Below are 288,358 nucleotides of genomic sequence, written 5' to 3' on the forward strand. Positions count from 1 at the left end.
GAAGTGAAATTAGGTTTATTTCACTGGGTCATTATAGCAGAGATGAGATGCACATATAATATAATTAGAGAGAGGGAGGGTCGTTAACAGGATATTGCCTTCAGTGTCTGCTGAGGTGTTGCATAAGAACCTTCTGAGGAGAAGAACCATATAGACACTTGAGTGTCTGTGTAGCAGCTTTGATCACTATCGCCTTGAGTAGCAGCAGACGGCAATGCTTGTTAATCATGCACTAAACACACGGCTTGCAGCAAGAGACTTATCGAGTCCTCTTGAAGATATTAGAGGGATGCATTTCAACAGCAGAGCTGAGATTTTGCTTACTGTTGAATTTCAAGCAATACTGTTCTGGGGACTAGCAAGCGGATTGCATTAAGAATTGGCCAGTACAATGACATGCCACTGCTTTTAACCCCCAGACTGGGGAGAGTAAGAGAGGGAGAGGAAAGTGCTCCAGTTCATCTCTGTAACAAACCTCGGCCATCTGTCACTAATGGTGTTAGAGAACCATAGAGAGGCGACTTGTAAAAATGCACAAACGTTAAGTAAAGAAGGTTGAGCAATATGGGCTGCGATTTGAGAGGAGGCAGTGTCAAAAGTGAAAAGCTCAGAGAAAATGGAGGCCCATAATGGAAACATAATGGGCTTAGTGTCACAGTTGTGCAGACATGCCTGGGGAGCATGCCGTCACCGACTACTACTCCAACCCGATCAGGATTTAGGAAATTACTGGAAAATGGGCGAAACATCCTTTTGAAATATACCGACAGCATAATTCCTGGTTGTGTAGGGAATGCATAACAATGCTTTCTCTCTCAGTGATACTGCAACAGAGCAGACTGTCTGGGCTGGACCATCTCTGTTCTGTATGCTGGGGCCATGGTGACAGACAGCAGTCAGCCGCAGCAGGACTCTTTTTGGTGACTGTTATTTAATGCCTCGTGTTCAGAGAGAGGGATTACAGCATGTCCCCATTGTTTGTTCAAATGTGCATTAGCTTCTTTATCAAGCTGTAGTTAAGAGCTGAGATTCCAGATTTAGTATTCTCATCAGGTGGGAGGGAGGGGGTGCCAAAGAGACTGCTCTGATCAGAAGAGCTTACGAAAAACTAAAGCAGATTTGGAGGCAGCCCATGTGTTGGCTATTTGGAGAACATCCAAATATATCTTAAGTGACATAATAGAGGGTGTGGGTATGTGGGGTGGGCCAAGGGAGACAGGATGTGCTCAGTGGACAAAGAGTTCCCTCAAATGAAGAGGCCTGGCCAGGCAATTTGATCGGTGTGCTGCTATGGTTACGTTAGTTATCATGGAATAACTTATAGCTAGATTTCTCCATGCTCCATCTGAATATAAAATTGCATATTCTAAGTTTATTTTTGGACAAATATAGGTTGAATTTGTATTTTCTTGTCCAGATCTATATATGCAAGGATGATACCAACTAAAATGCTAAATAAGCAGTCAGACTAGATAGGTAATAATAGGTAAACTTCTTTGGAAGTTATATCTCTTTTTATTATTTTTTTACCAATATACATATGCTATCCAAATGTCTTTCAAAAAAAATAATAATAATAATCAGGAAACACAACACAAAATCCGAAGTGCAAACATGACTGTCGTGTCATCAAAGGAGGTGGTCTGAAAAAGTCAGAGAGAAACTCATTTCTTTAATAGCGATGATGATGGATGCATTCCTTGGAATGGGACATGAGAGATGATGAAGTGGTGGGTTGCACTTTCAGAGTGTGATGACCATTACTGAGAGAGCTGGATGCTAGGTCTAGGATGGGATGGGCACCGGCTGGAGGGGAGGGGATGGCGAAGCTGGGCCTAGCCCTTGGGGGCGGTGTACTGGCGCAGCAGTGAGGAGATGGAGCTGGATTCAGTGACCTCCTCAGGCAGAGAGCCCTCCTGGTCCTTCATGGAAGGGTCTGCCCCAGCCTGTAGAAGCAGTTCCACTACGTCAGCAAACTCACACGCAGACGCTGCAGGACAGAGCGGGAGGGGGGGGGGGGGGCAGAAGAACAGAACAGGGAGCGAGAACAGAAGGAGAGAGTATGGGGGGAAGGGGGGGGCACAGCACAGCAGGGTGAGAGAGAACGAGAGAGAGGAAAGCGATATCATTGTGATGCACTTCAGAGGTAAAAGGATCCAGGATTGACTACATAGGTAACATGCCATGAAAGCAGCCATTTCCATATATCATTCTGGGTGGTATGACAAGACAGGACATAGTAAATCTCATTGTTCTGACAGCAACTTTAATACACACTTATCTGTATATCTTACAGTACCCAAATTACTAATAGAAAAGGATAGGATCACCTTTAAATATCTCCAAGGTCACCTGAGGAGACATGATGCACACAACTATGTCTAAACACAGCCTCTAAGCATTGGTGTTTATATTCCCTTTTTAAACTGAGTGCAGGAGTCAATGAAAAGCTCATATGGAGGCCCATTGACATTTCCCTGAACCTGTGGTTGGCTGAAACACTCAATTTGTGCCCGATTGGCAATTTGTGTCCCACTAAAAGGACTCACAGGCTAGGCTACGATATGAGGATAGGGCAAGCATTTTCTTAACTCAGTTAGCGAGTCACAGCGCTGATGCACCTAGATTCCTCTGTGCTCAGAGTGCTTTTCTCCGCCAGTGTCAATCGCTCTCTCCTCTTAAAAAGAGAGCCCTCCTGCTCTTGTGTGATGGGCTGATGTCAGCAGGAACGGCTGATTGACAGCAGGCCCTTTTATCCTCCAGCCCAGAGGTGGCTAAAGTGTCACCCGTTCTCAGCAGGGAGAAAAAAAAACATCCGTGGTTATGTCAGGTTCAATCATTTTTTATTCTTGTAAATTGTACATATATTTTTTTGTGCTGCGTGTGGGGCCTTGGTCTGTAAAAACCCTCATCCCCCAGGAGTCGTTGAGAAGGAGAACAATTTATAGTGTGCAGTAAACCCTCCATTAATCATTTGCCAGCCACTGTGGCCCTGTGCAAAGAGAGGTGGAAATGAATTTTCATTCTCTGCTATTTGTCTCCAAGAGTTCATCGCTTATGTTTATTAGTCATTTTTTAAGCCCCATCCTCCTGTCCCTGCCTGGGTCCCCAGTGGCGTGTGGTCTACTGTACGCCAGCCACGTGCCCAGTCCCCACCCTGTAGTCACCCAGCCCAGCCACGTGCCCAGTCCCCACCCTGTAGTCACCCATTCCAGCCACGTGCCCAGGCCCACCCTGTAGTCACCCAGCCCAGCCACGTGCCCAGTCCCCACCCTGTTGTCACCCAGCACAGCCACGTGCCCAGTCCCCACCCTGTAGTCACCCAGCACAGCCACGTGCCCAGTCCCCACCCTGTAGTCACCCAGCACAGCCACGTGCCCAGACCCCACCCTGTAGTCACCAAGCCCAGCCACGTGCCCAGTCCCCACCCTGTAGTCACCCAGCCCAGCCACGTGCCCAGTCCCCACCCTGTAGTCACCAAGCCCAGCCACATGCCCAGTCCCCACCCTGTAGTCACCCAGCCCAGCCACGTGCCCAGTCCCCACCCTGTAGTCACCCAGCCCAGCCACGTGCCCAGTCCCCACCCTGTAGTCATCCAGCCCAGCCAGGGGCCAGATGGTGTCCCCCACACACACACCAAGGGCTCAGAGGACATGGGGGCCGCCCATGGGAGGGGGTATTGCGAGTCTGAGGAGCACTGTTGATTTCCTTGGGGAGACCTGGTGATTATTACACACTGCCACTCCATACGCACAGACACACACACATAGACCATAGATTAGACACAAGCACATGAGCATACACACACACACACACAGATGGAAAGAGGGAGGGATGAAAGAGACGCTGATGGATGAAAGGCACCTTAGATAGAAAAAGCAGTAAAAGAGGGAGAAGAGAGGGGGATGAGAAAGAGCGAGGGAGAGTGAGACAGATGCAGGGCCAAGAGAGCAGATGGTGCACGCTTTCCCATCCATCATCATACAATTGTTCACACTCATAAACAGAGATGCAATTTACAGTACATGTACAGACATACAACCATTCATACACAAACATAGCCTATATACACATATTCACCCAGAAATCTAGATGACATTCTCTGATATCTGGAAGCTTTTGGTTTATGACAACTCCTTACCATAGTGTAACGCTGTCTGGCCCTCGTCATCCTGCGAGAAGAGAGTGAGAAATGTTAAGAAACCTGAGGAGAGCTAAAGACAAACAAGTCGAACTTGCAGACCCATAACACAGTAATAGAGACAATAACCATCGCTCTGTTTGTCAAAGAACAATGAAAGAACCTTAGCCTTGACAGTTGTAAAGTTCTTACTTGTGGCTTGCAAACTTTGCAGTTGAGAAAACTACGGTATTATTGACTAAATCAAAAACCCAATGATTTCACCATAAAGGGGATTATGTGAAAAGATTAAATATTGATCTCAACCTGAGCGAACAATTAAACCTTTCAACTTGGGAGAGACTCTATAGCGACCTGAGCCAGTGGAACCAATGGCATTAGCCCAGTAGCTACCCCTGAGCCCTGGCTGAGCCGTCCCTGCCACAGGTTAACACACTGTGGCCAATGGGCCAGGAAGAGAAGGCAGACCTCCGTGCTCAACAGGCTCTGAGGTAGGGTGACACGGCCAGGGTCGAGGGACAAAGCCTGGGCGTCTCTCGTTATTGTCTTGGGGTGAGAACGTGCTAAATGCATTACCCACGGAGGCCGTACCGTCACACAATGGTCTTGCTACAAAGGAGCAATCTGCCCTGAGCACGGCCACCGTTTGGGACTAATTGAAGTGGTATCTGTACTCTGTGTCCTGGAGCGGGGGTGTAAATCCTGTGGACTCTATGTGTAGGAGGCATGAGGCCGGGAGTGAGACAGGGAGGGGGGGTCGGTGTAACACTGACACAGTGTATGACACGCATCATCAAGGGGGATTCATCTCTTAATTACCACTCCAGCGTGCCTTTTCACCCCATAATGATGACAAACTGCAATACTGTTGTCACCAGCAAGCCGCAGGATCAGATGGGAACAATTAGAATACCTGCAGTCACTGAGCTAACTGGCTGTTTCTTTAGTAAGGTCTAAGGCTGTCAAAACCTGACTATCAGCATCCAGCTCAGCCGCAGGAACAGCCTTTCTGCTACTTACAAGATAGAACGATCATACAAGGCAGCATGAAATATACAGTCAGGTACAGAGTTATTGGCACCCTTGATAAAGACAATTCCCTATTTCTTCTCAAATAAGTTGAAATTTAAAAAAAACTTTCGGTCTTCACACCTTGTTATTGGTTTTTCAACATTCTAGAAGCAATATTATTTCTGTAAACTTAAGTTTACAATTTTATTTTGAAAATAAAGACAAATGACATCGGCACCCCGGAGGTAGTACTTGGTTGCAAAGCCTTTGGACAAAATAACTGCAGAGTAACGCCTCTTGTAGCCATCAATGAGCTTGCTGCACCTTTCTAATGCCAATTTGTTCCACTTCTCAGCAGCAACCTGCTCTAATTCTTCAATGTTTAAGGGGGGCCTTCCACCAACAGCTGTTTTCAGATCTCACTATAGGTTTTGGATGTAATTTAGATCTGAACTCTTCGCTGACCACTCCAGAACAGTCCAGCATCTCTTCTTGAATCATTCCAGGGTGCTTTTTATGTGCGTTTGGGGTCGGTGTCTTGCTGGAAGACCCACAACCTTCAATGGAGACCAAACAAAATTTCACTTAGGGCTCCCAAAAGGCTAGGGCTGGCTCTAACTGCATGTGTGAGTATGGATATGGGTAAACAGATGAGTTCAGATTTTTGTGTTGCCCCCACCCCCATCAAATTTGCCCATCCCTGGTCTAGTGGGTCTATTGCATGTGTTAACTTCATGCAGGAGAGATGCAGGCATGATGATACCCACTGACAGACAGGCAGGCAGAGAGAGAAAGGCAACAAACAGGTAAGACAGTGAGAAGTGCCTCTCCAAGCTCATAGAGTTCATATTATCTCTGATGAAATTCTAGCATCTTAAGTCTAGAGGGTGAATTGTATGTGTTTACTTCATGCAGGAGAGAGGCTGTCATGATTATAGTTCATTTTAGAGTGGTGATTGATTCATTTCTGTTGGACCTTTCAAGCCTACCTTAAAAAAAAGTTTTAAACAGATTTTAACTGTGTATGTTGCTGTTTATTATTACAGTATATTATACGTTGAAAATATGACGTTAAGTTTTAAACTATACAGTATGTAGAGCTGCAGTAGTAATAACCTGACATAGGGGAAGTGAGTAAAATGCTAGGAAATTAATCATACAGTAGTAGAGAAAGAGTACAAAATGTTTTTTCAATTAAATATATCCACATTAAGTCACACTGGTATTCAGTACAGTATGAATGGTCATGGCCCTGATTGGACTGTATCAGTGTAAGTGCCCTTTAAAAAATATGTATATATATATTTCACCTTTATTTAACCAGTTAGGCCAGTTGAGAACAAGTTCTCATTTACAACTGCCACCTGGCCAAGATAATGCAAAGCAGTGTGACACACACAACAACACAGAGTTACACATGGGATAAACAGAAATACAGTCAATAACACAATTGAAATATTGTGTACAAATTGTAACAGTTTTGACTTGAGGTTATTGTTTGTAGGGGTGCCAGGTTGGTGGTGCCTACCAGAGAAAATATTGATTTCTCCTCTTGGTTTGGGAGGGAATGAGTCCCGTCTAGTCCTTCAAGTCTACACTAGAGGTCGACCGATTAATCGGAATGGCCGAATAATTAGGGCTGATTTCAAGTTTTCATAACAATCGGAAATCTGTAATTTTGGACGCTGATTTTGCAGATTTTCCCCCCATTTTCCCCCACCTTTATTGAATCTTTATTTAACTAGGTAAGTCAGTTAAGAACACATTCTTATTTTCAATGACAACCTAGGAACGGTGAACTGCCTTGTTCAGGGGCAGAACAACAGATTTTTACCTCGTCAGCTCAGGGATTCAATCTTGCAACCGTACGGTTAACTAATCCAACACTCCAACCACCTGCCTCACGAGGAGCCCGCCTATTACGCGAATGCAGTAAGAAGCCAAGGTAAGTTGCTAGCTAGCATTAAACTTAATCAATCATAATCACTAGTTATAACTACACATGGTTGATGATATTACTAGTTTATCTAGCGTGTCCTGCGTTGCATATAATCGATGCAGTGCGCAGTCGCGAAAAAGGACTGTCGTTTCTCCAACGTGTACCTAACCATAAACATCAGCGCCTTTCTTAAAATCAATACACAGAAGTATATATTTTTAAACCTGCATATTTAGCTAAAAGAAATCCAGGTCAGCAGGCAATATTAACCAGGTGAAATTGTGTCACTTCTCTTGCTTTCATTGCACGCAGAGTCAGGGTATATACAACAGTTTGGGCCACCTGGCTCATTGCAAACTAATTTGCCAGAATTTTACGGAATTATGACATAACATTGAAGGTTGTGCGATGTAACAAGAATATTTAGACAGATAGATGCCACCCGTTAGATAAAATACGGAACGGTTCCGTATTTCACTGAAAGAATAAACACCTTGTTTTCGAGATGATAGTTTCTGGATTCGACCATATTAATGACCTAAGGCTCGTATTTCTGTGTGTTATTATGTTATAACTAAGTCTATGATTTGATAGAGCAGTCTGACTGAGCGATGGTAGGCACCAGCAGGCTCATAAGCATTCATTCAAACAGCAGTTTTGCCATCAGCTCTGCTGTTTATGACTTCAAGCCTATCAACTTCCGAGATTAGGCTGGTGTAACGATGTGATGTGAAATGGCTAGCTAGTTAGCGGGTGTGCGCTAATAGCGTTTCAAACGTCACTCGCTCTGAGACTTGGAGTCGTTATTCCCCTTGCTCTGCATGGTTAACGCTGCTTCGAGGGTGGCTGTTGTCGTTGTGTTCCTGGTTCGAGCCCAGGTAGGAGTGAGGAGAGGTACGGAAGCTATGCTGTTACACTGGCAATACTAAAGTGCCTATAAGAACATCCAATAGTCAATAGTCTTGCAACACTAACTCAAAAAAGTTCTGGGACACTGTAAAGTCCATGGAGAATAAGAACACCTCCTCCCAGCTGTCCACTGCACTGAAGATAGGAAACACTGTCACCACTGATAAATCCACCATAATTGAGAATTTCAATAAGCATTTTTCTACAGCTGGCCATGCTTTCCACCTGGCTACTCCTACCCCTGTCAACAGCACTGCACCCCCAACAGCAACTCGCCCAAGCCTTCCCCATTTCTCCTTCTCCCAAATCCATTCAGCTAATGTTCTGAAAGAGCTGCAAAATCTGGACCCCTACAAATCAGCCGGGCTAGACAATCTGGACCCTTTCTTTCTAAAATTATCTGCCGAAATTGTTGCCACCCCTATTACTAGCCTGTTCAACCTCTCTTTCGTGTCGTCTGAGATTCCCAAAGATTGGAAAGCAGCTGCGGTCATCCCCCTCTTCAAAGGGGGGGACACTCTTGACCAAAACTGCTACAGACCTATATCTATCCTACCATGCCTTTCTAAGGTCTTCGAAAGCCAAGTCAACAAACAGATTACCGACCATTTCAAATCTCACCATACCTTCTCTGCTATGCAATCTGGTTTCAGAGCTGGTCATGGGTGCACCTCAGCCACGCTCAAGGTCCTAAACGATATCTTAACCGCCATCGATAAGAAACATTACTGTGCAGCCTTATTCATTGATCTGGCCAAGGCTTTCGACTCTGTCAATCACCACATCCTCATCGGCAGACTCAACAGCCTTGGTTTCTCAAATGATTGCCTCGCCTGGTTCACCAACTACTTCTCTGATAGAGTTCAGTGTGTCAAATCGGAGGGTCTGTTGTCCGGACCTCTGGCAGTCTCTATGGGGGTGCCACAGGGTTCAATTCTTGGACCGACTCTCTTCTCTGTATACATCAATGAGGTCGCTCTTGCTGCTGGTGAGTCTCTGATCCACCTCTACGCAGACGACACCATTCTGTATACTTCCGGCCCTTCTTTGGACACTGTGTTAACAACCCTCCAGGCAAGCTTCAATGCCATACAACTCTCCTTCCGTGGCCTCCAATTGCTCTGAAATACAAGTAAAACTAAATGCATGCTCTTCAACCGATCGCTACCTGCACCTACCCGCCTGTCCAACATCACTACTCTGGACGGCTCTGACTTAGAATACGTGGACAACTACAAATACTTAGGTGTCTGGTTAGACTGTAAACTCTCCTTCCAGACCCATATCAAACATCTCCAATCCAAAGTTAAATCTAGAATTGGCTTCCTATTTCGCAACAAAGCATCCTTCACTCATGCTGCCAAACATACCCTTGTAAAACTGACCATCCTACCAATCCTCGACTTTGGCGATGTCATTTACAAAATAGCCTCCAATACCCTACTCAACAAATTGGATGCAGTCTATCACAGTGCAATCCGTTTTGTCACCAAAGCCCCATATACTACCCACCATTGCGACCTGTACGCTCTCGTTGGCTGGCCCTCGCTTCATACTCATCGCCAAACCCACTGGCTCCATGTCATCTACAAGACCCTGCTAGGTAAAGTCCCCCCTTATCTCAGCTCGCTGGTCACCATAGCATCTCCCACCTGTAGCACACGCTCCAGCAGGTATATCTCTCTAGTCACCCCCAAAACCAATTCTTTCTTTGGCCGCCTCTCTTTCCAGTTCTCTGCTGCCAATGACTGGAACGAACTACAAAAATCTCTGAAACTGGAAACACTTATCTCCCTCACTAGCTTTAAGCACCAACTGTCAGAGCAGCTCACAGATTACTGCACCTGTACATAGCCCACCTATAATTTAGCCCAAACAACTACCTCTTTCCCAACTGTATTTAATTAATTTATTTATTTTGCTCCTTTGCACCCCATTATTTTTATTTCTACTTTGCACATTCTTCCATTGCAAAACTACCATTCCAGTGTTTTACTTGCTATATTGTATTTACCTTGCCACCATGGCCTTTTTTGCCTTTACCTCCCTTCTCACCTCATTTGCTCACATTGTATATAGACTTGTTTATACTGTATTGACTGTATGTTTGTTTTACTCCATGTGTAACTCTGTGTCGTTGTATCTGTCGAACTGCTTTGCTTTATCTTGGCCAGGTCGCAATTGTAAATGAGAACTTGTTCTCAACTTGCCTACCTGGTTAAATAAAGGTAAATAAATAAATAAATAAATAAATAAAGGTATATGAAATACAAATGGTATAGAGAGAAATAGTCCTATAATAATACAACCTAAAACGTCTTACCTGGGAATATTGAAGACTAATGTTAAAAGGAACATGTTCTCATGTTCTGAGCAAGGAACTTAAACGTTAGCTTTCTTACATGGCACATATTGCACTTTTACTTTCTTCTCCAACACTTTGTTTTTGCATTATTTAAACCAAATTGAACAGGTTTCATTATTTATTTGAGGCTAAATAGATTTTATAGATTTTTGATGTATTATATTAAGTTAAAATAAGTGTTAATTCAGTATTGTTGTAATTGTCATTATTACAAATACATTTTAAAAATCGGCTGATTAATCGGTATCTGCTCTTTTTTGTCCTCCAATCATCGGTATCGGCGTTGAAAAATCATAATCGGTCGACCTCTAGTCTACACCAAAACAAAGGACTCATGTAAAAGTCAGGATGGACATACACTTTTCATAAACCCTTAAAACATTGGAAATAACTTCAAAACAACTGTATTATTTTGCGTGGGTGGTATTACCAACATAAATTAATCACACACACATATAACAAATAATGATCTCTGGTTACTACAGAAAAGACCTGTACCTTGGGCCTAAAAGAGTCCAGCCTGGTAAAGGAGTTCAGGGAACTCAAGTGACCTTAGTCACGCAATGTTTGTCCGTTCATACAAGTGTAGCGTAAAACCAGTCTCTTTTCATACAATCAAAATATCAACTCTTTTACCACACAACCATAAAGAGTATCAAATCTCAATAAGTCTTCAACTACAACTGATCACATAAATCATCAAGGTCTATCATCACACCAAAACAAATGAAATACCGTATACAAAAAGGTTGTAGTCAGTCGGTCAGTCAGACAATCCAATCCGCCAACAGATCTCCAGTGGAGAAAGGCCACGAAGAACAACGGAGATGTGTAGTCCACAATGCAAAGAGTGAATCCGATCCTGGGCAAACTCTATTAGGCTACAAAGCACACTTTTAAATACAACAAAACAAACCGAATAGAGCAGCTTCGAAACTGAGGGTTGAACACATCCTCATTTGCGTCTCCATCACAACCCCACTTTTGTGCAGCTGATGCTGGCTATTTAATTGGAAAATAAAGGGGAAGCGCCCTATTGGAAGGAGATGCACAGACGATTCAGACAAATTCAGGGCCGTCACAAAATGGAGTAAAGAGGTAAGGCAATAAATAGGCCACAGTAACGAAGTAATTACAATTTATCAAATTAACACAAGTGATAGATGTGCAGATGATGATGTCCAAGTAGAAATACTGGTGTGCAAAAGAGCAAAAAAAGTAAATAAAAACAATATGGGGATGAGGTAGGTAGTTGGATGGGATATTAATAGATGGGCTGTGTACAGCTGCAGCGATCGGTACGCTGCTCAGATAGCTTCAGCTATTTTTTATCAACTTCAGCTATTTTTGCAATTCGTTCAAGACATTGGCAGCAGAGAATTGGAAGGAAATGTGGCCAAATGAGGTGTTTGCTTTGGGTATGACCAGTGAGATATACCTGCTGGAGCGTGTGCTACGGGTGGGTGCTGCTATAGTGACTAGTAAGCTGAGATAAGGCAGAGCTTTACCTAGCAAAGACTTATAGATAACCTAGAGCCAGTGGGTTTGGCGAAGAATATGTAGCGAGGACCAGCCAACGAGAGCATACAGGTTGCAGTGGTGGGTAGTATATGGGCTTTGGTGACAAAACGGATGGCACTGTGATAGACTGCATCCAGTTTGATGGGTAGAGTTTTGGAGGCTATTTTGTAAATGACATCGCCGAAGTCGAGGATTGGTAGGATAGTCAGTTTTACGAGGGTATGTTTGGCAGCGTTATTGAAGGAGACTTTGTTGTGAAATAGGAAGCCGATTCTAGATTTAATTTTGGATTGAAGATGCTTAATGTGAGTCTGGAAGGAGAGTTTACAGTCTAGCTAGACACCTAGGTATTTGTATTTGTCCACATATTCTAAGTCAGAACCGTCCAGAGTAGTGATGCTAGTCGGGCGGGCAGGTGCAGGCAGAGATCGGTTGAAGAGCATGCATTTTGTTTTACTTGCATTTAAGAGCAGTTGGAGGCCACGGAAGGAGTGTTGTATGGCATTGAAGCTTGTTTGTAGGTTTGTTAACACAGTGTCCAAAGAAGGGTCAGATGTAAACAGTAGTTGGTGAACCAGGCGAGGCAGTCATTTGAGAAACCAAGACTGTTGAGTCTGCCGATAAGAATACAGTGATTTACAGAGTCGAAAGCCTTGGCCAGGTCGATGACGACGGCTGCACAGTACTGTCTTTTATCGATGACGGTTATGATATCGTTTGGTACCTTGAGCGTGGCTGAGTTGCACGTGATCAGCTCGGAAACCGGATTGCACAGCGGAGACGGTACGGTGGGATTTGAAATGGTCGGTGATCTGTTTGTTAACTTGGCTTTCGAAGACTTTAGAATGGCAGGGCAGGATGGATGTAGGTCTGTAACAGTTTGGGTCTAGAGTGTTACCCGCTTTGAAGAGTGGGATGACCGCGGCAGCTTTCCAATCTTTAGGAATCTCGGACGATACGAAAGAGAGGTTGAACAGATTAGTAATAGGTGTTGCAACAACGGTGGCAGATAATTTTAGAAAGAGAGGGTCCAGATTGTCTAGCCCAGCTGATTTGTAGGGGTCCAGATTTTGCAGCTCTTTCAGAACATCAGCAATCTGGATTTGGGTGAAGGAGAAGCTGGGGAGGCTTTGGCAAGTAGCTGTGGGGGGTGCGAAGCTGTTGGCCGGGGTTGGGGTATCCAGGAGGAAAGCCGTAGAGAAATGCTTATTGAAATTCTCGATTATCGTGGATTTATCGGTGGTGACAGTGTTTCCTAACCTCAGTGCATTGGACAGCTGGGAGGAAGTGCTCTTATTCTCCATGGACTTTACAGTGCCCCAAAACCTTTTGGAGTTAGAGCTACAGGATGCAAATATGTTTGAAAAAGCTAGCCTTTACTTTCCTAACTGACTGTATGTATTGGTTCCTGACTTTCCTGAAAAATTGCATATCGCAGGGACTATTCGATGCTGGTGCAGTACGCCACAGGATGTTTTTGTGCTGGTCGAGGGCAGTCAGGTCTGGAGTGAACCAAGGGCTATATCTATTCTTAGTTCTACATATTTTGAATGGGGCATGCTTAGTTAAGATGGTGAGAAAATTACTTTTAAAGAACAACCAGGCATCCTCTACTGACGGGATGAGGTCAATATCCTTCCAGGATACCCGGGCCTGGTCGATTAGAAAGGCCTGCTCGCAGAAGTGTTTTAGGGAGTGCTTGCAGGCGATGAGGGGAGGTCGTTTGATCGTGGGCCCATAACGGATGCAGGCAATGAGGCAGTGATCGCTGAGATCCTGATTGAAAACAGCAGAGGTGTATTTTGAGGGCAAGTTGGTCAGGATAATATCTATGAGGGTGCCCATGTTTACAGATTTAGGGTTGTACCTGGTTTGTTCCCTGATAATTTGTGTGAGATTGAGGCCATCTAGCTTAGATTGTAGGACGGCCGGTGTGTTAACCATATCCTAGTTTAGGTCACCTAACAGAACGAACTCTGAAGATAGATGGGGGGGGGGGGCAATCAATTAATATATGGTGTCCAGGGCACAGCCCCTCTGCAAGGACCCCCTGTAAATGTGCCTATTTGTAAGTTAATATGTGTCTGTATAGCTCTCAAAAGTCACTAGAAATTAGCATTTAAAACATGTTTTTCAAAAAAAGATTGGCCAAAGAGCTGAATAGCACTGCCTGGAGTTCAGAATAGCAGACAAAGGATATCAATGATTTGGAAAGATTGATCTGGTCTACTCCCAATAATGTTTACATACTGTTTTTACCCACTTTATAAGATACTGTACTCTAGTAAAGGCTCATCCTATATAACTACTGGTCAGGGTTGTGGCGTAACGGATTATATGTAATGGATTACAAAAAAACAAACTGTAATCCGTTACAAGCAAAAATATTGTACAGATTACAGATACTTTTAAAAAACTAGATGATTACTTCGAGGACTCCTTTTAAATTCAGAAAATATGTTCGCACAAAAAAAAAACTTTGACACTGTTTTCTCAACGACATTCAAACCAGAACTGAAAAAAGGCGCAACTTAAAATTTGTTCAACGTGAGCGAGTCAGACTATAATTCAGAGACCACTATGATGACACACCAAATGTGTTTGATGGATCGTGGGAAAAGAGCAGGAATAGGCTTTTGTAGGCTACAGTCCAAGCTATGTCTTTCAATAGTGTGACCACTGTCGGTATCCAAAGATTATCCAACTTGTAAAGGTTTTCTTGGTGAGAAGGAGAGTCGGACCAAAATGCAGAGTGTAGATTGCGATCCATGTTTATTCAACAAATGAAACACGAATCTAAATACAAACACTACAAAACAATAAACGTAACGAAAACCGAAACAGCCTATACTAGTGAAAACTAACGCATAGACAGGAATAACGACACATAGGACACTAAGGACACTAAGGACAATCACCCACGACAAACTCAAAGAATATGGCTGCCTAAATATGGTTCCCAATCAGATCTGGAAGAGTCTGGTTGAATGGCAGATCTGGAAGAGTCTGGTTGACTGGCAGATCTGGAAGAGTCTGGTTGACTGGCAGATCTGGAAGAGTCTGGTTGACTGGCAGATCTGGAAGAGTCTGGTTGACTGGCAGATCTGGAAGAGTCTGGTTGACTGGCAGATCTGGAAGAGTCTGGTTGACTGGCAGATCTGGAAGTGTCTGGTTGACTGGCAGATCTGGAAGTGTCTGGTTGACTGGCAGATCTGGAAGAGTCTGGCTGACTGGCAGATCTGGAAGAGTCTGGCTGACTGGCTGCTCTGGCTGCTCTATGCTGACTGGCTGCTCCATGCTGACTGGCAGCTCTGGCTGCTCCATGCTGACTGGCTGCTCTGGCTGCTCCATGCTGACTGGCTGCTCTGGCTGCTCCATGCTGACTGGCTGCTCTGGCTGCTCCATGCTGACTGGCGGCTCTGGCTGCTCCATGCTGACTGGCGGCTCTGGCTGCTCCATGCTGACTGGCGGCCCTGGCTGCTCCATGCTGACTGGCGGCCCTGGCTGCTCCATGCTGACTGGCGGCCCTGGCTGCTCCATGCTGACTGGCGGCCCTGGCTGCTCCATGCTGACTGGCGGCCCTGGCTGCTCCATACTGACTGGCGGCCCTGGCTGCTCCATGCTGACTGGCGGCCCTGGCTGCTCCATGCTGACTGGCGGCCCTGGCTGCTCCATGCTGACTGGCGGCCCTGGCTGCTCCATGCTGACTGGCGGCCCTGGCGGCTCCATGCTGACTGGCGGCTCTGGCGGCTCCTTGCAGACTGGCAGCTCTGGCGGCTCCTTGCAGACTGGCAGCTTTGGCGGCATCCTGCAGACTGGCAGCTCTGGCGGCTCCTTGCAGACTGGCAGCTCTATGCAGACTGGCAGCTCTATGCAGACTGGCAGCTCCATGCAGACTGGCAGCTCCATGCAGACTGGCAGCTCCATGCAGACTGGCAGCTCCTTGCAGACTGGCAGCTCCTTGCAGACTGGCAGCTCCTTGCAGACTGGCAGTTCTGAACAGGCGGGAGACTCCGGCAGCGCTGTAGAGGCGGAAAGTTCTGGCAGCGCTAAACAGGCGGGAGACAAATCCCCGACACGTTCCGTCGGGCGAATTCCATGCAAAAAGCACCAACACAGCAACTCCCTCATTTCTCTCTCCTCCAACTTCCCCATTAACTCCTTCACAGTCTCTGTTTCGCTCACCTCCAACACCGGCTCTGGTTCTGGTCTCCTCCTTGGCTCCTCACGATAAACAGGGAGAGTTGGCACAGGTCTGACTCCTGACTCACTGCCACACTCTCCCTGAGCCCCCCTAAGACATTTTTGGGGCTGACTCTCAGGCTTCCTTCCGAGTCGCCGTGCTGCCTCCTCATACCGGCGCCTCTCCGCTTTCGCCGCCTCCAGTTCTTCTTTGGGGCGGCGATATTCTCCAGGCTGAGCCCAGGGTCCTTCTCCGTTTAGGATTTCCTCCCATGTCCAGAAATCCTTATAGCGCATCTCCTCTTTGGGCTGCTCCTGCCTGTTGACACGCTGCTTGGTCCGTTTGTGGTGGGTGATTCTGTAACGGTTTTCTTGGTGAGAAGGAGAGTCGGACCAAAATGCAGCGTGTAGATTGCGATCCATGTTTATTCAACAAACGAAACACGAATCTAAATACAAACACTACAAAACAATAAACGTAACGAAAACCGAAACAGCCTATACTAGTGAAAACTAACGCATAGACAGGAATAACGACACATAGGACACTAAGGACATCAGGACACTAAGGACAATCACCCACGACAAACTCAAAGAATATGGCTGCCTAAATATGGTTCCCAATCAGAGACAACGATAAACACCTGCCTCTGATTGAGAACCACTTCAGACAGCCATAGACTTAGCTAGAACACCCCACTAGCTACAATCCCCATACATACACACCACATACAAAAACCCATGCCACACCCTGGCCTGACCCAATACATGAAGAAAAACACAAAATACTTAGACCAGGGCGTGACACAACTTCAATAAATACTTGGAGGTAAGGATGACAGCAGTGGTGTAGTCTACGACGATATGAATATCACCCATTATTGATATCTACATAGCGCATTGATGTGAATCACACCGCTGCTATCTCATTAAGCTATTTGCGCCTAAGGATTGTGGTTGTTCTGGATGGCTGTTCAAATATAAATGTGTATTTGAACCCAATAATGGTTGAATTCAAGAAGTTTAAGCAGCATATCAATCATTGTTTATGAAACCAGTGGACAGCCAGTGAAAAATGCGCTCTAGCAACAGCTGCACAGTGAGGATCACAGCCTATGGAATAAAAGTGAGGCTTTTATTGCTCAATCTAAATCATGCCGATAAAAATAAATAAATCCATAGGCCTGATGGACACATGCTCAAACTCACACACTTTTGATAGAATAAAAAATGGGCAATCTGTATTTGCTACACCCATTTTTGGATGTGCAAGTTTGAGCATGCATCCATTAGGCCTATGGATTTTTTTTATCAGCAAAAAAAGAAACGTCCCCTTTTCAGGACCCTGTCTTTCAAAGATAATTCATAAAAATCCAAATAACTTCACAGATCTTCATTGTAAAAGGTTTAAACACCGTTTCCAATGCTTGTTCAATGAACCATAAACAATTAACGAACATGCACCTGTGGAACGGTCATTAAGACACTAACAGTTTACAGACGGTAGGCAATTAAGGTCACAGTTACGAAAACGTAGGACACTAAAGAGGCCTTTCTACTGACTCTGAAAAACACCAAAAGAAAGATGCCCAGGGTCCCTGCTCATCTGCGTGAACGTGCCTTAGGTATACTGCAAGGAGGCATGAGTACTGCAGATGTGGCCAGGGCAATAAATTGCAATGTCCGTACTATGAAACGCCTAAGACAGCGCTACAGGGAGACAGGACGGACAGCTGATCATCCTCGCAGTGGCAGACCACGTGTAACAACACCTGCACAGGATCGGTACATCCAAACATCACACCTGCGGGACAGGTACAGGATGGCAACAACAACTGCCCGAGTTACACCAGGAACGGACAATCCCTCCATCAGTGCTCAGACTGTCCGGAATAGGCTGAGATAGGCTGGACTGAGGGCTTGTAGGCCTCACCAGACATCACCGGCAACAACGTCGCATATGGGCACAAACCCACCGTCGCTGGACCAGGCAGGACTGGCAAAAAGTGCTCTTCACTGACGAGTCGCGGTTTTGTCTCACTGGGGGTGATGCTCGGATTCGCGTTTATAATCAAAGGAATGAGCGTTACACCGAGGCCTGTACTCTGAAGCGGGATTGATTTGGAGGTGGAGGGTCCATCATGGTCTGGGGCGGTGTGTTATAGCATCATCAGACTGAGCTTGTTGTCATTGCAGGCAATCTCAACGCTGTGTGTTACAGGGAATACATACTCCTCCCTCATGTGGTACCCTTCCTGCAGGAACATCCTGACATGACCCTCCAGCATGACAATGCCACCAGCCATACTGCTCGTTCTGTTCGTGATTTCCTGCAAGACAGGAATGTCAATGTTCTGCCATGGCCAGCTAAGAGCCCTGATCCCAATTATATTGAGCACGTCTGGGACCTGCTGGATCGGAGGGTGAGGGCTAGGGCCATTCCCCCCAAGAAATGTCCGGGAACTTGCTGGTGCCTTGGTGGAAGAGTGGGGTAACATCTCACAGCAAGAACTGGCAAATCTGGTGCAGTCCATGAGGAGGAGATGCACTGCAGTACTCAATGCAGCTGGTGGCCACACCAGATACTGACTGTTATTTTTGATTTTGACCCCCCCTTTGCTCAGGAACACATTATTCAATTTCTGTTCGTCACATGTCTGTGGAACATGTTCAGTTTATGTCTCAGTTGTTGAATCTTATGTTCATACAAATATGTCACATGTTAAGTTTGCTGAAAATAAACCATGTTGACAGTGAGAGGACGTTTCTTTTTTTGCAGAGTTTATATCTCTCAATGAGCTCAATCAGTCCTCCATGACAACATGACAACAATCATAAACAACACAGTAGGGCTGGCTAATAAATCCTTAGTTTTGGGATTATGCTCAGGTAAAACAATTTGGCTAATCTTCACTTCCATATTTCCAAGTCCTATTCTTGAAGATCAAGAATTCTGTTTTTTAATGTAAAGATATAATTTACATAACCAACCCATAAAGTAAAATGTAACATCCATGTATGGCCAGCTATGTAAACTTTAACCTTGATTTATTCTGCAATAGATGTTGTTCAATTCGTAACATACATTTTTGTCTTCTTCTAATGCCCCTCGAGGGGAAAGTAATCTAAAAGTAATTTAATGTAATCAGATTGCGTTACTGAGTTTGGGTAAGCCAAAAGTTACGTGACAATTTTGGACAGGTAACTAGTAACGGATTACAGTTAGAAACAGTTAGAAAATAACCTATCCAACCCTGCTACTGGTGTATACAACATTTCTATTCACATATTGTTCATACTGTCTATATACACCATTCACATACAATACCAGTCAAAAGTTTGGACACACCTACCTATTCAAGGGTTTTTCATTATTGTAACAATTTTTTACATTGTAGAATAATATTAGCGAAGACATCAAAACTGTAAAATAACACACAAGGAATCATGTAACCAAAAAAGTCTAATATCCATTGTTCGTGTTTCTTGACCCTATCAAGTCGCTTCTTATTATTGGTGTCTTTTAGTAGTTGTTTCTTTGCAGCAATTGGACCATGAAGGTCTGATTCACGCAGTCTCCCCTGAACAGTTGATGTTGAGATGTGTCTGTTACTTGAACTGTGTGAAGCACACACTCTAATGAACTTACAGTGCCTTGCGAAAGTATTCGGCCCCCTTGAACTTTGCGACCTTTTGCCACATTTCAGGCTTCAAACATAAAGATATAAAACTGTATTTTTTTTGTGAAGAATCAACAAGTGGGACACAATCATGAAGTGGAACGACATTTATTGGATATTTCAAACTTTTTTAACAAATCAAAAACTGAAAAATTGGGCGTGCAAAATGATTCAGCCCCCTTAAGTTAATACTTTGCAGCGCCAACTTTTGCTGCGATTACAGATGTAAGTCGCTTGGGGTATGTCTCTATCAGTTTTGCACATCGAGAGACTGAAATTTTTTCCCATTCCTCCTTGCAAAACAGCTCGAGCTCAGTGAGGTTGGATGGAGAGCATTTGTGAACAGCAGTTTTCAGTTATTTCCACAGATTCTCGATTGGATTCAGGTCACAACTGATTGGCTCAAACGCACAAAGAAATAAATTAAGACAATCAAATAATCTAACAATTCCACAACAACTACCTAATACACACAAATCTAAGTAAAGGAATGGAAATAGAATATATAAATATATGGATGAGCAATGACCGAGCAACATTGGCAAGACACAATAGATGGTTTAAAATACAGCATATCATATGAGATCAGTAATGCAAGATATATAAACATTATTAAAGTGACTAGTGTTCCATTTATTAAAGTGGCAATGATTTCAAGTCTGTATGTAAGCAGTAGCCTCTCTATGTTAGTTATGGCTATTTAACAGTCTGATGGCCTTGAGATAGAAGCTATTTTTCAGGCCTCTCGGTCAGATGCACCTGCACTGACCTCGCCTTCTGGATGGTTGCGGGGTGAACAGGCAGTGGCTCAGGTGGTTGTTGTCCTTGATGATTTTTATGGCCTTCCTGTGACATCAGGTGCTGTAGGTGTCCTGGAAGGCAGGTAGTTTGCCCCCGGTAATTCTTTGTGCAGACCGCACTACCCTCTGGAGAGCCCTGCGGTTGTGGGTGGTGCAGTTGCCGTACCAGGCGGTGATACAGCCCGACAGGATGCTCTCAATTGTGCATCTGTAAAAGTTTGTGAGGGTTTTATGTGACAAGCCAAATTTCATCAGCCTCCCGAGGTTGAAGAGGCACTGTTGCGCCTTCTTCCCCACATTGTCTGTGAGGGTGGCCCATTTCAGTTTGTCCGTGATGTGTACGCTGAGGACCTTAAAACTTTCCACCTTCTCCACTGCTGTCCCGTCGATGTTGATTGGAGGGTGCTCCCTCTGCTGTTTCCTGAAGTCCACGATCATATCCTTTGTTTTGTTGACATTGAGTGAGTTTGTTCTCCTGACACCACACTCCGAGTGCCCTCACCTCCTCTCTATAGGCTGTCTCGTCGTTGTTGGTAATCAAGCCAACTACTGTTGTGTCGTCTGCAAACTTGATGATTGAGTTGGAGGCATGCATGGCCACGCAGTCATGGGTGAACAGGGAGTACAGGAGAGAGCTGAGCACGCAACCTTGTGGGGCCGCAGTGTTGAGGATCAGCGAAGTGGAGATGTTGATTCTTACCTTCACCACCTGGGGACAGCCCATCAGGAAGTGCAGGACCCAATTGCACAGGTTGGGGTCAAGACCCAGGGCCTCAAGATTAATGATGAGCTTGTAGGGTACTACGGTGTTGAATTCTGAGCTGTAGTCAATGAACAGCATTCTTACATAGGTATTCCTCTTGTCCAGGTGGGATAGGGCAGTGTGCGTGTTAACACGTTTAAATGTCTTGCTCACGTTGGCCACGAAGAAGGAGAACCCACAGTACTTGGTAGCGGGCCGCATCGGTGGCACTGTAATCTCCTCAAAGCGGGCAAATAATAAAGGAAAATATATTAAAAATTTATATTTTATATATACACAGTACCATTAAAACGTTTGGACACACCTACTGTACTCATTCAAGGGTTTTTCTTTATTTTTACTACTTTCTACATTGTATAATAATAATGAAGACATCAAAACTATGGCATAACACATAAGGAATCATCTAGTAACCAAAAAGGTGTTAAACAAATCAAAATATATTTTATATTTGAGATTCTTCAAAGTAGCCACCCTGTGCCTTGATGACAACTTTACAGTTGACACTAGGCATTTGGGCAGGTAGCATTCCCCTGGCATTCACCAAACCCAGATTCGTCCGTCGGACTGCCAGATGGGAAAGCGTGATTCATCACTCCAGAGAACGCGTTTCTGCTGCTCCCGAGTCCAAAGGTGGCGAGCTTTACACCACTCCAGCCGACGCCTGGCATTGCGCATGGTGATCTTAGGCTTGTGTGCGGCTGCTCGGCCATGGAAACCCATTTAATGAAGCTCCCGACGAACAGTTCTTGTGCTGACGTTGCTTCCAGAGGCAGTTTGGAACTCGGTAGTGAGTGTTGCAACCGAGGACAGACGATTTTTACAGATTACTGTTACAGTGCTATTTGGGTTGTCAATTGGATTTGTTCTGACATTTCAAGATATTTTTTATTTTATTTAATGTTCTGATTATTTGTGTACTTGTTTACATTTACTGCATTTTTAGGAGCTGTAACATACTGTAAGCATTTTGCTGCACCCACGATAACATGTGGTAAACTGTGTATGCAGCCAATAAACTTTGATTTGTGTGTTCTCCAATCTCATAAAACATTTTAGGAAAATAGTATTGTTTGAGTATTGAAAACAGGGCTGCCAATAATGTTGACCCCCATCTTTGAGATTTTGTTTTATTACTTTCCTATTTTTTTGTTGCATACAGTAATTGTATCATTTATTTTATACAGTATTTTTTTCTCATCTTTATCAAGGGTGCCAATCATTCTGGACCTGACTATATGTTTACAAATGTATGGGTTTAAGTACAGGTTCAATTGCGTCCAACATTTAAGTTGGTTCATTCAATATTGACCCTCATGTGAAACGCAACAAACAAAGTGTTTCACTTTCAATATCAGTAAATCCTCTATTTCTTAGCCCTTGGCCCTAGCCATTAACCACTGAGCACAACCATTAGTAGAACCAACCCAGTGTCAGACAGAGACTGTTAAACCGTCCCAGAGCATGAGGGGAGATTTCCTACACTGCCTGGTAAAGGCTCTCTCTAACGAGCCCAGAGATCCTATTGTTTGCCCTGAGTAGCACCACTTCAGGGGCCTGCTGATTCCATTAGAGTTCAATTCCCCCAAGATGGATAGAATACTGATGCAAATGCACTCAACCATAAATGGTAGAGAGGGATACAGTATTTTCTTATGGCCTGTCCCTATGACAACGTTGAGTATTCAGTACAATGTGAGTGTTAGGCTTACTCAGCTAAAGCTGCAATAAATCATGAATGGGTATTAATCCCACTTGATGTGCAAAGTGAGTATTAATATCAAATTCACATAATAAGTACAAATGCCTTTACAACTAATTGGTTGAACAGACAGATGCATATCTGGACAATAAATGCATGTCAGTGCGCAGACGCACTCACACACACTCATGCACTATGGTTGGTCTATTGCCCTATACAATAGAGAAGTGGCAGATGTTTAGTGTAGAGGCAGTGAGTGGGACCTTGACGCACACAAATACATACAGGAATAATTAAACTGTAAGGGGTTTAGGTCTTAATCTGCTCCCACTAATCTGGTGTTAGTCCCGGATGGGCTGGGACAGCACGGTATGTGCAGGGACACTCCCAGGGTATGACAGGAACACACACACACACACACACACACGAGTTGGCTCATGCACAACACATACAAACACACCACAATTAACACAGATTAACAGCGTATAAAATAATACAGAATAATACCATATAAAAACGAAGCTTAACAGCATATAAAAGTATACAACATAATGAAGTAACCACTGCAAAACTAAGTTTGAATAGAAATTATATTAACTTAGACTAAAAACATGCCTGTACATTTCAGTCAAATTATGAAACCAAAAGCCCCAGGTTACCTTTGAAGGCAAATACTGTATGTAGCCTAGGCCCCATATCATGTGGCAGTGGTATCCAGAGGTAGAGCACTTTGCTGCAGGTTGGTGCACTGTGGCTGAATAAATGTATGTTAGGGCAGGTGGGGGCTCTGGTCTTTACTGGGCTCTTTAATGGGCTGCAGTGGGGAGGCTGGCTGGACCTGTGTGTCTGGGAGCTGGTACTAGAGGGGGGGGTCACTGGCCCATCCTCCTCTCCTCTCACCGTTTACTAATGCTCCAAGAGGGGCTTGATTGTAATCAGGGGAAATTGGATTGTCTTGCTTTGGGAAAAAGGAGGAGACTTCCTAGTTGGAGGTAGCTGTTTCCCATGTAGCCTTCCATCCCATTACAGAAGCACATCAGAGCTCATTATATATATTTTTTAAATGTCACCAAAAGATACCTAGATGAATGTCAGCATACAGCTCAATAAAGCAGGGTCCATACAACAGATAGAAGCGGGGGGTAATATAATACATACTAAAGGGCAATTTGATTTGGAGGTTCACCATAAAAATTGATTGGTCTATTTGTGTGATGGCAGTACTACCTTTTGCTTATACAAATCTACCATTCCTTTTGGTGATTGAGAGAGGAATGCAATATTATTGGAATAGGGCTGCACAAGTGAATCAAACAACTACAGTCTACATTTTATTGTCTGGCTGCCTTTTTAGTGTGTGTGTGTATGCTTGTGACTGAGTGCATCAATATGTCCATCTCTGTTAATCTATTTGTTTGTAGCAGCCAAAACCCTGGAGGATGCTCCAATCAGACTACCCTTGGAGGGGAGTGCTGGAATTTCCCTTTCCAGTAGCATGGGGGGGAAGAGTCCACAGACAGAGAGAGAAATAAGACGGATAGACGTGAAGACCCTGAAAGAGATGATAAAACACAGAGAAACATGGAAATAGAGATAAGAAACATGGAGAAAATGAGAGAGAGACACGAATAGGGGTTGAAAGGGTTACAGAACAAGGTCTTTCCAGTCCATCACAGCAAAGTAGGTTTGTGTCTACATGAGCCAGACACAGATTCTGTAGAGAAAAATCCCTCTCAAATCCACTGCCATCTGTAGAACCTGCTGCAGCATATGAGGCAGCAGGCAGGGCTTGTTCTCTCTATGGCCAGCCACTAAAAGCTTTCTTGTTTTCATACCACAGCAATCCGGCAACGGCATATGGTAGGTGTGCTGAAAGCCATTGTGGGATTTTTATCCTTTAACACCATTCTCTATTGCAGCTAAATCTCCTTCTAACCCCCCCCCCCCTTCCACTCTCCACCCCCTCTCTCCCTCAACTGTCCCTGACAGGCACATTAAACAAGTGGGAAAAATGGACATGCAATTATGATTTATGATCAATGCATACAGCTGCAGCTGACTTTTATAATGACAATGGCGCTGGAGAAGGGAGAGAGAGGGGAGAAAGGCTCAGGTGTCTCCAGGGCCTGCAGTGGGACTTGTGAAGGGAGAATCGATTGAACCCTCAGCCATTCATATGCAGATAGCATTATGATGAGCAGGTGCCATTAATCAGAGTCCCATAAAGACAGAGGAGAACGGGCTGATCCCGTCTCTCACGACCTGCTGCAAGACACTGGGTTCTCTATGGTACTGTCTGTTTTCTTTATGGTACTGTATTCCATGGAAGCAGATCACAGGGCACATACAACGCACTGATGGGCTGAACCGACAATGACACTCCACTGTACATGTCTGTTTGCCGTTCAACACAGGAGTGCAGGTCGGGACTGTCATTGCTCTTTCTATGTTACGGAGAGCATGAATTGTATATGTATTTTTTTAACCAAATATCCATGATTTTCTTGTAAAGAGACAGCAGCTTTGATTTTTATGATTGTGTGTATTTGTGTGTGTGTGTGTGTACGCAGTGGTGGAAAAAGTACCCAATTGTCATACTTGAGTAAAAGTAAAGATACCTTAATAGAAAATGACTCAAGTAAAAGTGAAAGTCACCCAGTAAAAAGTACTTGAGTAAAAGTCTAAAAGTATTTGGTTTTAAATATACTTAAGTATCAAAAGTAAATATAATTGATTAAATATCCTTAAGTATCAAATGTAAAAGTACAAGTATCAATTATTTCAAAGTCCTTATATTAAGCAAACTAGACAGCATCATTGTCTATGTTTTTATTTGTTTTATTTTGGATAGCCACGGTCACACTCCAACACTAACAAATTAAGCAGTTGTGTTTAGTGAGTCCGCCAGATCAGAGGCAGTAGGGATGGCCAGGGATGTTCTCGCGACAAGTGCATGAATTGGACCATTTTCCTGTCCTGCTAAGCATTCAAAATGTAACGAGTACTTTTGGGTGTCAGGGAAAATATATGGAGTAAAAAGTACATTATTTTATTTAGGAATGTAGTGAAGTAAAAGTAGTAATTTAAAGTATGTTTACTTAAGTACTTTACACCACTGTGTGAGCGTGTACAGTTGAAGTCGGAAGTTTACATACACTTAGGTTGGAGTCATTAAAACACATTTTATCAACCACTCCACAAATTTCTTGTTCACAAACTATAGTTTTAGCAAGTCGGTTAGGACATCTACTTTGTGCATGACACAAGTAATTTCTCCAACAATTGTTTACAGACAGATTATTTCACTTATAACATACTGTGTCACAATTCCAGTGGGTCAAAAGTTTACATACACTAAGTTGACTGTGCCTTTAAACAGCTTGGAAAATTCCAGAAAATTATGTCATGGCTTTAAAAGCTTCTGATAGGCTAATTTACATAATTTGAGTCAATTGGAGGTGTACCTGTGGATGTATTTCAAGGCCTACCTTCAAACTCAGTGCCTCTTTGCTTGACGTCATGGGAAAATCAAAAGAAATCAGTCAAAACCTCAGATAAAAAAATGTAGACCTCCGCAAGTCTGGTTCATCCTTGGGAGAAATTTCCAAACACCTGAAGGTACCACGTTCATCTGTACAAACAATAGTACGCAAGTATAAACACCATGGGACCACGCAGCCGTCATACCGCTCAGGAAGGAGACGCGTTCTATCTCATAGAGATGAACATACTTTGGTGAGAAAAGTGCAAATCAATCACAAAACAACAGCAACACCTTGTGAAGATGCTGGAGGAAACAGGTACAAAAGTATCTATGTCCACAGTAAAACGAGTCCTATATCGACATAACCTGAAAGACCGCTCAGCAAGAAAGAAGCCACTGTTCCAAAACCGCCATAAAAAAGCCAGACTACAGTTTGCAACTGTACATGGGGACAAAGAGCGTACTTTTTGGAGAAATGTCCTCTGGTCTGATGAAACAAAAATAGAACTGTTTGGCCATAATGACCATCGTTATGTTTGGAGGAAAAAGGGGGAGGCTTGCAAGCTGAAGAACATCATCCCAACCATGAAGCACAAGGGTGTCAGAATCATGTTGTTGGGGTGCAGGGACTGGTGCACTTCACAAAATAGATGGCATCATGAGGAAGTAACATTATGTGCATATATTGAAGCAACATCTCAAGACATCAGTCAGGAAGTTAAATCTTGGTCGCAAATGGGTCTTCCAAATGGACAATGACCCCAAGCATACTTCCAAAGTTGTGGCAAAATGGCTTTAGGACAAAAAAGTCAAGGTATTGGAGTGGCCATCACAAAGCCCTGACCTCAATCCTATAGAACATTTGTGGGCAGAACTGAAAAACCGTGTGTGAGCAAGGAGGCCTACAAACCTGACTCAGTTACACCAGCTCTGTCAGGAGGAATGGGCCAAAATTCACCCAACTTATTGTGGGAAGCTTGTGGAAGGCTACACGAAACGTTTGACCCAAGTTAAACAATTTAAAGACAAATACTACCAAATACTAATTGAGTGTATGTATCCTTCTGACCCACTAGGAATGTGATGAAATAAATAAAAGCTGAAATAAATAATTCTCTCTACTATTATTCTGTGTGTGTACAGTGTCTTCAAAAGTATTCACAACCCTTGTCTTTTTCAAAATGTTGCTGTGTTACACAGCCTGAACTTAAAATATAAATGGAGATTTGATCTTGAGTCAATAAGTATTGAACCCCTTTGTTATGGCAAGCCTAAATAAGTTCAGGAGTAAAAATGTGCTTAACAAGTCACATAATACGTGGCATGGACTCTGTGTACAATAATAGTGTCAACATGATTTTTTCATAATTACCTCATCGCTGTACCCCACACATACAATAATCTGTAAGGTCCCTCAGTAGAGCAGAGAATTTCAAACACAGACCAGGGAGGTTTTCCATAGCTCGCAAAAGAAGGGCACCTATTGGTAGATGGGTCAAAATAAAAAAGCAGACATTGAATAACCCTTTGAGCATGGTGTAGTTATTAATTACACATTGGATGGTGTATCAATACACCCATACTACAAAGAGACTTCCTTCTTAACTCGGTTGCCGGAGAGGAAAGCCAATGGTGACTAAAACAGTTAGAGGTTAAGGGCTGTGATAGGAGAACTAAGGATGGATCAACATTGTAGATACACCACAATACTAACCTAAATGACAGAGTGAAAAGAAGGAAGCCTGTACATAATAAATCATGCATCCTGTTTACAATAAGGCACTAAAGTAAAACTTCAAAAAATGTGGCAAATACAAAGCGTTATGTTTGGGGCAAATTCAACACAGCACATCACTGAGTACCACTCTTCATATTTTTAAGCATGGTGATGGCTATGCTTGTCATCATCAAGGACTAGGACAAAAATAAACTAAATAAAGCTAAGCACATGCAAAATCCTTCAGACTGCATTCCAAGACACACTGGGACACAAATGTACCTTTCAGCAGGACAAAAAACCTAAAACACAAGTAAACACTGGAATTGCTTACCAAGACGACATTGAATATTCCTGAGTGGCCTAGCTACACTTTTGAGTTAAATCTACTTGAAAATCTATGGCAAGACTTTAAAATGGCTTTCAAGGAAGGATCGACAACCAACTTACTTATTTTTTGTACATTTACCCCTTTTTTCTCCCCAATTGTACATTTACCCCTTTTTTCTCCCCAATTGATAGCTACAGTCTTGTCCCATCGAAACACGACCGTGCCAAGCCGTACTGCTTCTTGATACACTGCTTGCTTAACCTGTGACACAGCCTGGGATCGAATCCAGGTGGTCTTCGAGACTTACCCAGATAGACTCACAGCTGTAATCACTGCAAAAGGTGATTCTGACATGTATTGACTCAGGGGTGTGAATACTTATGTAAATGAGATATTTCTGCATTTCATTTTCAATAAATGTGCTAAAATTTCTAAAGACATGTTTTCCTTTTGGGGTATTGTGTGTAGATGGGTGAGAAGAAATATCTATTTAATACATTTTGAAATCAAGTTGTAACAATAAGATGTGGAATAAGTCAAGGGGTATGAATAATTTCTGAAGGCATTGTATGTGTGTGTGGATCTACCTCTGTGTGTGTGTGTGTCTGAGGGAGCTGGGAATCCAGTGTTAAAAGGATCAGGAGACAGGGGCACCCCTAATTGAATCTGGGCCACCTCCCTGTGCAGTGAGTGTTAACCTTGCCATTCAGCGTGTGCACGCTACTATGCTGGTGCAAATTAGAGCTTCCCCAAAGTGTCCTTGAGGTGCCTGCCGCCCCTCGCAAATGGCCAAGACCACTCCACGTAGTTAAACTGAGACGTTTGTATCTGTGGCCTTGAGGTCTGATGCTCTTCTCAGCTCCCTAATCAACTGAAAGTTTGGGAATGGATCCTTCCAACAATGTCTGCTAGGAACTATTTATTGGGTATCTATGTGTGTTTTGATAGTCAGATTGAGGTTGATTAAAACCATAGACTGGGGTTCATTTCTCTCTGTCCCCCCCTCCCTCCTTCTGTCCCCTCCTCTCCCACGGCTCTTGCTTGCTCCCCGAGGGACACCTTAGAATCCATTAAGCATTCTAGCATGGGGGAGAGTGGCAGAGAATTAACATTGGTGAGCTCCTAGTCGAGTGGATCATCAGTGATGTTTAAAAATAAATATATCAAATAAATACATAAAAGAGTGTAATATGAGAATCTATGGCCAGGCAAGCAGGCATTTGGGAGAGATCTATAAAGCAGCAGTGTGTGCTAACTGGACTCGAAAAGGAAAACAGTCACTTTGCTTTCTCTCTCTCCATCAGTATGCAGCTGAGGACAGCTTTAATAATGCTCAGAGCAATTTATGTGGATGGTTAAAAAATATTTAATAAAATTGTTGAGTTTACAAATTGTGAGAAGCCAATAAGATGGGTAGCTACAACGCAACAAAGAGGGACTTCATTTTTTACCTGCAGCAGGAATATGAGTCAAGTAGCTATTTCTTTACACAGTGCTTCATACATTAAATCCATATCTGTGCATCATCCTATTGGGACTTTAAAATGGTTGTGTGGCCGTTTTACTTTCATTTAAACAGATGCCATATAACCCCTGCTAGCAGGTATAAATGTCAAATATTATGTATGAGTGGTGTAAGTTCACTCTATACGTCTGTGTGTGGCTGAGCAGAGTGGTTCTTTACAACGGTTGCTAATGCATATAAGACATAATATTGTAATACCCTACACAAAAGTAAACGGTTGCTTATTACAACTCCTATGATTCACCTCTGTTGGCACCATATGTAAAGAGCTGTCAAACTGAGTTTCTGAAGACCTCTCCGCTTTTATTTTTAAAAAGCACACACAAAAAACGTGCTTCCACAAAACAGGGCAATTACCTTTAGCCAAGGTAAAGAAACCATATTAAACACTGGGACAATTAATTTGTTTGTCAATGGCCCTATTAAAAGATCGGAAACCCGGCTGGCTTTCTTAAACATCTGTACATGGGTGTATGACCTGCACACAGTAGCTGTGCCATGCAGATGAGACTTATTCCTGCACATGCGAGAACACTGCCATTCTCATGCAGCAGGCAACGACCCTCCCCTCCCCCTTTTCCCCTCTCTTATCCTCCCCCACACACACCGTTATGACAAACTCTGTTAGATATTTGTTATGACTCTGATGACTGCGCCATTTGTTATGGGAGGCCGTGCTGGGAAGGGGGAGGGATACAAACCTGTAATAATGCTCCAGCCATAGAATTTCAATCAGCCGCTTTTGCCCGTGTGTGTTTACTAGTTTAATAACCAAGGCAGTTGACACTGAGGTGGAGGACAGAGATGAGAATGTTCACTGGGCTGTATTGCTCTGATAAAACAGACCCTGGCTTTGGATAGACCAGGAACATGGCTTCAATACCTGACCTAATGTCCGTGGTCTACAGCAGGGTTCCCCAACTGGCGCCCCGTGGGCCTGAATTTACCCACGGGTGATTTTATTTGCCCCCCCCCATGTTTTCTGAGCATTGACGGACATAAAAATAAAAGGAAATCAGCTCCAATTTTGGAAATCTGTTCCCAAATATTCCCACACATACAGTGGGGCAAAAAAGTATTTAGTCAGCCACCAATTTTGCAAGTTCTCCCACTTAAAAAGATGAGAGGGGCCTGTAATTTTCATCATAGGTACACTTCAACTATGACAGACAAAATGAGAAAAAATATCCAGAAAATCACATTGTAGGATTTTTAATGAATTTATTTGCAAATTATGGTGGCAAATAAGTATTTGGTCAATAACAAAAGTTTCTCAATACTTTGTTATATACCCTTTGTTGGCAATGACAGAGGTCAAACGTTTTCTGTAAGTCTTCACAAGGTTTTCACACACTGTTGCTGGTATTTTGGCCCATTCCTCCATGCAGATGTCCTCTAGAGCAGTGATGTTTTGGGGCTGTTGCTGGGCAACACGGACTTTCAACTCCCTCCAAAGATTTTCTATGGGGTTGAGATCTGGAGACTGACTAGGCCACTCCAGGACCTTGAAATGCTTCTTACGAAGCCACTCCTTCGTTGCCCGGGCGGTGTGTTTGGGATCATTGTCATGTTGAAAGACCCAGCCACGTTTCATCTTCAATGCCCTTGCTGATGGAAGGAGGTTTTCACTCAAAATCTCACGATACATTCATTCTTTCCTTTACACAGATCAGTCGTCCTGGTCCCTTTGCAGAAAAACAGCCCCAAAGCATGATGTTTCCATGCTTCACAGTAGCATGTGCCTTTGTCTATACAGACATTTTCCCGCCAAAAATCTACCACATTCTAAAGTTAATACTGGAACAATATTTCTAACATAGAATGTGGGGAATGGTCAGAGGCGACCCAAAGACCACTAATGTCGGTTTGGGTGTTATTTTGTGACGTCATTAAAAATGCTATAAAGGATATACTGTAACTTGGAAATTATATCAACTATATGTACGAAGTTTCCATCCTTTACTTTGTGTATGAAATAATAATAAAAACGATGAAAGTGTTTTTGTTAAGAGAGGGATGTGATCTTAGAAACTATAAGAGGAAATTGTTTTTATAACTTTGTACAAGTAAGTAGTCACCGCCCCCTTGAGTGAGGTCAGAGTGTCAGCCTCACGAACTGCCCCTTTTGAAGAACTGTATAAAATGATGGGTTAAGAATTACCATATCAGACCAGAGAGGAGTTGAGCTGCAGCTCACGTCCAAAGTGGTTTGAACTCTGAAATCTCAACACAAGGTAGAGACAATAACGTCACCTCCCGGACAATCACTGATAAGGCTCATTAGCTGTCCTAAGTAAAGTATCTACAAAAGCGAATTTAAGTCGGACCATTCTACTACTCTTCTCAAATCACAGTAGTGCATTACTCTTATCACGCCACTGAGAATCATTGACACGGCTGGCTAGCCTATCTTCAAAAAAATCATCTTCCAGAGCGAGTGGAAGCAGAGTGAGCTCTGTAGTTCTGTTCAGGACTACACCACGGGTTGCCAGATGCCAGGTGATGGCAGAGGAGAGCAACAGTAAAAGAGATGGGTGGGGACCCCTTTTGGACAATTGTAGTCTTACAAGTGTGCCGCGGAATGGCCCAACACCGTTTCCAAGAAGGCCTAATTCCGACAGAGACACACGGCGAACCAAGGCATTTACACGTAAATACATTCATGATTTCTTACTCCAAATGGGAGGCGGTTTGTGTGCAAAGTATATGATTACTGTGAGAGTAATTTATAAAATGTACCAACGTTAATTGTCTCTCTCTCTCTCTCCATCTCCTTTGTAACAAGCCGCCATATTGTGTCAGTCCGCTAAGGACCTGTTTCTAATGTATTAAGTGTGTATGTTTATCCTGTGTTATCATTTAGTTGGCTAGTAAAGAAATAATGAAACCAATTTGTGTAGTACTGAATCATAAGTAAGACTGGGGTTTTGCAGATGCAGGAGGTTACGACTGTTCAGAATGATGATATGATACGAGGTTATGATTCATACGTTGACTGTTCTATGAATGTGATAGGTAAAGATTTTTAGATTTTAATTCGGGAGATAGTAACTGTTTAAACAACCACTCTCGTGGTGCCCCAAATACTAATGAGTTAATTGTTACATGATTAATTTAAAATCAGGTAACAATTAAACATAGTTAGTTGATTAGATAAATAACAGTCATCCGATTAATGAAAGTAAAGTCACAAAAAAAATAATACACACAATAAAGCCATATAGACAAAGCTATTTCTCAAGTGTGATTCTGACACACAACAGCTATAGCAAAACATGCATCACGGTCCAGATATTGTCTGAGAATGTTTTGCTTGTCTTCACACAACCCAACAAACTGCCAAGGTCCCTATCTAGCCATATAAACAATCCACTACATTGACACTAAATATGTATTCAGGCCAGGGGGCACTTAAGCACTTAGCAAAGATTTCATTTCTCCTCACATCAATATCAAATCAATGTGTTTATAGTCTAAGAGGTCGTACAGAAAAAGAACACTTACGGCATCACAAATCAAACACACACACAGCCCTTGTTGCTGACGTGCACGCTGACCTGCCAATCAGCACTCAATACCAAGTGTGGTAGAAGAGTAGTCTGATGTGAATGTCTATACGTCAGAGTAAGAACTACCTAAACTACTTCCCTAGTCAATCTGCAGTTGCAGCCAACAGTGAAGTACAGAAACCCTCTAGGAGATAGGACACCAACATAGAGTCCCCATCCTTTCCTCCGTCCCCTCTTGTCCCTCTGCCCTGTGATGCCGCTGTCTGTCCCACATAATGCGTGGCCATGAACTAGTTGTAGCCCAGCCAGATATTTATTACTATTGATCTACCTGGTCCCAGCCAGAGACTTTTGTTCTCTCGGCTCTCGGCTTTGACCTCAATTAAGTTATGAATTTCTATCTGATAGACTGCGAGCGCTTTAGACCGGCGTGGCCAAGGCCTGGAGTGGATTAATTAGAATTAGTGGTGCTGGGAATCACCCTCTGTGTCTCATGGATCATGTTGTTTTAATACAAAGTAAAGAGCCACACACACAGTCCCCAGCTCAGCCAGCCATGCACACACAGGGACAGCCACTGTCACAAACCACATGCAAAGGACAGGACTAGATTCAGGATGGAGATGATTTAATCCAGCCCCACACACAAACTGAATTTACAACCTGCCAATATAAATTGCAGATTCTTTCACTTCACCTCACTGTAGTCTTCCTCCTGCCTTGCCCCTCCGCCTCTCTTCCTCCCTCTACTTTTTTGCCTCTTTCTCTTCAAACTGTTTCTATTTGTGATTGTTTCCTGTTGCCTTACATGCACCTTACCCTCACACCCTTTTTATGAGATTAAATCTGCCCAATTCCAAACCTCCCACATTGTTTACATGTTTCCGATCTGTAATCAGCCTAGCTTAAGTCTTAAATTGTGTTTTTGTTGCTACCTGCATATCCCACTACAGCCCATTCCCCAGCAGGCCAGCCCACAGCCAGATTGCTGCTTGTTTGTTTGACACAAAATCCCAAAAGGGGAGGCCAGGATGTCTGAGCCTTGACCAATGAAAAGGACTCTCAAGGCCTTATTTACTTTAGTGAGAGTGGCTGTGCACATAGCAATCAGAGTTTTTCCTGGATCAAAAAGTGGCTTAGGTGGTGGGCGTGGCAGGGGGGTTTTGCAGGGGCGTGGCAATGAGCATGGTCGGCCCGTCAGCATGTACAATTATTTAGGAACATTTTAGAGGCCCCCATCTTGGCAGTGTAGAGACATGATTGCATTTAAAAGCTCATTTCCTGCAATTCTACACATTTTGCAATGCAGCTCAGAGAAAACTTTGCAGATTTAAAGCAAATTTCCTGTGGTTATATATATATTCTGCCATGGAGATGATAGAACCCTTTACGTTTCCTGGAATTATATGCATTTGCCATGGCTAATGCTGTGTTCTTTTGGTCCAACAAAATAACAAAATGAATACTGCTAAAATCATTGGTTTTGGGAATTTTCAATCATCACCGACTGTCTAGATTTTATTTTGGTGATTGTTAGTTCTCAAAGATAAAAAATAAAGATGCAAGGGCCTCCCAAGTGTTGCAGTGGTCTAAGGCACTGAATTGCAGTGCTAGAGGTGTCACTACAGATCCGGGTTCGATCCCAGGCTGTATCACAACCGATCGGGAGTCCCATAGGGAACGCACAATTGGCCCAGCGTCGTCCGGGTTAGGGGAGTGTTTGGCTGGGGGCGCTTTCCTTGGCTCATCACGCTCTAGCGACTCCTTGTGGCGGGCCGGGCGCCTGCAGGCTGATCCCGGTCGTCAGGTGAATGGTGTTCTCTGACACATTGGTGCAGCAGGCATCCAGGTTAAATGGGTGGGTTTTAAGAAGCGTGGTTTTGCGGGTCATGTTTCAGAAGACGCATGACTCGACCTTCCACTCCCGAGCCCGTTGGGGAGTTACAGAGATGAGACAAAATCAATATTGGGGAGTAAAAGGGGGGGGGTGGGAATAAATAAAATGTATATATACACACAGTGCATTCGGAAAGTATTCAGACCCCTTGCCTTTTCCACATTTTGTTACAGCCTTATTCTTAAATGGATTAAATAATTCCCCCCCTCATCAATCTACAAACAATACTCCATAATGACAAAGCAAAAATAGGTTTTTATACATAAAACAAAACAGGAATATCACATTTACATAAGTATTCAGACCCTTTACTCAGTACTTTGTTGAAGCACCTTTGGCAGTGACTACAGACTTCTTGGGTATGACGCTACAAGCTTGACACACCTGTATTTGGGGAGTTTCTCCCATTCCTCTCTGCATATCCTCTCAAGCTCTGTCATGTTGGATTGTCAGCGTCGCTGCAAAGCTATTTTCAGGTCTCTCTAGAGATGTTCGATTAGGTTCAAGTCCGGGCTCTGGTTGGGCTACTCAAGAACATTGAGACTTGTCCCGAAGCCACTCCTGCGTCGTCTTGGCTATGTGTTTAGGGTCGTTGTCCTGTTGGAAGGTGAACCTTCACCCCAGTCTGAGGTCCTGAGCACTCTGGAACAGGTTTTCAACAAGGATCTCTCTGTACTTTGCTCCGTTCATCTTTCCCTTGATTCTGTTTCTCATGGTCTGAAAGTCTTTTAGGTGCCCTTTGGCAAACTCCAAGCGGTTTGTCATGTACCTTTTACTGAAGAGTGGCTTCCGTCTGGCCATTCTACCGTAAAGGCCTGATTGGTGGAGTATTGCAGAGATGGTTGTCCTTCTGGAAGGCTCTTCCATCTCCACAGAGGAACTCTGGAGGTCTGTCATAGTAACCATCGGGTTCTTGTTCACCTCCCTGAGTCTGAGTGGTTCAAAATTTCTTCCATTTAAGAATGATGGAGGCCACTGTGTTCTTGGGGACCTTCAATGCTGCAGAAATGTTTTGGTACCCTTTCCCAGATCTGCACTTCGACAGAATCCTGTCTCTGATCTCTGTAGACAATTCCTTCGACCACATGGCTTGGTTTTTGCTCTGACATGCACAGTCAACTGTGGGGCCTCATATAGACAGGTGTGTGCCTTTCCAAATCACGTCCAATCAATTGAATTTACCACAGGTAGACTCCAAGTTGTAGAAACATCTCAAGGACGATCAATGGAAACAGGATGCACCTGTTCTCAATTTCAAACTCTCAAAGCAAAGGGCCTGAATAGTTATGTAAATTAGATATTTCAACAACAAAAAAATGTAATACATTTGCAAGCATGTCTAAAAAACAGTTTTTACTTCATCATTATGTAACAAAATGTGGAAAAAGTCAAGGGGTCCGAAATCTTTCCGAATGCACTGTAGGTCCATTATCTTTTCTACATACTTTACGGATTTTGATGGGGATTTTTTTATTATGTTACTTAGATTGACGCCCGGATGCATCAAGACTCTTAAGGACTTTTTTCAACTTTTAAATTCCTGTAAACTGAATGATCATGTTTATCTCTCCTCACAAATAATGGAATTTTGAGGATATTTTGATGTGCCTTTATTACAATGCAGTACACTAAATGTCAGCCCACATAAAATAACTGAGTTATGCTTCTGACTTCACAAACACGGTACCCTACTTCTGCCACCCGGCCCAGTTTCTGGGGTTCATTTGTTAAAGTGCAGTAGAGAAGCAGTGGTGGTTAAGGGCCAGTGTGAGGCATTCTGCTGGTGACAGGTGGTATACAGTTGATCTGGGTATTCATGTACAGAGCTACCTATTGTAGTCCCTTCTGATCCCAGATTAGAATCAAACAGCCCATAATGCAGGTTACCAGGTTTGGACATCCACTGAAACATCAGCTGATTAATTTTCAACGATTTTCACTGAACGCATTTTTTTGGTTTGTTATTTAATCAACAAATTAAACATAAATCACTTTTATCTTTTTTTAACGGCAGTTGGCAGAGGTCAGTTCAGATTACTGAGAAATCCAAAACCCCAAAAACCCAACACCAAACATCCTCTACTGCCTATCATACACAGACAAAAGGAATGTGAGAACGTAAAACGGTGGAGACCTTTCACATTCACAGGACCATTTACAATTTAAAATCTTTGATAGTCTGCCAATGATTTATAATATGTATAATGATATACATATTATAATTCACTGCACATATATATACACACACACACAACTACTCATTCAAGTAAAAAAAAAAACGATTTTCTACATTATAGAAGAGTGAAGACATCAAAACTATAAAATAACACATATGGATTCATGTAGAGACCAAAAAAAGTGTTAATCAAAATATATTTTATATTTGAGATTCCTCAAAGTAGCCTCCCTTTGCCTTGACAGCTTTGCACACTCTTGGCATTCTCTCAATCAGATTCACCTGGAATGCTTTTCCAACAGTCTTGAAGGAGTTTCCACATATGCTGGACACTTGTTGGCTGCTTTTCCTTCACTCTGCCATCAAACTAATCCCAAACTATCTCAATTGGGTTGAGGTCAGGTGATTGTGGAGGCCCTTACACAGCCTGGAGGTGTGTTGGGTCATTGTCCTGTTGAAAAACAAATGATAGTCCCTCTAAGCGCAAACCAGATGGGATGGCGTATCGCTGCAGAATTCTGTGGTAGCCATGCTGGTTAAGTGTGCCTTGAATTCTAAATAAATCACAGACAGTGTCACCAGCAAAGCACTCCCACACCATTACACCTCCTCCACGTTCACCTACCCTAAGTTTCACAAAGACACGCCAGTTGGAAGCAAAAATCTCAAATTTGGACACATCAGACCAAAGGACAGATTTCCACGGTCTAATATCCATTGCTTGTGTTTCTTGGCCCAAGCAAGTCTCTTCTTATTGGTGTCCTTAGTAGTGGTTTCTTTGCAACAATTCAACCATGAAGGCCTGATATCACGTCTCCTCTGAACTGTTGATGTTGAGATGTGTCTGTAACTTGAACTCTGTGAAGCATTTATTTGGGCTGCAATTTCTGAGGCTGGTAACTCTAATGAACTTATCCTCTGCAGCAGAGGTAACTCTGGGCCTTCCTTTCCTGTGGCGGTCCTAATGAGAGCCAGTTTCATCATAACGCTTGAATTTTTTGCGACTGCACTTCAAGGAACATTCAAAGTTCTTGAAATGTTCCGTATTGACTGACCTTCATGTCTTAAAGTAATGATGGACTGTCGTTTCTCTTTGCTTATTTGAGCTGTTCTTGCCATAATATGGACTTGGTCTTTTAACAAAAATGTCAAAAATAAATAAAACGGAAAAGTGGTGAGTGCATATGTATTCACCATATATTCATTCACCTTTCAGAACAGGTGTATATATGAACATTCATTTCCAAGATGGCATAGCAGTTCAGACGTCTTTTGTCCTCGTCTTGTCGTGTCCCGTATATATATATATTTACAACTTTTTTCACATACCTTTTTATATATATTTTTAAATTTTCCATAAACTCATCTTCAAAACACTCTCCTGCAACCCGCCTCACCAATTCATATTTATTAAAAAAATATTATTTACCTCAAATCTGTAATCCTCCAAGAAGCTAGCCAGAAACTAGCCAGAAGCTAGCCAGGAGCTAGCCAGAAGCTAGCCAGAAGCTAGCCAAAAGCTAATCCAGAAGCTAATCAGAAGCTAGTTAGCTTCTTTACTGGCTAATCGTTAGTATTCAGCTAACCACGGTTTGTGGTCATCAGCTATCCTTTAGCTCGAAAATCTATCGCCAGTTTTGTACGGCGAAGAGCGGCTCGAAACGGAACATACCGGACCAATTTTTCTCTCCATGTACCTGGATTTCAACCGCTAACTCTGGACATTCATACCTGGATCTCACAGCTAGCTAGCTGCTCTCCGTGTGACTATCGGCTTTCGTCGATTCCGGAGCAATCATCAATTATTCCAGAGCTAGCCAGCTGAAGAGTTCCATCAATCACTCCTGGGCTACAATCACCTATCCGGACCCGTTTTAATGCCTACGCGGAGCCCCACCGGGCCTTCACAACTGGACTGCCGACGTTATCTACCCGAAGGAGTTATCCGGCTGGCTCCTCTGTCGCAACGTTACCTGAACGCCCATCTGCGGCCCGCTAACCGTTAGCTGTCCTATCGGCTGCTATCTGAATAGACAATCGGACAATTTATTTATTTATTTTTATTATTTATTTTCTTCTTCTTGGGCCTCTATAACTATATCTATTGTTTTTTGTTGTTGTTGTGTGATTTGGATTAATCCCCTCTACCACACGGAACCCCACTAATCTACTGACGGAACGCAAGAGGTGGCTAATAACAGACCTCCATCCTATGCTAGCTTGCTACCGATGGCCTGGTTAGCTGTCTAAATCGCCGTGACCCCCAACCAACCTCTCTACTCACTGGACCCTTTTGATCACTCAACTAAGCATGCCTCTCCTTAATGTCAATATGCCTTGTCCATTGCTGTTCTGGTTAATGTTTATTGGCTTATTTCACTGTAGAGCCTCTAGTCCTTCTCACTATACCTTATCCAACCTATTAGTTCCACCACCCACACATGCAATGACATCTCCTGGTTTCAATTATGTTTCTAGAGACAATATCTCTCTCTTCATCACTCAATACCTAGGTTTACCTCCACTGTATTCACATCCTACCATACCTTTGTCTGTACATTATACCTTGATGCTATTTTATCGCCCCCAGAAACCTCCTTTTACTCTCTGTTCCAGATGTTCTAGACGACCAATTCTTATTGCTTTTAGCCGTACCCTTATTCTACTCCTCCTCTGTTCCTCTGGCGATGTAGAGGTGAATCCAGGCCCTGCAGTGCCTAGCTCCACTCCTATTCCCCAGGCGCTCTCTTTTGACGACTTCTGTAACCGTAATAACCTTGGTTTCATGCATGTTAACATTAGAAGCCTCCTCCCTAAGTTTGTTCTATTCACTGCTTTAGCACACTCTGCCAACCCAGATGTTCTAGCTGTGTCTGAATCCTGGCTTAGGAAGACCACCAAAAATTCTGAAATTTTAATCCCAAACTACAACATTTTCAGACAAGATAGAACTGCCAAAGGGGGCGGTGTTGCAATCTACTGCAAAGATAGCCTGCAGAGTTCTGTCCTACTATCCAGGTCTGTACCCAAACAATTTGAACTTCTACTTTGAAAAATCCACCTCTCTAAAAACAAGTCTCTCACCGTTGCCGCCTGCTATAGACCACCCTCTGCCCCCAGCTGTGCTCTGGACACCATATGTGAACTGATTTCCCCCCATCTATCTTCAGAGCTCGTGCTGCTAGGCGACCTAAACTGGAACATGCTTAACACCCCAGTCATCCTACAATCTAAACTTGATGCCCTCAATCTCACACAAATTATCAATGAACCTACCAGGTACCTCCCCAAAGCCTTAAACACGAGCACCCTCATAGATATCATCCTAACCAACTTGTCCTCTAAATACACCTCTGCTGTCTTCAACCAAGATCTCAGCGATCACTGCCTCATTGCCTGCATCCGTAATGGGTCAGCGGTCAAACGACCTCCACTCATCACTGTCAAACGCTCCCTGAAACACTTCAGCGAGCAGGCCTTTCTAATCGACCTGGCCGGGGTATCCTGGAAGGATATTGATCTCATCCCGTCAGTAGAGGATGCCTGGATATTTTTTTTAAATGCCTTCCTAACCATCTTAAATAAACATGCCCCATTTAAGAAATTTAGAACAAGGAACAGATATAGCCCTTGGTTCTCCCCAGACTGACTGTCCTTAACCAACACAAAAACATCCTATGGCGTTCTGCATTAGCATCGAACAGCCCCCGTGATATGCAGCTGTTCAGGGAAGCTAGAAACCATTATACACAGGCAGTTAGAAAAGCCAAGGCTAGCTTTTTCAAGCAGAAATTTGCTTCCAGCAACACTAACTCAAAAAAGTTCTGGGACACTGTAAAGTCCATGGAGAATAAGAACACCTCCTCCCAGCTGCCCACTGCACTGAAGATAGGAAACACTGTCACCACTGATAAATCCACCATAATTGAGAATTTCAATAAGCATTTTTCTACGGCTGGCCATGCTTTCCACCTGGCTACTCCTACCCTGGTCAACAGCACTGCACCCCCCACAGCAACTCGCCCAAGCCTTCCCCATTTCTCCTTCTCCCAAATCCGTTCAGCTGATGTTCTGAAAGAGCTGCAAAATCTGGACCCCTACAAATCAGCCGGGCTAGACAATCTGGACCCTTTCTTTCTAAAATTATCTGCCGAAATTGTTGCCACCCCTATTACTAGCCTGTTCAACCTCTCTTTCGTGTCGTCTGAGATTCCCAAAGATTGGAAAGCAGCTGCGGTCATCCCCCTCTTCAAAGGGGGGGACACTCTTGACCCAAACTGCTACAGACCTATATCTATCCTACCATGCCTTTCTAAGGTCTTCGAAAGCCAAGTCAACAAACAGATTACCGACCATTTCGAATCTCACCATACCTTCTCTGCTATGCAATCTGGTTTCAGAGCTGGTCATGGGTGCACCTCAGCCACGCTCAAGGTCCTAAACGATATCTTAACCGCCATCAATAAGAAACATTACTGTGCAGCCTTATTCATTGATCTGGCCAAGGCTTTCGACTCTGTCAATCACCACATCCTCATCGGCAGACTCGACAGCCTTGGTTTCTCAAATGATTGCATCGCCCTGTTCACCAACTACTTCTCTGATAGAGTTCAGTGTGTCAAATCGGAGGGTCTGCTGTCCGGACCTCTGGCAGTCTCTATGGGGGTGCCACAGAGTTAAATTCTTGGACCGACTCTTTTCTCTGTATACATCAATGAGGTCGCTCTTGCTGCTGGTGAGTCTCTGATCCACCTCTACGCAGACGACACCATTCTGTATACTTCTGGCCCTTCTTTGGACACTGTGTTAACAACCCTCCAGGCAAGCTTCAATGCCATACAACTCTCCTTCCATGGCCTCCAATTGCTCTTAAATACAAGTAAAACTAAATGCATGCTCTTCAACCGATCGCTACCTGCACCTGCCCGCCTGTCCAACATCACTACTCTGGACAGCTCTGACTTAGAATACGTGGCCAACTATAAATACTTAGGTGTCTGGTTAGACTGTAAACTCTCCTTCCAGACCCATATCAAACATCTCCAATCCAAAGTTAAATCTAGAATTGGCTTCCTATTTCGCAACAAAGCATCCTTCACTCATGCTGCCAAACATACCCTTGCAAAACTGACCATCCTACCAATCCTCGACTTTGGCGATGTCATTTACAAAATAGCCTCCAATACCCTGCTCAACAAATTGGATGCAGTCTATCACAGTGCAATCCGTTTTGTCACCAAAGCCCCATATACTACCCACCATTGCGACCTGTACGCTCTCGTTGGCTGGCCCTCGCTTCATACTCGTCGCCAAACCCACTGGCTCCATGTCATCTACAAGACCCTGCTAGGTAAAGTCCCCCCTTATCTCAGCTCGCTGGTCACCATAGCATCTCCCACCTGTAGCACACGCTCCAGCAGGTATATCTCTTTAGTCACCCCCAAAACCAATTATTTCTTTGGCCGCCTCTCTTTCCAGTTCTCTGCTGCCAATGACTGGAACGAACTACAAAAATCTCTGAAACTGGAAACACTTATCTCCCTCACTAGCTTTAAGCACCAACTGTCAGAGCAGCTCACAGATTACTGCACCTGTACATAGCCCACCTATAATTTAGCCCAAACAACTACCTCTTTTCCTACTGTATTTAATTAATTAATTTATTTTGCTCCTTTGCACCCCATTATTTTTATTTCTACTTTGCACATTCTTCCATTGCAAATCTACCATTCCAGTGTTTTACTTGCTATATTGTATTTACTTTGCCACCATGGCCTTTTTTTGCCTTTACCTCCCTTATCTCACCTCATTTGCTCACATCGTATATAGACTTGTTTATACTGTATTATTGACTGTATGTTTGTTTTACTCCATGTGTAACTGTGTCGATGTATGTGTCGAACTGCTTTGCTTTATCTTGGTCAGGTCGCAATTGTAAATGAGAACTTGTTCTCAACTTGCCTACCTGGTTAAATAAAGGTGAACCGCCCACCAAAACTCACAGACCAGGCAAGGAGGGTATTAATCAGAGAGGCAACAAAGAGAGACCAAAGATAACCATGAAGGAGCTGCAAATCTCCACAGCAGAGATTGGAGAATCTGTCCATAGGACCACTTTAAGCCGTACACTCCACAGAGCTGGGTTTTACTGAAGAGTGGCCAGAAGAAAGCCATTTCTTAAAGAAAAAAATATGCAAACAGTGGTGGTAGCATCATGCTGTGGAGATGTTTTTCATCAGCAGGGCCTGGGAAACTGGTCAGAAATGAAGGAATGATGGTGCTAAATACAGGGAAATGTCAGTCTTCCAGAGATTTGAGACTGACGGAGGTTCACCTTCCAGCAGGACAATGACCCTAAGCATACTGCTAAAGTAACAATCAAGTGGTTTAAGGGGAACATTTAAATGTCTTGGAATGGCCTAGTCAAAGCCCAGACCTCTATCCAATTGAGAATCTGTGGTATGACTTAAAGATTGCTGTACACCAGCGGAACCCATCCAACTCGAAGGAGCTGGAGCAGTTTTGCCTTGAAGAATGGGCAAAAAACCCAGTGGCTAGATGTGCCAAGTTTATAGAGACATACCCCAAGAGGCTTGCAGCTGTAATTCTTTCAAAAGGTGGCTCTAACAAAGTATTGATTTGTGCACTTCACAAAATAGATGGCTTCATGAGGAGGGAATATTATGTGGAAAAATCTCAAGACATCAGTCAGGAAGTTAAAGCTTGGTCGCAAATTGGTCTTCCAAATGGACAATGACCCCAAGCATACTTCCAAAGTTGTGGCAAAATGGCTTAAGGACAACCAAGTCAAGGTATTGGAGTGGCCATCACAAAGCCCTGACCTCAATCCTATAGAACATTTGTAGGCAGAAATGACAAAGCGTGTGCGAGCAAGGAGGCCTACAAACCTGACTCAGTTACACCAGCTCTGTCAGGAGGAATGGGACAAAATTCTCCCAACTTATTGTGGGAAGCTTGTGGAAGGCTACCCGAAAGGTTTGACCCAAGTTAAACAGTTTAAAGGCAATGCTAACTCAGCAAAAAAAGAAACGTCCTCTCACTGTCAACTGTGCTTATTTTCAGCAAACTTAATTAACATGTGAAATATTTGTATGAACATAAGATTCAACAGACATAAACTGAACAAGTTCCACAGACATGTGACGAACAGAAATTTAATAATGTGTCCCTCAACAAAGGGGGGGGGTCAAAATCAAAAGTAACAGTCAGTACCTGGTGTGGCCACCAGCTACATTAAGTACTGCAGTGCATGTGCTCCTCATGGACTGCACCAGATTTGCCAGTTCTTGCTGTGAGATGTTACCCCACTCTTCCTCCAAGGCACCTGCACGTTCCCAGACATTTCTGGGGGGAATGGCCCTAGCCCTCACCCTCCGATCCAACAGTTCCCAGACGTGGTCAATGGGATTGAGATCCAGGCTGTTCATTGGCCATGGCAGAACACTGACATTCCTGTCTTGAAGGAAATCACACACAGAACGAGCAGTATGGCTGGTGGCATTGTCATGCTGGAGGGTCATGTCAGGATGAGCCTGCAGGAAGGGTACTACATGAGGGAGGAGGATGTCTTCCCTGTAACGCACAGCATTGAGATTGCAGGCAATGACAACAAGTTCAGTCCAATGAAGCTGTGACACACCGCCCCAGACCATGATGGACTCTCCACCTCCAAATCGATCCCGCTTCAGAGTACCATCCTCGGTGTAACGCTCATTCCTTCAACAATAAACGCGAATCTGACCATCACCCCTGGTCACAAAACCGTGACTCGTCAGTGAAGATCAGTCCTGTCTGGTCCAGCGACGGTGGGCTTGTGCCCATAGGCGGCGTTATTGCCGGTGATGTCTGGTGAGGACCTGCCTTACAACAGGCCTACAAGCCCTCAATCCAGCCTCTCTCAGCCTATTGCGGACAGTCTGAGCACTGATGGAGGGAGTGTGTTCCTGGTGTAACTTGGGCAGTTGTTGTTGCCATCCTGTGCCTGTCCTGCAGGTGTGATGTTCGGATGTACCGATCCTGTGCAGGTATTGTTACACGTGGTCTGCCACTGCGAGGACAATCAGCTGTCCGTCCTGTAGCGCTGTCTTAGGCGTCTCACAGTACGGACATTGCAATTTATTGCCCTGGCCACATCTGCAGCCCTCATGCCTCCAAGCAGCATGTCTAAGGCACGTTCACACAGATGAGCAGGGACCCTGGGCATCTTTCTTTTGGTGTTTTTCAGAGTCAGTAGAAAGGCCTCTTTAGTGTCCTAAGATTTCACAACTATGACCTTAATTGCCTACTGTCTGTAATCTGATCGTTCCACAAATGCATGTTCATTAATTGTTAATGGTTCATTGAACAAGCTTGGGAAACAGTGTTAAGACCCTTTACAATAAAGATCTGTGAAGTTATTTGGATTTTACGAATTATCTTTGAAAAACAGGGTCCTGAAAAAGAGACACACACACATACCCCCCCTCGCTTAGGGATTCAATTCCAGGCGCACGCAATGACTACATCAAGCTTGTGACTCTACAAACTTGTTGGATGCATTTGCTGTTCGTTTTGGTTGCGTTTTAGATAATTTTTTGCCCAATGGTAATTAATGGTAAATAAATGTAGAGTAATTTGAGTGACTCATTATAAATAAGAATAAAATATGTTTCTAAACACGTGTACATTGATGTGGATGCTACCATGATTACAGATAATCCTGATTGAATCATGAATAATGATGAGTGAGAAAGTTAGAATGTCAAAGATCATGCCCCCACGACATGCTAACCTCTCACCATTACCAATAACAGCGGAGGTTAGCATGTCTTGGGGGGTATGATCTTACTTGTTAAACAAAATCAATTTATCTGAGCAATTGTGTTAGAATAAAATATAATTGTATGGAGCATACAATAAAGCTCAGTATTTGTATTATCTATTTGATACAGTCTTTGTTGCTCATCTTTATCAAGGGCGTCAATAATTTTAGACCCCACTGTATATGTCAAACCTACTACTGTACATACCTACTACGATACTATTACCACATGTATGTTTGCCAGTTTAACAGCGAAAAGGCATGTAGCATCCAAGGCATCTAGTCTAGTTCAGCATGGCCAGAAAGTGACTGAAAAAGAGCAATCTAATAGAATGTAATAAGAAGTAGCAGGCTTTATATCCCATCAACTCTAAGTTACGTGGGGTTTACATTGTATAATCATTTGGCAGAGACTGTTGTATGATTTAGCTAGTCGTATTTATTTTTGGCCACCCCCACGCCATCTCGTAAACCTGATCTCAATAATTATGGAGCAAAAATCTAGTTGCCTTATTATCTACCCTCAGGCAGCTGACTGGGTACTTCTGAGCACAGAAGGAAGATGGGTTTTGCTAGAAAGGACACAGCTTTTGTCAAAATTGACTTTCGTGGCAGGTTTAGGAGAACTTAGGCAGCATGTTAGGAGAATTAGGCTAAGGATAGGAAAAGGTTTAGGGTTAGCTAAAATACAAAAAATAAAATTAACTTTTGATGTCAATTTGACAAACGCTGTATCCCATCTAGACATGACCGTAGGGGTCCTAATGGCCTGAGAGGGACTGCAGAGTGACCTCTCACACTGGGTCTTAATAAGGACCGTCTGCCATTCAATTACACTTACTGGTACCTACACTAGGAAATAGTAAGCATGTGTATAGCTATGCATATTGCACACATACTCCCAGAGCATGTGTCTGAAATTCATCCGAGATGCCAGAGATGTACAGGTATTAGATTTGACCATATTTAACCACTTTTTTTTATATCAGTGTACTGCTATTGTAACTACTGTTATTATTCATAAATGAAGGCTAAATACAGTACATGTTACAATGGGCTTTAGAGAGACTCCACTTCTCTGTAATTACAATGCAGCCTTTAACATGCCTCCATTTAAGTAGTAATGTTTTATTGTAAACCATGACCATAGCCACTGCCAGGAAGACCAAGATAATTCTCTATAAGCCGGCGCTCTGGTTTTCATCCACACAAAAAAAGGTTCAAGGCCAAAAAAAGAAAGTCATTTGCAAATGTTCTGATTATATGGGTTGTATAATGCAAACAATTTGCCTGATTACTTCCAATTGATTTGTCTTACCGTGGGGCAGTAAAGCCCCTGGTCCCACAACTGTATGCATCACAGTATTAATGCATCGTTCAGCCAGCTTAAGACAAAGCTGCCTGCTTTGGCGTTCAGGGTTTTTCTCTCCACAGCCAGGTCACTAAACAACGTCTACCTGCTTACTGTGTTGGATAAACCCCATGGGATTTGTCGATATCACAAAGTGAATTACAGTAGACCTGCTCAGAGGGTTCTAGGGAGTGTGTCACCGGGCCTTTAGTCCCCTGGGCCAGCCACAGAAACTAGGCCTCCATGGATACAGAGGATTGACTTTCTGGTGTGTAGTAAAATAAACTGGAGGTGTGTCTTTGGGAGGTGTGTGCTCAACTGTTGACAGGGTGTACTGTGTAATCTGGAGGTGTGTGGTGGGGTGTTGACAGAGTGCGGCGTCATGCCCCTCTTAACACAATTGTGAATCTCACAGAAATCTTTAAATCTCCTAAAATATCTAACCCCATGAACTTCTGCATCAAGTGCCCCTTGATTCCTATCCCCAGATGTCTGTGTATGTGTGTGAGAGACTCACCTGACTGTTAATGCCAGCACTGTTTTGCAGTAACACAGACACCAGGTCTTTGTGTCCTCTGTCACAGGCCCAGTGCAGCAAATTCCGGCCCTGAAACACACAGAGGTGTGCCTCTTTATTCCTGCACTAACACATTATACAATACATGAGCAGGTACTTCAAAGTGCAACGGATATTGTTAGCCATCATTGGAGTAGCTAATGAGTTGAGGAGTCTGATACTGAATCAAATATCATAAAAGTTGTCTTAGGTAAAACCCTCAAAGTAAATGTCAGTACTTGTTTACACACCTTAACACTATCTATTGTAAATCCTAACTCTTGGTCTACGATACATTTTCTCAAGAGGGGAAAGAAAACTAAAGCACTACCGGTAGGTACAGTACTTAGTAAGGTTGCCTAGTGAATGGACTACAGCTGGCATGGATAGTGACAGTGTGTGTGGGGCGTCTGACCACACAGAGATATGTAAATGCAGCTTGGGGACCTGCTGGAGCATTCAGTGAGATGGATGGAGGCCCAATCCCTCCTCACCTCTAATAGAACCATCTATTCCCTTCTGTTATGCACGGCTCCACAAAGTTAACTACACAATAGATTTCTCAACTTAAAAAAATAATAATGATGCACTACAATTTATAACTCAGAGCCTTCAGATCCCAACTAGAAAACGAGGTGGTGACAGAATGAGCTCTGCTCTGCCTCCTCACCAGCAGGATGGGTATGAGTGTGTGTGTGTTGTGTGTGTGTGTGTGTGTATATATATATGCCAGCATATATACAGTGGGGAGAACAAGTATTTGATACACTGCCGATTTAGCAGGTTTTCCTACTTACAAAGCATATAGAGTTCTGTAATTTTTATCATAGGTACAGTTCAACTGTGAGAGATGGAATCTAAAACAAAAATCCAGAAAATCACATTGTATGATTTTTAAGTAATTAATTTGCATTTTATTACATGACATAAGTATTTGATACATCAGAAAAGCAGAACTTAATATTTGGTACAGAAACCTGTTTGCAATTACAGAGATAATACGTTTCCTGTAGTTCTTGACCAGGTTTACACACACTGCAGCAGGGATTTTGACCCACTCCCCCATACAGACCTTCTCCAGATCCTTCAGGTTTCGGGGCTGTCGCTGGGCAATACGGACTTTCAGCTCCCTCCAAAGATTTTCTATTGGGTTCAGGTCTGGAGTCTGGCTAGGCCACTCCAGGACCTTGAGATGCTTCTTACGGAGCCACCCCTTTGTTGCCCTGGCTGTGTGTTTCGGGTCGTTGCATTGCTGGAAGACACAGCCACGACCCATCTTCAATGCTCTTACTGAGGGAAGGAGGTTGTTGGCCAAGATCTTGCGATATATGGCCCCATCCATCCTCCCCTCAATACGGTGCAGTCGTCCTGACCCCTTTGCAGAAAAGCATCCCCAAAGAATGCTGTTTCCACCTCCATGCTTCACGGTTGGGATGGTGTTCTTGGGTTTGTACTCATCCTTCTTCTTCCTCCAAACACGGCGAGTGGAGTTTAGACCAAAAAGCTCTATTTGTGTCTCATCACACCACATGACCTTCTCCCATTCCTCCTCTGGATCATCCAGATGGTCATTGGCAAACTTCAGATGGGCCTGGACATGCGCTGGCTTGAGCAGGGGGACCTTGTGTGCGCTGCAGGATTTTAATCAATGATGGCGTAGTGTGTTACTAATGGTTTTCTTTGAGACTGTGGTCCCAGCTCTCTTCAGGTCATTGACCAGGTCCTGCCGTGTAGTTCTGGGCTGATCCCTCACCTTCCTCGTGATCATTGATGCCCCACGAGGTGAGATCTTGCATGGAGCCCCAGACCGAGGGTGATTGACGTCATCTTGAACTTCTTCTATTTTCTAATAATTGCCTTCTCACCAAGCTGCTTGCCTATTGTCCTGTAGCCCATCCCAGCCTTGTGCAGGTCTACAATTTTATCCCTGATGTCCTTACACAGCTCCCTGGTCTTGGCCATTGTGGAGAGGTTGGAGTTTTTTTGATTGAGTGTGTGGACAAGTGTCTTTTATACAGGTAACGAGTTCAAACAGGTGCAGTTAATACAGGTAATGAGTGGAGAACAGGTGGGCTTCTTAAAAAAAACTAACAGGTCTGTGAGAGATGGAATTCTTACTGGTTGGTAGATGATCAAATACTTATGTCATGCAATAAAATGCAAATTAATTACTTAAAAATCATACTATGTGATATTCTGGATTTTTGTTTTAGATTCCGTCTCTCACAGTTGAAGTGTACCTATGATAAAAAATTACAGACCTCTACATGCTTTGTAAGTAGGAAAACCTGCAAAATCGGCAGTGTGTCAAATACTTGTTCTCCCCACTGTATATATATATATGAGTGTGTGTAGGGGGGTTGGGGATGTGGAGGGGGCTGGTCCCGGAGCTCAGGGACAAATTGCGGATGGCCGACAGAGTCCTTAGAGTTGATTGATGGGATGCTGTGGACAAAACGAGAGCATCCCCTTGATCAGCCCCCACACCCTCTCTCCCCTCCTCTCCTTAGCTCCAAACCCCTCATTCTAATACAACCGCCACAAGGAGCTCATTTTTCAGTTTAGGCAATTAGATAAAGCAAACTCTCTAAGTCCTATTCTATTGCTTAAATTATATTGATCACCACGGCTGTATGTTGAAATTGATATTTATGAGAGAGGCGGGAGCCTAAATACCGCTGTGCTTTTTCTCTGTTTTTGGTGTGCCCCTCTGATTGTTATTTGTTAGTGTTTCTCCTCATATATTAATTCCACTCCGGAACTTTCTGTATATACTCTCAAGAGAACTATGTTTTGGAAAAGAGTGAACTTTAACCTCTCTACTGGATTGGTTCTCAGAAAAAGACTGCCCAGTGCACTCAAAAAGTACACCAATAAGATGTCTGGTTGGATAAAAGAGCATTTTCATGGACCCAAAAAAATATTTGAAATAACCATTTATCGTAAGGAGGAACATAGCACTCTTATTTGTCTGCGATAACAACAAAATAAGAAAACCCTACTGGAAATCATCCACCAGGAATCAGCACTGCTGGCACGTTTTATAATAGAAGGTTAGGGATGGCCTGAACCTCTCTGTTCTAAAGTGCTAAGCCAGGCTCCCTGTGTAGTGGGGGATTAGCCACTTCCAGGAGCCGTGACAGGTGCTTTGACTCGCACCCACGGTAACACACAACAGACATGTCTACATGGGCCTAAAAGGGCACTCTCCTCAGTCGCTGCCTGCTCCTCAGTCTTAGTGGGAGGGGACATGTCAGCTCAATTGGCTCTAATTGAATGGGGGGATTTGGTCCCTGAGAGAAAGAGAGAAAGGGGAAAGAGGAGTTCCTTGGGCGGTATTACAACATGAAATCCAGCCCTCCATTGTTGGGGTACATGGGATTGGTGGTTAGAGGTGGCGGTGTGGTTTCTCTCTCAGTGGCATGTGGAGACCTGTATGGATGTGGAGACGCTTCACCCATAGAGTCTACTGGGACAGTCGCTTGTACGCTATACAACTACACAGTAGTAATAGACAAAAACACAACATATCTCATGATTATTCAGAGAGTGAAGGAGACAAATTCATGAGGGAGATTCTATTAGTAAAGACTGGCTAGACTGTATTCATACTCTCCAGTACCGGGGTATATTAGTCACTGTAGTCAGTGTCTAGAATCAGTCCTGTGTATGATGTATACCTGCGGCATGGCCCCCATGCCACCATCCCAACAGTAATGAGATGGCCTCAGTGAGCCATAAGGACACGGCGGGGCACCCTGATCTATTCTCCCCATCATTAGGATTATTTCCCCATTCGCCCCACGCCTGCACTGTACATTACAGCTAATGCCTTTGGCCTCTGGAGGGGAGTCAGAGGACCAGCCACACCAGGGGTCAAAGGACCAGACACCCCAGGGGTCAGAGGCCATCCCCCGGGCTCAGATCACCCTGAATTAAAGTGCCAATATCCCCCACGGCTGAAAACATATAACAGAACAGTCTACTAAGTCACTAATACTGGAAGACTTCGGTTAACAGTGGAAACAAGAGTCATTTATACAGTCTCTAGATATGACTTTGGAGGATTCTAGTGGGACATTCAATTATGGCATATTCCAATTAGCGCAAGTAGAGAACACAAGGTTCTTGGTAGAGCGAAACTTGAATTATATAAATAGCAAAATATGAATCTGTATTTAAAAGAACAGTCTGTGGCTGTTACTGTTGACTCTTGAACATAGGTTAAATGTACAAAGCCAGGCTGTGTTTATACTTCTACCTAGCGAGATTTATCACCAACTTGTACCTAAACAAAGAGAGAAGACGGTAGGATATGTTAATCTATTCCATCAGACCTCTCTCTCTCTCTCTCTCTCTAAAAATAGCCTGAATTGATGCAATAACTATACCCTTTAAACTACTACAACTAGTTTGATGGTTGTAGCCATCAATTGCCCCGTTAGCAATCACACATATTAGCAAAATTATTTAATTTAAAAAACTTCACATTTCTCTAGTGTAGGCTACTTATCATAATGAACAATATCAGCAAAATGCCTCCGATAAGTTGTCGGTATGGTCGGTGTCGACAATATTTGGTTTATCGTCCCAGTTCTACTCTCTCAGCTGGTTGCCTATCTGAGATGAATCACCTCAGGGGGTGGATGGAACTTCACTAGTGCCCTCTGGTGGTTGTATTGAGGACCTGCAGTCCACTGGTAAATAATGCTGGAGTGGTCCCACAAAGAACACCATCTGGCATGGCTGCTGATGCACCAACTGGTTCCTCATTTGAAGAATTGCTGTGATGAAAGAAGGACTAAGGCATTTGCCCTCTGTGATAAATGAATAAAGAGCAGATGAATAGATTTGGGGTCAAAGAGCTGGGCTTCTCCCATAAATCTGAGATATTGCTGAGGAGTTCACGTGGACTAATAGTCAATTTGAGGCCAAAGACAATGGAGCTACGGGGGAATATTGTACCATACTGCAAATGAGCAGGTTTTGGGATGAATAACATGTTTTGTTTAAAAAGAGGACAGGATGTCACTTACCTCTTCATCTTTTGCGTTGACATCCACTTTCTTGGAACTGATAGCCGTGGTAATGTGTTCTATGTTGTTTTCTCTGCAGTAGTCAAATATGTTCATGTCTTCTTCCCTGTGAGGGGAGAGTAAGAAAAAGCATCAGAGTACCAATGCATTGAAGTGAAGGAACTGGGAAGCGACACCTGTTCTTCAGGGAATTCTACTTCTCAGCCAAAACAATCAATAACACCACCACCATACATACACACAGCTAATCAAAAATCTAGATCTGAATCAAATGTATTAAGTAATTTAATAATCTTATTGAAATCTTGTCATTAACAAATCTGGATATGAATACATATGCCAATATATTGAGTATTGTCAGGTGAATGGGCAACTTTCTGTTTCTTGGCCCCATAGGAGAGGAGTGGAACACACTGTCGTCAGCTGTGCATTTTGTTTGGCTGGAAAAAGCCCTGTGTTTGGCTGTTTGAGGGGCCAGGTGTGGGTGAGGTAAACACCCACCCCCCCCTCCCCACACAAACACGCTATGACAGGTTGGGTGGGGTAAACATAACATTTCCTCCTGCTCATCCCTGGTGAGTCATCCCTGGTGGGTTATCCCTGGGGGAGCTGCTGTACGGTAGGTACGCCACACTAGCTCAAATTATATCCCACCTAATCACCTCCTGGTATGAAGCCACGCCAGGTGGGGTAAGGGTAGAGTGGGGGCATACAGGGAAGGGGCTAAATCTCATTTAGATATTTACGTCTTCCCTCTTATCCATGCAGGGATCCTAATTAATTGCAATGAGTTTCCATTGTCTGACAGAAAGCAACTCAGTCCCAGGCCCAGTCCCAGTGGAGGACAGGCTGGCAGAGATGAACACTATGGGTTATGAGGGGAACTACCTAACTGGAGGGGAACTGAGAAATGAGGATACCGGGCAGCAGTGTTTCTGCTTCGTGTTTTGTATCACATGTTGATTTATAAAACATTCCAGGTGAATAAGGTTACATGCGAGGACACATTCAGCCCCTCCCCTTCTCCGGTGATCGCAGCGCTGACCCAGTGTCCCTGCCACGTGGGCACCATCAGTCTCCCACGGCAACTAATCAATGGCAGAGCTTATCAGTCAGGCTGCGCTGGCCGGCGAGGGTTTGGCCTCATGGCTGCTGGCCACCCCTCCGGCCGAAAGCACACACACGATTAATGGTGCCCTGATAAACGACATAATCAGCACCACCCACCGCATGGCATGCTGGGAAGGTCACAGGCTACTCTGTCATCCCCAGTGCCTGGTTAACCACAGCTGACTACCAGCTGGGGGAGAGAGTGGGGTGGGGGGAGGGGGTAGGGCCAGTTATCATCCCTGATGTGTGTTTGACTGGCCTACTACTATTGCCGCTTTTTCAGTTTCTTCAAGCGAGGGTCTTTTATGGGACTATGAGAGCCGAACCGAAGCATGCGGAACTGTACGGCACTGTGTGCAACCGCCACTGTGATATCATGTGGATGTTGTAACTACTGTGTGGCTAATCAATTACTGTAAACGTGGATTTGGTGTCACGACCCCTAAACACCATACCGTCATCCACCACACCACCCTGCATGAGCAAAACCCACATCAGCTTCATACAACAGTCCTGGTGCCCAGCTCACTGACACACACCAGCCTCATACAACACAATCCTACTCCACAGCCCAGCCCGGCATACTGACAGATTTCCCCCTCATCAATCAGCCTGCATGCATGCCAGCCCTTCAGCAGGAGAACACTCATCTCCCAACACAGCCAGACCACTACAGATTACTTCAACAGCTCTACCATTAATCACACACATTCTTATAGGGAGGTCACTCACACACACACACACACACCATGGGCAACACACACACAAAACACACAGGCTACAACAAAGCGCTTTGGGTGGCAATGAGAGAACTCACACTCGCTGGGACTCTCCAGCCAAGTGGTCTAGAATGCCAATCAGCTAACAATAAGTCTGATGTTGATCAGAGCCTTTCCACAATCTATGAGGATTACAAGTGTAGCTCACAAAAATCTATTCCATCACAAGCAGCAGACTTCCTTATCTTCGGGATATCGCCAATCAATCCTACATTTGTCAATACACATTCCACACATAGCTACCCGACTCGGAGCAGAAAATGAGCAAAGAGGAAGCAATTAACTCAGTGAAAAGCAGCTGCCTGAGAAGGCAAAGTAGTTCACATGGCGAGGGTCTCCCTGTACTGAGGGGAAAATTGGATATTCAGCGAACCAGTGAGTGTAACAGTTTGGAGCGGGATACACCCGAGAAAAACCTCGCTGTGGGGGAAGGTTAATGACTTCCTGTCCCCATGGAACATCCCCATTGGCTATCATCTAGAGGGGCGTCGCCAGGGGAGCCCACACGGCAGCGTGCTATACTCACCACACTCTCATTTCATCACGCTAACAAAAAACTAATTAAAGGCAGGCGCTTCTCAGGCCACCTCTCTTCAACACATGCATACTAATGAGGATCATTTAGGGGAAAATCTGCTGGATTCAGCCCTCATTTAAATGTCTAAAACAGCAATTTTTCCAGAAACAATGTGGTGTTTAGGGGTGAACAAGATTCTGAGGGTTTCCGTAAGGGGAGTGAATATAATTGACATAAATCAGGACTGTCTCATGTCCCCACAACAGTTTACAGTCTGCAGAGGAACTTCTGACACTCAGAGCAGAAGTTTGTCTCTGATACTGTTAGTCTGTCTGTCTGTCTGTCTGTCTGTCTGTCTGTCTGTCTGTGTGGCTGTCTGTCTGTCTGTGTGGCTGTCTGTCTGTGTGACGTACCTGATCATTTCTTCTTGGTAGAGGGAACTGACTGCTGGGCGTCCAAATCCTGTCCTACGCTCTCTTCTCTCCTGGAACAAGAAACTAAAAATGATCCAGACATTCATTGAAAGGGGTCAGACAACTGCACCAATATCTTACACTATGAATAACACATTTTACATAATACCCCCTTCATCTTTTGTAATAACAGTGACTCTGTAGTGGTGCATGCTACACTATTGTGCTCTAAGGACAGCTCAGTATTCCCCTGCCTAGTTATCCAGTATAACAGTGCACTCTTGTCCCCACCTAAAACAAGCACACTGTGCCATACAATGGAAAACAATAGAGCCACTGGGAGAATGAATTTCCCTATTCACAGACAGAAATAGGTTCACGTAGTCACGATGCGCTCACATATTGTTTAGACATGACTCCAAAACATGGGTAATAGTTCTATCTAAAAGGTCAGCTTTGAGTACTGTAGTATATTTTAACTGCTCAAAATAATTTGAGCTATTTTACCTTTCCCTATTTTCTGAAAAACATCTGACCTGATAATACATGCTGTAATGGTAAACCATCATAGCCTGCACAGATACAACAGCTCTAGTATGGCCTATGTTCTATATTCTCTTCCACAGTGACTCACACAAGACAACTAACAAATCAGATGTCATTTCTGAGGGGATCATGACCTTTTAGGAGTGGTATTCACTTCTAATTCAGAATATTAGTTGATGCACTTCCTTTTATAATGTAAAAGCTAGTGCATCCAACAATAACAAAAAAACTAGGAGGTCCAAAACGGACTATTGTTTCTGCTGCCTTCATCCCCATCCAGCCTCTCCTAAATCTGTTTGTCTGGACCCTGGTAAGAATAGAGTCCCTGCACTTTGTTAACACTAATACAATCACATCCTTTTCAGAGGGGCATTTGTGCATTTGCCTTCCCCTGGCATTGTGCCACGCTTGGGGCCTTGTCAGCACGTATTGGTCTTGATGGCAGCGCCACAGAAAGGGACGTGTCAGGCTGGCTTGCAGGCCACTGATGCCTGCTGACACTCACATTGTAGCAGGACGGACGGAGAAGGAGAGAGGCGGGTGGAAGGCACTAGCTACAACAGGACAGGTGACAGGCTTTTATGTCGTACCACTAAACATCACTCTAAATCTCTCCTTTGAGGACAGAGAAGGGGACATATCTGCTTTGTGCTGAATTTTGATTGGGGAAGAAAAGTGCATTTGTGTTTCTCTCATGTTGGTACTTTCCTCAGCCTTGATAAATAGAGGTCAGAACAAACGATATAAAAACTATTCTGCATCTGTTGTATCAAACCCAACCCTACCCATGCTGGAAATGAAATACTTCAAAAGGAGGGACTGGTCTATTGAAACACAAACATGTTGTTTCATTCAACCTTTTTTCAGCCCCTCCTTCCCATTCCCAAAGTCTTTAATCACGTTACCATACACAGTTTTAATGCAGTAAAGTCTAAAAAAATCATGACAGCTTTAATGGAAACAGGAGGTTTTGGTACAATTTTATAAATAATGACAATTTGTTCGTTCGACATGGTGGGATCTTTTTGCGTCTTTTTATGTCAGCAAACTGTATTACGTGAGAAATGGCTTTGGAAAAGCCTTTATGCACATGTATTGATATACAGTGCCTTTAGAAAGTATTCATACTTATGACTTATTCCGCATTTTTTTGTGTTACAGCATCCACCACACCACCCTGCATGAGCAAAACCCACATCAGCTTCATACAACAGTCCTGGTGCCCAGCTCAGAGCAGAAACTATAACATCAAGTCCATGTAACTGTTTGTAGATCTCTGAGAGAATTGTGATGAGGCATATATCTGGGGAAGGATATTTCTAGTGTGCACAGTGGTCTCCAACACTGGGAAATTGACCAAACTGAGCAACCGGGCGAAAAGGACCTTGGTCAGGGAGGTGACCAAGAACCCAATGACAGAACTACAGATGGGAGAACCTGCCAGAAGGACAACAGCCTCTACAGCACTTCACCAGTCTGGGCTGAATGGGAGAGTTGCCCAACGGAAGCCACACCTGAGAAAAAAAGGCACATGACAGCACGCCTGGAGTTTGCAAAAAGGCACGTGAAAGACTGAGATCATAAGGCAAAAGATTCTGTGGTTTGATGAGACAAAAATGGTACTCTTTGGCCTGAATGAAAAGTGCTATGTCTGGAGAAAACCAGGCACAGCTCATCACTCGTCTAACACCATCCCTACCGTGAAGCATGGTGAGTGGCCCAGCCAAAGCCCAGACTTTAATATCTGTGGAAAGACTTGAGGATTGCTGTTCTCCGCCACTCCCCATCTAACTTACCAGAGCTTGAGAAAATCTGCAAGGAAGAATGGGAGAAAATCCCCAAATCCAGATGTGCAAAGCTGACACAGACATAAGACGACTCAAAGTTGTATTTGTATTTATTTCATTTTCTATACACTACCGTTCAAAAGTTTGGGGGCACTTAGAAAAGTCCTTGTTTTTAAAAGAAAATAAAAAAAATTGCCCATTAAAGTAACATCAAATTGATCAGAAATACAGTGTAGACACTGTTAATGTAAATGACTATTGTAGCTGGAAACGGCTGATTTTTAATGGAATATCTACATAGGCGTATAGAGGCCCATTATCAGCAACCATCACTCCTGTGTTCCAATGGCACGTTGTGTTAGCTAAAGTTTATCAATTTAAAAGGCTAATTGATCATTAGAAAAACCTTTTGCAATTATGTTAGCACAGCTGAAAACTGTTGTGCTGATTAAAGTAGCAATAAAACTGCCCTTCTTTAGACTAGTTGAGTATCAGCATTTGTGGGTTCGATTACAGGTTCAAAATGGCCAGAAACAAAGAACTTGCTTCTGAAACTCGTCAGTCTATTCTTGTTCTGAGAATTGAAGGCTATTCCATGCGAGAAATTGCCTACAATGCTGTGTACTACTCCCTTCACAGAACAGCGCAAACTGGCCCTAACCAGAATAGAAAGAAGAGTGGGAGGCCTTGGTGCACAACTGAGCAAGAGAACAAGTACATCTGAGTGTCTAGTTTGAGAAACAGACGCCTCACAAGTCCTCAACTGGCAGCTTCATTAAATATTCCCTCAAAACACCAGTCTCAATGTCAACAGTGAAGAGGCGACTCGGGGATGCTGGCTTTGCCAGCAAAGAATGTGAAAAGAAAAAGCCATATCGCAGACTGCTCAATAAAAAGAAAAGATTAAGATGGCAAAATAACACAGACACTGGACAGAGGAACTCTGTAATTAAATGTGATGTTATTTTAAATGGACAAAAAATGTGCTTTTCTTTAAAAAACACTGACATTTCTAAGTGACCCCAAACTTTTGAACGGTAGTGTACGTTTGCACAAATATCTAAAAACATGTTTCCACTTTTTCATTATGGGGTATTGTGTATTAAAAAAAATATTTAATACATTTTGAATTCCGGCTGTAACAACAAAATGTGGAATAAATCAAGGGGTATGAACACTTTCTGAAGGCACTGTAATAACCATCATAACTTGGAGTCACGCGACGTGACGTGTGGTCCTCACACTACGAATCAGGAAACCATGTTGTTTATTAGGCTACAGAAGGCTACAGATTAAACAAATTGTGATTAACTTCAGTTTGGGGAAATTGCACAGTGATCTTGATGCTCCTTTCCAGTAAATATTGAGGGTGTTATTCTGGTGACATGATGATCGATGCATGGCTGCTGTTTGACAAAAATATTGTCGCTCTTATCCATAATAATCTCATCATGTAGACTAGCCTACTGTATCTGAGAGCTGTTGGCTAGATCGTGGGTGCCAAGACAAGAGTAGGCGCATGCTGATTAATGCAACAGTTTTTGTGACAAAACTATCGGTCAAGTTGAAAATGCCATAGAAACACATTGAACTTGTGATTTTTATTCGGTACATGAAAAAGTGCATTTTGTTTGCACTACGTCATCACAGTGATATTTATCCACGACAAGTCCATTTGGTGGAAACACACAACTGGTGGGAAAATGTGCATATTTTCTTCATGCACATTTCTGAATCTGTCGCCAATTGGATGTAAATCTAGCTACTGTCAGTCTGCTTGGTCCCAGTTGGCAGGGCTGTTATTGTAATGGTGTATCATTTAGTGAGAATGATTCCAGTGCCGTACTCTCCGAGAGAGCAGGCTCATGTCTGCATAACAACCCTACCCCAGATGCAGGCAGGTACACCACATACGCAATCTGTAAGCACAGAAAACATCTTGTATTTAGGCTAGATCAAAAAAAACTCTCACAAATAATGTAAAACTCACAATAATTATATTTTGCCTACATAGAAGATGAAAACAAAGAGAAAATCACAAAATTATTTTCTGGAGTTGGTTTCATTCTAATCTGTAAACATTAAAGTAACAGTATCAGATGATGTTACACAAATGTTGACTAGCAGGGGGCACTGACTGACTATGTAACTTGGCAGAAAGACCAAGCATTTGTCAAATAAAATAAAATTGTATTTGTTACATGCTTTGTAAACAACAGGTAGACTAACAGTGAAATGCAGTAATGCTTGGTCTTTCTGCCAAATTGCAGTCGGTCAGTGCCCCCTGCTGGTCAATGTGCCATACTGCATTCTAAGGTGCAGATTAAGCTGTCAATGTTCATTATCTTTATTTAGTCAAGTCAAGCCTACTGAAGCAATAGAGACAGGATTCTTATCAGAAGGGGTATTATGTAAATGTACCAGATGAAGTGTAATGTATTATTAGATTTGTGAGGGCGTTTTACCTTCTGACTGCTGTCTGGGTCTTGTGAAGTTACACACGAAACGTACTCCTGCATGGCCTGTTCTGCACTCATGTCCTCAAGCTGCTTCCATGCTGTCCTGTAGCAAAACATAACCACAACACTCAGCAGATTGCTTCTGTTCCTCCCAAAAGCATTAAAGAGAACAAGACCATGCAGTAAATTAGTTTCAATTTGTAACAAAACAATTGAATGTAGAAACCGGTACGGTTTTGGAAACATAAGGAATGTGTCTTTCATATGAGCGAGAAATACTCCAAATATTCCATCTAAATGTGAATCGGCGAGTTCTGTTAAGATCCCCGACGCTCGTTCTGAACGTTAAAACACATCGCTTTGGGTACGGTTTTGGAAACATAAATGAAAGTATATTTCATATCAGCGAGAATTTTAAAAAACGAAGAGCTTAAATGAATATACACCGTTACAGGATTAGTGTTCCCACACAGCAACATCACCATGTTACAGCGCTTGTTTACGCGAGACAGATGGTAGACATCTGTGCTCATTAGTTATCTAGCATGCTCAGAACATTGTGTGTAAGCGTAACAGGGGATGAAGTGTAGTTCCTACCCAGTTCCTCCTCACACACAGCTAATGGATTTGTACAAAACTGCTACAGTAAGTATCTTTTTTATTTTAAAGATTATTTCTCGCTGATATGAAAGATGAGGGGCATATGTTTCAAAAACCATTTCACAAGGGATGATTATCGACATTTCTAATTAAAACACTACAAATTGTGGTTTACACACAGCCAACCATGGGCGAAGCTAACTGTTGAAAACCCTATGAAGAAGGATTTTTGAGAGCTAGATTCACCCGAGCCCAATATTGGACAAAAGGAGCCTAACATTACTCCTTAGTTCAAGGACTTTACATGTTCAGTTTTAAGGGCAAAAAGGCTCTGAAAGCTAACACTCCCTAATACTTCATCTAGACGCGAATCGATTCTCATTTGCGGTACGGTTCTAGAAACATAAATTCCTTTACTTTCCTATCACATCAAAATAATTTAACAAATGCAAAAAAACACACTTACTAAACACTATATAACCGGTTCTGGTGTAAAGTCCAGTGGTGTAAAGTAATTAAGTAAAAATAGTTTTTGGGGGTATCTGTACTTCACTTCAATATTTATATTTTGGACAACTTTTACTTCACTACATTCCTAAAGAAAATTATGTACTTTTTACTCCATACATTTTCCCTGACACCCAAAAGTACTCGTTACTTTTGACTGCTTAGCAGGACAGGAAAATTGTCAAATTCGCACACTTATCAAGTGATCATCCCTGGTCAACTGCCTCTGATCTGGCGGACTCACTAAACACAAACACTTTGTTTATAAATGATGTCTGAGTGTTGGAGTGTGACCCTGGCTATATATATAGCTAGCTAGGGTCACACTCAGACATACAGTGGGGCAAAAAAAGTATTTAGTCAGCCACCAATTGTGCAATTTCTCCCACTTAAAAAGATGAGGCCTGTAATTTTCATCATAGGTACACTTCAACTATGACAGACAAAATAAGAAAAAAAAAATCCAGAAAATCACATTGTAGGATTTTTAATTAATTTATTTGCAAATTATGGTGGAAAATAAGTATTTGGTCAATAACAAAAGTTTATCTCAATACTTTGTTATATACCCTTTGTTGGCAATGACAGAGGTCAAACGTTTTCTGTAAGTCTTCACACACTGTTTCTGGTATTTTGGCCCATTCCTCCATGCAGATCTCCTCTAGAGCAGTGATGTTTTGGGGCTGTTGCTGGGCAACACAGACTTTCAACTCCCTCCAAAGATTTTCTATGGGGTTGAGATCTGGAGACTGGCTAGGCCACTCCAGGACCTTGAAATGCTTCTTACGAAGCCACTCCTTCGTTGCCCGGGCAGTGTGTTTGGGATCATTGTCATGCTGAAAGACCCAGCCACGTTTAATCTTCAATGCCCTTTTCACTCAAAATCTCACGATACATGGCCCCATTCATTCTTTCCTTTACACGGATCAGTCGTCCTGGTCCTTTTGCAGAAAAACAGCCCCAAAGCATGATGTTTCCACCCCCAATCTTCACAGTAGGTATGGTGTTCTTTGGATGCAACTCAGCATTCTTTGTCCTCCAAACACGACGAGTTGAGTTTTTACCAAAAAGTTATATTATGGTTTCATCTGGTCATATGATTTTCTCCCAATCTTCTTCTGGATCATCCAAATGCTCTCTAGCAAACTTCAGAAGGGCCTGTACATGTACTGGCTTAAGCAGGGGGACATGTCTGGCACTGCAGGGTTTGAGTCCCTGGCGGCATAGTGTGTTACTGATGGTAGGCTTTGATACTTTGGTCCCAGCTCTCTGCAGGTCATTCACTAGGTCCCCCTGTGTGGTTCTGGGATTTTTGCTCACCGTTCTTGTGATCATTTTGACCCCACTGGGTGAGATCTTGCATGGAGCCCCAGATCGAGGGAGATTATCAGTGGTCTTGTATGTCTTCCATTTCCTAATAATTGCTCCCACAGTTGATTTCTTCAAAGCAAGCTGATTACCTATTGCAGATTCAGTCTTCCCAGCCTGGTGCAGGTCTACAATTTTGTTTCTGTTGTCCTTTGACAGCTCTTTGGTCTTGGCCATAGTGGAGTTTGGAGTGTGACTGTTTGAGGTTGTGGACAGGTGTCTTCTATACTGATAACAAGTTCAAACAGGTGCCATTAATACAGGTAACGAGTGGAGGACAGAGGAGCCTCTTAAAGAAGAAGTTACAGGTCTGTGAGAGCCAGAGATCTTGCTTGTTTGTAGGTGACCAAATACTTATTTTCCACCATAATTTGCAAATAAATTCATAAAAAATCCTACAATGTGATTTTCTGGATTTTTTTCTCATTTTGTCTGTCATAGTTGAAGTGTACCTATGATGAAAATTACAGGCCTCTCATCTTTTTAAGTGGGAGAACTTGCACAATTGGTGACTGACTAAATACTTTTTTTGCCCCACTGTGTGTGTGTGTGTGTATATATATATATATATATATATATATATATATATATAGCTAGCCAGGGTCACTCAGACACACATATCTATATATATGTATTTATACACACACACACACACACAGTTGAAGTCGGAAGTTTACATACACTTAGGTTGGAGTCATTAAAACTATTTTTTTCAATCACTCCACAAATTTCTTGTTCACAAAACTATAGCTTTGGAAAGTCGGTTAGGACATCTACTTTGTGCATGACAAGTAATTTTTCCAACAATTGTTTAAAAACAGATAATTTCACTTATAATTCACTGTATCACAATTCCAGTGGGTCAGAAGTTTACATACACTAAGTTGACTGTGCCTTTAAACAGCTTGGAAAATTCCAGAAAATGTCATGGCATTAGAAGCATCTGATAGGCTAATTGACATGATTTGTGTCAATTGGAGGTGTACCTGTGGATGTATTTCAAGGCCTACCTTCAAACTCAGTGCCTCTTTGCTTGACATCATGGGAAAATCAAAAATAAATCAGCGAAGACCTCAGACAAAAAAATTGTAGACCTCCACAAGTCTGGTTCATCCTTGGGAGCAATTTACAAACGCCTGAAGGTACCACGTTCATCTGTACAAACAATAGTACGCAAGTATAAACACCATGGGACCACGCAGCTGTCATGACGCTCAGGAAGGAGACGTGTTCGGTCTCCTAGAGATGAACATACTTTGGTGCAAAAAGTGCAAATCAATCCAAGAATAACAGCATAGGACCTTGAAGAAACCGGTATAAAAGTATCTATGTCCACAGTAAAACGAGTCCTATATCAACATAATCTGAAAGGCCGCTCAGCAAGGAAGAAGCCACTGCTCCAAAACCGCCCTAAAAAAAAGCCAGACTACGGTTTGCAACTGCAAATGGGGACAAAGATCATACTTTTTGGAGAAATATCCTCTGGTCTGATGAAACAATAATAGAATTGTTTGGCCATAATGACCATTGTTATGTTTGCAGGAAAAAGGGGGAGGCTTGCAAGCGGAAGAACATCGTCCCAACCGTGAAGCACGGTGGTGGCAGCATTATGTTGTTGGGGTGCTTTGCTGCAGGAGTGAGTAGTGCACTTCACAAAATAGATGGCATCATGAGGAAGTAACATTATGTGGATATATTGAAGCAACATCAAGACATCAGTCAGGAAGTTGAAGCTTGGTCACAAATGGGTCTTCCAAATGGACAATGACCCCAAGCATACTTCTGAAGTTGTGGCAAAATGGCTTAAGGACAACAGTCAAAGGAGTGGCCATCACAAAGCCCTGAACTCAGTCCTATAGAAAACTTGTGGGCAGAACTGAAAAGGCGTGTGTGAGCAAGGAGGCTTACAAGCCTGACTCAGTTACACCAGCTCTGTCAGAAGGAATGGGCCAAAAGTCACCCAAATTGTTGTGGGAAGCTTGTGGAAGGCGACCAGAAACGTTTAACCCAAGTTAAACAATTTAAAGACAATGCTACCAAATATTAATTAAGTGTATGTAAACTTCTGACCCACTGGGAATGTGATGAAAGAAATAAAAGCTTAAATAAATTATTCTCTACTATTATTCTGACATTTCACATTCTTAAAATAAAGTGGTGATCCTAACTGACCTAAGACAGGGCATTTTTTACTAGGATTAAATGTCAGGAATTGTTTAACTGAGTTTAAATATATTTGGCTAAGGTGTATGTAAACTTCCGACTCCAACTGTATATACACAAATAATAGCAGAGACAATGATTTTTCAGCTTTTATTTCTTTCATCACATTCCCAGACTTATGTGTAATGTAATTGAACTGATACTCATGATCAAGTGCTAGATTCACCCATACAAATTCCTGCCAGGAATTGAATAAACACATCACACCAGCACCCTGATTAACCAATGACAAACATACCATTTTCTTTGACCTTCAAAATCGAAAAACCCAGGCTTTGCTGTATTGCACTTTCCAACCTTTACCTGTGAACATATGAAAGCGGTGATGTTTCGGGAAGGGATTGAATAGCAGCATAGCCGAATAATCTGTTTGACAGCACTCGGCAGAATTCTCACTAACCATTCAATGGCAATAGGTGAAAATGGATTATACACCTGTTTGTGATTTGTGTACTTAACTGTGGTTTACCCCCACCACCACAAGTCAACAAAACAGTGTAACAATGATATTGTGTACGCAAGAGCATGATTTGGTGGCACAAATAGCTAGAAAATTAGACATGAATGTAGCCTGAATATGCATACCATGTCACCTGATAGATGCTATCTAGCTAGCATCTATTTAAATAACAAATGGAACCATTGTTTGGGATGTGCTGCTATCTGATAGTCACCTGTTTATACCTAGCATACAGGTACAACAATTGTTCCCTACTGGCCGTCTGAACTAGATCTCGGAGACGGTCTGCCGCTGCCTCAAATTCGTGTTCCAATTCCTCCCCTTCCAGTCGATGACCCGGGTCATCTACACCGCAGTAGAATTTCCCTAATCCTAGATCTGAGTCGGAGTCTGATCCTCCGCGGAGAGGCTCTCCTGTATCAGGCCGAGTTGGGTCGGTACCTGAGCCTGTGGCAGAATCAGGTGAAGACGATGGAGAGAGTGATGCCATTGTCGAAAATTAAGACGGCTGAAGAAATCAATGACAATTTTATAATATCGTTCTCAGTAGTTTCTACAGCCTACGCATATATGACGTTAATATGTATCGGGTTTCTATTTATTTGATCCTTTATCGCTAAGAATCGTTTATCCGTACTAGTTGGACTTGTTTGCACAAATGGTCCGTCTCTGGTACACCCACCTAAAAGACTCGGGTAGGACTAGGAACAAAGGTTCGGAGTCTGACAAATCAAATCACATTTTATTGGTCGCATACACATATTTAGCAGATGTTATTGTGGGTGTATCGACATGATTGTGTTTCTAGCTCCAACAGTGCAGTAGTGTCTAACAATTCACAAAAATACACACAAATCTAAAAGTAAAAAAGTAAAATATATAAATATTAGGATGAGCAATATCAACGTGGCATTGACTAGAATACAGTATATACATATGAAATTAGTAAAACAGTATGTACACATTATTAAAGTGACCCATGTTCCGTTATTAAAGTGACCAGTGATTCCATGTCTATGTACATAGAGCAGCAGCCTCTAATGTGCAGGGTTGAGTGACCAGGTCGTAGCCGGCTAGTGACAGTGACTAAGTTAAGGGCAGGGTACTGGAGGCCGGCTAGTGATGGCTATTTAACAGTCTGATGGCCTTGTCTGAAGCTGATTTTCAGTCTCTCGGTCCCAGCTTTGATGCACCTGTACTGACCTCGCCTTCTGGATCATAGCAGGGTGAACAGATGTCCTTGATGATCTTTTTGGCCTTCCTGTGACATCGGGTGCTGTTGGTGTCCTGGAAGGCAGGCAGTGTGCCCCCGGTGATGCGTTGGGCAAACCGCACCATCCTCTGGAGAGCCCTGCTGTTGCCATTCCAGGCGGTGATACAGCCCGACAGGATGCTCTCAATGGTGCATTAGAAAACGTTTGTGCGTGTGTTAGGGGCCAAAGCCGAATTTCTTCAGCCTCCTGAGGTTGAAGAGGCGCCGTTGCGCCTTCTTCACCACACTGTCTGTGTGCATGGACCATTTCAGATTGTCATTGGTGTGTATGCCGAGGATCTTGAAGCTTTTCACCTTGTCTATCTCGGTCCCGTCGATGTGGACGTTCGCGTCAACCTAAGATCCAGACAGAAATAATTGTATTTATTAGGATCCCCATTATCTGGCGCCTATGGCGACAGCTAGTTTAACTGGGGTCTGACACGAAAAATACAATACAGACAAAAGACTACAATGTACATACATTTAAAAGCATTAACATGTGTTTGTCTTTCAGTTACACATAAACTCAGCAAAACAAGAAATGTCCTCTCACTGTCAACTGCGTTTATTTTCAGCAAACTTAACATGTGAAATATTTGTATGAACATAACAAGATTAAACAAATGAGACATAAACTGATCAAGTTCCACAGACGTGTAACTAACAGAAATTGAATAATGTGTCCCTGAACAAAGGGGGGATCAAAATCAAAAGTAACAGTCAGAATCTGGTGTGGACACCAGCTGCATTAAATACTGCAGTGCATCTCCTCCTCATGGACAGCACCAGATTTGCCAGTTCTTTCAGTGAGATGTTTCCCCACTCTTCCACCAAGGCACCTGCAAGTTCTCGGACATTTCTGGGGGGAATGGCCCCTAGCCCTCATCCTCCGATCCAACAGGTCCCAGACGTGCTCAATGGGATTAAGATCCGGGCTCTTCACTGGCCATGTCAGAACACTGACATTCCAGTCTTGCAGGAAATCACGCACAGAACGAGCAGTATGGCTGGTGGCATTGTCATACTGGAGGGTCATGTCAGGATGAGGGTACCTCATGAGGGAGGAGGATGTCTTCCCTGTAACGCACAAGCTCAGTCTGATGATGCTATAACACACCGCCCCAGACCATGACGGACCCTCCACCTACAAATCGATCCCGCTCCAGAGTACAGGCCTCGGTGTAACGCTCATTCCTTAGACGATAAACGTGAATCCTACCATCATCCCTGGTGAGACAAAACCGCAACTCATCAGTCCAGCCTCTCTCAGCCTAATGCGGACAGTCTGAGCACTGATGGAGGGATTGTGTGTTCCTGGTGTAACTCGGGCAGTTGTTGTTGCCATCCTGTACCTGTCCCGCAGGTGTGATGTTTGGATGTACCGGTCCTGTGCAGGTGTTGTTGCATGTGGTCTGCCACTGCAAGGACGATCAGCTATCCGTCTTGTCTCTCTGTAGCGCCATCTTAAGCGTCTCACAATCCTCACATTGCAGGGACCCTGGGCATCTTTATTTTGGTGTCTTTCAGAGTCAGTAGCAAGGCATCTTTAGTGTCCTACGTTTTCATAACTGTGACCTTAATTGCCTACCGTCTGTAAACTGTTAGTGTCTTAGCGACCGTTCCACAGGTGCATGTTCATTAATTGTTTATGGTTCATTGAACAAGCATGGGAAACAGTGTTTAAATCCTTTACAATGAAGATCTGTGAAGGTATTTGGATTTTTACGAATTATCGTTGAAAGACAGGGTCCTGAAAAAGGGACGTTTCTTTTTCTGCTGAGTTTACATGTCAGTACATACACACAACAAGTAGGTCACATGGGGGAAGAGGCATTGTGCCATGAGATGTTGCTTAATTTGTTGTTTTGTTTTTTTAAACCAGGTTTGCTGTTCACTTGCGCTATATAAGATAGAAGGGGGTTCCATTCACTCATGGCTCTGTATAATACTGACGTTTCCATGAAATTGTTCTGGACCTGTGGAGAGTGAAAAGACCCATGTATGGTAAATGTGTGTAAGTTGACTATGTAAACAATTTGGAATTTCTAACACATGAATGTTTCTTATAAAAACAAGAAGTGATGCAGTCAGTCTTTCCTCAACTCTTAGCCAAGGGAAACTGGCATGCATAGTATTAATATTAGCCCCCTGATTACAATGAAGAGCAAGAAGTGACACTCCGTTCTGGGCCAGCTGCAGCTTAACTAAGTCTTTCTTTGCAGTACTTGACCATATGACTGGAAAATAATCACGATAAGATAAAACTAGAGCTTGCAGGACTTGCTTTGTGGAGTGTTGTGTCAAAAGAGCAGAGCATCTCTTAATTACGGACAGACCTCTCCCCATCTTTACAACCACTGAATCTAAATGCATGTTTCTAGTGGTAGACAGGTACACACAGTAGAGTAAAAAAGCGTGGTGTCTGGTGTCAAGAACAGTTGGATATACTATATGTGTCACAAAAAATCCCTGATGAAGGCCTATCCCAAGCCGAAAATCGTTGGCGTTTGTTAGACATGTAGCCTAGGCGACCGATTGTTCAAATCAAATCAAATGTATTTATATAGCCCTTCTTACATCAGCTGATATCTCAAAGTGCTGTACAGAAACCCAGCATAAAACCCCAAACAGCAAGCAATGCAGGTGTAGAAGCACGGTGGCTAGGAAAGACTCCCTAGAAAGGCCAAAACCTAGGAAGAAACCTAGAGAGGGGTGGCCAGGCTATGAGGGGTGAAACCCAGGCTATGAGGGGTGGCCAGTCGTCTTCTGGCTGTGCCGGGTGGAGATTATAACAGAACATGGCCAAGATGTTCAAATGTTCATAAATGACCAGCATGGGCAAATAATAATAATCACAGTAGTTGTCGAGGGTGCAGCAAGTCAGCACCTCAGGAGTAAATGTCAGTTGGCTTTTTATAGCCGATCCTTAAGAGTATCTCTACCGCTCCTGCTGTCTCTAGAGAGTTGAAAACAGCAGGTCTGGGTCAGGAGACACTGTGGCCCCATCCGATGATACCCCCGGACAGGGCCAAACAGGCAGGATATAACCCCACCCACTTTGCCAAAGCACAGCCCTCACACAACTAGAGGGATATCTTCAACCACCAATTTACCATCCTGAGACAAGGCCGAGTATAGCCCACAAAGATCTCCTCCACGGCACAACCCAAGGGGGGGCGTCAACCCAGACAGGAAGATCACGTCAGTGACTCAACCCACTCAAGTGACGCACCCCTTCTAGGGACGGCATGAATCAGTGACTCAGCCCCTGTAATAGGGTTAGAGGCAGAGAATTCCAGTGGAGAGAGGGGAACTGGCCAGGCAGAGACAGCAAGGGCAGTTCGTTGCTCCAGAGCCTTTCCGTTCACCTTCACACTCCTGGGCCAGAGTACACTCAATCATATGACCCACTGACAAGATGAGTCTTCAGTAAAGACTTAAAGGTTGAGACCAGGTCTGCGTCTCTCACATGGGTAGGCAGACTATTCCATAAAAATTGAGCTCTATGGGAGAAAGCCCTGCCTCCAGCTGTTTGCTTAGAAATTCTAGGGACAATTGGGAGGCCTGCGTCATACTGTTGGTATGTACAGCAGGACCAAATCGGAAGATAGGTAGGAGCAAGCCCATGTAATACTTTGTAGGTTAGCAGTAAAACCTTGAAATCAGCCCTTGCCTTAACAGGAAGCCAGTGTAGGGAGGCTAGCACTGGAGTAATATTATTTATTTTTTAATGGTTCTAGTCAGTTGGCGCTAGATCTGCACTATCGTCTAGGATTTATGTGCTGGACTAGTCTCCCCAGCATATTTGTTGCCTCCATCACTGAATCAATGTTGCCTTACCCGTGGACCGGCTCGCCCATTCAGGCTGCAAATGCATAATTGTTCTCCTTAACTGGCTTTAATCGCGGGCCGTCGGAACAAATGTGTACCCTTGGCTAAACGCGGTATGCTGTGTGCAACACCCAGAAATTCTGAAAATGGTGGTGGAAAATTGTGTTATGTCTAGAGAGTAGCCTACACATATGTGTCCAGTTTTTTCCGACGGCCATCCATTAAAGCTAGGAGGGAAATGATGCCTTTGCAGGCTGAATTGAGGATGTTTTATGTACGAGCCGGTCCACGAGGGACACGAGTTTGTATTACTTGCTGGCCACATCCATCCTAGACGATATTGCAGATCACAATCGGCTGCCTAGGCGATTAGACATGCAGCTGCTGTTTATTTAGTTATATTTTCTACCGAAATATGTATGTAGCCTATATTTTTTCGTTTAGCCTAATGGCCATTATTTGTTTTTCTGCCCAAAAGACGTAGCAACCTATGTCGAGAAAGTGACTACCCTATAGAACATGTTGTAGCCTACTGACAAGAGCAACTTTATTATTATTATTATATTATCTGGTTAAATAAAACAGAAAAGACTATCGGAACCGTTACAAAAAAAGTGTACACTTACAAAACTGTGTTATTTTGGACGCAGTATTTGCAGCATACTGCAGTTGTACTGCACTTTAATTGCAGTTACACTGCACTCTGACTGCAATCTTTTTTCTTAAGAGAATTAACTAATTGCAATCGTAGCTTATGTAACTGTACCCTGTTGAATTAGTGTTATTCGTCCAGTAGATGGCAGTATTTCCCAAGTGTTGATCTATTATTGAAGGTGGCTTCAATAAACTGCACGCACCCACACCGGTCTCGCCTTGCAATTCATCATGATGGAATGGAACTCCAACAGGATGATGATTCATATTAGCAGTGTAGACGCGCAAAGGGAAGTAGGCTATTGTGAATTAAATATAAAAAACAGTGCACCTTACATTGTGGACCCTGGTACACCACTTGGCCTCAGAGAAGATGGATGGTCTGGAAACAAAACCAGACCAACAAAGTAACTTTATTTGTGTTGACATTTTGGTGGTCCTTAATCCTCATTATATGGTCAGTAGGCCAGGCTATTGTTGCTCAAAGACGATAAATAAATGGAGAAGTCAGAGACAATTGCAGTGAAACAAATGGGAATTAAAAAATCAGATTCATAAACTTTTAACGATGCTCCTTCATTTCCGACCTTACTAAAAAAATGTTTCATGTAATTTCTTCTCATACGATAGGCTATGGAATGACCTAGCCAACAGACAGTTGATTAGCCATTTCATGTGATTGTATGGCAAAGTAAAAGTTGGTGAGTCTTTCTGAAGTTCAGAAGAAACAAATCTTCACAGTCTATAGCCTAAATTAAAAATGATCTAACCTTATAGAATAATGAATTTGGCTGAAATTAATATATATTGTTTGTGACTATTGGCAAATACAGCGTATTTGAGGATTATTTGACACATGGTCCTTTTTAATGACGCGGCCAGGAATTCTGAGGCATATTCCCAGAAATGAACCCCTAGAAATCAAGTGAAAGTGACAGCTAGAGGATTCCACCCAGGTCCTTATTAATCAATAGGCCTACCATAATTCATGCAGGTAGGCTATACATGTAGAAAACATTTTTCTACAAATAATCTACCAATAAAGAAAAGACAGAGCGCTGAATTGGCTACAGTTAGGGTGTCTTCCACTGAGGGGGTCTTCAGGGTTATATTCATTACGCCGACTCTGTTTCAAAACGTTTCGTCTGTTGCGAAACGTTTTACTCCAAACGGAAAACGTTTAGCAACGAAAATGAAAGTTTCTATTGGACGAATTCAGGTAAGTCCCTACCCGTTTCGTTCCATTTCCTCAGTTTGCTTCTGTTTTGTTCTTAAACGGTAAACGGTTTCCTTTGCGAGATGTAATGAATACACCCCTTATACACCGCCTGTCACTGCGCAGTGACGCAACCACGTTGTTGGCTGAAAGCGATGGCAAACTGCTATGTCCCCAGAATTGACAAGGGATCGAAGGTAGAGTCACTGAAGCATTTGCACCGGGACCGTTATATTGTCATCAAACCACCTGTTATAGGGAGGGAGGCCTCTGTAACGCCATCCCTCCCACAAAATAGTATGGGACGGAGTTTCTTTGGAGTACGCTAAACGGGATAAGACAGAGTGCCCTAGAGTTAACTGACGCATGCGAGCCAGCAAGTTGACAGACATAACAAAACTTGCGTCAACAGGGGACAGTCCTACTAGGAATTACGGACGTTGAGTAGATAGCTGGTCCTGCAAAATGAAATTCGCGGAGCACCTTTCGTCCCATATTACTCCGGAATGGAGGAAACAGTACCTTCAATATGAGGTAATTACACATGTTTTTATTTCGATGTAGGATGATGCTTTCTGATTTAAAGTGAGAAAAGTCACTCATATCCATGTTAATGAATACATAATGAATTGATAGCATGGTATTGGTATCGGTATTGGTCTTCGTAAATTGTATTAATCTTGATTTGTGTTTTTCTTATAGCTGTCCCTTTAACTTTTAGCCTACTTCTTGAATAGTGTAACAAAAGACTGCTTGAATATGTAAATACGGATAGTTTATGGTAGGCTATTGCGTTGGCTGTAACTTTCCTTTTGATAAACCAAGCAGTCTTATTTAATTCATTTAGATTGTTTTAACATTTTAGGCAATTGCTTTGTGCATCATAGTTATCTTTGTGCAACCTTTCCTGAGGCTGTCAGTTTGATGGTACAGTACTTTTGTTCATAGATCAAATATTTGCTATTCATAGGCCCTAAGCATTTATTCATTTTGTTAATTATTTTATTAGCCAACTTAATTATTATTTATACGGGATACATTGTTATCTGTCTTTCCATTTGTTGACATACACTGTATTTTTTCACTACAGTAGTCGCGTGCGCTACATGGAGCGTTACATTGGAACGCTGAACAATAAGAATAGTATTTACGTGTCTTAGTCCATTGCTATTGTTGCCAGTGTTGGAAAACAACACAATATTTTTTGGGTTGTTTAAGAATGAGAAATGTAACTTTTTGAATCAAATATGTAAATTAATATGCAAAGGATAGTCTCAGTAAATGGGTAAAATCAATATACAATATTTTCATTATAATTCATACATTTTTTATATCCTGGAAAATTATATCCCCTTGCGACATAACTGATTTGATTGAATAACACTATTATGTAATTTATTTTGTTAAATGCAATTTTGGTTAATAAAATATTATGGCTTGCTTTGTTTGAAAAGCTTTAATTGAATTGATTAGATATAGCCTAGCCAAAACCATTTTATTGTGTCTATGGTTTGGAGAAAGCAGTCTGAGGAGCATTTTCAGTGTCACACCCCACATCTTCTTGGTTCACGTTAAGAGCCTGGGCGCAGAAAGGCTCTAACAAGGCTGCCCATTCCATTTTGATCTATGAATTATAGACAAAGATGCTGATGCGAGCCTCTGGAGGATTCTTAGTCTGCATCCCACTATCAAACCTGCATGCCTCACTCTGTGGGCTTATACCATGCTATAACAAGTTAAGTTCATATACAACTTATAATTACCTTCATTGATCTAGCAAACCAACAAGTAGGTACAGGAAGGTATCTGCCTTCATTTGGATTAGGTGAGGGTAAAACACATATGGCCACACTAGTCTTTGTCTATATTTGCAGCCTGACGCATGGAATCCAATACATGGCCATATCAGCCATTTTACACCTCAGTCAGCTTTGAGATGGATGACCTTCTCAGCGCTGTCATGCCATGTTGGACAAATATTTAAATAATACTCAATATGACTTATTATATGCAATTGTCTTTTCAGAAAGCACTTTGCTTTGTACTTTTACTATTGTTCTCTGAGTGAAAGAAATATGTATTGTCTAGTCTCCTTAAGCTGTTTGTTGCGCTGCATTGACAGAAATCTGGTAGCAATTATTCTGATTACAAATAAATTATGAAACATTGTAAGACTTTACAAGTGGCTCTTATACCTGTGTATTAACACTGGTATTACTACGGCAACAACATTGTTATATATATTTTTTGTAATTGCTTAATTGAAAAGGAAAATACCTTAGAGCAATGGATCTGGTTGATGTTTTATTGTGGGAGAATTTATTACAGAGCTCCATGCATGAATCCGATATGGAGTTTTCTTTCATTTCATCCATTGAATACACTTATAGGTGTTTAAATCATATGCTGGTACATGAGCATTAGACAACACTCCTGTGGCCAAGCAAAGTCAATACAGATTCTCCAAGCAGATTGGTGTTACAACTGTCATTTGTACAGTATCAGATGGGTGTTGAACATGGGAACAAAATCATAATAGCAAAAGGCATTATATTTCATTGTGCAAAGAAATAACTGTGCAGTCATAGCATAGTAAAAAAAAACATAGGCCTGAGTCAGACTTGCAATGCATAGTTTGTGTGTTAGGCTTCTTCAACTGTCTGACTTGTTTGTCTGTTATGGACATGAGGGCACTGGAGTGGGAGGCACAAGCAACAATTGCCAAGAGCCTCTGACTCTTAGAGAATATAGATACAGATATTATCCACCGGAAATATTAAATCAAATCACATTTTCTTTGTCACGTGCGTTGTAGACAACAGGTGTAGACTAACAGTGAAATACTTACTTACGAGTACATTTCCAACAATGCAGATCAGATTAAAAAAAATAGAAATAGTGACACAAGGAATAAATACACAGTGAATAATAATGACAAAAAATAACATGGCTATATATAGTGAGTAGGAAATTACATTACTATGTACAGGGAGTACCAATAGCGAGTTCATGTGCAGGGGTACGAGGTAATTGATGAAGCTACAGGGCATTCGGAAAGTATTTAGACCCCTTTACTTTTTTCACATTTTGTTACGTTACAGCCTTATTCTAAAATGAATTAAACACACAATACCCCATAATGACAAAGCAAACACTGTTTTTTAGATGAAACATCACATTTACATAAGTATTCAGACCCTTTAATCAGCACTTTGTTGAAGCACCTTTGGCAGCGATTACAACCTCGAGTCTTCTTGGATATGACGCTACAATCTTGGCACAACTGCATTTGGGGAGTTTCTCCCATTCTTCTCTGCAGATCCTCTCAAACTCTGTCAGGTTGGATGGGGAGCGTCGCTGCTTAGCTATTTTCAGGTCTCTCCAGAAATGTTTGATCGAGTTTAAGTCTGGGCTCTGGCTGGGCCACTCAAGGACATTCAGAGACTTGTCCTGAAGCCACTCCTGCATTTTCTTGGCTGTCTGCTTAGGGTCGTTGTCCTGTTGGAAGGTGAACCTTCACCCTAGTCTGAGGTTCTGAGCACTCTGGAGCAGGTTTTCATCAAGGATCTCTCTGTACTTTGCTCCGTTCATCTTTCCCTCGATCCTGACTAGTCTCCCTGTCCCTGCCGCTGAAAAACATCCCAACAGCATGATGCTGCCACCACCATGCTTCACCATTGGGATGGTGCCAGGTTTCCTCCAGACGTGACCCAAAGAGTTCAATCTTGGCTTCATCAGACCAGAGAATCTGGTTTCTTATGGTCTGAGGGTCCTTTAGGTGCCTTTTGGCAAACTCCAAGCGGGCTGTCATGTGCCTTTTACTGAGGAGTGGCATCCATCTGGCCAATCTACCAAAAATGCCTGATTGGTGGAGTGCTGCATAGATGGTTGTCCTTCTGGAGTTCCTCTGTGGAGAGTTCCTTTTCCACAGAGGAAATCTGAAGCTCTGTCAGAGTGACCATCAGATTCTTGGTCACCTCCCTAACCAAGGCCCTTCTCCCCCGATTGTGCAGTTTGGCCTGGCGGACAGTTCTGGGAAGGGCCTTGGTGGTTCCAAACTTCTTCTATTTAAGAATGATGGTGGCCACTGTGTTCTTGGGGACCTTCAATGCTGCCGAATACTTTTGGTACCCTTCCCAAGATCTGTGCCTCGACATAATCCTCTCAGAGCTCTACGGACATTTCCTTCAACCTCATGGCTTGGTTTTTGCTCTGACATGTACTGTCAACTGTGGGACCTTATATAGACAGGTGTGTGCCTTTCCAAATCATGTAAATCAATTGAATTTACCACAGGTGGACTCCAATCAAGTTGTAGATGTAACGAGTCTCATAGCAAAGGGTCTGAATACTTATATAACTAGGTATTTCTGTTTTATAGGTTTAACACATTTGTAAAATTTTATAAAAATCTGGTTTTGCTTTGTCACTATGGGGTATTGTGTGTAGATTCATTAGGAAAATGTTTTATTTAATCAATTTTAGAATAAGACTGTAACGTAACAAAGTGTGGAAAAAGTCAAGTGGTCTGAATACTTTTTGAATGTACTGTATGTACTGTTCACATAAGAAGGGGTAAAGTGACTAGGCAACAGGATAGATTATAGACAGTAGCAGCAGTGTATGGAGTGAGTGTGTGTGTGTGTGTGTGTGTGTGTGTGTGTGTGTGTGTGTGTGTGTGTGTGTGTGTGTGTGTGTGTGTGTGTGTGTGTGTGTGTGTGTGTGTGTGTGTGTGTGTGTGTGTGTGTGTGTGTGTGTGTGTGTGGAGTCAGTATGTGCATGTTATGTGTGTGTGTGGGCATATGTATGTGTTGGGGTGTCGGTGTGAGTGTGCAGGTAGAGTCCAGTGTGTGTGCATAGAGTCAGTGCACGAGAGAGTGCAAAAAAAGGGTCAATGCAGGTTGTCCGGGTAGCCATTTGATTGGCTACTTAGCAGTCTTGTTTAGAAGTTTTATGGCTTGGGGGTAGAAGCTGTTCAGGGTCCTGTTGGTTTCAGACTTGGTGCATTGGTACCGCTTGCCGTGCGGTAGCAGAGAGAACAGTCTGTGGCTTGGGTGGGTGGAGTCTTTGACAATTTGTTGGTCCTTCCTCTGACACGGCCTGTAATAGAGGTCCTGGATGACAGGGAGCTCGGCCCCAGTAATCTACTGGGCCATATGCACTACCCTCTGTCAAGCAGTTACCATACCAAGCGGTGATGCAGCCAATAATGATGCTCTCAAAGGCGCAGCTGTTGAAGGTTTTGAGGATCTGAGGGCCCATGCCAAATCTTTTGAGCCTCCTGAGGGGGAAGAGAAGTTGTCGTCCCTTTTTCACAACTGTTTTGGTGCGTTTGGAACATGATAGATCCTTAGCGATGTGGACACCGAAGAACTTCAAGCTCTTGACCCGCTCCATTACAAATCCATCGATATGAATAGGGGCTTCCTCGGCCCTCCGTTTCCTGTAATCCACTATCCTCTCCTTTGTCTTACTGACATTGAGGGAGAGGTTGTTGTCCTGGCACCACACTGCCAGGTCTCTGACCACCTCCCTATAGGCTATCTCGTCATCGTCGGTGATCAGGCCTACCACCGTCATGTTGTCAGCAAACTTAATGATGGTGTTGGAGTCGTGTGCGGCCACGCAGTGCTGGGTGAACAGGGAGTACAGAAGTGGACTTAGCACACACCCCTGAGGGTCCACTGTGTTGAGGGTTATCGTGGCGGATGTGTTGTTGCCTACTCTCACCATCTGGCGACGGCCCATCAGGAAGTCCAGTCCCAGGGACCTTAGCTTAGTGATGAGCTTCAAGGGCACTATGGTATTGAATGCTGAGCTGTAGTCAATGAACAGCATTCTCACATAGGTGTTCCTTTTGTTCAAGTGGGAAAGGGCAGTGTGGAGCGCAATAGAGATTGCGTCAACTGTAGATCTGTTGAGGCAGTATGTGAATTGGATTAGGTCCTGGGTGTCTGGGATGATGGTGTTGATGTGAGCCATGACCAGCCTTTCAAAGCATTTCATGGCTACAGATGTGAGTGCTATGAGGTGATAGTCATTTAGACAGGTTACCTTGGCATTCTTGGACACCGGGACTATGGTTGTCTGCTTGAAACATGTAGGTATTACAGGGTCAGGGAGAGGTTGAAAATGCCAGTAAAGACACTTGTCAGCTGGCCAACGCATGCTCTGAATACACGTCCTGGTTATCCATCTAGCCCTGCAGCCTTGTGAATGTTAACCTGTTTAAAGGTCTTACTCACATCGGCTATGAAAAGCATGATCACACAGTTGTCCGGAACCGCTGGTGCTCTCACGCATGGTTCAGTGTTGCTTGCCCCGAAGTGAGCATAGAAGGCATTTAGCTCATCTGGTAGGCTTGTGTCACTGGGCAGCTCGTAGCTGGATTTCCCTTTGTAATCCGTGATAGTTTGCAAGCCTTGCCACATCTGACGAGCGTCAGAACCGGCGTAGTAGGATTGATCTTAGTCCTGTATTGACGCTTTGCCTGTTTAAATGGTTCGTCGAAGGGCGTAGCGCAATTTCTTATCAGTGTCCGGGTTAGTATCCCGCTCCTTGAAAGTGGCAGCTCTAGCCTTTAGCTCAGTGGGGATGTTGCCTGTAATCAATGGGATATGGGATATGTGCGTACAGTCATTGTGTGGATGACGCCGTCGGTGCACTTATTAATGAAGCCGGTGACTGATGTGGTAAACTCCTCAATGCCATCAGATGGATCCCGGAACATATTCCAGTCTGTGCTAGCAAAACAGTCCTGTAGCTTAGTATCCACTTCATCGGACCATTTTCGAATTGAGTGTATCACTGGTATTTCCTGTTTTTGTAAACAGGAATTAGGAGGATAGAGTTATGGTCAGATTTGCCGAAGGGGAGGATGAGCTTTGTATGCGTCTTTGTGAGTGGAATAAAGGTGATCTTCATTTTGTTTGTTTCACAGGTGACTTGCTGATAGAAATGAGGTAAAACAGATTTCAGTTCTCCTGAATTAAAATCACAGGCCACAAGGAGTGCTGCCTCTGGATGAGCATTTTCTTTTTGTCTTATGTCCCAATGCAGCTTGGTGAGTGCGGTCTTAGTGTAGGAATAAGGTTATGTATCTTGTTTATTGCCAAAACAGCATTGAGATCAGTCTGTCCCTTAGACTTGTCTTGAACAAAGTGTTGTGGTAGAAACATTAGCCACAACAAGTCTCCCTGGTTTAGTTTTGTCCCTCGCTCTAGTTTGACTGTTCATTTGTCTCTCTAAAGGGTTATTACCATCAGTCAATGTTACTTTTTCTTATTTTTTTGTTCCAAATGCAATGTTGTCTGGATTATTATAAATGCCTCTGTTTGGCTGCAGCAGGGCAGTTCGCTGGGCTGTATGGGAGAAAAAACACCTTAACCATTAAAACGCTTGCATGTGACTTTAGGAATTGACAAAGTGATTGAGTGATAAATTAACGAAGTCTGCTCATCCTATGAGTCTGTCCATTTTAAACACCTGTTTAGAATGGAGGTCTGTCCACCGCTCATTAGGAGACCAGAGGCCAGCCGTAAAAGCAGAGCTCGTTCCTGTGTGATACGCTGATCATGAAAGCAAACAGCATAAAACATCTCCCGTTGTCCTTTCTCCAGTCTGTTATCTCGTGGACCTTTCTTTTTGGTTAGTGCAATTGGTACATGGTCTTGGTTGTCTCCAGGCTGGCCCTTGGTCTGGTTCTCGGTCTGTTCTGTGTGAGTGTGGAATACTGTACTCTCAGAGGTGGTGAAACAGAAGCTGCAACATGACTGTGAGCAAGGTAGAGAGGGTTATGCGGCAGCGTGGGTGGAATGAAGCCTCTTTTGCTTTTACCGTTGCAATCTAATCACTTGTGTGGGTTTATATATGCATGATAATGCTTGTGTAAGCTAATTTCCTATTGAAAAAGGGATGTGCTATTATTTATATCATAAGCAGGTACACAGGTGTTAATTACATGCAGAGGTTAAAGTGTGGGGCCCGTTTTCCACTCTAGCCTCTCTGTGCAGGTATATATTTAGCTCTGCCAGTGGCTCACGATGCAAGATGATTCATTCTGCATAAATTGGATAATGTGAAGGTTTTACTATTCCAACCACTGTATACTTAATGACATTGACAAAAGATGCATGGTAAAAATGAGAACAGAAATAATTGCACATAACATGATGAATATGATCATCCTAGTTTATAGCTGACACAAAATGTCTGCGTTCTGTTGTAATACATCCATCTTACTTCAATAACAGAGATGGAATGGCGAGCTTCCCACAACTCATCCTCTGTCCCCTACTGGGAAGGCATCTGGTCTCAGTCAGTCCTGCCTCCGTTGCACAGTACAGCTCCTGCGCTCAGAGATCCACTCAGTTAAAGTGATTATGAGAATTATCAGAGCTGTCATTTCAGATCTCAGACCACCTAACATCTGCAATACTGTAGTTGATATTGTTATTACTGTACATCTCACTTCAACAGAATACCAACAGACCCATTAGGGCAGTTGATACCTGCAGGTTGATCTCTGTAAGCTGTTGTACTAGTCTACAATCAGAGCATGTAAATTCCCCAAAGAGCCGCCCTGCCCTGCCCCCATTCCCATCGGTGCTATTGCCATGGCAATATGCCTCCATCTTGATGAAGGTGTGCACTCTTCCAGCTATTAGCCTGGGCCAGTAAGCCCTGCTACATGACCCAATGTTTGCACAGGTGGTCTACTACGAATCACAATTTCCAAAGAGAATGTTATCTACAAATGAAATGTTTCTCTTGGATTAGTGTTCAATATGAGCATACAGTAATAACTGACTGCATTATTATTGCTCAGGTAGAACAGAGAACAAACTGCGTTTCTGAGTACGTTCCTTCTACATACTATGATTCATCGTCATCCTCTGCTCTCATTATATCCACTTTATACAAACATCAGATAAACCTGGCCAGAGAATGGCCATATGGAACAGAAGCTACATATATAGTGAGGTTGAGATTCTTTGTCACATCTAAGCTTTGAATTTAAAAAAACCTTGGTTCTACACTGTCGCACAATACACAAAGTTCATCACCTGTCTATCTCAGTGAAGGTCACAAGCTTAATTATTTTGACTGGATGGCCAAGAAACGCATTCCCAGTTACTGCTATTGCTCCAGAGAGCCAGTAAGTTAGATTGGTATGGAGGAATAGAGATGTATTCAGTTCCAGGCCTCACAGTCCCAGACTAGAGAATCATGTTAAAATGTCTCTTGTAATTATCTGGCCATATACATTATCTGCAAGGTCAGAGTGATTGAAGGAAAAATAAACTCATTCTGTATAAAGAGGTCTTTGTAGTGTAGGCCAGCCTCCATCTGTTTTAATGTGAAAGATCTGGAATCTGATAGACATATTTTTCATGGTTAAATACAAGTGCATTGATGTCTTATAACTCAGCCTGGATTCATTATCTTCACACATCTTGGGGGCTGTAACATCAATTATTGCCGAAGGATGGTTATTTTTCCCTGTAGACATTCTGTACTGAGTTTGCCAATTTCATATACTTTTAATATACTGCTAAGTTTTCAGATCTTTTGTTTTGTTCTTCATTTGCGTGAAGTCATGTACTTATCATAATATTCATGAGACTGGCTATGTAAGTAGATTACTTGAATGTATCAATCAATAGTATGTTGTTCATTATGTTACCATCACTGATCATTGTAATTATTTGCTCATATGAAAAAGTGTTAATTGATTTGATTAAACGTCAACTGTCATTGGTTGTACGGTAGTTAAGAAACTGAATAGTGATTATCTCTCTGTTTTTTCCTTTACCAGGCGTTCAAGGATATGCTGTATGCGGCCCAGGACCAGGCCCCATCCATAGAAGGTAAGGAAAGTCCTGGTCCACGGACAGAATGAACTCTCCCTGTACTGCACCTGCTCGGACACCCCGAAAAAACAGGCCCTGCAACAAATAGAGGAAATTGCAGTGATCATCCAGCTACCCCTCACACGACAGAGCAGCCGCTTTGTGCTGGGTGCAGTGACCACCCCATCGCTGTCGAGGGCCCCCCAAGATAGCATATGATACCAAAATGTCTAGAATTTTTAGGAAATTAGTTTAAAACTGAAGAATTATCTCACCCTCATAGCAAAATGTGTAGAATAGAAGGAAATTAGCTTTTAAATGGCATATTTTGAACCATAGCATGAGATGTGCTACAAAATAGCAAATGCTTCTCTTTGACCATGGCAAAAAGTGTAGAATTGCAGAAAAATGGCTTTAAAACTGAATTATTTTCTTATAGCCTCGTGTAGATTAGCATTATAACATTTCACATTTTTTGACCACTGGAGGTCGATGCCCCGTGGCCCCAAATGTGGTAGTCCGGCCCTGCATAAATGTCCTCAAAATACATCTCTGCATTTCACAATGGTTGCATGATACATACTCAACATCCAATGGCAGTATTTTGATTAATGCCTGAGTTGCCATGCTGGTATTTGTTTACATGACATAATCTCACATTTCCACAATGCATAGCCTACTTACAGTACCAGTCAAAAGTTTGGACACATCTTCTCATTCCAGGTTTTTTCTTTATTCCAATATTCCAGGGTTTTTCTTTATGTTTACTATTTTCTACATCGTAGAATAATAGTGAAGACATTAAAACTGAAAGAACATGGAATCACGTAGTAACCAAAAAAGTTTTAACAAATCAAAATATAATTTATATTTAAGATTCTTCAAAGCAACCACCCTTGGCCTTGATGACAGCTTTGCACTCTTGGCATTCTCTCAACCAGCTTCATGAGGTAGTCACCTGGAATGCATTTCAACTAACAGCTGTGCCTTGTTAATTTGTGGAATTTCTTTCCTTCTTAACACGTTTGAGCCAATCAGTTGTGTTGTGACAAGGTAGGGGTAGTATACAGAAGATAGCCCTATTTGGTAAAATACCAAGTGCATATTATGGAAAGAACAGCTTAAATAAGCAAAGATAAATGACAGTCCATCATTACTTTAAGACCTGAAGGTCAGTCAATATGGAAAATGTCAAGAATTTTGAACGTTTCTTCAAGTGCAGTTGCAGAAACCATCAAGAGCTCTGATGAAACTGGCTCTCATGAAGACCGCCACAGAAAAGGAAGACCCAGTGTTACCTCTGCTGCAGAGGATAAGTTCATCAGAGTTACCAGCCTCAGAAATTGCAGCCCAAATAAATGCTTCTCAGACACATCTCAAGTAGCAGACACATCTCAACATCACCTGTTCAGAGGAGACTGGGTGAAACAAGCCTTTATGGTCAAATTGCTGCAAAGAAACCACTTTTAAAGGACACTAATAAGAAGAAGAGACTTGCTAGGTCCAAGAAACACGAGCAATGGACATTAGATCAGTGGAAATCTGACCAAGAAGGAGAGTGATGAAGTGCTGCATCAGATGATCTGGCCTCAACAATCACCTGACCTCAACCCAATTGAGATGGTTTGGGATGAGTTGGACCCAAGTGTGAAGGAAAAGCAGCCAACAAGTGCTCAGCATATGTGGGAACTCCTTCAAGACCGTTGGAAAAGCATTCCAGGTAAAGCTGGTTGAGAGAATGCCAAGAGTGTGCAAAACTGTCATCAAGGCAAAGGGTGGCAACTTTGAAGAATCTAAAATATTATATATACTTTTTTTGCTTTCAACATGATTCCATATGTGTTATTTCATAGTTTTGATATCATAACTACAGTATTATTCTACAATGTAGAAAATAGTAAAAAGAAAGAAAAACCCTTGAATGAATAGGTGTATCCAAACTTTTGACTGGTACTGTATATCAGATGCTCTGTGTGGAAGAGGGCATGAGAACTCTCTCCAGACGTCATGGTTGTACGGTCTGCCACTGATCTGTGAACGGTGTCTAGTTCTAGTTCACTGGGGAGCTGCATCTCTCTGAAGGTCGACTTCCAGGAGACTGGGCCGTCAGGCCGGGCCTTTCTGCCGAGGTGTGAGGGAGACGTTATTTCCAGTCAGTGGCTCTGTATGTGTTGGACATATGTGAGAGTGGTGTGTCTAAAGTATCCACTGACCTTGTTGTTTCCAAAACCACCGTTCCGGGGGAATGGGAAAGAGAGGAAGTTGGCAGGTGCGGCTGATAGGGTTGGAGATTGATTCAGCAGAATAAAGACCTGAACAGGGCTGGAACAAGCACAGGAAACAGGAGCAGAACTGAGTGTCCTCAATGGTCAGCTGGCTGGAACCCACCCTCACTGTGTCCGGAGTTGGAGGTTGAGAAATTGAAGGGGTGGTGGGTTTTTGCCACATGACTCCAAAAGAAGACTGACTCACCACTCATGAAGCTTGGAATGAGGTGACAAATACCTCACTGTCAGACTGTTTATAGTCTCTAGTACAGAGGTCTGTAGTTGCTTCATGATGAGAGGAAAACAGCCTAGTGAGCTGTCGTTGACAGACCATTAATCACATTGCCAAACTTTCACCATCATATTTCAGCCATCGATGCCATGTGAAGCCTAAATGAAAGAGTTGTCTGTGTGTCTAGTTTGGCATTAACGTATGTGAGCTGTCTTTCCTTTAAACACCATTCTCCCGAGGGTGTCAGGTTGGCCTTATCCCCAACATGGCTGATGAATCCTGTTCTGTCTGTCCTCTGTCAGAGCTGCCATACACAGGTCACTCACTCACTCACTCACTCACTCACTCACTCACTCACTCACTCACTCACTCACTCCTCCATCTCTGGGACAATCCTACCCCTCCTTTAAATTCCAGTGAAGGGTAAATGGATGGAAAAACAGATGGATAGGAGGAATACATGGGGGACCAAATAACTGTACAGGAGCACACAGTGAAGGTTATTGAGACTCTGCATTGTAGCACCAGTCACTGTTTACTTTTCATATGAGGAACAAGATTAACAGGCTTCCCATGAAATACAAGCTTAGCATAGCCTCCTCACACAAACCCTGTGTCAAATCTGATTGAGTTAAAAAAGTAATGATTTTTCAAAATCACCCCTCAATGAAAGAATAATGACTTGAATCTGATTTCTGAGATGTTTTTTTTCTCTCTCGGCAGCGAGGCCTTCCGTGTCTGAGTGAGATATATTATTCTCAGAGAGTACTAGTGCCTCCGGGAGACAGTTTACTGGGTTATTACCTCCCCCTCAAGCTGACCCGCTACCTGATATAGCCTAGTTGTAGTAGAGATTCGACATGGAGAAGTACAACACTTCAAAGCCTCTGTCAGGGCCTTCTCTTACTGCAGGCTTCTGTCAAATACTTCAGAAGTGCATGTTACTCCAGCAAACAAGGATATGGCTAGCTGTAGTCCCGCAGGATTTGAGATTTGTGCTATGTTTAATACATAGCCTACCTTAATGACTGAAGAAGGTTTCCCCTATGTGTATGATCAGCACTCTGAATAAGACATGGAAGCCTAAAGGGATATGACGTTCAGCTCCACGAGTTCCACAAAGAGTCTGTCAACAAGTGCCCCAAGACATTGATGGGCAGCAGCAGGGGCAGATGTAGGGCACTGTGTGTGTGTGTGTGTGTGTGTGTGTGTGTCCATTGTTTTCAACACCATAGGCTTTCCTGTGGTCAGGCTGAGAGCATTCTTTGGATGGTTTGAATGTGAGAGACATTTTAGATGGAGATTAATATCTTAAACTTTACCAGAGACACAATCCCTCAGCTTTGACTCAATACTAGATTGCCCACACAATACAACCTGTTGCATTGGTGTTGATTTTTATACCAGACTGATGAGGAAAGTCATATTTTGATGTTGACAAATGCCTTGTTCAGCTTTCCCTACCTGACTGTGATGAATGTTCAGTAATTAAGAAAGCTTGTTCTAGTTACATGCAGCACCAGAGTGGCTGTAGTGCCTCGTATAGCGTTTAACCTCTTGTGAGATCCTTTGTTCTTGCTTCCTAGTTTTAATTAAAACAGCATTTGCACTGCAGCTTAGACCAGGAGAACGCACTGAGGAGCAGCTGGCTTGAGTTCAGGCTCCCCTGCTCCTCTCTCTCCCTCCAGTGAGATTGAATTAGATAATGTCCAATTCAATTAGCCTGCCGATTATGAGATTTGAGAACAATAACTGCAGATAAACACAGCAATGGGAGGAATTAGTCTGCCCCCGGAACTATCTCTCAGTAATGTTACATGCCATAGTGGCATAGTCACAGGCAGTGTTACATCAGGGGTGATCCAGGATGATTCACATGGGGAAGGGCTCTCCCACCTCCCAGCAGCTTGTCCGAGGTGGAGGGGGAATGTGGGGGAAGTGTTGTGCTATTGACTGCTCACAGGAAGACACCAGAAATATGATTTCCCACGGACAACACATATATTGGGTTAGTTAGCCAAGGTCTTGGGTATCACAAACTGGCAGTAAAATGTTTTATAGTCTCTCTAGGCTGCTCTATAATACATAGCTTGGAGGACTGAAAGCCTTGTGTTTTTATTGCATAATGAAACTGCAGATTGAATGAATGAGGGGAGTCTTTGTGTGTTCCCCTGAGTACCTTACCTTCCTTGTTGAGGTCTGATGCATAATACCTCTGTGTCGGTGTTGTTCTGTGGTATTAGTGTATGGAGCAGCTGCAGTTTGACTGGAGAAGGATAAAGCACCATAATAAACTGTGATGGCTCAGTTGGGTTTAGGAGCAGCCTTCTCCCTCTTCCCTTGCTCTCACCAGTGTTTCCATTTATTTATTTTTTAATTACACCTTTTTCTCCCCAATTTCATGGTATCCAATTGGTAGTTACGGTCTTGTTCCATCGCTGCAACTCCCGTACGGACTTGGGAGAGGTGAAGGTTGAGAGCCGTGCGTCCTCCGAAACACAACCCAGCCAAGCAGCACTGCATCTTGACACAACGCCCACTTAACCCAGAAGCCAGCCTAACCAATATGTCGGAGGAAACACCGTACACCTGGACACCGTATCAGCGTGCATTGCGCCCGGCCCGCCACAAGAGTCGCTAGTGCGCGATGGGACAAGAGCATCCCTGCCGGCCAAACCCTCCCCTAACCCGGACGACGCTGTGCCAATTGTGCTCCGCCCCATGGGTCTCCCAGTCGCAGCCGGCTGCGACAGAGCCTGGACTCGAACCAGGATCTCTAGTGGCACAGCTAGCACTGTTATGCAGTGCCTTAGACCGCTGCACCACTCGATAGGCCCTCTCACCACTGTTTCTGACCCAGCTCTCAGTGCAGCCTGATTACACTGTTATTGCAATGAAATATGAGACAGTTCATACCTTGATTACACAGCTAGCATATGTTTTTTGTATGGAATACAATGCGTTATCCAATATAAGGTTACACTCTACTGCTAGATACTGCTTCAGCCAGCCATTTTCACCCCTCCTCTCTTCACGCCATGGCGATGGAGGTTTTTCCTGTGTATCTCCAACAATAGCAGAACAGCAATTGTGACTCGACTTCAGTCCTCAGGTGCAATACCAGCAGCTAGGCTCCAGCACACTTCAGGCAACTCAGTCAACAAAGACCAAAGCGCCCGCCAATCAGATTATTATGTCGGAAGCTGACAATTTTTGAAGTTTTCTTGATTTTCGCTGGTTGTAAAACTGGTGAGATAGTGACGTGTGAGTATATCACGGTTGCAGCCCCAGACAGACTCCCCTGTCTGCGTTGGTGGAGGTCCACAGAGTGGAGCGGTGCTGTTATCAGAGAGGAGAGGGGGACAAGCCTGCTGAGAGAGCAGGTACTAGCAATTAGCCTGCCCGCCTTTCTCTGATCAAAGACCACGGAACAGCACTACACTCACTCACTCACTCACTCACTCACTCACTCACTCACTCACTCACTCATTCACTATCATCCTCAATATTGCAGCCTTTTGTTCTCACACCTCAACTGGACACATTAATATTGCACTTCAAAGCCACCTTCATTGAATGAATTAAGGTAAATAAACATGGTAGTAAAAACCTCAGTGCTGCCATTCCCCTTTTAGCGCCAATGAATTTCATATGAGGAGGAATATTAATGTGATAAGTACTCAATCCACTTGATGAAAGCGCTAACATACAGATACCTCCACCTTTCATGATGCTTTCCACTCGCAACTCTCCGCTGTCTGTAATGGGCGGCCTCCATTTTGTCTGTTGCTGTTGGTTGCTGATGGACATGGCTGGCTATTTGAAGCCTGGTGGTGGTATTGTTTTTGTGATTGTTATCCCACTCACGTGTGCCTAGGTACAGCAGCTATTATTACAGTGGGCCCAGCTATAGGAGAGTCCCCTGTGTGGCTCTAGAGCAGGAGTTCTCCCCAGTAGCCCAAGGACACAGCCCTGTACATTCAGTGGGCCAGTAGCCTAGCAGCCAGGGTCTCCCACCAGCCTGCATTATTGATGGGCTGTCTTACAAGCTGCCGCTCCGATTTGGATGAAAATGCTATTTGCTCAGTGTTTGTGGGTTTTCCTCCTCAGCAGCGCTAACTGCCTGCTACCACCTGTATCTCAGTCTTCTGGATGTGCATCGGTAGACAAAGCCTTGCTTGTTCCAGCTTTTACAGTAGGAGGAGAAGAGGAAGAAGCCCAGGGGCATTTATCTAGTGGAGATTGTTAAAGATGTCAAGGAGTTGAGGGTAGTATACTAGAATAGTAAACATTCTGGCTGATGCTCCAGAGAGGGAGATGGGAGGGTCAATAAAGAGCTGAGAGGGAACTCAAGGTCATAGATTAATCGAAGCAGGGTAATGAACATGAAAAAGCAGGGGACTAATTGGATGAAGACTGGGGAGATGCTGCTCCCTCTCCTTCTTTATCAGATGGAAGGATGGCCAGAGAGCGAGAGAGAGGGACTTAAAGCAGCAGACAGACTAGAGGGTCCCATGGCTCATCTCCAATGCATGCTCCCCTCCGCATTATCTCTGCAGCTATAGTGCACACTGCAAGAGAAGAGAAAAAAACCTTGATAGATGAAAGTCTTTCCATCTATTATTCATCTGTGAATTAGATCTCGCATGAATGGTGAGAGGGGAAGTGGGGTGGGGTGGTGTGGGGGGAGGGGTGAACAGGAGGTTATTGGAGCTCGCAGGAGTCAAGGTCTTTCCGGAGAACTGGCACTTATTCTTTTAAGGTATTTGAGTAGTATGACGAGGGCTGTAATTTGTGGTTTATCCCTATCTCGCTCACAAAAAGGAAGCATGGAGGGGGACGTCCTTATGAAGACCAACATGTGCCAGCGGGCTGTGTGTTGGCACTAATCTGGGTATCATATGGATGGTCTGAGAGCCAACAGACTGACTGAGATGAGAATGAGTTGAGGGTGTTGTTATTTGCTCAGGTCTCAGGAGTCAGAGAGTTTATTCAGAATTAAAATGCTTTCAGACATTGTCTCTGCTCTGTTGACTTGGTTCTGTTCACCGTGACAGCCAGGTTACTGAAGCAGCTTTAATCAGGGCACAGGCCTAATCAGTAGCTTGTATGGCTGCCATCAGTCATGTTATGTCAAACTTAACCTTTTTCTTGCATTCATGGACATGATCAATCTTGCATGGGTTGTGGCATATTGATTTGTTTTAGCTGTGTGTATTGCATTCCTCTTTTTTCAAGAAGTATTCTGAAAAAAATAATCTATTGAATTATTAAGTAGTATTCAGTCCATGTCCATTAAGAGTACATAACTAAATGATTGAGATTATATATAACTATTGAAACAGGTTGGTTTGTGATGCCTACATTCACTGACAGCAGAGTGTGGCATGAGTGTGAAGAGCAAAAAGCAACTACAGTCTGAGAAAAATAGAGACATACTATGCCCTTTTCTGTAGTCTGTGTGTTTATCGCCTCTCTCACACACTCTCACACATATAGAGTGCACAAACACCCAGGCGTTGGCTCTAGTGGGCGGGGCTGAACCCTGGGTGGTGGCGGCAGTACCATATGTTCAAGTCTTTTTATTTGTGTTGATGCAAATCAAATGCATTCATTACATGCTCTTCTAATCTTTCAGGTTAACAATGTATCTTCCAAAGCTGCCGAGCTGGGGAAATGAGAAACTGTTGCTAATCTAGAAATACAATTAGATTAATTGTGTAACGATGTTCAACTCACACATAGCGATTTCTCAAATGTCAATTCTTAATCACGTTTTTTCCACTATTGACTTCTAAACACACAATACGAAGCATTGTGTCCCAGTGTGAGTTTGTGTATGCGCACACGTGCTAGCAGTGTGTAGGAGAGACAGTGTCCTTCAGTGCTCCACTCTGTCCATTGTCCCTCTGCAGAGATGGCTGGAGACTGTTAGCTGTTTGGCTGCCGGTATCCTCCTGGGTAACCTGCTGTCTGGTGGCTGTTGCTGGAGGTCTGTGTTGGCCCCTCCCTCCCTCTAGATTCCACTGTCTCTCCCACTGACTCTTTAATCTATATTGTAATTCTCACCAGAGGGGAGCAGGTGATGACAGGAAGACAGAAAATATCTCTGAAATTCTCTGACTAGGTATGGTAAAGCTTGTGCCACTGCTTTTGACAGATACATATTAGGCCCGTACAGTTGCAGGTCTAGTTGCGCTATTTGACTCGGCAGTTAAAGATGGATCTATTTTGAGTGGGCAGTAGGAAATAGGATCTTTTTTTGCAGAATTTATCCAAGTGGCATGTTGGTTTAAATTGAGTCCCTTCCCATGGGGTCAGTATGAGTGAGAGGGAGAGAAAGAGAGGGAGAGACAGAGAGAGAAGTTGGCCGTTCCTGCATTGAGTTGGAGCTCCCCATGCTCAGTTGTGCCCGTGGGCTAAAGTGGCAGAGGAGAGACTGGTGACATTGACAGTGATTGGAAGATAGTAAAGCAGTGAGCTAGAGTCTTGGGGATGGTCTCTTCTCTCCTCTGTTAAATGCTCTCATTACAAGGATGAGCAAATAAGTGTTTTTACATAAATTACAAAATTTCACAGATAATAGATACTGTATATGACCATATCTATCTTATTTGAGTGCAGGGGGTCAACCCATTAAGGCAATAATATGATTTGTATTATTATAGTAGTGAATCAATTATTCAATGATATAGTGTCCGGACAACTTGTTTTTTTTATATTAAATATTGAATTATTAACACTGTGTTAGATTGGAAATATGGCCTCTCTTCACAAATCTCGTAATTTATCCCAGTTACAGAAAGCCATTGTGAAGTTAGACATACATTGTATTTAGAGGAATGGATCGTATGTGTTTATGGTTTACAGTGCTTTAATCTACAAATCATAATTTATGTAGAAAGCAAAACATTTGTGATACAACAATATTCCACATAGAGATGAATATGTTCATTTGCAGTAAATAAATACTGTTGTGACAAATGCGGATAGAGCAGTAATCCTGAAATAGATATTATTATGTCATTTTCAAAGAAACACGTTTTGGATACTTATCTGGTGTAGCAGGAGAACTGCAATTCTACTTTAAATATGGCTTCAAATAACCAACAAAGTGTTCCTTTAATATATCCTCTTTTTCCTAACATATTCATAATAATCTCTTTGTGGAGACTCGAGCGATGGACCAGCATTTCTTTCATTAATCTTTGACCAGCTTGCTTAGCCCTAGAGACTTCCGTTAGGCTTCAAACCACTGGACTGCCACATACACACACACGGGCAGGCCCGCTATACACACTGTTACAGTTTCTAGCGCCTCTGTTGTGCAGCTGTTGGAAAATCGTCCCAAATGTCTGTCGTTGAGCTAGTAGTTCTATGTCAAGAATGTGAGCGTTTCTATTTCGTAACACTTCATTTTAACCGTCGCTATCATATGGTGGCCTCGGGAAATATGCATATTTCATGTCATCCGCAGCTTGTGGATAATATATTCGGGATGAGTGTTAATAATAACCAATTACCGTTGTACAGTGAGTCTCTAATCCTGCGTCAGAGTTTTCACACCATGTGGTACCATGTAGCCTCCGTCTCTCTCTCTCTGCCCTGGGGACGGACTGGGACTGGGACTGGCTGGCGCCAGGAAGCACAGAGAGAGAAAAGCACCAAGCCACCGGTGGAGAAGGGACTTAATGTCCTTACTCTGATCGGGTGAGTCTACTCAATCCGCCCTCGTTGTTTCACCACCACCACCAAAACAAACCAGCCCACCATCTCCCAAGTGTGTTAATATGCTGAGTGGTTACTTCAGGAAATACCCTGCCCTATTTTTACCTTAATCTCTTCTATTGTGGTTCTAGAAATGACCATTTGTCTATGGATTTTTCTCTCCCCAGGCAAAATGCATGTTGTCCTGACAGTCGACATCTCATAATTAGGCTCCATATGCCCAATTAGTATGCAGTTAAATTGAGCATAACAAACCTATTGTTCCCTTGGCATGAAAGCAGTCTGCAGTAAGACCTCATTTTCATGTTAAAGACTTGAGATGTGTCTCTAATTATTTTACCGTTATTTTACCAGGCAAGTCAGTTAAGAACAAATTCTTATTTTCAATGACGGCCTAGGAACAGTGGGTTAACTGCCTGTTCAGGGGCAGAACGACAGATTTGTACCTTGTTAGCTCGGGGATTTGAACTTGCAACCTCCCAGTTACGAGTCCAACACTCTAACCACTAGGCTACCCTGCCGCCCCAAATATACGTGCAAATGTACGTGACTGTTTGTATAAGTGTTTCTTCTTAGAAACCAAGAGGGGTGAACAGAGCTAAACCTCACAGCCAAAGGTAACCATGGCACTCAGTTAGTGAGCAAAATCATTCAGACATTTCTTTCACATTCAAGGGGCCAAAAACACTCCGTTGGCTGTTGATAGCTGACAACATTTCTAGACCATGAAAATAGATCAGATTTTCATGGCCTAGAAAAATGTAAGACCTTGTGCTACACTTGTGATGTCCCAACAGGTTAAAGATATTGTGTTTACAAAAATTGTCCATTGACATAGGCCTAGCCTAACTGATTTCCAGATCTGTTATTTAGCTACTGCAGCACCTTGCGTCTGCTTTGCATAACTTCCCCTTAGATCAAGGCTAGCCTTTGTTTCCATTCTGGCTGCAGTTCTACCTGACAGGGAGGACTCGTACAGTGCATTAGCGAGCTAATGAGCTTGAGCTTTCTAAAGGACAGGATCATATCAGGCTTCAATTAACAGCGTCAGCCACACTGACCCATTTTTAGCTGACCCCCCTGACAACCTGGATAATCTCTCCTTTGTTTTTGTTCCACACACTTCACTCCTCTCTCTCTCTCTCTCTCTCTCTCTCTCTCTATCTCTCTCTCTCTCTCTCTCTCTATGTTTAAAGCTTTCTACGGTCTATTTGGACTGAGTTTAGGTTAATGACATTATAGAGCGCACTGCTCTCCTTCCTTAGAGACAAAGCCCCTCTGCCCTTGCCGAGCTCTTTGAACACAGCAGGCCCCTGTCCCATGCCGCTCCACTGACAGTGTGCCACACACACACACACCCTCCGGCTCCCAAACCAGCCTTCCTCTCTCCCCCCTATCCAGGAGCCTTCCCACTGTTAGCCTAAATGCTCACCCATGGCTATGGATTTGATTCAAATGTTTCTGGGAAGCTAGATCGATCAAGTGCCTCATGAACATTACTGTCCTAAGTAAATGCTTTGCCTGTTGGATGAAATCACTTGCAATTTGGGGTGGTTGCATTTGAAATCAAATTGTATTTGTCACATGCGCCGAATACAACAGGTGTGTAGACTTTACAGTGAAACCTCCCCCTCGGATTTATACAGTTCCCTAAAATAGAAAATGTTCCGGTTATTTGTGATATCTGTTGGGATCTCAGGTACTTTGTATTGTGTGAACCATGATGCTTTATTCTTCACAATGATCAGATCATGATGAAACATGAGTCACTATAAGAGGCATGGGAAATACCTCCTGATTTAATTGAATCAGGAAATAGCAGCTAATTTAATAATTTTAAGTATTGGATTCCACATTCCCCTCCCGCTATGTCCTGCTATGCTGCATATCCTGTGAAGCAGTTCATTACTTAGGTTAAAACGTCTTTATTAGCCTTTTTATAGGTACCATTCTGAACAGGTATCAGGTGTAGCATTGCATTGGAAAGTGATACCAAAATGAAAACAGCCTGTTATCACACAGGGGAATCTAATAACATGACATAATAGCGTAGATCAACTTTCTCCAACGGTCCATTATTTCCAGAGTTGTTATTTTTTCATGACTCCCTGGTGACTTGATTTCCTGTATATAGTCCAGACACAGTTTAACCAGGCCAGATAGAGAACCAACAGCTCTCAGAGATTAGAGCGAGCAGCTAAAATAAGATTTTAAATAAGTTCATCTGAACTTTCCAGTGCAACTCTCAGAATCAGCTCTCACCAGGGAGCCTAGCAGTAAGAAATACCTCCAAGACAGTCACAGTTAACATTACCGTATGTCCTTCATGTCACTTTTAGAAATGTGCTATCTGGCAGTAAGTCATTCATAGCCAAGGTTTTAGCGTTGTTAGTGCTCTGATTGGGGTGAGTGCTAGAGAAGTGTGTAACAATCTTGGAGGAGTCTGTGTGTAGAGTGTAAGCCTAGACAGATGCTGCAGATGCTGCATATCCGATCCAGAGTCCTATATAGAGGGATTTCACATTGATAATTGTGGCCTTGATATTTAGCACGCCATGTGGAGAAGGTACATCTATAGTAGACTAGTTTCATCATCAGTGAGAGATGTATATAGAGTTGTGATAAGAACCTGTTTCTTAGAGTCTGACCTGAGGGGGATGATGTGTGTAGGCGGTTATCTACCTTGATAGCTGAAGTCTTACTGCAATAAGAATTCACTAATAGTTACCATGACCATCCAAAAGTTAGCTGTTGCTGTCAGTGAAGATATTTGGTGTTTCATGCCTATTAATTGGCTGTCATGGGACAGCTTCCTACTGTCAGCCTGTTTCACACAGAGTGCAGGGTGTGCGTGTGTGTTCGCAATTCACTTCATTATTGTCATCAAAGAGAGGCTTTAGGCGTGGTTCTTATCGAAAGGCTGCAGGCTGCAGCAGTTAGAATGCCAGGCAGGTCTGAAAGGAGACCTATCTGGCATTCTGAGAGGACTAGCTGACTGACTGACTGGCTAGCTGACTGACTGACGAGCTGACTGACTAACCGACTAGCTGACTGACTAACCGACTAGCTGACTGACTGACCGACTAGCTGACTGACTGACCGACTAGCTGACTGACTGACCGACTAGCTGACTGACTAACCGACTAGCTGACTGACTAACCGACTAGCTGACTGACTAACCGACTAGCTGACTGACTAACCGACTAGCTGACTGACTAACCGACTAGCTGACTGACTAACCGACTAGCTGACTGACTAACCGACTAGCTGACTGACTAACCGACTAGCTGACTGACCGACTAGCTGACTGACCGACTAGCTGACTGACCGACTAGCTGACTAGCTGACTGACTGACTGACTGACTAACCGACTAGCTGACTGACCGACTAGCTGACTGACTAACCGACTAGCTGACTGACTAACCGACTAGTTGACTGACTAACCGACTAGCTGACTGACTAACCGACTAGCTGACTGACCAACTAGCTGACTGACTGACTGAATAGCTGACTGACTGACTAGCTAACCGACTAGCTGACTGACTAACCGACTAGCTGACTGACCGACTAGCTGACTGACTGACCGACTAGCTGACTGACTGACCGACTAGCTGACTGACTGGCTGACTAGCTGACTGACTGGCTGACTAGCTGACTGACTGGCTGACTAGCTGACTGACTGGCTGACTAGCTGACTGACTGGCTGACTAGCTGACTGACTAACCGACTAGCTGACTGACTAACCGACTAGCTGACTGACTAACCGACTAGCTGACTGACTAACCGACTAGCTGACTGACTAACCGACTAGCTGACTGACCAACTAGCTGACTGACCGACTAGCTGACTAGCTGACTGACTAACCGACTAGCTGACTGACCGACTAGCTGACTGACCGACTAGCTGACTAGCTGACTGACTGACCGACTAGCTGACTGACTGACTGACTAGCTGACTGACTGGCTGACTAGCTGACTGACTGGCTGACTAGCTGACTGACTGACGAGCTGACTGACTAACCGACTAGCTGACTGACCGACTAGCTGACTGACTAACCGACTAGCTGACTGACTAACCGACTAGCTGACTGACTAACCGACTAGCTGACTGACCGACTAGCTGACTGACCGACTAACTGACTGACTGACTGAATAGCTGACTGACTGACTGACTAACCGACTAGCTGACTAACCGACTAGCTGACTGACTGACCGACTTGCTGACTGACTGATTGACTAGCTGACTGACTGGCTGACTAGCTGACTGACTGGCTGACTAGCTGACTGAATGACGAGCTGACTGACTAACCGACTAGCTGACTAACCGACTAGCTGACTGACCGACTAGCTGACTGACTAACCGACTAGCTGACTGACTAACCGACTAGCTGACTGACTAACCGACTAGCTGACTGACCGACTAGCTGACTGACTAACCGACTAGCTGACTGACTGATTGACTAGCTGACTGACTGGCTGACTAGCTGACTGACTGGCTGACGAGCTGACTGACTAACCAACTAGCTGACTGACCGACTAGCTGACTGACTAACCGACTAGCTGACTGACTAACCAACTAGCTGACTGACTAACCGACTAGCTGACTGACTAACCGACTGACTAACCGACTTGCTGACTGACCGACTAGCTGACTGACCGACTAGCTGACTAGCTGACCGACTAGCTGACTAGCTGACCGACTGACTGACTAGCTGACTGACTGACTGACTGACTAGCTGACTGACTGACTAGCTGACTGACTGACTGACTAGCTGACTGACTGACAAGCTGACTGACTGACTGACTGACTAGCTGACTGACTGACGAGCTGACTGACTAGCTGACTGTCTGACTAGCTGACTGACTGACTCGCTGACTGACTGACTAGCAGACTAACTGGCTGACTGACTGACTAGCTGACTGACTGACTGACTAACTGACTGTAGCCTGCTGCTAACTGAGGCACTCCTGAACAAGTTCCCATCTCAATTAATTATTTGGCAAGACTTCTACTGAAAAGCCCTGCAAAATGTGAAAATGCACTATAGGTGACAATAATAATGTCTCAACCTAACAATATGATTATTAACTCTCCCAGAGCACTGTCTCAAACACAGAAGAGCTGTAATAGTATTGTACAGTACTGTAATGGCAATGAAGAGATGTATTCTAAGATCTCTGAGAACATGACCATAAAACATGTGATAACTTAACCCCGGTGCACTCTGTTAATGGCACGGTCACATTAGGTTAATGGACCCAGCAGCATCCTCCAGTCTCACTAGCTGTGCTTACACCACATCTCCCACCCTAACAGTAGCCAAGACTTCCCTCAAGATTAATGGGTCCAACTTTGACTATTGACACAACACTTATCTGAGCATTTATGAGCCCACTGTTGCATGGCGTCCTCATATCTCCTCATAAAGACTTACAGCTACAGTTTAGCCCTGCAGCGTCTCTATGCTTCAGCTACTGCTCTGATCCTGACAACTTAAAGGACATTTCCACCTAAAAACTATCTTTTGGTATTTGGTTCATTTGTCGATTTGTTGATGTAGTCACAAAATGTTTTGCATGTCAGCGATCAAATTTTCAAGATGAAAGTGCATCAAAGTGCATCATACTGTCTATATTTCTGTATTTTGAAAGTTATACATCTTGATAACATGATTGCTGACATGCAAAACATTTTGGGACTAACAAAATATCATATTTGAGTGGAGTTTTCCTTTAACTGTCCACTCTGCAGCTTTATGAGCATTTTCCACTGGCTGTTAATAGTTCTGAATCACAAACAAACAAGCTCTAGTGTTCTGTGCTTTAATGCATATGTTGTTGTGTGACTTCACTGCAACAGTTAGAGGAGAATGAGAGGATGAGATCCCCCTGAGGGCTTTGATTCCCCTCTACCTGAAGGATCAAACACACACTCTGAAGAGAACATCACAAGGCCTGTCACTGGCGGTTATGCTAACAGATTGCCTTGACTAAACTTGTGTCTGTCACTGAGTGAGTAGGCAGCCCGTGTGTGTTTGTGTGAGTGTGTGTTTGTGTGCGTGTGTGTTTGTGTGCGTGCGTGTGTGTGTGTGTGTGTGGGTGTGATGTGAGCTCCGTTACTGCAGCCTTGTCCTCTATCTCTACAGTCTGTGCTGAGTTGCTGTGTGTTGCCAGGTGTCTGCTGCCTGCCTTCCTGTGTTTGTTGTTCACAGTGTGTGCCTGACCGGGGGATTGGAAATGTAATAATTGGAACATGTGCCAGAACATTGAACCATAATATCACAGATTGCTTTTGACATTCTTCACCAAACAGAATATTGTGATATTGTACCATGTATCCGTAAATACTGTATATAGACTTTATATACAAAAGTATGTGGACACCTTCAAATTAGTGGATTCGGCTATTTCAGCCACACGCTTTGCTGACAGGTGTCTAAAATCGAGCACACAGCCATGCATTCTCCATAGCCAAACATTGGCAGTAGCATGGCCTTACTGAAGAGCTCAGAGATTTTCAACGTGGCACCGTCATAGGATGCCACCTTTCCAACAAGTCAGTTCGTCAAAGCCCTGCCCTGGTCAACTGTAAGTGTTGTTATTGTGAAGTGGAAACGTCTAGGAGCAACAATATTTCAGCTACCGACGTGGTAGGCCCCACAAGCTCACAGAATGGGACTGGCGAGTGCTGAAGTGCCTAGCGCATAAAAATCATCTGTCCTTGGTTGCAACACTCACTACCGAGTTCCAAACTGCCTCTGGAAACAGCATCAGCACAGTAACTGTTTGTCGGGAGCTTCATGAAATGGGTTTCCATGGCCGAGCAGTCGCAAACAAGCCTAAGATCACCATGCGCAATGCCAAGTGTCAGCTGGAGTGGTGTAGAGCTTGCCGCCATTGGACTTTGGAGCAGTGGAAATGCATTATCTGGAGTGATGAATCATGCTTCACTATCTGGCGGTCTGATGGAAAAATCTGGGTTTGGCAGATGCTAGGAGAATGCTACCTGCCAGAATGTATAGTTTAGCATGACAATTGCACAAAGTGAGGTCCATACAGAAATGGTTTGTGGAGATCGGTGTGGAAGAACTTGACTGGCCTGCACAGAGCCCTGGCCTCAACCCCATAAAACACCTTTGGGATGAATTGGAATGCTGACTGCGAGCCAGACCTAATCTCCCAACATCAGTGCCGACCTCACTAATGCTCTTGTTGTCACGCCTGTTCCCGCTCCCCCTCTCTGGCGCTCGAGGGCGACAGGCAGCCCATCATTACGCATACCTGTCATCATCATTACGCGCATCTGCGCAATATTTGATTCACCTGGACTCCATTACTTTGTTGATTGCCCCTCAATATCTGTCTGCTCCTCAGTTTGTTCCCTGTGTCAGTATTATTGTCGTTGTGTTTTTCATGTCCAGACGCTGTCCAGTCTTGTTTCTGTTTATTAATTAAATGTTCACTCCCAAAACTTGCTTCTCGTCTCCAAGCGTCTGTCCTCACACTTGTGGCAGAATGGAAGCAAGTCTCCGCAGCAATGTTCCAACATCTAGTGGAAAGCCTTCCCAGAAGAGTGGAAGCTGTTATAGCAGGAAAGGGGAGACCAACTCCATATTAATGACCATGAGTTTGGAATGAGAGGTTCGACGACCAGGTGTCTACATACTTTTGGTCATGTAGTGTATTTTGATATTTCTCTCTGCACATGTAGTTCGGGCTTTTTTTCTGCAAATGTTTTTATTTTTATTATTCCATCCTGAGACCTGTTGGCAGTTGAGTCCAAACTAGTAAAAATCATGAGCCGACGCACACCCAACATTTTTTGGAGAGGTGCTGACTAACGAAGAATAAACTGTAGAAAAAGAAAGAAAGGAAGTTGCACACTCTATACATGCTCCCAACCATTTTTATTTGATTATTATTGGTTAGGTTTACACATTAAATTGTTGGGAGCACATAAGTGTGCAAATTCCTTTCTTTTTATACAGCTGAGTCAGTTGAGTACAAACTAAAACAAAAACTGCTTTGAGTTCCATGTGAAGTACAGAGTGTACAAAAATAAATCATTATAGCAGGTGTGGACTGGAGCCAGTTAGACAGCTAGAATAATACTAGAGGAATGATAGTTGAATGAAGACATTCAGACACACTATAGAGTGACTTACACACACACACACACACACACACACACACACACACAGAGATGGCTGGCAAGCACAATGGATCCTTGAGGAATAGCAGATGTATGAATTTATGTGTGATTGGATGATGGCCGGGAGATACAGTGAGCAATAGCGCTGTAGTCCTACACGTTGCCTGGATACAGCCGTCCCCTTATTGTGTGAGTGGCCCTGAGAATGAGTGACAGGCTAAGTGTTCTGCAGAGGTATCATTCCGATCTCTGTTCCTCCTACTCTTCTTCTCATTACTGTTTCTTTTCTATATACAATCCGCATTAATAGCCCAGTAATTCTGACACACTCACTTACGTCTCTCCCATTTCATAGTTTAATCACTAGATATGTCTGCAAAGCCCTTTAACTCTGGATCTGTGCTGAATCCTGAATGTCTAATTATGATTTAGATGAACATACTGTCCGACCACCGACCACTAATGTATTCTGCTATGTTCAGTTACTACGGTAATTTACTGTATTATGTCAGGCGGACTGTTTGGATGTTACAGGCTGTCTGAGTGGAGGACTGTGTGTTTGGATGTTACAGGCTGTCTGAGTGGAGGACTGTGTGTTTGGATGTTACAGGCTGTCTGAGTGGAGGACTGTGTGTTTGGATGTTACAGGCTGTCTGAGTGGAGGACTGTGTGTTTGGATGTTACAGGCTGTCTGAGTGGAGGACTGTGTGTTTGGATGTTACAGGCTGTCTGAGTGGAGGACTGTGTGTTTGGATGTTACAGGCTATCTGAGTGTAGGCCTGTGTGTTTGGATGTTACAGGCTGTCTGAGTGGAGGACTGTGTGTTTGGATGTTACAGGCTGTCTGAGTGGAGGACTGTGTGTTTGGATGTTACAGGCTGTCTGAGTGGAGGACTGTGTGTTTGGATGTTACAGGCTGTCTGAGTGGAGGTCTGTGTGTTTGGATGTTACAGGCTGTCTGAGTGGAGGACTGTGTGTTTGGATGTTACAGGCTGTCTGAGTGGAGGACTGTGTGTTTGGATGTTACAGGCTGTCTGGGTGGAGGGCTGTGTGTTTGGGTGTGATAGTTAACAGAGGCATCTTTACCTGGCCTGGTGTCTATGGTTCAGTTGCTTTGTTCTAAAGAGGTCTGTTATCAGAATGTAACCTGTTGCATTCTGCCTACTAATTTCCCCCTGACAAACCTTTGTTATTTTGCTGTAATTTTCAGTTAAGTAGGTACAGTTGAAGTTGGAAGTTTACATACACTTATGTTGGAGCCATTAAAACTCATTTTTCAACCACTCCACAAATTTCTTGTTAACAAACTATAGTTTTGACAAGTCGGTTACAACATCTACTTTGTGCATGACACAAGTAATTTTTCCAACAATTGTTTACAGATAGATTATTTCACTTATAATTCACTGTATCACAATTCCAGTGGGTCAGAAGTTTACATACACTATGTTGACTGTGCCTTTAAACAGCTTGGAAAATTCCAGAAAATTATGTCATGGCTTTAGAAGCTTCTGATATGATAAATTACTTCATTTGAGTCAATTGGAGGTGTACCTGTGGATGGATTTCAAGGCCTACCTTCAAACTCAGTGCCTCTTTGCTTGACATCATGGGGAAATAAAAATAAATCAGCCAAGACCTCAGAAAAACAATGTTGACCTCCACAAGTCTGGTTCATCCTTGGGAGCAATTTCCAAACGCCTGAAGGTACCGCGTTCAACTGTTAAAACAATAGTACGCAAGTATAAACACTATGGGACCACGCAGCCGTCATACCACTCAGGAAGGAGATGCGTTCAGTCTCCTAGAGATGAACGTACTTTGGTGCGAAAACTGCAAATCAATCCCAGAACAACAGCAAAGGACCTTGTGAAGATGCTGGAGGAAACAAAAGTACAAAAGTATCTATATTCACAGTAAAATGTGTCCTATATCGACATAACCTGAAAGGTCGCTCAGCAAGGAAGAAGCCACTGCTCCGAAACCATGAAGCACGGGGGTGGCAGCATCATGTTGTGGGGGTGCTTTGCTGCAGGAGGGACTGGTGCACTTCACAAAATAGATGGCAATACGAGGAAGGAAAAGTATGTGGATATATTGAAGCAACATCTCAAGACATCAGTTAAATCTTGGTCGCAAATGGGTCTTCCAAATGGACAATGACCCCAAGCATACTTCCAAAGTTGTGGCAAAATGGCTTAAGGACAATAAAGTCAAGGTATTGGAGTGGCCATCACAGAGCCCTGACCTCAATCCTATAGAAATTTGTGGGCAGAACTAAAATAGCGTGTGTGAGCAAGGAGGCCTACAAACCTGACTCATTTACACCAGCTCTGTCAGGAGGAATGGGCCAAAATTCCCCCAACTTATTGTGGAAAGCTTGTGGAAGGCTACCCGAAACATTTGACCCAAGTTAAACAATGTAAAGGCAATGCTACCAAATATTAATTGAGTGTATGTATCCTTCTGACCCACTGGGAATGTGATGAAAGAAATAAAAGCTGAAATAAATCTTTCTCTCTATTATTATTCTGACATTTCACATTCTTAAAATAAAGAGGTGATCCTAACTGACCTAAGACAGGGAATTTTTACTAGGATTAAATGTCAGAAATTGTGAGACACTTAATTTAAATGCATTTTGCTAAGGTGTATGCCAACCTCTGTCTTCAGCTGTATATACACTTGTGAAATGTGTTATCAGATTACTAAAAATAAACCTCTTGATCTGATGGTATTTGAACAATTTATTTAACATTTTTATGGTGGTTGTTTTGTCACTTATCTAACATTCCAGTGACATCATGCAGAGAGTGCAGACATAGAACAATGTGATTTCAGATTAAACACAGACATGCCAACAGGGGTACCAGGAATGGCTGGGGAAGCAATGCCATACCTAGTTCATAAAGAGAGACCATCTCTGGTATAGGACCTACTTCACCAGGTTGTGTTTCAAACTAGGATTCAAAAGCTGCCTGATAATTTATCTATGCTAGTGTGTAATGCATACTTCCCAGACATGGATGATGTGCCTGTCCTGATATAGAGTTGCATATTCTCCAGGCCAACTCAGACGTGTGTGTGTGTGTGTGTGCGTGTGCATGCGTGTGTGTGTGTGTGTGTGTGTGTGTGTGTGTGTGTGTGTGTGTGTGTGTGTGTGTGTGTGTGTGTGTGTGTGTGTGTGTGTGTGTGTGTGTGTGTGTGTGTGTGTGTGTGTGTGTGTGTGTGTGTGTGTGTGTGTGTGTGTGTGCTGTCCTGGCTGACTCAGATGCTTAGACGGTGACTCAGTGAGAGGCTGCTTGTTTATTTCACTCTGTGAACTTAGCCACATCTGTCATCCCGTTAAACTCTTCTGCTACTGGTGCATGCGCTGCTCAGAGGACTGTGAAAAACACACGGCGCCCTAACACTGTTCACGGCAGTCACAGATGCTCCAGCAACCCTATTTCACGTTTCTAACAATCTCTTTATGCATGTTTAGAAACGCTTACTGGAAAATTCATGTCTCTAAATGACATGTTAACTAAAGACACTGCAATGACAACCTTCCTGTATGACCTTTGCCTTCTCTAGTTAAATAAAGGTTACATTTACAATAAACAAAATCCAAATTCTCTATTACACTCATCCTTTCCATGTGTTTCTACCACACTTTCTCCCGGGGACAAATAAAACACAGGAGAGAAAGAGGGGGTGGCAGGGTTCCATACTCATTCATCCTAGCCCTCTAAATCCAGATTAAGTTGTGTTCCATACTCATTCATCCTAGCCCTCTAAATCCAGATTAAGTTGTGTTCCATACTCATTCATCCTAGCCCTCTAAATCCAGATTAAGTTGTGTTCCATACTCATTCATCCTAGCCCTCTAAATCCAGATTAAGTTGTGTTCCATACTCACTCATCCTAGCCCTCTAAATCCAGATTAAGTTGTGTTCCATACTCATTCATCCTAGCCCTCTAAATCCAGATTAAGTTGTGTTCCATACTCACTCATCCTAGCCCTCTAAATCCAGATTAAGTTGTGTTCCATACTCATTCATCCTAGCCCTCTAAATCCAGATTAAGTTGTGTTCCATACTCATTCATCCTAGCCCTCTAAATCCAGATTAAGTTGTGAAGTGAATCTCCTGCTAGGTCGCTGGAATGGTCAGTGCACACTATAAATACTGACTGATGCTTTTTCAGAACTGTGGTCAAACCACACCATAAAATACCCCAAATAACAGCTTTTTACCCTACAGGTGATCTGGATAAGTTTGGGACTGTACAGTACATTTTCCCTGACACCCAGTGCAGCCTGATTTGTGCTAACTATGCTGAAATATGGAGGTGATTTATGCTATAGATTTGCAATTACATAATGGAGATTGGTCTCTGCTGTTTTAACTTTATCAGAGTGACACACCTTAATGTCTTACCGTCCCTGTTCACTTAACATGTAAGATCTCTCTCCTGCTCTTTCCATCCCCTCTCCTCCCTCCTAAGGCCCAAGACATGCTCTTGGTGAACCCTTGTCGCTGTTGCCGTGACAACTGCCCCCGCTCTGCAAATCTATTCACGTTTCTGTGATGGTGTGATAAGTGCTGCAATTACGTAAATTCTGCCTAGCCAAAGTGTTGTTGTAAATCACCCATCACTGTCACTATGGCTGGCTGCGTTAGGGTTTCACGTTGTGTGTGCTCTCATATTCCACATCCATCACTGTTCATCGTTATGTTATTCCTCCCCTAGCCCTCGGTCATTGCTCTCTCTCTCTCACATCCTCTTACTGTTTTAGGAAAGTATATACAATGATTTACATTTACAGAGCCAAACTACTGCATGTCTTCTTCTGTATATCTATCCTAGTTTCAATTGGTTGAAAAAACCCCACATCATTTCTGTTAATTTAATTTGAGCTGCTGAGTTGTGTATGTCTTGGAGCTTTTCCAAGACATACTCCATATGGTCTCGGTGGCGTTTTCCCTCTTGGTTGTTTAAGCTTTGTTTTGTCAGCTTGCAGTTGATATAGTGTCAGTGCATGTCTTACACTGATCCTTTTTCTAAGTATATCATTCTCTGCTTTACATGTCTCTCCAGGTTGGTTACAGCAAAATCGTGTTAGGCTTTGTCTAGTCACGGCGCGTGTATGTGTTCCCTGTGTGAATATTCACCACCTCTTCCTCTTTCTGAACAATAACTAATGCCGTGGAGGTAGGCTCTCTGGGGCCGGGTGAGTTAGCACTGAAGCTTCTCCACTCCCTTTCAATGGGACTAAGGAAGATTGAGCTTTTAGCTAGGGAGAGAAAGCTGCTCCTCTGTAGTACAGACTCTGCTCTGCTCTGCTCCAGAATCTCCCATAAGTGTTCAATTGGGTTGAGATCTGGTGACTGAGACACACACACACACACACACACACACCCTTTAAACCCCCTATACTCCTTTGAGAACCCTCTTTCAGAGTCACTGAGAACTCTTCTTCTAGCCATGTTAGACAAAATAATGGGCAACTTGGCATTTTTATACATGACCCTAGGCATAATTAGCTCAGGAACCACACCTGTGTGGAAGCACCTGCTTTCAATATACTTTATGTCCCTCATTTATCCTTTCATGTCCCTTGTTTCCTTTATTTTGCCAGTTACCTGTAGCTCCCATCAACAATCATTCAGACCTGAGGCTCTGTCTGTTGAGTCGAAGACAAATACCTGGGGGAGTCTGTCTAGTCTCTTTGGTGGTGCAGGGATAACATTAAGAATATTGTTTTGCACAGGGAACAAGGCCTTAAGACCACAAAGCACATATCCCTTTAAAGGTCTGGTCACTCTGGAGATACACAGATTTGATGGATATTCATTTGATGGCTATTTGTTTGATTTGTATAAGGGCACAAGGCGAGACCCAAATACAGACACAAGAGGCAGATGGTAGAGCTCTGATATTTATTATAACAAAGGGAGTAGGCAAAGGCCAGTCCAAACAGTACCAGACGATAGGCAGTCTCGAGGTCAGACCAGGCAGGGGTCAGAAACCAGATCCGAGTCCAAAACAGTACAAGAGGATAGGCAGGCTGGTAGTCAGAACAGACAGACAGGTTCGGAGTCAGGACAGGCAAGGGTCGAAACCAGGAGGACTAGAAACAAACAGAGACTGGGGGGAAGAATAGGAGCAAGGAAAACCGCTGGTTGACTTGGCAAACAAGACGAACTGGCACAGAGAAACAGGAAACACAGGGATATATACACCGGGGATAATAAGCAACACCTGGAAGGGGTGGAGACAATCACAAGGACAGGTGAACCAGATCTGTGGGGGTGTGATGAACCAGATCTGTGTGGGAGTGGTGAACCAGATCTGTGTGGGTGTGATGAACCAGATCTGTGTGGGTGTGATGAACCAGATCTGTGTGGGTGTGATGAACCAGATCTGTGTGGGTGTGATGAACCAGATCTGTGTGGGTGTGATGAACCAGATCTGTGTGGGTGTGATGAACCAGATCTGTGTGGGTGTGATGAACCAGATCTGTGTGGGTGTGATGAACCAGATATGTGTGGGTGTGATGAACCAGATCTGCGTGGGTGTGATGAACCAGATCTGTGTGGGTGTGATGAACCAGATCTGTGTGGGTGTGATGAACTAGATCTGTGTGGGTGTGATGAACCAGATCTGTGTGGGTGTGATGAACCAGATCTGTGTGGGTGTGATGAACCAGATCTGTGTGGGTGTGATGAACCAGATATGTGTGGGTGTGATGAACCAGATCTGTGTGGGTGTGATGAACCAGATCTGTGTAGGTGTGATGAACCAGATCTGTGTGGGTGTGGTGAACCAGATATGTGTGGGTGTGATGAACCAGATCTGTGTGGGTGTGGTGAACCAGATATGTGTGGGTGTGATGAACAAGATCTGTGTGGGTGTGGTGAACCAGATCTGTGTGGGTGTGATGAACCAGATCTGTGTGGGTGTGGTGAACCAGATATGTGTGGGTGTGATGAACCAGATCTGTGTGGGTGTGATGAACCAGATCTGTGTGGGTGTGGTGAACCAGATATGTGTGGGTGTGATGAACCAGATCTGTGTGGGTGTGATGAACCAGATCTGTGTGGGTGTGGTGAACCAGATCTGTGTGGGTGTGATGAACCAGATCTGTGTGGGTGTGATGAACCAGATCTGTGTGGGTGTGATGAACCAGATATGTGTGGGTGTGATGAACCAGATCTGTGTGGGTGTGATGAACCAGATCTGTGTGGGTGTGATGAACCAGATCTGTGTGGGTGTGATGAACCAGATCTGTGTGGGTGTGATGAACCAGATCTGTGTGGGTGTGATGAACCAGATATGTGTGGGTGTGATGAACCAGATCTGTGTGGGTGTGATGAACCAGATCTGTGTGGGTGTGATGAACCAGATCTGTGTGGGTGTGATGAACTAGATCTGTGTGGGTGTGATGAACCAGATCTGTGTGGGTGTGATGAACCAGATCTGTGTGGGTGTGATGAACCAGATCTGTGTGGGTGTGATGAACCAGATATGTGTGGGTGTGATGAACCAGATCTGTGTGGGTGTGATGAACCAGATCTGTGTGGGTGTGATGAACCAGATCTGTGTGGGTGTGATGAACCAGATCTGTGTGGGTGTGATGAACCAGATCTGTGTGGGTGTGGTGAACCAGATATGTGTGGGTGTGATGAACCAGATCTGTGTGGGTGTGGTGAACCAGATATGTGTGGGTGTGATGAACCAGATCTGTGTGGGTGTGGTGAACCAGATCTGTGTGGGTGTGATGAACCAGATCTGTGTGGGTGTGATGAACCAGATCTGTGTGGGTGTGATGAACCAGATCTGTGTGGGTGTGATGAACCAGATATGTGTGGGTGTGATGAACCAGATCTGTGTGGGTGTGATGAACCAGATCTGTGTGGGTGTGATGAACCAGATCTGTGTGGGTGTGATGAACTAGATCTGTGTGGGTGTGATGAACCAGATCTGTGTGGGTGTGATGAACCAGATCTGTGTGGGTGTGATGAACCAGATCTGTGTGGGTGTGATGAACCAGATATGTGTGGGTGTGATGAACCAGATCTGTGTGGGTGTGATGAACCAGATCTGTGTGGGTGTGATGAACCAGATCTGTGTGGGTGTGATGAACCAGATCTGTGTGGGTGTGATGAACCAGATCTGTGTGGGTGTGGTGAACCAGATATGTGTGGGTGTGATGAACCAGATCTGTGTGGGTGTGGTGAACCAGATATGTGTGGGTGTGATGAACCAGATCTGTGTGGGTGTGATGAACCAGATCTGTGTGGGTGTGATGAACCAGATCTGTGTGGGTGTGATGAACCAGATATGTGTGGGTGTGATGAACCAGATCTGTGTGGGTGTGATGAACCAGATCTGTGTGGGTGTGATGAACCAGATCTGTGTGGGTGTGATGAACCAGATCTGTGTGGGTGTGATGAACCAGATCTGTGTGGGTGTGATGAACCAGATATGTGTGGGTGTGATGAACCAGATCTGTGTGGGTGTGATGAACCAGATCTGTGTGGGTGTGATGAACCAGATCTGTGTGGGTGTGATGAACTAGATCTGTGTGGGTGTGATGAACCAGATCTGTGTGGGTGTGATGAACCAGATCTGTGTGGGTGTGATGAACCAGATATGTGTGGGTGTGATGAACCAGATCTGTGTGGGTGTGATGAACCAGATCTGTGTGGGTGTGGTGAACCAGATATGTGTGGGTGTGATGAACCAGATCTGTGTGGGTGTGGTGAACCAGATATGTGTGGGTGTGATGAACCAGATCTGTGTGGGTGTGGTGAACCAGATCTGTGTGGGTGTGATGAACCAGATCTGTGTGGGTGTGGTGAACCAGATATGTGTGGGTGTGATGAACCAGATCTGTGTGGGTGTGATGAACCAGATCTGTGTGGGTGTGGTGAACCAGATATGTGTGGGTGTGATGAACCAGATCTGTGTGGGTGTGATGAACCAGATCTGTGTGGGTGTGGTGAACCAGATCTGTGTGGGTGTGGTGAACCAGATCTGTGTGGGTGTGATGAACCAGATCTGTGTGGGTGTGATGAACCAGATCTGTGTGGGTGTGGTGAACCAGATATGTGTGGGTGTGGTGAACCAGATATGTGTGGGTGTGGTGAACCAGATCTGTGTGGGTGTGATGAACCAGATCTGTGTCGGTGTGATGAACCAGATCTGTGTCGGTGTGATGAACCAGATCTGTGTCGGTGTGATGAACCAGATCTGTGTTGATGGTTATTCATTTGATTTTATGTAAGTTCTAGATTGAAACACATTTCTCGGCCCATGGATATGTGCCTTTTTTAGTTTATATTTGAAACCATAAAACGCTATGTTTCAGAGGTCATTCAATTACATTTTAGAACAGTGACAAACAATGGCTATCCTCAAGCATGGTGATAGAGACAATGGTTGGAGATTCAATTATTCAGGAATGGAGAGACGGAGAAGAAGTCTGGAGTAATGGAGATGAACGTGATACGAACCTGGATAAATGACCTATAATCTATAGGCCTAGTTTTTAAGCTTGTGAGTACAGGAGGAGCCCTCTCAGACAACTGAAGAGGACAGCCGATGTGTAAGTGTTTGTACTCCATGTGCTCGAGGAGAGCCCTTGGAAACAAAGAGCATCATTGAGTGTTAGTGTGTGAAACAGCAGTCAGTCAGCCTGTTGGGCGTGTGCCTCACACACAGTCCACTCATTATCAGAGGAAGGGTTAGGACTAAACACTCATGTTAGTCCAGATGATTACAACAAATGATCCAGATACCATATTACTGGAGTATTACATATCCCCAGGGCTTCTGCATTATGTACACTCCCTCATTACAGGAAGATATGTGTGTAAAATACATGTTTTAGTAAACATAGGATGATGTGTGTGTGTGTGTGTGTGTACATCGATAGATGTGCGGTTGAAAGGGGTCTTTTGAACTTCATGACTGGACTGGTCTTTTGTTGTCTGTCTCTCAGACCCTCCCCCTCCCTCCCCTAGCATCCACAGACTGACTTTCATCTTCTTCTCTCTTCGATGTGTTTGTGTGTGTTGCTATGTTTATTGTGCATCTGTGTGTGTGTTTATCCTCCCCACCCGTCCTTAGAGGTGCTGTGAGAGATTTTATAACTGTGAGCAATGCTATTATTCCTGTTGCCTTGGCCCTCTTTTCATCTGGACTGTGGCACAGTGTGTGTGTGTTCATGTGTGTGTGCGCATCTCTGTGTGTTTTCATCTTTGTTTGTGAGCTCGCATGTATATTTTGTGAATATGAGTGTTGTGTGTCTGCCTCAGCTATGGATGAAAACCATTAAGAGAAACAGCAACAGCAAACCTTTAACCTGTTGTCTTAATGTCATTAATGGGCCGGACAGCACATCATGTGTGCATTAGCAGTCTACTCACTGGAGATGACTAGTCCCTTCACCCCCCCCCCCCCCCCCTCCCCTGACACACATGCAGCCTGCTACCAGTATTGAAATTAAATGTATGTATTCAAACAAGGTTATAAAGGTCACCACAAGGCTTTGCTGGTTGTTAGGAGGTGGGTGGGGGGATTGTGGATACTGTCAAACCTCAGGATAACATTGTGAATCAACAAACTGCAGCAGTTCATGTTTCTTGCTCAGAATGACAGAAAACACAGACAAATGTGATTTCTTTCTTCATCGGCTGCTCATTTATCTAATGAACCGTTAAATTGGCTCAAGGATTTCCTTATTAAAGAGAGTCCAGCGGGAAAAACACAAATAATTGAATTGTAGAGATTGACAGCAAGATGTATGCACCATAATCCACAGCGAACTCAGCTCTTGCTGGGACACTGCCTACAGTACAATATCCTGCTCTGTTTACTCCTCTAAAACCAAGAGCATCAAGCTGATATACAGTATGTACCTCACTCAGACAGCAGGCAGCCTTCAGTCAGAACGGAGTTGGACCAATCAGAGGGGAGAGAGGGGGAGTGGGTCTCATTATGAATCACTCAGGAGGGCTAGCCCTGTAATGAAGAGGTGGGGGGAGGCACAGAGTAGAACAGGCCAAATCAATAACAAAGGCCTACGCTGCATTACCATTCAGTGTGATAGCTGTGATAGCGTTTAGGAAGGCAGCATTAGCATGTTAATTTCCATGGTTTTATAAAGTGATTTTACCTCCGTCTCGCTCATAACAGGGAGCTCTTGCGGAGAATGAAGCTGTTGATATTTTAAGGGTATCACTGGGATGCTTTGTTATGTCTGAGTGGTGTGTCAGACCTGGGATAACCACCAGGATTACATCTTCCACTCTCTAAACGGGTGGCCCTTCATATCGAAGCAGTTGCAGTGTTGTTCTCTGCAGGCCTGTCTTTCCTGACAGCCTAGGCTGAAGGCAAGAGGCTAAAGGGTAGATAGACTGAGTTAAACTCTCTAATGACTTTCGTTTAGCCTCTGAGCAGACAGAGGATCTTTGCCCCACGGACGCTGCTGCTGAGAGAGTAGGGAGCCAGGAATAGAGCCTGGGGTCTCCTCAGTCTGTGACAGAGTGACCGTGTCTAGGCCTGCTGACATCCACCCCAACTCTACTCCCAGTGTTGATCCCTGGAGACAGGGGGATGTGGAGCTAGCCACAAGGAACCACTCCAGCACCTCCGGTAAACAGGAATCTGACACCCTGACCACAAAGTGGGAGGACACACACATATAAATGACAGGGATAAATTATTCTACGACCATGGACCAGGAACACGTATCACTGCCGGTGTTCACCTTGTATGCTGTCAGATTGTCTCCCGTCTAATCCTACTGTAGGTCAGGGAATCCTAACATTCTAAGCCACACTAAGCCTCATTGTCTAAAATTAGTCGGCCTTTGGTTTCACTGCCATCCAATAACATCCAGCCTTGTTATGTGCCGTGAGACCTGCATAGTGTGGGTTTTCTGTGTGATATTTACAGGATTCAGAGTCACTGGTTGATGTGCCATGGAGTCTAGAGCCTCAGTTCCAAATGGACCCCCTCCCTCCTCCCTCTCTGCTGTTTATTCATGGCTGGGTTAATTAAGTGAACCTGAGCAGCAGCAACTGGCCCAGGTAATACTCACAGTTCACTGAGGCTGACTGAGCTTCAGGGGCCTTCCACCACTCGTGTGTGTGTGTGTGTGTGGGGGGGGGGGGGGGGGGGGGGGGGGGGGGGTTTGTGTGAGTTTTTAATAGACCTTAACATCACCTTGGGGAACTCTCATAGTGAATGAGTTTGATGAAGAGGGCACTGTATAGAACACATCAAATATTACAGAGCAATATCAAACTGACAGACAGGGCCAACCACTCAACACCTTTCAGAAACAATCAAATCTAATTTTATTGGTCACATTCACATGGTTAGCAGATGTTAATGTGAGTGTAGCGAAATGCTTGTGCATCTAGTTCTGACAGTGCAGTAATATCTAACCAGTAATCTAACAATTCCACAATAACTACCTAATACACACAAATCTAAAGGGGTGGAATAAGAATATGTACATATAAATTCCATAGATTCTGAGTGCTGTATTTCTAAGGTGTTGACTATAAACCCAAGTGACACTTAGGAATCATTTTGGCAAGGAATTCATCCAAAACAACTGAAGACCATTTTGGTACAACAGCTTAGATATGTTCACTTCTATCTAAATCATCCTGTATGATGTAAATAGGTTGAAACGTCACTGACGACACAGTGCTCCTGTCATTGAATCCACCGATGACACATGTTGAGTGGGGTCAATGTCATAAAATCAATACAATTAGGTTATGGACGGTAGAAGATTATACCTGTAAATAAAATCCATGCAGTTGCAATACAGTATCCTATCCATCATGATAAATGCGTTTTTCTTGAAGACACATCTTCTCTATGCGGGCGTTTTAGGGTCCCACCAGGACTGTTAGGACTGTTTTAATGAATAAACGATCAGATTGTGCTCCCGGCCTCCAATGAAATATGGTCAGTCACATCAATCAGCGGGTGTGGCAGGCTGATATCCCCAGGCCTGGCTGGGGAGAGGAGAGGAGGGGACGGAGGCTGATCTCCTAGGGCCTGGCTGGGGAGAGGAGAGGGGAGGGAGGCTGATCTCCCTGGGCCTGGCTGGGGAGAGGAGAGGTGAGGCTGATCTCCCAGGGCTTAGCTGGATCACAAAGAGCCTCGATTCCTTCCTCCAGCAGCTCTGTGTTTTTAGAACTGCCATGATTAATGCAATAATGCAGACCCTCTTAACCTCCCCTCTCTTCTGTACATTATACACATGCACAAACACTCTTACTGTCTCAAACATGCACACACAAACTCCCACACGGCACACCCATGCGGTGTCACATGATTCTAGCTCCCTTGGAAACGAAGACGAAGACTTCAGAGATTAGTTAACCAACAGTAATTAGGAAGTGGTACACTGCATCAACAAGCTCCTCCTATAGGCAGTCTGATTGAGCACAATGGCAGCCTTATCGTTAGCCTTCCTAGTAGCTACTACACACAGTTTTCTCAGGTGGCTTGAGATCTCCAAGCGATAAGGATAAAGTGTGGATGTTTTTTTACACATGACTCCCCAGTAGAAGGCTCAGTCTAAAAGGGTTTTCACGTTACAGTGCCAACATGAAGTCATACTGTACCTACCAAGGGTGCACATTTCACTGGGGATGGGGGCATGTCCCCCCCCCCTCCACATTCTGAAATTGCATTTTTGTCCCCCCCAGTTTTATCATTAGAATGTGATACAAAACGAGGCAACGGTATGCTTTAGGACTATAGGGACGCTGCCAAGCAGTCAGGTAGGCTGTTTGGAGTGTTAAATATGTCCCCCCCACTTCTAAAACCAAAGTTCCACCCCTGGTCCCAACACACTGCACTGCCTGAGGAAAGGGCATGGTCACTAGTGGACTCTGTCAGTCTGTGTCTATCCTACATGTTGTACATTGAATACTGTATTTGTCATGTTTCATGCCATTCCCAATCTCATTTCATTGCAGTCATTTCTGCTGCCTTTTCCACCCCTCAGTGAGATTAACTATCCCAGCCATAATAGGAGTGTGTGATATTGATTGGGAGGCATACAGAGAGGGGTGTTGCTTGCCATGCAATACAAAGATACTGAACTTGCCTGATGACTTTTTGCTGACTGCTTGCAGTGTGCAGATTTTCTTTTCAACGTACATCCTGTGAAAGTAAAGGGATTTTTACAAACTCCATTGTTTCCTTTCTGTCAAGATAATGCATATTATGGATGTCTGCCTGATCTGAAATCAAACTGGGGGAAAATGATGAATACTGAAACAACCCCCAGACACTCTCAATCATTTTCCCTCAACACTAACCCACCAACACACCATCACTCCAGGGCCTGGAGTGGGGCGTCAGGTAGCCTAGTGGTTAGGGCGTTGGGCCAGTAACCAAAAGGTTGCTAGATCGAATACTGACAAGGTAAAAATCTGTCGTTCTGCCCCTGAACAAGGCAGTTAACCCACTGTTCCTAGGCCGTCATTGTAAATAAGAATTTGTTCTTAACTGACTTGCCTAGTTAAATACATTTTTTTTTAAACACGGACTCGCTCACATCCACTCGTTCACACCCACTCCCTTAGACTCACAAACACCCACTCCCTTAGACTCACAAACACCCACTCCCTTAGACTCACAAACACACACTCCCTTAGACTCACAAACACCCACTCCCTTAGACTCACAAACACCCACTCCCTTAGACTCACAAACACCCACTCCCTTAGACTCACAAACACACACTCCCTTAGACTCACAAACACACACATCCATGGACACCTGCTCATTCGCATGCATGCGCACACATTCATGTGAATGCAATTGGCTGCATCAATGGAAAAGCCTCACTCTTGTAGATGGTTGCTAATGGCTACACGGTCCAGGGGAGGACACGGAGCGAGATGTCGATAATAACAATGTCACTCCCAGTGAACCCACTAAAATGGAACAGCTATTTTCTGCCAGACAGCCAGGTGATGGCTGTATTATTATTTTCATCAACAACTGTTGTAAAGGGTGAAATATAAGGAAAGAGAAGAGAAAGATGTGTCTTTTTCTGCTGGATCTAATCAACACATTCTGTCAGAACATTCAAATGATATTCAGGTCTAATTAGATTGTGCATTTAGTTATTTTATTTGTCAGTTGTAAAGAAGATTATTTCCATGCATTTCTATGCAAAGTTTGTAATTGTGTGGTTAATATGTTTTGATAGTTAAGGCGTATGGGTTCAGAACCTCCCTAGTAACAGTGATGAGGCGCTCGTTAACCCTGGCCAACAGAGAAGAGCCTGGGAGATTAGGCTCTGAGACTTCATTTCCTCACACCATCACACTGACTTGAATGCCAGTCGTTTCCAAGGATACAATAGCAAACATCTCTCAGCAGTACCAATATATTTCTTGCAGACAATTCATTCTCTCCACCTACAGTGTCTCCAGGTTTTAAACAAAGCAATGAATTGCCCTAAGCCTCTGGCTCGGACCCCACAGCTCTGTTGTGCCTCTAGACATTATGAAATATGTGAGCGAAGTGAATCACCAGCCTAGTGATGTGGCTAAATGAACCGGGTCCACTGTGTTCACTGTGACTGTGTTCAGTCTGCATAGCTCAGAGGTTGTCGCTATAGACTTTACAGCAGCAGCATCAACAGTAGCAGTGTTGTTTTCCCTTGAATGCAGAGCTGTGTGAACACCGCCCTTATCCCTTCCACCTGAGTGCACAGCAGTGAGAGCGGTAGAAGGGCGGAGCCATGGAGCCAGGGAAGAAGCCTTCTCTCAGTCTAACCTCCATCGAGGCGGTAAATGAGACATCAAGAGGACAGCCAGCCGGTTCTGATCCTTAGCGCTGCACGTGTCTTAAAGATGGGATGGTTATTAATCTGTCTGGTGAGATGAGACCAGAAACATGGTCTTAATAAGCCCGGCAGACGGTCCCTAATGAGGCTTGGCCATATAGACCTGCCCTCCTAATGCGGTTGTTTATGAGAGAGATCCTCAGATCACACAAAGGAAGACAGGCTAAATGTCTGAACACAGAGGAAATGCATTTCTGAGAGGCAATGAGGTTTTTGGTGTTGTCCTATCCGTCTTGTCCCAGATCTCCACCCCTATTCCCCTCTCTGCCCCAAGGTGATTACCCCATCATAATGCACACAATAATATAATGTAATGGGGGCATTTAAATTAATTACACACCATTAAATGGTCATTAAATAGGAGATGAAGAAATGTTTTGAATAAGTGAATATTTCCGAGGAGCTAAAGTACTGAGATGTGATCCATCTGGGATTGACAGTAGCGTCAGTGTCACTAGAGCTTCTCTATTCAGGTGAATGACTTCTCTTTAACTGGACTCTGATCTCATTACAGACTGGATCTAATCTCAGACGTCAGCCCCTCACTTGCAGGGAAGATATTTCCAAGCGTGCAAACTGCACATCTAGACCATTATCTTGCCCAGTTCAAATTGTAGCTTTCATTTTAGCTACAGTTCAAGTTATTAGACTTTGCCCTCAGTCATCGGCCAGTGAACGTTTACTTTTTATTTTGAATAATTGACAAGATTATCAGGCATTATTCCCTGCATTTGATTTATCATGAAATGTCGTCGGTCCTGATGATAAGAAAATGTAGATGCAGTTTCTCCTCATATAGAAATGTAAGCAGGCTGTTAGCATCAGTAAGAGCTAGCTGTCCTATTTAGGCTGATGGAGGACAGATCAACATTTCTCTCCTCTGTTGTTGTGCCTCAGGAGGACCACAGGCACTGGTGTCTGTGGAGAGTTGGCAAACACTGCCAGGCTCTGGACATCTGCTGGGAGAGAAGACTATTCTCTGATGAGACCTGGCATCCCCCTCTCCCCCAGACTGCTCCTCTCACAGGAACACGTGGAGTCAGAGCTCTGCACCAGGGCATGTGGAGCCATCTTGTCTGGGGTCTGTGCCGGGGTCAGCATGGCGTAGTGTATTGGTCAGCTCAGCTCTCCTGCAGAGAACAGGCATTACCTCACTGCCTCATCCCTCAGCTCTTCATGTTGTGACATTTAAAATGGGATGTGACTGTTTCCCAAGGCAGACCAGGCCACCTGATTTCATGCGGTGCAGTGCTACGTGCTGATGTATGCAGTGACAGTCCTGTTAATTCACAGGCACGGCTACACTGCTCCACAGAGGAGGAGGGAGACATTGTTAATTGTCTAATTATCATGCAAGCATATATCTCTGAAGTAATTGAAAGCACAGTCCTGCTCCTGCCTAATGTTCTAGCTGCGTGGCTCATGTGACTTGGTTGTGTAGCATCCCAGAGCGGATTTAGCTTATTCTGCAGGGTCATGTTTTTCTTTGAAAGATCCTCCTTGAAATAATAGCTTGTCTCTTTGATTGGATTTGTCTCTCCTATTAGTGCTGCGTGACTGTGCATGCTGAGAACAATATGCTTATCTTATTTCCTTTATTGGATCAGTACCAAACTAATAAAAAGCAATGTAATCTGAGATGCCTAACATGATAATGAGAATGTGTTGGCCTATTCGAAATGAAATACAGTACAAAAGCATTTACATATTAATAGCCAGGAATTCCATATTGTAGTTGAAGGACAACACATGCTATGATACAAAACATGTTGTGGTTCAGGTTGAATTATTCCACCAAACAGGATCTGTGTTCTTGATTCATTTCCCCAGTCTTTACATCATTGTGATTTCACTGTCACAGTTGGACACTTGTGGTACTTGTGGGGAATCTCCAACATGTATTTCTATATTTTCCCCAGGTAGATGATTCTGTTTGATATTGTTCTTCAAAGAACTCCCTGTTTATCTCCATCCACACAGCCATCACTACACACTCCATATGTAGCTTGTATTTTCTATGTGTACAACAGTTCTTGAATTTGATTTCAATGGGTATGTATGCAGGTATGCAGAATTGTAATTTAGAGTGACGTAGCCCTTTCCGCTCACAGCCCCTGTCATCCCGTATACGGGTTGAAAATGGCAGATTTTGTCATTGATAAGGGCCTAAATTGGAACGCAGTAGCTGTACAGTAACATGCTATACATGACGTCAGAGGTCAAGTTCTCCGCTTCACAGCGTTGTATGGGTTTTGACTGATAGCCAGTATAAACTTGAGCACTGCGCACGACAAGAAGATGCCCCCATCCCTCCTGCTAATTGGGCTACTTTTTTCACATTTGTTGTTGTCTGAGTGAGGGAAATGCTGCAAATTGAGGGGAGTGGATGTGTTCTGAAAGATGAGACGTTGAGGATGATAATAGCACTTTGATGTAATACAACCAAACCACACACCCGAGTTCAAATGTGCCCTTCACATTTCCATATTTGAGAACTTATGTCATTTACTCTATCAACGTTTATGATCGCTATGTTTGATGTACAGTTACAAGATGACACGTTGTATCCTGGGTTGTCCTGTACTGAATTAGCCTATGTTTATTTAATTGTGAAGACAATTAGCCGTGAAACACACACCTGAATGCACTCAGGACTCCATTATATGTGCATCAAAATGACAATCTGTTTGTCTGAAGTGTCTTTAGAAAGCCTAACACTGTCAAATCGTATTTTAGAACCTAGCTAGCCATGTTGGTAATAGAATAAGCTTTCAAATAATGCCCACCTGACCCAGTTTGCGATTTATAATGGAGCATTTTTAGATTGCGTTAACAACAGCAGTAATTGTGTGATAGTGGGGACGCAGGGCAGTGTTCGAAAGTGTGCTTGCTTCAGTTCCTCAATGGCAAAACTGGCAGAGCTAAAAAATAACCTTAGAGTTGAAGGCTCTTTCTATGTGTCATACAAGTGCATCTCACTCAAACCCTTGCATCAACATTGTAATGTTTAGATTCAGTCTTGTGTCTGGTGAACTGTTGTGTCCTCACCTTGGTCTGATAATTTCTACATAATCTTCAAAGTGTCGTCTTTCAATTGGTACCATGGTCATGCATATGCTTTTTATAGTTCTTCTGTTCGAAACATTTAAATATGGCCCTATCCATACAGGCCAATATACCCACGAGTGTAAGGGGTTAAACTGTTTGAAATATTAATCGAAAAGACTTAACAAACTTTGTGAAAAAACATTTAATTCTCCTTCATCAGTTCCATTCCTTTGCTTAAAAGAGATAGCAGAGTGATAGACAGTAGCCAGTGAGCCCCTCAATCAGCTCTGTTATCAGCCTGACTTTTCCTTCTGCCTGCCTGGGGAGGAGTGGGGGAGAGGAGTTACTCAGGAGGGCCCTGATCTTCAAGGAGCCGCTGCATATGGAGCTGTTAGCAGGCAGGGTGAGGTCTGGGCCAAACATCCTCTGGCTGTGAGCACACGAGATAACACTTCACAGCAGCCAGCTTCTACGAGAGAGAGAGAGAGACAGAGAGAGAGAGAGAGACAGAGAGAGACAGAGAGAGAGAGAGAGAGAGAGAGAGAGAGAGAGAGAGAGAACAACTAGGACATAAGAAAGGGAAATAACTTTAGCAGGAGAGCTTATCAAGTCTAAGAGATGGTCACTTTCTAAAGTAAACCAGTGAGTTGAGATCAACAGACATGCCTAGTTGTTTTCAGTTGTAGCCCACTGCTTCCTCTGCCTCTGACCTCCCATCCTTATGAGGACAGGGGGGACACAGTAAGTGGAGGAGATTTAAAGCCTTGTTAGCTAAATGGAAGAAGTGATTAACATTCCCATCATAGTAAATATGCTTCCTGTGCTGTGGGTTTCTTTATGCCTGGCTGGAGGATTGTGTGGTCTACTTCCTCTGTGGCCTCTGTAACTCCTTCTGACTCTATCCTCCTCCTTCTTCCACAGCTCAACTATTAAACAAGCCCCTTAGTCTAAATGACTCAGTCTCTACTGCATAGAGAGAGGCCCACTGGGTGTGTATGCACTGTGGTGCTTTGAGGGCTATGTATCCAGTGGATTGCCCTAAATGCTGTAACTGTCCGACTGTGTCACAGTGGTGATGGAAACAGTGCAGGGCAGTGGTGAATACAACGGCAGTCATACACACTCAGAATCAGATGGTAATTCAATGTTTCCACTTCAGGAGTCCCCAAAACAATTGCAGGAGCATCTTTAGGTCAAGAGAGAGATACAGCAATGATAAATATGGCATAAATGACCCATGTTGTTAGAAGCATCTTGTTGTCAGACTCTCTTGTTGTCAGACTCTCAATGATTGGTCATTGTCTTGACTTAAAGAGGATGGACAACAGAACTCTGGAAGGTAATTGGGTCAAAGCTATTGTGAAAGTTTTACTATAGTACTATATGGAGGAAAATTGAAGATGTTCTAATGAAAGTATGACAAAATTCCCTTTGGTTTAGGAGCGTTGCTCTAATGCGGTTTGAGGGATGTAGGCTATGTTAAAGGGATACATTAAAACATCCTTATATGGGTGAGAGGAGAGAAGACAATTTGTCTTTAATTCATGGTTTTGACATTCATTCCTATCATGGTGCAGAAATTGCCTGAAAGTACACCAGAGACAACTTATTCTGTATATCAGGCTTTTTTCTTATCCGAAATGTTTTTACTTCACTCAAAAGCTGTTTCAGAACCTTGGACAGCGCTTTCAACTACAGCAAGCGGATGTCCTGATTTGTTTTTGTAACATTCTCAGTGCGTGCACTTCAAAGGAAGGGATAATTTTCAGCTCAATCAACAACTTCCTTTTTTCCTTAAGACATGGCATATATTAACAAAAGCAATAAAAGGCATTCACTACCTCCAGCATAATCTAGTTAGCTGCAGTGTGTTTTATTAAGTAGTGAACTGGTGAATGTTTCAGGATTCATTCTCCCTGTGTGTCTCTTTGTCTCACTGAGCTGGTGTAATATTCCATATTATATCCTTCTCCTGTCTCAGTATCCCTCTTGGTCCCTCAGATCATTTCATATCCCATCTGGTCTTGACTCCTTCCTGCCACTAATGTGTTCAACTGGTGCAATATCTGCAGGCTGCCGGGAATCCAACCTAAACACACACACACACACACACATGCACTAATCAATGCACTGGATAAACAAACACCTCGCTCAAGTTGTAAAGTGGCCTCTTGAAAAGTGATTCCTACCTTACTATTACTACTGTGTTTGACTCAGTTTGAGTTGCTTACTTAGCAAGCAGTTTTCATTTATACTCCTCCTTATTCGGGCTGATAAACCACTCCGGACCTACAGTAGCAGGCTAGCCTAGTTAATGTTCATTCTGAATGGTCTCCTGGCTCCACAAACTGCATGATTGTTATAATGAATTGTGGCTGGAGGGGGGAATGGGAAGAGGAACAAAGCAGACGAGGGAGGAGGGGTTGGGTTGGTGTGGGGGCACTGTCTGCATGGTTTTGCTTCATGGTTATCCTGTATGTCTGGAACAAGAGGATGTAGAATGGAAGCACTGCTCTGTGTGAGTGCACTTTCTCTTTCTCTCCCAAACAAGGCTGGCTTACTCTTCAGATAGGGGGAAACCTGAGAATAACGCAAGCTGAGGCAGCACCCGAGCACTCCCACCCACTCTCTCAGTTCAATACAGGAAGGTGATACGATAAGAAAAGACCCTGTCTAATGTGGGCAGGTCGTAGAGTCCTCACAGCACCCACGATAATAGAGCTTTAAAAAATATATATAGCCACCTCTGGTAAAGTTCCATTCCATTAAAATGATTTAACTCCGGTTGAGTGGAAAGAGATGAGGGAAATTAATTTCATGAATATAGTGGCAGTAACTGCACTTTCAGCTAATGATGATGCCAGAAGGACATGGGTGATAAACAGCAATGAGGTGTCATTACATGGCTTAAATGAGGTGTAAAATGACTGGGGCTGATATAGCTGTGTCTGTGTGAGACTCGGAAAAGGATCCATGTCATGTTCTCTCGCCTGGCTTCACATTCAGGATAATAGGAGATGACGACATCCCTGCTCCCAACATAAAGGGGCACATCACCCCTCTCCTCTGGGCCAGTCATACTCCATGTTCCTGTCACACTCCCAGTGATAAACGCCACAATATGAAGACGTTCAGTAAAAACGGACAGAGAAAAATGGACTATGGGCATAAAATGGAACACCGGTACATCAGCTATGGGTCGAACAACCAGGAATAAAGGCTTCCACTTTACCTGTTGATTAGGCTATATTAGTTAAACAACCCTCTCCTTCGTCTGAAAACTACAGTACTATATCCTGTGACCCACAACACCTCATGTTTCTTTCTGTGTGTGTGTGTGTGTGTGTGTGTGTGTGTGTGTGTGTGTGTGCGTGCGTGCGTGCGTGCAACAAGGGAGGGTTAGAGCCTCTGACATGATGGAGAGCTCATGTTTTCTCATCTCCACTTGGGGGTTTGTGTGAAAGATTTATGTGGAGGCTTGATGGGGTGGATCAGGAGGGGAGATTTGAGTCAGGTCTGGAGAAGTTGCTCGTGCTCCTCATGATTTATTTACACCACAGAAGGGAAAGGGGCTGCCCACCATTATGCAACCTGCAAGGGAATTGTTTTTCTGAGAGAAGACCTTGAAAGAACACAATGTAGGCAGTAAGTTTAATCATTTGTCTTCAGATATAGAACATTTTATTCAGATCCCCTTATTTTTCTCACTTTTGACCTGCATAAAGGTCAAGAGGATATCAAAGGCTGTAGAAATGATTCATGGTTCCTCTCCTATTGTTGTATTGATTTATCATGAGGTAGACTAATATGTTACTGCTTCCACCAGTAACCCAAGGACGTGTCCCCACTGGACTGGGCATCACTGATAACAGCTGAGCAAGAGCTGTCCATATTCCTGAACCTCATCTTACAGGAGCACTGGGAACCAGTGAATGCACATAGGGTTAATTATGGCTTGATAAAGCTGGCTGCTAACAGTTTGTGTAGGTTTAGATCATATTTTTATTAGATTTGTAATTATTGGGACAGTGAAGCATTTTTTATTATTTTGGCTCTATACTTCAAAAGTCTGGATTTGAAATGATACAATTAATATGAGGCTAAAGTGCAGACTGTCCACTTTCATTTGAGGGTATTTTTATCCATATTGGGTGAACCGTTTAGAAATTACAGCACTTTTTGTACATAGTGCATCTCTAATTTTCTCACTCATCATTATTCACGATTAATTCAGGATTATCCATAATCATGGTAGCGTCAACATTCATGTAGAAGTGTTTAGAAACATATTATATTCTTATTTACAATTAAAGTGACTAAAATTACACAATACATTATTTACCATTAATAACTATTGGGCACAAAAACAACCAAAACAAACAGCAAACACATCCAACAAATGTGTAGAGTCACCAGCTTGATGTAGTCATTGCGCATACCCCATCCGCTTCAAGCACCTACAGGAAATGGCCGTGATATGCAGCGCTTGTTAACACATCTTGATCAAACTGAAAGCTTACTTTTTAGACTTACTATACCCAGTACCTACTGAAACAAATACAACTAAGAAACCATGAAGAAAAACAAAAAAATGACTGCTTACCCAGCCTGTCCTCCATGAGACACTCTGTCGTGAGTAAAAGGTTACAAACCTCAGAGCTCCATCATGTCACTATATAGACACAACATCAAGGAGCTCACCTCAAAAGAAAGAGTAGAACCTTGCTCAGTGCTGACAGAGAGGTGAAATACTAATGTCCAACAAACACTATCAAACACAGCACAAGATGAGGTGGCCAGAGTATCCATCTTCACACAGAGCCCCCAGGGACAAAACTATTACTCTCCTAGAAGGCATTTCATCATCATCCTACTGCCTGCACCACACACTTACGCACACACACATATCCACCTAAGCGCTCACTTATCCCTGTAATGTTAGGGCAGATACTGCTGCAGGAAGCCATTTAGTGACGGCTGGTGGAGACAGCTTTGGTGTGGCCCAGCCTGTTTGCTCTCTGTGGCTCTGGGTCTTTGTAGCAGAGTGCTGTTTGGGGCAGTAGTGGGCTGGGCTGGTTCCCTTGAGGGATGTTGAGGGATGTTGGCTGTTAGCTGTGCCACAGTGCCACTCACAGTACCACTCTGAGGATAATGAGCTCAGGGAGAGGCCCTCCAGAACTGCCTGTCAGAGGGACACTGGGGAGGATGGTACCATTGGACTATGAGTGGGCTTGGCTGTCTCCTCACCAGCCAGTGGTGCAATAATGAGGCCCCATACAGTGATGGAGAGAAGACATTGAGTTCAGATAAATACAGACATCTTTGATAAATGGGAATAAACACACTAAATACCGTTTATGATTTCACTCGTTTGAGTATTTTTTTCCTCTGCAATTGAGCTGTTTATTTCTATCCTTTGTTTTTGTTGAAAATAAATTAGCACAGACAGTTTGTACTTTACTCTAACTCTGTGAGCCTAATTATGTAGATTCATGCAGATTTGAGTAAGGTTGAGGTGAAGCAAATGAGGCTAGAGTGTTGGTTATAGAGACGTTTTTGCATCAGAGGCATGGTGAATACTCAATGTGTAGCTGCAGGGACGGGGCTGTTTCAAAGCAGCGCTGCCTCTCGCTCCTTTGTTCTCACACGCCACACATGCTCACGCACACACATGCACACACACACTTCCACACGTGCACAAATACACACAGACACAGTCTCCTGGGGACCAACAGACCTCCTCAGTAGAGCTTCAGCGGGGGGAGATAGGGGTCAGTAGAGCTTCAGCGGGGGGAGATAGGGGTCAGTAGAGCTTCAGCGGGGGGAGATAGGGGTCAGTAGAACTTCAGCGGGGGGGAGATAGGGGTCAGTAGAGTGTCAGCGGGGGGAGATAGGGGTGAGGGGTCAATCCACGGCCCTCTCCCTACCTTTCTCTCCAGGCTTTCATCTCCTCCATTTCCTCTCATAACATAATCTAGGATCATTTCATCCAAAGTCCACAACCCTCTTATTTCGCTTTCTTCTTTGTCATCTGCCTCCTCCCCCAGTTGTTGTCATGTAGACTAGTTCCAGTGTTCTATAACCTCTTCCTTTGGGATCTTGTATTTGACCTGGTTTTGCAGCGGTATTGCAGTGCCCTGTTCTCACAGGCTTGTTCTCTAAACTTATCCCAGTCTGTGCTGGGACGACTGGCAACCAGCCAGACGATATAAAATGGCTAAACTCTCCATGGATATATCCTGCAATGGAATTAGGAAGTGAGGGAGAAATGCTTTCAGAGGCGTAGGCAGAGCGTACTTCCATCCCTCATTCCTCATGCAGATAGCTAGCTGCTGCCTCTCATCCTCCTCTCATCCTCCTCGCCTCCTCCTCTCCTCTATTCCAGACAGGAGGGGATGAGCTGTGTGGGTGTACACTGTAAGGCACTCACACCCTCCTGACCTCCACTTAACACTGGCTATGACCCACTGATGCCAGCTGTGTCTTACAGCACACACGTTCTGATCTCTCTCTCTCTCTCTCTCTCTCACTCACTCACTCACTCACTCACTCACTCACTCACTCACTCACTCACTCACTCACTCACTCACTCACTCACTCACTCACTCAGTGAAGATGATAAGTTGAAGTTCATCTCAGCCCCTGATTATGTTCTGTCTCAGTTCAGAACAGTTGAGCATGGCTGCTGTTGTTTTCTTTTTGTTCATTGATGATGTTGTTTTTGATGTTTAATGAGGACTGCAAGATGCCTCTGTCATGAGGTTAGTCTGAACTGCAGTAAGGGGACACATCTCCCCAGCACTATCAGAGTGAATCATCATATAAAGTCCCTTATGAAGAAGTTTCAACCACTGAACATGATTCAATTCACTAATTATTGATATACAGATGTTTTTCAATTTTTTTTATGTAAATCTGCGCATCGCTTGACTGGCTCACTCACCCCAAGGAACATTTTCACAGCCTTTTACTGAACACACTCACAGTCTCTCCTTGGATTCTCGCTCTGTATGCAGGTGAAAAGAGCAGGAATATTGACAGCCTACACAGCCTTAGGCATCTTTTTGTTATTACTAAGAACCTAATTGAATGCCTCTCCATCTAAAGGTTTCAACTTGCGTTAAAGGGCCATTTCATATGATAGGTTAGCTAACATTTCTATTATAACCCCACTCTTGCACAAACATTTAGCAGAGATAGTGTGATGGATGGTGTGATGTATCCCTGGCTGTGACATTTAGATAGAACATCAATGATGCATCAGTACTGGTGTCAACTAGCAAGTCTGGCCAGGCTAACATTGATAAGAGAGTGATCGTGATGGATAATCATTGAAAAATAATGCATGTTTTAGTAGCAGAGAGAGGATATTAAGATGCACATTCTCTCAGTGTACAGATCCTCTTTGTCTCTGTCTTTCTCAGTCCCAGGAGACGAGGTCTATCTCTTACACTGTGACTCTCTACTCTAAGGATCACAGTCAAATATTGCCAGCTGCTATAGATGGATGGGTTTTGGAACTTGTGGTCACTATAAATAAAATCATTAGAACTACAGCCTGTTGATCCTGTGCTGTGGACCTGTGGTCAGACTTTAAGCTGTGGCTGGGAGAGTGCCCTGTGGCCCTGGTCCTCTTGGCTGCTATTGTCTTTACTGGAACGCCAGTGGGCCAAGCTGGGCTAAGGTTAATGGGGATGGGGTGGGGGGAGCATGGGATGCAGACAGGGGGAGGAGTCCCCCAGGCAACTCATAGGGGTGTTGGGTTACTCTGTGTGCTGGATGAGCAACACCAAGTAAGAAGACAGAAGAGGGAAGGGACAAATTAAATGTGTCCTTATTTAGAACTGTGCCACTGTGCTTGTCCCCAACATTTAATGACCGTCAGAGGAACGAGAGTGGCAGGGGCGTGTTGGTGACTTTTCTGGGGTGAACAGTACACTGTCCATCAAGCCATTTTTAACCGTTTTGTTTCTCTTGGTACCCTGGTCTGAATGAAAGCATTGTTTAAGTGCATTGATGCTTGTTGAAGGAGGATCATCTTGAAAAAGGATGTGAACGTAATCATAAGCCAAACTGATAGGCTACCTGTTTAGCACCAAGCTGTGGTCATATTCATCTAGGTCAATAATTTCCAGATGCATACATTTTGAAAATGTCCATAATGATGTGTGCATTAATTGTTTTTCATTGGTTAAATAATGTTTTTATGTTGAATGTTTTGTTCGAAACGTGACCTTTCTCTCTCTCTGTCTCTTTTTTCCCCTCTCCAGTCACAGATGAAGACACTGTCAAGAGATACTATGCCAAGTTTGAGGAGAAGTTTTTTCAGAATTGTGAGAAGGAGCTTTTGAAGATCAACACATTTTATTCAGGTAGGCTAATTTGATGGAGCAGTGCTGCTATGCTATGCTATGCTATGCTATGCTATGCTATGCTATGCTATGCTATGCAAGTTTGTCTCTCTGACTAAGTTAGACCACCCCTATGATTTTCTGTGAGCATCTGCAGTTTGTCCACTAATAGTTACTTATAATGCCATAATAACTAATGCCTGCAGTGCAATGGGAGTAGCCAGTCATTTCCTTGACCTCTTGCGCATACGGTTGTCATGTTGAGTGATAAGCTTTATTTGGGTGCCAACTACGTGATGTTTTGTAGAACTGTATTTAATGGGTTGATGCTGCCTGGCAACATGGACATTTGATATATTCTGAATCCCATTACCAACGAGTACATACTTTATTGGTAATGGTACGAGTTAGACAGGAAGCCAACAAAATATAGAAAAGGGGCATTCATTAGTGTCTACTTTAATTTGCTTTTCCTTAAAGTCTGAAAGACTTTTAAACTCCCTATTTTTCTTCTCCAATAAACCTCCCCTCCCATCCCCTTCAGAGTTGAGGCTTTGCCAGAAGCTGAAATAAACTCAGACCAGGTTGGACTGCCAAAGAGAACTGGCACTCTGATCAACATCCTGTTGCTACTCGTTTTTATCTTCCCTGAAAACAAGGATTTCCCATCACTGTTGCTCAATAAGCACATCCAGCAGACTGAGTCTGAGTATTTTATTTATTTTATCTTCAATTAACTAGGCAGTTCAGTTAAGAACAAATTCTAATTTTCAATGACGGCCTAGGTGGGTTATCACCCAATGACGGTGTGTTAACTGCCTTGTTCAGGGGCAGAACGACAGATTTTTACCTTGTCAGCTCGGGGATTCAATCTTGCAACCTTTTGGTTACTAGTCCAACGCTTTAACCACTAGGCTACCTGCTGCCCCACATCAAGGCTAGACATCTGGCTTTACTAGAATAAATCTGTCTCAATTCAGATTATAAGGAAATCTATAGTAAATGTTGTTTTTAGCAGAGTTAGGTCTTCTTGGCTGTCTTGTAGCCCAGCCACAGTCAGTCACTTCACTCTCGGACTCCAGACTGCAGCGTCATAATCTCTCATTTTCTACGCCTGGATGTGTTGTATATCCGTCTAGCCGGATGTTGGGATGAAACAAGCAATTACTGAATCTTGTTGGACAGACATCGTTATCTCCCTCTTTTCATGTCTTGTTCAAGGTGTGAGCTTTACATAAGAGAGTCGTCGCCTCCGCAGAGAGCTGTAGCAAGCAGCTTCCCTCTTCTGAAAGGGGTCATCGACCCCCTTAAGTTAACCTGGAGCAGTACATTTAACTATATGCCAGTGAGAAAAACCAAGGCACAACACAGTCTCTGTTAAACGCTGTCACAATATCTAAAATATTTGTATGTATCCTCAGATATAGACTCCAGAGACAATATTTTACCTGTGGCTGATCCTGGCAAAGCTCAGACGTTAAGGCTTATTTTAGTCTATTCAGCCTGCATACCATTCTGACACCTTTGTCTGTACACACAAATCTACCCAGGCTTCATTTCTTCCAATTTAGGTAAAGTGTGTGAGTCTTGACTTTCTCACGCCTCATGTTAAGTCATGACTTGATCCATGCAGAGCGGCAGATAGAGACCCTCTGGACAGGGTAGACAGTGTCAGTGACATAATCTACTGTTATCCTGTGAGGGATTACTCTAATTTTAGCCATCAAAAGAGCAGGCATTCCTGTGAGTCGGGCACTGTGAAATTCAGAGGCTGTGTTTGCAACTGAGTGTTAAAGTAACCAATTAACCCACTGCACCTAACGTAACACCCCTGTCTTCACTGATTGACCGTGGGGAACATGAAACGGTGCTTCGTCAATGTCACAAACACATGCAGGCAGGGCCTCTCTGCCCTGCCGTTGACCAGGCGGTCTAGTTGTGAATCAGGACTGAAGAGGTCTATTGCAGAACCCTCTCTCCAGCCTTGGCCTATGAATAGGATGTGGTGGGGTGCAGAGTGCAGACACAGGCGGAGGTGACAGTGGAGGATATGTGCCAAAGCCGGGCTCGAGGAGTTCAGTCCTGGAATGTGTTCGTGGGACTGGGATGGGGAGGCTGGGGGAGAATGAGGGCCATGTTCCAGATCTACTCAGGTTCCCCCCTGCCCTGCTGCTGTCTCTCTCAGGAGGGAAATGAACCCTGTCATGACCCTGGTAATGGGCCTGCCGAGGGCTGCATTTACACGTCTGCAGAACCTAATACTCCTCTTTTCACTTCCCCGTAATGGAGAGGAGGGCAGGGAGAAGTGTGTTTACCTCTGGCTGCACTGCAGGGCTGTTAATGCAAGCTAATGTTTCTGACAGTCTCAGTGCAGTAGAAGTTACTCTCAAAACCACTAGAAATTTCCACGAGACATCAGCAGAGTGAAATCAGATCTGTCTTTGTCATACTGACACTGTTGCTCACTCGGTTGTTCTCCATATCTCCTTCCCTTCTGCAGAGAAACTTGCGGAAGCCCAGAGGCGTTTTGCCACCCTGCAGAATGAGCTGCAGTCGTCTCTGGATGCGCAGCGTGAGAGCAATGCGCCAGGTCTGCGGAAACGCAAGACGGTGTTCCACCTGTCCCAGGAGGAGCGCTGCAAACACCGCAACATCAAGGACCTACAGCTGGCCTTCTCCGAGTTCTACCTCAGCCTCATCCTACTGCAGAACTACCAGGTTGGTACCCTAAACCCTACACACCACCCCTAGGTACTTCCTCATTCTACTGCAGAACTACCAGGTTGGTACCCTAAACCCTACACACCACCCCTAGGTACTTCCTCATCCTACTGCAGAACTACCAGGTTGGTACCCTAAACCCTACACACCACCCCTAGGTACTTCCTCATCCTACTGCAGAAATACCAGGTTGGTACCCTAAACCCTACACACCACCCCTAGGTACTTCCTCATCCTACTGCAGAACTACCAGGTTGGTACCCTAAACCCTACACACCACCCCTAGGTACTTCCTCATCCTACTGCAGAACTACCAGGTTGGTACCCTAAACCCTACACACCACCCCTAGGTACTTCCTCATCCTACTGCAGAACTACCAGGTTGGTACCCTAAACCCTACACACCACCCCTAGGTACTTCCTCATCCTACTGCAGAAATACCAGGTTGGTACCCTAAACCCTACACACCACCCCTAGGTACTTCCTCATCCTACTGCAGAACTACCAGGTTGGTACCCTAAACCCTACACACCACCCCTAGGTACTTCCTCATCCTACTGCAGAACTACCAGGTTGGTACCCTAAATCCTACACACCACCCCTAGGTACTTCCTCATCCTACTGCAGAACTACCAAGTTGGTAACCTTAACCCTAAACCCTACACACTACTCCTAGATACTACCTCAGTCTCATCCTGATGCTGAACTACCAGGTGAAACAGTCAGCCTATCTACACTCTCTCATCTTTCTGTTTGATGCTGCAATCAGCATCAAATGTCTCTCTTCATCTTACTACCTCTCCATCCACCTCTCTCTAGTGGTGTGACTATTTCTTCTCTGTTCCTCTCTTTATCTCAGCAGTTCAGTTTTTCTCAACCGTTTAGTCTCCTTCTCCCTCTCTGCGTCTCTTGCTCAGTTCAGACTTAACCCAACGATTTGTCTTTCTCCCAGAATCTGAACTTCACAGGCTTCCGTAAGATCCTGAAGAAGCATGATAAGATCCTGGAGACTCCCCGTGGGGCTGACTGGCGCGTGGCCCACGTGGAGGTGGCCCCCTTCTACACCTGTAAGAAGATCACCCAGCTCATTTCTGAGACTGAGGTAAGTATGGAACAGAAGCACCTGGCTGTGGAGGTCAAAGCATTGTTTAGGTTGATATTCATTCTCCATCATCTGTTTTAACCACAAAATTGCTAATTCTGGCAAAATCGGATCCCGGCCTTTGACTTTTGCTCTTTAATATGTTGTATTGGATTTGAACTTGTTCCTGGATGAACAGTAGTGACGTGTGTGTTGTGTTTGTCAGGCTGTGGTGACCACAGAGCTGGAGGGAGGGGACCGTCAGAAGGCAATGAAGAGGCTGAGAGTCCCTCCACTGGGGGCAGCACAGGTGAGAGAGACTGACACCACAGGTTTACTAGAGGGTGTATGTTAGTTAGTGTACAATTAACCAATTAGATCATTCCCGCCATAATTCCCTGCCAGCGCCAGGATCTCATCAACATAAACGTTGTATGGTAGAGTGACACACTTCCCGCTCTTCATCTCCTTCCTGCTGTGTGTGTATACAGTAAAGGTATGTGACACACACACCCTATTCATCCCCACAGTATTGATCCTGTAAGAGGCTCTCCATACTAGACTGGAGAAAGAGCTTTTCCACAGGGGAGGAGAGAGAGAGAGAGGGCTTCACATCCCCTGTCACATATCCTTCATATTTATAGTTGTATTGATATCAATGCCATGTCCACCATGAATTATGCCAGATCCAAATGGCTTGTCCAGACTACCGTGGGAACATTTATATGAAATGTATTTTTAGCACGTACAAAAGTACTTGACGATAACACATGTTAATGTAAGGACACTTCCTATAAGGTGCATTGAACAAGGAACAGGTGAACTGGATTCTGTGAATGGCTTCAGCTTCCCTGGATAGGTGTGTCTATCTGTCAAGCTAAATTAATTAGTAACTGCCTAGTGTGGATCTGCAGCTGTGTGCCTGACAACATTACAGTAGAGCAGACAAGACTGGCAGTCACACAGGCCTAGTAACTGGTAATTGCTCATCTCTGTCATTCTCTGCTTTTCCTTCCTGCAGCCTGCTCTAGCCTGGACTACCTTCCGCGTTGGCCTCTACTGTGGGGTCTTCATCGTCCTCTCTATCTCCTTCATCCTCAGTGGTACATTCACACACAACCATGCTAATAAGGCCTTTTTACTTGGGGATTAACAGATACACAGGAAATGGGGCTTGCCATTAGTGGGGAGCTCAAGTTAGTAGTGCATACTGTATTTTATGACAAGACTGTAGCCTCAGATATTTTGATGGAGAATTAGATTATTTAATTGCTATTATTATTTTGCAGGTGCTGTACTCATCCGGTATGAGAACGTGTGGCCTCTGGTGCGTATCTACCGTGGTGGCTTCCTGCTAATCGAGTTCCTCTTCCTGTTGGGCATTAACACGTACGGCTGGCGCCAGGCGGGGGTCAACCATGTGCTCATCTTTGAGCTGAACCCTCGCAGCAACCTCTCCCACCAGCACCTGTTTGAGGTAAGGGAGAGGGGAGAACCAGGGGGTACAAAAGGACAATAACAAGAATCAAGCCAGACAGTACACTGAGACAAATACTGGTAATAATGGAGAGAACAAATTATATTGTGTGACCACAACGGAGAGAATTATATTGTTTGACCACCATAGAGAGAATGATATTGTTTGACCACCACAGAGAGAATAATTGTGTGTGACCACCACAGAGAGAATGATCTGGTGTGACCACAACGGAGAGAATGATATTGTTTGACCACCATAGAGAGAATGATATTGTTTGACCACCACAGAGAGAATGATTGTGTGTGACCACCACAGAGAGAATGATCTGGTGTGACCACCAGAGAGAGAATGATCTGGTGTGACCACCAGAGAGAGAATGATCTGGTGTGGCCACCAGAGAGAGAGAATGATCTGGTGTGACCACCACAGAGAGAATGATCTGGTGTGACCACCACAGAGAGAATGATCTGGTGTGACCACCACAGAGACAATGATCTGGTGTGACCACCACAGAGAGAATGATCTGGTGTGACCACCACAGAGAGAATGATCTGGTGTGACCACCACAGAGAGAATGGTATTGTTTGACCACGAGAGACAGAATGAGCTGGTGTGACCACCACAGAGAGAATGGTCTAGTGTGACCATCACAGAGAGAATGATTTGATGTGACCACCACAGAGAGAATGATTGTGTGTGACCACCACAGAGAGAATGATCTGGTGTGACCACCACAGAGAGAAAGATCTGGTGTGATCACAACGGAGAGAATGATATTGTTTGACCACCATATGATATTGTTTGATGATATTGTTTGACCACCACAGAGAGAATAATTGTGAATGATACGCCACCCGCGCCACCCGGGAGGCCCTAGAATGATATTGTTTGACCACCAGAGAGAGAATGAGCTGGTGTGACCACCAGAAAGAGAATGATCTGGTGTGACCGCCACAGAGAGAATGATCTGGTGTGACCACCACAGAGAGAATGATCTGGTGTGACCACCACAGAGAGAATGATCTGGTGTGACCGCCACAGAGAGAGAATGATCTAGTGTGACCACCACAGAGAGAGAATGATCTAGTGTGACCACCAGAGAGAGAATGATCTGGTGTGACCACCACAGAGAGAATGATCTGGTGTGACCACCACAGAGAGAATGATCTGGTGTGACCGCCACAGAGAGAATGATATTGTTTGACCACCACAATATTGTTTATTTATTTTTATATATTTTTTTTAATTTTACCCCTTTTTCTCCCCAATTTCGTGGTATCCAATTGTTGTAGTAGCTACTATCTTGTCTCATCGCTACAACTCGCGTACGGGCTCGGGAGAGACGAAGGCTGAAAGTGATGCGTCCTCCGATACACAACCCAACCAAGCCGCACTGCTTCTTAACACAGCGCGCATCCAACCCTGAAGCCAGCCGCACCAATGCGTCGGAGGAAACACCGTGCACCTGGCCACCTTGGTTAGCGCACACTGCGCCCAGCCCGCCACAGGAGTCGCTGGTGCGCGATGAGACAAGGACACCCCTACCGACCAAGCCCTCCCTAACCCGGGCGACGCTAGGCCAATTGTGCATCGCCCCTCGGACCTCCCGGTCGCGGCCGGTTACGACAGAGCCTGGGCGCGAACCCAGGGATGGCACAGCTGGCGCTGCAGTACAGCGCCCTTAACCACTGCGCCACCCGGGAGGCCCTAGAATGATATTGTTTGACCACCAGAGAGAGAATGAGCTGGTGTGACCACCAGAAAGAGAATGATCTGGTGTGACCGCCACAGAGAGAATGATCTGGTGTGACCACCACAGAGAGAATGATCTGGTGTGACCACCACAGAGAGAATGATCTGGTGTGACCGCCACAGAGAGAATGATATTGTTTGACCACCACAAGAGAATGATATTGTTTGACCACCACAGAGAGAATGATCTTGTGTGACCACCAGAGAGAGAATGATCTTGTGTGACCGCCACAGAGAGAATGATCTGGTGTGACCACCACAGAGAGAATGATCTGGTGTGACCACCACAGAGAGAATGATCTGGTGTGACCGCCACAGAGAGAGAATGATCTAGTGTGACCACCACAGAGAGAGAATGATCTAGTGTGACCACCAGAGAGAGAATGATCTGGTGTGACCACCACAGAGAGAATGATCTGGTGTGACCACCACAGAGAGAATGATCTGGTGTGACCGCCACAGAGAGAATGATATTGTTTGACCACCACAAGAGAATGATATTGTTTGACCACCACAGAGAGAATGATCTTGTGTGACCACCAGAGAGAGAATGATCTTGTGTGACCACCAGAGAGAGAATGATCTTGTGTGACCACCACAGAGAGAATGATCTTGTGTGACCACCACAGAGAGAATGATTGTGTGTGACCACCACAGAGAGAATGATATTGTGTGACCACCAGAGAGAGAATGATCTGGTGTGACAACCACAGAGAGAATGATCGTGTGTGACCACCACAGAGAGAATGATCTGGTGTGACCACCACAGAGAGAATGATCGTGTGTGACCACCACAGAGAGAATGATCGTGTGTGACCACCACAGAGAGAATGATCGTGTGTGACCACCACAGAGAGAATGATCTGGTGCGACCACCAGAGAGAGAATGATCTGGTGTGACCACCACAGAGAGAATGATCGTGTGTGACCACCACAGAGAGAATGATCGTGTGTGACCACCACAGAGAGAATGATCTAGTGTGACCACCACAGAGAGAATGATCTGGTGTGACCACCACAAAGAGAATGATCTGGTGTGACCACCACAGAGAGAATGATCGTGTGTGATCATCACAGAGAGAATGATCGTGTGTGACCACCACAGAGAGAATGATCTGGTGTGACCACCACAGAGAGAATGATCTGGTGTGACCACCACAGAGAGAATGATCTGGTGTGACCACCAGAGAGAGAATGATATTGTTTGACCACCACAGAGAGAATGATATTGTTTGACCACCAGAGACAGAATTATATTGTTTGACCACCAGAGAGAGAATGAGCTGGTGTGACCACCAGAGAGAGAATGATCTGGTGTGACCGCCACAGAGAGAATGTACTGGTGTGACCGCCACAGAGAGAATGATCTGGTGTGACCACCACAGAGAGAATGATCTGGTGTGACCACCACGGAGAGAATGATATTGTTTGACCACCACAGAGAGAATGGTATTGTTTGACCACCTCAGAGAGAATGATCTGGTGTGACCACCAGAGAGAGAATGATCTGGTGTTACCACCACATAGAGAATGATTGTGTGTGACCACCACAGAGAGAATGATATTGTGTTACCACCAGAGAGAGAATGATCTGGTGTGACCACCAGAGAGAGAATGATCTTGTGTGACCACCAGAGAGAGAGAATGATCTAGTGTGACCACCAGAGAGAGAGAATGATCTAGTGTGACCACCAAAAAGAGAATGATCTAGTGTGACCACCACAGAGAGAGAATGATCTAGTGTGACCACCAGAGCGAGAGAATGATCTAGTGTGACCACCACAGAGAGAATGATCTGGTGCGACCACCAGAGAGAGAATATCTTGTGTGACCACCACAGAGAGAATGATCTGGTGCGACCACCAGAGAGAGAATGATCTAGTGTGACCACCAGAGAGAGAGAATGATCTAGTGTGACCACCAAAAAGAGAATGATCTAGTGTGACCACCACAGAGAGAGAATGATCTAGTGTGACCACCAGAGCGAGAGAATGATCTAGTGTGACCACCACAGAGAGAATGATCTGGTGCGACCACCAGAGAGAGAATATCTTGTGTGACCACCACAGAGAGAATGATCTGGTGCGACCACCAGAGAGAGAATGATCTGGTGTGACCACCACAGAGAGAATGATCTGGTGTGACCACCACAGAGAGAATGATCTGGTGTGACCACCACAGAGAGAATGATCTAGTGTGACCACCACAGAGAGAGAATGATCTAGTGTGACCACCACAGAGAGAGAATGATCTAGTGTGACCACCACAGAGAGAGAATGATCTAGTGTGACCACCAGAGAGAGAGAATGATCTAGTGTGACCACCAGAGAGAGAGAATGATCTAGTGTGACCACCAGAGAGAGAATGATCTAGTGTGACCACCAAAAAGAGAATGATATAGTGTGACCACCACAGAGAGAGAATGATCTAGTGTGACCACCAGAGAGAGAGAATGATCTAGTGTGACCACCAGAGGGAGAATGATCTAGTGTGACCACCAGAGAGAGAGAATGATCTAGTGTGACCACCAGAGAGAGAGAATGATCTAGTGTGACCACCAGAGAGAGAGAATGATCTAGTGTGACCACCAAAACGAGAATGATATAGTGTGACCACCACAGAGAGAGAATGATCTAGTGTGACCACCAAAAAGAGAATGATATAGTGTGACCACCACAGAGAGAGAATGATCTAGTGTGACCACCAGAGAGAGAGAATGATCTAGTGTGACCACCAGAGGGAGAATGATCTAGTGTGACCACCAGAGGGAGAATGTGCTGAATAAGGGAAATTAAACATTTCAACAATAATACTAATCTGAAGACATGCACTATGTTTTTTTCTGATCATATTACCAAGGACAAATTATATGAAGTGTTATAAAGGTAGTTGAATAAAAAATCTATTGCGTGTTTGATGGCTTTATCTATTGAATTATTCCCTAGATTGCAGGGTTCCTGGGGGTGCTGTGGTGTATGAGCATCCTGTCCTGTCTGTACTCTGAGTACACCATGCTGCCCATGCAGGTCAACCCCCTCATCCTCTACGGCTTCATGCTCCTCTTCCTCATCAACCCCTTCAAGACTGGCTACTACAAGTCCCGCTTCTGGCTGCTCAAACTGCTGGTGAGCTCCTTCTCCACTGGGACTACTGTATTATAATGACGCAATGATATCAGTACAATGAAACCCGACTCAACTGGTGTTTGTTTGTACAACACTGTATTTGATATCTTTCTCCTACTGTATTGTGTTTTGTTGTATTCAGCTTGTCTTTGACTTGTCTGATGTTTGCTGGCTAGGGGGATGGGGATGGGAGGTAGGAGGATTCAGTGTGTGTGTGAGACAGAGGCCAGTGGGGTGAGGGATAATAGAATGCAGGCGGGTCCCTGGGGATGTGGCGGCTGTGACTGTGCAATCATTACAGGGATGGATCCATCAGTATGCTGCTCCTCCAATCCTCCCCATCCCTTAGTTACCCAGCCCTCCGAGCCATTCCACAGCCCTCTCCAGCTTTGATTGGGCTCCATTGGGGCCTGTGCAGCATCCTAGAGAGCCACACACCCACACTGAACACAGGAACTAACCTGAGGACAAACACATAATGAGAGAACAAATCGAGACAGATTGCCTGGTGTGTTTGTTTACACAATGAATACATTTTGAGGAAGGTTTATCTTCTGAATGTCTATAATTTATGTGTATGGAGATGGTGTGGAGATCAATAATGGCATATATTGCCAGGTAGAAATCTTTCATTAACTCACATACATAACAGGATGAATCAATACTGTTTGACATTTGCAACTGAAACAATCTGGGACTCGGTCAGGCTGCGTAGTGAGGCTGTGTAGCACCCTGGAGGCAAGAGGGGGAGAGTATCATTCCCATTCACCCACAGTCTCATTCGCAGACCCGTGATAACATGATCCAGTCCCAACAGAAACCATACCCAAAGCACTAGTAAACCCAATCATATTAGGCTATATTAAATCAGACTTCTCCAGGGGCACGGCCATGCAGTTGATCCTGTGCTGCTCCCAGACCGTCATGTTTGTGCATGTGTGGAGTGTCGGATTGACTACTGTGTCAGCAAAAATATAATTTCTCTGCAAATCAAGTCTTATCTTATCCCTCTCTATCTTCAAGCATCAGCTGTCTGAGCATCTTACCGATCACTGTATCTGTACACAGCAATCTGTAAATAGCACACCCAACTACCTCATCCCCATATTATTACTTACCCTCTTGCTCTTTTGCACCCCAGTATCTCTACTTGCACATCATCATCTGCACATCTATCACTCCAGTATTAATGCTAAATTGTAATTATTTCACCTCTAGGGCCTATTTATGGCCTACCTCCCTACTCTTCTACATTTGCACACACTGTACATAGATTTTTCTATTTTTCTTTTATTTTGTGTTATTGACTGTACGTTTGTTTATGTGTAACTCTGTGTTGTTGTTTTTGTCACATTGTTTTGCTTTGCTTTATCTTGGCCAGGTCGCAGTTGTAAATGAGAAGTTGTCCTCTACTGGCCTACCTGGTTAAATAAAGGTGTAATAAAATAGAAAAAAATATGGTCTATTACTTCACCAGCCATTCACAGAATGTGAGCCCATATATACCTACCTAAGCAGTACCTCTCAGTGAGGGGCAAACTATTGCTGGTGTGGCAATAGCTTTGTTAAATGAGTGACAGGTTGACACAATCCAGCTAGAGCCTCATTAGGCTTTCCATAGGTATCCAGCAGTCCATTTACTGTAGGGAGATACTAGGACTGCTGGCTGTTGCAGAGCTCATGACCTCAACATGTCCCAGCTCATTTGGAGAGTAGCTTCCTGTTCTGCTCTGCCCTCTCGTCTTCCACTACACTAATTAAGCAACAAGGCCCGAGGGGGTGTGGTATATAGCCAATATACCACGGCTAAGGGCTGTTCATATGCACAACACAGAGTGCCTGGATACAGTCCTTAACGTGGTATATTGGCAATATACCACAAACCCCTAAGGTGCCTTATTGATATTATAAACTGGTTACCAACATAATAATAGCAGTAAAAATAAATGTTTTGTCATACTCGTGGTATACGGTCTGATATACCACGGCTGTGAGCCAATTTGCATTCAGGGATCGATCCACCCAGTTTATAATACCCTATACATTACAGCCTCATTTGCTGCATGACAATGAGCTTCCTCAGTGTTCAAGTCTTGTATACATGGTTGTAGCCCAGGTCTTTACATGTGTGTCCCTTCTCTTTGGTTATTTGTAATGTCTTAAATGGCTTATTGTGAGACAAGCATGGGAGTTCTAGTGGCATTAGTATGCAGAGGTGTACTGTAGACAGAAGAGCTGTCAATGTTATCTTAACCTCAGACTATTCCAACACACATTGCACCCCTTCAGTGGAAGCATATGTATTTAATCAGATCTCCTGTGTCTTGTATGGGACTACTAACTCTGTCTGTCTGTCTCCCAGTTCCGTGTGTTCACGGCGCCGTTCCATCGCGTGGAGTTTGCAGACTTCTGGCTGGCTGACCAGCTCAACTCTCTGGTGATTGTACTGATGGACCTGGAGTATCTCATCTGCTTCTACAGCTTTGAGCTCAAATGGACCGACCGCAAAGGCCTCCTGCCCATGTTCAACAGTGAGTTAGACCATAACGAGTACCTCCCGTTGCTCTGTAAGTGCAGAACTGTCATGTCAGGTATGCAGTGAAGGAACAGCTGAATGTATGTAACCCAAACCTATATATCATGCTGGTTCAGCAGCTCTGTTCAAACTCATCTATAACAGTTTTGTTTAGGAGACATGTACTAGGGTGGAATGGTTTAGCTCTCTCTGAACCCAGTCAATATTCAGTGGGATCTGTCTGTCTGTCTGCCTGTCTGCCTGTCTCTGTCTGCAAGTCTGACTGTGTCTGTTTGTTTGTCTGGAAAATTAGTTATTAATGGTTCTCCTCAGTAATTTGCAGCCCTCTGCTGTGGCCTGAAAAATCAGCAGCGAGGTAATTGAATGGAAATGTTTGTGTCCAGCAGTGTGACTCTCATGTTGATTAGCTGTCCACTCAGAGAGTCAAATCAAAATGTATTTGTCACAAGCTTCGTAAACAACAGGTGTAGACTAACAGTGAAATGCTTACGGGCCCTTCCCAACAATGCAGAGAGAAAGGAAATAGAGAAATAACATGTAATAATAAAAGTTAGTAATGATAACTTGGCTACATAAACAGGGTACCAGTACAGAGTCGATGTGCAGGGGTACGAGGTGAGGTAGATGCAGTATATAAGGGGTACAGTACTGAGTGGATGTGCTGGGGTACGAGGTAATTGAGGTAGATATGTACATGTAACTAGGACTAAAGTAACAGACAATAAACAGTAGCAGCAGCGTATGTGCCTGGAGACTTTGACCATTTTTAGGGCGTTCCTCTGACACCGCCTGTTATAGAGGTCTTGGATGGCAGGAAGCTCGGCCCCAGTGATGTAGAGAGTGCTGCTGCTGTGTGTGTGTACAATGGTGACCCTGGCCGTGACCCCACTCCCTGCAGGTGTCTCAGGGGGAGTTAGACACTTTGTAACAGGACAAATATAAACACCCGCTAAATGATTATTATTATGATTGTGATTACTATTATTCTGTGTGTGTGGGAGAAGGAGAGAGGAGAGGGGACAGCACAATGTGGGTGTATGGCAATGAGTCAAAGCACTGGAACTACAGCTAGCTAGTCCACAAATGACCTTGAGCTGTCTCTCAGTGAGTCCAACAAACCCATTCCATTCTAACAGAACAGTTCAAAAGGTCAAGCTATAAGAATGGTTGATACCAAAACCATATACATCATGAAAATATGGCTGTGTTTGATAAATGTTTGAATGTTTTGGTTGTTAAAGTGTCATTTTCTCCCCCATTCCCACTAGGTGATTACACATGCCACAGTTACTCCTACGGTCTACGTGCCATCATCCAGTGTCTGCCTGCTTGGTTCCGTTTCGTGCAGTGCCTCCGTCGGTACCGAGACACCAAGCGAGCTTTCCCTCACCTGGTCAACGCTGGCAAATACTCCACCACCTTCTTTGTGGTCACCTTTGCTGCACTCTACAGCACCCACAAAGGTAAGGAGACACACCTAGCTTTTTCAGCCAGTTGGACAGGAAGGGGAATGCTGAATGCTGAAGCTCAGATCATCACAAGCTGTATGAACACAATGAAAGCAGAGCTGACCTTGAGTGCAAATGGTTTGCCACTGGAAGATGTCAAGCCTGGATTTCTTCTCTGTTTGTCAATGACTCATTATAATGGAAATGAAAAAGTACTAAAGCACAGCATAGACAAGGTTTGAGAGAGAGAGAGAGAGAGAGAGAGGGAGAGAGGGAGGGAGGGAGAGGGAGGGAGGGAGAGAGAGAGGGAGAGAGAGGGAGAGGGAGGGGGAGAGGGGGAGAGAGGGAGGGGGAGAGAGGGAGGGAGGGAGGGAGGGAGGGAGGGAGGGAGGGAGGGAGGGAGGGAGGGAGGGAGGGAGGGAGAGAGGGAGGGAGGGAGGGAGGGAGGGAGGGAGGGAGAGAGAGAGAGAGAGGGAGGGAGGCTTGTCATTCTCCAGCTCCACAATCAGCCGCTGATTAATCTGGTTCAGAGGTGTTATCACAACAGCATCCCTTCAATATTCTGCCTTTGTGCAATCTCATATCTTGGCTGCATAGATGTTTGTCCAAGTGGATAATTTCAAAGCAGTTTGCTAAGCGGTTTTTGCCATTTCATTATTTATATACTCGTCCATCGACAGTTATATATTTATTTGTGCAAATGCCAGCTTTTAAACTTCCGCTCAACCTTTGAAAATGTTAAATGTTACTGCACAGCATGATTTTTGCTTCATTTTTCTTTATACATTTAAATCAATGTTTGTGTTTCTTCTGTAACCTGACTCCATTTGGCTGTCAGTTTGGAGGCAGTGAGGAGGTTTTAGGTTCTTAGGAAATGAATCCATTAAGGCTTTTTCCTCCTCCAGTCAGTCGGTCCATTCCTCTAGTCTTCAGCCCTGTGGACCCTGGACTAATGAGCCCTCTTCATTTCATATGCTGTGTGAAGGCCTGTTTCATCCCCCCCTTTTTAACAGAGAGGTAGAGTCGGGGGCGTTAAGTGAGAAGGGATGGAGGGAATATCCAGACTACCATACCCACTTAACCCGCAGTCTTTCAACTGCGTTGGCATGGCTACCAAATTGAGAATTTACAAAACGTGTATGCACAGGGTTTCCATACATATTTGAAGTATGTTCTTCATAGTCATTAGAATCTAAAAGAGATGCATATGGGTTAGACTATTAAAACATTGAAAATACTTATCAAATTGTCCAGTCCATTGCTCTTTATTGTTGCTAGACTCAGTCTGAGTCACAGTATACAGTATATGTTGGTATGTCTGCTGTATGGGCCAATCGACTGAAGTCTAGCCAGATGTGAATGTGGAGGTGAGGTGCATCTTGGCCACAGAGTTTGACAGTTCTGTTGTGACATACAGTAGATGGGATAGATAAATGAGGCCTGGACCCAGTGGACCGGAGCCTAGCACCTAAATTACAGAGCATCTGTTTCATAAGCAGAACAGAGCGCCGCACAGCACACATGATGATCATCGCTCAGTATTGAATCATGTTCATGCCGGGCACAGCGGTAGTAAATCAGCATAAGAAATGTTGGCAGGGCTCCCAGGTTGTGTATGGATATATCACCTTCATTATACATCCACAAAGTAATGCTCTGATGCTGCCTCATGACCCCATTGATTCCAGTATTACACCAATACCACAGAGAATTGTGCTATATTCACATTACAATAAATGTATAATAATGCAAAAGGGACTCAATGCAGAGAGTAAAATGTACCCTCCTACTAGGTTTTAGTATGTACCCTCCTATTAGGTTTTAGTATGTACCCTCCTACGATATAGTAAAGGAGTTGGATTCATTTGAATACAGGTTAAAGACTGAAGTTGTGCAGATCCAGTTTTGGCAGTCCTGTGAATAGACAATTACAGTAGAAATAATCTATAATTAAATCAAAGACTGATGCTGTGTATGTTGTTCCTGGAAATGTACAAAAAGGACGAAGGGATTTCCTGACTTTAGAGTTTAGAGTCCCCAGAACCACAGGATATTGAGCCTGACAGTATGGCAAAATACTTTATTCAGGATCAATATGGCATCTGCTCTTGTACAGTAGTAGCTTAATAAAATGTTATTTGACACTTGCTTCGTAAACAACAGGTGTAGACTAACAGTGAAATGCTTACTTACAGGCCCTTCCCAACAATGCAGATAATTTTTGGGGAGAAACAATAGAAAAGTAGAGCAAGTAATAATAAAAGTAATAATAAATACACAATGAGTAAAGATAACTTGGCTACATACACAGGATACCAGTACCGAGTCGATGTGCAGAGGTACGAGGTCATTGAGGTAGATATGTACATATAACTAGGACTAAAGTGACAGTTAATAAACAGTAGCAGCAGCGTATGTCAGTGCAAAAAAGGTCAATGCAGATAGTCCGGACAGCTATTTGGTTAACTATTTAACTAACTATTTAGCAGTGTTATGGCTTGAAGGTATTTTTATTTATTTCACCTTTATTTAACCAGGTAGGCTAGTTCAAAACAGGTTCTCATTTACAACTGGGTAGAAGCTGTTCAGGATCCTGTTGGTTCCAGAGTAGACTTGGTGCGTTGGTACCGCTTGCCGGGCAGCAGCAGAGAGAACTATGACTTGGGTGGCTGGAGTCTTTGACAATTTTTGTGTCCTTCCTCTGACACCACCTAGCATAGGTCCTGGATGGTAGGGAGTGGCCCCAGTGATGTACTGTACGCACTACCTTCTGTAGCACCTTGCGGTCGGATGCCAAGCAGTTGCCATACACAGCGGTGATACAGACAGTCAAGATGCTCTCAATGGTGCAGCTGTATAACTTTTGTAGGATCTGATGGTCTTCTTTACATCTGTGTTGGTGTGTGTGGACCATGATAGATACTTAGCTGGTCAACACATGCTCTGAGTACACGTCCTGGTAATCCGTCTGGCCCTGCGGCCTTGTGAATGACCTGTTTAAAGTTCTTACTCACCTCGGTTATGGAGAGCGTGATCACACAGTCTCCCGGAACAGCTGATGCTTTCATGCATGGTTCAGTGTTGGTTGCCTCGAAGAGAGCATAGAAGGCATTTAGCTCGTCTGGTAGGCTCGCATCACTGGGCAGGTCGTGGCTGGGTTTCACTTTGTAATAATCATTTGTAAGCCCTGCCTCATCCGACGAGTGTCGGAGCTGGTGTAGTAGGAATCAATCTAAGACCTATATTGATGCTTTGCCTGTTTAATGGTTGGAATATGTACGTACGGTCACTCTGGGGACGACGTCGTCGATGCACTTATTAATGAAGCCGGTGACTGACGTGGTGAACTCCTCAATGCCATCGGATGAATCCCGGAACATATTCCAGTCTGCTCTAGCGAAACAATCCTGTAGCTCAGCGTCCACTTCATCGGACCACTTCCGTATTGAGCGCGTCACTGGTACTTCCTGTTTGAGTTTTTGCTTGTAAGCAGGAATCAGGAGGATATAGTTATGGTCAGATTTGCCAAATGGAGGGCGAGGGAGAGCTTTGTATGCATTTCTGTGTGTGGAGTAAAGGTGATCTAGAGATGTTTTGCCTCTCGTTGCACATGTGACAAGAAATTAGGTCAAATAGATTTCAGTTTTCCTGCATCAAAATTACAGGCCACTAGGAGTGCCGCCTCTGGATTAGCATTTTCTGATTTACTTATGACCTTTTACTTTTGGAGAAATCTTCTACTTTAGATTTCTACTTTCTTCTAGATTTCTACTTTTGTAGAAATCTTCATCCAAATCGAGGTTATTAATCGCTGTTCTGATGTCCAGATACTCTTAACAGCCATAGGAAACGATGGTGGAAACATTATGTACGACAACATTTAATTAAGATTAGTGCAAAAAAAATAAAAAAATAGCAGAATTGGTCTGGTGGGAAAGACAATGATTGGCCGACAGAGTGTGGGTGGGATAATGGATTAGGAAGAAGACATGGACTAGGTGAGAGACAGAGGGAAAATGTTCCTAAGACTAAAAATATATTAATATTAAAAAAGTGTTAACGCTATAGAGGAATAATAGACCGGCCGTGTAGGTGAGAGTAAAACGACAATGAAGATGAAAGAAAAAGTTGAACTAGTGTGAAGGATCATCAGATATAAGAGGAGAAAGGAGAACAGAGAGCAGGGAGGGAGGGAGGGAGGGAGGGAGGGAGGGAGGGAGGGAGGGAGGGAAGGCAGCAGTGGAAGAGGGGAAGAGGATGGACTTGCTCGAGGAGAGTGAGCTGTAATAACCTTCTTGCGGCGAAACACATCTCTGGCGGATGCTGCTAGAATAGAGATGAGACCCAGGGCCAGGCCATGGCTTGCTGACTGAGTAGGAATTTGTTGTCTATGGACACACGGAGCTGCCAGAACCACTGCATAGGAAAGAGTCATAACAGGGTCATGATACCCATTGAACTCTGCCTCAACCCTGTTACAACAACACTATCTCTCTGAGACATGCTGCCTATTATGATCAAGCATCATATTCAGTTGTAGGTGGAGTTGAGATATAACTACCGGTATCTGTAATGTAAATCCATATCCATAGAAATTATACTCCACCCAGGCAGGTACTAATATCACTACACAGACTCACTATCTCACTACCAATCAGCCGTGTGAATTCAACACGAGGCCACTTTCCCTGAGTCAATAACCTTTGTTTGTCTTGCTAGGTCTCAGTGTCTGATTGGATAGGCTCTGTGAGGAGAGGGGGTGGTGAAAGTGATGGGGCAGGCAGGTAATAGATTCTTTATCACCTGAACAGCAGTACAAGACATCCCAGGCAGGCAGCACCGCAGCAGATAACAACCCAGAGACAGATGATTGCTTTTCCCGGGTTCCCAGGTGCTTATTATAACCTTCAATGGGAGGCCTGTCCTGAGCCTGTCATGGCAACATCCCACTCTTAAATGTCTTTTAACCGCTTAGGCCCCTGCTAAACACAAACATTTAGTGAGCGTGACAGAAGCAAATGACCGCCGTTGCCCTCTATTTAGCTCCAGATCAATGACTAGCCACCCACACTAGACATCAGTCCTACAGAGCCCTTGAGGCCAACCAGAAAGGCTTAGTGATGGACGAGTGGTATCTTATGTGATCATATTCAAAGTTTTTTGATTTCAGATCTATCATATCAAATCGAGTGAAATTGTATTGGTCGCATACACAGCAGATGTTATCGCAGGTGCAGCTAAATGCTTGTGTTTCTAGCTACAACAGTGCAGTAATACCTAGCAATAATACCATTTAAATAAACAATGCAAACATAATCCAGATATTTTTTCAATACATTTCAGTACGCACAATGTTACGGACTGGAATATATATATATATATATATATATATATCATCAATCTACACACAATGCCCCATAATGACAAAGCGAAAACAGTTTTTAAGAAATGTTTGCACGCGCAGTGGTCTAGGGCACTGCATCGCAGCGCTAGCTGTGCCACCAGAGACTCTGGGTTCGCAGCCGGCTGCGACCGGGAGGTCCGTGGGGCAACACACAATTGGCCTAGTGTCGTCCGGGTTAGGGAGGGTTTGGCTGGTAGGGATATCCTTGTCTCATCGTGCACCAGCGACTCCTGTGGTGGGCCGGGCGCAGTGCGCGCTAGCAGGGGTCGCCAGGTGCACGGTGTTTCCTCCGACACATGGCTGGCTTCCAGCTTGGATGCGCGCTGTGATAAGAAGCAGTGCGGCTTGGTTGGGTTGTGTTTCGGAGGACGCGTGGCTTTCAACCTTCGTCTCTCCCCAGCCGTACGGGAGTTGTAGCGATGAGACAAGATAGTAATTACGAACAATTGGATACCATGAATTTGGGGGCAAAAGAAAAAAAACATTTTTTTTAGAAGAACAAAAACAAAAACAGAAATGCCTTATTTCCATAAGTATTCATACCCTTTTCTATGAGGTCAGGTGCATCCTGTTTCCGTTGATCATACTTGACATGTTTCTACAACTTGATTGGAGTCCACCTGTGGTACATTTAATTGATTGGACATGATTTGGAAAGGCACACACCTGTCTATATAGGGTCCCACAGTTGACAGTGCACGTCAGAGCAAAAACCGTGCCATGGATTGTGTCGAGGATACCAAAAATTTCTGCAGCATTGAAGGTCCCCAAGAACACAGTGGCCTCCATCATTCATAAATGGAAGAAGTTTGGAAATACCAAGACTCTTCCTAGGGCTGGCCGCCCAGCCAAACAGAGCAATCGGGGGAGAAGGGCCTTGGTCAGAGAGGTGACCAAGAACCCGATGGTCACTCTGACAAAGCTCAAGAGTTACTCTGTGGAGATAGGAGAAGCTTCCAGAAGAACAACCATCTCTGCAGCACTCCACTAACCAGGGCTTTATGGTAGAGTGGCCAGACGGAAGCCACTCCTCAGTAAAAGGCACATAACAGCCCGCTTGGAGTTTGCCAAAAGCCCCCTAAAGAACTCTCAGACCATGAGAAACAAGATTCTCTTGTCTGATGAAACCAATGGTCTGATGAAACCAACTATTTTGCCTGAATGCTAAGCGTCACGTCTGGAGGAAACCTGGCACCATCCCTACGGTGAAGCATCGTGGTGGCAGCATCATGCTGTGTGGATGTTTTTCAGCGACAGGGACTGGGACACTAGTCAGCGTGGAGGGAAAGATGAATGGAGCAAAGTACAGAGAGATCCTTAATGAAAACCTGCTCCAGAACGTTCAGAATGTTCAGGGGTGAAGGTTCACCTTCCTACAGGACAACGACCCTAAGCACACAGCCAAGACAAAGCAGGAGTGGCTTCTGGGCAAGTCTCTGAATGTCCTTCAGTGGCCCAGCCAGATCCCAGACTTGATCCCGATCGAACATCTCTGGAGAGACCTGAAAATAGCTGTGCAGCGACGATCCCCATACAACCTGACAGAGCTTGAGAGGATCTGCAGAGAAGAATGGGAGAAACTCCCTAAGTACAGGTATGCCAAGCTTGTAGCGTCATAACCAATAAGACTTGAATCTGTAATCGCTGCCAAATGTGATTCAACAAAGTACTGAGTAAAGGGTCTGAATACTTATGTAAATGTGATATTTCCAGGTTTTTATTATTATAAAAAGAAAAACATTTATAAAAATCTGTTTTCTCTTTGTCATTTTGCCTTGTCATTTCTCAGTTTCCCAGCTTTGAGGCACCTGTACAATCTATCTGAATCTGTAATTGTTTGTTGATGCAGTAGTTTGGTGGTGTTAGGATGCTCCAGTTTTCCTTCATTCCGGATTTACACATTTTGGGACACAAGTTTGTCCTGCAAACTTTAATGAGTATGTAATGTATAATGTATGTAATCCCAATTGCCTGCTGTGAACAACAATACTTTTTTAAAGGAGACGTAAAACATTTAAGTTTGAGGGATAAACCTCATCAGGAAATATTTATAATATTAGTAATACTGGGTTAATGCGGGGACACGGTACTAGATGAGGTAGCCTGATGCAGAACCCACTGTAGGGTGAGAGCAGGGCTAGAGGGACCAATGTAATTCTCTGTGAAAAATGTACACTGTTACTTTCCTGGCGCCCTGGTGGCAGTATGTGGGAGGCATTGACCATGACGGATGGCACTGTCCCTGTCTCAGCCCTGCTGGAGTCTGTGTGTGGTCAGGTCAGACTGTGTATCTAACCAGTCTGTCAGTGCACACACAACCATGCATGCACACACTGTAGCGTCGTCTCTTGGACCAACAGGCTCCGAGACAGCTTCTACCACCAAGCCATAGGACTGCTAAATAGCCATAAGACTGCTAAATAGTTAATTAAATGGTTGCCCAGGCTATCTGAATTGACCCTATTTTGTACTGACTCTATGCACGCTCACAAGACTATATATACACACTGTATGCACACACCCTCATGCACACTAGACTGTCACTCACCACAAAACCCATACACATTCACATACACTACATATGAACACAAACACATAACACACACACAAGTATACTGACACAACACACACACACACACACACACACACACACACACACACACACACACACACACACACACACACACACACACACACACACACACACACACACACACTCACACACACACACACACATCTGCTGTTACTTACTGGTCATATTCCTTCATGGGGAAAAATAACAATACAACAGACTATTCTAAGACGCACAGTAGACTTACCCAGGGGATTCACCATAGTCATTTTCAGTTCAGTCAGAACTCTCCACATGGGTAAAGGAGGCTGGTGTGAATAGTTGGGTGTGAATAGTTGTCATAAGAGTGGTTGCGTCACATTGCGTGACGTGTCTTCCAGGCCTGGGTGTCCTGTTGGTGTGTGAGTCTCTCAGTGTCAGGCCACACTGTTCTGTCACAGCGAGGGGGAGGAGCCCAGAGCCCAGAGCCCAGAGCCCAGAGCCCAGAGCCCAGGCAGATCAGACTAGAATACCTCAGTCATCAATAATCCCCCAGGCATTCAGGCTGTCGCTGGAGCAGCATGGGAGTCTGGCCCAGTCAAAATACACAGCTATGACACAGGGAAATCAACATGACACTACTGCAGAGCTGGTTACCACTACACATTCTAACTGGCATGACGTCAAGATGAAATTAGAACATAATAAATATACTTTTTATTAGAAGTGAGTTGCCAAACTGAAGGACATATCAACATGTTGTTTCAAGAGCCTCTGAATAGTATACTAAGAATTAGCATGACATGTTCCATCCATGGTAACCTGTCTCAGTAAATGTAGTACTTATGGTAGAAGTTCTCCCTCTGGTGGGGATAGTGAAGACCAGAGACAAACGTTTATGAACAAGCTGCTGTCTCTGTCCGCAGTTCAAAGCAGGCAACGTATGTGTTCTTCTTAATTATCAAGGTATAATGCACACAGATTGGGCAAAATGTATTTATTTATTTGATTTCACTACCGGTATACAGATGAATGATGGACTCATTGCGTTGTGTTTGTGCTTCACAGAACAAAAGCATTCCGATGCAGACATGTTCTTCTACCTGCTGATGGTGTTCTCAGCCGTCAGCTCCCTGTACACTCTGATCTGGGACCTGAAGATGGACTGGGGCCTGTTTGACCGTGGAGCAGGGGAGAACACCTTCCTTAGGGAGGAGATTGTCTACCCACAGAAAGTGAGCATCACACACACATAACCTGCATGAACACACACAGCACGGCACACACACACTCGTCCTCTGACCTGACTACGCCATTATATTTTCCAGGCGTACTACTACTGTGCCATCATAGAGGACGTGATCCTGCGTTTTGCCTGGACCATCCAGATCTCCCTCACCACCATGACCAACATCCCCTCCGTGGGAGACATCGTGGCCACCGTTCTGGCTCCTCTAGAGGTGTTCAGGTGGGTTACAGTATCACAGAGCTGGACAGACTACTTCTCTCTCTGTCTCTCTGCCCCCCCCCCCCCCCCTCTCTTTCTCTGTCTCTCATTATGTTATACCTCATTCTGTATCCCCACACAGGCGTTTTGTCTGGAACTTCTTCCGTCTGGAGAATGAGCACCTGAATAACTGTGGTGAGTTCCGTGCCGTGAGGGACATCTCGGTGGCTCCGCTGAACGCTGACGACCAGACGCTGCTGGAGCAGATGATGGACCAGGAGGACGGAGTCAGGAACCGTCAGGGCAAGAAGAGCTGGAAACGCAGCTACAGCCTGTCCCTGCGGCGCCCCCTGCTGTCCTCTCAGTAAGAACCTCCTCACACACGCACAGACACACACACACACCAAAAATACACATAACTTACGGCCACATGGCCAGGAATCGGTATATGTTAGCCTTGTGTTTGTCTGACAGTATCCATGTGTCTATTCCTTCTCTCATCCAGATCATCCAAGAAGGACACCAAGGTGTTGATTGAGGACACGGATGATGAGGCCTTCAGCTGAGCCCAAAGCACCAGCTCTACAACCCCAGTGATCACTCCATCACAGAGCTGCCTCACACACACACACACCACACACACACACACACCACACACACACACACACACACACACACACACACACACACACACACACACACACACACACATATACACACACCACACACACACACACACACACATGCACAGGCAGACACAGATAGACACACAGGCAGACACAGGTAGACATGCAGGCAGACACAGGTAGACACGCAGGCAGACACAGGTAGACACACAGGCAGACACAGGTAGACACGCAGGCAGACACAGGTAGACACGCAAGCAGACACAGGTAGACATGCAGGCAGACACAGATAAACACGTAGACAGACACAGATAGACACACAGGCAGACACAGGTAGACACGCAGGCAGACACAGGTAGACACGCAAGCAGACACAGGTAGACACGCAGGCAGACACAGGTAGACACGCAGGCAGACACAGATAAACACGTAGGCAGACACAGATAGACACGCAGGCAGACACAGGTAGACACGCAGGCAGACACAGGTAGACACGCAGGCAGACACAGGTAGACACGCAGGCAGACACAAACATACACACTAATACATATAGACATACAAAGAAACACACAATAATTCAGTGACACACAAACAGATTAATTTATTCAAGCACAATCTCAGTATATGATATTGGTATAGATGAGATGGGATTACACACACACACACACACACACACACACACACACACAGTTTTGAGTTCTTCAGACAAAGAGGGATACACACAGGAACATATTTGGAAAACCCACCAAGCACTGGGATCTTCCTATGAGTACTTTAATTTAACAGACTTTATGTTGATACTTTTTTGTTTGTATATTTGTTTTTGTAGTTCTTTGCCATTTTTGGAGATGTATTAGAGAACAAACGACTGTTTACATGCATTTATTATATTAGGATGAACAGGGAGAAGAAATATTTATCAAAAAGACTAATAATAATAACAAGCCTGAGCATGGACTCTGGATCGCAACATTTACCACAGCATATCAACAACATCAACTGGTTTCAACCTGTTGCTTCCTTTTCTACTCCACTTACTGGGTTGATTTTGTTTATTGAGTTGTAATAATGAAGTCGGTGTAAAACCCTGGCGGCACTTGCAGGAAAAGTGCATTTAATACAAACAAACAAAAACGTGTACAAAAATATAATTTAAACATATTTTAGTCTGTGAAAGTTGCTTTGTATATTTGTTCATGTGCACTATTATGTACTCCATGTATTATTTAGAAGAATGAGAATAGCTCAAGCATCTGTGCAATGATATGTATGTGTTTCTCAGTGGTGGGAATGTTGAATTAGACTTGTGCCATGTTTTCTAAAAGCTACTGTTTCCGTAGAAGACTAAGAACACTTCAGGTGGCTCATTCTCCCTCTCATATAAACTTTTCCCACAGATCAGTTAGCCAGCCCATGTTACAACTTCAAAGTTTTGCAAAAACAAACAAGTCAATTATCTAATTGGCTTAGTTCAAGTGCCCTACATGTTCATAACTGTACTTTGTTTTTCTGCTAAAGCGTTATTTTAATGAATGTTGTTCACTGGCGTAGCATCAATCATCTAGCTAGCCTGAGAAGAATAGTCTGTTTGTTCTACTGAGATGTCTGAGAGTCTCGTGCATTTCTCTACCCTTTTAAGAATACTATCCCATTCTCTCTTTTTATTGCTCAACAACTAAAACAACACTGTGACCATTTTCGATTGCAGTGTTTTCTACTGATTGTGTGGGGCACTTTGTATTTTCTCTGTTGTTCTACTTTCTCAGAAGCAGTGGAGCTAGATCAGCTGACAGTGATCAGGGTTTTCCACTGGGGTTCCTTCCTCTGACTGTAATACCGCCAAGTAGATCATGTGGCATCTTCACAGGATATTGATTTCGTCTGTTGAGATGAGTTTTCCATGAGAGGGATGCCCTGGCTAAACAGGAGATCCTCATCTGTCATGTCTGCTAGCACTTTCACTATCCAAATAACAGTCCACACCCTGATCTGCCATTCTTCCTCTGAAATATCTACGAACTTTACAACAAAGCTACTGCATCACCTCTTTTGAATATAGAATGCATGCGTCATGTACAGTATCATAGGCCCTGGGACTCTGCGTGTGTCAGGGTTTTTGGTGGTAGGGTTTGTCAGGCCTGGGACCAAGTGAGCGAGTCGTATACCTGCTGTGTCAAGTGATCTTTAATCCTGGAAAGACTATGCTGTGAAACAGTAGTTCTCAGATCAGATAGCCGTGATTAAATAGGCCCGTCCTCCTTGGGTTGTAGGGCCTGCAGTATTTACTCTGTTGTTTAGGACTGGGTTAGCTCACAGTTTCAAGTCTCAGTGCCCAAAAATGATGTTGAAGGTGAAGTTGATTTATCATTTATCAACTCATTCTACAGTACATGTCTGTTTCTCATGCTTTTATGGCAATGCACTCATCAACAAAACTCATGATTTTGTTTTAATATATGTTGTTCCTTGATTAACATTGGTACTTTTTATTACTTGGTTTCGCCAAGAAAAAGAACCCCATGGAAATTGTTCAACTGGCGTCCATTGTTAGCACTCTTTTTGTTTGTTCATTTTGTTACATGCATGCTTTACTTATATCATTTTCAAGCTGAATCTATCGGCTGTAACTTTGAAGCGGGTAAAGCCTCTTATCGTGGGCCTCGTGGCTTTTCAAGGGAAGGATAAGTGTGTGTTGTTGACTGCGTTCTCCCCACTCACTGTGTGTGACAGCCTCTCTCTTTCACCCTGGGGCTCAACTGTGTTTACACAATGCAGTAGTTGATGTACAGTGTTGATGTGTCGATCAATCAGCATGAGCTTGTCTTGCCTTTCTCTTAGCCTTTCTTTATTATTTAGACTGTTGACGCGTCTAATGAGAAATGACAGTTGGGGTCCCAGCACCAAATATTTGTTTCAATTGCAAAGTTCATAGGCTACAAAATGTTGTAAATGTGTAATAGCACCATCAACAACAAGAAATACACACAATGTCGTGTGCCTTTGAGATAGATTTCTTCCATTACTGTGGTGATGATGCACTTAGACATATGGCAATTATGGCTGTGCAATGAAGTCTGGTAGTGATAGAAACCACTATCACAAAACACACAATTCAATTATCTAACTACTGATTGTGTCCTCTTTGTTGGAAGAATAGTTGCTTCCACTTTCTTTCCACACTCACTACAAATATGGAACAGGCTAGTCAACCAGTCTTTCCACCAAAGAGCACCCTGCTGCAAGGTCACCTTTGGCATTTCAGTCCTTTTGAAGTGATGGAGAGCTCTTCTACCCCCAAAAACACACACAGATACACACACTCTCTGTTTAATCTAGTCTAAAACTTTAACACTGTCCTCTTTTGTCAGAGACCACAAACTTCTCCCTCCCACCTTCATGAGATTGTTTAAGTATCACTCTGACAATTGTCTTGCCTGCATGCTGCTTTTGTTTTCCATTGTACATATCTGAATGATTGTTTTAATTATCTGGAGAATACTGATTATTCTAGCTGTACTGTTCTTCCTTGATTACATACATTGTTTTTCATTTAGCTTTAGAACAAGCAGTATTCCAGGTGTTGAGGAGCATTTTGATTGTTCACAATCCTGCATTCTTTAAGTGTAAAACCTGTTGAATTGTGTTTGTTCAAAAAAAAGAGAGAAAAAGTAGAAAGTGAACCTGGATTGTGATTGGCTGTATCTTGTTGGTGTTTCCATATTTTTTCCTGGCTCCCTCATCCTCAGGGTTTGCGTCCAGGGCTACTGGAGGGAGGGGACTAGGGGTTGACAACCCTCAGTCAAGCGAGTGATGACACTAACAAGATACTAATGGTTTCCTAAGATGAAAGCATTCTAATGCATATGACTGCTTAGCAGTTATTCACTAATTTATGTACAACTGAGCCATTTTTTAATGTCAAGATATGGTCAGAAAGTGATAACCCCTTGACATTGAGGGTTACTTTGTATAGGTTTTTTCTAAGACCTGAATCATACGCAAGCCCTGACATCACATTTTCTCATGAGTAATACCTCTCAATGATTTGCTGATTTTACTGCTTGCTAAATCCCATGTTATGTGCTTGATGTCTCTGCATATTTACTTCCTTCTTGATGTTGTTGTACCCTTTCTAAAGTAGAAGACTAATGGTGTCTATAGTAACTACATGGATGTACTTTAAACGCGTTATGAAAACTGATAAAAAGATCAGTTATGTGGTTGTGTTTTAAAAAGACAAGAAAGGAAATGTCTTACAATAGCCCTTTTACAGAGTAGATTGTAAATGTTGAGTGTATAACGCTGTACTATGATGGTTTTAACGATGGTCTCATTTGTATTTCTGTATACACTTTGGTGAGCCTGTCACATCTGGGTTTTATAAACCACGCATATTTTTTTAAACTGTCGCCCTGGCTCTGGCTTTTTTATTTTGTCCATTCCATAATAAAAAATAGTGTTGTCTGTACCGAGATTTCCTAATGTTGAACATACAAACATAGGTTAGGAATTTTGTTGGCAAATTCTTTGGAATGAGAAGAAAAGCCACAATGTTGCACTTCCAAGTTCTGCAGCCCAACACAATCAAGAAAACAAATGATATGGGGGAGGTGTTGCTGTATATACAGTACCAGTTTTCTTAATTTTTTACTATTTTCTACATTGTAGAATAATAATGAAGGCACCAGAACTATGAAATAACACATATGGAATCATGTAGTAAACAAGTGTCAAAATTAAAATATATTTTAGATTCTTCAAAGTAGCCACCCTTTGCCTTGACACTCTGTTATTCTCTCAACCAGCTTCACCTGAAATAGTTTTTCAACAGTCTTGAAGGAGTTCCCACATACGCACGCTGAGCACTTTTGGCTGATTTTTCTTCGCTCTGCATTTCAACTCATCCCAAACCATCTCAATTGGGTTAAGGTCGGGTGATTGTGGAGGCCAGGTCATCTGATGCAGCACTCCTTCCTTCTTGGTCAAATGGCCCTTACACAGCCTGGAGGTGTTGGGTCATTGTCCTGTTAAAAAAACAAATGATAGTGGGACTAAGCCCAAACCAGAATGCTGTGGTAGCCATGCTGGTTAAGTGTGCCTTAAATTCTAAATAAATCAGTGTCACCAGCAAAACACACCCACACCTCCTCCTCCATGCTTCAGTGGGAACCACACATGCGGAGATCATCCGTTCATCTACTCTGCATCTCACCAAGACAAGGCAGTTGGAACCACAAATCTCAAATTTGGACTCAGACCAAAGAATAGATTTCCACCGGTTTAATGTCCATTGCTCATGTTTCTAGGCCCAAGCAAGTCTTCTTATTGGTGTCCTTTAGTTTATTTTTGTTAAATATTTTTTTTTTTATTGAATATCCGAAACATGCAAATGGTTCCTTTGCAGCAATTCGACCATGAAGTCCTGATTCACGCAGCCTCCTCTGTACAGTTGATGTTGAGCTGTATCTGTTACTTGAACTCTGATGCATTTATTTGGGCTGCAATCTGAGGTGCAGTTAACTCTAATGAACTTGACCTCTGCAGAGGTAACTCTGGGTCTTCCTTCCTGTGGTCTTCATGAGAGCCAGTTATCATAGCGCTTCATGTTTTTTGCGACTGCACTTGAAGAAACTGTCAAAGTTCTTGACATTTTCCGTATTGACCGACCTTGATCTTAAAGTAATGATGGACTGTCATATATTTCTCTTTGCTTATTTGAGCTGTTCTTGCTATGATATGGACTTGGTCTTTTCGGGATATCTTCTGTCTACCTTGTCACAACACAACTGATTGGCTCAAACGCATTGAGAAGGAAAGAAATTCCACAAGGAACACCTTTTAACTGAAATGCATTCCAGGGGACTAACTCATGAAGCTGGTTGAGAGAATGCCAAGAGAAACCCTGGAATGAATAGGCGTGGCCAAACATTTGACTGGTACTGTATATAAAATGTTAAAAATGCTTTTCCAGGCTGTTTAAGAAGTTCACAACTCGGTTGTTTATTCATGATAACTGATACAGGATAAATGTTATACATTATTTTAACACTGATAGTTTATTTTAGTATGCAAAATGGACAAACCAAAGTAAAGATTTGAATATGATACATAATTCTGATGTTCCATAAAATGTACAAAGTTAAATCAATTGTGAGGACTTGTCACACTGGCAATCAATCATCTGTTTAGTCACAAGAAAAATAAAAATGACCAGAAAAAAGTAAATATCAAGAATTGGCTGCCTGCAAAACACTAAGATCATGTCATTTTACATTTTTCATCATATTCATGTAAATGCATATATAAAATGTGTACAGTTGTATATGCACATACAGTAATCAAATTACTGAAGTTGAGCTTACTGTACAAAAGACATTGTGGAGCATGAAACACATTTTTAACCATTTCTCAGTACTTCAGTATAAACATATACAAAAACAAACAAAAGGCCCTCTGGCTTCAGAAGCTAAAAACTACAATGGACTTAAAAAAAAAAAAAAAAAAAAAAAGACATTCACATTTCTGAAACAAACATTTCTGAAACAAACAATGATTTTATTCTCACGTCCCTCTGCTTGCACTGCTGACTGTGTGAACAGAGAAGCAGCATGGGTGAATCGGATGAAGAGCTCCTGTGTTCCGCACTGGATCCCCCAATCTCAGTTTCAACACGTCTGCAAAGTCCACCCAGTCTCTCTCTGTGTGTGTAGTAGGTCAGGTGTGTGTGTGTGAGAGATTGTGTGTGGATCCAGCCTCTAGGGAGAGGGAGGTTTCCTACTGTAATGCACCTGGTATCTGTTGACAGGCAGGCCTTTGACCTGTGTGTTGAGGCAGGTGGTCTTGCAGGGGATCATGTCCTCTTCCTCCTCACCCATCAGCCAGTCGTGGACCGAGCGATCGGCCGCCGGAGGCACGTGCTCTGCCAGCCAGCCCTGGTGCCACTTGTCAAAGCGCTCGTGCTGTTTTACAGCCACCCTGTGCTGGGACTGAGGGAGAGAGACGGGAAGAGTTAGACCTACAGCCAGTGCTGGGACTGAGGGAGAGGGACAGGAAGAGTTAGACCTACAGACAGTGCTGGGACTGAGGGAGAGGGACGGGAAGAGTTAGACCTACAGACAGTGCTGGGACTGAGGGAGAGGGACGGGAAGAGTTAGTGAAGCCTACAGACAGGGCTTCATGCACCACTGTCGAAGCAGTCTGGATGATAAGGTCCAGCTGATGCCAAAACAAGACAACACATTAAATGAACTTGGAACCAGAATTTATGTCTGCCATCTGAAGCTATAAATCATTAAAGAGACAAGATATTCCTGCCTTAGCTGTTCTTCACCTCAAAACACATACAGAGTAAGACATAAATACTAATAGCTACCTTCCTGGCTTTGACCAGCGCTCCCCGGCGGTACATGTAGTCCTCAGAGTTCATGACGAACACCATCTTGTGGGTGTTGAGTTTGAAGCGGCAGTCCAGACTGCCAGCACTCTCCACACCCAGCTGTCTGTGCCACTCCCGTCTGCAGCGCATCGCCTCCACCTGGCGCACCTGCCAGCGTCTGAAGTGCCTCAGGTTCCTACACACAGAGACCCACACACGGTAGCACAGGGAAGCGGGGGACAGTCAGAGTTTATCAGAAGGAAAATACTGTGCCTCAGGATCAGACATAGGACCACAGGGACAACCACATTCAGATTCAAATCAGGGCCTGTGATACTAGGACTAATTTTGTGCATTGCTGTTCTGGCGGGCAAAAACCATCTGCACTCAAATACTTTTGCGCAGTCATTAGTTAAGACAGTGAAATGACAAAATGTGAAAACACAAGAGGATTGCTATGTAACATCTAGGGAAATAATGTGGCTTCATATGATGGCCAATATATGGACATCACAACTAACGGTAATAGCATGAATCTCTTACCTGGGCAAAAATACAGGTTTGAAAAAGTAGCCTTCAGTCTGCGAGCAAAGCGTTGACTCTGTCCCTACAAACTGTTCCATATAGCTGGACAGGCACTGGACAGGGAAAGAGAAAATGTAATCAATATGGAAAAAAGCCAGGACATTGCAAAAACACTAAAACTGAGATGAAATAACAAAAAGGCTATAAACTCAGAGGTTTAATGATCATTTTTACCTTGTATTGACTTTTGAAAGTAGGTGGGAGAACTAATAATGTTTACAATTTAATAACCTCAACCTGTGTTGTATAAACGCAAGCTGCCCAGCAAAATCTGAAGCAGCAAGTTGCCTTACAAGGTCAGTCTATGTTGATGTCCAAAGGGAATCCTGTGACATTCTATGGGTGCGACTGTCCATAGGATTCTTTACCTGCACATCCAGGGGATCATCGGCCTGGGCCTCCTCTGTGTCCAGCAGCTCAATGGTCAAGGTGACCTGGCCTTTGTTCTGAATGAACAACACCTACAAAGGCAAATCACACCACAGCAAGCTATTAAACATCAACGATTAACACCTATGACTGTTTCAGAATGTACAACATCTCTGTTCCAAAAAAGCAGCAGCTAAAGCCCTACACTAACGCTAGGAGGAAACTATTCCCTCTCAACCAAATAAAAGATACACCCTCAGAGTCTCCCCATGCTCAAGCACAGAATCAATAGAAAATCATATCAAATATTCAAGGCTAAAAGTTTTGGCGTCTGTCTCCCTAGTGCAGGCCATTACCTTGAAGCAGTTCTCCTCAGCCATGACCCTCTCAGACTTCCACTGGTAGCTGGTCTCCCAGGCTGCTCTCACACACTGGGACGACAGGTTCCCCCCCGCTGCACCCCTCTTCCTCTCAGCCAGGTACAGCTCAGCCACCTGCAGGCACACCTCGTCACTCACCAGGTGCTGCAGCTGCACAGAGACAGAGAAATGATATGTCAGCCCGGAGGAAGGAGAACCTACAGGTATTCAGAGAACAGTCAAACACTTCAGGATCACAATGTTATTGAGGTAAAGCATGACTATGTAGTGAACGGATATGGATCTGGTTCTGTAGAATGCAACCGGGCAGCTTAAGAGACAACCCTGACCTGTCTAATGGTATTCTGGATGAGCTTGTCGATGGTGAAGCCGATGTAGGCGTGGATGGTGAACATTTCCCGCAGTGTGTCCTCATACTGCGTAGACTCCAGGTTCCCATCCAGAAGACTGCGCACCATGTCCAAAAACGCTGGGTAGTACTCCTCCAGTTCCACCTCACCTGTGGATCGAGTACAAAAAAAACCAGGGCTAACTTTAGCCCAATGTTCCCTCTCCCATACAGAGACACACTCACCAATGTGGAATACAAAATATTAAAAGACAAAAACAGAGAAGTTCTCTCACTTGGCTGTTTGAGGCGGAGCTCCATGGCCAGGTCGCTGGCCTTATCCCTGCGACCCTCTGCCATCAGCAGCCTCTCACGGTTCTGCTCGGCCCGGTGCTCCAGAAGCTGCCGTTCTGCCTGCCGGTACACCCTCAGCAGCCGCTGGCACAGGGTCTGGTGCAGCCGCAGGAAGAAGTACCAGTTGTTGTTGACGAAGAACAGGTTGTAGACTCCGTCCAGATCCTTCTGGTGCTCTGCCTCAGGGTCTCTCAGGTCCACCTTCTCCCCTCCTTCTGGGGCCAGGCTGTGAGAGGAGGCGCCACCCAGCTCCGCTGTCTGAGGAGAGGTGCAGCGCCGCCGCCTCGACTCCCCGTTCAGTTGCTGTTGTTGCTGCGGCTGGCCAACTGGTGCTGCTACTGCTCCTGTTATGCTGCTGCTACCACCACCTCCCCGGTCTCCTCCCTCCTCCACCTCTGCCTCCTCGTCCGTCCACTCCTCCGTCTCACTGAGCTCGCCGCGGCGGGAGAAGAATAGGTCAGGGACAAAGTGCTGGATGATGCGCTTGATATGGTCCTTGTCATCCTTGTGGATGGTGGGCTGGCGTTTGACGTGGTAGATGATGAGAGAGGCGGCGTCCTCCAGGATCTGCTTGTCCTCATAGGTGAACACCATGTGTGGCTCGCTGACCACTGCCGCACTGCTCCCATCACGCCCCTGCTGGCCCACGCCCCCCTCCTCTGTGCTCTGCTCCTGACGCTGAAGGGGTACAGACGTGTTAGACACAGAGAGGAGATGTATCAGTTTATCAATAAAGAAAGTAGACAATTGACATCGGAGTACTCACCTCATCATAAACACTTTCAATCTCATTGAGCAGGCTCTTGGATCGGAGGGCCTTCATGTCATTTTGCTTGAAGTTGACCCCCTGGTGGTCCAGGGACTTGAGGTAGGCCTTCTCATACTGCTCCCTCCAGATCTTGTTGAAGCCCTGCTGTGCTTCTCTCCACTCCTCCTCCTTCGCTTTCAATCTACAGACACAGCAGAGAAGACATGGAAGAATTAACACACAGCTAGATTCACATTAGCCAAGTATCTTAGTTACACCCCTGGATGTGTGTGTGGTTTGTGTGTGCACCCTGACCTCTTGAGCACCACAGGCACAGCAGTAGCAGGGCTCCTCTTCAGACCCTCTATAATCTCAGGGGCCTTGTCGCCATAGATACGGTAGACGGCTCGGCGCTGGATGACCTCAGAGGTGCCACCCAGACAGTCGTCCAGGCGGAAGCGGTCCTGGTCCTCGGGCGACAGACGGGACAGCTTCTTCTGAACACTCTCCAGGACCCGGATGGTGGCCAGGTTTGTCTCTAGGACCACATCCAACTTGAGGAAACAGGAAAATAACCATTAGCAATCGTTCTGGAACATGTTCATCTAAATGATTCTGCAGAACGATGCCCTGGGTAGATAAGGGAGAACAGTCTGTTTGTATATAGTTTGTGGCTGAAGTAATAGTAGTTCTGATATCTCATCTTGCTTACTTCAAACCTCTCATCCTCACAGCGATGAAGCTGCTCCTCATATGGGGTTTTCTTAGAGCTTGCAAACGTAGAGTCCTCGGACCATGAGGGGAAGGAAACCCAGGTGTCATTCAACACCTGTAAATGCAGGAAATCAGGACTTTAACACCCGTTTGGTTTCACTTTCAATAACCACACAATTAAGAATATTATCATTAAAGCCAACCAGAAGCCATTAGTGCCTGGGAAAAATAATAATCACATGCTCAATTCTGATCACTGTCAAGGCCAGATATCTAGCCCTCAAACAACTTTTTTCTGTCTTCCACTAACAGACTCAAAAAATGCTATGAACTTGGACTAGAAATCAGTGCTGGAATGGCAAATCTTATAAAACAGAACTTGTTTAATTTACGCAGACCTCTTTGCAGATGGCAGTGCGGCCGCTGCACTTGGGCTGCTGGTAAGTCTTGGGTAGTGCTCTGTAGCTGGATCCCAGGCGCTTGCAAGATGCATAGTCGACCTCCCTGCCCCCACCCCCTTCCATGTAGCGGTCCGACAGGCCCGACATTGAATGAGAGAGCTCCTTGTCACCCAGAAATGACTTGAACTGGGTATATAACTCTGGAAACTTCCTGGAGGAAATAATGAACATGTACAAATAAATGAATGGCTCAAGAGGAGACTTGGCAAAACATACTGCCCTTCATAGAGTACAAAAATATCAGTATGCATTTATTTACTCCGGAAGACATCAGTGACTGTTCCCTTTGAAAGCTCCCATGGTCCAATGTAAGCTCCCACAGTCCACTTACCCCAAAAAGGGGGTGACAAGCTGCAGCAGCTCTGCTCCCGAAACCACTTCCTGGTTAAACAAAGCAATGCAGCGGAGGAAGTTTTCATACACCTCCTGGCTCTTGAAGAAACGTCGAACCTGCAACAAATCAAAACATTATCGTCATTGGTGACCAAGGATTTCATGATGCCTGTCAGAGCCAAAACATTATGGAATCATTCCAACACTGACACGTGTGTCGTCTTGAGCATTACCTTGTCAAAAAAGGTGAACTCCCGCAAGACTCCATGCTTCCCAACTGAGGCAAAGGACTGGTCTTGGGAGCACGAAAACTTCATCTTTTTCTAAAATAACCAAACCATAACCAATCACATACAATAAAGGTCTTCTAGAAAAATACTAAAGCATATGAATGTGTGATTAAGTCCAAACCTTGAGCAGTGGCGTCATGTGCGGCAGCAGCATGGGCCTTGATCTCTTCTTGCTATGTTTGCTCATATCCTCATCCTCTGCCCTCTTCAGTTGGTCTTTCCCTGTCAGGGAGCTGCCAGTGAACTGAAAGAACACAGAACTAATAGTTCGATATAGCAACACAAATGGCACTGAAAATCAACTGATCAAACATAATGACCCTGGACAGGTAACAATCTCAGAAAGAATGGGAAAATACTAACCAATGATCTCTTAGCATCTGGTAAGAACTGTCCAAACTCAGCCAGTAAGTCCTCTTGGCCTTTGAAGAGGCTGGCCACTTTTGAGAAAACTTCATCCTCTGTCATCCCACTACTACTACGATTCCGGCTCTCCTTGACTTCAAGCTGCTCCTTCTGTTAGCACAAAAACAGACCGTTGTTCCATCTGAGTAACTGTGATAGGATACACACTCATCTGCAACAATTTAAAGTTGCTTTGACCTAGATGCTAGCAAACAACTTCACTTTAAGCAGACATCAATCAAATGTGTTGTTTTCAATTGACAGAAAAACAAATCAATTACCATATTGATGACACAGTGTACCTGGTAAGTGTGTAGTATCTCAAGGAAGGATCTGTAGATCTCTGGATGGTCTAAGAAGCGGTTTTTGATCTTGTTGACATAGCTGATAGCACTGTCAAATTCTACTGGGCTGGGCTCCGAGGCAGGGGGGGACACCGAGGAGGACTGTGGCTGGGACTGGCTCTCTCTGCTGGGGAGTGGCAAGGAAAGTCTACTGGGGGGCTCTGGGGGTCCAGAGGACGAGGAGATGCTTTCAGGCGATGCCACAGCTTCACTTTGGGCAGACCCAGCTTCAGCAACAGATGAGCCAGTGGCACTCACAGCAGGGCTTGCAATACTCTTCCCCTGGCCTGGGGAGACCTACCAAAGAAAAGGTGCACTCATGTTAAACATAAATTAACTTCACAACATGCATCTTAAGAGCACCTTCGTGTGTGACCATATGTTCTGCTCTGGTGAAAAACTCCACGTATATATATAGGCCCACTATATATACTTTGTGTGGATATTGATTCATAAAACTGGGTTACACAACTTGTTGTGCAGAGGCAGCCAGTATTACGATTGTCTGGAAACCCAATCAACACACATTTATAGTGACCCACCTGGGCAGAGAAAGGTGACTGAAGGAAAACCACTCCATTCTTGGGAATCTCTATCCGATAGCCTGGGGGCAGGAAGGCATTGAATCCTAAGACAAGGTCCGGGTGTCCGTGGAAGAGCTGAGACACACGGTTTATAACACCTGGTGTGTCAATGCTATGAACGAGGAGAGAAAGACTTTTATAGGGACAGAGGACATGACCTTAAATGAGGTGGCATTAAGAACATCTGCTTTTCATCACATTTAAAGGCCCAGTGCAGTCAAAATTGTGTTTTACTGTGTTGTATATCATATTGTACAAAAGCTGATGAAACTAACACAGTAAAAGTGTGACAACATCTGAAGGTCCCAGCAACTACACAGGGACCTTCTAACCAGCAGGTTTCCATAAGCAGGTGTCGTCTTTCCATGGTGGTACCACCATGGGGTAAATCGATTAATAGATAGATCAATAACAAAAAGAGAGTTCCAAACCTCCCTGCCAATAATAGCTAGTTTTCAGTTTCCACCTCCCCACTCAGACCTAACAAAACTTTGACATGATAAAAGTTTTGCCCAAAAATATACTTTTAGTCCATTTTAATGGAAATCTATTACAGTAAGGTATGTAACTGTTAGCCAGAAATGATTTGATATTAATATAAAAATGTCTGCATTGGGCCTTTAATTAAGATAGATTTTTACACTATTAAAGTTAATCACTTATCAAGAAATAGGAAAGGGAAATGCTATACCTTTGTGATTTAAATTCTTTCATTATGTCAAGAAATTTGTTATATATTCCAGGGTCATTCCCAAATCGTATTTTCACTTGGTCCAGGTATGATAGGGCATCTTCAACCTGAGGGTAAAGATCATGGTGAGGCACCAAATGAAAATTCATTAGAGCAAATTGTTTTTTTTCTCCAGAACATGCAATAAATTAAGGGGCCCACTCCAGATTACCACCAGATCATCAACAAAGAACATAGTGTGGTGTGTGTTATGTTATAACTGTTATTACACGTTCACAAACACAGGGGCAAACCAATCATGTTGCTCCTCAATGCAGTCACTAGCTGAATAACTTATGGCATGTCTTGACCATAACTCGTTTAGCTAGCTACCTTTCCAACTATCTACCAGTATTATTTGCAGCTACACTTCAAATATAGGCAGATAAAAAAAATCTTGCTCAGACTAGTTTAATAAATAGGTTGACTATACATGACATCGAAACACCTTTGTCTTTGATACATAGCTCAAATCTGGCCAACTATGAAAACGCAAACGGTATGGTTAGCTAGCTAACAAAATCGATGGTTCTGTGTGCTTGGTGGAAAACAAGGAATACGCCTGAATAAACAATAAACGTTAGGGTTTTCTAAATATACCATGCTGTTCATAACCAAGCGAGTGAACCGACGAGTATGTTTGCTAGCTGTCGACCTCGGATTACAAACCAGCAAAGACAAGTCTCCCATTTTGTGCCAACAAACACCATCCCATTCTAGACAACGCACGTTTGACTTTGTTCTGCCTGGTAGTGTGGGCAGAGAAGGTGAACAAGGAACTTCGGATGTCCGAAGTTATCTGACAATCGAAACTAGGTAGCTTCTAGCCAGCCAAATCAACTTGCTAGATAACCTACGTTACATCCTACTAGGCTGTATTTGGATGACCCAGTGACTCATTACTAAAATCGTGTTTAACGCCATTGAAGAACCCAAGTTAGCTGGCGTTTGCTAACCTCCACTAAAGTACTGTGCATGCATACGACAACAAACGCCAACTAGCGTTATCTAGCTAGTAACATTCCAATCAGAACCCCTTATGATTAGCTAGCAAGCTAACTCGTTAGCATCGAGAGATGGCCAATATCTGACGAACACAAAATGGTTCTGAGGAAGACTTTTCCATTTTTGTTCCCGTCTCTTACCTTCAGTTTCTGAAAGTGCTGTTGTTGCACTTGTTTTTGTACAACATAGGCCTTGTCTTGAATTTGGTTTATTTGTTTCGGGTTGCTGTGTGCCTGAATTTTCGCCATTATCCCGGCGATAGTAGCCACTACTACTTGATTATAAGCTTCAGTATATGGTTGTTGGCTAGCCGACAAATCTTGCTCTTCGTCGGGAAACCAGCTAGCAACGCTTATTTGGCTAACGTTAGCCAGCAAGCAAGAGGGAAAATCAAACCAGGTAACTTAGCTATGATAAGCTACTACTCGATTTGACTTTGAATGAACGCCATTATTGGTCCAACGAGTGACTACTACTGGTGCGCTATGTCAGAGTGAAGCCTCTTTTAGAACAAGCTTTGAGACAATGGTTGCTGATTATGTTATTTTAAATTAACGATTGCCTGTCTCTTTAAATTCGGCGGCAGCTGTGCAGTCAGTCTTGCTCAATCTTGGCATCCGGAAGCACAGTTGATCAGTGCGCAGACGCATGGAGAAAGGGGTGGAGTCGGCTTCATAATGATGCGTTCATAACAAGTGTGAAGGTGGTTATTACCAATTGGATGTATTCACGGTTCTTCAACTCGTTGAGAAATGCAGATTGGCTAATGGCCAACAAGCTACTTCAACCATAAACGAAAGGTACAGCTATCATGCTTGTAAATAATTCTGATTTTTATGTTTTGTTACATTTAACTGTCAAAAATGCTGTTATCGAGATAATTTCCTTAGTGGGTGACTTCAGAGGTCAGTATGTGGGAGAAACCGCGCTCAGCGATGATAGACTAGTAATTACCAATTGGAAGGGTCATTCATGTGGCCTTTCCCAGTTGAATGAGGTAAATACCACCTTCCTACTTGTTTATGAACGCAGCATAACTCGAGTCGGGGCTCGGGATTGTTCTGCATCATCGTTCAACATAACAGTACAGTCCTTTTTCAATTTTCACACCTTCATGAGTAGAGGACAAATTTGTACAGAAGTGTCCACGTTGCACGTATAATTGGCATATTTTTACGAATGCCTCCACTTGCAAAGATCGAGATATGACCAGTGTGAGCAATGTCATTTGACTGCCTGCCTCTCATTAACTGGGAAGGAAAGTACAGGGCATGCCATAAAATTGGTCAAACAATGCAAATCACACAGAAAACCATTCCATGTGTCAAGAACAAGTCCTGAATATTGCTAGTCGCCTATAATAAAACACAGGATACTAGTATTATTCATACAACTACAGCTCACAGACATTGCAAAACCACACCATGAACAAAGTGGTCCTATATGAACACTCATTTCAACAATCTATTCCTCTATCAACCAAAAAAGTATGTCTGTATTGTCAATAATATGGTCATATGAATAACAACGAATGGTCAAATAGGATTGTATTTGTGATTGAGATTAACCGTCAAGCACATTAAAACAGAGATAAGGTGCAGGCAAAGTTAATTTAATGGCATAAAGACAATAGAAATGTACATGCGATACAAATTGAATGGCATCATGTTTAGCAAAAAGAAGATGAGAAACAAACAATATTGTAAATTAATGTCAGTGGGAATAAAACATTTGTTTTAGTACTACAAAGAACAGTATTGTTCTCTAAAATTCACCTTGGTGCATACCCTGCAAACAGAAATTAGTCGTAAGGATGTCCCCAGAACTTCGGAAGGTTGTGTCATGGTCCCCTGGACATCCTGTTTGCTGGGTATCTATGCACTTCAGTCTTGTCTTTATTTTCTAGGGAGCTCATCAAGAAGCCTTAGCTGCAAATTTCCACCTCTGTAGCCACTGCTGAAAAGTCAGTCCCCCCTTGCGTATGTCAGGCAGAGCAAACTGAGCAGGCTGATCCCACCTGCACAGAAATAACACAAGAAAAGGTGAATTGTCAATAGTAGCAGGTGAATAATATGGAGGTTCAATATGACTAAGAGTTATATGGGAGAAAGTGTTAATGGTAGCACTTACCAATGGGAAATGGCAATCTTGACCTGATACCCATAAGAAAGGCCCTGTGAGCAGCGCTGGGTAAGCTCCCGAACCTTGGGCAATAAAGACTTAAGCAGCTCCTTGTCTTCCTCCAGGACACGTAGCAGGAGGGCTAAGGAGGAATACATAAAAGGGAGATGAAAGCGAGACGAAGAGATCAAACATGTACGATTGCATAATCTGCCTTTGGTTAACTAGGTAAAGATGAGTGATACAGTTTGATTGGCATCTGATTGGATGGCATCGAGCTCTACCATTTGTTAGTTTGCGTCTTTGAACTCTATGGAAGATCTGTACCTTGTTGGTCAGGTGCAGGAAGCAGCGCTCCCTGCTTCTCTACATTTGTTAAAGAGGAGGAGTGCAATTGCAGCAAACGACGCAGAAATCGAAGCTCCAGATGCTGGGATAGAGCTTGGGTGTACAGTTCCTCAGGGGCCTGGCAGAGAATCATAAAGCAGGAACAAAACAGACAATACATAAATAAACAAGAGGATAAGAGCAAGATGCAAACCACTGGGTGCATAAATGGCCATGGAATAATCAGCTGGGACTCACTCGATACATTGGGAAAGCCAGGCTTTGACACAGATTGTGGAAGGGCAAGGAATGCAAGCGATGGATAGACAACCACGATGCTGGAATTCTCTGCTCGCTGAAATATATATAGCAGTTTACAAAACTTTACCATCTGAAAAATGTTCCTTTGAGCATTTTTTCTTATCCAGACCAAATAGTGATAAGAAGGATAACGCTTCTCAACCATCAAATACGAACAAATATGAAGCGCTTACCCTTCAATGATCCTGCGGTCAAGTGTCAACAGTGACACGTTCCCAAACTGTCGGGCCTCTTGGGACACAGAGTTGCGAAGCCTATTGGCTGCTGAAAGAACATTAGCAAATTGGGGAACCAGCTTTCCCTGAACAAACTGTCCAATCTTAGGTCAGACAGGAGAGAAGAAAAGGTCAAGTTAGATGGCCACGGTTTACACAAGATGCATTACAGTACACAGCAGCATAGAGTGGGTCTACCTCCTTGTGCACACGAGTCAGTTCAGTCTTAGCTGTTGAGTTCCCCTTGATCAGACCGCTTATCTGTTCCTGCCTGACATCCTATAAAGAAAAACATGAAAAAAAGTGTCACATTTCCTTTTATACCTTTATTTAACCAGGTAGGCCATTTGAGAACAAGTTCTCATTTACAACTGCGACCTGGCCAAGATAAAGCAAAGCAGTGCGACAAAAACAACACAGTTACACATGGGATAAACAAACATACAGTCAATAACACAATAGAAAAATCTATATAGTGTGTGCAAATGTAGTAAGATGAGGGAGGTAAGGCAATAAATAGGTCATAGTTGCGAGATAATTACAATTTAGCATTAACACTGGAGTGATAGATGTGCAAGTAGAGATACTGAAGTGCAAAATAGCAAAAAAAATAACAATATGGGGATGAGGTAGTTGGTTGAGCTATTTACAGATGGGTTGTGTACAGGTGCAGTGATTAGTAAGCTGCTCTGACAGCTGATGCTTATAGTTAGTGAGGGAGATATGTCTCCAGCTTTAGTGACTTTTGCAATTCATTCCAAATAAAATCAATTTAGCCTCAAATAAATAATGAAACATGTTCAATTTGGTTTAAATAATGCAAAAACAAAGTGTTGGAGAAGTAAAAGTGCAATATGTGCCATGTAAGAAAGTTAACGTTTAAGTTCCTTGCTCAGAACATGAGAACATATGAAAGCTGGTAGTTATTTTTAACAGGAGTTTTCAATATCCCCAGGTAAGAAGTTGTAGGTTGTAGTTATTATAGGAATTATAGGACTATTTCTCTCTATACCATTTGTATTTCATTAACCTTTGACTATTGGATGTTCTTATAGGCACTTTAGTATTGCCAGTGTAACAGTATAGCTTCCGTCCCTCTCCTCGCTCCTACCTGGGCTCGAACCAGGAACACAACGACAACAGCCACCCTCGAAGCAGCGTTACCCATGCAGAGCAAGGGGAATAACTACTTCAAGTCTCAGAGCGAGTGACATTTGAAACGCTATTAGCGCGCACCCCGCTAACTAGCTAGCCATTTCACATCGGTTACACCAGCCTAATCTCGGGAGTTGATAGGCTTGACGTCATAAACAGCAGAGCTGCAGGCAAAACACACGAAAGTGCTGTTTGAATGAATGCTTACGAGCCTGCTGGTGCCTACCATCGCTCAGTCAGACTGCTCTATGAAATAATAGACTTAGTTATAGCATAATAACACACAGAAATACGAGCCTTAGGTTATTAATATGGTCCAGAAACTATCATCTCGAAAACAAGACGTTTATTCTTTCAGTGAATTACGGAACCGTTCCATATTTTATCCAATGGGTGGCATCCATAAGTCTAAATATTCCTGTTACATTGCAACCTTCAATGTTATGTCATAATTACGTACAATTCTGGCAAATTAGTTCGCAATGAGCCAGACTGCCCAAACTGTTGCATATACCCTGACTCTGCGTGCAATGAATGCAAGAGAAGTGATACAATTATATTAAGTTAAAATAAGTGTTAATTCAGTATTGTTGTAATTGTCATTATTACAAATAAAAAAATATAAATAAAATAAATAAAAATAATTACATTAAAAAAAAAAATCTGCCGATTAATCGGTATCGGCTTTTTTTTTGGTCCTCCAATAATTGGTATCGGTGTTGAAAAATCATAATCGGTCGACCTCTATTAGGTACACACTGGAGCAAAGATACGCACCGCATCGATTATATGCAATGCAGGACACGCTAGATAAACTAGTAATATCAACAACCATGTGTAGTTAACTAGTGATCATGATTGATTGATTGATTTTTGTAAGATAAGTTTAATGCTAGCTAGCAACTTACCTTGGCTTCTACTGCATTCGCATAACAGGCAGGCTCCTTGTGGAGTGCAATGTAATCAGGTGGTTAGAGTGTTGGACTAGTTAACTGTAAGGTTGCAAGATTGAATCCCCCGAGCTGACAAGGTAAACATCTGTCGTTCTGCCCCTGAATGAGGCAGTTAACCCACCCACTAGGCAGTCATTGAAAATAAGAATGTGTTCTTAACTGACTTGCCTAGTTAAATAAAGATTAAATAAAAGGTGTAAAAATAAATAAATAAATGGGCCAAATCGGTGTCCAAAAATACAGATTTCCGATTGTTATGAAAACTTGAAATCGGCCCTAATTAATCGGCCATTCCGATTAATCGGTCGACCTCTAGGTAAAAGTCAGTTTTACAAGGGTATGTTAGGCAGCACGAGTGAAGGAGGCTTTGTTGCGAAATAGGAAGCCGATTCTAGATGTAATTTTGGATTGGAGATGCTTAACCTTTGAGCACGGAACCCGGTAGCGGGCTGAAATTCCACAACATACGGTGATCGCTACATAAATAGTCATATTAAACATTCATGAAAATACAAGTGTCTCACATGTATCGAAAGCCTAGAATCTTGCTAATCCAACTGCGTTGTCAGATTTTAAAAAAGGATTTACTGCGAAAGAATTCGAAGCGATTATCTGAGCATAGAGCCCCATAAAAAACAACTATTTCAACCAGCACAGGCATTACATAATCACAAACTGCATTAAAATAAATTGTTTACCTTTGACGATCTTCGTCTGTTTGCAATTCCAATGCTCCTTGTTACACAATTAATTATCTTTTGTTTGATCAAATCCGTTTTTATAGCCTAACACGAAACATTTTGTGAACCGCTTGTGTCGTGATTTCCGTCTCATTCCATTTGACGACACATTCCAGGTAAATAACCAACACAGAACGTGACTTTTCCAGTCATGTTTGGTTTCACTGCAATCAACTGGTTTGTTTGTAACACAACCAAACCTGATGGGCCACTTCGCGGGATGTATTGACTGAAATAAACCGATTTGAAGACAACAAGTAATGACATCACTGTGCACCAATGATATCACCACTGTTTCGTTGATTGACTGTATTTTAACCCAATGACCACTGATCGTCTTGAAATCTAGCTGGGTAGATAGTCAATGAGCTGAGGTAAGCGGCAATATGCAATGGTTGTGTGTTGGAAGACCAACCCATGTCGTAAACTCCAGCGTAAAGAGAGTCATTCGCTATTAACGTTTTATTCCGGAAGGAGCTACGCATTTTACGCACAGCGTTGTTTTGGTAAACGCGCACTGTGTATAATCTGTAACGGGCCTGCAGAAGAGGAACAATGTCACTGTTTTGGACTGGTAAGTTCTTCTCATGCCACCTGGCCTTGCTGCTGTTCCAGTTTCAACTGTTCTGCCTGCGGCTATGGAACCCTAAACTGTTCATATTTACTCTTGAGGTGCTGTCCTGTTGCATCCTCTACAACTACTGTGATTATTATCATTTGACCCTGCTGGTCATCTATGAACGTTTGAAAATCTCGGCCATGTTCTGTTATAATCTCCACCCGGCACAGCCAGAAGAGGACTGGCCACCCCTCATAGCCTGGTTCCTCTCTAGGTTTCTTCCTAGGTTTTGGCCTTTCTAGGGAGTCTTTCCTAGCCACCGTGCTTCTACACCTGCATTGCTTGCTGTTTGGGGTTTTATGCTGGGTTTCTGTACAGCACTTTGAGATTTCAGCTGATGTAAGAAGGGCTATATAAATACAGGACTGAGGTTCTTTTTTGGGTGGGGGGGGGGGGTGGGGGGTGGGGGTGTTAGAATACCATTTTGGCATTTTGTATATAGTTATTTGTTTCAAAATGTATACCTTCACCAATTTGGCCACTTGGGTACATTTGGGCTACTTGTGTGGGACACCTGGGTGACGTCGTGATAAATGTCATGTAGCACACTCATTTTGGAAGTTATCATTCTGAAACTTTGCACAAGTACTGTTGCCCTCTTATATTTTTCACTGAAATTGTCCCCATCATCCTATCTGAATGTTTGTTTTATCTTGTTCATTTTAAAGATACAACAATAAAAATAAAAAACGTATGGTTTTTTACATTGTATTATCTAAACCAGATCTATTGTGTTATATTCTCCTACATTCAATTCACATTTACACAAACTTCAGAGTGTTTTCTTTCAAATGGTACCAAGAATATGCATACCCTTGCTTCTGGGCTAGGGCTATAGGCAGTTAGATTTGGGTATGTCTTCAGGTGGAAATTGAAAAAAGTAGGGGGGGTAGCTCTTAGAGGTTTTAATGTGAGTCTGGAATGAGAGTTTACAGTCTAACCAGACACCTAACTATTTGTAGTTGTCCACATATTCTAGGTCAGAAACGTCCAGAGTAGTGATGCTAGTCGGGCGGGCAGCGGTCGGATGAAGAGCATGCACTTAGTTTTATTAACATTTAAAAGCAGTTGGAGGCCACAGAAGGAGTGTTGTATGGCGTTGAAGCTCGTTTGGAAGTTTGTTAGCACAGTGTCCAGATATATACAGAATGGTGTCGTCTGCGTAGAGGTGGATCAAGGAACCACCAGCAGCAAGAGCGACATCATTGATATATACAGAGAAAAGAGCCGACCCGAGAATTGAAACCTGTGGCACCCCCATAGAGACTGCCAGAGGTCCGGACAACATTCCCTCCGATTTGACACACTGAACTCTGTCTGAGAAGTAGTTGGTGAGGCAGTCATTTAAAAAACCAAGGCTATTGAGTCTGCCAATAAGAATGCTGTCGACAGAGTCGAAAGCCTTGGCCAGGTCGATGAAGACGGCTGCAAAGTTGTTTTTATCGATGGCGGTTATATCATTTAGTACCTTGAGCGTGGCTGAGGAGCACCCATGACCAGCTCGGAAACCAGATTGCATAATGGAGAAGTAGGGTGGGGTTTGAAATGTGTCAGTGATTTGGCTTTCGAAGACCTTAGAAAGGCAGGGCAGGACGGATATAGGTCTGTAGCAGTTTGGGTCTAGAGTGTATCCCCCATTTGAAAAGTGGGATGACTGCAGCAGCTTTCCAATCTTTAGGGATCTCAGACGATACGAAAGAGAGGTTGAACAGGCTAGTAATAGGGGTTGCAACAATTGCGGCAGATAATTTTAGAAGGGGGGGGGGGCCTTGGGCAGGTTGCTGTGGGGGGTGCAGAGCTGTTGGCTGGGTTAGGGGCAGCCAGGTGGAAAGCATGGCCGGCCGTAGACAAATGCTTATTGAAATTCTCGATTATCGTAGATTTATCGGTGGTGACAGTGTTTCCTAGCCTCTGGGAGGAGGTGCTCTTATTCTCCATGGACTTTGCAGTGTCCCAAAACTTTTTGGAATTAGTACTACAGGATGCAAGTTTCTGTTTGAAAAAGTTAGCCTTTGCTTTCCTAACTGACTGTGTATATTGGTTCCTAACTTCCTTAAAAAGTTGCATATCGCGGAGGCTATTCGATGCTAATGCAGTACACCAAAGGATGTTTTTGTGCTGGTCAAGGGCAGTCAAGTCAGGAGTGAACCAGGGGCAATATCTGTTCTTAGTTCTACATTTTTTGAATGGGGCATGCTTATTTTAGATGGTGAGGAAAGCACTTTTAAAAGAACAACCAGGCACCCTCTACTGGCGGGATGAGGTCAACATCCTTCCAGGATACCCGGGCCAGGTCGATTAGAAAGGCCTGCTCGCTGAAGTATTTTAGGGAGCGTTTGACAGTGATGAGGGGTGGTCGTTTGACCGGGGACCCATTACAGACACAGGCAATGAGGCAGTGATCGCTGAGATCCTGGTTGAAGACAGCAGAGGTGTATTTGGAGGGCAAGTTGGTCACGATGATATCTATGTGGGTGCCCATGTTTACGGATTTAGGGTTGTACCTGGTAGGTTCCTTGATCATTTGTGTGAGATTGAGGTAAATGTGTGGCAAGCGATGAAATAGTAATGATGGCAGGTTCTCACCCCAAGCTGTCTGAAGTCCATGATGTTTTGCCATTGGCTCCGTAGGTTGCGGAGGTCCTCCTGTCGGTCGCTGGCATGCTGCTCCATTTGAACACACTGGTCCCGCAAACCATTTCTCACTGCTGCCTGAATCACACACTGCATCTCCAGCTTAAACACTGACCTGGGCAGGACAGAAACATGGGAGAAAAGAGGTTTTAAACTGGGAAAGCGTAAAGAGCATCACAAACAATAGATACAGACAACAAACCAGAGTATTCTGATGAATTGACATGACTGGTTTAGAGGCTGAGCATGTTCATTGATGACATGTAAATGTAATGTAAATTATGTGGAAGAAGCCAATCTATAGTGCAGATTTACAGTGACAGGGCGTCGGTTTGAGATTCCCCGCCAATCAGCTCTAAATGTGCCTCTTTCTTTCGGGTATGAAGCTGGGTCTGGAGCTGTTGAATTCGTGACCGTGTCTGAGCCAGTTCCATCAGACTCTGTTCCACCTCCTCCCAAGCTGACTGCAAAAAGATCCCACACATATTACTGTTCTAGCATATGCAGTGTCTTGGCACCCATGTTGGTATTTTAGTGTAAATGGAAACATGTAAAGCACCTGTAAAAGACTCTTAACGGTTGGTAGCTCTTCCTCTTCTTTTGAGATGTCCAGCAGGTGATTACTCTCGTAGCGAAACCTAAAATAAAACAGATACATCTGCCCCTATAATTCAAATCCATGCAGATATTTTTGTCTAGCTAACTTTATCAATTTAACCATTTATCAGCCTCCTGAGTGGCACAGCGGTCTAAGGCACTGCTTTGCAGTGCTATAGGCATCACTACAGACCCGGGAACGATCCCGGGCTGAATCACAACCCGGCCATGTTCGGGAGTCCCATAGGGTGGTGCACAATTGGCCCAGCATCTTCCAGGTCAGGGGAGCGTTTGGCCAGGGGGGCTTTACTTGGCTCATCACGCTCTAATTACTCCTAGTGGCGGGCCGGTTGAACGGTGTTTCCTCCGGCACATTGGTGCGGCTGTGTTAAGCGGGTGGGTGTTAAGAAGCACAGTTTGGCGGGTCATGTTTCAGAGGACACATGACTCAACCTTCTCCTCCCGAGATGCAACGATGAGACAAGATTGAAATTGTGGAGAAAAGGGGTTCAAATACAATAAAAACAAAAATATATATACATATTTTTTTAACCATTTACCGTAATGCAGCAACATCACGAGCCATACCCAAAGAGGCAAGCCTCTCCTCCAATGTCATTTCCTGTCCCAAGGCCAGGTACTGCAAGGCTGACAGCACTTGGTTCGGAGGATAGCATTGCAACAAGTCCTGATGAGATTAAAAAAAATAACAATATGATTCTCACTCAAATAAAGAAAATATGAAACAGACCATGATGTAACTATCTAGGTGCAAACAATGCAACTTACCTCCACAGCACTTAACCAATGCTGAAATACTGCAGTTCTCTGTTCACGTGTCAAGCTGAAGAAAGAGAGAGAACAATGATTTATCAATAGAAGTATCCCATGGTTGACTCCGGTTCCTATATAAAACCATCTGATGATTCTTACTGTGTGGCAGTGGAAGATGTCATGTTCAGTTCACTCTCTTGCAAAGACTGGAAGAACTGGAGTCTTTCATCACACAACTCTCGGACGTTACGCTAAGGAGAAAAATAAACAAGACCAGTAAAATGCAAAACCATCACTTCGAAGACTATCATATAAGTAATAAAATATAGTAAAGCACTTACCAGAACTTTAGGCTCTGCTCCTGATGGGTTGAGATGGTCCCCACTGCTATTGGAGGTTTCATTTCCAAACAGCACCTTCACCTCTGCCCTCCTGCAAAACACACCAAAAGTAAAGAATGGATTTAGGGTTGGCTTGAGGTGTCAAATGCATGTGGAAGTGTGGTAAGAAATTGTAAAAGGGTAAACGGCAGAGGCTCTAGCAAGCACACCTAGACAGCTGCTCCAGAACCTGGGAGTGCCCACTGATCTTGAGGATATCCTCTGAAAGAGAGTGGCGCTCCTTCATGCAGCGCTGCTTAAAAGCCTGTAAAAGCAGCTCCCTGCATTGGTTCTCCTCCACCATCTCCCAGCTCCGGTTAATGGACTCCTCTACTCAATACAAAGGGATTACAGAGAACAGCGCGTCAAGGTGAAAGAGGACATCCACATATACAGACCTAGCAGATTTTGGGATGTGGTATGTAGAAAAAAGTATATATTTAGTAAAATGCTCACCCTCAGTAACCAGCTGTGCTTCAGTCCCATTGATTTGAGAGTCCAGGTGGTTTAGTTCTACTCTCAGCTCATCTATCTGCTCCTGAAGCTCAAACCGCTTAGCAGCATCACTCTGCCCCACTACTTGTTTCAACTGCAAATGTGTGCATACAATAATGTAAAAGAATGAGCACACAGAAAACATAACGCTAACACATTGCTACAGTATCACATTTAAGACTATCAAACTATCTAGACATTGGTTTAGAGAAATATGGTTGTACCTCCTTATCGTGCAGAACTTTGTACCTGAGAGAGCACAATGTCAAGGCTTGTATAACTGTACATACAACAAAACCTGTGTGTCATATTAATATCAGAGAAATTAGGCAGTTATTCTATCAAGAGTTGGTGTCATCTCAGAGACAATGAAATTATCACATTTTAGGTAACTCAAGACACCAAAAATAAAGGATACCATCGGAGATTTCCACGCATAACCCTTACATTCCTGCAAAGAGAAAGGAATAGAGAAGATATTGGAAGAACACACGTAAAAGGACAAAACGACAATAGTTGACCTAGCTACTTCAAAAAAATTGATAGAAACACTAGGAAGTATAATTAATAAGGTTGTAAAAACCTGTCTGCATACCCACCTCTGATTGAAAATATGTTGTGTGACATATCTCCATATAGAGGCACCCGGGCCAACACATAACCTGAATCAAAACAAACATCAATATACTTAACGTTACTTGGGTTAACTCAATGTTGGGACAAATTCGTTTTAATTAGTCTGCAACTGCCGATATGAAAGACTGTAGTTAGAATTGCTACCAAGACAAAAAGGAATAGCTCAACAAGGCCAAAAAAGGTGCATGTACGTTAAATTGGACATTTATGAATGACGTTACGCACGTTTTAAAGTAGTTGTCGTTTGGGAGACTTTGGGTTGGTAGATTAAATTCTTCAATCGCCCACCGCTTTAGCTCCCGCAGCAGGGTCCTGTCTCCCATCCTTCTCCAGACAAAACAAGCGAGGCGTTAGCTAGCTATCCAGCTCAATAATTCTCACCAAAATCGAATACTAGCAAGTACATTTTAGCTTGACGGGTGGCTGTAATAGTACGATGGCGAAGTAGATTTGCTTCCAAGTGATTGACTGTCAAAAATATGTAAAGAAAAGTTAGCTGTTCTACTTTGCTCAGTTGGGCGCTTGTTATTTTTCCGCCCGTTCAATTTCCCGCTCTGCAGCATATCCGGGGACGTTTGCTTACGTTCTGAAACAGGACAAATAGTACGTCAAACGTTCTACAACATTACGCCGATTCTGTTGCAAAACATTTCGGAAGCAAACTGAACGAAACTGGACGAGATCGACCTGGATTTGTCTATGCAGAATTCTCGTTTTGGTCTGTGTGATTCTTAAACGGTTTCCGTAATGAACACGAAAAGGTTACACAAAATGGGAAACTTGAGTAATTTAGCAGACGATTTTATCCAGAATGACTTAAAGTTAGTGCATTAATTATAAAATAGCTAGGCGGGACAACCACATCAGAGTAAGTACATTTTCCCCTCAATAAGGTAGTCAGAGCGACACAGCAGCTTTCATCCACTTCACCATTCCGTATAAATACATATTCCAGTCATATGGCAAATAATAATAAAAACCTAATACTCAGGGCCGGTCCTGGACGTTCTGCTGCACTAGGCGAGATAAAAATCTGCCCGCGCTAGGTTTGGGCTTCGGCCAATTTTTTTCTCCGCTAAAAGTCGGAGGAGCAGAACATAATAACAGGCCAATTAATAGGTTAAACACATTTTTAATACATTTGTTTAGTAGGCTATATTATCAGTTAAATGTCAATAACATAGCCTAATATTTTCAATCTGATTACATTGATAAAATCACGAATGCCCTGGATGTTCTGCCGCCCTAGGCGAGACAAAAATAATTACATTTTAGACATCCTTATTCATCTACGCATGGCACTTTCAGAAGTTACCTTTCCCCTCAGACAGGCTCTACTGACGCAGAAAACTGTAAGCTTCAAATGCTGGGTACTCCTCCGTTGTATAACCCAGCAACAGAAGTGCTTCCCTAAAAGCTACCTGGGTTTAAACAAACATCTTCTCATTTCAAAAGAGAAAAGCTCAGTTTATATAGGGAAAGAATAGCAAAGTATTTGTTTTATCTCTTCGAATATTATAGGCTGGAGTTTAGCTTCAGATTGTCATAGAGTGGAATCAATATATCCCCATATGCATCGGAGTCACGTCTTTCACAGTCATTTTAGAGCTTGTTTCTACCATAAGGCATCACAGAGTTAAGCATTGTTATAGAACGCTTTATGTAATCGGGATACGTTTTATGTATTTATTTCAAAATATAAAGCAAACAATATATTTCCTTTTTGCCCTTTTATTTAACAAAGGGTATGTGATACCCTCACTCAATTCGAGCCCTGGTTTTAGTCAAACACACCAAGCCCTTCCCAGACACGGGTATTTAATGGCAGTGTTGGAGTATTTGGCTATAACGACATCGATGGATAGGATAATTGTGTCTGTCGAACAGGTGGGTTTACTACTTATTTTTTGGAAGATGAATAAATAAGCTCCAATTATATTTAACCTCTGCATCGGAGTTACAATGTTGATGTCATTATGCACCCTACTACATATAGTAGGAAAACAAGTTTCTCATTAATAATATCCCACCTGTTAAAAAACAAATGTATTTATAAAGCCCTTTTTACATCAGCCGATGTCACAAAGTGCTGTACAGAAACCTAGCCTAAAACCCCAAACAGCAAGCAATGCAGATGTAGAAGCACAGTGGCTAGGAAAAACTCCCTGAAAGGCCAGAACCTAGGAAGAAACCTAGAGATGAACCAGGCTCTGAGGGATGGCCAGTCCTCTTCTTGGTAGAGATTATAACAGAACATGGCCAAGATGTTCAAACGTTCATAGATGACAAGCGGGTCAGATAATCACAGTGGTTGTTTTGGGTGCAACAGGAAAGCACCTCAGGAGTAAATGTCAGTTGGATTTTCATAGCCGATCAATCAGAGTTAGAGACAGCAGGTGCGGTAGAGAGAGAGTCCAAAACAGCACGTCCGGGACAAGGTAGCACGTCCAGTGAACAGGTCAGGGTTCCATAGCCACAGGCAGAACAGTTGAAACTGGAGCAGCAGCATGACCAGGTGGACTGGGGACAGCAAGGAGTCATCAGGCCAGGTAGTCCTGAGGCATGGTCCTCAGGCTCAGGTTCTCCGAAAGAAAAGAGAGAAAAGACAGAGAGAGAGAATTAGAGGGAGCATACTTAAATTCACACAGGACACCGGAAGAGACAGGAGAAATACTCCAGATATAACAGACTGACCCTAGCCCCCTGACACATAAACTATTGCAGCATAAATACTGGAGGCTGAGACAGGAGCGGTCGGGAGACACTGTGGCCCTGTCCGACGATACCCCCGGACAGGCCCAAACAGGTAGGATATAACCCCAACCCCTTTGCCAAAGCACAGCCCCCATACCACTAGAGGGATATCTTCAACCACCAACCTACTACCCTGAGACAAGGCCGAGTATAGCCCACAAAGATCTCCCCCACGGCACTAATTTTTCTGCATCATTTTTGCACAGAAAGTTTTGGATTTTTGCAATGTTACAAAGATGGAAAAAAGCTGTCCTTGAAATATTCTTGATATGTTTGTCAAAAGAGAGATCAGGGTCCGGAGTAACACAGAGGTTCTTCACAGTTTTATTTAAGATGACTGTACAACCATCAAGATTAATTGTCAGATCCAACAGATATCTTTGTTTCTTGGGACCTAGAACTAGCATCTCTGTTTTGTCCGAGTTTAAAAGTAAAACATTTGCCGCTATCCACTTCCTTATGTCTGAAATACAGGCTTCCAGGGAGAGCAATTTTGGGGCTTCACCATGTTTCATCGAAATGTACAGTTGTGTATCGTCCCCATAGCAGTGGTAGTTAATATTATGTTTCCAAATGACATCACCAAGAGGTAAAATATATAGTGAAAACAATAGTGGACCTAAAACAAAACCTTGAGGAACACTGAAATTTACAGTTGATTTGTCAGAAGACAAACCATCCACAGAGACAAACTGATATCTTTCCGACAGATAAGATCTAAACCAGGCCAGAACTTGTCAGTGTAGACCAATTTGGGTTTCCCATCTCTCAAAAATTTCAATAAGCATTTCTCTACGGCTGGCCATGCTTTCCACCTGGCTACCTCTACCCCGGTCAACTGCCCGGCACCCTCCACAGCCAAAGCCCCCACCATTTCCCCTTCACCCAAATCCATATAGCAGATGTTCTGAAAGAGCTGCTAAATCTGGACCCCTACAAATCAGCCGGGCTAGACAATCTGGACCCTTTCTTTCTAAAATTATCTGCCGAAATTGTCGCAACCCCTATTACTAGCCTGTTCAACCTCTCTTTCGTATCGTCTGAGATTCCCAAAGATTGGAAAGCTGCCGCGGTCATCCCCCTCTTCAAAGGGGGTGACACTCTAGACCCAAACTGCTACAGACCTATATCTATCCTACCCTGTCTTTCTAAGGTCTTTGAAAGCCAAGTTAACAAACAGATTACCGACCATTTCGAATCCCACTGTACCTTATTAAGCATCTCCAATCCAAAATTAAATCTAGAATCGGCTTCCTATATCGCAACAAAGCATCCTTCACTCATGCTGACAAACATACCCTCGTAAAACTGACCATCCTACCGATCCTCGACTTCGGTGATGTCATCTATAAAATAGCCTCCAGCACTCTACTCAACAAACTGGATGCAGTCTATTACAGTGCCATCCGTTTTGTCACCAAAGCCCCATACACTACCCACCATTGCGGCCTGTACGCTCTCGTTGGTTGGCCCTCGCTTCATACTCGTCGCCAAACCCACTGGCTACAGGTTATCTACAAGTCTCTGCTAGGTAAAGCCCAGCCTTATCTCAGCTCACTGGTCACCATAGCAGCACCCACTCGTAGCAATTCCTCCTTTGGTCGTCTTTCCTTCCAGTTCTCTGCTGCCAATGACTGGAACGAACTGCAAAAATCTCTAAAGCTGGAGACTCTTATCTCCCTCACAAGCTTTAAGCGCCAGCTGTCAGGGCAGCTCACAGATCACTGCACCTGTACACAGCCCATCTATCTACCTACCTCATCCCCATACTGTATTTATTTATTTATCTTGGTCCTTTGCACCCCAGTATCTCTACTTGCACATTCATCTTCTGCACATCTACCATTCCAGTGTTTAATTGCTATATTGTGATTACTTCGCCACCATGGCCTATTTATTGCCTTAACTCCCTTATCTTACCTAATTTGCACTCACTGTATATATACTTTTTGTTTCCTTTTGTTCTACTGTATTATTGATTATGTTTTGTTTATTCCATGTGTAACTCTGTTTTGTTGTATGTGTCGAATTGCTATGCTTTATCTTGGCCAGGTCGCAGTTGCAAATGAGAACATGTTCTCAACTAGCCAACCTGGTTAAATAAAGTTTAAAAAATAAATGAAAAAAAGAAAAAGAATGAGGTGATCGATGGTATCAAAAGCATCACTAAGGTCTAGGAGCACGAGGACAGATGCAGAGCTTTGGTCTGACACCATTAAAAGGTAATTTACCACCTTCACGAGTGCAATCTCAGTGCTATGATGGCATGACCCCATATCATACATGGCGTGACCACATAATTGTTACAATTACAATAAAAAATAACACTTTTATATAACATATTTAACATATATTTGAACATTTCTGTGGAACTGTAAAACAGAGTAAGATCATTTGAGCTTTGGAAACAACTGCTCTCATAAATGCATGGCGGGCCTAGTTTCGCTGGAGTTGTGTCATTGACATAAAATGACCCAGCCGTAACGAATTTCGCTTATTTACATATCGAATTTGATTGCCCAACATCAGTTTCAACATTTATTTATTTTTCGTCTCCACCTAGAGTGGCCGCTTTCCTCTGCTGTGGTGCTGATGTGTTTTCCCTCGGTAGCTGTACATGGTCCTGAAATCAAATCATCTGATTTTGCTTGGACACCAGCCTGATCTCCAGCTCCACCTCTGGAAACTATCTAGGTGGTCATGTGACTTCTCCTGCGAGCTAAGGAGGTGGCACAGATTCTTCCAGTCCCTGGTTCCATCCCTGACCAGTGCAGATTTGCACTCGTGTGAAAACATTTTGCAGCAAAAACAGAAGGCTGCATCGTTTTGCTTGGAATAGACAAGCCTGGTCTCTCCCCATTCGCCATCCTCCTGTTGTAGTGAGCCACAGAAAACTTTCATTGTCCCTCATCTCTTGGGAAATTCCCCTCCTTAATCCTGATGTGGCCCAGCTTGCACTAAATACCCATTCCTATATTTTGGCCACTCACTGTGATCTTTTATGTTTTTTTTGTCTAGGAGTTCGGATTTAGCAGCAGCACCACCACTGTCATCTGGGACGGGGAGCGACGAATCTGAGTCTGGGTCCAAGATAGTAGGGTCTTCGCCAACATTGTTTGGAGGTGTGGCTAGGCGTGGTGCGACCACCTGTTATAGTCCAGCCAGAGAGCTTTAATCATTGGTGTAAGTGCATGGCTCCGACTCCTCCGGTTTGCCCTCTTCGCAGCTAGGATCAGCGAACTGGGGCTCGTCGTTCTCGGCGAATGAATGGCCTGTCCTCGTAGGCTTGTCATTCTCCACACCAGCTGATGGTCATTGCTGCACGCTGATCAATTTCACCAGCGAATTTTTCTTTGGTTTGAGATTGTGCCTCTTTTCTCATTGTTTAAAAAAAAAATATTCGCGTCCTGATAGTTTTTGTCTCTTAGACTTGGTAGCAAATTGTTTCAAATCTCTATAGATGACTTTTAGCTAAAACAATATCCACTAGTAGTAGCTAGCTAACGTTAACAAGCGAGGTTAGGCTACTGCCTTAATCACTAATCGTTTTCGTCACACACAAACAAACTTAATAAAAATACAATAATTTAATTGGCAGATTCATTTTTATTAATGTTTCACAATTGGATAATCCCATATAAACACACACATCACCATAGTTACCAAGGATATTGGGAGTGAACTTCGAGAGAAGTGGGAATGGGGTTGGGGCGGGAACTGCAGCAAGGCTTTTTAAAATGTTATTTAAACTTGCTTTAAAAAAACATGTATGCTCACAACAAATACAAAAAAATAGAAATATACAAACAAGAGAACATAAACCTAACAGTATTACATATCAAGATTCATTTTTAATTTGTTAAATACTTTTATGGTGCGTATTGCTTTTTTGTTTTTACATTTACTGATAATTCAAAATAATATTTAAATTATATCTTAAATAATGTGAAGAGGGGTTTGTTCTCTGCCCACATCATTTTATGGACAAAGAATCTTCCATGAAAGATAAACAAATTAACAATGATAGTTAAATCAGGGTGCATATAATTTGGATGAAAATAAAACATATCAGTCTTTCAAATAGTCGTTTCTTTTAAAATAAATCTTCTAACTCACTCCAAAATCTTCTGACAAGAACAGTCCCAAAATAAATGGTCAAGAGTTTCTGTGTCACAACCACAAAATACACATTTGTTATCAATAGCTATTTTAAATCTGTGTATATTAAAGGTCTTCACAGGGTAGGTTCTATGAATGAGTTTGTAGGATACTTCTTTCACCCTATTAGATATACAATATTTACCAGACAACAATGAGACTTTGTTCCAGTTCACTTGTCCTAGGGCTGCATTCCAGTACATTTTAGCAGAGGGAATAGTAACATATTGACATAGTTTCCTTATATACATGTTATTACATTTATAGTTTAAAATGTCGATTCCTTCTAATTGTATTGAGGCTACAAAATCCTCAACAGTTGCACTTGGAGTATTGTTATATTCTCCTAAAAGAAGAATAGCACCTTTAGGGACAGCTCTAACAACAATTTGATACTCCTCAGGAGTGAATGTAACATTGTGTGTTCTAATAAATTCTGGATAATCATATAATTGTCCATCATTATTCAATAATTGTTTAACCCAGATAATGTTGTTGTCAAACCAGTTCTGGAAAATAAAGACTTGTTTTTGTATTTATGTCTTTATTATTCCAGATTGTATACCTATGTGGGGAAAAATTGTGTTTGTAGAAGTACTTGTTTATGAAAGTTTGCACACTTAATTGGGATTTTACCCATATTAAAGTTGCATTTGAGTAAGAATTCTAGACCAGCAATCTGTTGGAATATTAAATTAGGGATGATATTCCAAATGCAATCTTTATTTCTTAAATAGTTTTGATATCCAGAGAATTCAACCCTCCCTCACCCTGGGTGCTACATGTTACCGCTTGTCTTAAATAATGAGGTTTATTCCTCCATATGAAGTTAAATAATTTAGTATCAACCATTTTAGTTACTGACAGAGGAACATCTAAGGCAAGGGAGGTATAAACTCATCTGGACAGACCTTCAGATTTTGATAAAAGTACACGTCCAGATAAAGAAAGAGCTCTTAATAACCAGGAGTTAAATATCTTTCCAATTTTCTCTACAATAGGAGATACATTTAAGTTGGCTCTTTCTTTCTGATCTTTGCTAACTGTAATACCAAGATATGTGATCACCTTTTACAGGGATATTACATACTGAGTTTAAGTCATATCTTTTCAACACAAATAATTCACATTTCCTAATATTCAGAGATAAACCTGATACATTTGAGAAGGCATTCATACACTCAATAGCTTTCCTGACTTCATTATGATCAAAAAAAGGTGGTGTCGTCAGCCAATTGTGAACATTTTATCTCTTTGTCTTGTATCTGAATACCCCTAAAACTAGCCTTATTTATATGATGTGCCATAACTTGTCTGACCAATAAAAATAAGAAAGGAGAAATTGGGCATCCTTGTTTAATTCCACGTCTAATGTCGAATCTTTGTGAAGTTCCATGGGATAATTCAACAGAGCTGTTATTAATATTGTAAAGTGCCTTAATTACACTTTGAAAATATTGATCAAAACCAAAAAAATCAAAGTCTCTAAAAGAAAATAATGTTCAACTGTATCAAATGCCATGTAAAAGTCTAAAAATCAAATAAAGCTATCTTCCATAATGTGCTCATTGTCGTCTATCAAGTCCAATACTAGTCGAACTGCAGCAAGGCTATGCGCTAGTGGCGACGGAGGGCGGCAGCCAAATTGTCAAAATGCCGCCCCAAATTGAAGTGCCGCTATAGGCTGGGGCCTAATCTTGCCTAATGGGTGGGCCGGCCGTGCTAATAGGCCAAAACCAGATGGTTGTTTAGATTGGCTCATGACGACAGATGCACATTTAAAAAGTATACTGAACAAAAATATAAACACGTGTTGGACCCATGTTTCATGAGCTGAAATAAAACATCCCAGAATGCATGAAAAGCTTATTTATCCCATTTTTGTGCAAAAATGTATTTACTTCCCTGTTGGTGAGTGTTTCTCCTTTCCCAAGATAATCCATTCACCTGACAGGTGTGGCATGTCAAAAAACTGATTAAACAGCATGATCATTACACAGGTGCACCTTGTGCTAGGGACAATAAAAGGCCACTCTAAAATGTGCAGTTTTGTTACACAGCACAATGCCACAGATGTCTCAAGTTTTGAAGGAGTGTGCAATTGAAATGCTGAATGCAGAAATGTCCACCAGAGCTATTGGGAGGGAATTCAATGTTAATTTCTCTACCATAAACATTGTTTTAATGAACTTGGCAGTACATCCAACCGGCCTCCCAACAGCAGACCACGTGTAACCACGCCAGCCCAGAACTTCCACATCCGACTTCTTCACCTGCGGGATGGTCTGAGACGAGCCACCCAGACATCTGATGAAACGGTGGGTCTGCACAACCAAAGAATTTCTGCACAAACTGTCAGAAACCGTCTCAAGGAAGCTCATCTGCATGCTTGTCATCCTCACCAGGGTCTTGACCTGACTGCAGATCGGCATCGTAACCGATCTCAGTGGGCAAATGCTCACCTTCGAAGTGTGCTCTTTACAGATAAAGCCTGGTTTCAACTGTACTGGGCAGCTGGTGTGTATGCCGTCGTGTGGACGAGAGGTTTGCTGATGTAAACGTTGTTTAGACTACCCCATGGTAGCAGTGGGGTTATGGTACGGGCAGGCATAAGCTGTGCAATTTTGCCCCAGTCTATATAACATAGAACAAACACAAGCACATTTTATTAATGGCAATTTGAATGTACAGAGATACCGTGACATGATCCTGAGGCCCATTGCTGTGCCATTCATTCGCCGCCATCACCTCATGTTTGATCATGATAATACATGGCCCCATGTCGCAAGGATGTGTACACAATTCCTAGAAGCTGAAAATGTCCCAGTTCTTGCATGGCCTGCATACTCACCAGAAATGTCACCCATTTGGCATGTTTGGGCTGCTCTGGATCACCCTGTACGACAGCGTGTTCCAGTTCCCGCCAATATCCAGAATCTTCGCACAGCCATTGAAGAGTGGGACAACAATCCAAAGACCACAACAGTCGGATCAACTCTAAGCAAAGGAAATGTGTCGCACTGCATGAGGCAAAAGGTCACACCAAATACTGACTGGTTTTCTGATCCACAGCACTTAAAAAAAAAAAAAAAAGTGTCTGTGACCAAGAGATGCAATTCTTTATTCCCAGTCATTAGGATCTAATTTATTTATTTAGCTAATTTCCTTATATGAACTATAACTCAGTAAAGTCTAAGAAAACACCAGACATTTCTTTTGCAATACTCTTATCTTGTTATTGAGTTCCAGCAATTTAACATCACATTTTACTCAGTTTTGTTTACTCCACCCTACTATATTCAATGTATTGCTTTGACACATTTAGTGGCTATTTTTTTTATTCCAAAAGTTAATTGTTTTTCTTAAAACAACTGCCATGGATTGCCATGATTGTCCCATTATATTATACAATTTGCCCCAGTCTATATAACATTCAAATATAGAATTTCAAATGGCAAAAAAAAAAATCAACAACTAAAATTGTAGACCCATTTCTCTACATTGTACTTTAAGGCTCCTTTAACACATACTTTCAACATAGACATGGAATACAAAAATCAACATAGAAAAAGCATAACTGTATATTGAAGCGTACATGAATAGAAAAAAATCTAATAAAAACATTGAGGACAAATTATTTTCTGTTTCTGGGCAAAGTAAAACAGTTATTTCCTCCTCCATGACAATATGTCATGTCCATGTTAGGTCATTATTTTGCATTGTGTTGATGAATGTTGTAATGAATTCAAGGCACTCCATCAAGTCTATTCTTGCTGTTATCTTATCCTGGTAAAGAGGTTTAAAACGGACACCGATTCCTGAATAAAAAGAGGAAAAAGTTCATTTAAAATCACAGGACAACAAGAAAGTAAAACATAGACAAGTACTGTAATTTAAGAGCAGATTTGAGTGTAGTGTGTACTGTACACAAATGTGAAAAATCAACTCCGCTTTAGCACCTTTGTTGACCGTGTTTTACTAAAGAGATTCCAGAAGCGTAGCGTTTCATCACCAGCCCCTGTGACAATGGCCTCACCATCAGGAGACATTGCCTTCATAGTGCAGGGGATAGACAATATCAGAACATTAGGAAAAGCTAGGAGGTTAGGAACATTAAAACAAGACAATGTTACTTACCAGATAGAGTACCCTGTATGAGTGTCCGGTAAGCTTGACTACTTGACTGAGTGCAGGATATTTCCACACCAGGATCTGATTCTGAGAGTAACCATGTGTGCTGACCTATAGAAAAGGGAGAGTGCCACCAGACCATCAAAGTGCCATCAAGGTTTAAATAACATTATAGGATCACCATCACAACACTGAGTGGTACATACCAGTTCATTGGCATGTTTCGACCATGCCAGGTTGCAGACCTGCGAGCCTGTGTCCATGCACTGCAGTGGCTGTGCGGTGAGCGTGTTCCAGAAGCGAATGCAGCGGTCAGCCGTTCCTCCACCAGACGCCAGCAGCCCGTGCTGGTGGGGGGACCAGGCGATGGCTTTGACTGCAGCTAGGTGATCCGTGTACTGCTGCATTGGTACCGTACTAGAGTGGTTCCACACAAGCAGCTGCGAGAAATGCAGGCCATAACCAGAACAGACATACATGGTTGGTGAGGTTGTTATGTTGTAAACTTAGCTAATCGATGTTAAAAGCCATATCTAAGGGATGTGGACACAGAGTCATGATATATGCTATTATACCTTATTGTCGTTGCCCCCAGAGGCAAGCAGCTGGTGGTCTGTACTCCACTTCAGACCACATACTTCCTGCCGGTGACCCTGCAACTGACGGTCAGACTGGAGAGGTGGTGTGCGAATGTCCCTCTGCAGGATCATACGGTCTCGACTACCTGATGACAACTGGTCTGCGTTCCATGCCAGTGCACCTGTGGAAGATAGGACATGGGAATGGTGAGGGAGAGACCAATGAAATGAACAACTAGTATGCTACATCTATAACAGGGAATTTCCACTGAGTGCTCACCAACTCTAGCAGTGTGACCCTCTAGTGTAAAGAGTTTTTTGCCAGCTGCTGCATCCCAGATCTGTACGTAGCCTTTGTGAGTCCCCACCGCCACATGATTGCCCTGAATCAGAAACGCACAGCATTGGAGTCAGGAAACCACACACACACAAAAAACAGCAAGAGCAAGTAAAAAGTGTTATGGTGGGATTTACAAACGGCAGATATAGAGTTTAACTCACTCTCTCTGACCAGCCCACGGATGTAACAGAATTTCCCTCCACTGATAAGTCACACAGACGAGTTACCTGGAAAGACAAATCAATGCTCTCTGAGGGTATGTATAGAAATGAACACCATGTGGAATGAGAGGCTAATTAAATCATCTGCACATGTATTAGTCACACAAGCAGTACCTGGCTGGTGCAGGCACTCCAGAGATAGACGCATGTGCCTAAGCCAACACTCAACACATTTAAAGCAGACCAGTCCACAAGGTTGAGGTAGAAGTCATCCTGTAGTTCTGGAGCATCCAAGACCTTGAATGGGATCTTTGAGATTTTACGAGTCTGCTTCCTGGGTGACCGTAGCAACTTCTGACTGCACAGAAAGAAAACAAACCAAATGAAAAAACATTGATTTGAAGTTAACAGTAACCACCCTGCATCTTTACAGAGACACCAACTTATGAATTTACCTTTTGCTACTGACAGGTGACAATGAGTAGGGAGAGATGCCATTGTCCTCATCTGTTGTGCTCCTAGCACTGAGTGAGTACTGCACATAAAGGAAAAGGTTTGGGTCAGAACTTGCTCCAGAATAACTTCATGTAGCTTGGAAACAAATTAGATTCTTACACTGAAGAGACTCCTCTTTTCCGGCGTGGATGGCTGTAACCGTCTGTCCTCTGTCTGGGGGTCCTGAACTTTGTCAATGCCTGCTCCGAGCAGCTCATTTTTCAGCAAAGCCGAGTAGGCCAGCCCATCTGCTAATACAGAACCACAGTTACATTAACTACTATAATGTATGCCGTTCTTAAATGTTAGTAATTTCATCTGATGTGGCATAGTTTGTCATGTAACTTACCTTTGCTGCTATCAGATGTCACATCCTTTGTTTTTCTATTTGGACTTGGTGATTTCTCATTCTCCTAAAAAGACAGATCACATACACATTTCTCAATGAGCTGACTAAATGTATCAATAAAATAATCTATAGTGAGGTAATGTATTATAATTGATAGGGTATTAAAGATTAATATACATTGATTCTGTGGAAATTGATGTTCCAGTTGGCCCCTGCACGGGATGGGATGAACCTGTCACCATGCTTGCTGGGAGAGGACATCGGGGAGTTGTTGGGCGTCAGGTTTCGCATCACCTCGGTCACCTTCTGTACAATGACAACGTGTAAAATAATGACTAATAATGAATCATGACAGGTAAATGGTGAACCAACAAGTGCCAGTGCCCTTTTAAAATAACATTGTTCTAATAGTATTTCATCACTGCGCCACTTTGGTTAGGTGAGACACACCTTCCTTTTAATAACCCTTCAGAAATGTTCCCAGTAATATAATAAAAGCGAGTGGCATGATAATGAATACTTACAATGGGGCTGGTGTTTTCGTTCTGAATGTTGATCTGCCGAAGCAGGCGACGCTGATACTCTTGGTCCATAGTAGTGGTAGTGCCTCGCTGGCTGGATCTTGATGGGAAAGCCACAGTTAAAAGAGCAGTCTACTGCTGGCACTGATCCTCTGCACTTTGCATGCCAGGTATTTTTTTTTTTACCAAGTTAACAGAAACAACACCACCAAAGAAACGAGGGTTCAGTCTACGTCGATGACATTTCACTAAACCACAGATAGCTAGCTAACTTCACTAAAGTCCGGAAGAATAGACAGGGAGCCTTCCCGTCTGCTTGGTAACGTTAGCAAACTAAGCTAACTCTGATAAGCTACCAAATACCAAACACATTGCCTTGGACACGGAAGTAAATATTTTTAAATCGAGTGCAGGTGTCAGGACACACCAGTATATTTTTTTATCTTATTCACGAGCAACTGAAGAGCAATAATGTAGAATGAAAGAAGTAAAAGTTATGTGTGCTAGCTTGTTAGCTGGCTAGCATAAAATGTTACTGACCAAATTGCAATGCATTGTGGGAAATGCTTACGTAGCTAAGCTGTTCAAATCAAAACACTGAACAGTCAGTCAGTCAGTCAGTCACACGTTGCCAGAGGAGAAGAATGCTGCTGCAACTAGCTAACGTCTGTTTGGTGAATTCTGAAAACGCACATAAGCTATGTCGTTAGGTTAGCTAATCAACGTAACTACTTCCTTTGCTAACAGTAGACACAGGTTAGCTAGCAAGCAAATAGTTTAGCTAAAAAAAATACTCATAACCAGAGCCATCTATGTATCTTAATAAATGGCTGTGCTGATAACACCCATGGAATTATGAGTTAACGTTATCTAGCTCAAATTGAGCTTGAAAACATAGCAGTTAGCTGCATGCATGTCTCCATTTTGATGCTGTAGCTAGATTCGACACTAAGCCATGGAGAGTTCTATGAAGAAAGCTGTTGTGGAACGGAGGTCGAGGCTTCTGTATCTGTCCATGAGGCGTAGAGAGAAGATTAGGAAAGCCATCATGGATAAACGGATGGAAATCCAACGGCATATCAGACATAGAATGTATATCCTCAACAAAATGAAGAGGCTTGCACATACAGTAAGTAACAATTTCATGTGGAATCAACCTGACAAGGTAAAGTGACTATCAAGAGAACACATGCAGTATTTCAAAGACAAAATCAAATATCCTAGGAGATTCAAACATCCCAACTTTTAACAGTTTTTCAATGAGTAAAAAGTGGCAATTCAAATATCCATAACTGCTATCTTTTCTTTTAGTTTCAGCCACCACCAAGCTCACCTTCAAGACCATCCTCCCCCTCAAGACCCTCACCCATGAGACATTACTCACCTGCAGAGCCTAAATCAGACTGGTGGGAGAGGGTTGTTACTAAGGAGTTCCATCCTCAAGACTGGCTCAACACATTCCATCTGACCAAGGACACATTTGACCAACTCTGTGACCAGCTCAGACCGGAAGTAAAAGACCCTACCTGTCATGTCTCTCTGGAGAAACGCGTGGCAATGGTTATATTACGGTTGGCCACCAACTTGGACTATCTCTCTATTGGTGACCTACTTGGCACGAGCAGCACCACAGTAATCAAATGTGTACGAGAAATATGCAATATCATTGTGACAGTGCTGAAGCCACTCTTCATTCATCAGCCAAGTGAACAGGAGCTGGAGAAAATTGCTGCTGCGTTCAACACACAGTGGGGTTTCCCTCATTGTGTGGGTGTCATTGACTCCCTTCACATCTCTGTGAAATCTCAAAGCCAAACCAGTGATGGCTGGAACAGCAAAGGATGGCCCTCCACGGTGGTGCAGGGAGTTGTGAATGGACATGGTCACTTCTGGGACATCCGTGTAGGCTTTTCAGGCAGCACTGATGATGCAACCATACTGCAGGGCTCTGAACTATGGATGTTGGCGAGAGAAGGGGGACTGTCACCGAAGACACCTCACAAACTCATGGGCCAACCTCTTGGCTTTGTGCTGTTGGGTGATGCAGCCTTCCCTTTGCAGACCTGGCTGCTCAAATGTTATCCAGAGTCACCTCAACTAACACCTCAGCAACGTGCATTTAATACTCAGCTAAGCCATGCACGGACCCCTATTGAGGGTACCTTTCGTCGCCTGAAAGCCCGCTGGCAGTGCTTAAAGCGCAACAACAGCAATGCTGCCCTGATCCCTGTGATGACTCAGGCATGCTGCATTCTACATAATATGTGTGAGATGAATAATGATCCCTTTATGGAGAAGTGGCTTGAAGAGTCGAGCCAAAGCCTTTCCCAGCCGTGTGACCTAGCTCCTGCATGTCTGGATGACTCCAATGGCGAGGCGGTGAGGTCTTTGCTATGTGATTACCTTCATCAGCTACCAGAATCACAGAAGCAGGGCAGTACACATACAGCGCCACCTGACCTGGCAGACTCTCACCCTGTCACACTCTCGTGTGCTGAAGCAGTCAACATATTAACTACACTAGACTGACAATGTTGATCTGTAATCCTACTTTTCAAATGCATTGAAAAGTGATGTGTATATTATGGACAGTATGTGCATGTCTGCCATGAAGCATCCATATCAATTTTTTTAAATATAAAATATGGCTACTTGTTGTTTCCTGACTCAAAGCCCAGAAATGAAAACATTTCTATAAAACTAACCCCTGAAGTATGACTTGAACAGCACTGATTGACAAAGACAGTATTTACAGGAAACAATTAACATTTTAATACAGTCAACCTACAAAAATGTATAGAAAAAGCTGTTGGTCTATATGCATATGGAGAGGAATGATCCATGAGGTTGTGGAGTCAGTTACTCAGAGTGGCTTGCTGCATGATCACAGAACACAGACTCAGCATCTGCAGGTACTCATCTGCACCATCCACTAAACACTTGTCGACCACCTGAAAAATGAGACAAATCAATAAGTCACTACTACTGTAAAATAAGATTAACATCAATGTGGCAGTTATGCCATTTTGAAACACCTACTGCCATCTTTTCCGTGATGGCAGACTTCTGCTTGTCATTCAGCTCTTCCTCTATGATGGCTTCGTGTAGCTGGTTGATGATCTGTGTGGCAGCATAGCCCTCATCTACCATGTTCTGTAAGTGGCAGAATGGCCGGGTGATTAGTCTGACAGAAAGCTGCTACATTAAAAGTGTCATGCAGTTAGATTTTCGATCCCTATGTAATGAAGCTGCAATAAAAAGTGAATGTGCATACCCGAACAGCAATCTCTAGTTTTTCAAATGTTCCCTTGTAACAGATTTTGAGCAAATTGTCAATCATCTTGGGAGGAACAACCTTAGAGAGGAATGTCAGCAAAGTTGGATACCTCTTGATTAGACTGCAGTGCATAAAACAGGCAACTATTGTTGATGAGTGAAATACAATAAAAGCACTCACCCCAGCTATCTCTATGACCGCACTCTCCGTGATCTCATTATCTGTGTTCAGCCGTGCAGCACTTTGAAGAAAGGTTATGGCTTTTCTAAGATCCCCTTCTGAAACCTTCACCAACGCTGCAATACCCTGCAGGAAAACAGAATGGAAGATGATTTTTATTCGCTTTTATTTAACAAGGGGAAAAACACATCAAGACCTAGGTCTCATTTGCAAATGTGCCCTGGGAACAATACAGAAAATGTAATTATACGCAATTTAAAACAAAAAAAATAAATAGCAAATATTATATACAGAAAAACATAACACATTTATCAATATAAAAATCCCTTTCTCCTAAACTGACCCAGAGACGACACCACATCCAAATGAAAAGTTACTTGGAGATTATTCCACATGATAGGGGCCTAATAGGAAAATACAGATTTACCCAGCTCTGTGGATACATGTGGAGTCTCCAGCATTAACCAACCCTGTGATCTAGTGTTGTAATCAGAGTTTCTATATTTCCACAATGATGTGAAGTCAATTGTAGTTTCAGTTAGGCTTTATAAACAAAAACAGAATAATGAAGTGACCTACTTGTTTTTAGCAATGTCCAACCAACTTTATGATAAAAACATTTACAGTCAAAACTGTTTGATGTTACAAAATGAAGTGTTTATTTTATTTCACCTTTATTTAACCAGGTAGGCTAGTTGAGAACAAGTTCTCATTTACAACTGCGACCTGGCCAAGAATAAAGCAAAGCAGTTCGACACATATAGCAACAGAGTTACACATGGAATAAACAAACATACAGCCATGGCAGCAAAGTAATTACAATATACCAATTAAACACTGGAGTGATTGATGTGCAGAAGATGAATGTGCAAGTAGAGATACTGGGGTGCAAAGGAGCAAGATAAATAAATACAGTATGGGGATGAGGTAATTGGATGGGCTATTTACAGATGGGCTGTGTACAGGTGCAGTGATCTGTGAGCTGCTCTGACACCTGGTGCTTAAAGCTAGTGAGGGAGATGTGAGTCTCCAGCTTTAATGATTTTTGCAGTTCGTTCCAGTCATTGGCAGCAGAGTACTGGAAGGAAAGGTGGCCAAAGTAGGAATTGGCTTTGGGGGTGACCAGTGAGATATACCTTTTTTTAGCGCGTGCTGCTATGGTGACCAGTGAGCTGAGATAAGGCGGGGCTTTACCTTTGGTGACAAAACAGATGGCACTGTGATAGACTGCATCCAGTTTGTTGAGTAGAGGGTTGGAGGCTATTTTATAGATGACATCACCGAAGTCGAGGATCGGTAGGATGGTCAGTTTTACGAGGGTATGTTTGGCAGCATGAGTGAAGAATGCTTTCTTGTGATATAGGAAGCCGATTCTAGATTTAATTTTGGATTGGAGATGCTTAATATGAGTCTGGAAGGAGAATTTACAGTCTAACCAGACACCAAGGTATTTGTAGTTAACCACATATTCTAAGTCAGAACCGTCCAGAGTAGTAATGCCTGACGGGCAAGCAGGTGCGGGCAGCAATCGGTTGAAGAGCATGCATTTAAGAGCAGTTGGAGGCAACAGAAGGAGAGTTGCATGGCCATGAAGCACGTCTAAAGGTTAGTTAACAAAGTGTCCAAAGAAGGGCCAGAAGTATACAGAATGGTGTCGTCTGCATAGAGGTGGATCAAAGAATCACCAGCAGCAAGAGCAACATCATTGATGTATACAGAGAAGAGTCAGCCCGAGAATTGAACCCTGTGGCACCCCCATAGAGACTGCCAGAGGTCCAGACAACAGGCCCTCCGATTTGACAAACTGAACTCTGTCTGAGAAGTAGTTGGTGAACCAGGCGAGGTAGTCATTTGAGAAACCAAGGCTATTGAGTCTGCCGATAAGAATGTGGTGATTGACAGAGTCGAAAGCCTTGGCCAGGTCGATGAATACAGCTGCACAGTAATGTCTCTTATTGATGGCGGTTAAGATATCGTTTAGGATCTTGAGCGTGGCTGAGGTGCACCCATGACCAGCTCGGAAACCAGATTGCATAGCGGAGAAGGTATGTGGGATTCAAAATGGTCGGTAATCTGTTTGTTAACTTGGCTTTCGAAGACCTTAGAAAGGCATGGTAGGATAGATATAGGTCTAATGGTTTGGGTCTAGTGTCTCCACCTTTGAAGAGGTGGATGATCGTGGCAGCTTTCCAATCTTTGGGAATCTCAGATGATACGACAGAGAGGTTGAACCGGCTAGTAATAGGGGTTGCAACCATTTCGGCAGATCATTTTAGAAAGAGAGGGTCCAGATTGTCTAGCCCGGCTGATTTGTAGGGGTCCAGATTTTGCCGCTCTTTCAGAACATCAGCTAACTGGATTTGGGTGAAGGAGAAATGGGGAGGCTTGGGCGAGATGCTGTGGGGGGTGCCGGGCAGTTGACCGGGGATGGGATAGCCAGGTGGCAAGCATGACCAGCCGTAGAAAAATGCTTATTGAAATTCTCAATTATAGTGGATTTATCAGGGGTGACAGTGTTTCCTAGCCTCAGTGCAGTGGGTAGCTGGGAGGAGGTGCTCTTATTCTCCATGAATTTTAGTGTCCCAGAACTTTTTGGAGTTTGTGCTACAGGATGCAAATTTCTGTTTGAAAAAGCTAGCCTTAGCTTTTCTAACTGCCTGTTTATTTTGGTTCCTAACTTCCCTGAAAAGCTGCATATCACACAGGGGCTATTCGATGCTTATGCAGTACGCCACAGGATGTTTTTGTGCTGGTCAAGGGCAGTCAGGTCTGGAATGAACCAAGGGCTATATCTGTTCCTGGTTCTACATTTTCTGAAACGAGCATGCTTATTTAAGATGGTGAGGAAGGTACTTTTAAAGAATAACCAGGCATCCTCTACTGACGGGATGAGGTCAGTGATCCCTGAGATCTTGGTTGAAAACAGCAGAGGTGTATTTGGAGGACAAGTTGGTGAGGATGATATCTATGAGGGTGCCGTGTTTACGGATTTGGGGTTGTACCTGGTAGGTTCCTTGATAATTTGTGTGAGATTGAGGGCATCAAGCTTAGATTGTAGGATGGCCGGGGTGTTAAGCATGTTCCAGTTTAGGTCACCTAGCAGCACGAGCTCTGAAGATAGCAATCAATTCACATATGGTGTCCAGGGCGGTCTATAGCAAGCGGCAACGGTGAGAGACTTGTTTCTGTGTGCTATGATAAATTGTGTCCAAAGGGCTTCAAAATACTGGTAGCTGCATTCATGTATATAATATCTCCATAATCTATAACAGAAATACTGTAAGTGTGGACTGAATATTTGTTTTCTACTATTTAATGAAAGGCAAGTCCTATTCCTATGGAAGAAGCCCAACTAATTCTTAATTTCTTGACTAATTCCTCAACATGCTTTTTACCTCAATCCAGATGCCCAGATATTTATAGGCGGGGACACGATCAATTGGGGCACCATCTAACATACTTATGTGTAAAACATCAGTTACATTACATGATTTGGAAAATAACCAAGAATCGAACCCTGTGTGACACCTTTTGTTATGTCTAGAAATCCTGACTTAACCCCATCAGTAAGTATACACTGTTCTGTCTTTTAAATCATTATCAAACCAGCTGCAAGCAGTCCGGTCTAAGCCAATCATAGAGTTTCTGAATAAGTAAGGTGTGATCCAAAGTGTCGAATGCCTTGGACAGGTCAATGAAGAAGGCAGCAGTGTTTCTTCGTATCTAAACAATTTATGACAATTTAAAACCATATAAGTAGTAGAGATGATACTATGACCTGGTCTGAACCTGGACTGTTTTACACTCAGAAAAGATGTAGCAGTTAAAAAGGGATCCAGCTGAGTATTAATCAATGATTCCAGGATTTTTTCTAGGCAAGCGAGTTTGGTAAGGGGAAGATAATTATTTAGATCACTCAGGTTGCCACTTTTATGTAGAGGAAGCACATGGGCCGCCTTCCAAACTCTAGGGATAGTACCAAATATAATTATAAAACAATGATGATGCAGTGTACAGTTGTAATCATTACCTCCTTTGAGTACTTGAGATTCTCCTTGTCACAGATATCCAGCAGGCGCTCTTCTTGGACCTGATTTGCTAGAGGTTTGAAGCGGAATTTGGAGCATCTGGATGTCAAGGGCTCAATAATCCTGGAAATAAAATCACAGCCAATTTAAATTGGCTTAGCTACAGATTTAACATTTATTACATCATATTGTAAAGTGTCTCAAAGTGTTTGTAATGTTATGTAAAAAAAAAAATACAACTTATAGATTTCATATTCTAGAGTGCCTCTTGGAATACGAAGCCCAATTGACCTGCTGACGTAGTTGCAGATGAGACAGAAGCGGGTGGTCCGGGACTCCTTCTCCATGGTTCGTCTGAGAGCAGCCTGAGCAGCATTGGTCATTGAGTCAGCCTCATCCAGGATGATGATCTTAAAGGGTGGGCATGGTTTCCCACTGTCAGAGGTAAGGAATGGAAAGAGGCTTTAATATCCTAATTTAACATGAACAATATGCTGACTGTTATAGGGGGTAAGGAAAGTACATCTATTATATGATCTGATTTGTTGTGTAGATTGAGCTTGCTACATGTGTGTTTGGGGGGCTATGTGCATGTAATGAAGGTTAAGGAAACTGGTACTTGCTCAGTGCGGTGGCCTGCTACAGTCAGCTGGGCAAATCTCTTGACTTTCTCTCTCACCACCTGAATCCCTCTCTCATCGGAGGCGTTCAGCTCCAGCACTCTCTGTCGGTACAGCTCTGGCCTGTGGAAAGAAACGGAAACTGATAACTTACTGTGGTGTAGACAAGCACTGGAACCCACAAACGCAGATCTGCATCAGTTGGGAGTTGGAATGCAGTAATCTGGAAAGCTGGTGAGTCACTCTCACCCATAAAGTTCCCTGGCTGCAGCCAGGATGGTGGAGGTCTTTCCTGTTCCAGGTGGTCCATAGAACAGCAGATTGGGGAGCTGTAACAGAAATCATGTAATATTCAAACAGAATCCCAGGCAGACGTATTTACCCTTAGCATATAAAGTCACTACTCGTGGAATTGAAGAGGCTACTTACATCAGCGCCCTCTATAGTCTTCTTCAGCACAGCAACCACCTCCTCTTGAAACACCACGTCTTCCATACATTTTGGTCTACTTTAAACAGCCAAACAAGGGTTTTCAGTGTAGTTGATCAAATTAATGCAGGATTTTCTTTCTGACTAAACATATTAAGCCACTTTAATTATCACCAAGATATTTGTCTGCAGCTACTGAATAGCATTTATATTATTTGGGTGTCTGTAATTACATTTTATGAATTAAGATTCTCAAGGGCTTATACTACAGCCTCTGAGAAATTTAACTTACTATTTCTCTACCCAGGGGACAGATTTCTGCTTCTTCTCTCCACTGGTCCCTGTACCTTTCTCTTTCAGAGGTCTGGTGGCTTGAGTTGATGTTCCTTTCAAAAACGCCTGCATGGCTCTTCCTTGAAAATAGGATTTAGAAAACAGATCACTGCCCATTAGTCACTGAGTCATACTTGACTGTATTGAGTGTCAAAAAGAGGGTGACGTTCACCTCTTTCTTTGACAAGCTAGCTAACGTTAGCTGGCTAAACAATAACAATCACCAGTTAGCTAGCTCGTAGAACAGTTAGCAAGTAGCAACAGTGCTCAGTAGCTAGCTATATAGCTTTGGTAATAAGAATTAGCTTACCCAAAGTTGATTGAAACCAGACTTTACAGTTAACTTACACCGTTTAAAATAATTAGGAATATGTAGCTAGATAAAATGCGTTGACATTCGGAATGTGTAATCTGTTGACATGTGTGGTTGATTTCCCGCTCTGACGGTTGTCACTAGTTACCATAGCCACAAAATTAGAATTATGTCTAAAACCCCGCCTATTTATAAAATGTATCTTCTTAAAATCAGACCCTAGACGTAACCCTAACCTTAACCGAACGGCTAACATTATGCCTAACATTACATTAAGATCAAAAATCATTTTTCTTTTATTTTTATAATTTTTTTACAACACAGCCAATGTTGACTTTGTGGCTGTTGTAACTAGCGACAACCCGCCCTGATGGAGAAGATGCGACGCCTTCTTCCGCTACGATATATTTTTCCTCCAATCAGAGAGTTGAGCGACGGTAACTTTTTAATATTCAAGGCGTCTTCTTCTCTTCATCCGTCTCTTCTCTTCATCTGTCCCCTCATCTAGGGAGGTAGTTCATGTTGTACTACTATCGAATGATGTATTAAAAATAACATGGTGATTAAAAGAGTACAATTATGCCATGGCATTGTTTAATACTCGTTTCTTATTGGCTTGAAGGGCATTCTAGAGCGTGCATCATTTTCTTATGACACGGTATATCGGCACGGTAGAATTTGTCTTTAATTCATACTTACATGTTTTAAAAGCAAAAGTCGAGTTGAAAACATGATTGGTATTGTTGAATTCGATTATCACAATAGAAAGCTAGGACTGATGGTTTGGTTGGCTAAAATAGCAAGTCTGTTTGATTACCACATCAACTATTGTAGCTATCTATTAAACTTGCTAGCTACTTCAGATGTTGAACACATTTCTACAGGCAAATGAATGAACAAATTTATAGTGGCAAATGTGTTGAATTATAGCCATGGTATAAAAGGGATAATGATCAACTCGGGGCTCAATGCTTTCTCTGGAAAATAACGCAACTCCTTGGAAGGTAATTTCAACTCAGTTATTACATCGTCATGGAAAACACCTTTGACGTCCTTCAACATTATTTTCCATAGAACGCATAGCCACTCGTTGAATATCCCTTACACATTTTCATTTTGTATGCCTCATCAACAGTCACGACCAGCTGTCAGTTATTCATGATTGTCGCCTGGGGTAATGGAGTGACCATTTCTATTTCTATGGGAGTGACATTAGGGGCGCAGATGTCTATGGGGCGGCTGCTCGATGCTCGTCTCCTATCGCCACGGTCCCAAGGGCAACGACGTGTGGTAAGAAGATAATGCTCTTGGCTTGCATGTTTGCTTTCATCAAAATGTGGGACAGAGTAGTAGAGGGATGGGTTGACCTTATTGTATTGAATCATGCTTTCTTGCATGACATTACACTATCTGTATTAATACAGCCAGTGATGGGGAAGCTACTTTGAAAATATAGGTTACCAAGCTACCATGTTACTTCACAATGGAAGGAGTTAAGCTACACCATAGCTACCCTAAAGAAAAATGTTGTTTACTTAGCTAAAGTTGATTCAAACTGTTTTTGCCCAGTGAGTAGTTCCAATAGTTAGCTACACCACCACAATTGAGTTAAACTACGATCAAGCTAATGCAAAAGATAGTTTAATTACCTGTTTTATTTTTGTTGCATTATTTTAGCTTAAAAATTACATTTAGGGGAATTTTATCAAATCAAATCAAATTTATTTATATAGCCCTTCATACATCAGCTGATATCTCAAAGTGCTGTACAGAAACCCAGCCTAAAACCCCAAACAGCAAGCAATGCAGGTGTAGAAGCACGGTGGCTAAGAAAAACTCCCTAGAAAGGCCAAAACTATGGCTATGTGGGGTGACCAGTCCTCTTCTGGCTGTGCCGGGTGGAGATTATAACAGAACATGGCCAAGATGTTCAAATGTTCATAAATGACCAGCATGGTCGAATAATAATAAGGCAGAACAGTTGAAACTGGAGCAGCAGCACGGCCAGGTGGACTGGGGACAGCAAGGAGTCATCATGTCAGGTAGTCCTGGGGCATGGTCTAGGGCTCAGGTCCTCCTCCGAGAGAGAAAGAGAGAATTAGAGAGAGCACACTTAAATTCACACAGGACACCGAATAGGACAGGAGAAGTACTCCAGATACAGTGCCTTGCGAAAGTATTCGGACCCCTTGAACTTTGCGACCTTTTGCCACATTTCAGGCTTCAAACATAAAGATATAAATCAACAACAAGTGGGACACAATCATGAAGTGGAACAACATTTATTGGATATTTCAAACTTTTTTAACAAATCAAAAACTGAAAAATTGGGCGTGCAAAATTATTCAGCCCCTTTACTTTCAGTGCAGCAAACTCTCTCCAGAAGTTCAGTGAGGATCTCTGAATGAGCCAATGTTGACCTAAATGACTAATGATGATAAATACAATCCACCTGTGTGTAATCAAGTGTCCGTATCAATGCACCTGCACTGTGATAGTCTCAGAGGTCCGTTAAAAGCGCAGAGAGCATCATGAAGAACAAGGAACACACCAGGCAGGTCCGAGATACTGTTGTGAAGAAGTTTAAAGCCGGATTTGGATACAAAAAGATTTCCCAAGCTTTAAACCTCCCAAGGAGCACTGTGCAAGCGATAATATTGAAATGGAAGGAGTATCAGAACACTGCAAATCTACCAAGACCTGGCCGTCCCTCTAAACTTTCAGCTCATACAAGGAGAAGACTGATCAGAGATGCAGCCAAGAGGCCCATGATCACTCTGGATGAACTGCAGAGATCTACAGCTGAGGTGGGAGACTCTGTCCATAGGACAACAATCAGTCGTATATTGCACAAATCTGGCCTTTATGGAAGAGTGGCAAGAAGAAAGCCATTTCTTAAAGATATCCATAAAAAGTGTCTTTTAAAGTTTGCCACAAGCCACCTGGGAGACACACCAAACATGTGGAAGAAGGTGCTCTGGTCAGATGAAACCAAAATTGAACTTTTTGGCAACAATGCAAAACGTTATGTTTGGCGTAAAAGCAACACAGCTCATCACCCTGAACACACCATCCCCACTGTCAAACATGGTGGTGGCAGCATCATGGTTTGGGCCTGCTTTTCTTCAGCAGGGACAGGGAAGATGGTTAAAATTGATGGGAAGATGGATGGAGCCAAATACAGGACCATTCTGGAAGAAAACCTGATGGAGTCTGCAAAAGACCTGAGACTGGGACGGAGATTTGTCTTCCAACAAGACAATGATCCAAAACATAAAGCAAAATCTACAATGGAATGGTTCAAAAATAAACATATCCAGGTGTTAGAATGGCCAAGTCAAAGTCCAGACCTGAATCCAATCGAGAATCTGTGGAAAGAACTGAAAACTGCTGTTCACAAATGCTCTCCATCCAACCTCACTGAGCTCGAGCTGTTTTGCAAGGAGGAATGGGAAAAAATGTCAGTCTCTCGATGTGCAAAACTGATAGAGACATACCCCAAGCGACTTACAGCTGTAATCGCAGCAAAAGGTGGCGCTACAAAGTATTAACTTAAGGGGGCTGAATAATTTTGCACGCCCAATTTTTCAGTTTTTGATTTGTTAAAAAAGTTTGAAATATCCAATAAATGTCGTTCCACTTCATGATTGTGTCCCACTTGTTGTTGATTCTTCACAACAAAATACAGTTTTATATCTTTATGTTTGAAGCCTGAAATGTGGCAAAAGGTCGCAAAGTTCAAGGGGGCCGAATACTTTCGCAAGGCACTGTATAACAAACTGACCCTAGCCCCCCGACACATAAACTACTGCAGCATAAATACTGGAGGCTGAGATAGGAGGGGTCAGGAGACACTGTGGCCCCATCCGAGGACACCCCCAGACAGGGCCAAACAGGAAGGATATAACCCCACCCACTTTGCCAAAGCACAGCCCCCACACCACTAGAGGGATATCTTCAACCACCAACTTACCATCCTGAGACAAGGCTGATTATAGCCCACAAAGATCTCCGCCACGGCACAACCCAAGGGGGGGGGGCGCCAACCCAGACAGGATGACCACATCAGTGAATCAACCCACTCAGGTGACGCACCCCTCCAGGGACGGTATGAGAGAGCCCCAGTAAGCCAGTGACTCAGCCCCTGTAATAGGGTTAGAGGCAGAGAATCCCAGGGAAAATATTTGTTTTGGGAATTTTATACATTTCTATGTCGGATGGAAATGTCCTTGTCAGGAGCAAATTTCAATCTCTCAAAAAAAATGATATAATGAATATGAACTGTATTATATTTATCTCAAAGCTGTGATTCATAAAACAAATATGGCCTGCGATTTGGTAAAGATTTGTAAAAAAATCCCGAATGAATCAGGAATGAGCAGATTCGGCTATACCATAAGGAACCGTTATACATGTCCACATTACATGTAGTGCAATAAGACTGCTCATGGTCTGTAAAGCTCTCTACTTTTGATAGATTACAGTGCATTCTGAAAGTATTCAGAACCCTTGACCTTTTCCACATTTTGTTACGTTACAGCCTTATTCTAAAATGTATTAAATTATTTTCATCAATCTATATGCAATACCCCATAATGACAAAGCAAAAACAGGTTTCACAAATGTTTGCAAAATTATGAAAAAAAAAAAAAAATGGAAATATCACATTTAGATAAGTATTCAGACCCTTTACTCAGTACTTTGTTGAAGCACCTTTGGCAGCAATTACAAGTCTTCGGGTCTTTGGGTATGACGCTACAAGCTTGGCACACCTGTATTTGGGGAGTTTCTCACATTCTTCTGTACAGACTCTCTCAAGATCTGTCAGTTTGGATCGGGAGTGTCGTTGCACAGCTACTTTCAGGTCTTTCCATAGATGTTTTTCATCAAGGATCTCTCTGTACTTTGCTCCATTCATCTTTCCCTCAAACCTGCCTAGTCTATCAGTCCCTGCCCCTGAACATCTCCACAGCCTAATGCTGCCACTGCCATGCTTCACCGTAGAAAGAGTGCCAGGTTTCCTCCAGACGTGACGCTTGGTATTCAGGCCAAAGACTTCAATCTTGATTTCATCAGACCAGAGAATCTTATTTCTCGTGGTCTGAGTGTCCTTTAGGTACCTTTTGGCAAACTCCAAGCAGGCTGTCATGTGTCTTTTCCAGGGGAGTGGCTTCCACCTGGCCACTCTACCATAAAGACCTGATTGGGGGAGTGCTGTAGAGATGGATGTCTTTCTGGAAGATTCTCCCATCTCCACAGAGAAACTCTGGAGTTCTGTCAGAGTGACCATCGGCTTTTTGGTCACCTCCATGACCAAGGCTCTTCTCCCCCGATTGCTCAGTTTGGCCTGGCGGCCAGCTCTAGGAAGAGTCTTGGTGGTTCCAAACTTCTTCCATTTAAGAATGATGGAGGCCACTGTGTTCTTGGGGACCTTCAATGCTTCAGAAATGTTTTGGTACCCTTCCCCAGATCTGTGCCTCGACACAATCCTGTCTCGGAGCTCTATGGACAATTCCTTTGACCTCATGGCTTGGGTTTTGCTCTGACATGCACTGTCAACTGTGGGACCTTATATAGACAGGTATGTGCCTTTCCAAATCATGTCCAATCAATTGAATTTACCACAGCTGGACTCCAATCACATTGTAGAAACATATCAAGTATGATCAAATTAAACAGGATGCCCCTGGGCTCAATTTCGAGTCTCATAGCAAAGGGTCTGAATACATATGTAAATAAGGTATTTCTATTTTTAAAAAAAATCTTTAATACATTTGTGAAAATGGCTAAAAACCTGTTTTCTCTTTGCCATTATTAGGTATTGTGTGTAGATTGATGAGGATTTTTAAAATCCATTTTAGAATAAAGCTGTAATCTAACAAAATGTGGAAAAAGTCAAGGGATCTGAATACTTTCTGAATGCACTGTAATTCTAAATCACTATGGTCACAACCATAAACTGTCAACTCCATCTATCTGATGGATAGAATATGAATTTAGGTTCAAATATGTTTGTTTTTATGTACATTTTAGAGTCATAAAGCAACTGAGCAAAAACAACATGTATACTTTTTATACCACTTGAATGAAGGATAATGCAATTTTTGTTAACTCCGTTTTTGTCTAACGTCAACTCCGTCAGAGTACTGGAAGATCTAATAGAATGGTTATGTTTATATTGGGGATTTTCAAATGGATCATGTTTCATATTTTGTGTGGCTCGTCAAATCTGCCACTGATGGCTAACCCCCTTAATATACAATTTATTTGTCAATATTCTGAAAAACAATTTAAGCAATGTTCTGCAACACATGCTTAAACTATTGAAGTATTTGCTGTGCTATACCTAAGGGATGATGTTTGCTTTATAAATGTTTAAAAAAAATATATATTCTGAATCTAGAAGAACTTACCAAAATGCAAATAGAATTAGCCCTGAGTGTACAAAACATTAGGTACACGTTCCTAATATTGAGTTGCACCACCCTTTTGCCATCAGAACAGCCTCATTTTGTCGGGGCATGGACTCTACAAGGTGTCAAAAGAGTTCCACAGGGATGCTGACCCATGTTGATTCCAATGCTTCCCACAGTTGTGTCAAGTTGGCTGGATGTCCTTTGGGTGGTGGACCATTCGTGAAAAAGCCAGCAGCGTTTCAGTTCTTGACACATTCAAACCAGTGCACCTGGTACCTACTACCATACCCCGTTCAAAGGCATTTACATTTTTTGTCTTGCTCATTCACCCTCTGAATGGTACACATACATAATCCATGTCTCAATTGTCTCAAGGCTTAAAAATCCTTCTTTAACCTACTTCTTTCTCCCTGATTGAAGTGGATTTAACTAGTGAGTAAGGGATTATATCTTTCACCTGGATTCACCTGATCAGTCTATCTATGCCATGTAAAAAGCAGGTGTTCCTAATGCTATAAAACAAAACCCCAAAAATATTTGTATTATATAGTTCAATAATCTAATGTTAGACTTAAACAATCAAAGCCTTTAAAAACTTGTTGGACAATAAATGTAAAAATGAAATGTCTTACTGAGTTGACATAAATCCAGTTAGGTGCATTTTATGAAACAAATCTAGAAATAGTAGGTTGTTCCCTTATATGGTGTGATAGCTGATACTTTGGTCTATCAAAATATATATTTCCAAAGTTGTTCATATTAGTAAAAAATATTTGTGAAAAAACTAGTTGAGAATCCCTGATCTACATATTTAGTTTCTGTATGCTAACAGCCTATTTCAGCCTACATATTTCCATTATTAAAATGTATACTTGAAAATGAAATCCTATACTTACAATATTATATTTTAAATGTATATGATGTTATTTGATATTGTCTGCCATTTAGATTAAGCAGATTTTTTTAGAAGCAACATTTTCATCATAGCCCAAGTGGTACTGTAGCTCCATTCCAGTGGCTCTACAGCTCCAGGTTTTGTGTTATGGAATCCATTAGCCCCCTATCTCCCCAAGGCAGGTAGCTGCTCCCTGATTTGCTTCCTGGTGTCTGACTCAGCCTTTATTACAGCAAGCCGAGCATCAGCCTGAAAGCAGCGTTAGCCTCTCCTGATTGGCTCACCCAGTTAGCGTGTGTGTATCCATCCATTATTAATGACACATCCACATACTATGCTAAATTGTATTGTACTTTTTGAGGAAAATATATATTTTTTGTGTTAGTTAGAGGTATCCGCAGACCCTGAAGTTACTTCCCTACTTCCCTTCTCTCACATCATCTCTGAGGTGCTTTCAGACTGGGAGTGGCACTGTGCTTTGTGTGTGAAGGGTCCTTCAGCCTCCGGTGAGGGAGCGGATTGACGAAGGAGAGTGGTGGAGAGTAGAGCAGAGGAGGGGAGAGAGGAGAGCCGAAGCTGCACACACCCTGAGATGCTCTGCTGGCTAAGAGAGGAGGAGATGTCTCTGCAGGAGTTCCAGCAGCGTGTGGGCTGTTTCATCACACATGTCGGTGAGTGTCCGGGCTTCATCCCTCCATCAGCCATCAGCCACACTGAGGGTTGTGGGGAGGGAAGGGGTATGTACCAGGGAGAGAGAGAGGGAGCAGGGAGGTGATACCCAGCAGCTGCTCCCTGGATGGTCTCCCTATTCCAGGCAGTATCCTTAGAAATGCTCAGATATGGAATTGCTTTATAGTAGAGATACATGTGTAAATGTATGGTCTAAACTGGTAGAAATGTCAGATTTGGGCTGATCATTATAGCTGCAATTTACATAGTTAGTTCAAGGTCATAGTCAACGTTACACAAATGACCATGAAGTATGTGGTTATATCTAGTGGGATCTGGTATGTGGATTTATATTTTATTTTTGTATAGTTTCATAATGAACATGTCATGTTCCTCACACCAGTCAGACTTCTCATACTATGCTGGTGTACTAACTAGTTGTCACAGAGTGTGGTTGTCAAATCAAATCACAGAGAAATCAAATTTGATTTGTCACGTACACATGGTTAGCAGATGTTAATGTGCGTGTAGCGAAATGCATGTGGTGTAGCGAAATGCTTGTGATGTAGCGAAATGCTTGTGATGTAGCGAAATGCTTGTGATGTAGCGAAATGCTTGTGATGTAGCGAAATGCTTGTGATGTAGCGAAATGCTTGTAGTGCAGCGAAATGCTTGTAGTGTAGCGAAATGCTTGTGATGTAGCGAAATGCTTGTGATGTAGCGAAATGCTTGTGATGTAGCGAAATGCTTGTGATGTAGCGAAATTGTTGTGGTGTAGAGAAATGCTTGTAGTGTAGCGAAATGCTTGTGATGTAGCGAAATGCTTGTGATGTAGCGAAATGCTTGTGGTCCTATGCTCCTATATTGAAAAGGATTTTCCATTATCTGATAATCCCATCCCATTCTTATTATGAATTTAATTGTAAATCACTATAACCACATTTAAGAGTTAATATGTATATCATCATGAAGATAGATATACTGTATTTACTGGTTTCATTAGCTATTTAATGAAAGTATATGTTATTAGCCACAGAAAACAGAAAACCTAATATAAATCTCTTTAGATTCCTTTTTCCCCCTCTCTCAATTCCTCTTGTTGACCACCATTCCACATTCTACATCCGGGTCTTCCGGGCTGGACAGAGGAAGTAGGTTATTGTGCCACGCTGGAGATTGTTACGGAGTGTCTTCTATCATGGCTCTAGTGAGGCAGGCAGTCAGCAGCCATCCATGGGGGAGGGGACCATGCAGGCAGTTACCATAGAAACTGAGATTGCCAGGCTTGTGTGCATCAGGCCCTATTGATTTATGGAAGCAGCCTCCCCTGTGTTACTGCTTGCATCTCTCACGCCCCCAATTTATCAGAGACCCCCAATTATCGTCAGTGTCATGTTATATGTTGAGCGTTATAGATCGCTGTCGTGATAATACAGTTGAAGTCGGAAGTTTACATACACCTTAGCCAAATACATTTAAACTCAGTTTTTCACAATTTCTGACATTTAATCCAAGTAAAAATTCCCTGTCTTAGGTCAGTTAGGATCACCACTTTATTTTAAGAATGTGAAATGTCAGAATAATAAGAGAGAGAATGATTTATTTCAGCTTTTACTTCTTTCATCACATTCCCAGTGGGTTTGTTCTGTTCTGGGATTGATTTGCACTTTTCGCACCAAAGTACGTTCATCTCTAGGAGACAGAACGCGTCTCCTTCCTGAGCGGTATGATGGCTGCGTGGTCCCATGGTGTTTATACTTGCGTACTATTGTTTGTACAGATGAACGTGGTACCTTCAGACGTTTGGAAATTGCTCCCAAGGATGAACCAGACTTGTGGAGGTCTACAATTGTTTTTCTGAGGTCTTGGCTGATTTCTTTTGATTTTCCCATGATGTCAAGCAAAGAGGCACTTTGAAGGTAGGCCTTGAAATACATCCACAGGTACACCTCCAATTGACTCAAATAATGTAAATTAGCCTATCAGAAGCTTCTAAAGCCATGACATCATTTTCTGGAATTTTCCAAGCTGTTTAAAGGCAGGGTAAAGTTAGTGTATGTAAACTTCTGACCCACTGGAATTGTGATACAGTGAATTCTAAGTGAAATAATCTGTCTGTAAACAATCGTTGGAAACATTTTTTATTTATTTATTTTACTAGGCAAGTCCGTTAAGAACAAATTCTTATTTTCAATGACGGCCTAGGAACAGTGGGTTAACTGCCTGTTCAGCTCGGGGATTTGAACTTGCAACCCTTCGGTTGCTAGTATACTAGTCCAACGCTCTAACCACTAGGCTACCCTGCCATGCTGTAGATGTCCTAACCGACTTGCCAAAATTATAGTTTGTTAATTAGAAATTTGTAGAGTGGTTGAAAAACGAGTTTTAATGACTCCAACCTAAGTGTATGTAAACTTCCGACTTCAACTGTATGTTATTATACCAATCTGACCTAAATACTGTATCCCCAAAGTGTCCTATATAAAAGGTTCATAATAAGCTTCTCTTTACAGAAGATGATTGACTTGCTACACAAGACACTGATGACAGTAATGTTATTCTGCTACTGGCATTTATTCTCCATTGATTTATTTAAGATCAACGACACACCCCTCTGTTTATCTGTAAGGGATGTAAAACTGTGCAGCTTCAATCACATACTTGACATTTTAAGCCATGAGTGGGAAATGGTGAGCTTGGCAGCTGATGTCGGCAGCACTACCTCAGAGGTATTATTGCAATTAAAACCTTGTAACAGGCTCCATGACTCACAGGGAGAGAGAAAGAGAGAGATTCAAGCCTTATCTGAGCTCTCATTGGTGGCAGGTGACATCATAGTTGCCAGAAAGTGAAGGCTGCGTAATTTACGGTAACGTCGTATGGATTTTATGAATGATTCATGATATCAAATGATGTTTCAAACAGAATTATTGTAATGATTAGAATTCAGACCGTAGTATTTGTCTGCAGTCACAGCTCTCCCAAGCAAATTATATTTAGAGGGAAATACATGACCTAATTGAAATGAACCTTCAAATCCTTTTCAGGAAGTTAAGGTCAGGCAAAAGTATGTTATGGTTTGTTGCCTCTATAGCAACAGAGGAATTACAGTAGCACAATGCTTCCTGTGTACTGGGAAATCCTCCATAACACACCCCAAGGATCTCTAATAGGAAGAATTACATTTCCATACAGGAAAATATAAACTCAGTATTACTGGTTGAATTCTTAACCTCATTGTGTGCAAAGAATTTGGCCCACTGTAGCAGTAACCCTAATTTTGCACACTGTACTATTTAGCACAGTAGAAGAATGGAAATGTGTGGCATCAGTCACCCGTTGCTAATTGAACTAAGAGGATTAGTATTGTCTGGCCACTCATGGCTGGCTCCATATACAGTATGTGGTTAACACAGGGAAATGAAACAGTCTATAGGCCTATAGAAAAAGAAAATACAACCACTTCCAAACATGAGCACAGAATATAGACACAGCTTGCAGCTGACAGGCACCAAGGCTGGAAAACACATTCAAATGTCAGAGTAATAACTACAATATATGGTTTCCGAAGGCATTTAGTTTCAAGCATAATTTTCACTGATAAGTGTTAAGTGGCGTGACAATGTACATGTTCTGCTGGCTCTACAACACAGGCCTCTATCCTAGACGTTGTGTATTTTGTGTGAGCATGTTTATGGTTTCTCTCACCATAAATGTTGGCTAACTTGTCTGTCAATCATTTTGTTGTAACTATGGCACTGTGGTAGTTATATCCTCTTACAGTAAGCCATGAATCTATTGAAACTCTATGGACATCTGCAATGTTGGTTTGTGCAGGTTATCATAGATAGATAAATAGAAATCAGCCTTGTTTTGTCCCTCCCTTTATTTATGTGCCCATCCCTCATTGGCTTAGCAGCCAAAGGGTCAGTGCTATTCTCTAAAATCAATACCAGATGCCACCATGAGGGCCTGGTGCCATGTTATTCTGTGATACTGATAGTACATTCATAAGCCTTGGCACAGAATGAGACACAATTCAGATCTATAAAAAACTGTCCCATACGCAGAGAGGTAAACAATGGGAAGGTCAAAGGGTCATCCTCTCTCCTGTTGGAACAGCAGCCCTGGTGTTCATCATCTCAAACGGCTTGAGCAGATGTCTTCCTTCCTTACCTCTCACCTCTGAAATCATATCCCCTCACAACAATGCCGTCAACTTTATCTCCGTGTTTGGATTTTAGATTATGTGCATTTACGATTTAATGTTTGTAGTGATTCAAGATTGTATTATTAGTCGATTTGATTTAAACAAAATTGCAATGTTACACATTGGCACAAGTGCATAGAATCTGCAGACACATAATAGGCTGTTTGTATTTTGTATCAGTCATAGGTCGTCAACATCTTTGAACCTCTTTAGGTCAGATAGGGGTTCCAGCCATCAATATCCCTGGTGACATAACCCCAGACAGCTCTGGGCTCTGGGTTTACCCAGCCAGGACAACCTTGTTTTTATGACGTAGGTTGTATTCACACTGCTTCCTATTTGTCCCTGCTTTACGTGAAATGGGCTCTCGACATCCTTTGGAAATTTTTTTTTTTTTTCTCGCACAGTCCCCTTTGGGCTTTGGCCAGCATTTGACTTGTGTTCACAATGGAACAATAGTCCACTGAGCCATAAGATATGAACATATATTTGAGAGTCTGGCCTAATTTCTGACTCTAGTGTAACTACTCGAGTTCTAGAGGGCTCAGGGTGGCCCCTCAGATCAGCTCAAACCAAATGAGGTCAAGCCCCACAGAATGCTTGGGAAACCAGATGGCACGTAGTGGGAAGAGAGGAGTCTTACTAGGTCAGCCTAGGACACACAGAGGGAGTACTTGGGATGACTACTCCCCATTCTCCTTCTGTGACCTTGACCCCATGACCCTCCACTCTCTGAATGTGGGTAGGATGGTTTGCAGCAAGGTTTGCTCACCCCCCCACAGGGCATTGTTTTTGAGAATAATTACCTCTCAAGGCCACTGTGTCGATTCATTGTAGAGAATAACACTGCAGATGTTTAGAACCTTAATCTATCTCACAAGGGGCTGCAGTATATTGTGTTCAGTCACAGAAGACCTGATCTTTGGATCGATTTCCTATCCTCAGTGCCTCTCATGATTGAGAGATTTGATGCTCTGCTCCTGCCCTGGTAACTGAGGTTCACAGCACTAATAATTTATACATCAGATAATAGACCAGATGTTTACAACAGCTCTGAATGTGGGACAACATACTGCTCATTTATTATTGAATGGTGCTGAAGCTATCTTTTTTCATGATGTTTTCACATATTTTAACTTAATGTTTTTTCAGACTGGGTAGGGTTGTTCCTGTCAGATAAATCAACAAATGGAAGGTAAATATATGCTATTTGGACTTGACGGACTCGGTTGTAATTTAGTCATGTACTACTTGTGAAGAGGACCAAGAGATAAAAGACACTGTGTGTGTGTAACAGCTTCGCCCCTACCTAGGCCCGAACCAGGGACCCTCTGCACACATCAACAACTGACACCCTCAAAGCATCATTACCTATCGCTCCACAAAAGCTGCGACCCTTGCTGAGCAAGGGAAACAACTACTTCAAGGTCTCAGAGCGAGTGACGTCACCGATTGAAACGCTATTAGCGCACACACCCCGCTGACTAGCTAGTCATTTCACACCGGTTACATGTGGTTATCTGACTCAGTGTGTGTGACCCTGGACCTCTTGACTACTGGTCAGAGCTCACATATACAGTACTAATCCTCACCATCCTTGTGTGTGTGTGTGTGTGTTTGTTTTCTGGAAGGAGGAGTGACTGCCAGATGCCAGTGGCACTAGTATAATGTGGCCTTACTGCAAACATTGGACCCAGGCACTGCAGGCTTATAGTGCAGGCGCATAGCCCTGTGATTCGTTGATGTCAACCATGGGTGATGGTAAGGGCTGGCCGGCTGATCAGGCTTCAGAACTGAATAGGTCATGGTTCAGGGAGGGCTGCAGAGGACATGGAAATGGGAAGTGTAATCTCCAGATCCAGATTTCTTATATGCCAGCATCTTGTTCCTGTTTTTCTGTTTTTAGAGCACATGTCCCAATGGTAAAGGTCATACCTCCTTCTGCTGACAGAGCCACATGGTGTTGTCATATGATGGAATTGACTCCTTGCCCTTAAGTTGAAAAACAAACAGTGCAAATGTTGTTATAATATGCTTGCAGGAGTTGCTGCTTTTGTAGTCTTTCATGCTGTTTCGCTAGCATAGTAGTTTATAATATAGATACTGTCAATATAGGGATTCAAGTCATACTGTTGAACTGAACTAAGGATAGTTCTACTCACATGAAGTAATCGCTCCACCTCGACACCACTTGGGAATAGGAGTCTGGATCCTGCCATTCTCTCAGCTTGAGAGACCAACTATCTGAACATAGGCTGTGGAGACTTATCTCAAAGTCATCTAAAAAGAAAGGTGGGACATTTCACTTCTTTACCTTATATGCAAAACGTGATATGTGCGCTGTAAGGGATGCTTGAGCTGTGACAGCTTGTTGTTAATGTGTATTGTTGGGGCATGCAGAGGTAAACACTAATGCTAAAAAAGGCCTATCATGTCAATAAACTGCTCCCTGAATAGACTAGTGTATTAATATTAGCTAGTGAGAGTAATGTATGTTTATTAGCCAGTGGAAAGGTAAGCTTTAAGATACAGACCTGTGTGTTATGTCTCTTTAAAGACAGGAAGCCCACTGGTTACAATTTCCTGTGACAAACATCAAGGCTCCAGTATCACACATATTGGTCTTTGCTTGGACACTAAAAGGACACATGTTGATGTAATGGTTGGTATCTCCTTTGCCTCTTCAGTTGTTACAGTATGCTGTGTGGTGTAAAAAAGTGATATTGGAGTAGTAGGATTTCTGCTTCTTTTTTTGCAAATAGCAGTTCTACAAACTTAGCCCCCTAAATGTGAGGGGACACACAAACACATGCACACACAGACACACTCCAACACACACATCATTTGTGTTGTTGTATTGTTTGTATATTGTTGTATTTTACATTTGTGTGACTCTCCTTGTCTATCAGTGTATGAGTGTTTTGTTGCTGTTTTTTTTTTTTTTTTTTGTGAACCCCAGGAAGAGTAGCTGCTGCTTCTGCAAAAGCTAATGAGGATCTGAATAAACAAATAATCAAACAAATGACTGCCATGCCCATGGGTGTAACTTAGATACAGTATGACTGAGTATTACTGATAATATTCTTGTGCGTTTATTCTCATGTGATACATACCCTTGTCCACTGAGAGTGTCTTGGGAGGGAGGGGTGAGAAAGTGCTTCCGAGACAAGGCCAGGCCAGTGAATGAGCTACAGCCAGAAGGAGGAAAAGCGGTGGTGGGTTCCTGACGCACGGTGGCCACACAGCACAACGGCTGAATGTTGGGCAGGGTGGGGGAGGAAAGGGAAGCCCCCAGTGCCTCAGGACATTGTTGAGGAGATTGGTGTAAGCCATGGCAGTCTCCTGAGCTCCACTGGTCACAAGACTTCAACTCAGACTGCTGGCAAGAGCCCTGACAGAACACATACACATGCACCCACACACTCACAGAAACACACACAGTAAGGAATCTGCTCTGCGCGGCTCTCCATACCACAGCTGGAGTCCTCAGGGCAGGACTGTCGGTCTGGTCCAGACAGGAAGACCTCACCATGGGCTCAGTTATGTGTAAGTGACTGGATTATCTACTTTAACCCTTCATGGACATTTTCTGTGTGTTTGATACTCATACAGGTCTGTGGTTATTTTGCCTATGAGTGGAGTGAAACAGATGTGATGTATGCTAGTTGTGGTACTGGAGAAGCCTGCTCAGTAGATAGCAGTAGGTAGGGGCTGGTGATTGAGTGGTGTTTCCTTGTGACGTCTTGAGTAAGGAGTTCTGTGTGCTTACAGGCTGAAGACGTTCAGCAATGTGACCTAACAGAGAGGACGGTGATTACCCTGTAAACACCTTGTGGGAACCTTGTTACGAATAGAGCTAGTAGTTCAAAATGCCCTATAAATTCACATTGGAATGTATGACAGAGTTCTTTTTCAGTTTCCATTGCTTCTATGTTTCCATGTTGTGCTTCACAGTGATGGTGCATTTCACTTTTAGATTCTCACCTGAGTGTGAAGTCACCTGAGCTTAGATAGGGGTTAGCTAAGAAGGGTTTGTGATTATTCTCTGTTGCATGTGCCTGACAAAGAGAGGTACGTGGAGGTAAGAGACCTAGGCAGAGGTCAGAGGCAGCAGCTCACTGCCTCCCTGGACTGAAGAGAAATAATTGAGGTGGTAGAGGCTGGCAGGGGACCTGATGTGTGTGTACTGTATGCAGTATGTGTGTGTGTGTTAGAGTTGTGCTGCTCTGAGAGACCGGGCTATCAGATGCAAGGCACTGTAAGAGAAGAGTGTCCAGGGGACATGAATAGCAGACCGGGGGGGATTCAGGAGCTCTAAGCCTGGGAGGAGAGTGACAATCTGGTAGCCACTCAGAGTTCTGTCTGTCCCTGTCTCCCTACTGTCTCCCTGAGCTGAAGTCTGGGCTGACCTTGGCTATACTAGGCACTGAGTAGGAAGGAACTACACAGGCTGCTGTGCAGGAAAGCCACCTCTTGCATACAAACACACACACTCAGACTCTATATTAGGGATGACTGGTGCAGATATTTAGATGCTCTGCTGTGGTGGGATGATGGACGGCTCTCCGCGGTACCAGACCATCCCTTCGCAGTGTCCGGCGTGCGGGTGGTCAGCCAGAAGTATGTCCTCCCTCTCTTCCCTCTCACCCTCCTCCTCAGTTCCTCTCCCTCGCTTCATCCACCTGCCATTTGACGTTTTATTTGAGTCATTTAGGAGACACTCTTATCCTTAGTGCAGTGCATTCATCTTAAGATAGCTAGATGAGACAACCACATATCACAGTTGTAGTAAGAACATTTTACTTCAATAAAGTAGTTATCAGCAAAGTCAGTGCTATTAGGAAAAGACAAGTGGGGATCTGTCAGGTAGATGATTGATGTAGATCTGCTAAGGCCCTGCTATATGTTAATGCTTTGGTGAATTTTCATTGGTCTGCAGCTGCTATCTGTGGTGTGACTTTCCTTATAATATTAGACTGATGCATTTAGGAATAGGCAGTTGTCACCTTCTCAGATAGTGTATTTCAGGTTGCTTTCCTATCTGCATGTCAAATGGCTTTCATTGTACAGAATAGAAAAGCTCCACATCACAACCACCTTTGAAAGAATACTGAGTAGACATGTCTTATAACATGCAAGCATGCACCATTTCGATTGTCTCCTTCTGTGGAGAAGTGGCAATGACAGCAGAAAAAAATAGCTCCAGGTTTTTATTCCAAAATCTGAATCAGCGTGTGTCTATGGTTGGATAAAGCTGTCCTGTCTGACTGTTTTAAATGTGTGAAAAAAGACTAGCTGACAGTATGCCTCAAAGTTGAATGATGTCACAAAATAACCTACCCAGAAGCCGTTGATAGCAGTTTATGTAAAACCTTACAAGGTCCCACAAACCCTCAGTGCCTGTCTTTTTATAGTGTGTGTGTGTGTGTGTGTGTGTGTGTTTGTCTATGTATGTGCATGCATGCTCAGCCTACTCACTCTGACACATAATGTGTAGACATGCACCCTCTCTTATGTGTGATTATCCTGAGAATGGAATGCACAGCATTTGCCAAACAGTCACTTCTCCATGTAGTGTACAGTTAGCTTTTGAGCCTTGAAAATACAGTGCATTCTGAAAGTATTCAGACCCCTTGACTTTTTCAACATTTTGTTACATTAAAGCGTTATTCTAAAATGAATTCATTTGTTTTTTCCCCTAATCAATCTACACACAATACCCCATAATGACAAAGCAAACACTGGTTTTTAGAAATGTTTACCGAAATATCACATTTACATAAGTATTCAGACCCTTTACTCAGTACTTTGTTGAAGAACCTTTGGCAGAGATTACAGCCTTGAGTCTTCTTGGGAATGACGCTACATTTGGGAATGACGCTGTATTTGGGGAGTTTGTCCCATTCTTCTCTGCAGATCCTTTCAAGCTCTGTGAGGTTGGATGGGGACCATCGCTGCACAGCTATTTTCAGGTCTCTCCAGAGATGTTAGATTGGGTTCAAGTCCGGGCTCCAGCTGGGCCACTCAAGGACATTCAGAGACTTGTCCCGAAGCCACTTCTGCATTGTCTTGGCTGTGTGCTTGGGGTCGCTGTCCTGTTGGAAGGTGAACCTTCATCCCAGTCTGAGGTCCTGAGAACTGGAGCAGGTTTTCATCAAGGATCTCTCTGTACTTTGCTCTGTTCATCTTTCCCGTGATCCTGGCTAGTCTCCCAGTCCCCCCTGCTGAAAAACATCCCCACAGCATGATGCTGCCATCACCATGCTTCAACGTAGAGATGGTGCCAGGTTTCCTCCAGACATGATGCTTGGCATTCAGGCCAAAGAGTTCAATCTTGTTTTCATCAGACCAGAGAATCTTGTTTCTTATGGTCTGAGAGTCGTTAGGTGCCTTTTGGCAAACTCCAAGCGGGCTGTCATGTGCCTTTTACTGAGGAGTGGCTTCCGTCTGGCCACTCTACCATAAGGCCTGATTGGTGATGTCACACCCTGATCTGTTTCACCTGTCTTGTGTTTGTCTCCACCCCGAACAGGTGTCTCCCATTTGGTCCCATTATTCCCTATGTATTTATCCCGGTGTCTTCTGTCTGTCGCCAGTTCGTCTTGTCAAGTCAACTAGCGTGTTTTTGATAGTCTCTGTTTTCCTAGTCCTCCAGGTTCTGACTATTTGCCTGCCCTGACACTGTACCTGCCTGCCTGACCATCCAACCTGCCCTGACACTGCACCTGCCTGCCTGACCATTCAGCCTGCCCTGACACTGTACCTGCCTGCCTGACCATTCAGCCTGCCCTGACACTGTACCTGCCTGCCTGACCATTCAGCCTGCCCTGACACTGTACCTGCCTGCCTGACCATTCAGCCTGCCCTGACACTGTACCTGCCTGCCTGCCTGCCTGACCATTCAGCCTGCCCTGACACTGTACCTGCCTGACTGACCATTCAGCCTGCCCTGACACTGTACCTGCCTGCCTGACCATTCAACCTGCCCTGACACTGTACCTGCCTGCCTGACCATTCAGCCTGCCCTGACACTGTACCTGCCTGACTGACCATTCAGCCTGCCCTGACACTGTACCTGCCTGCCTGACCATTCAGCCTGCCCTGACACTGTACCTGCCTGCCTGACCATTCAACCTGCCCTGACACTGTACCTGCCTGCCTGACCATTCAGCCTGCCCTGACACTGTACCTGCCTGCCTGACCATTCAGCCTGCCCTGACACTGTACCTGCCTGCCTGACCATTCAGCCTGCCCTGACACTGTACCTGCCTGCCTGACCATTCAGCCTGCCCTGACACTGTACCTGCCTGCCTGACCATTCAACCTGCCCTGACACTGTACCTGCCTGCCTGACCATTCAGCCTGCCCTGACACTGTACCTGCCTGCCTGACCATTCAGCCTGCCCTGACACTGTACCTGCCTGCCTGACCATTCAACCTGCCCTGACACAGTACCTGCCTGCCTGACCATTCAACCTGCCCTGACCCCGAGCCTGCCTGCCGCCCTGTACCTTCTAGACCTGGTTTATGAACTTCTGACTGTCCTCGACCTGCCTCTTGCCTGCACCTTGTTTTTTAATAAATATCAGAGACTCTAACTATCTGCCTCCGGTGTCCGTATCTGGGTCTCTCCCTGTGTTGTTATAGATGGAGGCTGCAGAGATGATTGTCCTTCTGGAAGGTTCTCCCATCTCCACAACGGAACTCTAAAGCTCTGTCAGAGTGAACATTAGGTTCTTGGTCACCTCAATGACCAAGGCCCTTCTCCCCCGATTGCTCAGTTTGGCTGGGCGGCCAACTCTAGGAAGAGTCTTGGTGGTTCCAAACTTATTCCATTTCGAATGATGGAGGCCACTGTGTTCTAGGAGATCTTCAATGCTGCAGAAATGTTTTGGTACCCTTACCAAGATCTGTGCCTCGACACAATCCTGTCTCGGAGCTCTATGGACCATTCCTTCGACCTCATGGATTGGTTTTTGCTCTGACATGCACTGTCAACTGTGGGACCTTATAGACAGGTGTGTGCCTTTCCAAATCATGTCCAATCAATTGAATTTACCACAGCTGGACCCCAATCAAGTTGTAGAAACATCTCAATGATAATTCATGGAAACAGGATGCACCTGAGATCAATTTTGAGTCTCATAGCAAAGGGTCTGTATACTCATGTAAATAAGGTATTTCTGAATTTCTCTTTGTCATTATGGGGTATTGTGTGTCGATTGCTCAGGATTTTAACAAATTAAATCCATTTTAGAATATGGCTGTAACATAACAAAATGTGGAAAAAGTCAAGGGGTCTGAATACTTTCGGAAATGCACTGTATGTGGATTTAAAGATTGAAATGTAATGAAATTGTTTTGGTACATTCAAGTGAGGATCTGTTTCCCTTTTTGTTGATCCTGGACTGTCTGGATCTAAAGGTCTTTCTGCTAAAATTATATTTAGTCTGAACAAAGTAAAAGACAACAGCAATTTCTGTAACTGCCAGGGCGGAAATTCCAAGAAGTATTTGATTGTTAATAAGAGAATGGGGAATCCATCTTAATGTCCTGAATGTATGACTGAAACCATAATGACCGTCACATGGCCTTGACATAACTTCCTTTGATATCCTTTCAGCTCTTAGCACCATAATGACATCCATTAGTTCTGTTCCTAGGACAAGTTACCATATGAATGTTAGCATAAAATGTATGATCAAAGTCCCTATTTTCAGCCCTATCTTTCCATTAGGTTGGTTGGTATTCTCTCCACCTGAAGTCCAGATTATTACACAGCTGGGGATCATTCAACTTTCAAAGGGCTCAAACACAACCAGACTCCCATTGTCTCCCTAAACCTTGCCCCTTGTAATCAAACCCTCATGACAACATACCTTTGGTTTGGTCTGGCCCCCATGCCCGCCTCCCCCTTTGCCTCCTAGGAACATACTGTCAGGAACATACCTGGCAACATACATGGTTTTATTTTCCTACGGTAGCTGTATATGTATTGTAGCCTTCCATGTTATGACATCTCTTCAATCTAGTGTTGGTTTTGGAGGCAGTGTTGGCTTCGCTTTAATTTGATATTCACCACTAGGTGAGGTTTGTTATTGGGAGATAAATGGACCTTTCTGACACATCCTTTTATTGTTTTCTTGCACGGCTGCCCTTTTCCTGAGTGTCAATGGGAAACGTGCTCTTTTGGACGTATCTGGAATTCCGAACCAAAATAACTGCTATATCCAAACTTCCTCTCCAACAATATTGAAGGAGATTACATCAGGAGTGTTTGTAGATCTAGGACCCTGGCAATGCCATATTATTGTAAACTGTATGTACAGGTGACTTGATACCGGTACTCCTTGTGTCCTCTCGTTATTTTGTGTTACTATTTCCTGTTTTGTTTTTTGCAAATTTGTCTTACCTTTTAACTCTGCGTTGTTGGGAAAGGGCCCATAAGCATTTCACGGTACGCCTGTTGTACTCTGCGCATGTGACAAATAACATTTCATTTGATGTATAAGTCAAATGGAGTACAGGGAGGATTTCTGTATATGAACACAGTCAATTCTACCAACTACATGATGTTAGGTAGTTTGAATACTCAATGATAGAGAGTACTTACCACATACTGTATCAAAGATGATATTTGATGTTCTATTTGATGTTCTATTTGATGATGTTCTTAGAGAGAGAGAAATATTGGCGGTCTCGTATTCTCCCTGTGTTATTAGCTTACACCATTGTGTGTATGTCAGAATGAGCGTGAGGGCTTCTCGTCCCCCACTGGGCCCATGGAGGGTGGTGGTGGAGAGATGCTTGGCCTAGTTCTTCCAAAAACACTACCTCACTCTGTTTTATGGGCTCCTGCGCCGCTCAGCATAGAGTGTTGGTCACAGCTTCTTATGTCCCATTAGTTAAGACAGAACTTTTGTTCTGGAGAGGCTAGTTCAACCACTATAAAATTACATTAAAATCACAAGGCTGGACTATTTTTATAAAATACTTTGTGTGTGTAATTTGATTGGGCTTCTGTGTTAAATGTGGATTTTGAGAAACGTATTACTCCACATGGACACACCTGTATGTGTTTGCGCGCACGTGTGTGTCTCTGTGTGGGTGTAGGTCTTGAAGCAGGGATCCAACTAGATAAGGAACATTATGGGATTGTCACGCCCTGACCTTAGATATCCTTTAAATTCTCTATTTAGTAGGTCAGGGTAGGACTAGGGTGAGAAATCTATGTTTATATTTCTTTTTTGGCCGAGTATGGTTCCCAATCAGAGGCAGCTGTCTATCGTTGTCTCTGATTGGGGATCATGCTTAGGCAGCCCTTTTTCCCACCTTCTGTTGTGGTATCTTGTCTTTGTTTGTTGCATGTGTTGCACTCCTAGCTTTACATTTGTTGAGTTGTTTATTGTTTTTTGGTGGAACATTTATAATGAAAGAAAATGTACGCCTACCACGCTGCACCTTGGTCTTTATTTAACGACAGACGTAACAGGGATGCTCAGGCCTGGTTGGCTGGGTGTCTTTACAGTCACATGTTAATGTCAGGGGAGCTCGAAAAACAGTGCTGTGGTCCCTGATGCTTTTTGTTAAATAGTCCTCTGCTTTAAGTTGCTCATTAGGAAGGCTCCTCATGTAACATTGATATTTTAGTAATTTAAAAGATGCTCTTATCCAGAGCGACTTACAGGAGCAATTAGGGTTAAGTGCCTTGCTCAAGGACACATCGCCAGATTTTTCACCTTGTCGGCTTGGTTATTCAAACTAGCGTATTTTCGGTTACTGGCCCAACGTTCTTAATCGCTAGGCTACCTGCCACCCTATCCAGCCTATTAACTGTCCTCTCCTGGAGGACAGGTTTTGTTAAAGGGATGAACTTCTCACCCCAGGGCTCAATTTGCCAACTAAGGGGTTCATATTCTACAAGGAAAGTGTGGAGAGAAAGTGTGATGAGTGCGTGGCATTTAGGCTGTATGTGGTGGAGATTGTAGGCTTTGTTTTTCACACAAGAATCTAGAGTGTATCTGTGACTTGTGTCTTCCGTTTGGAAGAGAACAGTGGGAAATGTTGTCATCAACATTGATTTGCACTCTCCTTCTGAACAATTGGCTGTCTCCTTATCCTGTCCTCAATAATGGTCTCTTACGTAACCCTGTAACACTGTGTGTGTGAGATCCATGGTGGCTCAGGCAGGTCGACAGGGCAGACACAGCAACCCGTCTACCCGTTCAGACACAGCTGATCTCCCTGCTGTAGATTGCTGTTGACCCTCCAAATTATTAGACACACTGCTAATTATCCCATTATAGCAGATCTACTGGTGCATTCTCTTACCCCCTGTCATGCAGGGGGCCTCGTCTCCTAACAAGCTCTCTTAGTTACGATAAGCTACTCTCGTTGGGAGGGGGGAGAAAGCTTGTTTACACAATCAATGGTGGGGTTTTAAGTATAAACCATGACATGGATTCAGATTTTATGGACATGTGTTTTGTAAATGATATAATGTGCCCTCAAATTGTATATTAAATTAAGGGACATAAAACGTTTCATCGGATTTACAAAAGAGAATATTTTTCAAGTTGTCCTTTGACCTTTTTGAGACCATTGTAACACATTTCACCTGGCAAACTGGACATGTTTCAGTGAATCTCACTATTTAGGAATCCAATGGGAAGGGAAGCTGCTTATTTAACATACAATGCCTCAGTAGCTGCCACCGGGGTTTTGGGACATGCTTCCTCTAGGACCATAAACACCCCTGTACTCCCAGCCAGCTGCTCTGACAGTGGGGAGGACTCAGAGGAGGGAGGGAGGGGCGGGGCGGGGGGTGTCATGTTCAGTCAACCACAGAAAGGACAGAGAAAGACAGTCAGATTAGAGAGGGGTTCACGGTCAGCGTGTGACTTTAATGAAGAGGGATGATGCTGAAGGGATCTTCTCGCTCTCTCTGGCTCTATCTCTCTCTTCATTCTTTCAGAAGTATGTAGTTAAATGTTTGGGGCTGCCCCCCACTTAAAGAGGCAGTAAGCAGTGTGTTTATGATCTCCCTCCCTCCTCCCTGATTTCCTGATAGGTTGCTTGTGTGGTTGCTATGTTCTGAGAGAGCCTTGTGAGAGGTTAGACTGGAGCTGTGAGAAGCAGCTAGGGCTGGAAAAAGTGACAAAAGACTCAGACGCACTGCTTCCTTAGAAAAAACTCCTTTGCTGCCAAGGCTCTGTAAGAGCTGGGTGTGTGTAAATGGGGGGAGGGAGTGTAGGGGTGTGTGTGTGTGTGTGTGTCTGTCTGTCTGTGTCGTTACTCAGGAAGTCTGAAGAGAAGAAAGGGATGATAATGGTAGAAAAGCAAGTCTGGACTAAGTTCTACTGGTGTAATTGACTTCTGCCGCCTGGATTAGTGACTTCTCTCTCTTCACACCCGACTATCGTGTCGCTATGATGAAGAGAACTAGACATGTCATAGGTAAGGTATTGATACTCTCCTCGCTCCCCTATAGCTCTGTCGGGAGCTATAGGGTGTTTACATGCCAAACAGAGAGACACATTTGTTGTCACTGGCCAGGCTCCTAGACTTTATTTCCATTACAACAGAATACCAAGATGTTGATAAATTCTCAAGTGTCTTCTGAGGAGCTCAAGTGACTCTTGCCTGTCTATCCATAGCTAATGCTCAGGGACAAAACGGCTCAATTGTTTTGCAGTTGTCTGTGAGGGAGATGCAACTGTGCTTCGGGATTTTGTGACTTTCTGATGGCGGCCGGCTGTGTGAAAATTAGATTGTTGCGTTATAAACCTTATGTAGGCTACAAATATATAGCATGTGTTGCAATTGCTTTGTGTTTGGTATCCTGTCCTCTACTCATTATTTCGTAACAGCCTTGTTGTTAATTAGTAGGCTAAGCAATGATGCATTTTTTAGCCTTTGTATAAATCGATTTAGAGGGAAAGTAGGGTGAAGTGAAGTAGGAAACTTGATTTAGGGAATTCTCAACCTCGCACGTTATCTTAATATTCACCATAGCTAATGAATAAAAGGTAAAGTACCTGGTTGGTTGGACTCCATTTAGGTTATTGAGGTGAGCTAATGTAAAACATTTATTTGAAGAAATTATGCACTTTCCAGAGAGAGAAACTGGTGCACTGATCTGCACCAAGCATACAGTACAACTCTACGAAGGGAATCCTAAAATGTTAGGGTAGTTATAGCTTTATTGTTGTCAGTCAAATACAGTTCAGGTCGGAAGTTTACATACACTTAGGTTGGAGTCATTAAAACTCGTTTTTCAACCACTCCACAAATTTCTTGTTAACAAACTATAGTTTTGGCAAGTCGGTTAGGACATCTGCTTTGTGCATGACACAAGTAATTTTTCCAACAATTGTTTAAAGACAGATTATTTCACTTATAATTCACTGTATCACAATTCCAGTGGGTTAGAAATGTACATACACTAAGTTCACAGTGCCTTTAAACAGCTTGGAAAATTCCAGAAAATGATGTCATGGCTTTAGATGCTTCTGATAGGCTAAATGACATGATTTGAGTCAATTGGAGGTGTACCTGTGGATGTTTTCAAGGCCTACCTTCAAACTCAGTGCCTCTTTGCTTGACATCATGGGAAAATCAAAAGAAATCAGCCAAGACCTCAGAAAAAGAATTGTAGACCTCCACAAGTCTGGTTCATTGTTGGGTGCAATTTCCAAACGCCTGAAGGTACCACGTTCATCTGTACAAACAATAGTACGATAGTATGGGACAACACAGCCGTCATACCGCTCAGGAAGGAGACGCGTTCTGTCTCAAAGAGATGAAGGTACTTTGGTGCGAAAAGTGCAAATCAATCCCAGAACAACAGCAAAGGACCTTGTGAAAATGCTGGAGGAAACAGGTACAAAAGTATCTTTAACCACAGTAAAACGAGTCCTATATCAACATAACCTGAAAGACCGCTCAGCAAGGAAGAAGCCACTGCTCCAAAACCGCCATAAAAAAGCCAGACTACGGTTTGCAACTGCACATGGGGACAAAGATCGTAGTTTTTGGAGAAATGCCCTCTGGACTAATGAAACAAAAATGGAACTGTTTGGCCATAATGACCATTGTTATGTTTGGAGGAAAAGGGGGGAGGCTTGCAAGCCGAAGAATGCCATCCCAACCGTGAAGCACGGGGGTGGCAGCATCATGTTGTGGGGGTGCTTTACTGCAGGAGGGACTGATGTACTTCACAAAATAGCTGGCATCATGAGGACGGAACATTATGTGGATATATTGAAGCAACATCTCAAGACATCAGTCAGGAAGTTGAAGCTTGGTCGCAAATGGTCTACCAAATGGACAATGACCCCAAGCAAAGTTGTGGCAAAATGGCTTAAGGACAACAAAGTCAAGGTATTGGAGTGGCCATCACAGAGCCCTGAGCCCTGATAATTTGTGGACAGAACTGAAAAAGCATGTGCGAGCAAGGAGGCCTACAAACCTGACTCAGTTACATCAGCTCTGTCAGGAGGAATGGGCCATAATTCACCCAACTTATTGTGGGAAGTTTGTTGAAGGTTTGACCCAAGTTAAACAATTTAAAGGCAACGCTACCAAATACTAATTGAGTGAATGTTAACTTCTGACCCACTGGGAATGTGATGAAAGAAATAAAAGCTGAAATAAATCATTCTCTCTACTATTATTCTGACATTTCTCATTCTTAAAATAAAGTGGTGATCCTATCCATTTTTACTAGGATTAAATGTCAGGAATTGTGAAAAACTGAGTTTAAATGTATTTGGCTAAGGTGTATGTATGTATGTAAACTTCTGACTTCAACTGTAGGTCCATATCTTACAATATTGCATTGCACTTTGAACCTTGTGCGATTGACAATATTTAATGTGCCCTATTAACGACACATCACAATAATACATACAGTATACCACACAGCGTAGTTTAGGGGAAATACGGTATGTACTTAAAGTCCTCATTTCCAGTAGATGTGTGACTGTGGCTGAGAGTGAATGTGTGTGTTTCTGCTCATTAAACCTGATGAATTGGAGCAGAAGGCTGAAGGCAGCCTAGGACAAGGTGGACACTGGGATGAGGTTTGATGAGGTGTGTGGAGAGCAGAGGACGGTGCCCCTCTGTGTTGCCATGGCATTAATCCATGGTGTCTCCACATGTTGCTGGCACAACCTGCTACAGAATCCACACACCCACCAGACTAAACATATGTCTGACTAGGCCCAGGAGTTTTCCCTCACCACGTGATATAGGAAACCTGGAAGAACTGGACTTTCTTCTGGTCAGTGCACAATAGCATACTAATAGCATTCCAGTAACTAGAATCAATGTGTTGTTGTGTTGTTTTTTATTACTGTATACAATAATGCTTTTTGGTATTTAGTCAATAGAATTTGATCGTGCATTTTTCCATTGTTTGCTCTGCGATGACAAAGAACAGGACTGACCATTGTGATCTTGTTTTGTGATCTTGCTGTTTAAAAAAAAAGATTATGTCATATTTTTTATGTATCTGTTCTTGGAGTGCTAATTCCTTTCAGAGCCTGTAGCTGGCAGGATGGAGGCAGGAGGGTGGGTTGTGTCTTTGTGCTCTGCATGCTGTTCCTCTAGAAGTGAATGCTGTGACCTTTCTCTGAAGCCTGCAGAGGCCATTATCAGACCTGGCTTTGTGATTTACTTACATGTCTGGGGCTGGGATTCCTGCAGCAGGATGATAAGATCCGGAGCTAGCGTGTTAACATGCTCCCAGACGCAGATCCTCCTTCCTCTCGCCACCACTCTGCTGAGGGAGGATGTATGTGTGTGTGTGTGTGTGTGTGCACGCGCATGCGTGCAGGTTTGTGTGCAAGTGTACCGTGATGCACACGTTTTAGTATATTGTCGTAAAATGAGCTGTAGAAATATATGTAAATGAGGTAACATGCTAAGAACAATACTGTCAATGTAATTTGGCCTTGATACCAAACAATGGACCAAATCCCTGTGGAGACTTGAAGTTGCTGGTACCATGACAACACTACAGCTTTCAACTTCCATACAGTAGAAACATGCTTCTGTGAGGCTCTCTGTGCTATCTATAGCCCTGGCTGCAAGACCCACTCAAAGCTCGCTCAGTCTTTGATAAAGTGTAGTCTGTTGTAATGCACTCCTTTATACCGTGGCCAGACAGAGGGTGTTTTGTTCACAGTGGAAAGCTAGCTGCAGTGTGCTTCAGGGTGATACCAAAGTATTAAGGCAAAGAGTGATGAAGCTTCATTAACCCTCCCCTCCCCTTCAAGCATCCAGAATGGCTACTGACTCTTCCAAGAACAACACAATGAAAGAAACATATGTCTGAAAGGAGGGATACAGGAGCTACAGAAGCTTGTAATGGAAATTGAATGAAGGTACACAAAGATCTGCGTTCACAGCTAAAGGTATTAACTGCGAGGGGCAGCGGTAGACATGGAGACCACTGTTGCAAGATAACAGACACTGTGCTTTGAGAGACTAGTCAAGGATCATATCACCTCCACCCTACCTGACACCCTAGACCAACTCCAATTTGCTTAGCGCCCCAATAGGTCCACAGACGACGCAATCACACTGCACACTGCCCTAACCCATCTGGACAAGAGGAATACCTATGTAAGAATGCTGTTCATCGACTACAGCTCAGCATTTAACACCATAGTACCCTCCAAACTCATCATTAAGCTCGAGACCCTGGGTCTCAACCCCACCCTGTGCAACTGGGTCCTGGACTTTCTGATGGGACGCCCCCAGGTGGTCAGGGTAGGAAACAACATTTCCACCACCCTGATCCTCAACACTGGGGCCCCACAAGTGTGTGTTCTAAGTCCTCCTGTCCTCCCTGTTCACCCATGACTGCGTGGCCATGCACGCCTCCAACTCAATCATCAAGTTTGCAGACAACACTACAGTGGTAGGCTTGATTACCAACAACGATGAGACGGCCTACAGGGAGGAGGTGAGGGCCCTCGGAGTGTGGTGTCAGGAAAATAACCTCACACTCAACATCAACAAAACAAAGGAGATGATCGTGGACTTCAGGAAACGGCAGAGGGAGCACCCCCCTATCCACATCGACGGGACAGTAGTGGAGAAGGTGGAAGGTTTTAAGTTCCTTGGCAAACACATCACGGACAAACTGTAATGGTCCACCCACACAGACAGCGTGGTGAACCTCAGGAGGCTGAAGAAATTTTGCTTGTCACCGAAAACACTCACAAACCTTTACAGATGCACAATCGAGAGCATCCTGTCGGGCTGTATCGCCGCCTGGTACTGCTCTGCTCACCGTAAGGCTCTCTGAGGTCTGCACAACGCATCACCGGGGGCAAACTACCTGCCCTCCAGGACACCTACAGTACCCAATGTCACAGGAAGGCCAACAAGATCATCAAGGACAACAACCACCCGAGCCACTTCCTGTTCACCCTGCTATCATCTAGAAGGCGAGGTCAGTACAGGTGCATCAAAGCTGGGACCGAGGGACTGAAAAACAGCTTCTATCTCAAGGCCATCAGACTGTTAAACAGCCATCACTAACATTGAGTGGCTGCTGCCAACATACTGACTCAAATCTCTAGCCACTTTAACAATACAAAATTGGATGTAATAAATGTATCACTAGTCACTTTAAACAATGGCACTTTATATAATGTTTACATACCCTACGTTATTCATCTCATATGTACAGTGCCTTGCGAAAGTATTCGGCCCCCTTGAACTTTGCAACCTTTTGCCACATTTCAAGCTTCAAACAAAGATATAAAACTGTATTTTTTTGTGAAGAATCAACAACAAGTGGGACACAATCATGAAGTGGAACGACATTTATTGGATATTTCAAACTTTTTTAACAAATCAAAAACGGAAAAATTGTGCGTGCAAAATTATTCAGCCCCCTTAAGTTAATACTTTGTAGCGCCACCTTTTGCTGCGATTACAGCTGTAAGTCGCTTGGGGTATGTCTCTATCAGTTTTGCACATCGAGAGACTGACATTTTTTCCCATTCCTCCTTGCAAAACAGCTCGAGCTCAGTGAGGTTGGATGGAGAGCATTTGTGAACAGCAGTTTTCAGTTCTTTCCACAGATTCTCGATTGGATTCAGGTCTGGACTTTGACTTGGCCATTCTAACACCTGGATATGTTTATTTTTGAACCATTCCATTGTAGATTTTGCTTTATGTTTTGGATCACTGTCTTGTTGGAAGACAAATCTCCGTCCCAGTCTCAGGTCTTTTGCAGACTCCATCAGGTTTTCTTCCAGAATGGTCCTGTATTTGGCTCCATCCATCTTCCCATCAATTTTAACCATCTTCCCTGTCCCTGCTGAAGAAAAGCAGGCCCAAACCATGATGCTGCCACCACCATGTTTGACAGTGGGGATGGTGTGTTCAGGGTGATGAGCTGTGTTGCTTTTACGCCAAACATAACGTTTTGCATTGTTGCCAAAAAGTTCAATTTTGGTTTCATCTGACCAGAGCACCTTCTTCCACATGTTTGGTGTGTCTCCCAGGTGGCTTGTGGCTTGTGGCAAACTTTAAACAACACTTTTTATGGATACCTCAGCTGTAGATCTCTGCAGTTCATCCAGAGTGATCATGGGCCTCTTGGCTGCATCTCTGATCAGTCTTCTCCTTGTATGAGCTGAAAGTTTAGAGGGACGGCCAGGTCTTGGTAGATTTGCAGTGGTCTGATACTCCTTCCATTTCAATATTATCGCTTGCACAGTGCTCCTTGGGATGTTTAAAGCTTGGGAAATCTTTTTGTATCCAAATCCGGCTTTAAACTTCTTCACAACAGTATCTCGGACCTGCCTGGTGTGTTCCTTGTTCTTCATGATGCTCTCTGCGCTTTTAACGGACCTCTGAGACTATCACAGTGCAGGTGCATTTATACGGAGACTTGATTACACACAGGTGGATTGTATTTATCATCATTAGTCATTTAGGTCAACATTGGATCATTCAGAGATCCTCACTGAACTTCTGGAGAGAGTTTGCTGCACTGAAAGTAAAGGGGCTGAATAATTTTGCAAGCCCGATTTTTCAGTTTTTGATTTGTTAAAAAAGTTTGAAATATCCAATAAATGTCGTTCCACTTCATGATTGTGTCCCACTTGTTGTTGATTCTTCACAAAAAAATACAGTTTTATATCTTTATGTTTGAAGCCTGAAATGTGGCAAAAGGTCGCAAAGTTCAAGGGGGCCGAATACTTTCGCAAGGCACTGTATATACGGTACTCTACACCATCTAGTGCATCTTACCTATGCCGTTCGGCCATCGCTAATCCATATATTAATATGTACATATTCTTATTCATTCCTTAACACTTGTCTGTAAAAGGTAGTTGTTGTGAAATTGTTAGATTACTTGTTGGATATTGCTGCATGATCGCAACTAGAAGCACAAGAATTTCGCTACACTCGCATTAATATCTGATAACCATGTGTACGTGACCAATAACATTTTATTTTATTTTATCGGTGGAAATGTCCAGAGCCGTGCCTTGGCCTCACTTTCCACAGGTCATACTGATCTGTCAGACATGTGGATGGATTGTCCACCGATGATGACTGGGCCAGTGTATGGCCGCAGGACTTGATTTGTGGGGACACATTGTACGCTGTTGTTTAATGCTGCTCTCTTTCCTATACATTCCTATGATATTGTGATTGCTAACTGGAGGTGTTCTCCCTGTTGTTTTCCTCTCCCTCCCCAGATGAGATCATGCAGCAGGAGATCAGGCCCCTGCTTGCTGTCGACATCATAGAGCAGCTGCATCGGCAGTTTGCCCTGCTCTCAGGTACGTAGCTAGGCCTCAGTCTCCTCGCCTTATCCCTGCTTCCCTCACACAAAGACGGGCAGATATTCGAGTTCCTCTCCCTTTGTGAAGGAGCAAATATGGGAATGACAGAATAATCACATTTTAGTCAGAGGTGATCATATCTACTTTACAGTTATACAGAACAGCACAATGTAATGTTTGTTAATTCGTTTTTATCACGGTCAGAAAAAATAATTTTGTCATATCCGTTATGAGTTACAAGGCCATTTCCATTGTTGACGTTAAGACATGATTGAGTTGTGACCGGACTTGAACCTTTTAACTACTGATCGATAGGATTGCCTCTTAATCACTTCCTGTCTGAGACAGTAGAGAGGTCTGGTCTGCTCCATAGTCTGTTCCAGGACAATAACAGAATTATCACATTACACCATGAACCATTTCCTGCCAGGATGTCTTTGTCTCTCTGGCCATATTCATGAGCTTTGTTCAGAGTGGATAAAATGGCCACTTTTTCCATTCAGTTAAGTTGGGATGCAGAAGCAATGACTGTGTACATACTATACATTATTATTAACATGTATTTGAGAATATTGAGTCCACTAAATAATGTCCGTATACTCACAGATCACCTCAGTCTGAAGATTCAGACATAGAAGCGTACCTGAGACATGAACAGAGGTGCAGGGCCTAAGCTGGAATGATAACAGAAGGAGTTGTTGGTAGTTATTGGGCTAGCCTAGCCTCAGAGCCATACTACACGAAACATACTATGCGTATTTCTGAGCACCTCCAAAGCATATGATATGTACTAATGGTCTAGTTACTTTAGACAGAAACAAAAGTAGGGAGGTTGGTCAGGGAAGATGTGTGGATGTATACCGCGACCTTCTAGCAATCCAAAGGTTGGTGTTCGAGTCGCGTCGGGAACAACTGTAGCATTTTAGCTTAGCCTTAGTCTAACCTTGACCCATTTCCCATTAACTGCTACGTAAATTCTCCTAACCTTTGTTGTTTTAGTAGTTTTCCTAACCTTTTACATAAATGATCATAACCTTTGTTGTTAGTTCTCCTAACTACCAATGTAAATTATCCCAGTCATTCTCCTTTGTTGAAACAAGCAACTTGATTTCAGAGAAAGACGGATAATACTATACATCCTCCAAGATTTATGATAAGTTACATCATCCAATTCTCTTAAGCTATTGTATGACCGGGTGAGACGTATACGATATGTCCTCCAATTCGTATGATATTGTAGAACCGCTATTCCATTCATAATGTAACGTAACGTAATATAACGTAACGTAACGTAATATATCATACTAAATGGAGTAAAAGATTTTACGTACCAAATCCAACGAATTGCCCTGAGACCAGGTTGATTGGACAGGAGCTCTACGCCACAGCCTCTGGCTCCACAGGGATTGTTTCCATTCCTTCCCACCCATGTCAAACCACCAAGGGTCAGCCAGCTGCGCTCCTGCCAAGCTGGTGTCTTACTCCAAAAACCCTGGGTCAGCAAAGCTAGCTTTCAAAGTTATGTCATTTTACTGTGGAAAAAGCACAAGTATATTTCATTATCCACACAGCAAGCCTGTTTTTATTCTCAGTGGGTCTGTCACTGAGTTTGGGTTGTTTTGTACGGTTTTAAAACATTGGTCTCCATTCCTTTTCTCCATATTGTGATGCTGATACCTGACAGAGTCACAGGCAGTGGTAGAAAAAGTACCCAAATGTCATATTGGAGTAAAAGTAAAGATACCTTAATAGAAAATGACTCAAGTAAAAGTAAAAGTCACCCAGTAAAATACTACTTGAGTAAAAGTCTAAAAGTATTTGGTTTTAAATATACTTAAGTATCAAAAGTAAATGTAATTGCTAAAATATACTATTAGGCAAACCAGATGGCACAACTTTCTTGTTTTTATTTATTTACGGATAGCCAAGGGCATACTCCAACACTGATACATAATTTACAAACAAAGCATGTGTGTTTAGTGAGTCCGCCAGATCATAGGCAGTAGGGATGACCAGGGATTTTCTCTTGATAAGCTCGTGAATTGAACAATTTTCTGTTCTGCTAAGCATAAAAAATGTAACAAGTACTTTTGGGTGTCAGGGAATATGTATGGTGTAAAAAGTACATTATTTTCTTCAGGAATGTAGTGGAGTAAAAGTATAAGTTGTCAAAATTATAAATAGTAAAGTAAAGTACAGCTACCTCAAAAAACGACTTAAGTAGTAATTTAAAGTGTTTTTACTTAAGTACTGTACTTTGCGCCACTGGTTACAAGCAAAGGCCACCTCGCTGTTGACGCTATTCCAGTAATACCTCCACACCTACAGTATATTTCTGCACTACTTACCTTATACCTGATGAGGTGATGCTGAGTTGAGCTTTCTAGACAGGGCAGTATTATACAGCTCTGATTGTTATCTTGTGTACTGTTGTCAGTGAGAGAGGTAGGCAACAGAAGCCCTGACATATGTGAGGATTCCCCGTGGTGGATTTTTCTGCCATATGCAGGTAAATAATTGGATGTGTCTGGCTGGGAGGACGGATAGATGAGTTGTCACCCAGTGGGATGGATGGCAGACGAGATGGCACAGGAAATAAACTACACGCTGCTTTTAGCACAAAGACATCTGAGTTTGGGAGGAGGCTGTTATGCTTGTCTATGTGATTTGCTTGTCAGTGTTAGTACATTTTTAGAACTGAGAGACAGAGAGAAGAAGGCAGAGGAGGAGTTAGGAAGGGAAAAAGTTAGTCAGTAAAAGTAAAGAGCTACAGTTACCTCACCACTAATATGAAAGGCAGCATTTCCTGACGTGCTCCTCTGGAATAAGAGTAATTCAGTGTATGTCCAAATTATCTAAGTGCCCAGACTCGGGGGGGGGGGGGCTCAAGTAGAAAATCAGACTGCCTCGGCCAGATGAGGTACAATTTACAGCAGTTCCCCTCTGTCATCCCAAACTGAACTGTTTTGAAGTTGAGAATTCACCCTAAAATCCATTTCATAAGGCTGACCTCTATACTCCTATCTCCACTCAGGAATGCAGGCACTGGGACATGATGATGAGGAGGAACACTTTAGATATAGGGTGACTTGCTGTTCCACTATGCTTTCTCATAGTGATGCACTTTGACTGATACATCTCTGATTGGAGAGATATATGATCATGGATTATATTATGGCTGCCTCTGATTGCTTCATTTGTTTCAGGATTTAGTGAGACAATTTTGATTATTTGAAATTTACATCTCTCCTCATATTTCTTCATTTAGATTGTCATATCAACATTTTCACTCATCAAACTTATTTTGTTTCGTATAAGTTTTGATTCAATCATGACTTTTGGCAAAAAATAATCAAATCCGAATTTGTGCTGACAGCCCAATGTCACCACCTTGTGGTTGATTAATAGAAATATAACTTTTCTATCGATATAAAGTCACCCATCAGATCTGTAACAGCAGAATGTTGTTTTTTATCAAAATAAATATTTATTTTACTGTAGAAGCCTGGTGTAAATTAATGAATGTAACAAAATGGACACATTTATTGATCTATTGATGTAACCCTATGTGTGCAGGAGGAAGAGGGAAAGATGGCGCCCCCATCATCACCTTCCCTGAATACTCAGGCTTCGGCGACCTCCTAGACGAGGACTTCCAGAATGTTGTCACATATCTGACTAGCATCCCCAGGTAAAGTATGCAGCTTCACTACAACCATAAAAATGCTCCCATGGTTATGCAGTTCAGATCAATTCTGCAATTCTGGTGCACATTATTTTCCCACAGTGGAGAACAGAGGCTTACTGTAATGCTACTGTGTATTTGATACAGCCACCAATTGTGCAAGTTCTCCCACTTAAAAAGATGAGAGAGGCCTGTAATTTTCATCATAGGTACACTTCAACTATGACAGACAAAATGAGAAAAAAAAATCTAGAAAATCACATTGTAGGATGTTTAATGAATTTATTTGCAAATTATGGTGAAAAATAAGTATTTTTCGCAATACTTTGTTATATACCCTTTGTTGGCAATGACAGGGGTCAAACGTTTTCTGTAAGTCTTCAAAAGGTTTTCACACACTGTTGCTGGTATTTTGGCCCATTCCTCCATGCAGATCTCCTCTAGAGCAGTGATGTTTTGGGGCTGTTGCTGGGCAACACGGACTTGCACAATTGGTGGCTGACTAAATACTTTTTTGCCCCACTGTATACTGTATTCTATATCATCTATTGCATCTTGCCTATTGCTCATCCATATATTTATATGTACATATTATTTTTCCATCCCTTTACTTAGATTTGTGTGTATTAGGTAGTTGTTGTTGAATTGTTAGATTACTTTTTAGATATTACTACACTGTCGGAACTAGAAGCACAAGCATTTCGCTACACTCGCATTAATATCTGCTAACTATGTGTATGTGACCAATAAAATTAGATTTGATTTGAACCATGTTACCCATAGATAGACAAGCTAGAAACATTTTAACAATGAATTGTTTTTGTGAAGCATTCAATTGCCCCTCCCTGTTGTACACAACAAGTTTCCATTTCCCCTGTCCCAAGAGAATGTATGGGTGATTTCAAATGAAATCATCAACTTTTATTGAACCTCTTGAGATGGGTAAACTGTGGAACGACCCAATTACTCCATAATAAACGACAGAGTGAAAAGAAGGAAGCCTGTACAGAATAAAAAATATTCCAAGACACACATCCTGTTTGTAACAAGGCACCAAAGTAATACAGCGAAGCATGTGGCAAAGTGTTATGTTTGGGCAAATCCAACACAACACGTCACTGAGTATCACTCTTCATATTTTCAAGGATGGTGGTGGATGCATCAGATTGTGGGTAATCGGCAAGGACTGGGGAGTTTTTCCTGATAAAAATAAACGTAATGGAGCTAAGCACAGGCAAAATCCAAGAGGAAAACCTGGTTAAGACACTGGGAGACTAATTCACCTTTCAACAAGACATTAACCTAAAAAAGACAAATCTACACAAGAGCTGCTCACCAAGAAGACATTTAATGTTCCTGAGTAGCCTAGTTACAGTTTTTACTTAAATCTACTTGAAGGTCTATGGCAAGACTTGAAAATGTACCAATGATCAACAACCAACTTGACAGCTGGTGATGGGCAAATATGATGGGCAAATATTGCACAGTCCAGGTGTGAAAAGCTCTTCCAGACTTACACAAAAAGATTCACAGCTGATATCGCTGCCAAAGTGGGGTAAAACTAACACGATCAAGATATATTAGCATTTTATTTGTCATAAAAAATATATACTGTATATATTTTCTTCAACTTTGATATGACTGAATATTTTGTGTAGATCAGTGACAAAAATGACAAAAGATTAATCTTAAATCAATTTTTATCCCACGTTGTAACACAACAAAATGTGGAAAAAGTCAAGGGGTATGAATACTTTCCGAAGGCACTTTAAATACCATTACCTTCCCTCTGTATGGGATGTGGTTCCTGCTCCCAACTAACCACAGATCTGAAGATACAGTCAGGTCCATAATTATTGGTAACCTTGATATACTGCAGATGAGCAAGAAAGACTGTATCAAAGATCCACCAGCATATTTTACAGTAGGTATGAGGTACTTTTCTGCGTATGCTTATGTTTTTCAAAGCCAAACCCACCACTGATGTGTGTGGCCAAAGAGCTCTATTTTCATGTAATTTGACCACGCAGACCAGTGGTGAGTTTGGGGTTGAAAAACAGAAGCATATGCAAAAAAGTACCTCATACCTACAGTAAAATACGGTGGTGGATCTTTGATGTTTTTGGGCTATTTTGCGTCCCCTGCTCCTGGCCCCCTTATTAAGGTCAACGGCATCATGAAATTTACCAAGTACCATGACATTTTAGCCCCAAACTTGGTTGCCTCTGCCAGAAGGCTGACACAATTGGATCTTCCAGCAAGACAATAACCCCAAACACTAATCAAAATCCACTTTTTTTTCCCATTAATTGTCTTTATTACTTGTTAAGAAACACAATCTATTTCTCTGAGCAATTGTATTAGTATAAAATAAATAGCATAGAATATAGCTCAGTATTTGTATTATTTGTTTTATACAGTATTTTTTGCTCATCTTTATCAAGGGTGCCAATAATTATGTATCTGACTGTATTTCACAAGACACATTTCTCAGGGTGAGGCAAAATGTGAAAAAGGTGTCTTGTGAAAATGGCACATCTGGGATATCGTTCTCTCTCATGACACAGTGAGTCTTCAATTAATCTGGTCTCATGTAAGCTGCTCTCAGTCAGGAAAATACTCAGGCAGTCGAGTAGGAATATACTAGGCCAGATAACACAGTAAGATCACCACCCAGTGAGCACAAGACATTAAACATACATATTCTTTTCATTGTCTTTTAAACGTCTTGTGCTGATAGGGGAGCAACTTCATTCACCCTTTTGTCAGAGTAACACATTGAGAATGTTAATGACCCTCACTTAACATTTTCCCTGTAAAACACCCCAAACATTAAACAAGCTTACACAGCTCCTCTTACACTGTTAACTATAATGGCCTGGTTCAGAGAGCGCTGAAGTGATTTGGTATAAACTCTGTTTAAAATGTACAGAGACAGAATACAGCAGTGTAGTGTAGTGCCCTCTTGGATATGTCTTGTGACTGCATGCTTGGATAGCTACACCTACCGCATGTGTTTATTTCTATCTTTCCTTGTCTAGTTTGGACGCTGCCAGCATCGGTTTCGTTATAATCATTGACCGCAGGCGGGACAAATGGAGCTCAGTGAAGGCCTCGCTGACGCGAATAGCGGTATGAAGACGTCCATATTTAACTTCCGACAACGCTTTTATCTCTTTCCTGGTGGTCCAGTCTGTTTGTGCTTCACTCGACTTCTCTTTGTGTTTGGCATCAAGGAGAGTTTGCCGCAGCACATAGAGTATGGAACCAGGCTATTTTATCTCAACATTATGTACCATTGTAAAATAGACCAATGCTTCTATATCAGGATGTCTTGCGTAAGGCAAATTATTCCCAAGTATAATATGTGAGATACATAATGGAAAGTAGAAACAGAGCAGGAGCTCCCTCCACATTCAGAACTAGATGTCATGAAGCTGTGCTTTGTACCTGTGGCCACTAGGGGGCATTTCCAGGGAACCTCCAGCTGGTGTTGGTGCTGAGGCCCTCCCGTTTCTTCCAGAGGGCCGTCGCTGACATAGGCATGAAGCTGCACCGGGATGACTTTAAAATGAAGGTACCGGTAAGCATGCTTCGCTACCACTCACCGTGTCCAACTCTTAGATCATCTTAGAAACATTTCCTCTGTGTCTGGGTGTGAGATAGTGAGTGACCTGATGTCATGTGGCGTTTTGCATGGCAGTGTGATGTTCACCGGTAAACTAACTGCTAGAACAGTGACTATGTACTCACTGCATGTTTTGCTTGTTTATGTAGAGCTACTAATCTGCCAACATATATAGTCAGGTCCAAAATTATTGGCACTCTTGATAAAAAAGTGCAAAATTATATTATTTAATACAATTTCTCAGAGAAAGTGATTTTGTTTTACATTTTTTTTAAATTCTCTCAAATAAAGGGGTAAAAAGTATTGGCACCCATGCTTTCAATACCTTCAATGCATATGCATCTTTCTTTCGACGCAAAACCCACCACTGGTGGACGTGGCCAAAGAGCTCTATTTTCATGTCATCCGACAAATGTGAACGCCTAGAGTTTGCTAAACGGCATTTTGATTGGAACAGGTGCTACTGTATGTTCAGATGACATGAAAATAGAGGTCTTTGGCCCCGAACACCATTGGTGGGTTTTGTGTATAAATAAATATGCAGAAAAGTAGCTACTGTAAAATATGGTGTTGGATCTTCGATGTTATGGGGCTATTTTGTTTCCACTGGTCCAGGGGCCCTTGTTAAGATCAACAGCATCATTAACTTTACCCAGTACCAGGATATTTCAGCCAAAAACCTGTTTGCCTCTGCTAGGAGCCTGAATCTTGGCTCCAAGTGGATCTTCCAGCAAGACAATAACCCCAAGCACACATCAAAATCCACAAAGAAATGGTTAGTTGACCACAAAATCCCAACGAATTCTGTATGGAGGAATGGCCTAAGATCCCTCCCAATGTGTTCTCCAATCTCATAAAACATTTTAGAAAAGGCTCATTGCTGTTATCTTCACAAGGGAGGTATTGAAAGGTAATAATTTTGACACCTATTTTTCTCTGTGCAAGTGTATTAGTATAAAATAATATGTTGCTTTTCTTTGCATACTGTACAATATAGCTCAGTATTTGAATTATTTATTTTATACAGTCTCTTTTGCTCATCTTTATCAAGGGTGCCAATCAATTTGGACCTGACATTCATATATTTCCCTTACTACATTCAAGAATTTTGGTGAAGGCAAATTCTCCTGCATGACTGTACACATTTTCCAAGACAAATGTTCCAAAACCTCAGATTCCTCACCAACTCATGTGGGCATGCCATCATTATGCAAGTGTTGTATGATTCAAGTCAAGACATCTGGTGAGGAAGTGTTAATAGAGAACTGTAATAAGCCAAAAACCTGATTGTAGTAAAACCCACAGAAGACACAAGACATCAAATCATGCTGCATTAGCACACCATGACACTTCCCATTGGGCACAGATGTCAAGTCCACATCTATTCCAAGTCGGTTCAAGGTTATTTAATTGAAATGACGTGGAAACATTGATTCAACCAGTGTAAGCCCAGTGGGCTATTACATAGCCCTTGAGGGAGTATTTAGCAAAATGCAGTGTGATGCAGAGGAAGTTGCATTAACATCTACACTCCCCTACGTATTTATTTGGTCAATGAAGCAAAAACGTAGACTTTTTCTCTATACTCCAGCATTTTGGATGTTTCATATGAGGCAACATTACAGAATGTCACCTTTTATTTGAGGGTAATTTAATACATATCTGTTTTCATATTTACTGTATCTGGTAAATGTATTGTGTCATTCAGGAGTCACTTTTAAAGTAATAAGAATAAAATGTGTTTCTAAACACTTCTAAATTAATGTGGACGCTCATGATTACAGATAATCATGAATGAATTATTTATAATGATGAGTGAGAAAGTTACAGAGGCATACAATGCCTTCAGAAAGTATCCTTGACTTGTTCCACATTTTGTTGTGTTACAAAGTGGGATTAATTGGATTTAATTGTAATTTTTTTGACAACGATCTACACTAAATACTCTGTAATGTCAAAGTGTAAAAATCTAACCTTTGTGCGAAAAGAAAATATGAAAAATAACACACTAATATCTTGATTTGATAAGTATTCAATCTACTGAATCAATATATGTTAGAATCATCTGTAATGAACACGAAGGGAGGTTTCAAGCGCAGGGCGCAGCAGGTGTTTATCGCGAAGGACCAGAGGAGCAGGCAGAAGGTCATACACAGGGGTCCAAAAGGGCAACAGTACAGGCAGGGAAAAGGCTAGTAACGTAGTCCTGGAGATCAGACAATAGGTAGATAACAGGAAATCCGATAGGCTAAAGTACAGGCAGGGAATAAGAAAAAGGCATCGTTAGTGAGGCAGGCAAAAACTATCATACACGGGAGTAGTAACTCACGGGGCGAACCAGGGCGTTTCACAAAACAATCAATACCTCACAGTGATGGGGTGCAAAGAACTGAACTAAATAGTGTGTGATAATGACATACAGGTGTGTGAACAGGTGATTAGAATTCAGGTGATTGGGATCTGGAGAGTGAGCTGCGTTCAGGGGATCTACGTGTTTGAGAGTGTGAGTTGGAAGCAGACGTTACATCATCTTTGGCAGCGATTACCGCTGTGAGTCTTTCTGGGTAAATGTCTAAGAGCTTTCGAACACTTGGATTGTGCAACATTTCTCCATTATTCTTTTCAAAATTCTTCAAGGTCTGTCAAATTGGTTATTGATCATTGCTAGACAACAATTTTCAGGTCTCTTTCAGGTCTCTGTAGCTTGGCCTCTCAGAAACATTCACTGTCTTCTTGGTGTAGATTTGGCCTTGTGTTTTAGGTTGTCCTGCTGAATGGTGAATTCATCTCCCAATGTCTGGTGGAAAGCAGACTGAATCAGGTTTTCCTTTAGGATTTTGCCTGTGCTTAGCTCCACTCCATTTATTTGTTTATCCTGAAAAACTCCTTATTCCTTAACGATTACAAGCATACCCATAACATGATACACCCATCACTATACTTAAAAATATGGAGAGTGCTTCTCAGTGATGTGCTGGATTTGTGAAGTAACTACAAGGTTGTTGATCCATTGTCAGATTTCTCCTATCACAGTCATTATACTCTGTAAGCATTGGCATCATGGTGAAATCCCTGAGCAGTTTCCTTTCTTTCTGCCAACTGATTTAGAATGCCTGTATCTTTGTAGTGACTGGGTGTATTGATGCACCATCCAAAGTGTAATAAATAACTTAACCATGCTCAAAGGGATATTCAATGTCTGTTTTAGGTGTATTTTTTACCCATCTACCAATCGGTGCCCTTCTTTGCAGGGCATTGGAAAACATCCTTGGCCTTTGTGGTTGAATCTATGTTTGAAGTTTACTGTTCAACTGGGGGACCTTACATATAATTGTAATGTGTGGGGTAGAGAGATGAGGTTGTCATTCAAAAATCACGTTTAACACTATTATTGCACACAGAGTGAGTCCATGCAACTTTTTATGGGACTTGTTATTAAGCAAATGTTTTACTCCTGCACTTATTTAGTCTTGCCATAACAAAGGGGTTGAATACTTAGTGACACAAAATCTAAATTTAATACATTTTAAAAATCAGGCTCTAACACAACAAAATGTGGAATATCTCAATGGGTTTGAATACTTTCTGAAGGCACTTTAAGTGGAAAATACATTGGATTTGCAGAAAGTCATCAATGTAAACTATTGTTTTGAGACTGACATTTCAACCACAAAAATGATGTCATCGTGGTAACCAATTTTCAACATATTTTATACAATGTTTGTCTATGTTGAATTTCTACCTTTGAAACAATGTCAGATCTTCAACGTTAAATCCACTATCAGAAAAAGACTGTAGGCTGGGCAGAACCTCCTACTGGAGAGTTAATATGTCTACAGTTATCCGTCCAGGGTTTTAACCAAGCCTTGCTAACTAAATAGATTCACGGTTGTTATCGAAGTCATTCCAAAGGGCAGGTTTAACAGAGCAAATTTAATCAAACTGTACTCTTTACGCCATATATCATCAATGATATTATACTGAACAAAAATATGAACGCAGCATGTAAATGGTTGACTCCATGTTTCATGAGCTGAAATTAAAGATCCTAGAAAGTTTCCATAAGCACAAAAAGCTTATTTCTCTCACATTTTGGGTACAAATGTGTTGACATCCCTGTTAGTGAGCATTTCTCATTTGCCAAGTTAATCCATCCACCTGACAGGTGTGACATATCAAGAAGCTGATTAAACAGCATGGTCATTACAAAGGTGCATCTTGTGCTGGGAGCAATAAAAGGCCACAGTGCAGTTTTGTCACACAACACAGTGCCACAAATGTCTCAACTTTTTAGGGAGCGTGCAATTGGCATGCTGACTGCAGGAATGTCCACCAGAGCTGTTGCGAGATAATTTCATGTTAATTTATCGACCATAAGTTGTCTCTCACGTCGTTTTGGAAAATTGGCAGTACGTCCAACCGGCCTCACAACGGCAGAGTGCATAACACAATATTTGATTTAGTCCTACAGTGCATTCTGAAAGTATTCAGACCCCTTGGTTTTTTCCACATTTTGTTACATTACAGCCTTATTCTAAAATGGATTAAATGATTTATCTCATCAATCTGCACACAATACCCCATAAGGACAAAGCGAAAACAAGTTTTTAGAAATGTTTGCACATTTATTAAATATAAAAAAACAGAAATACCTTATTTACAGCAACCAACTTAACGCAATTAATTATGACTTTTGTAATACAGTAAATAGCCTCAAGTCTCTTACAAACTAATGTAACAGTTTTTATTCAACTTTAAAATGAGTAACAGATCCATGGTCACATTTTGAAGTTACTGTAACTATACAAGTCATGTGTAATCATAGAAAGGGTGCATTTTCAAGATAGCATGCAAAGGTCGCAGGTTTGTCGAGATCTTCACAATATAGAGGCAAAAGAAACACACACCAATTTAGGTGAGGTGCTGGCTAGTGTAGTAGAACACTTGAAAAATTAAAGGAGAGCCGCACACTCTAGGAGCTCAGATGCAATATTTTAATAACCAACGTTTTGACAGACTGTAAGGAGTGACGTCGGACAGGAGAAGCAGGTACTGGGAGTCAAACATTTAATCAGGAATGGACATAGAACATGACAGGACCTGCATCAGCACACGGGTAAGCAAGGACATATGACAAACATCAATCCCGAAGCAGGGAACAGAGCTAGGGAACAGACTGATATAGGGAAGGCAATAACACAAGTAATAGAGTTCAGTCCAATGAGCGCAGATGTGCGTGACGGGGAAAGGCAGGTGTGCGTACTGATCGTGGATTGATTGCGTAATCCTGGAGAGCCTGGCGCTCGAGGAAGAGCGGGGGCGGTCAGAGTATAATGACAAACACTGCGGGGTGACTAGTTTACAGTTGAAGTCAGAAGTTTACATACACCTTAGCCAAATACATTTAAACTCAGTTTTTCACAATTCCTGACATTTAATCCTAGTAAAAATTCCCTGTCTTCGTTCAGTTAGGATCACCACTATATTTTAAGAATGTGAAATGTCAGAATAGTAGTAGAGTGATTTATTTCAGCTTTTATTTCTTTCATCACATTCCCAGTGGGTCAGAAGTTTACATACACTCAATTAGTATTTGGTAGCGTTGCCTTTAAATTGTTTAACTTGGGTCAAACTTTTCGGGTAACCTTCAACAAGCTTCCCACAATAAGTGGGGTGAATTATGGCCCATTCCTCCTGATAGAGCTGGTGTAACTGAGTCAGGTTTGTAGGCCTCCTTGCACACACACGCTTTTTCAGTTCTGCCCACACATTTTCTATAGGATTGAGGTTAGGGCTTTGTGATGTTCACTCCAATACCTTGACTTTGTTGTCCTTAAGCCATTTTGCCACAACTTTGGAATTATGCTTGGGGTCATTTTCCATTTGGAAGACCCATTTGCGATGAAGCTTTAACTTCCTGACTGATGTCTTGAGATGTTGCTTCAACATATCCACATAATGTTCCTTCCTCATGATGCCATCTATTTTGTGAAGTGCACCAGTCCCTCCTGCAGCAAAGCACCACCACAACATGATTCGGCCACCCCCGTGCTTCACGGTTGACATGGTGTTCTTCGCTTTGCAAGCATCTCCATGTGCAGTTGCAAACCGTAGTCTGGCTTTTTTATGGAGGTTTTGGAGCAGTGGCTTCTTCCTTGCTGAGCGGCCTTTCAGGTTATGTTGATATAGGGCTTGTTTTACTGTGGTTATAGATACTTTTGTACCTGCTTCCTCCAGCATTTTCACAAGGTCCTTTGCTGTTGTTCTGGGATTGATTTGCACTTTTTGCACCAAAGACGTTCAGTTTGAAGTTTGAAGGTAGGCCTTGAAATACATCCACAGGTACACCTCCAATTGACTCAAATGATGTCAATTAGAAGCTTCTAAATCCATGACATCATTTTCTGGAATTTTCCAAGCTGTTTAAAGGCACAGTCAACATAATGTATGTAGATTTCTGATCCACTGGAATTGTGATACAGTGAATTATAAGTGATATAATCTGTCTGTAAACAATTGTTGGAAAAATGACAAAGTAGATGTCCTAACCGACTTGCCAAAACTATAGTTTGTTAACAAGACATTTGTGGCGTGGTTGAAAAATGAGTTTTAATGACTCCAACCTATGTGTATGGTAACTTCCGACTTCAACTGTATATAGTGTCAAAGGACACACACAGGTGTCTATAATCGTGGCCTTATATCATTGGTTAATTCTCAGATAAAGCAATAACATACCAAAAACATGAATGGATAGTATACGATCATAGATACAATTTGGCTACATAAGCCTACAAACATTTACAATAGTAAAATCACAATAATCACATGAATGGCTTCAGGTCAAAGTCCACGTTGAGACCGAAGGGAGCAAGAGTCTTTAACAACATGAGGTCAGGTACAGATACATGTACACACACACACATACACAGAGGGGTTAGAACTGGGATTAGAGTTCAGGTTAGGGGCTAGGGTTAAGGTTAGAGTTAGGAATGGTAGGGGTTAGAATGGTTAAGGTTAGGGTTGGAGTGGTTAAGGCTAAGGTTGAGGTCAGAGTAAGAATGGTTAAGGTTAGGGTTAGGTTTATGGTAGAATGGTTAGGGTTAAGGTTTGGGTTGGGGTTAGAATAGTTACGGTTAGGGTTGGAGTTTTTCAGGCTATGGTTAAGGTCAAAGTTAGAATGGTTAAGGTTAGGTTTAGGGTAGAATGGTTAAGGTTAGGGTTAGAATGGTTAAGGCTAGAGTAAAGATCAGAGTTAGAATGGTTAAGTTTAGGGTTACAGTTTGGGTTAGGGTTAGAATAGTTGAGGTAAGGGTTAGGGTGGTTAAGGTTAGGGTTAAGGTCAAAGTTAGAATGGTTACGGTTGGCGTTAGGGTTAGAATGGTTAAGGTTAGGGTTAAGGACAAAGTAAGGGTGATTGAGGTTAGGTTTAGAGTTAGAATGGTTGCGGTTAGGGTTAGAATGGTTAACGTTGGGTTACTGGTAGGTGAGGAGTTGGTTAAGTCTTTTAAGGTCCAATTGACAAAATAGGGATCACAGTACATTATAACAGACAGACAAGTTTAACAACATAAGGTCAGACACAGATACATATACTAATACACACACACACAGGGGGGTTCGGGCTAGGATTGCAGTTAAGGTTAGGGGCTAGGGTTAAGGTTAGGATTAGTGTTAGTGTTAGGAATGATTAGGGTTAGGATGGTTAAGGTTAGGGTTGGGGTGGTTAAAGTTTAGGGTAAGAATGGTTAAGGCTAATGTTGAGTTCAGAGTTAGAATGGTTAAGGTTAGGGTTAGGTTTAGAGTTAGGATGGTTAAGGTTTGTGTTGGGGTTAGAATGGTTAAGGTTAGGGTAAGAATGGTTAAGGTTAGGGTTAAAGTCAAAGTTAGAATGGTTAAGGTTAGGTTAGGTTTAGGGTAGGAATGTTTCAGGTTAGGGTTGGAATGGTTCCGGTTAGGTTACGGGTTAGGTGAGGGGTCGGGTAGGTCTTGTGGGGTCCAATTTTAAATGGATGTTAAAAGCATTATATTTTTAAAATCTTTTTTTTAAAAGGTGATGCCCTTCTAAAGGACAAGTAGAAGTGTGTGGTGGTAGAATATAATGGGTGGAGAATCAACGCCCTTAAAAAAAGCCAGATTTAAATGATCCCAGTGAATTTCAGAGATAAAAATTTCCTTGGCTTGCTGCGTCCAGGCAGGCAATGCAGTGGTGACTGGCTAGTGTTTGGTTTCTAGTTTTGAGTCGGTTGATCCACTTCCATCTCTGACACGTGGAAACTGGAGGGGGGAAGGGAGGGGGTGCACTCCACTCATATGCTCGTAGGCCGGAGGGGTCAGGGCGCTGCCGGCCAAAGTTGTAGGCCCCATGGTTGCCCACTTGTAGATTAACCCATTAGTTGGGTTAAAAAGTTGTCTGTCCGTAGGGTAGGGGTTAGGGTTAGGTATAGTTTGTAGAATGGTTAAGGTTAGGGTTGAGGATAGGGTAAGGTATAGTTTTTTTATATTTAGGTTAAGGTTAGGGTTAGGGTAAGGTATAGTTTTTAGAATGGTTAAGTTCAGGTAGGTCTGTCGACTCGATGTAGGATCAGGCAAAATCCCTTGAGTTGCGCACCTTATGCAGGTTTAGTCCTCGGTTGGTTGCCATGTGTCCATATCGAGTGGTGTGGTCATGATGTCTAGGTCCTCTTGTCAACGGATGTGGAAAGCATAGTGCAACCTCAGAGTTTACTCCCCATCGGATCCTTCTCTCTTAGCTCCACGTTGTCTATGTATTAGGTCCTGGATGTTTTCAATCATGTGTGTAATTCAGGAGTTATTCCCTTCCAGGACCCTAACTCTGAATCAACCCATGTCTAGTCAAATCCAGCTGGTCTGTATGGGTATACTCGGCGTAGGATCGGGCAAAACCGTCGAGTTGCGTACCTTGTGCAGGTCCGGACCTCAGTTGGTTGCCATGTGTCCCTGTCGAGTGGTAAGTCATTGAACTACCATTGGTTTGAGCAGACAAAAACCCAGAAGGCGAGCCCTCTTTGTGGCTGTCATGCATCCGCCCTTGGAGTTCCGTCCTGCGTTTTGGTAGGTGTATGGAGGGTTTAGGATCAGGCAAGCATCATCTGGCTTTGGTATCGTACGTCTGCCAGGAGTCACAGTCGATTGCCATGTACCATTCCCACCATCTCGGTCGTAGGTGATTCAGTGGTTCGGGTGATAGTGACCAGTGGAGCTACTCCCTTCCAGGATCGTAACGTTTCCAGAGGTATATCCTCCCTAGACAGTGAATTGATTCATAGTCCAGGTAAAAAGGTGGATCGGTTGTCCAGGCTTAGTGCGGCGGGGTAAGGGGTCCCCCAGTGAAGAATTGTTCTGTGGGATCCAATTCTCCGCCAGACATAATCTGGGCACCCCAGGGATTACACGGCCGACGCGAGCCTCCAGGTGCAGCGCCCGACCCGAAAGCCCCACTTTTAGCTGCCCCAACCCGCTAGGATGAAACACGCGCTACTGGACATACTGCCAATCCAATTCTAAACTGGGGTAGATAGTCGTCCAGTGAGTCTCCTGTTTGTGTGGGGCTGGGAGGGTTGTGCCGATAGGTCTGCCACCAGGACCACGAGGGGTCCCGAAGGAGTCCGGTCTCTTCCATTTCCTCCTGTCTTCTTGCTTGGTGTATGGCCGGGCCTAATTGCTTAGGGTCTACTCGCTGCGGGGGAGTCGCCAAGGTCGTAGTCCCAAGAGTAGTTGGAGAAAAAAGGTTCTCGTCCATTGGGGGTGCTGGTGGGTGTTGATGAGAGGTATTTTGGAAGGATGGTGGGTTGGTGAGTTTTTTTTTTTGGTTGTAATTTGAGTTATTTATGTTCTGTTTTATAGTTTCTCTTCGTCATGGGTACATGGTCATGATAACCCCAAGAGAAGAAAATTAAATATTTTGTTAAATATAAATTACAAAAGTACATTTTTAAGAGTCCGTGGTCACGGTAACTCTGAAATGCTATTAAAGATCTATTTTTACTGTCCTAATGGCCACCTTTCTATTTTTTGGGTAGCCTGCTGGTAAAAAAGCCCTGTGGCTGAGTGTTAGTCAGTAGGGTTGGGACCAAGGATGGAGTGGGGGTACACATGCATACACACATGAACATAAAAGGGGATGTGCCTGTACACATATTTTTTACATATACAAAAACATACACATACATCCCCACAAGTGGTGTGAGGGAAAACATACAACGTCACACTCCACTACATCCTAGTGTGTGCATATATATGAGAGCTGTGTAAAAATCCAATTATGGAAAGAAAAGTGTACAAATAAAATAGTAGCCAAAAGGAGACTCCTCCGACGTCTGTGTGGAACCTGCCTTCCTTACAGCAACACTACAGATCTAGAGGAGTCCCAGCCACAACGCGTTTCTGCCTTACTTGGCTTCATCAGGTAGCAGGGAGGAGAATATATAAATAAAATTGAAATAAAAGGTGCAAAAAGTAGTAAAAAATGTATGTATATATATCTACATGTACAGTAGGGTGTACTATGTAATTTACTTGCCTTGAATGTAGTCCTGGTTGGGTGTGTGGAGCAAAATGCTGCCTGTCCAATGGTCTCCCTGTAGTTGTGAGGAGTGCTACCTCTCAGGTGGCTTAGGTTATTTTGATTGGTCTGCACTGTTACTGGGTAGGATAGCTGGTAACAGGTTGTGGTGTGGAGGGTTCAGATAAAGGTGAGAGTGGAATAGGGATGCAGTAAAGTGGATGCGCAGTTAGAGGAGAGGTCAAGCACACCTAACAACAATACAATGGAGACCCAATATGATAAAAGTTCAACCTTGTAGTGACATAAGGTTTTCAAAATGTTATTTGGTATGAATGAAGCATGGAGTGTGACAAAACAGGGATCACAATACATTGTAAGGGACAGACAAGGTTAAATTCACGATATAAACATCTGTGCAGAATCTCGAACAGCACTGATCACTTGCACTGTGTACTTTTAATCAAATCTGAATCCAAGTCATTTGGTTGTGCTATTAGATGAAGCACAGTGATAACACATTATAAACACAAAATATCTGACATTGTATTCCCATTTGAACTTTATTGTGATTTTAAATCGTTGAACGCATAGTGATAACATATTGGAAATTAAAAAAACTTCTGTCTCTCTTTTTAAGTGGGTGAATAAAGGTTGAAATCTCATTGATCAACATCTCAACCAAAATGTACTCACATTTCTACGTTGAAATGGCGTAGTGTGGTTGCATCCACGTTAATTTAGAAGTGTTCAGAAACATATTATTTCCTTATTTACAATAAAAGTGACTCCAAAATGACACAATACATTATTTACCATGAATTTCTATTTAACACAACATAATCTGAAACACAACCAAAACAAACTACAAATGCATTTTGTAGAGTCACAAACTTGATGTAGTCATTGCATGCTCGGAATATAGGACAAAATACAAAACTTTTGACTACTTTAATACACATATATGTGAATTTCTCCAAATACTTATGACACCTTCAAATGGGGGTACTAGATACTGTCAAAGCTAAAATACCACCTCTGCAAGATTAACAACTCAACTCGAACCTGCCTACCGAATAGCAATCAGTTATTCCTTGTCATTAATCTCTCAGATCTGTTAGATGCTGCTCTGCCTTACCACTGAGACAGTTTATGGCTAGGGACTGTTCCTCAAACTCAACAGTAAGGGCCTTACAGTAAAGTGAGCTATCCTCAGAGCCTAGTGCTTATGCTGCCTCACTCTCGTTCCACCTGGCGCCTTCTCAGGATCGCCCAGGCCAGACCTTCCACTGTAGCCCACTATGAGGGGCCCCTATTTCCTGGGCCCCTATTTCCTTAGCCCTCTTACAACTCCGACCATTGTACTCAGTACCTATAGTTCGGTCTCAGGTTATTTTATTCCAGCAACTAAGGTTCCCAATAGACTAATTAACCAGATGCTAAAAATCCTAAATTAATCAAGTCAATTTCAAAAACCTAGAGTAAAACGACAGGCACTTGTATGACTCTTTGATGACACAGGAGTTTCAGAACAATAAAGCAAGTTTATTCAAAATTCCAGAAACAGGCATTATAAGTCCCAGCTCAATCAATCAATATCACAAATCAATAATCACACAAGCAATTATGAGAAGCAAAAATTAACTATGGATTAGATACCTCCAGCGCCCTTATCTAAACCCCTATTAGGCTGCCAATGCAATATTTTTTGTATATTACACTTTTATGAGAAGCATATAATTTAATAACCAGAAAAATTATGTCTTACCTTCTGCAAATATAAACAGTCTTTTGTTGCCCCCCTCAGGATGATCAGTCTCTCAATTGGTGTTTCAAAACTCTAACAGCTACTTAAAACGTCTATCAATAAGGGAACCTTAAGGATTCCTTGTAGAACGTTACTTTTACTTTGCCCTTAATATACCTATAGCTAAACATCATCATCACAACTAGTTTTAAACATGAACACTTATTTTTCCCTTCAAATCGTTGGGCCAGTAACCGAAAGGTAAAAATCTGTCATTCTTCCCCTGAGCAAGGCAGTTAACCCACTGTTCCCTGGGCGCCGAAGACATGGATGTCGATTAAGGCAGCCCCCCCACACCTCTCTGATTCAGAAGGGTTGGGTTAAATGTTGAAGACACATTTCAGTTGAAGGCATTCAGTTGTACAACTAACTAGGTATCTCCTTTTCCTTTAAAAAAAAATCAACCTTTACTATTCATGTTTCACTCAATTCTAATCTCACCCCAACCTAATATATTACTCCAGTTACATCTTAAACATTCAACATCCCATCCTCATCCTATTATTTCAACATTGTAACATTTCGCTATCTATCTCCAAATGTACTGTACCTTAAAACAAACATCTCATCCTTAACCATTTTACTGTATTATGTCAGTCACCCTTTAACATTCCCCAATGTTTCCAACCATATTTAACATTTAACATTCAATTATTATTTTAATACAGTTCAGTCCCAATTCATTTCTTCTTCTTTTTCTTCTTTTCTAGGGTCAATGTACATTTTTCTCTCAATGTTCATTCTCCTTTGTGCGAGTGTAAGTGAAACTTCTTCATAAGTGTGTGAGTGTGTGAGTGGGGCCTTCCTGTCAGCATTTCCAGTCCTTGCTTTCTGCCACGAAAATGTCACAGAAAACTAGGCCTTAGCCTGTTATTCTTACAATACATAAGGTGATTTAATTTCTAAAAAGTTAAATATTTATGTATGAAAATACCCTCAAATATAAGGTGACATTCTGAACTGTCGCCTCATATGAAACATTTGATCTCAAATCCCAAATGCTGGAGTATAGAGCCAAATAAAACCATTTTAGTTCACTGTCCAAATACATAGGTGACTTTATAACATACAGTATTGTATGTGAATATCTTTTCTGTCTTTACAGATTGTGATGCTGAACTCCCTGTCTGACTTACATGGCTACGTAGATAAGGGCCAGCTAACATGTGAGCTTGGTGGGAACCTGGAGTACTGTCACAGTCAGTGGATCCACCACCGGACAGTGAGTCATCATGACATTTGACCTTTGGTCTAAACAGTCTTTACTCACTGGGAATTTCTTGTAACTGCAGGATCTTACAGAGAAGTGAATACTGAAATATTGCCAGTTTCCACATAATAATCCTTTTCTACCATATTTATTTTCTACTGGGATGTCGGTTTACTATAGATGTAATCCTAAAAATGTATGGGTCATGGCACAGTATAATCTGAGGTGTGTTTGTGTTTTGCTGACAGGCCATTGAGAACTTTGCTGTGACAGTGAAGACCACAGCCCAAATGCTGCAGAAGTTTGGCACAGATCTGTCCGAGACGGAGCTGCCTAATGACGTGCAGTACACCAAAGACCTGCTAACTGCTCACACTGAGAAGCATGACAAACTAAAGGTGAGACACTGCTTCAGCATCAACACGGGGCTTCTGAACCTGGCTACCTATTAGGGTTCACTTGTACCCATAGTTAGCATCTGAATATTCCCTATGTTGATGAGTGGTAGTATAGTATTAGTAGATTCACATACAGTAGTGAGATCAGTGGACTGGTTTCTATCATGGCCTGTTGCTTAGTAGTTTAACCACACTCATTAGCATCAATGGCCTAGATAACAAGCATAGCAAAGTATAGCATAGCAAGCATAGCAAGTATTCTATTCCAAAACCAGACTGTTGACCCGTGTCTCATGATCCCCCCCATAGGCAGGTGGGTTGCCTCCTGGCATAGCCTGGTATTTAATTAGTTGTATACATTTGACAGGATGAACTGAAATTAGCAGTGCAACAAGGGACTACTCTGGTGGGCTGTATCAAAGAGCAGGCCGCGAAGTCTGAGAACCACAAACTAAACCCAGACGAGATGGAGAACCAGACTACAGTGGAAAGGTTGGTTTCTGGGACCTAGTTCAGATACTATATGTTTCTAATAAAACATGTTTTAATGTACAGTTCAGTACAAACATATACGTACAGTTCATGAGTGCATGGGTTTCAGGTTGTTGGCCCAGCTGGATGAGACAGAAAATGCTTTTCAACAGTTCTGGTCCAAGCATTACCTCAAACTGGAGCAGTGCCTGCAGTTACGCCATTTTGAACATGACTTCCGAGAGGTATGTACATTTCTATCCCTGTCTGCTGACTACTAAGGTCAGCAGGTTTTGCTTAATCATATAATAAAAGAGAGCTGGACAGAACACATCCTGGCTATTTGAGTTCCTCCAGAGAGAGCATGGCAGTCAAGGTCACTGAAATACATGGATATTATACTACATACAGAATAAAACATTTAATTAAATGTAACTAAATGTAATTGAAAATGTAATCTACATAATCCCCAAAAGTACTTATTTATCATGAGGGCCATAAACAATAACTAGTAATGCTGCATACTCAATTTTTTTGATTTTTTTATAAATTGCTGAGCTGTAGTCACTTGAGGACACAAGACCCCCCACAGTACAAATATGATAAAAATATGATTATATTATATTTTATATGATGGATTTTCTATTCAAGAAAACTGTATGAAAAGGCTTGAAATTACTTTCTGCTTTCTAAATATAGCATAATCAAATTACAAAACATCTAACTATAAGATTTCACCTTCCTTATAACTGTAAAATACATTTGTATGTTTAGTGTTAGACAAAATGTGCGTATTTTCTAAAGATCTCTCTTGATCAAAACGTCTGCCCCCATCGCTGTGAATGTCTCACAGAGCTCTAGTTTGGCTTTCCGAACTCGTTAGGAACTCGCCTTTCACCTCATATTAATCTTGTCTGTTTATGACAAACAGAAAGTTTTTTTTGTTTAAAATCTATTAATTATTTTAGATAAACACTATAAATCAATCTCTGAATGTGCTACCGTGATGAAACCACTCTCTCCTACTGCGCTACGGTGTAATGATTGCGATGTAGGGTTCAGCCAGGAGTTGATGTACAGTCGGAAGTGCAAATGAAATGGTAGGAGGAACATCCCAGCTTCAAGTGGTTTCACATCCACATCCTACGTCACACAGCAAAGCCCAGGCACTGTTTCACTCTTCTCTCACAAAGAGAGTCCTCCTTGTATCCAGAATATGCTGTGGAGAGGATGATTCTGCAAGTGCACTTCTGGATGCGCTCCAATTGGTCGGAGAGGGCTTGAGTTAAGGAGCTATTCCAAGCTGGTGCTGCGTGTTCTAGGCAGGGGTGGATGTAGCCTGTGTATGGCTACCAGGTCAGCCTGTGGGACATGGAAACTTTTTAGTCTGTGTAAAACAACTTCTTGTTTCCTTTTCTAACAATGGACGTTACTTGTTCGTCCCACTGTAGATTATTTTGCACAAGGACAAGCACGAACATTTTGACTGATTCACAGACTTGCAGGTCTTTCCCGCTGATTGTAAGGGGACTTGGATGGGGCAGGTTTCTCACAAATTATATCAACAGGACCTTGCATTTGAAGGGGTTCAAGGCCAAATGAGTTTCCTGGACCCTCCCCACTAAGCATTTACTGACAGCAACGTCTTTTGGACCATCTATAATTGGTTCAGATGTGGTCCAGTCTGGTACGGCCTTGATTTGGCCAAAACATAGGCGTCTATAATTGGTTCAAATTTGGCCGATCTGGACCGGACCAAATCTGAACCAAACATTTCACAAGTTTGGACATCATAGTACAGCACAGTAGAGCACAGCAGAGTACATTACATTACAGTACTCAATACAATATAGAAAAGTAAAGTATATTACAGTGCAGAACAGTACAGTACAGTACAATACAATAGAGTACAGTAAAGTAAAGAAAAGTATAGTGTAATGCATTGTACTCTACTCTAATGTACTCTACTGAATTAAACTGTACTGTACTCTACTGAATTAAACTATAGTGTACTGTGCCGTACTGAATAAATCTTGACTGTCCTGTACTGTACCATACCATACTGTTGTCGTGTCTTTGGCATCATTAACATGAAGACTTGTTTTATCAAATCAATTATCTCAAATTATTATTACATGATTAAACTAATCATGTAAATGTAAATGTAATTAACTAGGAAGTCGGGGCACCAAGGAAAATCTTCAGATTACAAAGTTAGAATTTTCCTAATATAACTTTTCAGATATTTTAATATCTGATCAATTAGCCTTCTAATTAATTAATTATTCTTTACCTCACGTTAGTCTCATTCCAAACGTCATAAGTTGTTGGTGATCTGCACGAACCCAGCCTTCACTATGAATCATCCATACATCAATTGGGGCGGCAGCGTAGCCTAGTGGTTAGAGTGTTGGACTAGTAACCGGAAGGTTGCAAGTTCTAACCCCCGAGCTGACAAGGTACAAATCTGTCGTTCTGCCCCTGGCAGTTAACTGTTCCCAGGCTGTCATTGAAAATAAGAAAGTTGTTCTTAACTGACTTGCCTAGTTAAATAAAGGTAAAAAAAATAATTTTGTCTTAATCATTTATTTACTAACTAAATAATCACAGAAATGCATAAACAAACAAACAAACAGTAGATTTGGTTACAAGGAAAAGATAGGTGATGTTCGCTAGTGGGCTAAGCCAAAATGGCGACTTGGTAGACAAAGGGAAGTGGGTGTGGACTGAGAAGGGCACGAAAGAGAAAAGATAATTATATTGATTGAAGTGCTAATCCTGTGCACATGAACGCTCACTTATTCGGGAATAATTGCAATCAATATATATTTAATATATATTTACGTGTCAGTGTGTCGTCATGATCTCTGTTGGAATCGTCCGTCTTTCTGTTGGAAAGTTCATCTGATCGTCTCTGCTCCCATGAAGTCTCTCGTGGTTAGAATGGATACTTCAGAGTCCCATTCAGAAATGTTTTTATGGGATAGATGTTTCGGCAAGTGTTTCGGTCTTCGCATTCAATGGTACATAATTCCTAGCTGCAGACTAGTAATTAGTATCGAAGAGTTGCTCTTATTCTGTCGGAATCGATAGTTTCAGAGTTTCAACAACCTTTACAACCTTAGTTTATACTGAGATTCTTGTGGTCTCCACTCAACCTTAGCTCCTTCAGCTGACCGAGGTAGGCATGGTCTAAAGGAAATTCCTTCAGGTGGGGGTTAAATTCGTAACAGTAGAAAAGGGCTGTCCCATGTGGCCAGATCAATGTCTGTGCTCATGGGGCGGGCCAATGACTTAGTTAAACTTTAAAGGGAATACAATTCTCTCACATTAACGGTTTAAAATCACATTACACAATTCTACAAATAGTTTCATCTTTACTCATTCATTTTATACAATACTTAGATGCAAGCCTCATAACAGAGGCTCCTGTATAAACAGAGTTATGGTAATGTGGCTGTATCGTCTTTCCTGAGGTCACAATCAGTTTTTCTTTAAGCTCTGTCAAGTTGGTTGTTGATCATTGCTAGACAAGGCTTCCTTCTTTTCACGCTGTCATTTAGGTTAGTATTGTGGAGTAACTACAGGACCATGTTGTTGATCCATTCTCAGTTTTCTCCAATTACAGCCATTAAACTCTAACTGTTTTAAAGTCAGCATTGGCCTCATGATGAAATCCTTGAGCAGTTTCCTTCCTTTCTGGCAACTAAGTTAGGAAGGACACCTGTATCTTTGGAGTGACTGGGTGTATTGGTACATAATCCAAAGTGTATTTAATAACTTCACTATGCTCAAATGGATTATCAAAGCCTGCTTTTTTATATACACATCTGCCAATAGGTGCCCTTCTTTGCTAGGCATTGGAAAACCACTCTGGTCTTTGTGGTTGAATCTGTGTTTGAAATTCACTGCTTGACTGAACAAACTTACATATAATTGTATGTGTGGGGTACAAAGATGAGGTAGTCATTAAAAAATCATGTTAAACACTACTATTGCACACAGAGTCCATTCAACTTATGTGACTTGTTAAGCACATTTTTACTCCTGAACTTATTTAGACTTGCTATAACAAATAGGTTGAATACTTATTGACTCAAGACATTTCAGCTTTTAATTTGTATTTAATTGGTAAACCTTTCTAAAAACATAAGTACAAATTGCCAATATGGGGTATTGTGTGTAGGTCAGTGACACAATCTCAATTTTTGTTATTTTTTATTCAGGCTGTAACAACAAAATGTTGAAAAAGTCAAGGGGTGTGAAGGCACGGTAAATCCCCAAATGGATGTAGCAACTGCAGATTCCTCCTTAAAATATTATTGTGATATAATTCTTACTTAATTGACAATGGAAAATACATATTTTCAATGTCACCTGACATTCAGCACATAAAATGCACCTGACGTCAATGTCTGGGATAGAAGTCTAAAAGCTTATTGGGATAGTATCTCTGCTGGTCTCATACCCAGTTGTATCAGACACTCTATTGCTGTGGTGTGGCCAATCTTATCAAAGGCCTTGGAAAGGTTTTGGTGATTAAGGTGGATATTGTGGATGGAATGTCAGACTCATTGTATAGGCAGTCAAGCATACTGACCAGGGCTTGGGTGGATGATCTGTTCGGCATGCTCCCAAATTGCCTAAGGTTTGGTGACATGTCCTCTTTAATCCAGGCAGCGGCAAAACTCTCTGATACTTTAGAGAGCTGTGGAGTTAGTGATATACAGTAGGCCTCAACTGGTCGGGGGGTGGTATGTATCGGCAGCACTGTGTCCTCCTTCCACTGTGAAGGGAATTCCCTGAGGAATTGAGGATGTTGCTAACAGGGTGACTTAATTCACAGGCAAACTCACATATATTTTTGGGATGTAAGCCTTCAGGGCTGGATGCTTTGTGAAAAGCCGTTACAATGACAACACTTTGCTTGTCTAAAAATAGTTGCTTGCCCTTTACTTTTCTTACTTTTCTCAGTGTTATACATGCTTGTTTATGTTCACAATTACAGTATAACGCTTCCTCTCAAGCATATAAGTCAGAAAACACTGTACATGAATATGTGCCTGATCTGCAGTTGTCTCTGTGTCCTCTCCCCCTCCCAGGTGAAAGTGTCATTGGACAGTCTGATGGACACTCTGACTTTCCTGTCAGATATTGGGGACTGTGTCACCCGAGTGGAGATGTTACTGAACGACCTCAATACCTTAGAGGAGAAGGCTCAGGTCAGCTCAGTCACATAACATACGTCATATGAGATGTAACATCTAAACCTTTCAATTCCAATGATTGAGTACATTGCACAATGTCTCCACTATGGCTTCATTAGCATATGATCATCAGCCTTTGATTGTATTGTATGTGAGCCTAACATGGATGTGCCCCAGTGTGTTGGTCACGTGAGATGAATGGCTCTCTGTCTGTCTGTTGTGTGCGTGTCAGGAGTCGTTAGAGAAGGCCCAGCTCCATGCCCTACACGGGGACCAGCTGATCCAGAGCAACCACTATGCTGTGGACTCCATACGGCCCAAGTGTGTGGAGCTCCGACGCATCTGTGACAACTTCACCAACGAGGCCAAGAAGAAATATGACATCCTCTCCAAATCAAACCAAATACACAAAGGCATAGACAAGGTGAGGTGCATTACAGAGGAAGCTCCTCATCCCTATATTTCTGACAGAAAAGACACTGGCCTCTTAGAGAAATTGTTTGCATGATCAATTGCATCATTTACACTTTCTCTAATAGATTCAAATAACACAGTTTGAAATCAAATCTAATTTTAGTTGGCACATGCTTTGTAAAAAACAGGTGTAGACTAACAGTGAAATGCTTACTTAAGGGCCCAACAATGCAGAGATATTTTTTTTAAATAGAAAAATAGACAAATAACAACACGAGGAATAAATGCACTATGAGTAACGTTAACTTGGCTATATACATGAAGTACCAGTTCCGAGTCGATGTGCAGTGGTATGAGATAATTGAGGTATGTGGACACCTGCTTGTCGAACATCTCATTCCAAAATCATTGGCATTAATATGGAGTTGGTCCCCCCTTTTCTGCCATAACAGCCTCCACTCTTCTGGGAAGGCTTACCACTAGATGTTGGAACATTGCTGTGGGTACTTGCTTCCATTCAGTCACAAGAGCAATAGTGAGGTCGGGCACTGATGTTGGGCGATTAGGCCCATAGTCTGCGTTCCAATTCATCCCAAAGGTGTTTGATGGGGTTGAGGCCAGGGCGCTGTGCAGGCCAGTCATGTTCTTCCACACCGATCTCAACAAATAATTTTTGTATGGACCTTGCTTTGTGCACGGGGGGGCACTGTCATGCTAAAACAGGAAATGACCTTCCCCAAACTCTTGCCACAAAGTTGGAAGCACAGAATCACCTAGAATGTCATTGTATGCTGTAGCGTTAAGATAACCTAGCTCGAACCTTGAAAAACAGCCCCAGACCATTGTTCCTCATCCACTAAACTTTATAGTTGCCAATATGCATTGGGTCAGGTAGCGTTCTCCTGGCATCCGCCAAACCCAGATTAGTCCGTCTGACTGCCAGATGGTGAAGCGCAATTCATCACTCCAGAGAACATGTTTCCACTGCTCCAGAGTCCAATGGCGGCGAGCTTTACACAACTCCAGCTGACGCATTGCGCAGGGTGGTCTTAGGCTTGTGTGTGGCTGCTCGGCCATGAAAACCCATTTCATGAAGCTCCCGACGAGCAGTTATTGTGCTGACGTTGCGTCCAGAGGCAGTTTGGAACTCGGGAGTGAGTGTTGCAGCAGAGGACAGATTATTTTTTACATGCTTCAGCACTCAGCAGTCCCGTTCTGTGAGTTTGTGTGGCCTACCTGAGTCATTGTTGCTCTTAGACATTTCCACTTATGTGATAATGCCCGAGAAGCTGGTGTTTGGAGGATATATTGCCATGGGTGTTGTGGAAGGATGAAATAGTATGAATAAATTCATCAAAATAAAGATGGAAATATGTCAATCATTATTTTAATATGTTGTTAACCCGTTGTACAAAAGTGATATCTGTGCCAATATATCCTCCAAACACCAGCTTCGAGGGCACTATCACTTTTGTACAATGGTTTAACAACATATTAAAATAATAATTGCCTTATTTTCATAAAAATCTTTATTTTGATTAATTTATTCATACTATTTCATTCTTCCACAAGATATATTCCGAAACAAATCTAGAGTTGCTACCGAAGCCGGCTGGTCGTTTGTTCTATTGGTTTGGTTGCCAGAGATGCGACCCAGTCGTTCAGTATTGTTGTTCTGTATCTATGGTCATTTGTTCTAAATGTTCCATTGCCATATTGTCTGGGAACGTTCTTATCCCTTGCTTGCTAGCTAGCCTACGACGGCTTACTTACGGTCACATCAAACAGTTCAGCCAGAATAACAACAGTAGCTGCATTTGCATTTGTTTAAGCTGTTTTCTAGTGACATTTATTTGGATACATCCACAACAATAAGAGAATGTGGACGATTTCACCTGACATAGAAACTGTGCTTTCTCGTCAGGGCACTGTTGTTCGGAGGAGTTAGCCAACAACACAGCTAACACAATCACTTCAAAAGTTTGGCCACATCTACTCATTCAAGGATTTGTCTTTATTTTTTACAATTGTCTACATTGTAGAATAATAGTAAAGAGATCAAAACTATAAAATAACACATATGGAATCATGTAGTAACCAAAAAAAGTGTTAAACAAATCAAAATCTATTTTAGATTTTAGATTCTTCAAAGTAGCCACCCTTTGCCTTGGGACAAGCGTTGCACACTCGTGTAATCAAATCAAATCAAAAGTTGTATTGGTCACATACACATGGTTAGCAGATGTTAATGCGAGTGTAGCGAAATGCTTGTGCTTCTAGTTCCGACCGTGCAGTAATATCTAACAAGTAATCTAACATTTCACATCAACTATCTTCTACACACAAGTTAAATGGATCAATGAGAATATGTACATATAAATATATGGATGAGCGATGGCCGTGCAGCATAGGCAAGAGTATATACATATGAGATGAGTAATGTAGGGTATGTAAACATTATATAAAGTGGCATTGTTTAAAGTGACTAGTGATACATTTATTACATCCAATTTTTTACTATAAAGTGGCTAGAGATTTAAGTCAGTATGTTGGCAGCAGCCACTCAATGTTAGTGATGGCTTTTTAACAGTCTGATGGCCTTGAGATAGAAGCTGTTTTTCAGTCTCTCGGTCCCAGCTTTGATGCTCCTGTACTGACCTTGCCTTCTGGATGATAGTGGGGTGAACAGGCACTGGCTCGGTTGGTTGTTGTCTTTGGTGACCTTTTTGGCCTTCCTGTGGCATAGGGTGCTGTCGGTGTCCTGGAGGGCAGGTAGTTTGCCCCCGGTGATGCTTTGTGCAGACCGCACTACCCTCTGGAGAACCTTGCGGTTGTGAGTGGAGCAGTTGCCGTACCAGGCGATGATACAGCCTGACAGGATACTCTCGATTGTGCATCTGTAAAAGTTTGTGAGTGTTTTCGGTGACAAGGCAAATTTCTTCAGCCTCCTGAGGTTGAAGAGGCACTGTTGCGCCTTCTTCACCACACCGTCTGTGTGGGTGGAGCATTTCAGTTTGTCCATGATGTGTATGCCGAGGAACTTAAAACTTTCCACCTTGCCCACTACTGTCCAGTCGATGTGGATAGGGGGATGCTCCCTCTGCTGTTTCCTGAAGTCCACGATCATCTCCTTTGTTTTGTTGACGTTGAGTGTGAGGTTATTTTTCTGACACCACACTCCGAGGGCCCTCACCTCCTCCCTGTAGGCCGTCTCGTCGTCGTTGGTAATCACCTGGGGGCGGCCCTTCAGAATGTCCAGGACCCAGTTGCACAGGGTGGAGTCGAGTTTAATGACAAGTTTGGAGGGTACTATGGTGTTAAATGCTGAATAATGAACAGCAATCCCTATCTCACAGCAGACTGGGATAGGGATTGATTGAATATGTCCGTAAACACAACAGCCAGCTGGTCTGCGCATGCTCTGACGACGTGGCTAGGGATGCCATCTGGGCCGGCAGCCTTGCGAGGGTTAATACGTTTAAATGTTTTACTCACGTTGGCCGCGGTGAAGGAGAGCCCATAGGTTTTGGTAGCGGGCCGTGTCAGTGGCACTGTATTGTCCTAATAGCGAGCAAAGACGTTGTTTAATTTGTCTGGGAGCAAGACGTCGGTGTCTGCAACGGGGCTGGTTTTCTTTTTGTATTCCATTATTGACTGTAGACCCTGCAAAATACGTCTTGTGTCTGAGCCGTTGAATTGCGACTCTACTTTGTCTCTATACTGACGCTTAGCTTGTTTGGGGGAACAGGGAATAGCTACACTGTTTTTTATTCAGTCATTTTGGTTGCCTTGCCATGATTATTAGCAGTGGTTCACACTTTCAGTTTTCCGCGAATGCTGCCATCAATCCACGGTTTCTGGTTGGAGAAGGTTTTAACTGTCACCGTGGGTACAACATCTCCGATGCACTTGCTAATAAACTTGCTCATCGAGTCAGCCTATACATCAATGTTGTTGTCTGAGGCTATCCGGAACATACAGTGCCTTGCGAAAGTATTCGGCCCCCTTGAACTTTGCGACCTTTTGCCACATTTCAGGCTTCAAACATAAAGATATAAAACTGTATTTTTTTGTGAAGAATCAACAACAAGTGGGACACAATCATGAAGTGGAACGACATTTATTGGATATTTCAAACTTTTTTAACAAATCAAAAATTGAAAAATTGGGCGTGCAAAATTATTCAGCCCCCTTAAGTTAATACTTTGTAGCGCCACCTTTTGCTGCGATTACAGCTGTAAGTCGCTTGGGGTATGTCTCTATCAGTTTTGCACATCGAGAGACTGAAATTTTTTCCCCATTCCTCCTTGCAAAACAGCTCGAGCTCAGTGAGGTTGGATGGAGAGCATTTGTGAACAGCAGTTTTCAGTTCTTTCCACAGATTCTCGATTGGATTCAGGTCTGGACTTTGACTTGGCCATTCTAACACCTGGATATGTTTATTATTGAACCATTCCATTGTAGATTTTGCTTTATGTTTTGGATCATTGTCTTGTTGGAAGACAAATCTCCGTCCCAGTCTCAGGTCTTTTGCAGACTCCATCAGGTTTTCTTCCAGAATGGTCCTGTATTTGGCTCCATCCATCTTCCCATCAATTTTAACCATCTTCCCTGTCCCTGCTGAAGAAAAGCAGGCCCAAACCATGATGCTGCCACCACCATGTTTGACAGTGGGGATGGTGTGTTCAGCTGGGTTGCTTTTACGCCAAACATAACATTTTGCATTGTTGCCAAAAAGTTCAATTTTGGTTTCATCTGACCAGAGCACCTTCTTCCACATGTTTGGTGTGTCACCCAGGTGGCTTGTGGCAAACTTTAAACGACACTTTTATGGATATCTTTAAGAAATGGCTTTCTTCTTGCCACTCTTCCATAAAGGCCAGATTTGTGCAATATACGACTGATTGTTGTCCTATGGACAGAGTCTCCCACCTCAGCTGTAGATCTCTGCAGTTCATCCAGAGTGATCATGGGCCTCTTGGCTGCATCTCTGATCAGTCTTCTCCTTGTATGAGCTGAAAGTTTAGAGGGACGGCCAGGTCTTGGTAGATTTGCAGTGGTCTGATACTCCTTCCATTTCAATATTATCGCTTGCACAGTGCTCCTTGGGATGTTTAAAGCTTGGGAATTCTTTTTGTATCCAAATCCGGCTTTAAACTTCTTCACAACAGTATCTCGGACCTGCCTGGTGTGTTCCTTGTTCTTCATGATGCTCTCTGCGCTTTTAACGGACCTCTGAGACTATCACAGTGCAGGTGCATTTATACGGAGACTTGATTACACACAGGTGGATTGTATTTATCATCATTAGTCATTTAGGTCAACATTGGATCATTCAGAGATCCTCACTGAACTTCTGGAGAGAGTTTGCTGCACTGAAAGTAAAGGGGCTGAATAATTTTGCACGCCCAATTTTTCAGTTTTTGATTTGTTAAAAAAGTTTGAAATATCCAATAAATGTCGTTCCACTTCATGATTGTGTCCCACTTGTTGTTAATTCTTCACAAAAAAATACAGTTTTATATCTTTATGTTTGAAGCCTGAAATGTGGCAAAAGGTCGCAAAGTTCAAGGGGGCCGAATACTTTCGCAAGGCACTGTAGGAGAGGAGAGAAGGCCGTGTTTCATAGTTTATAACCAATGTCTCTTCACATGGGCGGGGCCACTGAATGAGCAGAGCTTTAACCTTATGAAAACCCAATTCTCTCATTTGGAAGCTGAAATTACATTTAATCTTTTCACAAATAGTTTCATATTTAAACATTTAAATTGCACAACAATTCCATGTGAATCTGATACCTATAATGTGTAGACTTTCCAAGATCCAGTTTATGTCATCCTATCATTAGTAAGAATGTCTAAGATGCCAACTGATCTGGCATCATATTCATTAAGTACCAACGCATATTTTCAACTGTTTGGATTATCGAAATATGGTTCCTTTCCCCCCCACCTTTTGATGTTCCCAGACTCTATATGTTTAACAAAGGTTTTTCAAGAGTCCTTCTGTAGAGTCAAGAGAGAGGAAAGGGAGAAAGGTATTTATGGGTGTGGTCATAAACCTCACCCACAGGTCAACATCATGACAGGGGGATATACACGGCTGTGATTATAATCGCAGAGAATTCTCTTGGTAGATAATGTGGTCAGCATTTGATTGTAAGGAATTCTAGGTCAGGTGAACAAAAGGACTTGAGTTCCTGTATGTTGTTATGATTACGCCATGACACGTTAATCATAAGGCATACACCCGCGCCCTTCTTCTTACCAGAGAGATGTTTGTTTCTGTCGGTGCGATGCGTGAAGAAACCAGGTGGCTGTACCGACTCTGATAACATATCGCGAGTGAGCCATGTTTCCGTGAATCAGAGAATTTTACAATCTCTGATGTCTCTCTGGAAGGCAACCCTTGCTCGTATTCCGTCTACCTTGTTGTCAAGAGACTGAACATTAGCGAGTAGTATACTTGGGAGCGGTGAGCGATGTGCCCGTCTACGGATCCTGACCAGAAGACCGCTCTGTCTGCCCCTTCTGCGGCGCCGTTGTTTTGGGTCGCCTACTGGGATCAGATCCATTGTCCTGGGTGGTGGTCCGAACAGAGGATTCCCTTTGGGAAAGGCGTATTCCTGGTCGTAATGTTGGTAAGTTGACGTTGCTCTTATATCCAATAGTTCTTCCCGGCTGTATGGAATAAGACTTAAGATTTCCTGGGGTAACAATGTAAGAAATAATTCATAAAAAAAATGAAATGCTGCATAGTTTCCTAAGAAAGCGAACGCGAAGCGAGGCGACCATCTCTGTCGGCGCCATCTTTAGCATCCACTTCAGCGGACCACTTCCGTATTGAGCGTGTCACTGGTACTTCCTGTTTGAGTTTTTGCTTGTAAGCAGGAATCAGGAGGATAGAGTAATGGTCCGATTTGACAAATGGAGAGTGAGATAGAGCTTTGTACGCATCTCTGTGTGTGGAGTAAAGGTGATCTAGAGTTTTTTTCGCCTCCAGTTGCACAGGTGACATGCTGGTAGAAATTAGGTCAAATGGATTTCAGTTTTCCTGCTTTAAAGTGACCGGACACTAGGAGCACCGACTCCGGGTGAGCATTTTCTTGTTTGCTTATGGCTCTATACAGCTTGTTGAGTGCGGTCTTAGTGCCGGCATCAGTTTGTGGTAAATAAACAGCTATAAAGAATATAGATGCAAAGTCTCTTTGGAGATACTGTGGTCTACTGCCTATCATGAGGTATTCTTTAATCTTCCATGTAGGTGATAACCACATACCAAACCAAGAACTTGTTGTATACAGTACAACATGCCTGAATGAAGATTTACATATTCTTTAAATGCCACCACAAACACTCAGTGCATGTATTCATGGCAGCCCAAAAAATGACCAATAAAAAAAGAAACAAAATAATGTATCTTTCGTCTCTGTGTTTCATAAATGTCCTTCAATTCGCACGAGGGTGAATGTATCTCACCAGAGTAAGCATCCAAGTGAACTTAACAGCTCCACTTTGTCTCTTTATGTGGAGCCCATGTATCTGATGCTCTCTGGACAAAAATACTATGATATTGTTGCAGCACATAACATTGCATGCAAGGGAAGCCGATGAGCATTTGGCCTCCCTTGATAAAAAAAATTGCCAATCAGCGTTGAGCTAAACAGAGTGAGCTCAGCTGTAAATGGTCCTGGGGCACCAAAAGAAAGTGTTAAGGGAAGCCAATTTGGATTTGGCTTCATACCAATCACATCACATTAGAAGCCAAACATCATTGACAGAAAACTGGAATTGTTTAATATTTTTGTGTCTGTGTTCTCCAGTGGCTAGCTAGCTAAAATCGTCTCTTTCCTAAATTAGCAATGGATGGAGATAGGGATTTTAACATGTGGTTTTACTTCATTCTCCGTACTGGCCAATGATTATAACATAAATGTTGATCTAACCATACATTCATACATTGTGCCCCTGGCATGAGAGGATTGAAGTTTAACATGTATCTAGATGTAGTAACGTTAGGCTAATGTTAACTAGCTTGCCTGGAACATCGTTGCTCATAAAAGGAAGTTAGGCTAGCGAGCAAGCATTTTAGCAAGGTAGCCTAGGACAATAAAAACTAAAAGCGTTGTTACGTTCTCCCGCAAGAAAACTAAAAATTTCACTCAAACAGAAGGTGGAACTAACAAAGAGTCACTGACCAACAACCAAAATGAAACAGATGGGGTTTTAGGAGGGATTCTGAAAGACACTCATGGGGGTGTCCACTGAAAGTTGACTAGCAACAACTGGAACCCACCAAATTTGCCCAAGAAGAGGCAAACAAAAGAAAAACCCACACCAGACTTAAAGACAGGAAGCAAACCAAAAAGGTGGAGCAAAACAAAATCAGAGAAATCAGACAAAGGAACGTTTTTCTAGAAATCAAAATAATAATAACTAAAGTTGTTGACACTCAACATCTCTCAAGACAACTGCACCCCTCTGAAATAACACCTGGGCCAACCAGGTGAAACACCTTCCATCTAACAAGATGATCAACCAGAACAGGCGTAACACAGACTGACACCAATTGGTGTGCCCCTTGTGCTAATGTCCAAGCTCAAAATATAAAATGGAAAAACCAAAGCCTGTAACAGCGTATATGACAGTCATAGACTGTTTAGGCAACATGAAAGAGGAGGATGGCATTGGCGTTTCTCTACAGGTAGGGTGAGTCAACATGTTATTTTCTACCACACACACACACACACACACACACATAAATCAGTACCATGGACAGCCCACATCATATTTAGCTTATGTTGATTGGAATAAATAATTTTTGGTATGTTTTAGTTATCACTGTATTAGACTAAGCATAGGTAATTAGATTATGTTGAAATGGTGCTGGAATAGTGGAGGCAGCGCCTGGTTAATATTTGCGACTTGCAGGACCTCTCAGTGGTTTTAAATCAATAGTTGTTTAGTAGTCTGAAAATGTTGGAAACATTAACTTGCTTGACTGTGCTGTAGGTAATGTAACTGTTTGTTACATGCATTATGTTTTGTGGACTTCACAGGGTAGATGTTGCTCACTGGTTTTGTGATGAAACAAAAGTGTGGTTGAATTTATTTTGCCACTGTGTCTTCTTATTATCTTGGTCACGGTGTCAAGACATATTAACTAACAGGTTATAGAGCGAACAACACAATTATCACAACACATAGGTTGTAATAATGCTTTTTTCCCCCTGGCTTGGCTTCCCCAGTGATTTTACCCACACATCGCTACTGCAAATGCTATGTATAGTTGTTCAAAAGAGATAGTGCCATGCCAATGAGCATAGATATATACTACTGATGTGGAGCTTCGACAGTACATACTGTAGTTATTGTTTATTCATCCATGTGTTCTCTGGTGGTTGCAGGTGAACCAGTGGTGTGAGTCGGGGGTGTATCTGCTGGCCTCTCAGGCAGTGGACAAGTGCCAGTCCCAGGATGGAGCTGAGGCAGCGTTGCAGGACATTGAAAAGTTCCTGGAGACGGCCAAGGAGAACCAACTGAGTGACCTCAAGAACATCCACAACCAGTATGAGCTAGTCCTCAACGCTGAAGTCAAGGTATGTGCAGTGGTCCCTTAACTCACTCATGGAATCCTAGTTCCTGGAGTTGTCAGCCTACTGATTAACAATTGTTCTATTTTTTTACCACTTGTATTGTGCTTTCCCTCAGGCTAATGTAAAGAAGGCTCTAAAAAGGTTGGACGATGTACAGGAGATGTTTGAGAAGAGACAGGTCAGTCTGAAGAAGCTGTCAGCCAAACAGACACGGCCCGTCCAGCCTGTGGCACCCCGGCCTGAGTCCTCTCCCAATCGCCCCGCGCTCTCCAAAACACCCAGGACCACCGGCCCTGCCCCTGGTAAGTCTCCCCCACGTTGACCTAACCACAAACTTTACCTGCCCTCAACACAAGACCATCGATGTAGAGCCTTTCAAACTGAAAGATAGTCTATATACTATACTTTACTTGCCAGGAAGTAGTCGTTTTCTAGTTTTAGACAAAGCATATGTTTAAAACCTTACATCCTGATGCCTTAGACTTGTAAGGGAAGTTTATTGTATTCACTGCGGTACTACGACAGGAAGAGGACATGGCTTTGGGCCAGGGCCTTCTGCTGTTGTTCCACACATAGAGAATGGAAACAGGACTTATGTTTCTCTTTCTTCTTTTTCCCATCCCTGTTCTGTAACCATTACCAGCACTCAGTCGAAGGACCTCAGAGAACTCCAGTGCCACAAAGCAGCCCACGGAGGCTGAGCTCGCCAAAAAGAAAAATTTAAGTCGCAAAGTCAAAGGGAGCCTCAAGGTAAGATCTGATGAACTCTAGACAATTGAACCTGAATGGTTCAAACTCATCTACAACAACCATCTTTTTTTTTTTTGGCTAGCCACTGGCCCATTTTTATGACAGTGTTCCGCCAATATAGTTATTTTATCATTTATTAAAACAGAACTCTTGGTCAATGGGAGTCTGGGAGAGAAAGTCATTGGGGTGTCCAGTTTTACTATCTTCTGTTACCTGCCTTTCCCCAGCTGAAACATGTGGAGAAAGAAAACCTAGAGCCCTAGTTTAAATCAATTATTCACATTTTCCCCTGACAACATCATGTCTGTCTGATGAATATCAATAATGTGCCATACTAGTCATGATAAGCATCTCATCTTATCTAACACCATTTACATTTTTGTCATTTAGCAGACATTCTTATCCAGAGCAACATACAGGAGCAATTACGGTTAAGTGCCTTGCTCAAGGGCACATCGACAGATGTTTCACCTAGTTGGCTCTGGAATTCAAACCAGCAACCTTGCAGTTATGGCACAACGCTCTTGGACTAGGAGTGTGATATTTGAAAGGAAATAGGGGCCTCCAAGGTATATGTGTGTGACCCTTCCTCCACCTACAGTATCCATGACTGCATCACTCTGTGTTTCTGTCCCCAGATTGAGGTAATGCACGAGGCAAGCCAGGGAGGCTCCAGCCACATCCTGGTGACGAACGAGACAGAGGAGAGTCTTTCAACCAGGCGGAGGTAAATGGATATTTTCTCTTCTCTGCCCTTCTACAATATGTAATGTAAAATCTTCTGAGAAAGAGAACCGTCCTTTCTTTCTCTTTCTCTCTGCTCTCTGTCAAAGTTGATACAGAGCAACTGCTGAATGTACTCACAAAGTTGCTAATGATATGGTTTATGATGTCAACATCTACAATGGACTACCATTCCCTCAGTAACTGAGGAGAATCTGTCGTACACCCAACTGTAGCTGAGGTGCAGGAGATGAGGAGCCACATACAGTGCCTTGCGAAAGTATTCGGCCCCCTTGAACTTTGCGACCTTTTTCCACATTTCAGGCTTCAAACATAAAGATATAAAACTGTATTTTTTTGTGAAGAATCAACAACAAGTGGGACACAATCATGAAGTGGAACGACATTTATTGGATATTTCAAACTTTTTTAACAAATCAAAAACTGAAAAATTGGGCGTGCAAAATTATTCAGCCCCTTTACTTTCAGTGCAGCAAACTCTCTCAAGAAGTTCAGTGAGGATCGCTGAATGATCCAATGTTGACCTAAATGACTAATGATGATAAATACAATCCACCTGTGTGTAATCAAGTCTCCGTATAAATGCACCTGCACTGTGATAGTCTCAGAGGTCCGTCAAAAGCGCAGAGAGCATCATGAAGAACAAGGAGCACACCAGGCAGGTGTCATAAATTACAATAACCACATAGCCAGGGATCGTGGAAATCAGATTGAAACATGACCCACATGTCAAAATCATCATTAAGCCCTGCTGGATGTAAGGTACCCAGTGTATGAATCCAAGAAAGTTCCCTTTGGCACAGCTTTTTTCTCCTATGGGTGAAGGTCAATTTCCTCAACCATTAGCTTGTTTTAAGGCACTTTGAGAGAAGTCACAGACAGAAAGTGACAATTGAAAGGAGAGTTTAGGAGAGCATAGCACACACACTATAGCTGTCTGAAGAGAGGATTTGTAGAGATGAAGAGAGACTTAAGGCAGAGCCTCCCAGCTGCCTGTTAGCACCAGGTGACCACACACCTGCTTGTGGAATGTCTCCTGTTCTAATATCAGCCTGCACCGAATTCCGAATTCCGAATTTTGAAAACATTATTTGCAACGTCTTTACTGTAACTGTTAGGGGTTTGTTAAATTGTACAGATGCAATAGGCAGTTCAATCTCTGACTCATCTGACACAGGAAGTGAATGACACTTGCATTCCCCTCTTCTGATAAGCACAGGCATCAATGTAGGTAATGTGTATTTGAAACATACAACAGCTACTGTACATACTGTATGTCACCTGATATGCTAAAATGTCCCGTAACAGTTCTGGGTATTTTTGCATAAGGGGGCTTTTTTTGTACACAATAGATTTCAAAAACACATGAATAGCAACGTCCTGGTTGATTTTGATTTCCCATCACTTGCAGAATCTCTTAAAGCATAAAGTAGTACCGGATAAAACTGCAAGAAGTAAATTAATTCCATATAAGGTTGAGAGATTGAGTTTTTCCATCCCACAGTGGATTTCGTCACATTCTGCATTTTTCATTCAACCACAATGGAGAACCACTGTTTATTTGCCCTAAGTCCCTGATGCATGGTACTGTAGGCTAGGGCCCCTAGAGATCCATACTGAATCGAAATCTAGCTTCACTCCTCCTTCCGGTGCCAGTGAATTCCTGTCTGCAGTGTCACTAAATACTGCATGTTGCCTTTTTGGGGGACCCAGACAAAGACGGGAAAGATGGGGGAGCAGAGTTCATATGGAATGATTTAGTGAGCAGGATGTGGTTTGAAGCAGATTGTTTTGGGAAATGCCAGTGTCTGCTCCTGGTTTGCAGCCTGACATTTTAGGAGAAGTGAAACAGGGGAATGGGGGAAGAAATGGAGTTAGCTCTATAGAGAGAAGAGGGATTATAAAATGTGTATGATACAGATAATGAGCAATGGTAACTCAAAAAAACACTGTCTGCTGGCAAAATTTAATTTGAAGGATTTTTCACTTTTGACTTATTGACTGCAGCCAAGAACATTAGCTCTGTAATGTCTGTTTACATCACACAATTAGCTGAACCACAAAGTACAACTGCAGTATCCATCAAGCCAAGGCAGGTGTGGTGAATATATGGTCAAGAACATGGCTTTGGTCTTTATTTTGAAGATGATACCACCTGCAGACACTGAAATATAAATGAAAAAGACTGCAGTGACATTCTGTGCAGCCTAACAGTACACTATGAAAAGGCTGCCTTGCATGGGTATGTATTTAAATAGTAAGGTTTACAGAGGAGCATGATTTTCACTGCGGTGCAGTACAGCTTTCCCACCTGGCCAGAGGAAATGTCATGAATCTGTGGGTCCATAGCTGCCTTCCACAGGTGCCGGACGTCTGCCACATGTCCGTGAGAGGTGATCATCTTATCATAGATGCAGGGGTGATAGGGGGCCTTCCCTTCCCCTGAAAAGTAAACATGTTCCTGGGGAGACACCCCCATGGCGTTGGCACAGATGCCCATGAACACATCGTCAATGTACAGCGAGGCATTGAGGAACAGAGTTGCCTGGTAGATTTTGGCAGCCACGTCCCTTGAGACTACGTACCCTGCCCCCGCGGTGTAGTCTGGGTAGGAGGGCCACTGGTACATCTCATAAGGCACGTGGTACTTGCTGTCCTTCTGGCGGATAGGGGGGGCTCCCCTGTGCACGTGGCCCACCCAGACGTCCCGGGCCCCCTGCTGGATCAGGCCCTGCAGGTAGTGCACCAGGTTGGGCATGTGGACAAAGATGTCGTCATCGGCTGACATGAGGAAGCGTGCTTTGTTGCAGTAGGTGTGTCTCCAGCGGAACTGCAGCAGGAGTTTGATGGTGAGGTTGTGAAAGGTGTCCACAAAGTCCTGCTGGACCAGGTCCCCATAGACCTGGTCCTCCCCCAGCAGCCCTCTCTGCACACTGCCCCTCTGCTGGGGGTTGGAGTAGACCCCCAGGGCAAACAGCACCCTCACGTTGGCCCCCAGCTCCCTTTGGATGTAGTTCTCATTCCCCCAGGTGGCCCGGATGGCCTGCCTCCTCTCCAGGTTCTCTGGGGAAGATTTGACAAACAGCAGCAGCAGCACTTCATTGCTGTTACACTTGTCATGGTGGTTGATGAGGTACAGGAAGTTGCTCAGGCTTTCCGACTCCTGCTGGCTGATGCCAAAGCTCTTGTTGATGAAGTCAAAGCTGTTGACCAAGTAACGGTTCTCCACATGGTGGTCCAGCTGCACCCAGCACACCATCAACACAGACAGGACAAAGCCTGTCGTCACCAGCTGCACACATTGACATCTTCTGATCCTTCTGAAATTCATAAACATTCTGCGAACCTTCCTGCCCTCACCCCGTCTTTTTGTCAAGTCCAATAGGTAGTTGCCTTTGAGAGGCTTCTACTTTCACAATTATTCCAAATGATTTGGGAGTGCATGAGTTCCATCATATTGACCCAACTGGAGACATGGGCTCCTTTGAGAAATGTTGGTATTTCGTTCAATTTAATCTCCTCCGCTCTCTGAGTCATCACTGTTTTGCTACCCCTGTCCACACAGTCCGGTCAAAGAGCGACCCACATCATAAGGTCTGAAAAGAGAAAGACAAAAATATGAACAATTGGCAAACCTGTTTGGACTTTTGAAGTTATTCCAATGGTGCTAAAGTGCGACTCTGCGGGCTACTTAAATCAATTGCGCCCGCCTATTCTGTACCAACTGGCGCGAGACTAGTTACCACAGCCACAAAGTCAAATGGTCTATTTTTTTACAAATTCATGAAAAATGTTTTTGCTTTTTGGTCTTAATTTAAGGTTAGGAGTGTGGTTAATGTTAGGTTTCAAATCACATTTTAATAAGATAAATTGTTAAAATAGGCAGGGTTTATGACTTTGTGGCAGTGGTAACTAGTGACGACCAAACAACAACCGTGGGTCGAATAATCACATTTAGTCAACAAAGCGTGGACAGTCCAAATTCAATATTGATTGTAGGTCTATGAACAAAAACTGCTATTGTGGCTTTTCAGTCAGCCTACCCATCGGAATGAAATAACATCAAGGCTGAAGGCGAAATTATACATTTTCTCATATTCTAATGACTGCAAATAAAAGAAGGAAACAAACACGTACCCCATACAGTGCTCCCTACACAAGAGAAGCGTCATGGCTCGCAATTGAATTCGCGACCAATTAGTGTAGGTAAGGTAAGGCTACATGTTTAACAATGCATTTTGACCTTACCTTTTCAAACGGATTTAATAAGCCTACAATGCATGCAGGGCGCGAGGACATTACTGAGGGAAATTATTTAATCGTTTCTCCTAGCCTTTATTTGTTTTCAAATCAAATCAAATTTTATTTGTCACATACACATGGTTAGCAGATGTTAATGCGAGTGTAGCGAAATGCTTGTGCTTCTAGTTCCGACAATGCAGTAATAACAAGTAATCTAACTAACAATTCCAAAACTACTGTCTTGTACACAGTGTAAGGGGATAAAGAATATGTACATAAGGATATATGAATGAGTGATGGTACAGAGCAGCATAGGCAAGATACAGTAGATGGTATCGAGTACAGTATGTACAAATGAGATGAGTATGTAAACAAAGTGGCATAGTTTAAAGTGGCTAGTGATACATGTATTACATAAGGATACAGTCGATGATATAGAGTACAATATATACGTATGCATATGAGATGAATAATGTAGGGTAAGTAACATTATATAAGGTAGCATTGTTTAAAGTGGCTAGTGATATATTTACATCATTTCCCATCAATTCCCATTATTAAAGTGGCTGGAGTTGAGTCAGTGTCAGTGTGTTGGCAGCAGCCACTCAGTGTTAGTGGTGGCTGTTTAACAGTCTGATGGCCTTGAGATAGAAGCTGTTTTTCAGTCTCTCGGTCCCAGCTTTGATGCACCTGTACTGACCTCGCCTTCTGGATGATAGCGGGGTGAACAGGCAGTGGCTCGGGTGGTTGATGTCCTTGATGATCTTTATGGCCTTCCTGTGACATCGGGTGGTGTAGGTGTCCTGGAGGGCAGGTAGTTTGCCCCCGGTGATGCGTTGTGCAGACCTCACTACCCTCTGGAGAGCCTTACGGTTGAGGGCGGTGCAGTTGCCATACCAGGCGGTGATACAGCCCGCCAGGATGCTCTCGATTGTGCATCTGTAGAAGTTTGTGAGTGCTTTTGGTGACAAGCCGAATTTCTTCAGCCTCCTGAGGTTGAAGAGGCGCTGCTGCTTCTTCTTCACGATGCTGTCTGTTTGGGTGGACCAATTCAGTTTGTCTGTGATGTGTATGCCGAGGAACTTAAAACTTGCTACCCTCTCCACTACTGTTCCATCGATGTGGATAGGGGGGTGTTCCCTCTGCTGTTTCCTGAAGTCCACAATCATCTCCTTTGTTTTGTTGATGTTGAGTGTGAGGTTATTTTCCTGACACCACACTCCGAGGGCCCTCACCTCCTCCCTGTAGGCCGTCTCGTCGTTGTTGGTAATCAAGCCTACCACTGTTGTGTCGTCCGCACACAACGTTTTCTGACTGTTGTTTTGCAGCCTACACATGTTATATTTGAAACATGATATGAAATGGCTTGAAGTAGTCCACTGGGCACACCACGTCATTTAAACTTGGGCATTTGGGTAACATTTGGTTGAGACGTTGATCAATGAGATTTCAACCTGTATTCACCCACTTGAAAAGACAGCCAGAAGTTTGTTGATTTCCCAAAGGGGTTATCACTGTGCTTTCGACCATCTAAAGGCATAAACAAATTCAAATGGAAAAACAATGCCAAATGTTTGGGTTTAGTTGTCATGTAAATGTGTTATCACTGGCTTTCAACCATTTAAAAATTCAACAAAGTTGAAATGGGAATACATTGTCAGATATTTTTTATTCATACAACAATTTAATAATGTGTTCTCGGTGTGCTTCATCTAATAGTACAACGAAATGACCTGGATGGTAGTTGAGATTACATTAAAAGTACATAGTGCAAGTGATTTTCTATGATTACATAAGAAGGCATTTATAGTTACATTAACCTCAATGTGGCCATGGATGTGTTACTCATTTTAAGGTTGAATAAATACGGTTACTTTAGTTTGTAAGATCGCCTTAACTTTAGGCTATTTACTGTATTACAAAATTAATATTGAATTGTGTTTGGTTGTCAATGCAACCAAATATCAACTGTTTGAAGGAGATGTATCTTTTGTACCACTGACTTAGTCTGGCTTTAATTCCAGTTTGTCTACAAATTAATCATTAATAGTCTCCATCTCAACCAAAAATCTAAATTAAAGATTAGGAGTAAATCAAATTCAGCTTTATTTAAAGTGCATTTAATATTTGATTTGATTTAATCCTATTCATTATCTTATATTTTTGGTTGGAGATGTGAATCCAAAATAACAATTCATAATTTGTAGACAAACTGGATTTAAAGTCACACTAAATCAGATTAGAATATTGAATTTTTGTTATTTTTCAGTGCTTACATCCATCCCTGTGTGCTCTACGGTTGAAGTCGGAAGTTTACATACATCTTAGCCAAATATATTTAAACTCAGTTTTTCACAATTCCTGACATTTAATCCTAGTAAAGGTTCCCTGTATTCGGTCAGTTAGGATCACCACTTTATTTTAAGAATGTGAAATGTCTGAATAATAAGAGATTTATTTCAGCTTTTATTTCTTTCATCACATTCCCAGTGGGTCAGAAGTTTACATACACTCAATTAGTATTTTCTAGCATTGCTTTAAATTGTTTAACTTGGGTCAAACGTTTCAGGTAACCTTCAACAAGCTTCCCACAATAAGTGTGGTGAATTCTGGCCCATTCCTCCTTTCAGAGCTAGTGTAACTGAGTCAGGTTTGTAGGCCTCCTTGCTCGCACATGCTTTATCAGTTCTACCCACACATTTTATATATGAGTGAGGTCAGGGCTTTGTGATAGCCACTCCAATACCTTGACTTTGTCCTTAAGCCATTTTGCCACAACTTTGGAAGTATGCTTGGGGTCATTGTCCATTTGGAAGACCCATTTGCGACCAAGCTTTAACTTCCTGACTGATGTCTTGAGATGTTGCTTCAATATATCCACATAGTTTTCCTCCCTCATGATGCCATCTATTTTGTGAAGTGCATGAGTCCTTCCTCCAGCAAAGCATCCCCACAACATGATGCTGCCAACCCCATACTTCATAGTTGGGATGGTGTTCTTTGGCTAGCAAGCCTCCCCCTTTTTCCTCCAAACATAACAATGGTCATTATGGCCAAACAGTTCTATTTTTTTTTTCATCAGACCAGAGGACATTGCTCCAAAAAGTACGATCTTTGTCCCCATGTGCAGTTGCAAACCGTAGTCTGGCTTTTTTTTGGCGGTTTTGGAGCAGTGGCTTCTTCCTTGCTGAGCGGCCTTTCACATTAGGTCGATATAGGACTCGTTTTACTGTGGATATAGATACTGTTGTACCTGTTTCATCCAGCATCTTCACAAGGTCCTTTGCTGTTGTTCTGGGATTGATTTGCACTTTTCGCACCAAAGTACGTTGTTTCCTTCCTGAGCAGTATGACGGCTGCATGGTCCCGTGATGTTTATACTTGCATACTATTGTTTGTACAGATGAACGTGGTACCTTCAGGCATTTGGAAATTGCTCCCAAGGATGAGGCGGACTTGTGGAGGTCTACACTTTTTTTTCTGAGGTCTTGGCTGATTTCTTTTGATTTTCCCATGATGTCAAATAAAGATGCACTGAGTTTGAAGGTAGGCCTTGAAATAGATCCACAGGTACGCCTCCAATTGACTCAAATCATGTCAATTAGCCTATCAGAAGCTTCTAAAGCCATGATATAATTTTCTGGAATTTTTCAAGCTGTTTAAAGGCACTGTCAACTTAGTGTATGTAAACTTCTGACCCACTGGAATTGTGATACAGTGAAATAATCTGTCTTTAAACAATTGTTGGAAAGATTACTTGTCATGCACAAAGCAGATATCTAACCGACTTGCCAAATCTATAGTTTGTTAACAAGACATGTGTGGAGTCATTGAAAAATGAGTTTTAATGACTCCAACCTAAGCTTATGTAAACTTTCAACTTCAACTGTATCTATCTATTCAATGATGATGGCCTATTCACCGTGTTCATCAGTAAGAGTCAATCCTTTGTGCTTGTTCAGTGTGAAGTATCTTAAAGGGATAGTTTGGGATTTTGGTGATACTGCCCTTTATTTACTTCCCTAGAGTCAGATGAACTCGTGGATAACACTTTTATGTATTGCGTCCAGTATGAAGGAAGCTAGCATTAGCGCAAAGACTGGAAGTCTTTGGGTACAGCTAATATGCTAGTTAGTGTTAGCGCACAAATCCACCTCTAACTTCCTTCATACAAGACACAGAGACATAAAAATGGTATTCACAAGTTAATTTGATTCTAGGGAAGTAACTTTTGTGAATGAATGCAAAAGCTAACCCACCGCAAAGTTCAACAATGGAGGGTCTTTAAACCAACAGAGGCCATGGAATTGCTGAAGTCTGTACTAAACAGTCACCATAACAACAAGATATCATTACAGCGGCGCTTTGTAGCAGATCACTTTTGCCAAGAAGATGACCATCGTTGTTCACCACCTTTTAATTAAAGGTGTTGAATTATGGCGATAGAAATTGTCCGACTATGTCAAAGAAATTGTCCAAAAAAATCATGTGATCAAAGGTCATGAAATTTTGACTGCAAGTTTCTGTAATTGCTCTTCACCAACTTCGTCCTGCAGCCATCACCTGCATTGTGGGAGGCTCTATTATCAACCAATCATTAGGGTGTTTTTGTTTGACCCACGCAAACGTGACTAAAGACATCACTGAAACAGGAACCAACTTTGCCGCAATCCATGTATACAGTGGATATGCGCAAATAAATGTGATATTTGATGCTTTCTCTCACCAATTGATTGTACAATGTACACACCAATGTAGAGTTTGTGAGCGTGTGATATGGGGGTTGGAGACACGTTTAATTCAACGTTATAAAGAAAAACTTTTAGAAACAATGGAAACGTTGCACTGAGCCTTGCTGTTGAAAACCAATCATTGTCCCACTTTTGGCTGTCACAGATGCACTTCCCCCGACTTCACTCCTTGGCTTTCATTTAACAGTCACCTGACCACTCAAACAAACAAGCCCAACTTCAATGGTAAAAATGAGGGGTAATTGAAAAATGTTATGATTTTAAACTGATATATGGATGAAAATACACGCAATTGACATTGTATGCTCAAAAAAAGACAACATTTTATTCTAATAAAATTTCTCAAAGAGATTTTGTTTGTTTTACTCAAAAAGGTAGGGGTCAAAATGATTGACATCCCTAAAGATTCTTATGAATAAAGTAGTGAAAAGTTCAGTATTTGATCCCATATTCCTAGTGCGCAATGACTACATCAAGATTGTGACTTTACTAACTTCTAGGATGCATTTGCAGTTCATTTTGGTTGTGTTTAAGATTATTTTGTGCCTCTTATTACGGATAATACTGAATGAATCGTGAATAATGATGATTGAGAAAGTTACAGAGGGTCAAAAATCATACCCCCAAGACATGTTAACCTATTGGTAATGGTGAGAGGTTAGCAAGTCTTCGGGGTATGATCTTTGACCCTCTAACTGTCTCACTCATCATGATTGGCAACTCATTCAGGATTATCTGTAATCATGTTAGCATGCACATTAATGTAGAATTGTTTAGAAACATATATTGTTATTTTTAATAAAAGTTACTCAAATAACACTACATTATTTACCATGTATTTCTATTGGGCACAAAGTAATCTGAAACACAACCAAAACTAACAGCAAATGCAGCCAACAAATTTATATTCACAATGTGATGTAAGCTTGATGTGCTGAAAAGCCTCTACCCAAGAAAAATTGTAGCTACTAACCACTATAGATAAGAACACTTAAACAGAGCTCTTATTTGTATTAGCAGATGTTTAATCATATCTACCAATGATCTCTAAAATTACCTAATTTCTATATCATTGTTAAGTATAATTGTATTTTTTATTCTGTTAGATTTCCTGTGTCTATTGTTTAAAACCTACCAAGAGAGGTTAGGTTCCAATTCCATGAAAGGGGATTGCCCCACCCCCCTCTTCCTCCTCATCCCAGCGATGATTCTACCGTTAATGGACATCTCCCCACAGGCTAACTGTAAAAGCAGTGTGAACTCTTGCTTTGAGCACCCTAAGGTATTATAAACAGTCTTTCAGCTAGAGCATAAAACCCCCACACCTCCGTCTCCCTGATCACTTACCAGCTTGTGAGTTCCATCCACGTGTTTCTGGGAAAAGTACAGAAAAGTACTCTCCCCTGCCCCTCTTTTCCAGTAGATGAGCACTATCCCCCTCTTTCACTCTTTTTTTCTCTTTCCTGTCTGTGTGTAGGGAACAACAGCGTAACTGTGTAGTAACTCCAGGGTTCAGGGCTACTGCCTGAGCTGCTCTGTCTGTATATGTCTCTCCATCTGTGTGACTGTGAGAGAGTGAGAGAGCAGAGTGGGACTAGTGGGGGAGGAAACTGCTGGGCTAGAGGGGGAAAGCCCAGCCCCTTTACTCCCCCTGACTGCCTCAGCTTAGTCAGTCTATGATTTATCAAATCAGTGAGGCCAACCAGCAGGAGTGAAGCTGGATTCTATGCCAGAGCTTGGAATTTGTCATCTGAATTGCATCCGGTAGTACATACTCTTCATAAAAAAGTAATTCAGTGTTCTGGAGGGTCACATTAGGAAAGGGATTGTAGCCATACAAAGTCAAGTATGCACAGGACAAACTGGCATTGTCAATGTGTTATTTTAGTGCATGACATGTATACGTTCTTTGTTTTATATAGTTAAAGCATTGCATTTTGGTTGGAGGGTGATTTTATCTTCTTCTTGGCACACAGAGGGCTGTAGACGTCTCAGCTCTTTTATGCACTAATACATTTAGCTAGTGTAAACAACTTGAGGGAGAACGACCAAATAAGTATCATTAATAAAAAACACTGTCCACTAGGGGATTCAAGAAAAATGGTCTTACTTAGGAGCACCAATAACAGGCTAGGCACATGACTTCATGGAATGTTTTTTCCCCCCAGGGGTTTAATGAAGGCATCTCTGTCCATGATATTTATTCACACGATGCTGCCTTCCCACATCCAAAAATGGATATGCAAATATCCTATTGTGTTGGGACTTGGGAAGGCAGTCACCTATGATATGACAGATGCCTGCCTCTGTGAGAGTGGCGGGTGCCTTTGAAGAGCTTTATTGACCTATAAAATGTGCCCATACATCAAACAGCACTCAGTGTCTCGATGGGCTCGTAATGGCACATAAAAATCAAGACCTCAGAACTCATGTGCACATTAAAGGGGCTATTAAAGTCTGGAAATGTTAGCTTTGCTCAAGCTCCTTGGTTTTATAACAACCTCCTCTGTTAGGCCTTGTTTCCCCCCCATGTACCTCATGTCTGGGGTGCTGTGCTTCTATATCTAGCGGAGCCTCCTTTGGGTTGTTTGATGACCGTGTTTTCCACCTTCGACTGAGTGCACACCCACCTCCTGATGAGGATGATTATTTGGTTGGAGAACTTTGACAAAGCATTTAGGATATGAGTGGCAATTGGAGTCTCCATTCTGGGTTTTATTCATGTATCTGCACTGACAAATACCACTAAAGGGCTTCTCTGTAATTGGTGTGTATTGACGGATCCTGTATTTTTCCTCCCCAGACACATCATGAATGAGCTGATTGAAACTGAGAGGCTGTACGTCGAGGAGCTGCAGAGCATCATGGAGGTGTGTTTGTTACTTTAAATGGCTCTCTCGTGACTGAAACGTTGCGAATTAGTGGCAGTAACGTTAGAGACAGTAGAGAAAGCTCTCCTTTCTCTGCTAACTGCACCTAGGGAACGTAAAACCTGACATTGCCTGACATTGCAAATGTTGCATCAGGTCTGGCCATTTCAGAATACTGTATGAACTTTTGTTGAACTTAAAATGTACTTGCTTTGTCGATTTAGATGAGCCATTAGGCTACTCAAACTGTCCCTGATTTAGGTTCATGTAATGTTCATTCAGATGTTAGGTGTAAAGCCATGTGAAGGACTGGGTTTTATTGGGTTCACATTATCACAGAGGCATCATAGTTTTACTTATTGGCTTTGAATGTAATTTTCCTGTCCAGGGGTATGCTGCCGAGCTGGACAACACAGAGCTTTCCCCCCTAATCCCTATAGCACTGGAGAACAAGAAAGATGTGCTTTTTGGCAATCTCCCAGAAATATATGAATTTCACAACAGGTAAGCAAATTTCCTCTGTCTCTTTCTGAATTGCATTTCCATATCCAGCGAGTAGACAAATGTGCCTGTGACATCAAAAGAAAAAGGATTGGCATGGTCCCTATCCCTGCTGCAAAATGATAACAATCCCGAGGGAACCATCTTCCTCTCCCTAGTCTCCCATTGCTAACTGCCATGCTTTCATTGTGGTGGCAGGCACTCACATGGAACAAGTTTGGGCAGTTTATTCACCCCTTCTTTTTTACTGGAAGCTCTCGATAGAACATATTGTACAGGTATGTTAACTATGTAGGATCCTACTCCTGATGACTCAGTTTTTCAAATCATATGAGCAAAAAATATTTAGATTTCTCTGGGACGCTAAACCAGACAAAACGTGCCTATCTAAACTTAGCAAAAAATGAAACGTCCCTTTTTCAGGACCTTGTCTTTCAAAGATTATTTGTAAAAATCTAAATAATTTCACAGATCTTCATTGTAAAGGGTTTAAACACTGTTTCCCATGCTTGTTCAATGAACCATAAACAATTAATGAACATGCACCTGTGGAATGTTCATTTAGACACTAACAGCTTACAGACGGTAGGCAATTAAGGTCACAGTTATGAAAACGTAGGACACTAAAGAGGCCTTTCTACTGACTCTGCAATGTCCGTACTGTGAGACTCCTAAGACAGCGCTACAGGGAGACCGGATGGACAGCTGATCGTCCTCGCAGTGGCAGACCACATGTAACAACACCTGCACAGGCTCGGTACATCCGAACATCACACCTGCGGGACAGGTACAGGATGGCAACAACAACTGCCTGAGTTACATTAGGAATGCACAATCCCTCCATCAGTGCTCAGACTGTCCGCAATAGGCTGAGAGAGGCTGGACTGAGGGCTTGTAGGCCTGTTGAAAGGCAGGGCACAAACCCACCGTCGCTGGACCAGGCAGGACTGGCAAAACGTGCTCTTCACTGACGAGTCGCGGTTTTGTCTCACCAGGGGTGATGGTCAGATTTGCGTTTATCGTCAAAGGAATGAGCATTACACTGAGGCCTGTACTCTGGAGCAGGATTAATTTTGAGGTGGAGGGTCTGTCATGGTCTGGGGTGGTGTGTCACAGCACAATCGGACTGAGCTTGTGGTCATTGCAGGCAATCTCAACGCTGTGCGTTCCAGGGAAGACATACTCCTCCCTCATGTGGTACCCTTCCTGCAGGCTCATCCTGACATGACCCTCCAGCATGACAATGCCACCAGCCATACTGCTCATTCTGTGGTGATTTCCTGCAAGACAGGAATGTCAGTGTTCTGCCATGGCCAGCGAAGAGCCCGGATCTCAATCCCATTGAGCACGTCTGGGACCTGTTGGATCGGAGGGTGAGGGCTAGGGCCATTCCCCTGCACTGCACTGCAGTACTTAATGCAGCTGGTGGCCACATCAGTTACTGAGTGTTACTTTTGATTTTGAACCCCCCTTTGTTCAGGGACACGTTATTCAATTTCTGTTAGTCACATGTCTGTGGAACTTGTTCAGTTTAAGTCTCAGTTGTTGAATCTTGTAATGTTCATACAAATATTTCCACATGTTAAGTTTGCTGAAAAGCATTTGACAGTGAGAGTATGTTTTTTGCTGAGTTTATATAATGAATATGAATTGGGTGGGTTGAGATTATTAAATATAAAAGCACTAAACCTCTCTCTAAAAGCTTCACTTATTCAAAAGTTTTACTTGAACCCTAAATGGTTCTCAAGTAGATTACTAAGAAAAGCTCATCCATTGTTTAAACATGGCCTTTTTGCCTTTGTGCAGATTGCCATGTCTCATTTTCAATTAATTGAAAATTATATTTTTTTCAAAATATCTCTCTTTTTCAAACAAGCATTGCAGAGCTGGCTACAATTTAAATTTCATCCCCCTGAAAGAAGAACAAATATTATGGCTGAACTCAAATGTGCTGGTTGATAAAATACCTGTATTTATGGGAAAGATGTTTGAAAAGGGTATTTTGTTCTTAAATTATATTGTAAATTGGAATGGTAGAGTTATGTCCTTCATAGAGTTATCAGAATTGTACAGGAAGGTCTGCTCAATCCAAGAGTACAACCAATTGATTACAGCATTACCCCAAAAATGGAGGAGGCAGCTGGCAGCGGGAGGAGATCGGGAACTGGTCTGTCTGCCCAATATAAATTATCAAAACTGGCAGAGGAATAAAAATAGCATAACTAGGAAAGTTTACCAGTTTCATTTGAGGACCAGGATGTTGTCAACTGTGCCATACAGATTGCAAATAGTTGGGAAGAACACTGACGGGTTACAACTAATGCCAGTTTGCCTGAGGCTGATGCCGTGCAGGTGTTTGTACACATGCATATATACACACACTCTCATTCAAATAAACGCATACAAGAACACACACATACATGTAATAGTGCCAGACATGCACACAAACATATACAGTAGGCATTGCTGTTATGATTTTAGTTGTCCTTGATGTCCTTTGTTTAAAATTATTATATATTTTTTTGCATTGTTTGCTGTTTTCTTCTGTCTTTTTTTTCCTCTTTATGTACATATGAAGTGGGTAAAACGGTATGTAAACATTATTAAAGTGACCAGTGTTCAATGACTCTACATTATGTACATAGAGCAGCAGTCTCTATGGTGCAGGGTAGAGTACCGGGTGGTAGCTGGCTAGTGATGACTGTTTAACAGTCTGACGGTCTGGAGATAGAAGCTGTTTATCAAGAATTTGTTCTTAACTGACTTGCCTAGTTAAATAAAGGTGAAATTAAAATAAAATCAGTCTCTCAGTTCCAGCTTTGATGCACCTGTACGGTCTCCGCCATTTTGATGGTAGCAGGGTGAACAGGCCAAGACTTGGGTGGCTGAGGTCCTTGATGGTTTTCTTGGCCTTCCTGTGACACCGGGTGCTGTAGATATCCTGGAGGGCAAGCACTGTGCTCTGATGATGTGTTGGGCTGCCCGTAGCCTTTTTGAGTACCAGACTTCCCTAAACAGGAAGCCTGTGGCACAGAGTCAGCTAGAAATGGGTGGGAACCAGGTATAAATCAGTGACGCCACGCAA

The 288,358-nt window shown here is 43.0% G+C and overlaps 9 protein-coding genes across 21 annotated transcripts in view; 3 read left to right on the forward strand and 6 right to left on the reverse strand.

Moving 5' to 3' along the window:
• Positions 1 to 1,624: 1,624 nt before the first annotated feature.
• Positions 1,625 to 66,675, reverse strand: LOC139410187 (acyl-CoA-binding domain-containing protein 6-like). Its single transcript, XM_071155645.1, has 8 exons — positions 66,400 to 66,675; positions 65,964 to 66,028; positions 61,034 to 61,130; positions 56,236 to 56,306; positions 53,417 to 53,522; positions 48,342 to 48,431; positions 4,142 to 4,172; positions 1,625 to 1,990 (listed from the first exon to the last, which is right to left on the reverse strand). The coding sequence occupies exons 1-8, from the start codon at positions 66,673 to 66,675 to the stop codon at positions 1,836 to 1,838; spliced, it is 891 nt and encodes a 296-aa protein (XP_071011746.1). The 3' UTR covers positions 1,625 to 1,835.
• Positions 66,676 to 73,265: 6,590 nt separating this feature from the next.
• On the forward strand, positions 73,266 to 157,235 carry LOC139409282 (xenotropic and polytropic retrovirus receptor 1 homolog). 2 transcript variants are annotated; one of them, XR_011634388.1, is made up of 16 exons: positions 73,266 to 73,675; positions 82,959 to 83,010; positions 128,574 to 128,675; positions 131,155 to 131,372; positions 132,329 to 132,478; positions 132,684 to 132,767; positions 133,479 to 133,560; positions 133,747 to 133,934; positions 138,635 to 138,814; positions 141,177 to 141,345; positions 142,619 to 142,813; positions 151,822 to 151,988; positions 152,082 to 152,221; positions 152,343 to 152,564; positions 152,706 to 155,327; positions 155,435 to 157,235. XR_011634388.1 is itself a non-coding variant. In XM_071154198.1 (15 exons), the coding sequence occupies exons 1-15, from the start codon at positions 73,607 to 73,609 to the stop codon at positions 152,764 to 152,766; spliced, it is 2,079 nt and encodes a 692-aa protein (XP_071010299.1). In that variant the 5' UTR covers positions 73,266 to 73,606; the 3' UTR covers positions 152,767 to 157,235. The 2 variants fall into 2 exon arrangements, 1 of the variants encoding a protein (XP_071010299.1); XM_071154198.1 differs by having other exon boundaries at positions 152,706 to 157,235.
• Positions 157,236 to 158,801: 1,566 nt separating this feature from the next.
• On the reverse strand, positions 158,802 to 168,458 carry LOC139409283 (paired amphipathic helix protein Sin3b-like). 3 transcript variants are annotated; one of them, XM_071154199.1, is made up of 19 exons: positions 167,972 to 168,458; positions 166,788 to 166,894; positions 166,055 to 166,208; positions 165,450 to 165,809; positions 165,127 to 165,279; positions 164,885 to 165,007; positions 164,707 to 164,796; positions 164,472 to 164,590; positions 164,078 to 164,291; positions 163,678 to 163,794; positions 163,281 to 163,519; positions 162,984 to 163,167; positions 162,160 to 162,895; positions 161,865 to 162,034; positions 161,512 to 161,685; positions 161,155 to 161,247; positions 160,745 to 160,839; positions 160,199 to 160,397; positions 158,802 to 159,812 (listed from the first exon to the last, which is right to left on the reverse strand). In XM_071154199.1, exons 1-19 carry the CDS (start codon positions 168,077 to 168,079, stop codon positions 159,582 to 159,584), a joined length of 3,666 nt encoding a protein of 1,221 aa, XP_071010300.1. In that variant the 5' UTR covers positions 168,080 to 168,458; the 3' UTR covers positions 158,802 to 159,581. The 3 variants fall into 3 exon arrangements, with proteins under 3 accessions (XP_071010300.1, XP_071010301.1, XP_071010302.1); XM_071154200.1 differs by having other exon boundaries at positions 165,471 to 165,809; positions 167,972 to 168,443; XM_071154201.1 differs by lacking the exons at positions 166,055 to 166,208; positions 166,788 to 166,894; positions 167,972 to 168,458 and having other exon boundaries at positions 164,885 to 165,023; positions 165,471 to 165,691.
• Positions 168,459 to 169,422: 964 nt separating this feature from the next.
• LOC139409284 (HAUS augmin-like complex subunit 5) lies at positions 169,423 to 180,361 on the reverse strand. The gene is made up of 19 exons (XM_071154202.1): positions 180,024 to 180,361; positions 179,762 to 179,824; positions 179,581 to 179,613; positions 179,387 to 179,411; positions 179,124 to 179,256; positions 178,838 to 178,997; positions 178,629 to 178,719; positions 178,447 to 178,538; positions 178,303 to 178,357; positions 178,074 to 178,201; positions 177,476 to 177,554; positions 177,232 to 177,380; positions 176,869 to 177,031; positions 171,014 to 171,094; positions 170,774 to 170,919; positions 170,538 to 170,634; positions 170,280 to 170,418; positions 169,962 to 170,094; positions 169,423 to 169,848 (listed from the first exon to the last, which is right to left on the reverse strand). Exons 1-19 carry the CDS (start codon positions 180,119 to 180,121, stop codon positions 169,746 to 169,748), a joined length of 1,968 nt encoding a protein of 655 aa, XP_071010303.1. The 5' UTR covers positions 180,122 to 180,361; the 3' UTR covers positions 169,423 to 169,745.
• A 9,542-nt stretch (positions 180,362 to 189,903) lies between these two features.
• Positions 189,904 to 193,843, reverse strand: LOC139409285 (fizzy-related protein homolog). 5 transcript variants are annotated; one of them, XM_071154203.1, is made up of 13 exons: positions 193,289 to 193,838; positions 192,942 to 193,070; positions 192,765 to 192,828; positions 192,536 to 192,666; positions 192,376 to 192,455; positions 192,095 to 192,278; positions 191,921 to 191,986; positions 191,700 to 191,802; positions 191,417 to 191,601; positions 191,048 to 191,281; positions 190,848 to 190,952; positions 190,670 to 190,762; positions 189,904 to 190,528 (listed from the first exon to the last, which is right to left on the reverse strand). In XM_071154203.1, the coding sequence occupies exons 1-13, from the start codon at positions 193,355 to 193,357 to the stop codon at positions 190,487 to 190,489; spliced, it is 1,485 nt and encodes a 494-aa protein (XP_071010304.1). In that variant the 5' UTR covers positions 193,358 to 193,838; the 3' UTR covers positions 189,904 to 190,486. The 5 variants fall into 5 exon arrangements, with proteins under 5 accessions (XP_071010304.1, XP_071010305.1, XP_071010306.1 ...); XM_071154204.1 differs by having other exon boundaries at positions 189,921 to 190,528; positions 192,536 to 192,663; positions 193,289 to 193,843; XM_071154205.1 differs by having other exon boundaries at positions 190,031 to 190,528; positions 192,942 to 193,067; positions 193,289 to 193,554.
• A 63-nt stretch (positions 193,844 to 193,906) lies between these two features.
• LOC139409287 (uncharacterized) lies at positions 193,907 to 196,078 on the forward strand. The gene is made up of 2 exons (XM_071154208.1): positions 193,907 to 194,414; positions 194,597 to 196,078. Exons 1-2 carry the CDS (start codon positions 194,241 to 194,243, stop codon positions 195,812 to 195,814), a joined length of 1,392 nt encoding a protein of 463 aa, XP_071010309.1. The 5' UTR covers positions 193,907 to 194,240; the 3' UTR covers positions 195,815 to 196,078.
• Positions 196,034 to 202,816, reverse strand: LOC139409288 (replication factor C subunit 4-like). 3 transcript variants are annotated; one of them, XM_071154210.1, is made up of 11 exons: positions 202,463 to 202,816; positions 202,112 to 202,232; positions 201,820 to 201,898; positions 201,640 to 201,719; positions 201,394 to 201,513; positions 201,062 to 201,205; positions 200,773 to 200,893; positions 196,743 to 196,868; positions 196,560 to 196,640; positions 196,325 to 196,438; positions 196,034 to 196,236 (listed from the first exon to the last, which is right to left on the reverse strand). In XM_071154210.1, exons 2-11 carry the CDS (start codon positions 202,222 to 202,224, stop codon positions 196,141 to 196,143), a joined length of 1,074 nt encoding a protein of 357 aa, XP_071010311.1. In that variant the 5' UTR covers positions 202,225 to 202,232; positions 202,463 to 202,816; the 3' UTR covers positions 196,034 to 196,140. The 3 variants fall into 3 exon arrangements, with proteins under 3 accessions (XP_071010311.1, XP_071010312.1, XP_071010313.1); XM_071154211.1 differs by having other exon boundaries at positions 202,112 to 202,228; positions 202,463 to 202,616; XM_071154212.1 differs by having other exon boundaries at positions 201,820 to 201,895; positions 202,463 to 202,575.
• A 7,440-nt stretch (positions 202,817 to 210,256) lies between these two features.
• The window catches only part of LOC139409289 (guanine nucleotide exchange factor DBS-like), a 109,865-nt gene continuing 31,763 nt past the window's right edge, over positions 210,257 to 288,358 (forward strand). For 2 of the 4 annotated variants that reach the window (XM_071154213.1, XM_071154214.1), the window contains exons 1-17: positions 210,257 to 210,447; positions 234,389 to 234,472; positions 238,052 to 238,166; positions 241,202 to 241,292; positions 241,624 to 241,743; positions 255,226 to 255,342; positions 255,579 to 255,728; positions 256,096 to 256,220; positions 256,330 to 256,444; positions 261,302 to 261,421; positions 261,639 to 261,830; positions 271,227 to 271,418; positions 271,531 to 271,717; positions 272,059 to 272,165; positions 272,804 to 272,892; positions 284,706 to 284,772; positions 285,161 to 285,276. In XM_071154213.1, the coding sequence (XP_071010314.1) occupies positions 210,369 to 210,447; positions 234,389 to 234,472; positions 238,052 to 238,166; positions 241,202 to 241,292; positions 241,624 to 241,743; positions 255,226 to 255,342; positions 255,579 to 255,728; positions 256,096 to 256,220; positions 256,330 to 256,444; positions 261,302 to 261,421; positions 261,639 to 261,830; positions 271,227 to 271,418; positions 271,531 to 271,717; positions 272,059 to 272,165; positions 272,804 to 272,892; positions 284,706 to 284,772; positions 285,161 to 285,276 (2,066 nt within the window). In that variant the 5' untranslated portion in view covers positions 210,257 to 210,368. Of the gene's footprint in view, positions 210,448 to 217,851; positions 218,202 to 234,388; positions 234,473 to 238,051; positions 238,167 to 241,201; positions 241,293 to 241,623; positions 241,744 to 255,225; positions 255,343 to 255,578; positions 255,729 to 256,095; positions 256,221 to 256,329; positions 256,445 to 261,301; positions 261,422 to 261,638; positions 261,831 to 271,226; positions 271,419 to 271,530; positions 271,718 to 272,058; positions 272,166 to 272,803; positions 272,893 to 284,705; positions 284,773 to 285,160; positions 285,277 to 288,358 lie in introns of those variants that run through there. The other 2 variants (XM_071154216.1, XM_071154215.1) reach the window with 2 other exon arrangements.
• LOC139409290 (lactosylceramide 1,3-N-acetyl-beta-D-glucosaminyltransferase A-like) lies at positions 273,280 to 283,479 on the reverse strand. The gene is made up of 2 exons (XM_071154217.1): positions 283,250 to 283,479; positions 273,280 to 276,505 (listed from the first exon to the last, which is right to left on the reverse strand). Exon 2 carries the CDS (start codon positions 276,244 to 276,246, stop codon positions 275,128 to 275,130), a length of 1,119 nt encoding a protein of 372 aa, XP_071010318.1. The 5' UTR covers positions 276,247 to 276,505; positions 283,250 to 283,479; the 3' UTR covers positions 273,280 to 275,127.

This window comes from Oncorhynchus clarkii, chromosome 5 (assembly GCF_045791955.1).
Source record: "Oncorhynchus clarkii lewisi isolate Uvic-CL-2024 chromosome 5, UVic_Ocla_1.0, whole genome shotgun sequence".
NCBI classification, from domain to species: Eukaryota; Metazoa; Chordata; class Actinopteri; order Salmoniformes; family Salmonidae; genus Oncorhynchus; species Oncorhynchus clarkii.

Coding starts and splice junctions, on each gene's coding strand:
- LOC139409287 (XM_071154208.1), top strand. CDS start 194,241: ATGGAGAGTTCTATGAAGAAAGCTGTTGTGGAACGGAGGTCGAGGCTT. Junction 194,415..194,596: donor TGAAGAGGCTTGCACATACA/GTAAGTAACAAT, acceptor CTTTTCTTTTAG/TTTCAGCCACCACCAAGCTC.
- LOC139409285 (XM_071154203.1), bottom strand. CDS start 193,357: ATGGACCAAGAGTATCAGCGTCGCCTGCTTCGGCAGATCAACATTCAG. Junction 192,829..192,941: donor TCAATTTCCACAGAATCAAT/GTATATTAATCT, acceptor CTGTCTTTTTAG/GAGAATGAGAAATCACCAAG. Junction 192,667..192,764: donor GACATCTGATAGCAGCAAAG/GTAAGTTACATG, acceptor GTTCTGTATTAG/CAGATGGGCTGGCCTACTCG.
- LOC139409288 (XM_071154210.1), bottom strand. CDS start 202,224: ATGCAGGCGTTTTTGAAAGGAACATCAACTCAAGCCACCAGACCTCTG. Junction 201,514..201,639: donor GCAGCCAGGGAACTTTATGG/GTGAGAGTGACT, acceptor TTCTTTCCACAG/GCCAGAGCTGTACCGACAGA. Junction 200,894..201,061: donor ATCTGCAACTACGTCAGCAG/GTCAATTGGGCT, acceptor TTTTATTTCCAG/GATTATTGAGCCCTTGACAT.
- LOC139409284 (XM_071154202.1), bottom strand. CDS start 180,121: ATGGGAGACAGGACCCTGCTGCGGGAGCTAAAGCGGTGGGCGATTGAA. Junction 179,257..179,386: donor AAGTTCTGCACGATAAGGAG/GTACAACCATAT, acceptor ACACATTTGCAG/TTGAAACAAGTAGTGGGGCA. Junction 177,381..177,475: donor CCGTTAAGAGTCTTTTACAG/GTGCTTTACATG, acceptor ATCTTTTTGCAG/TCAGCTTGGGAGGAGGTGGA.
- LOC139410187 (XM_071155645.1), bottom strand. CDS start 66,675: ATGGCATCACTCTCTCCATCGTCTTCACCTGATTCTGCCACAGGCTCA. Junction 61,131..65,963: donor TTTGAAGGTCAAAGAAAATG/GTATGTTTGTCA, acceptor GTTTTGCTACAG/GACAGCATGGAAGCAGCTTG. Junction 1,991..4,141: donor CCAGACAGCGTTACACTATG/GTAAGGAGTTGT, acceptor TCTGTCCTGCAG/CGTCTGCGTGTGAGTTTGCT.
- LOC139409283 (XM_071154199.1), bottom strand. CDS start 168,079: ATGGCGAAAATTCAGGCACACAGCAACCCGAAACAAATAAACCAAATT. Junction 166,895..167,971: donor AGCACTTTCAGAAACTGAAG/GTAAGAGACGGG, acceptor CTTTACCCTCAG/GTTGAAGATGCCCTATCATA. Junction 160,398..160,744: donor AAACCTGTATTTTTGCCCAG/GTAAGAGATTCA, acceptor CTCTGTGTGTAG/GAACCTGAGGCACTTCAGAC.
- LOC139409290 (XM_071154217.1), bottom strand. CDS start 276,246: ATGTTTATGAATTTCAGAAGGATCAGAAGATGTCAATGTGTGCAGCTG.
- LOC139409282 (XM_071154198.1), top strand. CDS start 73,607: ATGAAATTCGCGGAGCACCTTTCGTCCCATATTACTCCGGAATGGAGG. Junction 73,676..82,958: donor AACAGTACCTTCAATATGAG/GTAATTACACAT, acceptor TTCCTTTACCAG/GCGTTCAAGGATATGCTGTA. Junction 83,011..128,573: donor CCAGGCCCCATCCATAGAAG/GTAAGGAAAGTC, acceptor TCCCCTCTCCAG/TCACAGATGAAGACACTGTC.